This window comes from Sceloporus occidentalis, unplaced genomic scaffold, assembly GCF_023333645.1.
Source record: "Sceloporus occidentalis isolate IW3139 unplaced genomic scaffold, rSceOcc1.0.p SCAF_5, whole genome shotgun sequence".
Lineage (NCBI taxonomy): Eukaryota > Metazoa > Chordata > Lepidosauria > Squamata > Phrynosomatidae > Sceloporus > Sceloporus occidentalis.
The window spans coordinates 99,662,686-99,951,043 of NW_028316985.1; the positions used below are offsets into that span (position 1 = coordinate 99,662,686).

Below are 288,358 nucleotides of genomic sequence, written 5' to 3' on the forward strand. Positions count from 1 at the left end.
AACAATCCACAGTATCTAGAATTTAAATTTCATCTCCTGGACTTATGAATTGCTTTGTTCTCAGTGCCACATGGTCAGAAGAAGGAGGGGCCTGCCTGCACAGATTTCCCTCCACACCATCTCAACATAGTACAACACCAACAACATCTTGACAAAATGCAGTTCTGTGATTAAAATAGTCATTTTTTTATTTTATATGATTTTTAATACCTTTGCCTAATTAATAAGCCAGTGAAGCTTCACAAGCTTGCAGCATGTGTTTATACGTTTTGGTTGGCCCAATAAAAGTATAACTGTTTTGTGGATTTTTAAAATGTTATTGTACAATGGTATCCATAGAAGTCATCTTCAGTACCACATTTGAAATGCAATGATTTTCTTCTGTTCAGCTTTCATAGCCATACATTGGAAAAACAATGGTATGGACAATCCAGACTTTGGAATTCAATTATATACAGTGGTGCCCCGGGTTACGAAATTAATTCGTTCCGGGGCGCCGTTCGTAACCCGAAAAGCCTTCGTAAGCCGGATCGCCATAGGCGCTAATGGGGAAAAGCCGCGATTCCGTGCAAAATAGCGCCGAAAAGCACCAAAAGTTTTTTCGTAACCCGAAAAAACTTTCGCAACCCGGAACAATAATTTCCTATGGGTTTTTTTCGTAACCCGGAAATTTCGTAACCCGGAGAATTCGTATCCCGGGGTACCACTGTATCTTTAAACTTGATGATCTTGCCTGGTTCCTCCAAGTCCTAGTCTATTTCTTATTACTTGACTGCAGTCTCCATTTTAACATTATCTCATCCCCATCCTCATGAGGACACTTTTGACCAGTTCATCACATTCACATCCCTTCTCTGTTTCCCAGACTACATTCCAGTACTCATTCATATGGTTATCTACTCTCCTTGGCTGGATGCAACAGCCTTCCTCCTGTCTTTGTCCCCCAAAGACCATTGTTAAAACTGAACTTGACACTTCATCTCCATACCCACAAGGTTTTCAATTTGAATTTACATTTGTGCACACACAAACAGCTTCTATAGGTCTGTTTCTGGATTCTGCACTCCAAATACACATCTGAGGAAGCAGACTGAAGTCTACGAAAGCTCTTGCTCCCAGTTTCTTTCTTTCAGTTAGTCTCAAAGGTGCTACAATATGCCTTTACATACTTGTTCTTCCTTGTTTGTTGTCATCGCTTTCTCTGCACTGATTATTGTCATAATTGTCCTTGTCCCTGAGTTACTGAACAGTTGCATTCAGAGTTCTGACTCTGTTTGGTTAGCCCACACTTTGCCAATGACAGGGAAAACCCATCAATAATCTCTGATTATTGAATAGTGCTAGTACTCAGGTGCAGTAAATTACTCCTGGGGCAGTTCCAGGACTGGGGAGTCATGTGGTATTAGTGTTTCCTCCTCTCACCCTCACCCCCCCTCCATCACTATTCAAAAATTGCTTATATGTTTTGTTTCATTTTTTGCATTATTGTTGTTTTTTGTTAAATAGCATTAGCCCAACTCGGGAATTACATTTAAAATATACAAACACATAAGCAAAAGGCACACTGTGTAGGGCATAGGGCAGGGAGGCAGGTTAAGGATGAGGATGGAAGAGAGCACGGGAGACCAGCAACAGCCCTGTCTCACAGTTGAAGGGATGCGTGGTAGAGGGCATTCCAAAAATGGTATGCATATGCTTCCTTTTATTAAATGACTGTGGCAAGTCCTAAAATATGCAGATGCAGATACATATATTAAAGCATGATTTTGTGACAAAATGCTTCTTCTCTGTTTTATGACAATATTTTACTGTTTCTGTACACATATCAGTATGCTAGACAAGGTTTTCTCCACTGATGAGACCTGAAGTCCAGATACATGGGGAGGGTCACACATTTCCCAACTCCACACAGCTACAATTAAACTAGGGCAAGAATCATGAGGCTCTCAAAATGTTAAACTGTTAATTTCCAGCATTCCTCACCATGGGCTATGATGACCAGTGTTGCTGGGACTTACAGACCAACCAAATGAAGAAGGCTGTATGACTTCCACTTCTGATTTAAGTGCATGAGACAGTGCTTGTTAAATTGTAGTGGCTGTGAGATATGGAGATAATCAAGTTTTCTGCCCTACATGTGATTTTCAATTATAACTATAGGGTTGTGCAGACAGCCCCAAAGGGGCAGCCTCCAGCCAGGGACGTAGCTAGGATTTTAGGAAGGGGGAGGGTCCAGACTGAGTGCCACCATTATAATGAGGCTTGAGTGCGGTGGCGCAGCAGCACACACCATTCATTTTTCTAATGGAAGGGGGGGTCTGGACCCCAAGAACCCCCCCTTGGCTACGTCCCTGCTCCAGCCACCCCTAATAATAATATTATTAATAATAATAATATGATTTATTTATATTTTGCCTTTTCCTTGCAAAATCAAGACAAATTACAGTTGAGCCTCGCCTTACACGGGGGATCCGTTTCAGACCCCCCCATGTAAGGCCTATGCTGGAGCCCCATTCAAATGAATAGAGCTTGTGCGCGTGGTGGTGCGGTGGTGTGGTGGTGCATCCCATTCATTCAAATGGGATGCGCTGCCCCTTGCACCCTGTGCACTCCCTGCGGCTTGAGCGCGTACACTCAAAGCCGCGTATAACATGGGCACACTGTACAAGTAAAGGCAACAAGGAAAATACAAAAATACACCCTCCCCCACAGTTACAACACAACATAATAACAATAAAGTAATAATACAAAAAACCAAAATTACATAATAAAAATACAGTACAGAAAAATACATAACATAGCATAGTAATTCTCAAAAAAATCACATAAAATAGCATAATAATCTAAACAACAATCCCCAATTCTCCCCTGGCAATAAAACAACAGTCAGTTATCAAATATCAATTACATATCTGAAATAATGATACTCTGGGCCAGTATAGCCAGGTGTTCTGGGAGCAAGTGGAGCCAGCATTAAAGTCCTCCGCTGCTCTCCTCCGTGTCTTCCTCAGGGCCGGCGCAGCCAGATGTTCCGGGGGACTGGAACCGGCCTTTAAATACTCCACCGCTCTCCTCCATGTCCTTGTCTGGGCTGATGCAGCCAGATGTTCCAGGGGCAAGTGGAGCCGGCATTAAAGTCCTCCGCCGTTCTCTTCCACATCCTTGTCCTGGCCGGTGCAGCCAGATGTTCCGTAGGCATTGGAGCTGGCATGCCACTCTCCTCTGTGTCCTCGTCAGGGCAAGCGTTGTTTTGGGAGCGAAGGACAGGCCTTTATACCATCAACACTCTTTCTCTCTCACATCTAGAGCCAGGAGATGTTTCTGCACTGGGGATGCCTTGGTGTTTTACAGCCAGATTGGGGGCATGGCAACTGGCCTTTGCAGGGTGCAAAATGGAGCCGTAAAACGCGGTGGTGCTGCAGATTTAGGGTGCTCCTTCACCTCGATTCCGCTCCCAAGCCAGCCTATAAGGCTAGTCTGCACAGGACCAATGAAAGTAATTTATATTTATTTATGTAATTTATATTAAACATTTCTTCTTGTATTCCCCCACTCGTGCTGGCCAATTGGCCGTAATAAAGTTATTATTATTATTGTATTCCCCCACTAAAACTCTTCAAGGCAGTATACCCTTCTGCAGCTGCAAGGGTCTGATTCTCAGTTCATCCTCAGCCCAGAGTTAGTATTCATAGGAGAAATTGTTTTTTCTTTTCTTTTTTTAAATAATCTTTATTGAAATTATTTGCAATATAAAAGGGGCAATACCAAAACATTCCAAATTCTATAATCCAATATTTCTTAACCCTCCCCCCCCCACCCCCTCACTTTCTATTTCACTTACTGCTTATTTATTAGCTATAAAATCTCTATTTCTCAAAGATCTATCATCCTTACTTCCTTATCTCATCGTCTTTCATTCTATTTTGCTTAAATCCTAAATTTATACAATAATTGACTCTTTATCCATAATTCTACACAGCAACGGTATCACATATCTAACATGATTTCCCTTCTCTCCTTATTACCTTATTTAACCTTTCCCTTTTGAAACAATTCTCTTATTCTCAACCAAATTAAATTATCTTCTCCTCGCGTTTCATCTTTTAATTTCAAAGTTATGGTATCCATTTCTATGATTTCTAGACACTTTCCTAACCAATCCTCCACTTTCGGTACTTACTTGTTTCTCCAGACTTTGGCAACTGTTATTCTGGCAGCGGTGATTAAATATAATAGTGGTTTCAATTTTGATCTTAGATCCTTGTTTTCTACTATGTTTAAAAGACAGAGCTCCGGGACCAGAGGGAATTCCAATTGTATAATTATTTCAATTTTCTTGTGTACTTCTCTCCAGAATTTTTTTATCAGAGGACAGCTCCACCACATGTGGAAAAAACTTCCCGTAGTTCGTTCACATTTCCAACATTTTCCTTTATCATTTTTATATATTTTCGCTAATCTATTCGGTGTCATATACCATCTGTGCATCATTTTGTAGAAATTTTCTTTTAAATCCATACACAATGTAAATTTTAAATCCTGTCCCCAAGCTCTTTTCCACGCCTCGTACTGTATGTTCTTCCCTATGTTCTGTGCCCATACAATCATACAATGCTTGATTTGTTCTTGTTCCAATTCAAGCCTCAAAATTAGATTATAGAAATTTGTTATTTTTTTTCTTATCCTTATCCATCCATATTACATCCAATTCTGTTTTCTTTAACGTTATACCAACATTTTTTTGTCTGCTTTATATTTTTCCGTTAATTGGTAATATAAGTACCAATCTATTTTAATTCCCTCTTTTAGCATTTCTTCCCTAGATTTCATTGTAATTTTTCCCTCTATTATCTTTATATAATCTTTATATTTTAGCCAGTCTCTTCCCTCAATCCTGCCCTTCTTTAATATTGCTTCATGAGGAGAAGCCCAGTCTGGTAACTTTGTATAATATTTTTCCTTATATTTTATCCATACTTTATATAATGCTTTCCTTACAATATGCTCTTTGAATTCCTTGTTTAGTTCAACTTTATTCCACCAAATGTAGGCGTGCCACCCGTATCTTACATTAAATCCCTCTAAATCTAATAATTGCTCATCCTTTAATTCCACCCATTTTGTTATCCATTCCAAGCAACATGCATAAAAACATAATTTCAAGTTTGGCATCCCTAATCCTCCTCTTTCTTTGCTGTCCGTTAATATTGTCCAATTGATTCTGGCTTTCCTTCTCGCCCAAACAAATCTTTTTAGGTCCCTATCCCATGTAGTGAAGATCCCCTCGTTATGAATTATTGGTAGATTTTGAAATAAAAATAGGATTTTTGGTAAAACACTCATTTTTATTAGAGCAATTCTTCCTAATAATAATAATTGTAATTTATTCCATTTTTCCAAATTGTTTTTTATATCCTGCCGACTCTTTTTGTAATTATTATCAAACAGATCACTATTTTTCTTTGTTATATAGATCCCTAAGTATTTAACTTTTTGTTGAATTTTTATCCCTGTTTTCCCATACAATATCTCCTGTCTCTTTTTTGTCATATTACAGGTAATCATCGCTGATTTGTCTTTATTAATTTTTAATCCTGCATTTTCTCCAAATTCAGTTACTATTTTAAATACATTTGAGATATTTTCAATGGGTTCTTCAACTATTAGAACCACATCATCTGCATAAGCTCTTAATCTAATTTCTTTCCTCTTAAATTTAAATCCCTTTATCGAATTATCTTCTCTAATCTTATTACATAGCACTTCCAAACACGTGATAAATAATAATGGTGACAATGGGCATCCCTGTCTATTTATTATACATTCTTTAGTCCTAATTCCATTTACTATAATTCTAGCCTTTTGTTCCTTATATATTTCTTCGATCCATTTCGTCATATTCTGTCCTATATCCAATTTTTTAATTATTCTTATCATGAAATCCCAATCTAAGTTGTCGAAAGCTTTTTCAGCATCAAGAAATATTAGTGCTACTTCTTTCCCTGGATTTTTCACGTAGTAATCAATTATGATTCTTATATTTTGTTTAATATGTCTATTTGGTAGAAAGCCGCATTGATCCTCTTTTATCCATTTTCTCAAAACAATTTTTAATCTTTCTGCTAAGATATTGGTAAAAAATTTGGAATCCGTATTTAATAAAGAAATAGGCCTAAAATTTTGCGGGCAGTCCTGCTCTTTCCCTTCTTTTGGTATTAAGGTTATGTTCGCCTCCCTCCATGAATCTGGTATACCTTCTATTAAGATGTTATTAAATATTTTTTCTAATGGTTCTAATAATTCACCCTTGAAAATTTTATAGAAATTTAGTGTGTATCCGTCTGGGCCCGGAGCTCTGTCTCTTTTCCCTCTCCTAATTGCCATACTTATCTCTTCTTTCGTGATTCTTTGATTTATCGTTTCTCTAATGTCTGTTTCCATGCCAATTTTCTCCATTCTCATAATATATTTGCTTAATCTATCCTGTTCAGTTTTTTTCCTAATCTTTTTTTCATATAAATTACTATAATACTTATGAAAAATTTCTCTCATCTTAGCTTGTTCTGTGATAATTTTTTGACTATCTCTTAATTTCAATATCTGTCTTTCTTCTTTCATCTTTTTAACTTTGTAAGCCAAGAATTTGCCGGCTTTATTTCCAAATTCAAATTGTCTTTGTTTAGCAAATTTCAAATTTTTGGTTATTTCGTCTGTCATTTTAACATTTAACTGATTATTTAAAATTTTTATTTCTTTATCAATTTTTTTATTCTGTGGGTTTTTCAGTTTTTCTTTCTCTTTCTCCTGAATCTTTTCTGAAATAACTCTTATCTCATCTTGTGACCTTTTTTTCCTTTCAGATTTTTTTCATTAAGTGTCATCTGCGTCCCATATAATTTTCATGTTTGTATCCTTTTCCAGATTTTCCTTAAAATAAAAATTGATCTGTTGTCTGATTTCCTTCTCTATTTTTTTTATCCTTCAAGAGTGATTCATCTAATCTCCATCTATAGTCAAATTCCTTTTTCATTAATTCTAGAAAAATTTGATTGTGGTCCGAATTTTTGTTAACTTTAATTTTAACCTCCTTTACATCTTGTGCCAAATCTCTTGAAATTAAGAACATATCAATCCTGGATGCCGAATTATGCGGATTCGAGTAGAAAGTATAATCTTTAGTTTTTTCATTTCTATATCTCCACACATCTAATAGCGAGAAAGTATCCAACATTTCAAAAAAAGTTTCTGGCAGTTTACCCTGTTTTTCTGTTATTTTCTTTGTTGATATTCTATCTATTTTAGGGTCTATTACTCCGTTCCAATCTCCCATTAATATAAGTGTTTCAAATTTCAATTCTTTTATCTCTTTGCATAATTTTTTATAGAATTTAGCTTTTCTTTCTGTTGGACCATAAATACCAATTACCAAAGTCTTCCTGCCTTCCATCATAACCTCAACCCCAACATACCTTCCTTCATTATCATTTAATTTTTCTACAGCAGTTGTTTTATTTTTAACATATAAGGCTACACCATTCCTTTTTTTTTTCACCCGCGGAGGTAAAGACTTCTCCCAATTTTGGATTTTTCAAATATTTCACATCTTTTTTCTTGATCCTTGTTTCTTGTATACTACATATATCCCCCCCATTTTTTTCCAATACATGAAAGATTTTTTTCCACTTGTATCCCGTATTCATCCCCTTCACATTCCATGATGTGATTTTCATGTCCTTTCACTCAACAGTTGTTTTCAGCTTCCTCCGTCTTCTTCTCTTTCTTCTCCTTCCTCTTCCTTCTTTTTTGAAAGTCCAGTCTCAAACAGCCCCTTCAAGGCATCCATATCCCCTTCCCATTCCAGTTCCACTCCTCCTGTGGCTCCCAACAGCATCACTTCACCCTCCGGATCCTGTTCTTCTTCGGTGTTCTTCTGCTCTTCATCTTTGACTTTCTGTTTCATCTTTTCTTTCTCTTCTTTATCATCATTCTTTCCTTCTTGTCCACTTTCTTTCTTAGATTGCAGCTCTTTCACTTCCTTATTCATTTTCTCTTCCTCTTTGAACCATCTATTATTTAAAAAATTGCCTTTTCTAGAGTGTCAATCTTATAAAATCTTTGTCTCCATGTGAAGGAGATTCCTTCTGGCATCTCCCATTTATATCTCACATTTTTAGCTTGTAGCATTCTTGTCAATGTTGTATAGTCTCTCCTTTTACGTAGCAGATTGCCCGGCACATCTTTAAAATTTTTTATTTCAACGTCACCAATCATTAATTTTTTAACATAACTTTCTTGTATTATTTTATCTTTAATTCTCTCTCTAGTGAAATAAACAACAATGTCTCTGGGCAAATTTCTGTTCTTTGCAGCCACTGAATTAATACGAAAAATTTTATCGATATCTAAGTCCAGATATTCAGGAGTGCAATCAATCATTTTAGCGAGGGCTGGGACCAATTTATCATAAAGATCTTCATTGTATTTTTCCCTCAAGCCTCTAATTTTTATACACTTCCTTCTATCTTTCAGTTCTTTAATTCTGCTTAGATCCTTTTCATGTGCTTGTATTATTGCTAATTCTTGCGTTGCTCTCTCCAGCTCCTCTGTTTTAATTTCTAATTTTGTCATTTTCTTTTTCACTTCAGTCACATCTTCAGAAAGCATTTTCATCGCCTCCTTCAACCCCTCCATATCTCCCTTGAAGTCTCGTCTTAATTCTTCCCTTGAATCTTTTATCTCTTGACGTATATTATTTTCCACTTTCTGTATATTAGCTTCCATTTTTTGGATCGCCTCCAAGACCTGTTTCGGTAAAGATGGCGGAGCGCTAACAGCGATTCTCAGTAGCAGGAGGAAAGCTGTGCCACTTGCAGTAACTATTTTGGGGTCAAAGCGATCCCCTCGTTAAGGGGGACTCAGGGTCTCGGACCTGCCTTTTCTTTTCTTAGACTGGGTTTCTCAGACCCCAGAATAAGGGAGAGAAGCAGGGAGATGGGAGCAAGCTGCGACTGCAAGCTGGGGTAAAGCCAAGCCTCGCCGCACCGGACTTTTAGGGGAGGGAGAAACAAAGAGGACATATTCTACTGCTTTACGAAACAGATTCTCCCCAATAATACCTTGTCGGAAGGCTAGAGGGGATTAAGACAGAGAGGAGAACACCAGTCTAAGTTATAGGTAAGAAGACCATTGAATACATTGAAGGGATTTGAATACAGAACGGGAAGGAAGCGCCCAGCTGTGATAAAAATACTTTGGAGGACATTTGTGGAGCAGTGGGCTGGGGAAGAGTGGAAGAGTTTGGAAGGGAAGAATAAGAAATTGGAAAAATAAGATAGTTCCTGTTGAAGCCGAGAGGGAAAACAGAGGAAAGAAGACCAGGAGGAGAAGCAGACGAAAGCGGACCAGGAGGAGAAGCAGACGAAAGCGGACCAGGAGGACCAGGAGGAGAAGCAGATGAATTGGGAAAGACTGTGACTGAAATCAAGATAAAGCCTTGTTTTGCTGTGCCTGGAGGGGGAAGGGAAGGCTCGGCGTTTTCAAGGTCGCTGGTCACATGTACAGACAGGAAATTAGCAAAGAAGGAAGTAAAAGGAGGAAGTTGAAAACAAAGAGGAGAAGCAAGAAGGAACGAATGGTGGCACAAATATCTAAGTAATAAACTACAGCAATGCCTAGCGGCGAGGAGGATAAATTGCAGCAGAACCTTTCCTATAAAGGAAAGCATAGAACAGAATCAGCAGAACATAGATACAGGAAAGTATAGAACAGAAAGCAGAAGAACATAGATAAAGGAAAGGATAGAACAGAATCAGCAGAACATAGATAAAGGAAAGCATAGAACAGAAAGAAGCAGGACATAGATAAAGGAAAGCATAGAACAGAAAGCAGCAGGACATAGATAAAGGAAACCATAGAACAGAATTAGCAGAACATAGATAAAGGAAAGTATAGAACAGAAAGCAGCAGAACATAGATAAAGGAAAGCATAGAACAGAAAGAAGCAGGACATAGATAAAGGAAAGCATAGAACAGAAAGCAACAGGACATAGATAAAGGAAACCATAAAGGAAAGGATAGAACAGAAAGCAGCAGGACATAGATAAAGGAAACCATAGAACAGAATCAGCAGAACATAGATAAAGGAAAGTTTAGAACAGAAAGCAGAAGAACATAGATAAAGGAAAGGATAGAACAGAAAGCAGCAGAACATAGATAAAGGAAACCATAGAACAGAATCAGCAGAACATAGATAAAGGAAAGGATAGAACAGAATCAGCAGAACATAGATAAAGGAAAGCATAGAACAGAAAGAAGCAGGACATAGATAAAGGAAAGTATAGAACAGAAAGCAGAAGAACATAGATAAAGGAAAGGATAGAACAGAATCAGCAGGACATAGATAAAGGAAACCATAGAACAGAATCAGCAGAACATAGATAAAGGAAAGGATAGAACAGAAAGCAGCAGAACATAGATAAAGGAAACCATGGAACCGAAAGAAGCAGGACATAGATAAAGGAAAGCATAGAACAGAAAGCAGAAGAACATAGATAAAGGAAAGCATAGAACAGAAAAAAGCAAGACATAGATAAAGGAAAGCATAGAACAAAAAGCAGCAGAACATAGATAAAGGAAAGGATAGAACAGAAAGCAACAGGACATAGATAAAGGAAAGGATAGAACAGAAAGCAGCAGAACATAGATAAAGGAAAGGATAGAACAGAAAGCAGCAGGACATAGATAAAGGAAAGGATAGAACAGAAAGCAGCAGAACATAGATAAAGGAAACCTTAGAACAGAAAGAAGCAGAACATAGATACAGGAAAGCATAGAACAGAAAGAAGCAAGACATAGATAAAGGAAAGCATAGAAGAAAAAGCAGCAGAACATAGATAAAGGAAAGGATAGAACAGAAAGCAACAGGACATAGATAAAGGAAAGCATAGAACAAAAAGCAGAAGGACATAGATAAAGGAAAGGATAGAACAGAAAGCAGAAGAACATAGATAAAGGAAAGCAGCAGGACATAGATAAAGGAAAGGATAGAACAGAAAGCAGCAGAACATAGATAAAAGAAAGCATAGAACAGAAAGCAGCAGAACATAGATAAAGGAAACCATAGAACAGAAAGCAGCAGAACATAGATAAAGGAAACCATAGAACAGAAAGCAGCAGAACATAGATAAAGGAAAGGATAGAACAGAAAGCAGAAGAACATAGATAAAGGAAAGGATAGAACAGAATCAGCAGAACATAGATAAAGGAAACCATAGAACAGAATTAGCAGAACATAGATAAAGGAAAGGATAGAACAGAAAGCAGCAGAACATAGATAAAGGAAAGCATAGAACAGAAAGAAGCAGGACATAGATAAAGGAAAGCATAGAACAGAAAGCAACAGGACATAGATAAAGGAAACCATAAAGGAAAGGATAGAACAGAAAGCAGCAGAACATAGATAAAGGAAACCATAGAACAGAAAGAAGCAGAACATAGATACAGGAAAGCATAGAACAGAAAGAAGCAAGACATAGATAAAGGAAAGCATAGAAGAAAAAGCAGCAGAACATAGATAAAGGAAAGGATAGAACAGAAAGCAACAGGACATAGATAAAGGAAAGCATAGAACAAAAAGCAGAAGGACATAGATAAAGGAAAGGATAGAACAGAAAGCAGCAGAACATAGATAAAGGAAACCATAGAACAGAAAGCAGCAGAACATAGATAAAAGAAAGCATAGAACAGAAAGCAGCAGAACATAGATAAAGGAAACCATAGAACAGAAAGCAGCAGAACATAGATAAAGGAAAGCATAGAACAGAAAGCAGCAGAACATAGATAAAGGAAAGGATAGAACAGAAAGCAGAAGAACATAGATAAAGGAAAGGATAGAACAGAATCAGCAGAACATAGATAAAGGAAACCATAGAACAGAATTAGCAGAACATAGATAAAGGAAAGGATAGAACAGAAAGCAGCAGAACATAGATAAAGGAAAGCATAGAACAGAAAGAAGCAGGACATAGATAAAGGAAAGCATAGAACAAAAAGCAGAAGGACATAGATAAAGGAAAGGATAGAACAGAAAGCAGAAGAACATAGATAAAGGAAACCATAAAGGAAATGATAGAACAGAAAGCAGCAGGACATAGATAAAGGAAAGCATAGAACAGAAAGAAGCAAGACATAGTTAAAGGAAACCATAGAACCGAAAGAAGCAGGACATAGATAAAGGAAAGCATAGAACAGAATCAGCAGAACATAGATAAAGGAAAGGATAGAACAGAAAGCAGAAGAACATAGATAATGGAAAGGATAGAACAGAAAGCAGCAGAACATAGATAAAGGAAAGGATAGAACAGAATAAGCAGAACATAGATAAAGGAAACCATAGAACAGAATCAGCAGAACATAGATAAAGGAAACCATAGAACAGAATCAGCAGAACATAGATAAAGGAAAGGATAGAACAGAAAGCAGCAGGACATAGATAAAGGAAAGGATAGAACAGAAAGCAGCAGAACATAGATAAAGGAAAGCATAGAACACAAAGAAGCAGAACATAGATACAGGAAAGGATAGAACAGAAAGCAGAAGAACATAGATAAAGGAAAGCATAGAACAGAAAGAAGCAAGACATAGATAAAGGAAAGCATAGAAGAAAAAGCAGCAGAACATAGATAAAGGAAAGGATAGAACAGAAAGCAACAGGACATAGATAAAGGAAACCATAAAGGAAAGGATAGAACAGAAAGCAGCAGGACATAGATAAAGGAAACCATAGAACAGAATCAGCAGAACATAGATAAAGGAAAGGATAGAACAGAAAGCAGAAGAACATAGATAAAGGAAAGGATAGAACAGAAAGCAGCAGAACATAGATAAAGGAAACCATAGAACAGAATAAGCAGAACATAGATAAAGGAAACTATAGAACAGAATCAGCAGAACATAGATAAAGGAAACCATAGAACAGAATCAGCAGAACATAGATAAAGGAAAGGATAGAACAGAAAGCAGCAGAACATAGATAAAGGAAAGCATAGAACAGAAAGCAGCAGGACATAGATAAAGGAAAGCATAGAACAAAAAGCAGAAGGACATAGATAAAGGAAAGGATAGAACAGAAAGCAGAAGAACATAGATAAAGGAAACCATAAAGGAAATGATAGAACAGAAAGCAGCAGGACATAGATAAAGGAAAGCATAGAACAGAAAGAAGCAAGACATAGTTAAAGGAAACCATAGAACCGAAAGAAGCAGGACATAGATAAAGGAAAGCATAGAACAGAAAGCAGCAGAACATAGATAAAGGAAAGCATAGAACAGAAAGCAGAAGGCCATAGATAAAGGAAAGGATAGAACAGAAAGCAGAAGAACATAGATAAAGGAAAGCATAGAACAGAAAGCAGCAGGACATAGATAAAGGAAAGCATAGAACAGAAAGCAGCAGAACATAGATAAAGGAAAGCAGCAGGACATAGATAAAGGAAAGGATAGAACAGAAAGCAGCAGAACATAGATAAAGGAAACCATAGAACAGAAAGCAGCAGAACATAGATAAAGGAAAGCATAGAACAGAAAGCAGCAGAACATAGATAAAGGAAACCATAGAACAGAAAGCAGCAGAACATAGATAAAGGAAAGCATAGAACAGAAAGCAGCAGAACATAGATAAAGGAAAGGATAGAACAGAAAGCAGAAGGACATAGATAAAGGAAAGCATAGAACAGAAAGCAGCAGGACATAGATAAAGGAAAGCATAGAACAGAAAGCAGCAGGACATAGATAAAGGAAAGGATAGAACAGAAAGCAGCAGGACATAGATAAAGGAAAGGATAGAACAGAAAGCAGCAGAACATAGATAAAGGAAAGGATAGAACAGAAAGCAGAAGAACATAGATAAAGGAAAGCATAGAACAGAAAGCAGAAGAACATAGATAAAGGAAACCATAGAACAGAAAGAAGCAGGACATAGATAAAGGAAAGCATAGAACAGAAAGCAGAAGAACATAGATAAAGGAAAGTATAGAACAGAAAGCAGCAGGACATAGATAATGGAAACCATAGAACAGAATCAGCAGAACATAGATAAAGGAAAGCATAGAACAGAAAGCAGCAGGACATAGATAAAGGAAAGTATAGAACAGAAAGCAGCAGGACATAGATAAAGGAAAGCATAGAACAGAAAGCAGCAGAACATAGATAAAGGAAAGTATAGAACAGAAAGCCACAGAACACAGATAAAGGAAAGGATAGAACAGAAAGCCACAGAACACAGATAAAGGAAAGTATAGAACAGAAAGCATTTTTTTTTTTGTTGGACACAGAGCCATGAGTGTGGAAAGACCAGAAAGAACAATAGCCACATGAGCGAGTGAAAAGGAGAAGGAAAGAAAAATGGCACAGGAAATAGGAATAAGGCAAAGTCAGGCAAGAAGACCATCTATGGAATTGAAAACAATGGATGTAAACTTGAAGGTTTTGGAGGCGATCCAAAAAATGGAAGCTAACATACAGAAAGTGGAAAATAACATACGTCAAGAGATAAAAGATTCAAGGGAAGAATTAAGACGAGACTTCAAGGGAGATATGGAGGGGTTGAAGGAGGCGATGAAAACGCTTTCTGAAGATGTGACTGAAGTGAAAAAGAAAATGACAAAATTAGAAATTAAAACAGAGGAGCTGGAGAGAGCAACGCAAGAAATTAGCAATAATACAAGCACATGAAAAGGATCTAAGCAGAATGAAAGAACTGAAAGATAGAAGGAAGTGTATAAAGATTAGAGGCTTGAGGGAAAAATACAACGAAGATCTTTATGACAAATTAGTCCCAGCCCTCGCTAAATTGATTGATTGCACTCCTGAATATCTGGACTTAGATATCGATAAAATCTTTCGTATTAATTCAATGCCGGCAAAGAACAGAAACTTGCCCAGAGACATTGTTGTTTATTTCACTAGAGAGAGAATTAAAGATAAAATAATACAAGAAAGTTATGTTAAAAAATTAATGATTGACGACATTGAAATAAAAATTTTCAAGGATGTGCCTGGCGACCTGCTACGTAAAATGAGAGACTATACAACATTGACAAGAATGCTACAAGAGAAATTGTTTTTTCAAATGTTTCTGAATATACTACGCACCTTGGATTGCCCCTCCATGAATCTTATTGAAAATTCAAAATTAATATTCAAGGGTCCAGTGGGCATTTATACTTAACTTAAAGTTTGTTTGTTTTTCTTCCATTATGGATGGGGCAAGTTATTCTAAATTCCTCTGTGTTAAAAGGAGTGTTTTGATTGTGTATTGGGTATTCCTGCATGGCAAGAGGTTGGCCCTTGTGGTGTCTTCCAGTTCTGTGACTCTTAATGGGGCACAGGACTGCTAGTGGGGAAATTACACTAGGTTGATGGGAAGCTTAAACAAGAGAGAGTGACCAAACCACAAAGCAGCCTCCCTAGTCCCAGGCAAAACACTGGCTCATGTTAATGGCCACAAATGGTTATGCTGTGTTTGTCCAGTGTTTCACGCTCTACCTTCAAGGCAGTGACTTTACAAGTACACATTGGAAAGATGTTCTGAGTGCCCCCTTGGATAAAGAAGGTAAACTGAGACAAGAGCCCTGAGCATGAAAGGTGAGGTCCCAACAACCCAGCAGCTATATCCCTCAGCACCCCTTCCCTCGGCTTGGCAGTAAAAGAAAGTTAACAGTCCACCATGATTTCACAATGTCTCAGATCAACTTCTCAAGGTAAGCTGGCTCTGTTGTTATTGACTCATGGAGGTTCTAAGGCACACTATCACAAGGTTTCCTTGGCCTTTGCCTTCCTCTGCAACTATGTGACTTACCCAAGGTTACCCAGTGGGTTTCCATGGCCCCGCAGGGATTTGAACCCTGGTCTCCAGAGTTGTAGTCCAACATTCAAACCATTACACCACATTTGCTTTTAGGCTGACTCTAGCTTTACTAAACTGAAATTATGAAGAATTGCCTGATACCTACTATAAAGTAAATAAAATAAAATAAAATAAAGATCTTGGTTGAACTACCCTATATTTCAGTAAAAAGTAAGTAATCCTGCAGTAATCCTGACTGTTTAGGTATGAGAAGATTCACAGGAAGCTTTGCAGCAAAAACTTGCAATGTGTAATTACATTTGTTTAGCTTCGAATTGTTCTGTTTACTTACTCCGTCCCACTGCTCTGATTTTCCTTCCTCCCCCATTGAGTATGCTCACTTTTCATTGGGCTTTGGATTCTTGTCTGTTTTGGATTTGCTAGTTTGTTTTGGATGAGTAAAGGGGTTGGGGAGACACAAGTCTGCTTTTCCCTGAAGTATGATAAAATCTTGGATTTCTCCACACATTTATCTCTATAAGAGGCCTTCTCTTTAGCAACATTTAAAATGCTTTTCGGTATGCAACGTGAAATGTTTCTTGTTCCTGACAATTAAATACTTTTCTCTGAACTCTTTGAACAGCTATACATTGCTTCCTGAGACTTTCTTCTCCAACCACTCCACTGGATTTCTCTTCCTACCTAGATGTTACTCTCCTGACACCCACCAGCCCTGACTCAGTCCCCATTCCTAACCACTGACTCTCCATAGAGTCTGTTGGTAGAGGTATTGTTCTCCTTAATGGTGGGTTTGGGGTTGGTTCTCTTTCCTGAAATCGTTTACTGTTTGGTTTTGGTAATCCAACAAAACTTGGGATTACTCTGATCTCACTGATACCTTTTTATTGTATGTGGATGGTGTGGTTTAGGCTTTATTTGTATGAGAAAGCATAAATCAAATATAGAGGAAGTCAGCCAATGCAAAAAATTTTTATGGTGTGTCCTCTGTCTTTGTGTTACCTGAAACTGTGGCTGAGGAGGCTGAAGTAATAAAACCATCAAAAACACACATCCTTGCTCAACATTGAGCCTTTGTTTAACTTGCTTTGGTTTTCCAATTCTTAGAGCAACCACCCTGCATTCTAATTGTGGGGGAGGAGGAATAAGTTGCCAGTACAATTCCAAGGACCTCTGAAAATAATCAGCTACTTTTATTTTAATAATAGCTCTTAACTTGCTCAGTTTTCAAAAGTAATTAAAATTGATATCTTAAAAAAACGATCAGAATGCTGTAAGCTGGTTGCCTATGGTATAAAACAGTCTTCTTGCTACCCACATCATCATTACTTCAGTATTTACACCAGGGCATGAGGCAGCCATGCAAGGTACTTGGATCATGCTGTATTCACTTAGTGATGCCATTTAGTTATGAAAATAACTAAAAAGTTAATTACACCACAAAAGAGGTGAATTTATCCCTTGTTATATGCCGTTAAGTCATTTCTGACTTATGGTGACCCTAAGGTGCAACCTATCACTGGGTTTTCTTGGCAGGATTTGTTCAGAGAAGGTTTGCCTTAGCCTTCCTCTGAGGCTGTGAGAGTGTGACATGTCCAAGGTCATCCAGTGGTTTTCCATGACTGGACAGGAATTGGAACCCTGGCCTCCAGATTTCTAGTCAGATTACTACACTACACTGGCCCTTGAAAGTATCCCTTATTAAGTTGTAATTTTAATATAGAGCCCATACAGACAGGCTGAAATAAAGCTGTTTGAGGTCATTTTGGAGGTATGTTTATATGATGCATGCGTTTTAAGAGGCCAGAAGCCACACCAAAGCCATGCTCCAGTTCTGCAGACTGGAGCACAGATTTGGCACAGCTTCTGGCCTCTTAAGATGCATGTGTCATTTAAACAGCATATCTCCAAAGTGACCTGAAGCAGCTTTATTTTGGCCTGTCTGTACCGGCCCATAGTTCTACATTTGTTATTGAGAAAAGGATTTAATTAAATCATTTGTAATTAAGTACTTCCCAGCTTCACATGGGAGGAGGCCTGAGGGGAAATTTTAAAAGTCATGCCTTTAATCTGAAATATAACAGTGGACTATATTATAGCACTGTTACAATCTATACTCACTCAACATTATTCTCTGATATGTCATGGGAAGGTGACAGGGAACAGTGCAGTGTTATTGTAGTCTACTCCCTCTGTCCAATTTCCAATGCATTAATAAAAGCAATGGTTGTGCATATATATTCATGCCTGTTCTCCTGTTCCAGCCTACCCATTCTTTTCCTCTGTCTCCATTGGCCCTTTCACACAAATCAGCCATAGCCCTATGAGTCCACTTTAACTGGCATAGAAGGATCCATCCTGTGGAATCCTGGGATTTGCAGTTTTTAGGGAGGGGTAATTAGAATCCTCAGCCAAAGAGATACAGTGCCTCAATATACTACAGACCCCAGCATTCCACAGTTTGCAGCCATGGCAGTTAAAAGCAAGTGTTAGTGCTATAACTGTCATGTGAAAGTGACCACTAACTTGCACTAGAAAATGACACCACCATGAAATAACACTCCTGTGCTGGGGAGATTATCTGTTAAAACTGGTGCTTTGTAAAATTAGTGCCGTGCACAGATATGTATCTTATCATTATGGTGCAGAAATGCACATTTAATTCCATCCCATGTACAAAATCAAGTCTGTTGCATTCAGTGGGAATTATTCACACAAATCTGTGTGTAAGACTACTGCCTTGTCCCCTACCCTTCACAATTCATTCCTCTATTTTGCTCCTTAAGCTTATAAGGTCTGAAACCAGTTAGAAGAATGACAATTTGCCCTGGTTTTTAAAAGGGACCCCAAATCTATTGACTCATCTCATTTTGCTTCACAGCAGGGCTGGTCCTGGGTCACTTTAGCTCTTTCACAAATATGTTCATAGAATCATAGACTTGAGGAAGAGACCAAGGGCCATCCAGTACAACCCCCTGCCATGCAGGAACTCAAAATCAAAGCACCCCTGGCAGATGGCCATCCAGCCTCTGTTAAAAACCTCCAAAGAAGGAGACTTCACCACACTCTGAGGGAGTGTGTTCCACTGTTGAAAAGCTCTTACTTTCAGGAAATCTGTCCTCATGTTTAGGTGTAGGAAAAGAGATTCCACCTTTGGGTTGGTCGGTCAACCAATTACAAATCCATTTAACAGTTGCATCCATTGTTTCAGGTCCTATTCTCTGGAGCAGTAGAAAACAAGCTTGCTCCATCTTCAATATGACAACCCTTCAAATATTTTAAAAGGGCTATCATATTACCTCTTAACCATCTCTTTTCCAGGCTAAACATACCCAGCTCCCTAAGTCTCTCTTCATAAGGCATGGTTTCCAGGCCCTTCACCATTTTAGTTGCCCTCCTTTGGACACACTCCAGCTTCTCAATATCCTTTTTGAATTGTGGTGCCCAGAACTGGTCACAGTATTCTAGGTGAGGCCTAACCAAAGCAGAATAGAGTGGCACTATTACTTCCTTTGATAAAAACACTATACAGTGGCCCCTTCCCTTACATGGGGGATCCGTTCTGATTCCCCCTGCATAAGGGGAATTCCGCATATGCTTGAGCCCCATTCAAAAGAATAAGGTTTGTGCCCACGGTGCATGCACCATTACTCCTTCCGGGGGGGCGCCAAGCCTTCTCTCGACACAACTTTCAGCATTTGCTGAAAGCCAGTGAGGACGCACTGTACTGATGCAGCCTAGAATTGCATTAGACTTTTTAGCTGCCACATCATACTGTTGATTCATGTTCAACTTATGGTCTACTAGGACTCCTAGACCCCTTTCACATGTAGTCTTGTTAAGCCAGCTTTCCCCCATCCTATATCTGCATTTTATTTTATTTTCTACCAAAGTACTGTACCTTATACTCCTCCCAATTGAAATTCATTTTGGCCCTATCCAGATGGGCCTTTTAGCATGTCCTGGTGACGTACTAGGGTTGCCTCGGGGCGTTGCTTATATACACTCTGCAACCCTAGTACGTCGCCAGGATGTCAAAATGGCGGCACCCTGTCTACATGGGCGCTGCCATTTTGACGAGACGGCATGGCCGTTACATCCTGGCGCCGCTGCAGGGCACTTGTGGCGCCCTTTCAGTGGCACCGGAAGGAGCTCTGAAACGGAGCTCCTTTCGCCGCTTGTATCGCTGGTGCACCCTTTACACGGCTGCGCCAACGATACAAAGAGAAAGGGGCCAAGCGGCCCCTTTCTCTCTTTCCCCGCCGCTGTCAGGGTGTCCTTGGGGCATGAAGCCCCAAGGACACCCCTTTCCAGGATGCAGGGAAGTGGCGTTTTGCTGCTTCCCCGAGGCCTGGAAAAGCAGCGGATTGTGGCCTCCAGGGCTGCTGCTGTGGCTGCTGAGGCCCCGATCCGTCAGGGAAAGGGGCAGGTGCAGGCCGTGGTCTGTATCCTGCCTTTGTTAGCTTTGGCCTAGCTTTCTAATCTATTAAGGTAATTTTGAATTTCCATCCTCTCCTCTGAGGTATTAGCTACTACTGCTAATTTGGTGTCATCTGCAAATTTGATATGCATGCCCCCTATTTCTTCATCCAAGTAATTGATAAAGATATAGTCATGTTAGTCTGTAGAAACAGTACATAGAGAGATCTTGTAGCACCTTTGAGATCAACTGAAAGCAAGAAATTGGCAGCATGAGCTTTGGTAGACTTCCTCAGATGTTGAACAGCACTGGGCCCAGAACAGAACCCTGTAGCATCCCACTAGTCACTTGTTTCTGGGTTGAAAAGGAGCCATTGCTGAGTACTCTTTGCAGGGACGTAGCTAGGATTTTAGGAAGGGGGGGTCCAGACTAAGTGCCACCATTATAATGGGGCTTGGGTGCAGCAGCGCAGCAGCACACACCATTCATTTTTCTAATGGAAGGGGGGGGTCTGGACCCCAAGACCCCCCCCCCCTTGGCTACGTCCCTGCTCTGGGTTCTGCCAGTCAACCAATTACTAATCCATGGAACAGTTGCATTGCACTTATGTGAGAGTGAGCCTACTCATGCTATGGCTTCCTGTTTTGCAGTCCCATCTCAATCAAAAGAACTGGGTTTAAAATAGACCTCTTGCCCTGTCATTGATTACAGATCTGGTCATCAGCAGAATAGCTCAAGGGTTCAAAGTCTAAGGCTGAAGCCATGTGAGTTGTACTGATTGTTGGTAGAACAAACTTTGCAGTTGGTAGACTGCAAAGATCATAAACACATTTTGCCCCAATTAATGATTGTTGAAAGGCTGCAGGATAGATCACTACACACAGATTGCATTGTAAAATCAGTGGTTTATCAGAGGTATATTCTCAGGGAGGAAGAATACCGTCCATCTCTCTCTCTCTCTCTCTCTCTCTCTCTCTCTGTGTGTGTGTGTGTGCGTGCACGTGTGTTACTACTGTTAGTATGGTAATTTATCCTTAAAAGAAAGGTGGATTTCTTAAGTTATTTGAATGGCAGTGGGAAGTAAGGGACCTATTTCATGCCCATACAAATATTGTTTTTACTTTTTTGTGATGAAGAACAATTAAATTACTGTTAGGTGGGCATTTGGGGTCTTTGGACCTTCAAGGTGTTAGGAAAACAAACCTCCTCGTGATAGCAGTGCTGAAAGCAATATGGGGATATTGGGAATTTATCCAAAAGTGTTGGAGTTAATTAGACCTGCTTAGAGGGTTCTTCTGAGTTTCTGAAATGGGGGGAGGAATTAAAAGCAAACCTTTTATTTCCATGTTCTAGGTACAGTAGTATGTTTAGCTATCCCATATTAATTAACTCTTCATTTACTTTGATCGAAGTAACCCTGTTTAAGATAAATGGATTGTGGAGATGTAGCAGTTTCATCTTGAAGGTTAGATAGCCCTTGCTTCTGAATTAAGAGTAGTGGAAGCACAAAGGCAAAAAAGTGGAACCTAACATATGCGAGTGTATTTTAGTTTAAATCTTTATTACCAGGATGGATGCCTTGTATGAAGTATTTTCACATATTTTAAAGGTGAAAAACCATACAAAAGCTTGGAAATCACAAAACAGTGGTATTCTGGGGGAAGGGGTTGACACATCAGGAACCCCAGAAGACAGTCTGGGAATTCTAGGAGGACTGGATTTAGTCCTAACAAAAGGGGATGGCCATCTGCCAGGGGTACTTTGATTGTGAGTTCCTGTATGGCAGGGGGTTGGACTGGATGGCCCTTGTGGTCTTTTCCAACTCTATGATTCTATGATTCTAAGAAAACAAATAGCTTTAACATGTCTCAGTGACTCTTTGGGTAAAAATATGCACAGATTATGAGAAAGTAGCTTCCTTTTCTCCTAAATTATTACAGAGGTAAGGTAAGAGGTATATGGTTACCCTGTTTTATGATGTTCTTCTTCCACAAAACTCCAAGTAGGCCACAAGGGGTTAATTTTACATTCAGAACAACTCATTGAGTAGATTAGGCTAATGACCGTCTTTCTCTTGAAATCATTCTCAGAGCTCATTCACACTTGCAAAAAAAACCCAGTTTTTGAGTCACATGGATCCGAGACTGCAGAATCAATTTGAAACAGAACAAAGTTCACACAATTTTTCCCCCATTACTAAATGCATTTGTTTCCATTTAACATGATTCACGTGCACACTTACATTTGCAATGCTATAAAATGGATTCTCAATATCAGGCGTGATTGATCCATCCCAGTTCTTTTTTTTTTTTAATGTCAATCATTTGATGCACATGGGTGTGTTTCTGGTGATGCAAGCACTCAGAGATGTGGCCACATGCATCAGCTGTTGCTATGTCCATGGTCCTCTGTGTGTGTGTGTGTGTGTGTGTAAGTGTAAGTGTAAGATGCACACTCCTCCACCTCCTCCTCCTCACCTTCCCTCTGTGCCTGGGAATGGGCTGCTAGAATCAAACTATTTTTATTTCTATGGGAGCAACAGCTGATCCAGTCAGAAACATATAGACACCTTCGTCCACACTTTCCCTAGTCCAGCCTACACACACACACACACACACACACACACACTTTCTCTCCCTCCCTGCCTTAGTTCCTTTTACGTTTGCCCCCCCCCCCCCGACTCCACTGCCAGCCATGCATGCCAGGGGAACCCCTCCCCCCCATGACACCCATGGATCCATGCATCCCATGGGAAAATCCCTTATGACAACCACAGATCCATGCATCCCAGGGGAGACTCCATCATGACACCCACAGATTCATGCATCCCAGGGGACAATCTCCCATGGCACCCACAGATCCACGAGGCAAGAAGAGGATTCCTGCTACGGCACCCATGACTCCCTCCTGTGAACCCACACAAATGCGACAGTTCGCAAAAACTGTCAAAAAGTTGTTTTTTTAAACCACACCACACCATGCCGTGTGAACCAACCCGGTTCTTTTCAAAAGAAACTGCAGAAGATTCATTTCCAAAAGAACAGATTCTTTTGGAATTTCAACGATTCACCCCAATTCAGACCAAACATAGTCGGATCTGAAATCGATCCAAAAGTGTGAAGGAGGTACATATAAACCGGTTTAAGCCGATTTGCAAACCTGTGTAAAAACATAGTGTGAATGAGGCCTCAGTTTCTTCTGAGCCCTGTAACTTCCAAATCTGCATTTGTCAGGTAAACTTTGGTCAGGAACTTGCAGTGGTGATGAAGGCAGCAGAGAGAGGAAGGAGCAGAAATATCGACGGGGCAGGAGGGGGATAGTCAAAAAGCAAGAGATCATTTTTGTCTGGAGATTTATGCTGTGTTGCATATGTAAGGGTGGCAACTGTTTTACAATAGCTAAATTATGAAAACATCATCCGGATACATTTCTTTTTTACATATTGGAAGTGTTTCAGGCTTGGCTGGCAAAACATACTTTTGTTGTTGTTGTAAAGAGATCATGTTGTAACCACCAAACCCGAAAACATTATTGTCTTTGAGCATGAAAAACATTCAAGGACGTTCAGCACATGGACTCTATTAGCTATAATGTGAATCCTTTTTTTTAAACAACAGCAATTGTACATGGCTTTCTTCTTCAAATTCTCTCATGGAATTCAGCATAGTACAATTCATATCCCATGACATTACAAATAATGGTTTTTATTGTAATTTTTAAAATGAGAAAAAATAGATAAAGGTTGCCATTTGTTCCTCGTATTCCCCTTAGAAAATAATAATGTTGGAAATTCATCCCTCCCACCTTGACATCTAGTAGTCTGCATGTACCATTATTCATAGTTATAAAAATTCACAGTTAAACACTGGTGCATTTTTCTATCCTGGAACATCCATCATGTTTCTCTTATTAGGTTATCGAGATACTGGATTCATGTTGGCATATGATATGTCATTACCATCTACCGTTTAGTTCCCAGAAAGTTTTGCAGTTTATTCTAAGGTGTTAAAAGAAGTATGTAAAATGCATTCAATAAGCACATATAAAACGCCAGTGCAATTTTTTTTTTAAACAAATAGGCCAACTGAAGTTTAAGGTGTATGGGAAGACAAAGAGCTTTCTATGGAGTATATCACATGGAGCTTTTTGGGGATTTTCCGGCTCAGTTCTGATGTGACTGCACTTCCAACGGTGCGCATTCATGTCGTAACGTGAATGTGTTATCAGACGCCATTCCTATCTATGGGAGCTCCTTGCGAGGTGCTTCCGCAGTGATTCCAAAGTGACCCCTCATTTTGGTAAAACCGGAAAAAAAGTGACTTCACAGAATTCGCTTCCAAGCTCACTTCAATTGCACTTTGAATTGATCTGGTGTGGAAAACCACTCCGATGTCACCCCCCCTGGCCCCCTGCATCCTACTCCGTCATCCCCCTCCTCCTCCTTCATGCCATCTCACCCCCTCTGCCACCCTGCAACCCATCCCATCATTCCCATCATCCCCTGCTTTCTCCTGCATCTTGATCCTGGCCCCAGTGACTCCCAGCGAGCTATCCCATCATTCCCTGCCTTCTCCTGCATCCCAATCCTGGCCCCTGCAACCCCCAGTGACCTATCTCATCATCCCCTGACTGCTTCTTCAACCCGATGAAGGATGACAGCTAAGGTGGGGGCAGGGAAGAAGGACAGTGTCCAGAGCCCCACTGAGCATGTGCAAGGCTGCCGATTCGAATTGTTGAACCCTCCGGTGTGGTAATACAACGTGCACTCACTCCCCTTTGCTTGAATCTGCATCACGTGACTTGCTTGGAATAGAACTGACTTCGCTTCCCCCTCAATTCGGAAGGGCAACACAAAGGCAACCAGGTGTGGTAAAACATCGTTTTAACCTTAATTCGCATTGCTAGACAGGATAAGACTCTGGATCTGGTGTGAAAAAACATCACGCTTTGCATTGCTAGAACAGGAGTGACTGCGGGTCTGAGCTGCAACCCCCCCCCCCCCAATGTGTGATAAGGTCTTCCCACAAAACAACAACCATTTCCACACATGTAAAAATATGTTTAGACTACATTTACATTACTGTTTAATTGGGACTCCAAATACTTGACCAATGCTTATTTCCAAGAAAACTGAACAATTAGGGTTAAAACTAAAACCTGAAGCTTCAGGCATGACCTCTGAATTTTTATTATTTCTGTTAATAATTATAATGAGTATTCCACACATGGTACTATAGTGCTTTACATTATCAGGCAAGCCAGAATGCTTCAGTGGGTTGAGTGCTGGACTATGACTATGGAGAACCAGGTTGTAATCCCTGCTTGGCCATGAAAACCCAGGTCTTTTTTTCTTCCTTTTTTGTTGTCTCCTTCTATTTTTCTACATTGATTATTATAGGAGTTCTCTTTAGTCTCTTCTCCACAAGCCCTTTTCTTGCAGCAGTCACACTAGTAATAGTAAAATGGGAACAAGATGCTTTCAAGGCAGCCATCATTGCACCTCTCCCAATTGCATGCTCCCATCACATTCTCTTCATGACTCTCCCTTAACCTTGCCTCCCTGCCTTGTGCCCTGTCTGTATGCTTTTAGGTTTGGTTCCCCCCCCCCCCTGTTTCTTATGCAATTCCAGAACTCTGCTGCCTCTGAAGTCAAGAAAGAAAGAAAGAAAGAAAGAAAGAGAAAATAAATAAATAAATAAAAGTAATCAGGGTACTTCAGAATAGCGAAGGGGAACGGGGACAGGAGGGGGGAGGAGATACTGGCACCACATGACTGGCAATTGTGCAACTTTCCCAAAGTTCGCAACTACTGGGGACTTGTGTGATTGCCAAGTCATTCATAGGTTTCCCCCATCAATTAAATGGGACGAGTAGGGACAGGGCAACTATGGGTCGGAGGCGGCAGCATGTGATGAGTAGCAAGTAGATTTTGCTGCCGCTTATCAGTGCACTTAAGTACTCCCTAAGCGATTTACCAAGTGTAAGCTAATTGCCCTCAACAATTTGGGTACTCATTTTAGCTGCCTTGGAAGGATGCAAGCCTGAGTCGAGTTTGAGCCCTTTTGCTGGTACTGAACTCGGAACCTTATGGTTTGTGAGTGAATGGCTGCAGTACAGACATTTAACCACTGTGCCACCAGGGCTCCTTTGGCAAAGCTGCTTCTTTCCCAGTGTAATTGTGGTTTAAAAACCATGTGTTCTAATGTCCTTTGTCTCTATGCACAAGTCACAGTATTTAGGGTTTTGATCCTATTTTTGTCTTCTTTTACTTTTGCTTCTCATCTGTCCTTAACTGCTTAAAGAATTTTATCTGACATCCAGTGAGGGTTCTATTTCTCTTGGGCATTAGATAGTTCATAGCTGCCCTTCCAGGGCCTAGTTATCTGATTTCTAAGCTGTAGTCTCCATTTTGATTAATGACTGAGCTAAGGTATGGAATATTTTTTTAGCCATTTCAATGTCTTCATCATCTCTTTTAAAGTTATGTAAATAATCTGATGTCATAATTTTCAACTGTAAACCTGCCCTTGCCCTTTCTTTTTTTATTTTCTTCACTGTTTCAAGTCTTTGCTATTTTCTACTAGTAGCATGGTGCACAGTGGATCCACCATATTGCAGCTAGCCATCTGTGGATTGGAGCTCCCATGGATTACTCTGCCCCATAGATAATTGCAGTGCGTTCCCAGAGGCACACAGACTCAAGCAGAGACATGTCACTGCCCATTGACTAATATGCTTCTGTATTTTTCACCATCAACTGAGGGCAGGGGGGGAACCAAAATTGCCCCAAGAACTGCATTTTAGATGTGTAAAATCAGTTATAGAACCACAGGGTTAGATGGGTCTGATACTCCACCTAAGCAAACAATCCCCCCAGCTCACTCCTCTGTTTACTGACAGACATGTTTAGAACCAGAACATTCCAAGCTGATAACTCTGAAGCCTTGGACTGAAGACCTCTAGTGAGAGAGAACATCTGTCTCCCCAGGTGTATTGTTCTACTGTCAAATGTCTCTTGGTGTTAAGATGTTTCTTTTAATGTTCAGCCGAAATCCTCCCTCCTGTAACTTAAACTAGTTAGATGCATACCGTCAAACATTTCACAGTTGAAATCCAGGTTACATGTGGCCAAGCAACATCAGAGTGTTGGCAAGATGGCAAAACCTATTAATGAGGAAGAATACAAAAACTAGGGCCTCATTCCCATTGGCCCATTTAGCCTGGTTCGATCCGGGTTGATCTGGAAGGCCCCTCCCCAGATCTACCCGGTAGCGAGTGCCCACTAGTTTGCCCCCTTCAAAGCCGCCCGGGGTAATTTAACCCGTTAGAAAGTTCAGAAACTACAGCACTGGCTTTTGGCTGATTCTGCTGGGAAGGGCAAGATTCCAACCCCTCCTGTATTTTTCTTTTCCCCCTACTGAGTTAATTGAGTACAAATTACCTTTCCACTATGAACTCAGTTTGCCGCAATTGATTTAAGCTGAAGACAAAGGAGGAAAATGGGAGGAAGAGAGAGAAACTGTGGTGTTGAAGAAGAGCACTGAGGATCCCGTGGACAGTCAGAAAAGACAAAGAAATGGGTCCTAGATCAGATCAGGCCAAAAATCTCTTTGGAAGCCAAGATGACAAAACTGAGGCTGTCGTACTTTGGCTATGCCATGAGAAGGCACAACTCATTGGGGAAGAAATGCTCAGAAAGGTGGAGGAAAGTAGAAAAAGAGGAAGGCTGCATGCTAGATGGATGAACTCTATTAAGGAGGTCACGGATAAGACTTTGCAGGAACTAAGCAGAGCAGTGGAGGACAGGGGGTCTTGGAGATGTCTCATCCATAGGGTCAACAGAGGTTGAAATCAACTTGAGGGCAGTTAACAACAAACAACAAAAACAATCCAAAGTTCACATCAATGTAATATCCAGACAGTAAGTGGATTTTCAGGAAAACTTTGGAAACAAAAGCATTTCTGGGATACTTTCTGGAGGAAATGCTAGTGTATAACCTAAATAGAGAGCCAGTGGATGTAGTGGTTTGAGGGCTGGACTGTATCTCTGAAATTCAGGGTTCAAATCCCCGCTCAGCTATAGAAAACTACTAGATAATCTTGGGTAAGTCACACTCTTTCAGCCTCAGAGGAAGGCAAAGACAAACACCCTCTGAACGAGTCTTGCAAAGAAAACCCTGTGGTAGGGACATTTTAGGGTCACCATAAGTTGGAAACGAAGGCACACAACAACAACAATAACAACAAGAGCCTGGCAGAATCTTGTGTGTTATAAATCACAAAAGAATTTGGAGCTTACTCAGTTTTCAAACCTGATTCTATTTATTGGATGGCACATGGTTTCATAGTGGTTGGGAAGAAACCCAGTACAGAAAACATATGAGAAAAATAAACTGTTACTGACCTGTATAATTTATACTAATAATGGTATGCTAATAATATTATAATTATAATATTAATAATGAATCTCTCCAGCTACAGTTTCTTAGGATATGCATGTTTCACTGGAAAATTTCACATTTAAAGTTTTGGCCTCTATTCTACTGACTGGAAGTACTACACATGTTGTGACACACTTTTCAGATTTAAGAGCTTGCATGTCAAGCAAACCATTTCCCCTTGTTTCACTTCTTTTGAACTTCCCACAAACATAAAAATTACCAATAAGTTTTGCTTTGAGCAATATGCCAAACAGACAATGATGTTCTTCTGCTATGCTAGGACTGACACTAGCATAATATAGTCATGATTTCCTCTGCACTTTTGGCAATACAATCAGAGAAACAATAGGCTTGGAACAAAAATTGCTTAGTAACACCATCAGACACTCCCACAGCATTCCTCCGACACCATCTACACTAGTTGAAAATATGCTATATAGCCATACTCATAAAATATCAGTAACACCAAGATGTTACTGATACTAATCCACACACAACTAGGCATCCAGAATTTCACCACAGTGTCTCTCCTTACTCAAACCAGAACAACACTACTGGCCAAATAGGAGTCTAAGTTATGTTGCAGGAACAATATCTTCACATCTCCAGAACAATTGACACATGTTCCCATTTGTACACTCCTAGTTCTCTAGACAGAGGGAGGCAGTGAGAAGTAGCCCTCAGCCTTGCTTCATGAGAAAAGTCCTAGAAGCATAAAATCATAAGGTGGAAGAGACTACAAGGGCCATCCAGTCCAACTCTTTACCATATCCCAATAGAAGGCCACGCAAAAGATACCTGAAGAAGGGATTGTGTCTTTGTACAAGTTTATCTTGATGCCTAAGGCAAGAATATCTGTGCTGCCTGTACTTCTGTTGCTGTTCTAGGTTCTGGTGGTGTCTGCACAGTCCAGAATACCCCCAGAGCAGCCTGGAGTATGCTGGCCTCGAAGTTACCCTGACCTCCTCCTGTTACCTGGAGCCCTCTGTTGCAAAGCAGGGCAGCTGTTCACATGCGCATCCCACTGTGCAGCTGCCACAGCAGTGCACCACTCACTCAGAGGTGAAAATCAGATGCCCAGAATCATGGCTGGGCACCTCTTTCTGACCTCAGAGTGATGTGCTGTGGCAGTGGCTGTGCTGGGCAGCACATGGAACATGCATGTAAACAGCTAACCAGCATCACAGCTGGGGACTCTGGGTCTTCCGTGAAGATCTGGAGCAAATAGTAATTTAATTTAATCCATATTAAGTGTGATATACTCCAGGTTTGGTGCTGAACTGGCTGGATATCATCTGGACTGTTTGTACTAAACTCTGGGCCATGTGTGGTCCAGACTCCCTGCTTAGAGGACTGGGGTAGGACATCTTATTTGGCCCATGCAGACAGGGCTTCCATTTGCTGGTCTCCCAACCACCATGCTTCCAGCAGTCTCCTCCTCCTACCTCTCCCAAGTCTGAGGTGTCCTTTCTGAAAGCAAGATATTGTGAGCAAGATGAACATCAACACCACCCTGCTCCCATGGCACCGGTATCCTCCTTGACCACCATAGCACACTTTCATGCTCCAAACATCACATATGAAAATTGTCAGGCTCCAGACCAGTTAAATAGTGGCAAGCCCCTTCGGGGGGGCGATGGTGGCCCAGGACTCTGGGAAGCCTTGCTGGCATCACCAAGGCTGGCACTTCCTATTAGTGGCAAATGCAGCAGTGGCAAGTGGCCAGCATACAGTTCTAATTAGTCTTTGCAAGAGATGCAGGAAGTAATAGTAAACCCAGGATATAGAGAGCTATAAAGGGAAATAGCTGGAATTATTTCTAGAATTAAATACAGCTCATGGTCTAAGCTAGAGATTTCTAGTTGAACAAAATCACCCAAAAGGGAAAATAAAGCATGTTTTCTCTGTATCTCTACTAGTGTACTATGATTGGCTTTTATTAGTTAGAATCCTCCTGTCTAGGCATAGGGGCAGAGAGATAGAAGATAGATGGAAACTTGGGCCTCTTCTCTGGAGTTTATCACACGGGAGGAATTTCTCTTAATTTCGAATGCAAAGAAAGATGGACCAGAACACATTCATGTGAATTTGCTAGTTCAGCTAATTTACGTGATTTTGAATTGCATTCGAACTGACTTCCCATTGTCCAAAAATTGCTTGCCATTGCCCAAAATTGTGTGTGATCACCTCTCACGCAATAATGTGAAACCCCATGATTGCGTTCAGACTGACTTCCCATTGCCCAAAATTGTGTGTGGTAGTCTATCACGCAATAATGTTATACCCCATGATTGTGTTCGGATTGTCATTGGATTATACTTCCAATTTCCCTTGTCTGATAACGTCCTCTAACTCCAGTGGGTATGTTGAACTTGCAGTATAATGCTATATTGCTTCTGAAAACAGAGCTGAGCTGTGAATGAGCACAGGATTGCAGCTTCATTAAATTGTTCCCTTGCCACACTTCCAAGTCCACTCAGGTTTCTTCTTTGTGCCAACAAGTCCCACCAGGACATAATCCAAGCCCCAAAGCAAACATCACTTGAACTCTAATAGTGTGTGTGTGTTCTGGTCTTATAAGAGATGCAGTAAAATAGGATTCATTAGAGTTTCCAGGAATCTTTTGTAAAGTCAACGTTTAAAAAAAGTGATTAGGATATTGTGACAGAAAGATCAATGATATATACAACTGTTCCGCACTTTTCTGCACTTCCACCACCTTGCAAGAGGTAATCTTCATCTCTAGAAACATCCCTCCAGGGGTGCAAGTGTTGGAACATTACATCTAGCTGCTATAGAAATGATCAAGTTTGCTGCTTAACATGGACAAAAATGCCCTCTCTTATGCTTTAAATTGGGATATAATGCAACCAAACCTAAATTTGCTGTTGGACAGTATCTTAAGCATAACCAATACCTAGAGTGAATCAAAGTTTCTGAACTTGACACATTGTCCTCTTCGTTCTGTCAGAAAGATGTCAGATAAGTTAGTGGGACTAATCCCACAGCAGAAAAGGTGGGCTTCAACTAGAATTTATTTTACAAATCCATATGAAGGTCTCTAGAGAAACCTGCCCTGCCTTGGCCTTAAGATGATATTGGATGCATAAGTATGTTTCTTTAAATTTAGATTGTGCATCTTCAATGAACTAGATATGATAGGCACAAAGCTGAAAACCACATGACACCTGAATATAACCTTCACTGTAAATAATTGTGTAATTTAAGGAAAAATATCTCCCTTGGGAATGTAAGAAATGCAAGTAAACGTCTTAGCACTCCTCTGATTCCCTATGTCCCCCCAATTTATTGGTCCATCAGCCTGATGAATGAAACATCCCACACCATGTCTCTAGGGTCTATTCTATTAAATGGGATGTTAATGAATTGACTACAGTATTTGTATTTAATCTATGGGATGTATGATTAATAACATTTAGTATTTTCATTTCTATACTGCTTATCAATGAACTCAGTACTCTCCAACAGGTTTACAATCTGTAAGCCAATTGCCTCCAACAAGCTGGATATTCATTTTACTGATCTATGAAAGGATAGAAGGCTGAGTCAACCTTGGAGTCCTGGGATCGAACTCACAACCTTGTGGCTGCATTACTGGCATTTAACCACTGTGCCACCAGGGCTCTTATATAATAAAAAGAATAAGAAGCAGAAGCAGCAGCAAGTATTATATTTCTGTTCTTATGTGAACTTAGACACACATACTTATATTTTCCTTGTGGTAGCAAGCATAGCCTAGTTTTGTAGAATGTCAGAGTTCCCAGATTTGCAGAATAATTACATCCGTGCCCAAATATCCCATTGTGGAAGGTGGTGTAGGGCTTCTCATTCTCCCATCCCCCCCCCCTAAAAATCTCTGCGTTGATTTAAACAATTGCCTTTATTTGCTGCTTATTGTTTCATCATTGATATCTTGTCCTTCCAAATGTCCAAGGAGGCTATAAACTGGAGAATGGGCAATGGGTAAATTGATCTCTTTCAGACTGAGGGCTGACTTCACTTCTTTATGGGGATTGCATTTCAGTGGTATAAGTATAGGTGACATGAATGTCTAGTAAGTTGTAACCAACTGTAGGGGATGGAGCTCATCTCTGTTTCTAAGCTGAAGAGCCAGCATTGGCCAAGGACTGCTCTGGTGGTCATGTGGCCAGCATGACTGCACCGAATGCTGTGACCTTCCCACTGAGAAGTGGTACCTGTCTTTCTACTTGCATTTGCATGCTTTCGAACTGTTTGGTTGGCAGAAGCTGGGAGTAGTGACAAGAGCTCGCCCTATCATGCAGCACTTTGGCCTCGAACTGCCAACTTTCCGATCATAAGAATTGGCGTCTTAATAATAATAATAATAATAATAATAATAGGATTTATTTATATACCGCCCAATCACTGGGAATCCAAGTGGTTTACAACAGAGGGGATAATAGACGGTTCCCTGCCCTCACTCTTACAATCTAAAAGGCACGACACAAAAGGAGAAGGGAATGGTGAGGGCGGGAGGGGATCAGGTCCCGCATTCTTCTCTCCCTCTGAGGCCTGGACTAAGGCAGATGGACCGGAGGGAGGGCTCTTCTTCTTCAGGCTGGCCCTTATGGAGCTGAGCCAGCCTATTCTTTCCTTCGCAGGCCGAAAGATGACAGTTTTGGAGGGAGGGCTCTCCTTCTTCAGGCTGGCCCTGATGGAGCTGGGCCAGCCTATTCTCTCCCTTGCAGGCTGAAAGATGACAGTTAAGGAGGGAGGAGCCTTTTTCTTCAGGCTAGCCCTGATGGAGCTGGGCCAGCCTATTCTCTCCCTCAAAGGCCGAAAGATGACAGTTATGGAGGGAGTAGCCTCTTTCTTCAGGCTAGCCCTGATGGAGCTGGGCCAGCCTATTCTCTCCCTCAGAGGCCGAAAGATGACAGTTATGGAGGGAGTAGCCTCTTTCTTCAAGCTAGCCCTGATGGAGCTGAGCCAGCCTATTCTCTCCCTCACAGGCGAAAAGATGACAGTTATGGAGGGAGAAGCCTCTTTCTTCAGGCTTGCCCTGATGGAGCTGAGCCAGCCTATTCTCTCCCTCACAGGCCGAAAGATGACAGTTATGGAGGGAGGGCGCTCTATCTTCAGGCTAGCCCTGATGGAGCTGGGCCAGCCTATTCTCTCCCTCAGAGGCCGAAAGATGACAGTTATGGAGGGAGTAGCCTCTTTCTTCAAGCTAGCCCTGATGGAGCTGAGCCAGCCTATTCTCTCCCTCACAGGCGAAAAGATGACAGTTATGGAGGGAGAAGCCTCTTTCTTCAGGCTAGCCCTGATGGAGCTGAGCCAGCCTATTCTCTCCCTCACAGGCCGAAAGATGACAGTTATGGAGGGAGGGCGCTCTATCTTCAGGCTAGCCCTGATGGAGCTGGGCCAGCCTATTCTCTCCCTCACAGGCCGAAAGATAACAGTTAAGGAGGGAGGAGCCTTTTTCTTCAGGCTAGCCCTGATGGAGCTGAGCCAGCCTATTCTCTCCCTCACAGGCCGAAAGATGAGTTATGGAGGGAGAGTGCTCTATCTTCAGGCTAGCCCTGATGGAGCTGGGCCAGCCTATTCTCTCCCTCACAGGCCGAAAGATGACAGTAAGCCACCGCATCTCTCAGTGGTAGGCAGAGTAAAAAGGTGGGACCATAACTACTAGCATACTTTATTTTGAAAGAGTGCATTGCCAGTAACTTAACCTTGAAAGCCAGTGTGATGTAGTGGTTTGAGTGTTGGACTATAATCTGGAGACCAGGGTTCGATTCCTGCTTGGCCATGAAAACCCCTGGATGACCTTAGGCAAGTCACATGCTCTCAGCATCAGTGGAACAAACCTCACAACGACACAAATGCTTTGGTTGGTGTTTGCCATGGCCAACCTCTGAGGCTGAGAGAGCATGACTAGTGGGTTTCCACGGCCAAATGAGGATTTGAACCCTGGTCTCCTGAATCCTGGTCCAACGCTCAAACCACTACATCCTCCTTTACCAACACATTTACTCTCCCACAGGGAGTAGGCACTGCAACCCATCCTAATGCCCCACCTGGTGTTGTCACCCTTACTTACAAAAACACGCCTTTATGTCACTTGTGGACAGTGGCGTCATTAGGGGTGTGTGTGTGGAGGGGTTGCAGACCACATCAGGTCACACCTTAAAGGGGGCATGTGTGACACCACTGCAACTCAGACACCTACCTTTTGGCTGTGGCACTCACCTGCTTCCTTTTAAAATGCTTAAGGACAGTGGTTCCCAACCTGTGGGTCGGGACCCCTTTGGGGGTTGAACGACCCTTTCACAGGGGTCGCCTAAGACCATCGGACAACACATATTTGCATGTAGCAATGAAAATAATTGTATGGTTGGGGGTCACCACAACATGAGGAACTGCATTAAAGGGTTGTGGCATTAGGAAGGTTGAGAACCACTGCTTTAGGAGATGGTGAGGGTGGGCTGAAGCTCGGTCGGAGGAGAAAGGAGAGGCCCATACCCCATTTTAACACAATCTTCACTATGTCCATGTAAATGCATTTAGGTTGCACATATGATATGAGATCAGAGGGTCTTGGAGATGTCTTATCCATAGCCATGAGTTGAGATCAACTCGAGGGCAATTAACAACAACAACAACAACAACATATTTTAATTTGAAGGTATACATTTTAATTTTGTGTTTATGTTACAACTATCAGCATGACATTCGGTGATCAATGGGAGTTATGGTTTACGAGGAACATCATTAGTGCAAGAGAAAGAAAGCATTGCTAAGGATTCTGGGTGCTCTGCCCTTTTGGAAATGTTGGACTCCAGCTCCCAGAATCCCAGGCTATTGCCCAACGTGGCTGAGGCTTCTGGGAGATGAAGTCCACAATCTCTTAAAAGGCACAGTTTGGGGAGCACTGCTGAACCCTTTACATTATAACTGCAGTCCTCATACTGTGCTCTTTCAGGGGATTTTGGACTCCAGCTCCCAGAATCCCAGGCTATTGCCCAACGTGGCTGAGGCTTCTGGGAGATGAAGTCCACAATCTCTTAAAAGGCACAGTTTGGGGAGCACTGCTGAACCCTTTACATTATAACTGCAGTCCTCATACTGTGCTCTTTCAGGGGATTTTGGACTCCAGCTCCCAGAATCCCAGGCTATTGCCCAACGTGGCTGAGGCTTCTGGGAGATGAAGTCCACAATCTCTTAAAAGGCACAGTTTGGGGAGCACTGCTGAACCCTTTACATTATAACTGCAGTCCTCATACTGTGCTCTTTCAGGGGATTTTGGACTCCAGCTCCCAGAATCCCAGGCTATTGCCCAACGTGGCTGAGGCTTCTGGGAGATGAAGTCCAGAAAAAGACCTCAGTTGGTGAGCCTTGCTCCAAGGCTCTGCGTTCCTGTCAGGGAGGGCTGTTGTCAAGCGGAGAGGAACAGCAGGGGGCGCTCTTCCTTGTCCCCCGCAGAGAGAGAGTCCTAGCCTTCCGTTTACCTGGACGGGGGCGGGGCCTCGCTTTGTGCTCGCGCTGCAGCCACGGCTGCTCTCGCGGCGTCCCCGAAAGTAGTCCCGGGCAGGTCCGGGGTGGGTGTTACTCCGCCTGAGCCGCCTCACTCAGAAAAAAAGGGGGGGACGTAAATGAGTCCCTGAGGAATGCGTTGGAGTCCATTGCCTTGTAGCCTCTGAGGAGGAAAAGGGGGGGGGTGGCGGTGTCCCTCCGCGGAGCCAGGAAGGAAAAGCAGAGGGGGCGGGTGCATGTCTCTCTATGTGGCTGTGAGGCCTTTGGGAGAGGAAGGGATGCGTCGCCGTCCTTGCGCCTCTTCCCTTCCCGAGGAGGAGGAGGAGGAGGAAGAGGCGGCTTAAAGGGAGAGGGAGGGAGCCTTGGAGGAGGAGCGGTTCTCTTCTTCTTCTTCTCCTTCTCCTGCCGCCTTTGGAGCAGCCATGGCCGCGGAGGGGCGCCTGGGCCTCCCCTTCCCCGCCGCTTCTCTCCCTGCCGACCAAGGAGCCTTTTAAGAAGGCGAAGAAGACAAAGGAGGAGGAGGAGGCGCTGGCTTCCCCGGTTGTTCTGGGCGGAAGTATGAGAGGGCGGCCGAGGAGGGGCTGCGCCCAGCCTTCCTCGCGGCCAAGGCCCCCGGGACCCAGGGCGCCCCCGCCGCAGCCTCCGCCTCCGCCTCCGCCTCCGCTCCGCCGGTGAGGGCCAGAGAGGGAAGATGGGCGCCGTGCTCAGGAGCCTCCTCGTCTGCGGCTTCTGCTCCCTGGCCAGAGGTGAGAGGGAGGGAGAAGGCGGCAGGGCCTCCTACCCTCTATCTATACGTTGTCTCTGTCTTTATATATGTCTGTCTCTCTCTCTCTATATATATATATGTATGTGTGTTTACGTGTAAGCATATATGTCTCTCTCTCTCTCTTATAGATATAGATATGTATAGATATGTATACATGTATCTGTGTGTGTCTGTACTGTATATATGTGTCTATATATATATATATATATATATATATGTATGTCTGCGTCCTGTATATATGTGTGTGTTTTTCTGTGTAAGCATATATGTCTCTCTCTGTGTGCAGATAGATAGATAGATAGATATGTATACATGTATATATGTGTGTGTGTTTCCGTGTAAGCATATATGTCTCTCTCTCTCTGTATATAGATATATATAGATATGTATACATGTATGTATATGTGTGTGTGTCTGTACTGTATATGCATGTGTGTGTAAATATACATCTATGTGTGTGTACATGTATGTCTATACACATGTACGTGTGTGTGTGCATCTCTGTGTGTGTGTGCACTGTATGTGTGTGTGTGTGTGTGTGTCTGTAAATATATGTGTGTGTATTCATGTGTGTGTGTGTGTATATATATCACAGAAAAATACATTCATAGAGTTGGAAGAGACCCCAAGAATGGCCATCCAGTCCAACCCCATTCTGCCATGCAGGAAATCTCAATCAAAGCATCCCCATTGACAGATGGCCATCAAGTGTGTGTGTAAATATATATATATATACATGTGTGTGTGTATTTGTGTGTCTATGTGTATGTATGTGTGTGTAGATATATGTGTGTCTGTGTGTACTGTATATGCATGTGTCTATATGTATGTGTGTGCCTGTGTAACTATAGGTATACGTGTGTGTAGGTATGCATGTGTGTGTAGATATGTGTCTGTGTAAATATATATATGTGTGTGTATATATATATATATATATGTCTCTCTGTGTATTTGTGTGTCTATGTGTATGTATGTGTGTGTAGATATATATGTGTGTGTGTATATATATATGTGCATATATGTGCATGTGTACTGTATATGCATGTGTTTGTATGTGTGTGCCTGTGTAACTATAAGTATGCATGTGTGTGTAGATATATATGTGTGTCTCTGTGTAAATATATATATATATGTGTGTGTGTGTATAAATATATATGTGCATATATGTGCGTGTACTGTATATGCATGTGTGTGCCTGTGTAAGTATGCATGTGTGTGTAGATATATATGTGTATGTGTGTAAATATATACGTGTGTGTGTGTGTGTATATATATTGTCTGTGTGTGTGTCTATATAGGCGCGCGTGTGTGTGTGTGTTTCTCAGGGGGAGAGAGGGGGTCCTGGCAGGGCTGCTGGCAAATGGGGGTGAATGGGTCAGAGGTCACTTCTTTGTATTTGTTCATTTAGGGCTTTTCTCCCAGGAGCTTCCCTGGAGCTGTGACCACTGGGGAAGGCTGCCAGGGTTTTGCCCAGTGGGGGGGGGGGGGGGGGGCTTGCCAGCATAATACCATGCTTACCTCTGCATCTGTATGTACTAAATGCATGTGAGGAAGTAGATTTTGGTCCACATAAGCTCATGCTGCCAACTTCTTTCTTTCAGTTGGTCTCAGAGGTGTGCAAGATCTCTGATTCTGCTAACACAGCTTTATCTTTAGAATCGGTGTTTGTTGGGTGACTGTATAGCTCTCTGCAGTCCTGGTTTTATGGTGCCTTGCTTAACTCCCCCCCCCCCCCCAACAGTAACACAATTCAGGGCCTGTTTGCTAGGGATAGCAGGGAGATCCCATTCCAGATAAGGTCCCTCTGGGTTGCTGTGCTAACAATGTCCTCCTTCTCAGAATTGCTGGCTTGTCTTGATCAATCATCCTGGAAACACTTAACTTGGGAGTCAGCCTCCTTGGATCTTAGGCCAGGAACCACGATTGAGGGGATACTGGGAGTTGTGATTAAATGCAGAAGCAGGCTCTGGGTTGTAACTGTTTGTCTGTAGAACCGGGTCTCCCTGAATCCAGCTGTGCTTTGATTGTGTCTTTCAGAGCAGTTGGAAAAAGTTATTTAGTCAGATCCCATTCCTAAGTACTGTATATTTATTTTAGGGCATACCTTCTAACTAACGAAACAGATGCAACGCACTGTTTGGATTCAACCCTGTTTACTTAGAAATAGCTTGCATTTAATAATGCCCCCTTTTGCGCCTCCATAAGCAGAAGTCGAGTCTTCAGCAAAGAACTGATCTGTTTGTATGGATGCACACACAGAGTGAGGAAAGTCTGCATGCATTTTAAGAAGTGCTTCCTTTTATTCACCAGCATAACTTTCTTTTGGGTGAAAAGAAAAATGCCTAAACTCCAAGAAAAGTTTATATTGAGAATGCTTGTATTTGTGTGCAAGGGAAAAAAGGTCTCTTAAAAACAATCCCACAGCTTACATTGGCTTGTTTTAATGAGGGCTTGACTGAATTTGAGTTGGATTGGAAGGAGTCCTGGAAAACCAGTTGATCGATATTCCTTGGGACAAATATTCCCCTACTCAGGACATCTGTTTCCCATCCTCTGACCTCCTAAGAAAACAGCACTGTACACATGTTTAAATGAACGATGGAAAACCAGACATTCCTCTTGTGAAAAGAAAGTTGTTTCGGTTGCATGTCTCTGAGTTTCAGAGAGAAAAAGTTATTTCGGATTAACATTTTTCTGCATGAAATGTAATCTTATGACATTGGCCAGAATTAAATATCCTGGTATAAGTTAAAATTTGGAGCAGTAGTGCAAAAATCAGTGGGCTCTTGGCAGAATTTTTTCCTTTTCCAAATGTAACGCAGAGTGTCCATATTTCAGTTGTAATGCCAAGGACAAAATGGCCTGTTACAGACTGCCAAAATAAAGCTGCTTCGGGTCTCTTTGGAGGTATGCTGTTTAAATGATGCATGCATCCTAAGAATCCGGAAGCTGCACCAAAGCTGCACTCCAGTGCTTAGGAATGGAGTGTGGCTTTGGCGCGACCTCCGGACTCTTAGGACCCATGCATCATTTAAATAGCATACCTCCAAAGAGACCCCAAGCAGCTTTATTTTGGCAGTCTGTAACAGGCCAATGTTTGTTTCAAAAACAGTACATGCTCTTGTATGTACCATTTGTTTCAAATGAGGTTAAGCAGGAAGTCTTTGGAAGTACCTGAACCTTGTCTCTTCAGTTCTGCTGGAAACAGTCATCCTTGTATGTCTGCCCCATTGGTTTTGTTGGACCAAGCTGTGAAGTGAGGTAGGGATAAGAAATAGAAACAGTTGAATTCTCCTTCTGGTGCACCCCATTTCTTTATTTTGTAATAAAAGTAGAACTTACAATGTAGAATTGTAAAGATGGAAGAGACCACAAGGGCCATCCAGTCCAACACCCTGCCATGCAGGAACTCTCAATCAAAGCATCCCCGACAGATGGCCATCCAGCCTCTCTATAAAGCTCTCCAAGGAAAGAGACTCCACCATTATCCAAGAGAGTGAGTTCCACTCGGAGAGTAGGTTGGGTTATGGGTGCAGGACTCAAGGCTATAATGAATATCTGGATTTGTGTTTTACCGGGAGACAGCCATCCTCTACATCAGTGGTTCTCAACCTTTCTAATGCCACGACCCTTTAATACAGTTCCTTTTGGAACATATCCTTTTTTGGATATGTCTGCAGCAAAAGGAAGAAGAAGGAAACGGTAGGGCCACTGTGTGGAGAAGATGGCGAAATGCTAACAGGAGACAGAGAAAAGGCAGAATTACTCAACACCTTCTTTGCCTCAGTCTTCTCAGAAAAGGAAAAGGGTGCTCAACATGAGGATAATGGAGCAGAGGACAGAATAGGGGAATTTCAGCACAGAATAAGTAAAGAGATAGTAGAGGAATACCTTGTTAATCTAAATGAATATAAGTCTTCAGGACCAGATGAACTACATCCAAGGGTATTAAAAGAACTGGCAAATATAATATCGGAGCCATTGGCAATAATCCTTGAGAACTCCTGGAAAACAGGAGAAATCCCAGCAGACTGGAGGAGGGCAAACGTTGTCCCCATCTTCAAAAAGGGGAAAAAAGAGGATCCCAACAATTATCGTCCAGTTAGTCTGACATCAGTTCTAGGAAAGATTCTGGAGCAGATCATTAAACAGAGAGTCTGTGAACATCTAGATGGCAATGCCATAATCACAGAGAGTCAACATGGGTTTCAGAGAAACAAATCATGCCAGACAAATCTAATCTCTTTCTTTGATAAAATTACCAGCTTGTTAGACGAAGGGAATGCTGTGGATATAGTATATCTTGATTTCAGTGAGGCCTTTGACAAAGTTCCCCATGATATTCTTACAAACAAGCTTGTAAAATGCATAACCCAACCTACTCTCCGAGTGCAGAAGATGGCTTTCTTGCACCACCATCTCAAATGAGTTGGTTTTCTTCCTATCAGCTTTCTTCACTGTCCAACTCTCACATCCATACATGGTGATGTTGAATACAGTGGCTTGGACAATTCTGACTTTAGTATTCAATTGTATATCTTTACATTTTAAGATTGTGCCTAGTTTTTTCATAGCTGCCCTTTCTATTCCCAATCTTATGATTTCTTGACTGCAGTCTCCATTCTAATCAGTGTTTGATCCAAAGTATGGGAAATCTTTTTTTTTTATTTCCCTGTTGTCTAGGTTGAGTTTATGTAAATCTTCCATGGCCATTATTTTTGTTTTCTGCCTTTGCACTTTCTTCTTTGACTTTCTTTAGTACTTTTTTCATTTTTTTGATGCTTTCCATTAGTAGTATGGTGTTAGCTTAGATTGTTGATATTCCTTCCTCCAATCTTCACTCCTCCTTCCAATTCTAAACCTGTTCTTTGTATGATATTTTCTGCATACAAGCTAAACAAATAGGGTGATGGGATGCAGCCTTGTCTAACCCTTTGCCAATTGGGAACCATTCTCTTGCCCTAAGTACAGATTCCGCATCAGGACTATCTATAGTCCAGTCCACCCCCCTGCCATGAAGAAAATCTAAATCAAAGCATCTCTGACAAATGGCCACCCAGCCTCTGCTTGAAGACATTCAAGGAAGGAGACTCCATTACACTCCGAGGGAGTTTGTTCCACTGTTGAACAGCCCTTACTGTCAGGAAGTTCATCCTAATGTTGAGGTGGAATTTCTTTTCCTGTAGCTTGCATCCATTGCTCCTGATCCTAGTCTCTGGAGTAGCAGAAAACAAACTAGCTCAATATGACATCACTTCAAGTATTTAATATTTCATACGTGTAACAGTTAAGCAATACAGTAATTGATGTTACTACTCATCAAGGAGCCATACCTTTTTAATAAGTGTTTGTTCTTACTGTGTGCCTTCAAGTCATTTCTGATTAATAGTGACCCTAAAATGAACCTATCAGTTCTTCCCGTGCAAATTAGAAAAAAAGCATTTAGTAATACATACCTACTGCAATACCTACTTTGAAGCTTTACCTTATTTTGTTATCTTTAACAAGATAATATGTTTCCATTTTGTATATATAATTGTTGTTGTTGTGCCTTCAACATTTCCAACTTATATTGACCCTGAAGTGAAATTATCATGGGGTTTTCTTGGTAAGATTTGGTCAGAGGGGGTTTGCCTTTGCCTTCTTCTGAGGTTGGAAGAGTAGGTTTCTGTGGCTGAGCAGGGATTTGAATCCTGGTATCCAGAAACCAAGTCCCACACTCAAACCACTACATCACACTGGCATTATAATAAGTGTACTCTGTGGGAATCACGTGTTCAGGCACTCCATCCTACTCACATTTCAGTTTTAGATGTACTCTTTAAAAAGGGCCCTAGAACTCCAGTTTTCTTATGGTCTGATGGAATATAACTATAGAAAGAGTATTTTCATTATGGCCTGTTACAGACTGCCAAAATAAAGCTGCTTCGGGTCTCTTTGGAGGTATGCTATTTAAATGATGCATGGGTCCTAAGAGTCCGGAGGTCGTGCCAAAGCCACACTCCATTCCTAAGCACTGGAGTGCAGCTTTTGGTGCAGCTTCTGGATTCTTAGGATGCATGCATCATTTAAACAGCATACCTCCAAAGAGACCCGAAGCAGCTTTATTTTGGCAGTCTCTAACAGGCCAAAGTTTCCTAAAGTTCTGTTGCAATTTGTATTAATTAGGCAATTTGTCCTGTTCATTACCTTTTGCAGCCTTCTTTAGGGAATTCTGTCATTATGAGAGGCTGCTGTAAGGAAAAGTGGAGTTGAGATTGAAACAAACCCACATACTGCAAGTTTTTCAGCTGGAATGCATGACTAGACTCTGGAGAATTAGTCTTTACCTTTTCTCTTCTCTTAAAATGTTGCTCACGCAAGCATGCATCAAGGGACTATCAAATATTTATGGAACATCCTGGTGCAGTATTATTGCTATGAGCAGTGCAGCTATGGTGCCACTCCACAAGTGGACAAAACCAAAAAATGCATTTTACGTAAATTATTCTCAGATGTATTTGTGAATGGCAAAAACACACAACTATGAAGGGGGAAATAATAAGGCTGTAATTCTAGGTAGAAGTAGCATAGGAAACAGGTTTTTAAGAAAGAGAATACACAGCACTGCATCCAAGCCTTACTTGCTTGCCCAGCTGCTCAGGGTGGAGGCAGTCAATTCACTTTACTTTTATTTGTCTCTGCCGTAAAACATACTTAAAAAAAGACAACAAGTGGAAGCACAAACCAGTTAAAAATTATGTAACAGGCATAATAATAAGACAACAATAAAATTCAGAATCCCCCCCCCCATCCACAGAACAGTTGTACCTTTATGGGGTCAACTGTAATGCACAGAATGTATCATGCAAGCCTTTGAAGCTTCACTTGCTTCTTCATCAGACAAAGATATTAAAAATCATACAGGAGAAGAAAAGTGAGGATGTTAGAATCACAGGCTTGCATTTTATTTTAGGTGTTACCCCCCAGTTGTTAGTTGAAATGGTCTGGAGGGATATCATTGCAGGCAGAGGCCACTCTTGGGTCCCATTTACTATTTCATACTATGAAAATAATCTGGGATGAATCCGGGTTATTTCCTTGGTGTTCACACTCGCCCCAAATACACTTGAAGCACTTGGGGGGGATATTCAATACCATCCCCCCCCCCAGTTTTCCTGAAAGATCCACATTGATCTGCATCTTTGGCGGTGTGGATGAGCTTCCGAATCAGTTCAGACTGTATCATTCAAGGGAATGGAGTTGACTCCATTTTATCCCGAAATGATGGCACATGTGGCTAACACAAGGGTTAAAATGACGCAGAGAGATTCATGAATCCAAAATGTAAAGGGAACAATGATTCCAGTATGCATCAGCACGGGGATCCTCATCTCCTTGGGACAAAAAACTGAATGCCCCTTAGTCCATGTGGGGACTGGGGGCAAAGGACAGCAAAACACAACATTTCAAATCAGTTAGCCACAGCATCTTCAGGTAAGGCAGGAGTTTGGTCTGATTTTCATAGGGCAGCTTCTTGTGTTCTTTATGTGTCAAAGGAAGTCACTCTGCTCTGGGCCCTGATGATGTACCGAATTACTGGTCAGTAGAAGCTCTCTTTTGTAGGACACACACTTCTTAAATAGGGTGGAGAGGATGCAGCCTTATACATTACTGGAAGATATTGAATTAGACTTTTTTCAATCTAGTTTCTAACCTGGTTTTGTGATTGAAGCTGCTTTCATTGATCTGATGAACAACCTGTATTGGAGGAGTTAGTTCTTGTTGGTTCTTCTGGAACATCAACCATGCTCAATCAGACCAAAGATCTGTCTGGTCCAGCATTCTGTTCCCGCTGCAGCCAGTGGAAGTGTACAAGCAGGGAATGAGTGAAACATCATACTCAGTGCCTGATTGTATGTGTTGATAATTTTTATTTTTATCTCTCTTTTGTTAATGTTTATATTGCTTCATTTTATTGCTTCTGAAAACTCTTTGAGGCATGTCTGAAGAGTAGCATATGTATCCCAATATAAATAAGTATATTAAAGTGTTCTTTTTTAGCATGTAAGCATTTAGCATGTAAAAATTATTGTCCCACAGAGAAACCCGTCTCCTATGTTTCTGCCTGAGGCAGTTTTAAGAATAGCTTCTGGAAGATGACAAATCCATACTGTTGGCCTAGCTGCTCTCTGTTCTGGATGAGCTTGGACCAGCCATCACCAATTTGAAGCAGCAAGATATCAATAGGTGGAGGAAGCATTAAGGCCAGAACTGTGTTTCATGCCAAAATGCAGTTACCAGCTGCTTCTGTATATCATAGAATCATAGAGTTGGAAGAGACCACAAGGGCCATCCAGTCCAACCCCTGCCATGCAGGAAATCACAATCAAAGCCTCCCCAACCAATGGCCATCCAGCATCTGTTTAAAGACCTCCAAGGAAGGAGACTCCATCACCCTTTGAGGGAGTGTGTCCCATGTCAAACAGCTCTTACTGTCAAGAAGTTCCTCCTAATGTTGAGGTAGAATCTCTTTTCCTGTAGCTTGCATCCATTGTTCTGTGTTCTAGTCTCTGGAGCAGCAGAAAACAGGCTTTCTCCATCCTCAATATGACACCCCTTCAAATACTTAAACAGGGCTATCATATCACCAACTGCTTGCTTCCTTTACTGTTTCATAGATTAGACCATTCCCACAAACAAACTGAATAATTTTCTTCAGTGGAGGAAAAGAGGTCTGTATGACATCAATGATCCTTTTAGATCCTTTTATTCCTCCCTTACTGTTCATTGATTGGTTCTACCTAATACATGGGTGCTATTTCTCATACATTGTGAATTATTGACATATAACGTTGTGGGAATCTTGATAGAAATCCCTGTGGGAACAAAACATTATGAACTAAGTATATCACAAGAATGTTATTACTGTTTGTTTTCCAGAGGGATATCTATTTAGGATTAACATTTATTAAGACAACAGTAGCTTTCAGGGACTAGCTTGTTTTGTTGTCTCAGTTAATACTAAAGTGTTGTCTTGATTTGCTTTTGGTATACTGAACCATTAAAGACTTGCTGAAACATTTGTAGTAGGGCATTAAGAAATGAGATTATAGTATTTGTGACATAGTTTAATGTGGCTGGAAGCTCAGATAATGTGGCTGGAAGCTAAGATAAAATGACATTATCCCAAACTGATTAAAAGGAATATTGGCATTTCTGTTTTGGATGAAATTTTAGTGTGCCAGATGTTTGAAAGTGACAATCTGTATAATCTTATCAAATAGTAGACTTTTAAAAATGAAAGGAAAATATTAAAGGTATCATTTTCAACCTGCATATAGTATGTAATTCTTTGGAACCATGTGCTGTACAGCACATCAAAACAAAGTTAACATTTGGTCAGTTATCTGCACTTATGTAGTGAATGTGACATCTTCTGTGACTATATTTTATGACTTGGGAAAACATTTTGGTATGCCCTTGTACTCGTCAAAGGATAGCTATGTTTGTAAACTAGACAGGGCTTTCTGGTTAGTAAGTTCTACTATATCGGGGTTTCTTAACTTTTTCTCCTCATGACCCCTTTTCAGCCAATAAATTTTTACACAAGCCCAGGGGTATAAGTATATAAAATAGGTATACATATCAAACATTTACTGAACATAAATCATAAATATTTTTTTAAATAATTATTTGGTATATATAATTTTACCATTTATTAAAAATTTGTACAGTATACTAATGAGATGGGCATACTTGTTTATTTTTATATGAAGAATTAAATCTTGTTGGAATAGTTAATACTGCAGGACATAGAGCATCTTCAATCTTTTTCAGAGTGGATGGATATTTTGATTTTATAATCATCAGTGCTGAGAATGTTGCTTCGCATAAACACATAGGGCCATTTCAGAAATTGTGAGAAATTCTGCCCTAATCCCAAGACAGATTTCAATTAATGATATTTTTTAGGAAATTCAAGTTTTAAACCTGTGTAGATAACTCAGCAAACTCTTCTTAAATGAATGACTACCATTTTTTAAAATTTCAATTAAGTATGGTTTATGAACCCAACTTAGTTTTTTAGAATCAAAATTTGAAGGGAAGTATTTTTGAAACTGTGGTCCAAAGCCCTAATAATCCAGTTTAAGACTGCTTTAACTGCCCTGGCTCAGTGCCGAGGAATCCTGGGAATTGTAGTTTATTGTGGCACCAGAACTCTTTGGCACAGAGGGCTAAATGTCTCACAAAGCTACAGTTCCCAGGATTCCCTACCATTGAGCCATGGAAGTTTAAATGGTATCGCACCAAATTATTTCTGCCATGCAGATGCAGCCTAGGAAAACTTAGTTTTAGAAGAATTAACAATATTTCTTGTAGCTCTACTCAGTTTGATAAGGTTAGTAACAACAAATACTTAACCATATTTTCCACATATAAATGGAAATAAGTCAAAATTAAATTTTGAGAAGATAAAACCTAATTAAAATCTGATTTTATATTCATTTAACAGAACCCCAGATTATAATTAGTGTGTGCTTTTTAAAATGCCCTGATCTGAAATTAAAATTCCTCCAGAATATAGAATCATAGAGTTGGAAGAGACCACAAGGGCCATCCAGTCCAACCCCCTGCCATGTAGGAACTCAAAATCAGAGCACCCCCCAACAGATGCCTGTCCAGCCTCTGTTTAAAAACTTCCAAAAAGGGAGACTCCACCACTCTCCAAGGGAGAACAGCTCTTACTGTCAGGAAGTTCTTCCTAATGTTTAGGTGGGATCTCTTTTCCTGTAGTTTGAATCCATTGTTCCGGCTCTTATTCTCTAGAGCAGCAGAAAATAAGCTTGCTCCACCCTCAATATGACATCCCTTTACATATTTAAACAGGGCTATCATATCACCCCTTAACCTTCTCTTCCCCAGGTTAAACGTATTCATGTCTCTTGTCATAGGGCATGGTGTTCAGTGTGCAACCCTCTCCCTTCTGTTACTGCCTGAACCTATGGTATTAGACCATTGTATGAATTGATTTGAGGTGCTAACAGTGTATTGATTATGGCCAACTCTCTTTCATCAAATCTAGGTAAATCTGTGGAGGTGGTAAACTCATGGTTGAAATTGATGCTGGAGCAGATCAAAAACAGAGGATGTTTTGTGTGCACTAAAGGGCAATGATTCCTCCTCCTTGGGAGATTATGGTTTCCAGCACTTTCTTCCTGAGTGATGTGTGTGCAAACTTATAAATCCAGCTCTTTTGCTTGTGACCTAGGTGGCATTTGTAGGATAAAGCTCCTTTCACCATTGGATGCTCTGTGTTTGTTGTGATACCAGACCAGAGAATACTAGGCTGTAGTTATCCTTGGCCTGGTAAATTATTTGGCGTTTTTTAATGCATATGTTGAAGCACCTCTGAAAGATTGCTAGAGACTGAAGTTGACTCAAAATGTAACACGTAGATAGTTCACTATTATACATATTTCTCTAGTCTTAAACAGCTTTACTTATTGGTGGCTTATTTCAGAGCACAATTCAAAGTGCAGTAGGCAGCTTGGGACCTTCATACTTTATGACTAGGGATAGAACATTTTGTGGTTCTTTTCTAAAATTTCCTCTCCAAGGATACTCAACTGCTGCCACACATTGTACACGGTTGGTCATTCTGCTGGAATTTTGCTCGGTGGGATTACCCTTTCCTACAATTTTTAAAACTACTTTTATTGAAATACCTATTTCTTACAGTTTTTACAGGATTCTTAAAAATGACATTCGACACATGATCACTATAAGAAAAACAAAAGTTATTAACTCAGTACACTGTTATAATGACACAATGGGGTATGTTCAAAGGTATTGTAAGTCAGTCAGTTATTATAGTCTATAGACCCAAAATTTAAGCAATCAAAATATACATGTCATCAAATTCCCCAAAATAAAATTCTCCACACTAATAGATGAATCACAGAAGTTGCTCTACTCTAACTGTCCCTTTGTACATAGATAGTTCTAATCCTAGCTACCTCAAAGAGACATTTGGCAACTACAAGAGTGACATTCAGGCATTTATCTTCCAGCAGGAATTTTACATTAAAAAGGTCTGATCATCTTTTCATCTTATTTAATAATGAATAGATTTTGACTTGTTGAATCTAATTATAAAGACTACAGTGCAATAAAATATGTATCATAGACTCCACTTCCAAGTTATTAGAAGGGCATCTACTTTCAGCATAAGGGACACCGGCAAATCTGCCACAAAGTACTACTATGAAATATACATTGCACCTTGCCTTAGAGAAAAAATGGCAATACTTGCCTAGAGACAGACTCACCAAATAGTTGGCAATATGGAAAGGGCCCTCATAGTGTAAGTGCATCATACGGGGGAAGAAGAGACATAAGAATGTGACGACAATTCATAGACAGCTGTCTCAAGTAGTCTTATTTTAACAGACCTAGGAGCAATATCCAAGCCCAGATGTGAAAGAAGAGATGAGGAGCGGCCAATAGATGCAACTGTCTTTTTTTACTATCCTTTGGTCAGTCTGTTTGACTGCTGTGTTCTTACAGTGGGCCCTTGGTATCCACTGGGGTTTGATTCAAGGACAACCCCCCCCCCCCCCCCGAATACCAAAATCCATGGATGTGCAAGTCCCATTATATACAATTGCATAGTAAAATTGTGACCCTTATAAAATGGCAAAAATCAAGATTTGGTTTTTGGAAATTTTGAGAAATAACTTTCAAGCTGTGGATGATTGAATCCATGGATGCAGAATCCACAGATAGGCAGGGCTCACTGTATTTATAAACATGTTGTTATGCTATTGTGAAGTATAGTGGTTCTTGGCAGCCATAGTCACCTGATTTTAGTTACACCTGTTTTTTCAGAAAGGCAATAGTTATGATTGTTTTTATTTACTGAATTATAGATCTCTGCATAGCCTAATTCAATGCTTTTGTCTTCTTTCAAAGCTTCTCCACTGTTGCTGTATGCAAATCGGCGTGATCTACGACTGGTGGATGCTGCACAGGTGAATGAGAATGCTACAGTTGTGGTGGGTGGTTTGGAAGATGCAGCTGCAGTGGACTTCATCTTCATCCATGGCTTGATATACTGGAGTGATGTGAGTGAAGAAGCCATTAAACGAACAGAATTCAACAAAACAGGGAGTGTGCAAAATGTGGTCATTTCTGGACTGTTGTCACCTGATGGGCTAGCTTGTGATTGGCTGGGTGAGAAACTATACTGGACAGATTCAGAAACAAACCGGATTGAAGTTTCCAATTTAGATGGATCTCTGCGGAAAGTTTTATTTTGGCAAGACTTGGATCAACCCAGAGCAATTGCCTTAGATCCTACAAGAGGGTAAGCTGCTATTATTATTATTATTATTATTATTACTACTACTACTACTACTACTACTACTACTATTTCTGGCAACTTCTTCAAGCCCTGTAGAGACTCCAAAGACAAACTGATTTTGATGCTTTGTTACCTGTTTTAAAGGCTGGATTTCTATTCCACTGTAATGGTACTTTCATGGTCAACATTTGGCTACAAATGCGCATTTCCCCCCTTGAATCCAGTGGTTTTCAAACTGCATTTCATAGAAACTGTTATGGTAAAATTATAGTATTATCAGTAAGATAATTAGTAATGTCAGATATATATCTGTTAAAGACATTTGGTCAATGGATAACCATTATTCCCTTGGAGTAAGCAGCTATGAAGATGTAATAAAAATATATTTAGTGCATCCTTTTCAGGTTATATGGTGTGATAGTGAAGTCCACAAGGCTCGGCACAAATCCTTTTGCATCTTCTCTGTGGGGATTCTTGGGCATATATATTAATGTGGAAGTTGTTCCTTGCAGTGGCCTGGATAATGGATACTATCTTCTTTTCTAACATTTGCCAGTAAATTTCTTTATGCTCTTAGCAGAAACAAAACCAGAATAGCTTCCTGTATCTTGTTGTAGATACGTTCTCTGTATTTCTTCAACCCTACTCCATCAGCATATGTTTTTAATCAGAGTTCATAAAAGCTAATGCGGACTACAGAATTTAATGGCTTCCTTGAAATTGTCATGTTAAGTGTTGCTAACAGCTCATTAGTAAAATTTTCTGGGCTTCCCTCACTTTTTCTCCTTGTATGTTGTCACTTTGACACTGAAGTGATTTTGACAGGTGAAATGCCAAGCTAGTTAAAGCTTCTTAAATCGGTACAGAAATTTGTGTTGCTGGACATGTATAAATACTTTGCAAGTTCTGCGAATTTCTTGTTGGAAAGTCATGGCTGCTTAACCTGTTAATTGTACGTAAAATTGATTGTTCCAAAATAAATTAATTAGAAGCATAAACATAGTAAATAATTCAGAGGGCTTTTATGTAATGTACTGCATATTTATCTATTTTGTCATACTTCCATGCATTACATTCATTGCTGCAATGCATGCAGAAACTTTGCTGAACTGTAGGATAATCCTAGCTGGAATGTTGCAATATTTCTATGTGGCATTTTAGCTAATTTCTAAAAAAAGTATGCTGTAGGGATGTGTAACTTTGTTTTGCAGCTAGGACTGTTAGCTAGAAAACTTCAGACTCGGCAAAGTTGGGAATTTCTGCTTCTTGCCACATTGAAGGAAGGAGAGGCAGGTTTTCAGATCCTATCCATGAAGAATAGTGGTGTCACTGGCTATTTCTAGAGACAGTATGTCACTGCATACCAGCCACCAGAAGGGAGAGAATGCTATTGCCCTCGTGTTCTTGTGTGTTTCCCGGAGGCATCTGGTCAGCAATTTCAGAAAACTCAGTGTTGAACCCAATAGACATCTAGGTTAATCCATTAGGACTCTTTTTTATTTGTCTTCAATCTCTTTCTTTTTGGTCTTCAGTCTTTCAGTTTTAAAAAAGTGACCTGGACGTTTCTACTTACTGATGTTGTGCCCTGCCCTGCTCCCCCATTAAGTTAATTTATCTAACAGAGTCCTTATGACCAGAATATATTCTTGGGGAGGAGTAGAAGGATGTTGGTATAGGGATAGGAAAATAACCCATGAGTATAGGCATGGGTGTTTTCTTTCTTTCTTTCTTTCTTTCTTTCTTTCTTTCTTTCTTTCTTTCTTTCTTTTTACTATTTTAACTTTTAAATTATTCAAATTCTAAGTTCTTCACTTATTATGTTTTTAGAATGCTTAAAATATTTATATTGCTTTCAATCTTAGGGCCTGAACAGACAGGCCAAAATAAAACTGCTTCTGGTCACTTTGGAGGCATACTGTTTAAATGACACATGCCTCTTAAGAGGCCAGAAACTGTGCCAAAGCTGTGTTTCAGTCCTTAGGACTATAGTGTGGCTTTGGCACAGCTTCCGGCCTCTTCAGACGCATTCATCATTTAAACAGCAAACGTCCAAAGTGACCTGGAGCAGCTTTATTTTGGCCTATCTTTTTGGGCTTTAGATTGCTTAAACAGATTTTATTGCAAGCCACCTGGAGCTCTTACAATATATGGAAAGGACAGAAATATTTTAATAACTAAATCAAAACATTGTCCTTATATTACCTATCTACATAACCAACAGATAATCCATATTGTGATGCAGTCTGTCTGTAGCAAAGTTGGTAAACTTTTAGAAATGATTTGTTTTCATGGGTTCAGCCTGACTTTTCTGCTATAGCTGTACTAATTGTCCTTTAAGCTATGAAACCTCAGCTTCGGTTTTCTCACGTGTAACACAGATGAAATATTAGCAAGAATGTTTTATTTTAGTACTTTGTTTTATTTTAGTACTTTAATGACATGTTCCATATATGTCTGTTGACATAGAGATCCTGTTGTCAAAATAAGTTTCAGAATTCCCATTTGTCCAAAACATACGTGGAATAAAGTAAAACTAAGTAGTATGTAAAAGTTCTTTAGCCAAAGCCTCTCTTCTTCTGTTTGTGAAAATAAACAGGTTTCTTAGAGAAAACAGGCAGGTCTCTAGTGTATATCGTATAATGTGTGAACTAATGGATGGTATCTTTCAGAGCTGGTTTTCCCTATACTGACATTTCTTTTTCATAGTTATACCGAAAGAATGTGGTGGTTTCCCCATTATCAGAATGGCTGAGAGGCATATCTTTGCCTGGAACAATTTAGTTTCTCAGAAAGATAACTGATGCTTTAGAGTTGCATAACAGTGAAGTACCCCATTATATGTCATAAATACCTTAAAGGCACTAAATCTGGTCTTATCTTGGAAGCTAAGTAGGGTCAACCTTGGTTAGTACTTGAATGGGAGACTACCTGGAGCTGTAGGCTAGAAATTGGCAAAACAATCTGAATATTCTTTGCCTAAGAAAATCCTATGAAATTCATACATTAGTAAGTTACTTGAAGGTATATACCGCCCTCCTTATTAGTGAGTGGCATGTGTGTGCAGAAAATTCATAACTGTGCACTATTTGCCTTTGTTTCGACCAGAGGTATGGCTTTGTTTGTACTTCCAATGAACTAAGAATGGATTTTAGAATTAGAACAGCCACTATGTCACTTTGCAGGATGACATTTGGATCAGTAGTAATGACCATTTAACTGCAAACAAAGTGACCAGCCACTTGCTTCTTTCCTGTTTTTTTCCCCTTCAGAGATTATAGTTGAGCTTTTTTTAAAACATTGTGAATATAAAGATGTCAAAAGTCTACATCAAAATGTGATAATATTGATGTAGCATCATGTAACAATTATTTTGCCTCCACTGTTGTTTGTTGAGCTCTGTTCTTAGTTTTGTAAACTAATATGTACACACACTGGGAGAGAAATTTGTTTTTTTCTGTACATTTTTAACCAGAGGGCAATATGCACAAGAAACAAAAGATTTGGAGGGTATGGCTCCTATTGGGTTTGTTGTTGTTGTTGTTGTTGTTTGATAAAAAGAGTCACCATCACTCAGCAGATGTAACAACATGACTTTCTATTAGTTCTTTCGTACAAACTGCGAAGCACGCCAGCATTTCAGGTTCCACTGAAGAATAATCTGTCTGTCTTGTCTATGTTACTCTTCCTACTTCATCCTCCTCCTTTTCTGTCAGAACTTTAATCAGGTGGTTAAAACAGCCTCATATGTAAAAGCTACGACAATTACTGGCCTACAAAGATTTGTGGTAGTGTGCCTTCAAATTTATGAAGTCGAAGGCTTTCATGGCCGGCATCCATAGTTTTTTGTGGTTTTTTTGGGCTATGTGGCCATGTTCTTGAACATAACCACATAGCCCGAAAAAACCCACAGAAAACTATGCCTTCAAATTGTTTCTGGGATTTTCTTGGCAGCTTTTGTTCAGAGCGTTTTTGTTTTGTTTTGATTGCCTTTCTCCAAATCTGAGAGAATGTGACTTGCCTGAAGTCACCCTGTGGGCTTCCATGGCTGAGTGGGGAATTGAACCCGGGTCTTCCATAATCCTAGTCCCAGTGCTCAAACCACTGACTACACTATGCTGGCTATCTAGAGCTTACAAACATACTTATGAAAAAGAAACCACCTCTTGGCTCTCTTGATCAGTAATCTAGATTTGCACTTGCCACGACTGAATAAATTTGAAAACAATGCTACAATGGAAGTTGGTTCTTAAATCACTTTTGCAATTTGATATACTGGAACAATTTATCTTTTTTTCCCCTAGAAATGTCAATTTTTGTTACAGTCCTGCCCATCAAGGACATAAGGTAAAAGAGGCAAAGGAGGAGTTATTGTCTGTCCTGAGATGAGCCATAATCTCAGTTTCCACAAGGGCAAGGCACTTTTTAAAATTTAAATTAGGACTGAGAAAGTTGCTATCCCTTGTGGAAACTGAGATATGCAGAAACGTATAGCCAGTATTTTGTCATTTTGTTTTGTAAGTAGTTGGGTCTCATCCTGCCTTTCACTGTTTTTAGCTAAAGAATGTTGTTCTAGTAGTTGTTGTGTGTGTTATTGTCCATATCATCATCATGTCATTATAGCCTGACTTCTTTCAAATCAGGATTCAAGGAAGTTTACAAAGCCAGGGGTTGGATTTGTTTTTGTTTTGTTGTTTGTTTCTTTGTTTGTTTTTTGTGTAGCTATAGTATATTTGGGGCATAGTGTGTTTACTTAAAAACAAATGAGATGAAGAGATCTGATGATAACAAAAACATGCAAGATTTTTGTTGCTCTAATAAAGTTATTTCCCTCTTTCACACATCTACATCATGCCAGAGGAGCAGCCAGTGTCTCCTGAACTTTTAACTTCTTAAACTAACCCTTTTCCTTCTATGCCATATGTTTTAGATGGTAAGCCAGAATGCAGAAAACTATCAAATTAACTATTTGCAAGCCACTCTGGAAACTTCCTTTTCTTTTCTTTTTGATAAAGGGGATGTACAAATTTTATAAATAAATGGAAGAATTTGGGGTTTTGAATTTTTCAAATTACCAATATAGTTACCTTTGCTTTCTGCTATATCTGAGTGGTATCCACAGCCCAACTCTTAGGAATACTATGTGTGTATGTGCCTTCAAGGTTGACATACGATGAATTTCATAGGGTTTTTAAGGCAAGAAATACTCAAAAGTGGTTTTGCTATTTCCTTCCTCTGAAATATAGCCTACAACACCTGGTATTCATTGGCAGTCTCCCATCAAAATACTAACCAGGGCTGATCCTCTTAGCTTTCAAGTTCAGATAGGATCTGAGCCCTTTAGTATTCAAAAATCAATTTTCCAAGTCAGTTTTCACGTTTCATATTTCAGGTTTTTCTGATGGCTTTTTGTTTGGATTTGTTAAATGGCCAACACAACTACTCCTGCATGTTTCATGTCAGTTTCATTTTATATATTAGTAAAAGAAAAAAGTTCATAACTTGGAAGTCTTTAAGCACAGGCTAGATGGCCATCTGCTGGGGATGCTTTGATTTGGGTTTCCTGCATGGCAGGGGGTTGGACTGGATGGCCTTTGCGGTCTCTTCCAACTCTATGATTCTATGATTCCTACATAAATGAATTCTTATTAACTATGGCGCGGGACAGACCGTCCCAAAAGGGCGGCCTGCTGGCGGCCTTTTTCCCTCTGGAATGCTGCAGCCGCCAGACCGCTCAGCGTCCATCCGGAGTAAAAAGAACCCAGAAAAACTGGGTTCTTTTTGTGACACCATAGTTATGTCACACTCTTGATATAATGGATGCGTCGCGACGTGCGGACGCTATGCGTCCATTACGTCAAAATGGCACCACCCATGTATGGGATATTTTTCTAGCTACAATGAACAACATGATTTATATATTTTTGCTAGTCCCTGTGTGCGCGCACACACATGTCTAAGTGCACACTGGAAATGACCATTTGTCAGGATTTGGGACTTAGAAGAACACACACACTGAAATATATGTAAAAACATTTGGAAAGCATCGCTGGTGATAGAACACCATGAATTTCAGTGAACCGTAGAGATAATTTTGCAGTGTTAAGACCTAACCAATGCCATGCCATTGTCATGGAAGAAGCCGTGGTAACCAGTATATTACAGCTTCTTTGCTTGAACCTTCAAGTTTTGTGAAAAAAGAAAAACTTTCTAGCACCCTTTCAGTCATGTAAGATATCAGGAAAAGTGTTCTTCCTAAAGACTCTGTGGCTGTGCACACTGGCCATAAAGGTTGGCCTAGGGGCAGAGTTGGTGCATGGCACCCATATGGCACATACCCCAACTCTGCCCCCAGGACACCATGCACCACTTAACACGGTGCGCAGCATCACAGTACTCCTCTGACTCTGCGTCAACATGATGCAGTGCCAAGGGAGCGCCTTAAATCCACGATGCCATGACTGTCACATCCTTTCCAGGGCGCAAAAAGGAACTGCTTTTTGCAGCTCCTTTTTTGCATCCTGGAAAGGCCAGATCAGGGCCGCAGCGTGCGGTTGCTGTGGCCCCAGTCCGGCACAGTTTGCACAGCCTCTCAATTTCCTGGAATGTTGCCAGCCAATGATTACTGTTGTTTAATTTAGTTTAAATCCTTAATTGTTAGTTGTTTTTCACAATAATCCCTTTGCTATTTTGAATTAGTGCTGCTGCTTTCCTATTGTCTTCAGCGAAATTTAATTTTCAGTAGATGCTTTCTGATTCCATAATATATATGTGTGGATATACTCTGATTGTACATAGTGTAGGATTGGAGTCACGAGTGTATAACTTATATTCTTTTAGCTGTTGAATTTAGAAGAGCTGTGGATGTTTGGCAACACAAATTGTGGCATCCCAAATCAATTAGAATTACAGTAGATAACTCTAATCAAGCATGTGAAGTATTTTGGAGTTTCTGTCACGGGGTGAAACCTCCATGTAGAAAATAACTTATACGCCATTTTTATTTATATAACTGCCTCTTTTGGATGCTTGAATCAGATAGTCCCCTAGGGGAAGAAAACCCTATATTTGTAATCTTGTATAAAATCATGAAGGATAGGAAATACTAGGAGGTGCATTTTAAATGTTCCACAGGGACATTTGTTTGTTGGTTTGTTTGTCATGTGCTCATTTGAGAGGATGTGCAGGCTGTAGCGAATGGAAGACAAAATGACATAAATATATACATATGTATTATGGGGCCAGTTATCAGTCCTTCATTCAAGTGCATAAGAATTTTCTGGAGTCCACAGAAGGAAAAAAGTATCCTGTTTCCTTTCTTCTCACCTGATACCTTTCTTAAAGTGCAGGGGGAATGGAGATCTTTGTACTCTTCTGGCATGCATTATCCTGTAGTAGTGCCCACCTACAGAATGGTAATAAACTGGTTCTATGCCGGATAATGGCTTCAGCATTCTGTTAAGTTTCTGAATTGATGATCCATAAATCCTTGTTGTTTTTAAAGCATTTCATGTTGTATACACATACAGATTGCTGCATGCTTAGGTAGTCCCCTCCCAAATAACCTCCAGTGTATCTTAGTTTTAGATTTCTCTGTTTTTCTTCCAAACAGATAAGCACACAATCACCTAAGTTTGCAGTTAGATCCAACAAGTTAGTACGTGCAAAACTTTGTGTATCTACTTCTCCCAAAATGAGTGTTCCTTTATAAGGCTTCAACAGAGACTTTCTGTCCTTGCTCAAGGTGGTCAAAAGGGAGGAGGACTGTGATAAGGAGAAAGCAAAATGAGGGTCACATATTGTCTCACAAGGCTGTTTATGCAGAGCTCAGCCCCTCCAAGTTTCCTGGACTGGTCTTTATCTACACTCTCCCCAAGCTGTGTTTATCACCTTTCAAAGTCTCCAGGAGTAGTAATTCACCTTTGAAAGGGGTTGAGCCACCACCAACTTCATTTAGCAGGAAAATGTGAATTTGTTCAAAACCAGAAGTGGATTTCTGGCCATGTCTGGGTAGGTTTTGGGGGGATAATTTTTTGTTGTTGCCCATTCTTTAGAGCAGTGGTTACCAACCTTTTCTATGCCCCGCACCCCAATAAAATATAGCCGTGTTAGTCTGTAGAATCAGTATCTAGAAAGATCTTGTAGCATCTTTGTGACTAACTGAAAAAAAGAAGATGGCAGCATGAGCTTTGGTAGACTTCAGTCTACTTCCTCAGATGCACCTTTCTTTCAGTTAGTCTCAAAGCAGATACAAGATCTCTTCACCCCTAGAAAATGTTTGCTTGTTGTTCGCACACCCTACAAAAGTAATGTTACATTTGAATACGAAGAAGTTTAAATATCTAATTTTTGAACCACAAATTGAATCACATGTAGTACTGTAGTTGCTGTGTGCTTTCAAGTTGTTCCCCACTTACAGTGAGCCTATCAAACTCTAAACATGAACTAAAATAAACAAATATTTGCATAGTTATTTTATTCATTAAAACACCTGAGAGTGAAGTTAATAATTATGTACTCATTCATGTACAGTATAATGATGTGCCTTGTGGGTATGGGAATGAACTATACCTAATAGTATTTCTTTTTCTCATTGAAATCCTAGGTTCATGTACTGGACAGATTGGGGAGAAGTGCCAAAGATAGAGCGTGCTGGGATGGATGGCTCAACCCGCTCAATTATTATCACCGCAGACATTTATTGGCCAAATGGGTTAACTTTAGATTATGAAGAACAGAAGCTCTACTGGGCAGATGCAAAACTGAACTTTATTCACAGATCAAATCTGGATGGAACTCATCGGTAAGAGATTTAATTGTTTTTTTTTTTTTAAAAAAACACTTTATTTTTTCTTAAACAGAAGTGGTTTACAAGGAAATTAGAGCAGTTGTCAGATGAATTTAAAAGGATATTTTGTTTTTACCTGTAGAGAAAGATCAAATAGCTATTTGCTGAGAATCCCAAGAGAAAATTTCTTAACTTGTTTTTATTCAGAAATGTGACTTCTTTAATCTTCACAAAATTCTGTTCCTTAGAGGCCCCTCTACAACCTGGAATTTTATTATTATGCTCTAGTGATGATACTTCCTTTTACAAGTGTGTTTGAAATATTTCCTTAGTCTCTAATACATTTGTATGTACGCAAACCTGTGTATACACATGCCGGTGGGCTCTTTCTTGAGAAATTCAAGGTCAAGACTGGCAGTTGGGGGGGGGGGCTAGGAGGGGTAGGCCCTGCACTTGAAGGCACTGGCAAAAAAATGAATTAATTAAAATCATGGTACATGTCCCTCCGTTCTTCCTTAAGTGTGATGAAAAAGACCTCCTTCCATCCCCCAGATGAAGGCTGATGGCCTTTGCTTTCATGACAAATCAGTAGGGTTTCATTCTTGGTAGACATTAATAGGATTGAATATGCAGATTCATTACCTAAAACAATCCTGTGTATAGATCTTGTATTATTCTGGCATTGAATTTGGGAAAATTCCTCTCCCCCCTCCCATAAAAATATAGTATGTTTTGCAGTACTTCTTCCTCTCCCATGCTCAACAAGAAAGAGAAATCCCTATTTCTTAAGGGTATCATACAGCCTGTTCCTATTTCTTATCTTTGTTTTCCAACCAGACTCAGATGGAAAACTTTTCAGTGTCTTTGCACTCAAAGGGTTTCTGCCAGACACATTCAAGTTCTTTTGGTCCTTGTGATCTCTATAACTACAGTGACAACCTTACTAAGACTCAGAATGAGACCTTTGCAAGCCTGGTTCTTGTTGGTATTCAACTCTCTTGCCAGTGCTCCTTCTTGAAGACTCACAATTCCAAGATATGTTCATTGATCCTTGTGGTGATGGGTTAATTCTTGTGTATGAGTCAGCATGGTTTTCCTTTCTCCAGAGCAGGGGTAGGCAACCTGCGGCCCGCCACCGATTGCCGCCGGGGTCTTTGGGGGGCAATTGTCTATAGAAGCCTCAGAAACATGCATTTATATTAACATTTTAAAAAAAAATCAGCAATTTTTTTTGCGTGTCCTCCATTTTTTTAAAAAAGTGTCTTCCATTTGAAAATTTTGTCCTACATTTGTCCTGGTTTATTTATATATTTAATTTTTTAGAAAATTATTTAATTATTTATGTTTTGGCTTCGGCCCCCCAGATGTCTGAGGGACAGCAACCCGGCCCCCGGCTCAAAAAGGTTGCCTACCCCTGCTCCAGAGCCACAGTTGTGGTTACTACAAATGTTTCACTCACCAGTTGGGAGGCTCACTCCACAGGTTTCTCAGTGTGAAGCCATTAATCAACAGAAGAAAATGATCTCCATAGTCCTGTTCTTGAGATGCTAGTGGTTATAAGCCATCCAGGCCTTTGAGTCTGTACTCCTTGACAACATGGTTCTGGTGGCCTCCAATGATACTACTGTCTTCTATTTGAACAAGCAGGGTAGCAGACCTTCTACTTTATCTTACACTTCTCCTGTGAAATTGGTGCTTCCATCAAGGAATCTCCATCTCTGTGATTCAGCTTCCAAGGGAAGAGAATGTTCTAGCAGATTCTCTGAGGAGAACCTCTGTGGTCCTATTGTGAGTGGAAACTGTGTCCTGGCACTCTACAAAATCTTCAGTCTATGGAACATGTCTATTATACGTCTCTTCATCTTACTCCTGAACAAACTGTCACACCTTTACTCCAGAACTCACCAGAAAGGGACCTCACTAGACAATACCTTCTTCTTCCATGGGGGGGGGGGTCACGTAATGTACCCCTTGATGCCCAAGAAAGCTCTGGTTTGCTTCTCTTCTTCACCTGTCTCAAGGAGTATTCCAGAAATTTCCATTCTATCCAGATCTTCTCATCATTGATGGTGGGAAGTGAGGCATCTGGACTTACGAACACTTACAGGCCGTTTTTTGTTTTTGTTTTGTTTTTTGCATCACTTCGCAAAGAGATTCTTAAGAGGGTATAAAAATTTTCATCCTCCCTAACATACAGTTCCACTGCTCAGTGGACTTTGGGGCTGGTTCTTTCCCAGTTGTCACAGAAGCATTTTGAGCTGTTAGCCTCCTGTGACCTAACACAGGTTTGTTTTTTTTTTTGGGGGGGGGTAGTGTTTAAAAAGCAAAACAAAACAAAAAAACTCTCAAGCTTTTTTTTTAAACCTGTTTTTTGCATTAATGTAGGACTACACCAATATAGAACTAAATTAGAAAATTAAATGGTGAAATGCAGTTCAGATGTTATGGCTGCTAGCTTAAATAATAATTGTTCTTCACAAAATGCTCTTTTAAAGCAAGTTGTTTTGGTTCAACTTATGTTAATTGAAGGATTTGTTTCTGAATGACACTTCTTGCACTGTAAAATAAAGCCATTAAAAAGAAGCAACTGACATAGGATACTGATCTAACAATGGACACCTGCCTATAAGCTGTTAAAGTTAAAATGTTTAAATTCAGACAGTCATTGTTGTTCCAGTAATGCTCTTACTGGAACAATAATGACTATTGTTAAACCAACCTGTTGATGTAAACTGTTGTTAAACCAACCAGGGTTAAACCAATCTAAAAGTAGTTACCTGGAAAATGGCCTTTTTAGTGGCCATTACTTCCATCAAGAGAGCAAGGGAATTGTGTAGGGGAGTTGTTCCCTCTTATTTTTGCTTTCACAATAGTATGCTATATCTTTTCTGCCTAAGGCAGTGTCTGCCTTCCATCTTAACCAGGACATTGTGCTTCCAGCCTTAATGTAGAATCTTGCTTCTGTCTTATAATGCTCCCTTCGTTCCCTTGATGTTCAGCATGCATTTGAGTTTTATGTGCACCATAAGGCCTCATTATACAAGTCCCAAAGATCTATATAACTTCCAGTAAAAGTTGTACATCACTGTCCAATTTGCTTATTGCCTGTCCCATTCCTGTGGCCATTTCAACCACATTTCTTGGAGGTGTTTCACTATAGGACACTGGCACAGTGGCTACTTGGTCTAAGCCCTTGACTTTCAATAAGACATTATAAATTGGATGCAAGATCCAGTGTGGAAGCCACGTTTGAGAGAGCTGTCCTCCCCCCCCCCCCCTTATATTACAGGACATTCCCTCCTCCTATGGTAAGTAGCCTGCTCATCTCTTATTTGTGTGAGTCACAGACACCATGAAGAAAATGAACAGGTTACTTGCCTGTAACTGCAGTTCTTCAAGTGGTCATGTGTGAACTCACACAATCCCACCCACCCTGCCTGCGTTGTATCCTGTTTTCCTTAGTTCTTAGGCTGCTGCTGTAGTGTCCAGTGAACTAGGAACCAAATAGGAATTCCGTTGGTTGTCCACATGGAGAGGAGTGGTGTTACCACTAAGACACTTATTTCCTAGCTCTAGAAGGTTTTGAATGATGCACTGTGCAGCACAGTGATCCCATTTGTGTGAGTTCACAAATGACCATTCAAAAAGCTGAAGGCACTATGCATGGTTTGTCACGGAGGTGGGCACTATCTTGTTTATTGAGAAACCAGCACTGTTCACCCACCCAAAAATAATGGGAGAAACATAGCAGAAGCCTCAGAGAAAAATGTCTTTCTCTCTTTGATTCAAGCTTTTTTCCTCTGAAATAAGTGAATTTTTTTAGCTTAATTCAATAAAATTAAATTTCAGTTTGATGGAACTGCTGTTACCTTTTTCTGGTAGGAAAGGGTGGTGAATTAATTTTCTTCTCATTTTGCCCTGCAGTAACAACCCTAATTAATAAGTTAACATTACTGACTGAAGGGAAATGCACTTACATAGTCTCCTAGGAGGAATTTTTGCTAGTAACATTTTTAGAGGCTACTATAACACAGAGAAGGTATTGTGTCAGCAACAGTCAAATATTTAGGCAGTTCTTTCATATTGAAGCAATTGCAGTCAGTGTGGAGGTATAAGACTGCCTGTTTGCAAAACAAATTAAAATACAATTAAGACTGCTCTTGTTGGAGATAGTGAGAATATTGCTAGTAATTTACAAATGTTTTGCCAGGATGTAAAACAGCATTGGAGAGATGATGATATTAGTAGGTATTGAGTGGTATTTAGTTCCCTATATTTATTGAGGTTTACAAAAGATCTTCAGAAGCAACAATTGGTACTAGTTTTATAATTCCTGTTAATACGCAAAGGGATCTTGTAGCATCTTTGAGAGTAATTGAAAGACAGAAGTTGGTAGCATGAACTTTCATGGATTTGAGCCTACCTTTTCAGGTGCAGGAAGTAGGCTCAGGTCTATGAAAGTTCATGCTACCAACTACTGACTCTCAGTTTCAAATGTTCTGCAAGGTCCCTTTGCATACTGATTTTCTAGACTAACACAACTTAATGCTATTCAACATCTACATGAAACCGTTGGGAGAGAACATCGAGAGGCATGCTATCAGTATGCTGTTGACTCCCAAATATTTTTTGGAAAACATTAGGAGGAATTTCCTAAACAATAGGAGGAACTTCCTAACAGTAAGAGCGGTGCAACAGCAGAACACATTCCCTTGGAGTGTGGTGGAGTCTCCTTCTTTGGAGGTTTTTAAAGAGAGGCTGGATGGCCATCTGTCGGGGTGCATGGCAGGGAGTTAGACTGGATGTCTTTGTGGTCTCTTCCAGCTCTATAATTCTGTGATTCTATGATTCTCTATGCCTTCAAAAACAGCCTCCGCTGAAGATAGTGTGTCTCCTTTGAATGCCTTGAGGAAGTAATGGGTTGGATGAGGAAAAGCAAATTGAATTTGAATCCAGACAGGATGGTGATGCTTATTGTCAAGGGTTCTAACCTAAATTTAGAGGTGTTTAAACTAGTCATGGATGGGGTTACCCTTCCCCTGAAAGATTTTTGTTTCCATTCTGGTAGTGCTTCTGAGTCTGTCACTACAAATGACAGTTCAAATAGATGCAACGGCCAGGAGTGCTTACTATCAGCTTTGGCTGTTACCTCACCATGAACCCTTCCTAGGGCTGGAGGACCTTAATACAATAAGTTCATGTGGTGATAACCTCAAGCCTGGACCTTTGCAATGTGTTGTAATTAGACTACCACTGTACCAGCTTTACTTTAACTTTTGATGTTAGTAGTTTATGATCTCCATTGCAATCTGTTTGTGGTCTTGTTTTTGTGGAGATAATTTCTTTTAATTATGCAGTATATTTGATTTCAATACACGACATAAGGTGATGCACATGTATACAACCACTTCTTGGGATCTTTGAAGAATGTGTTTGCAGTGAACCAACTGTTGGATTTGCAAAATGATGTCAGTTGGTCTCTTGCCTCATTTCTTGATCCTAGACCAAATTTTCCTACAATTTTTCATTCTGCTTTTCCCCCTATTTTTGCATTCTAGTCACTGGTGATCAACAATCAATTTCCTTTTCAACCCTCTCATCAAATCTTTTAATTTCTTCTTCATTTTCCTTTGTAGCTAGAGCATGAACTTGAATAATGGTTATATTAAAGGGTTTTCCCTGGAAATTTATTGACATGATTCGATCAGACTTTGCATTCTATTCTTTGACTGGTTCTGCTACATCTCTCCTCACTGTAAATGCTATCACATTTCCTCCTAACCTTTCCTTTCCTGAGTAATATACTGTGAAGATGTCTGACTCAAAATGTTCCATTCCTGTTCACCTTAGCTCTCCCACCCCAAGTATTGCAATATATATTTGTTCTAGCAAGTGTTAGCTATGGTGCCATTGTCATTGTTTTTAGAGCTCCTCCGCCAGTATTACATCTGCTGCTGCTGTCTAGTAGCTGCTTGACAATTTAGTCTTTCTCTCATCAAAAGCCATGATACTAATTCATGAGTGCTTCATCATCATAGAGCAGAAAAGAAACAGTGTTGTCTTTGAGGTAGGGTAGTATGCAGGGCTTGGCAATAGCACTATTTCTCCATTGGCTAGCAGCACGTTGGGGCCATTGGCCATGCAGCTCCCTTGCACCTGGGTCAATCCGTGAAGTCTGCCTGGTGTTATGGTTGATATATAATATACACCATCCTATATTAAAATTATTATATGTCATAGATTAAAATGGTCAAATTTGTAAAGTTATGTCCTTGTTTTATAGGCTGATTCAGGGAGAAAAATTTTTTTTTACATAAAAATGATGTGAAGTAAGTGTAATAGTTCAATCCTAATTTTTAAAAAAAGGATGTTTGAATTAGACTTTCCCCCTAAATCTAGAGACGTGGCTTGTAGATAACACACACACATGCACACACACATTTTTTGTATTGTTTTCCATTTCCAGGGAAGCTGTCATTAAAGGATCCCTTCCACACCCTTTTGCTCTGACATTATTTGGAGATACATTGTATTGGACTGACTGGACAACTCGCTCTGTCTTGGCCTGCAATAAATATACTGGGGAGAACTTGCGTGAAATACATTCAAACATCTTTTCTCCAATGGATATCCATGTTTTCAACCAACAAAGGCAACCCAATGGTGAGTCTCCTCTGTCTTTCCCCATTGTTTTAGGAACTAGTTTGTAGAAATATATTCCAAGGGAAATTGACTTGCTGCAGACATCATTCTAAGGTATGAATATGATTATTTTACTGAGTTTTTCATTGGCTAACTAACCAAAAACAGAAGCTGTATTTTAATGGGTCTGTGAACCATTAGAGCTCTTGTATCTCTGGATGCCTAGATATGGGAGTTGTGAGTTTATAGGAAACAAAAACAAATGATTCGTTCAAAAATATTGTTTCCCTATGTTTTTTCAAAAGCAAATTTATGATTTTGGTTCAAAATGAGTTTTTAAATATTGTTAGTTCAGCAGTGTGGTTTTGTGTGATGTGAATTCCAGTGCAAACACCCTGTATCATTTCATGCATTTTGTATTCCTGTATTTCTGTATTTGTGCTTTTTGCTTCTCTCACTAGCTAAAAAACAGCATCGAATTTGAAGACATCAAGTGTGCCAGGTTGGCACAGTACAAAATTTGGCTTTTTGCTAGCTAGTGTTTATGCTAATAAAATATTTTTTTTCCTTACACTAACGGACTCAAATATCATGGCTTGCTGCCAACATTAAACCAAATGCAGCTAGGTTAAAAAAAGCAAAGCTAACCTTTACCCCCCCCATTAAACCAGCTATCATATTAGTACATCATTGATTTAAAAATATATAGAATCACTGAAAAACATAACCATACCAAAAAACATAGCACACACACATTCATAAAAAGATCTTTCTGCACAAGTGCTTAATCATCAAATGCCTGTTTAAATTAAAAAGATCCTTTATTGAAGAGCATCCACAAAGAAGGTTCTTGCCCTTGTCCTTACATGACAGGCCTGTTATAGTAGTGGGACTTAGCAAAAGTCCTCCCTCAGAGGACTTTTGCTGAGTCCCACTACTGGGACATTGAGATTCAAACAGGTTCACAAATAGTTTAGACCAGTGGTCCCCAAACTGTGCCCTTTAAGAGATTTTGGACTTCTGCTCCCAGAAGCCTCAGCCATGTTGGCCAGTAGTCTGAGAGTCTGGAAGCTGAGGTCCAAATACCTTAAAGGACATAATTTGGGGACCACTGGTCTAGACCTTAGTCTGGGTTCAAAATGTTGCACCCAGAATGCTGACTGGGGACAATTATAGGGATCATATAACTTTCTTGTTGAAACAGCTTTGCTGGCTACCAGTTACTTTCCAGGCACAACTTAAAATGTTTGTTATGACTGATGGGAAATGAATTGTTAGTTAGGAAAGCTGTTCCAACAAGAGAGTTACATGTTCCCTATAATTAGCCTCCATCAGCATTCTGGGTGCAACATTTTGGACTCATTGAAGTTTCCAGCTTCCAAAGAAAGCCCCACATTGTGTTTTATTACCATAGATCAGATGAGACGTAATTAAGGCATAGGTCATCATATCCAGGTTGACATCTCCAAGAAGGGGCACAACTGGAACACTCACCCGTGCAACCACACTCTTAACTACTGTTGAAATTTGGCTAACTAGGGTTAGGGATGAATCGTGGTTTCTTGATCTACCTTTGTCCTGACCCAAGATTATCTGCTTTATCTGGATTAAAAATTAAGTTAGTTCACTGTTATCCATCCCATTAGTTATCAGGAACTGAGTTAGTACCAAAATGGCTTCCATTGAATTGCATGGAAAGGAGAGAGAATTGGATGTCATTATCATATTGATGATAGTGATCTCCAAACTTCTGGAGTTGGAGTAGTTGTGTATATATATGCAGCATGAGGGACAGAACTGGGCCCTGAGGGATCCCACAGGCCAACAACCAAGGGATCACATAGGCATCCCTAAGCATCATCTTATGAGTCCCCCCCCCCCGAGAAGCAGAAAAACAGTGCTCCCAAATCCTATCCCAGAGAAGTCGCCTAAGCAGAAGTAAGAGGGACTTACTTCCTTCAATCCAGTTACCATCCAACAAGACAACCAAAATTGTGTCTATCCTATAGTAACCCTCAAGGCAGACTGAAATTATCTAAATAATCAATTTCACTCAGGACCCCTTGGAGTGAGGAGGCCACTCTTGGCCAAGAAAGGGATATCAGGGAAAGTAAATTGTGTGGATCAACACCTCAGATCCTCCTACAGAGTTTTTAAAACTCAGAAATACCATGCAAACAGCGTTGTATTACTTTGCTCCCCCTTCATATATGATTTTGCTTCTTACTGTGAACATCCTTTATGCAATTATCTAAAATCAAGAATAACAGCTTGCATTATGAAGGTACAAAGAATTAATCTAAGTAATTGATTCAACAGTTTTAAAACTTCTGAAATTTGCCTAATCCTTAGGTATTAGGGAAGCAAAATATTATAGTTAAGAAGGTGGATACAGGTAAGATGTTCTATCCATTTGGTCCCTGTGCATGAGACTTAAGCTGCTGCATTCACCCACTGCTAATCTATGTGATGTCTCCATTTGACAGCTACAAATCCATGCGGAACCAATAATGGTGGTTGCTCTCATTTGTGTTTGATGTCTCCCGTGAAGCCTTCTTACCAGTGTGCATGTCCCACAGGTGTGAAACTCCTTGAGAATGAAAAGACCTGTAAAGATGGTAGGTTATGATATTAAATAGTCCTTAAAAAATCTAGTTAAAACTAACAAATGTATTTATACTGGCATAAGTATACCTTTTGCTTTGGCAAGTATGTAACAAGTGAAGTCCAGCCTGTGAAATAGTGCTGCTTTAGTGCATGTAACGATTTTGTGTTCTAACATTAAAACTAGGTGCTTCACAATGTGTGGTGGTAGGGTGTTGAAACTTAAGAGTAGGCTTACAAGGGGACCCCACCTCCCCTCTTCATGCCATCCCTTTCTTCATGCCTTCCCGTGGCAATCTTAGAATTGGGTTTTTGTGGGAATTGACATCTTATGTATGTGCAGGCAAGGGGGCAGGTTTAATACCAGAACACAGCTCTAGAAGCTTCTGAAGATCTCCACACACGTGTTAATTCACAGATCACCATTTAAAGAACCACAGGTAGATAACCTGTTCTTAGTAAAAGTGCACCTTCAAGTGAATTATGCAACTAAAGAGTTAATCTTAGAAAATGGAGAAGCCTTTTATGACCATTTTGGTAAATCTGAGCCCTTTTTGATTATCAATAATGTTTTTGGTTTGCTTTTGCCAACTTTATATATTTTAATTTAGGAGCAAGTGAGTATTTTGAAATAGGAAAATGAACTTTGGAAGGACCAACTTTTCAATGAAAGACAATTTGCCTGGAATGCAGGGTTTTTTCTTTTGTTTTTCACAAAATTTGACTTTGTCTGTTGTCTAGTCGCAAATGACCTTATATTTTTGAAGCATCATTTAAAGCATGTCTAAATTTATTATAATTTATAGTCCAGTGTGCTGCACAAAATTTTGAATTATGGCAGATTTTATTATTTCTATTTTATCACTTTATTCTTTGGGTTATTTTTCTTGTGCCTGTTTGTATTATGAAATAAAGAAATACATAAATACATAATGGAGCCCTGGTGGCGCAGTGGTTAAATGCCTGTACTGCAGCCATTCACTCAAGACCACAAGGTTGCAAGTTCAAGACCAGCAAAAGGGCCCAAGCTCGACTCAGGCTTGCATCCTTCCGAGGTTGCTAAAATGAGTGCCCAGACTGTTGGGGGCAAATTAGCTTACTTGCTGTTCACCGCTATGATCTTTGGAATAGCGGTATATAAATAAAACAAATTATTATTATTATTATAAATAGCCCATTATGTAAAGGGGTGTTGTAGCACTTTTGAGATTAAGTGAGGAAAATAAATAAATAAATAAATTGGTAGCCTTTGCTTTCATAAGTTTCAGTATACTTCTACAGATCTGAGGAAATCGTACCAAAATCTGTTTTGCTAAACCGGATGAAAATGAGGGGGAAGAACTCTCAATGATGCATTGTTTTTATAAGGATTAAGGCATGCATAATGCTTTAAAAATGTTAATCTTCTTGGGTATTTTAAAAATTTCTACGTTGGGGGAACTTTGGACCTTCATTAATGTCCTGTTTCCATTCATTCTAGATATCTTAAAACATGAATATTTTTGCAAGGAGCTGAACTAAGAATTATTTTAATTCTTTGTAGCTTCACTCTTTTGGCTAATCAAACTGACTAGCATGGTGTAGTGCTTTGGGTGTTATACTGTGACTCTGGAGACCAGGCTTCAATTCCTTGCTGAGCCATGGAAACCAGCTAAGTGACCTTGGGCAAGCTACCCTCTCTTATGTGATGTCAACTGGCATCCATAGTTTTTTGTGGGTTTTTCAGGCTATGTGGCCATGTTCTAGCAGAGTTTCTTCCTGAAGTTTCGCCAGCAACTGTGGCTGGCGTCTTCAGAGAATGTTTGCCTGGAAAGAACTTGGCTATCTCTATCTATCTATCTATCTATCTATCTATCTATCTATCTATCTATTGTGTGTCCTGGAAAGGCAGGAGTGATTTTCATATATATTGTTTGTTGCTAATGGCAGGCCTCAGGATGTGAGGGTCTGCACAAGAGGATTAATGTCTGCTTGATACTTGATAGTGCTCATTGTCTGCTGGGAGAGTTCTCATTTGCATTTGTTGAGTCTTTCAGGACTGGTAGCCAAACCTTATTTACTTTAAGGGTTTCCTCTTTCTTGTTGAAATTGTCCAGGTGTTTGTGGATTTCAGTGGCTTCCCTGTGCATCCTGACATGGTAGTAGTTGGCATGGTCCAGAATGTCAGTGTTTTCAAACAGTATTTTATGCCCAGGATGGGGTCTATGAAAACACCTGATTTAGTGATGCTCCCAGTCCCACTCCCTGTAGGCTGGGGGAAGAAAAATGCCCATTGTTCTCTCCAGTGAAACTAGAGATGATACCACAATTTGTCTGCATTTATTATTATTATTATTATTATTATTATTAATTTTTATTTATAAAGCACTGTAAATTTAACTTCTCATCTCAGTCAAGAGAGAGAACCATGCAGAAAACCAGTCCTACCTACACTCAGATAGCAAGAGTGAGCTGAGCCTACTTTTGCAAGAGGGTCGAGGAACAGTGAAACCAGGTCCACAGTTGAATTCCTGAGTACAAAGTTCAACACACTGTTGTGTGGGCGTATTACATGATTTCATGTGGCCTGTGACAGCGTGCGTCAGTATCTGGTCTCCAAAGCTGTAGTCCACTGGAGCCCTAGACTCCAAAGTTGTAGTCCAATGCTCAAACCACTACACCAACATTGGTTCTCATAACAACTAATATCATCATTACTTTGTGTGGTTATTGAATAACATACTTGCATGAAAGGAGAATGGAGTTAGAAGTAGTTAAGTAATAGCTGGTGGATAGAACACAAGGTAGATATGCCTCCCCACCCCTCCAAGCAACATTTTGTTGTAGGGACTGGTAATAGCTAAATGGAGTTGTATTTAAGTGTGATGTGCCTATGAATGTGAGATAATGGAGAACAAGCGTTGACCTCTGTTTGTATGCTTCTGGGAAAGATCCCTATTCAATGGACTGTTTTTTCATTTATCAGGTTGCTCTGAGATCTTCTATAGATCTTCCCTCTACTTTCACAGACTCTTCTTTTGTGTCCACCACCTTCATTCTTGTTATGGATATCAGAGAAAGCCTTTTGTTTTTTGTCGTGGTGGTTCCAAGAGTCCACAATACCCATCAAGAGAGAATACCCGACTCTCTGTTGTTGTTTTGCTTAGCAGGGAAAGATCTTTTTATGCAAGCAGGCTGCCTGGCTACCTAGGAAGTTTTTTTTTTTTTTACAGATCAGTCCTGTATATTTTTTTTATTGAATTGTTCTAAAACTATTTTATAAGTTAGTGATATTAAAGTAAAATACATTCTCAGCGGTTAGGGGCGCAAGACCCCAGTGAATCTGGAAAACCCCCCACCTCCAAGGAACTATGCCATCACTTACACAGGAAAACTAATTAATCTAAGGTTTTAACCAGGCACTAATGGTTGCTGCTGCTGCTGCTGCTGTAGTAATAATAATAATAATAATAGTAGTAGTAGTAGTAGTAGTAGTAGTATTTATATCCTGCCCTTCTCCCAGGGCTGAGACTCAGGGCGGCTTACAACATTAAAAAACACCATACAGTTAAAAACATACAAAAACAGTATATTAAAATAGAATTAAATTACTATAATAATTAAAACAAATTCAATGCTAAAATAAAGTACTTTAAAAAGATTAAAATGCAGTCAGTCCTGGGTAAGCATTTTCAAATATTGAATTTATAGTTATGGAGGCCTGGAAGAAACATAAATTTGATGTATAAAACAAAGAGTGACAGATTGCCTTCTGCCAAACTGATATCACAAGGTTGTTGCTTTATTATGTTGTTGTGAGGCTGAACTGGGATACATTCCATCATGTTGATTTAATCATCTTTAATGAAGAGGAGGATACAAATGTAAGAAATGATAAATAGGTTCTCTTGCTGTGAAGTTTATTTTTTAATTTCTTCATCTGTAAAGGTGCCATGGAGTTGCTGCTGTTAGCCCGGAGGACTGATCTGAGGCGGATATCTTTAGACACTCCCGATTTCACCGATATTGTTTTGCAGTTGGAAGACATTCGGCATGCCATTGCTATTGATTATGATCCTGTAGAAGGGTATATCTACTGGACAGATGATGAAGTGAGAGCCATACGGCGCTCTTTCATTGATGGGTCAGCTAGCCAGTTTGTTGTGCAGGCACAAATTGCACATCCTGATGGCATTGCTGTTGATTGGATTGCTCGAAATCTTTATTGGACTGATACTGGTACGGACCGTATTGAAGTTACAAGGCTTAATGGAACAATGAGGAAGATCTTGATCTCAGAAGACCTGGAAGAACCAAGAGCTATAGTTCTGGATCCTATGATTGGGCAAGTCATATTTCTTACCTTCCTTCCAATATAGTCACTGATTCCTTATAACTGCCAGCCACCCAGCCCACCAGCCTACCAGTCCCCAGATTTATACAGTCCCAAGATTTATATATTTTACGCGGCTTCCAGCTTACGCGGAAGTCGCTTGGGGAGGTAAACAGTGTGTGATTTTGGAAGGACTGGACCATGCCATTCTCCGCCACATGAACACGCCCCATTATTTCTTATGGGCTCGAGCATAAATGGATTTTCCCTTATGTGGGGGGATCAGGAATGGATCCTCTGTGTAAGGAGAGGGCCCACTGTATATGTGGTTCGACAGCTAGTTTGTCTAAGACATTGGTTTCTGTTATAAAGGCCCACTTCAGTTTTAAGTTCTGATAGGGAAGGTGCTTGTTGTATACTTGTGTAATTACTGTTTACTTTTAATTGTGCAGAGGGAGGCTTTCCCTGAGGTATGATCCTTCATTGAGATTGGACAGGGTGCTAGTGTAGCATGCTTTCATCAGCAATATATATCATTTCTCTGGCATTCCCCTAACTGCTGCCATAGCAAGCTACCCTCAATCATTTTGCAGTTTTACTACTTTAAATTTTGACTGGTTTTCTTGTATTTTGTGATGCGTTTATTTTGTGATTTGCTTTCATATTTTTTTTAAATGTTAGCCTATACGTTTATATAAATAGGGAAATGATTTTCTCTCCACAACAAAAGGTACAATCCACTAATGTTATATTTGTTATAATTGTCTTTTTTCATATTTTTCTCTTTTCCTTTCAGTTACATGTATTGGACTGACTGGGGAGAGATTCCAAAGATTGAAAGGGCAGCATTAGATGGCTCAGACAGAGTTGTACTGGTGAATACTTCCCTTGGATGGCCAAATGGATTGGCGCTGGATTATGATGAAAACAAGATATACTGGGGAGATGCCAAAACAGATAAAATTGAGGTCTCTTATGTCTATTTTAACCAATCTAAATAAGATCCTTTCCTTGGACAGGCACTGGTGACTTGATAGCTCAGTAAACATCAGTAATTACAAACAACATGCAGATTTAGCTGTTGGTAAATGGTAATACCTGCATATTTTTCTAACTTTCAGAGAGCCTTTCAGTTTTTATCTTTTATTATCTGTTGTAAAAAAAAATATCAATGTTGGTGAGTCAGAATGAATACTTGAAATGCAGACAGAGAAGGAAGTTACTCTATGGTGGCATCTAAAAAAGACACGACACAAAAGGAGAAGGGGAAGGGGATGAGGGCCAACAGTTCTTCTCTACCTCCGAGGCCTGGATCAGGGGAGATGGACTGGAGGGAGAACATAGCAATACAGGAAATGATTTTCCCTATTACATGGCTGCGGTGCATTTTTTTATTAGCTTGGTTTTCTCTTCTAAATTTTACATTATTTTACATACAGTGGGCCTTTGGTATCCACCAGAGTTTGGTTCCAGGACCCTCCCCACCTCCCCCGTGGATACCAAAATCTGTGAATCCTCAAGTCCCGTTAAATACAATGGTGTACTAAAATGGCATTCCTTTTATAAAATGGCAAAATCATTCTTTGCATTTTGGAGTGTGTGTGTGTGTGTGTGTGTGTGTGTGTGTGTGTGTAATTAAATTTCAAGCCATGGGTGACTGAATCCATGGATAAGGAATCCGTGGATATGGAGAACTTACTGTATTCTGTACTTTCCCTTTTTTGTAACTTTTTAAAGCTAGAGCCTGGGATTTTTATAAACTCCATATTGATTTAGATTTACAAAAGTATATTTCTTGAAGAGATGGGTGCCTTCCCTAGGATAAATTCAGAAATTTTCTCAGTTCTTCAAATGACTCAGAAAAAGTATCCTTCCCTCCAAAGAAAGGAAAATAAACCTTTTGACAAATCATTCATCCCTTACCCCTAGTAACAAGTGTCTCCATTAGTTTCCATGGGTGTAACAGACGAACTTGACAGGCTTAAAATCTTGCTACTTATTCAAGGTAAGCTCTTATAGGCCCCTGAAGTTCTTTTCCTGCTTCAGAAGACTTTCATCACCATATCTGTTTTCATTAAAATGCCTCCTATAAATGCTGTTTGCACAGATGAAGCATTCAGTTATGCTCTTGAAGAATGCTCTTGTTGCATTCTTCAATTAATTTAAGGCCCCTTTCCACATTGTCATGGTTGCTTTGTGGGTCCACAGTTGTATGCCAGTGAGTAAACATGTAAGGTCATCCTCCTTTGAATACCACAGATAGTGTGCTTAGCAACCATATCCCAGTTCCCTGGCAGGTACTTGGTCATTACATGGTCTTTTGCCAGTGTGGAAGCAGCAGCCAAACTGGTAAGCTAACATTTAAAGATACCACAAAATACAGTGATTAATCCAAGTGTTAGATCTTTTTGAGGTGGATATGCTTTAAATAAAATTTGAAATTCAAATTTGATCCACTAAGATTCCAAGCTGGTAACATAACAGTACATTATTTTAAAAATTGTCTATATTAAACAGATCCTAGCTAACAGGAGTGAAGTCCTTCAACTGCTATCTCAGTATTCAACTTCCCTCTCTTTGTGCTAAGCTTTGGTTCCAAACTATTGGATAAAAACTAGATGTAGTATAAAATTACTGGAAAACCAGAACCATTATTATCTTGTGAAAGGAATATCCCCTTGAATCACTCAGCAGCACTCAGCATACATATTGGTATGTGCTTGCTGACCGTCTTGTTTTTATGATTGTGTGTATAATGTATGAAATAAATTTTGGAGTGTTGTGAACTGTATTGGATAACATGAAGTCCTAAAGGTTTTCACAGCTACATGATAAAAGGTAACTTTTTTGCTTCCCAGCATGCATTATTCAGATAACAAGCTTGCTGAGTCATTTGGAAAAAGGAAGATGTCTCTTTCAAAAATAGGTTTTGTCCCGTCCCCCGTCCCCCCCCCCCCCTTTTAAGCTTACCAATTCATGGTGATTCCTGCTGTGCACCATTACATAGCCCTCAGATAATAAAGCATCAGCAGGGGCTAATGGAGACTGGTAGGGGGTTCAGCAGGGAGCTTTTGTTCCCATTTTATCTGGCAGCTTGCAGCAGGCAGAGGAAGGCTGTGGCTCAACAGCTTCCTCATTTATCTCTTCAGGTTTCACAGCTGATAAATGTCTATTGAATCGGATGGCTGCTATTGTGCTTACCAGTGGGGAAGATTTCTCATTGACTTGAGTTTTTCCCCCTGCCATGCCATGAGCTTAAAAATGTATGATCTGCTTTGTTAAATTGGCTTTATATATTTATTTATTTATTTGTTGCTCTACATAGAATATGGGATGGAACAGGATTTTTCCTCTTTTGGCTGTGTTTATTATGCCCACTACTGGTCTGCCACTAGTATCTCCACGTTACATATGTGTTGTGAATCTTCTCCATATTTAATACAAGCTCTTGCATTAAAGGGTTTTAGAAAAATCTATCCATTCTTCTGTTCTCTGTTCTCCCCTTGTCCAATAAAGGCAGAAATTGCACACTATCTCCTACTAATGGTGAACTTTGGAAAAGCAATACTGATGTCAAAGGAAGCATTAACCATTGTCTCTACTAATTTTCATTAGAGGTTTTAGTTTTAGCAAGTGTTTTGTTACCCAGGTATCTGATTCTTGCACTACCATTGTTCTTTTCAACCTGTGTGTTCTCACTAAACCCATGCATTCATTTCTTCTGGACAGACCCTATTTTATGAAGCCATGAACAAATGTCACATGTTGCAGATAGATAAATCTGGGTTTGTTACAGAAACAAAACCCTTGTAGCCATTCTACAGAGCCTCCAAAGATGTCACTCTATGTTAGATATGTTTATAGTGGACCCTTCCCATCCGCAGGGGTTCGGTTTTGCCCCCTCCCCGTGCAGATGGCAAAAACCGCTGATAGGCGTGGCCAATAATATTAAGTAATGGCAAAGTATATGTCAGCACTTCTGTATGCATGTGCTGCCATTGAATAATATGGGCCATAGAGATCTGTGGGCTATAAAATCTGTGGATCGCCAGCCCACCAATGTGAGAGGTCCACTGTACAACTTTTTTTAATAAATTAGTTGTGCACTTAAAATATCTCAAACTGTTCTTTTTAATATAGTTGGAATTGGGACTGCACTGCTGGAGTTGCTAACTCCCTGACGTCCAAGTCCTTATGAGTTGTATTTGCGTATATGCCTTTAACAGATTTGTTCTTTATGTCTGGGTTCATAATATCAGGATGGTCTTGTGCAGTTGGCATTGTTTTAACCTGGAAAGACCAAAGCTGGCAGGCATAGTCCCATACTTTTCTAAGTCCCCACCCCCTTGCATTTATTTTTATATTAATATCAACATCTTAACAGTGCTTATGGTGCACATCTAAATATGTAATGATGAAGTGATCTGGTTGTTAGGAATTAGGGGTAATTAGGGATAATGATCAAGAAAATAAATTTGGGAAGCTGAATATTTATTTTATGAAAATACTCCCTTTAATATTTTCATGCTGATTTGAAAGCCTGCAACTTAAAGTTTAAACAACTCTTCCTCTCTTTTTTCTGTTTTTGCTTAAATTTTTGGTAGATTTTTGTTTCCTTTGTACAATGAATTCCAAACTTGTTTGTAGCAACTGTTGATAGTTGATAGGAGGAGACCTGAAGTTTGTCTTGTAAAATTAAACTGTCATTCTAGTGCATCCACTAGTCTGTGCACCCATAGTTAGGTTTTCCTTGTTCTGTGCATCATTGACTTTTGTGATTGCTACCAAGTTATCATCCCTTCAAAGGGAAGAAGAGAGATACAGCAAAACTGTCAATATAGGCCATGCTAGAACTGTGGGCAACTCTCAGAAAATGTTACTTAAAAATATATTTCCATCCCTGAGCCTTAACAGATTGTGCAAATGGAGGTTGAAAGCAATATTCATTGGGCGGTCACCCTTTTGTTTTGTTTTGTTTTGGGAGCTGATCAGCAAAGATAAAGATGTTTTGTTTCAGAGGATGGAGTGAATTGTGCCTCCTGTTTTAAGTTAACCATCTCTTCCACTCCTCCCCTGGCTTCAGGAGTTTAGGAAACACTTGTTGTAGCCTTTAGACATTTCCCCCTGCCTCAGAGACATAGGTTGTAAATAGTAAGACTGAAGACTTTATACCCACTGTTCTCTGTTCTTCCCCTTTCCCCGCAACCTTTCTGAAAGAGAGATGGAAATTGATAGGTCTGACTCCTTGCCAAAATGAGAACAGACTGTTGTATAGCTTGCTTTAGAAGGGGCCAGGCCATGTGCAAGTATTAAGGGAAAAATGCAGACGAAACAGATACTTCAAATCTGCTGAGTGTTGTAATTTGAGAGCTGGTCTGACTATTTTGAAATGCACGAATGAGATTGTATATAGTATATGTGCTTGAGGCCCTGCTTTGGGTGACATTTCTCCAACCCCCCCCCCCCCCCACACACACACACACAATATATAAAATAATCTTAGATGCATTGTAAAGTCAAAGGCGTTCATGGCTGGCATCCATAGTTTTTTGTGGTTTTTGTCGGGTTATGTGGCCATGTTCCAGACAAGTTTCTTCCTGGCGTTTCGCCAGCATCAGTGGCTGGCATCTTCAGAGAATGTTTGCCTGGGAAGGACTTGGGTATATATAATGTGTGACCTGGAAAGGCAGGAGTGAATTTGCATGTATATTGTTTTTGTTGCTAATGGCAGGCCTCAGGGTGTGAGGGTCTGCACAAGAGGATTAATGTCTCTTGATTAGTGCTCATTGTCTGCTGGGAGAGTTTTCATTTGCATTTGTTGAGTCTTTGTCTTGCTATCTTTCAGGACTGGTAGCCAAACCTTGTTTACTTTAAGGGTTTCCTCTTTCCTGTTGAAATTGTCCAGGTACTTAGATGCATTTTCTCAGAACTGGATTGGCATGATTCATTGAAATCAGTGGTGACTGTGACTAGCTCTTGGCTGGTGCACTAGGAACTAAGGGTGGTGGTGGTGGGGGGATATTAAAATGTTTTGTAAGACTTTAAATAAATGGGGGGAAATAATCATAGGCTAATTCGTATCCTCAGATTCTTTATCCTCAGATTCAACCATCTTCAGCTTGAAAATATTTTTTAAAAATATAAATCTCAAAAAGCAGTTTGATTTAGCAATTTTATTTAAGGACATTATTTTAGTACACCATTGTATTTAATGAGACTTGAGCATCCACAGATTTTAGTACCCATAGCGGCGGGGCCCTGGCAGGTACCAAGGGCTTGCTGTAGTTTCTATAATGTCATGCAAATAAATCCAGACATCAAAATTTCTAATATGCAGGCCCAATTCAGTCATTGTGAACTTCCCCACCACCCAGGTTTTTGTTTCTGGCCGGAATCATGTTGGACTAAGTTTTCTTAACTGTGGGCCCGAGTTGTGCTAGTGCAGGGTGGCCAGATGTCCTAACTGCAAAGTAGGGCAAGACACCATGAAATGTAGGACATTGAAAAAAAATATAGGACATGGCAAAATAAAAGCTGAAAACACTCATAAATGTAAATTCATGCTTCTTAGTCATGCTCAAAATGGAGTAGATTCTGGAATTCCTGTTGGACAGAAGGCTGAAATGTAGGACAGGTCCTGGAAAAGGAGGACGTCTGGTCACCCTGTGCTAATGGTTCCACAAGCACACAAAGAATCCTCTCCCTCACCTTTGACTTGCCAAGTGAGGAGTTAATTACTGTAACTGTTTTACAAAAGCAAGAGGAAGACTGTGATACTTATTGCACAGCAGTTTGCACAAGTGTGAAAAATGGTATCTATACTGTAATATATTTATGCCAAATGCTAAAAGTGTATAGGATCTGAGCCAGTGTTTTCTGTTTAGCACCAAACAATATTTGTTCCTATGTTCAAACTGGCTAGTTATGGTTAGAGGTAGAATTATAACTCATGGCTGGAAGGGAGTTTACTATCCTGGGTTTCCTGAGAGGGTGCTAACCATATGTTACAGTTTAGATATCCCAGCGGTGGTGATTAGTGCTAAATAGGAGACAGAGGAAGAGAAAGACATGAGCCTAAAGCCAACTCACGTTATTTCAAATTGACTCTTTCATTTTCTTAGAAATGCCATCAATTTATTAAAGGAATTCAGTTAAAGCAGCAGTCTTACCTCCACTCAGTGTAGATCTCTGCTTAGGTGAAGATATAAATCAGATTGTGTTGTAAAAAGTTTATCTTTTAAAAATGAGGCTAGCTATTTTTTGGGTGCATGACGTAGGCTGTCTCTTACAGCAAAATGTCTTCATGCCCCTAAATTATGCCCCTCACTAAATGATTCTTTCTGACAGCATGAACATTGCTTAACCCTGTAGTACATGTACCTGCCATTGTCATTTCCTGTCACTAACCAAGGTTTCATTGGGTGCTGAAATATTGATTTTTCCAACTTAATGGGCTTGGCGTGTCACTGAGTACCATAAGTGGAAAAAGTAGCCTCCATCAGTCAATAAGAGGATATCTTTTCCTGTGATTGTTAAGTCTGATCAAGAATCTTTAGTGTGGGACGTAGCAGGTGTTTGAAAGTACACTGTATAAACTCAATTTTATACATGTTAAATGCATGTAAATCATAAATCAGTCAGCAGCTGTTTGAAAGTACACCGTCAATTGTATACATGTTAAAAAACAACAGGAAGTTGAACTGATGTTAAGATTACTGTATTGTAATTTCTTGGATTCCCTTGGACTTGTTGGACTGGTCCCACATTGACTACTTTCCTTTGGTAAGACTTGCATTTCTTAAGAAAGCCTTTCTTCTTTAAACCATTTCCATAGCATATCTCATTAACCATAGTGTGACTTAGTGTGCTAGCTTTCTTGATCTTGAAACATTCCAGTTATTTAGGGTCTGCTTCCTGAGTGGTCCGAAGCACCTTTATTTTGGCCTGCCTGTTCGGGCTCATTGTTTCTCATATTGTTACAGGTTGTGAAGAAATCTGATAATGTTTTTAGTCTGTTCTATGCTGTGTCCTTTTCAATATACAAAAGCACCACAATTCCCACGATGTCCTTTCAAGCTCTTTCTGTAACGTTTATTTCCAGAAATTACTGTATCCTGCTGGTTCTCTTCATTTTCTTAGGTTTCTTTTATGCTTATTGTATCTGTATTCTTTAAAATCATAGTGTTGGCTCTTTGTTATGTGTCTAGCCTACTTCCACCATATCCCTATTTGGGGATTAAATTTGTTTTCACCCTTGTTTGTTGGGGATATTAATCTTTAACCAGACACACCTCAGCTTCTGTCAGCTGTCTCAGGGTTCAGTTTAACAGTTGCTCTGCTGAATTTTAGATATCATTACCATGGAATCATAGCGATGCTGAAGGGGACCCAAAGTGTCATTTAGTTTATTCCCTGCCATTCAGTAGTATTGGGGCATGGCCCTCATGCTACCCAGTGCCTAAATAAATCGAAACCATCATTTACCAACCCCAACCCTGCCCCCGCAAGAAAACGCTGCTACCTACATGAATCACTATACAGAGGGTGGGAAGCCCTAATAACGTTTTATGCAAAGATGTAGCATGCAATAGTTTCTGAGAGTATGCAGTTCAGCTGCATCTCAAGAAAGTGCGACTGAATGCTCTCATAACATGTGATATGCAAGTACTTAACCACAAGGAGTGCAAGGGGGCAAGGCCAGAGCATTATACTGTATATATTGTGAAATAAAATTTAACTTTGTAAGGTTTGAAAATTTACAGTTTTGGGTGCAGAACATAGGTTCTAACACTCCATCCCTGTATGTGTGTGTGTATGTGTAGTTCATTTACATCATAATATTTATGGTTTACATTATAATATAACATATTTACATCATAATATAATATTAATATTATTTACTTCACCTGAAGGTGATGAACACAGATGGAACCAACAGGAGAGTCCTTGTGGAGGACAAGCTGCCTCATATCTTTGGCTTCACACTTTTGGGAGACTATATTTATTGGACAGACTGGCAAAGGCGAAGCATTGAGCGAGTTCATAAACAGACAGCAGAAAGGGAAATCATTATCGATCAGTTACCAGACCTCATGGGGCTGAAGGCTACAAATGTCCATCAGATAATTGGTGAGTGTCTTAAAAATCTGAATTGTAAATTAAAGCTCAGTAAGGCTTCTTTTAAATAATTTTAAATGTAGGCAGTTAAATTTGAGGTAAGCCAAAAAAGTATTCCTTTGCTAATGCTATAGTATCCTCAATGTGTCATCAAACAGAGTGGTGAACCTATCATGGGGTTTTCTTAGCAAGATTTATTCAGAAGGGGTTTTGCCACTGCCTTCCTCTAAGGCTGAAAAAGAGTGACTTGTCCAAGGTCATTCAGTAGGTTTCCATGACCAAGTGTGGTTTTGAACCATGGTCTCCAGTTGGAAACCACGTTGGCTCCCACATCTATATATCCTTGCCTAAGGGTTAAGATTTTCTGGAAGATCCCTCCTTTGTGTCTTACTAGTGGTAGCAGTGCATTGTGTGAGGATACAGGAGAAGACCCTCTTCCTGGAGGCCTTATGCCATCAACATAGATTTTACTTTAACGTCTTTTTGGCCTCAAAGCTCTATACATAGTATTAAACTGTATTTTTTAATCATTTAATTTTAATTTATCAAATTGTTTAATATGTTTTAGAATGTTTAGTTTTTCAAAAATTTACATTATTTAAACTTACTTTATTATAAGTAACCTAGAGATTGTATGGCATAGTTGTTGTTGTCATGTGCCTTCAAGTCATTTCTGACCTATGGTGACCCTAACGGGTTTTCTTGGCAGAATTTTTTTAGAAACAATTTGTTTTTGCCACCTTCTGAGGATGAGAGTGTGTGACTTTCCCAAGGTCAACTAGTGAGTTTCCATGACCAAATGGCTGTTCAAACCCTGGTCTCCAGATTCGTAGTCCGCCATTCTCTTTTGAGCTTTTCTAGAGTGGAAAGTAATGTAATAAAAATGTTAAATACTAAAACTAAATCAACAATAAAATCAGAGAAAACCTAAAATAGCATAAAATGCAGTAATAATAAACAGCAAACAAAACAATATAAGAGCACAAGATGAAAACAGTAGTCACAAATATCAAATCAAAATGCTTTTCAATTTAAAAGAACGGGAAACGTTTAAAAAGTCATTCTGACCAAGTTATTTGATGAAAGGTGCTTCTTCTTCGTGGTCTCTATGACTCATGTTGTTGGATTATACCGTGTCTGTGCAGTGCATTTTCAGAACTTGTAGAATAGCTAGCCAGGCCTTTTGGTGGTAGCTCTGCCCACTTTCAGCTCTGTGCAAAAAAGCTAGGGTGCTCACCAATGGCTCCTCTTCATCCTGGAGAGAAGTGGCTAGCAGGGTGCTATAGGGTTCTGTCCTGGGCCCAGTGCTATTCAATATTTTTATCAATGACCTGGATGAAGGAATAGAGAGCACGTTTATGAAATTTGCAGATGACACCAAATTAGGAGTGGTAGCTAATAGCCCGGAGGACAGGATCAAAATTCAAAATGAACTTAATGGATTAGAAAGCTAAAACCAACAAATGAATTTCAACAGGGAGAACTCTTAAGGCAGAAAAAATAAAGTGCACAGATACAGGAAGGGGGGGCATCTGGGTTGACAACAGTACATGTGAAATGAATTTGAAGCCCTAGTAGACCACAAGTTGAACATGAGTCAACAGTGTGATTTGGTAGCTAAAAAAAGCCAATGCGATTCTAGGGTTCATAAATGGAACTATAGTGTCTAGACATATGGAAGTAATAGTACCACTCTGCTTTGGTCAGGCTTCACCTGGAATACTATATCCAGTTCTGGGGACCACAGTTCAAAAGGGATATTGACAAGCTGGAGAGTTGGAGAGGGAGGCAACCAAAATGGTGAAAAGTCTGGAAACCAAGCCCTATGAGGAGTAATGTAGGGAGCTGGGTATGTTTAGCATGGAGAAGAGAGGGTTAAGAGATGATATGATAGCCATGTTTAAATATTTGGAAGGATGTCATTCTAAAGATGGAGCAAGTTTGTTTTCTGCAGCTCCAGAGAGTAGGACCCAGAACAATGGATTCAAACTACAGGAAAAAAGGTTCCACCTCAACCTTAGGAAGAACTTCTTGACAGTAATTGTTGTTTGACAGTGGAACACGCTCCATTGGAGTGTGGTGGAGTCTCCTTCTTTGGAGGTTTTTAAGTGGGCTGGATGACCATCTGTCAAGAATGCTTGGATTGTGAGTTCCTGCATGGCAGGGGGTTGGACTGGATGGCCCTTGTGGTCTCTTCCAACTCTGTGATTCTATGATTCTCTCTCTCACTGTTTCCACTCATTTACCTCATTTCCTTTCATCCGCCACATGAACAGTACCTAAGAAGCCTTGCTAGTGTTTTACTCACATTAACAGTTTTTGGATAAATTTGTCTTGACATTTGGCTACTCTTTTGGTTTTCCCTATGGCTGTCTGATATCTCTTCATCAGCTTAGGTTACCCAAGACTCTTCTTCTCAACTCTCAGCTCACTGTGGAGTTGTGCTTTTCAGCTGCGATTAAGATGTGTGTTGTCTGTTGTGCCTGGGCAAGGGGCATAATGTTAGTATCTGTGCCCATTGCAAGGCCTTCAGACTTTGCAAAAACAGAGAATGACAGCTAAAGGCATTTCTATATGAGGAGGCCTAGAACCACAGCTGCCAATTGCAACTGTTTCTGCACCACTGAGAGCAACCTTAGAACCAACAATCAGCCTTTCTTCTCAAGAACAACCTTTGGGTTCCAACGCCTCTGAATTGGGAGCTAACGTCGGAAATGGCATCTTGAATCCGATGTTTCTCCCGTGTTGATGAAGCAGAAATCTTCAGTTTCAAGCCTTAGTGCTGTGGCCACAGTCAGGAAACCTAAGTCACCACAAACCATATCATCTCAGCGAAACATTCCACTAACACTGAAACATTCTTTGGCAATTGAGCATTCTTCCCCACATCATTTCAGAAAAAGAAGAGAAGACACTCCAAGAAAGAGCATAAACCTTTTTGAGACACTCCTGTGCTTGAGATTGTCGAACCCATGGTTTTGCTGGTTTCGACAGCTGTACAGCTTCTTCTCCTGCAGAGTCCCTCCAGATACTGCAAATTCAGGTTTGATCAGCATCCAAAGAGGGGATTGTTGAGCCCCCCCCCCAAAGTCACTTGCCAATGCCAGTATGGTCCATCAGGCATCAGGGTCCTGAGCACTACTGGGTCCTGATCTCCACGGACTGGGTCTTGATCTCCATGGACACCAGTACAGAATCTATTTCCTCTATGTCAAGAGGTTGTCTGCTACTCTGCTACCTCATCCTCTCATTCGCCTTCTTCTTGGTATCAAGGTAGATCTTTCTTGGGACATGGTTCTGAAAGTGGCTGGAGGTATTGCAATGGCTTTTGGTGTCATCATCATCAAGATTGTTCTAGCCATTCCAGCTGATACTTTATATAAGAAGGTCTTTTTGAAAAAAAAACAGTTTTAAATTTTAATAATGTACTGTTTTTAATCTTTTGAAATTATTTAATTGTTTTTAAAACTTTGTATTTTTAATGTTTCATACTGTTTTAACTTAGACTGTTTTAAATTTTGTTGGCCACCTTGCATCCCTATACCGGGAGGAAGATGGAACATTAAATAAATAAATAAATAAATAAATAAATAAATAAATAAATAAATCACACTCCTCTCCTTATACTCGCTCTATTCTGAGAGAAATACCATGGGTACCATGGGTAATACTTTGTGGATGCTGACCATGTCTGTGATATCCCATATCACCATGTGGTTCAGTAATATGCTCATCATTCAACAGTACTGTCACCAGCTAGATCTCTCATTCTACAGTCAGCCCCTGTATCCTCTGTTCATCAGGCAGCTGTGGCCTGACCAACCAGTGATTCACATCAGAAGCAACTTCCATATAGCTCAGCAGATGTACATCTGTGTGGTTTCCAGCCCAACCTGTTTACTGTCCATGATGGACAGGTGCAACACCCAGATCTTAAGACCTTGTAGTTGACAGCATCCTTAGGAACTATGTCTGATAGCATCCAGGGTTTTATTGAAGCTGCATGCAGAGATCCTCACTGAAGTAGATTCAAAGTTGATTGTCTCGGACTCTAGTGATTCAACAATAAATGATGCATTGACTCAACTTTATTTTTAACTAATTTTAATTAATTAATTAATTAACTTAGGCCTGGTACAGATGGGTGAAATGCACTGTCCTGCGGGCGGGGTGAGGGCTGAGCATCCCCACGCTCAAAGTTTTCACCATGCTGCCTGGGCACTTTCATGGCGCACACCTGTCCATATGGGGCGCACAACGATGATGTTTGCCTAGCACAAACTGCACCACGCCGCATGGATGTCATGGCACGCAAGTGCGCCAATGACACCCTGCATGAAGCCTAAAAAGAACCCACCGGGGAACAGGTTCTTTTTAGGTCTCCTGGAGCCCACGGTGTTTGGTTGCCACAGTCTCCATACGTGGCAGAATGGGGCAGCATCTCACCACCCCTTTCTGCTCATCTGTCAAGTCCCTCAGTTTTAGTATTTAACTTGCTGGAATTATTCCTTTCAAGCAGCAGGCAGGACCTGTCCCCAGAGCATAGGGTGCATTTCTCGGAAGAATTTTTCAAACCAGCTTTTCCAAAACAACCTAACAATGGAGACCCATACAGAAGGCAGAAATTGGTGAAATAAGCAAACTTATCTGCTTTCTGTTGCCATTGCTATACATTCATCAAAAGTGCAGCTGCTAGTATAAAGATTTATATGGCAGCACAGTGCACCAGGAAGATCCCAACCTATACGTTGCCTCTTTTCAGTGATTTGTCTGAAATTGCCATTGGCTGCATGGAAGTAATTAGTGGTATTCAAATTGAGTTAGATGTATAAACAAATGAGTTTGACTTGTATAAATGAAATGAGTTTGACCAAAACAAAAGTGATATGCTTTTACATATTTCTATGATGCTCTATGGAACCCTGTGATAAGTCCACCTTAAGGTCTCCGTAAGTCGAAAACAAATTGAAGACACACAACAACAGCAACAAATTTAAATAATAGATTTCATTTGTTCTTATTTAGTTGTGACCAAATGAATCAGGTCAGTAATCATACAACAGTGGTTCTTAAATTGGCTTATAACGTATGCATCCTTTGTTATCATATAGAAAGATAGTAATTTTCTGTATTGTAGTAAGAAGAGATCCAGTCTAAAGATATCTATTTCATGTGAGTCTGCTGTGTGGGCTGACCATATTATAGTTGTGGAAAGTACAAGGGTAAAGCTGTTATAACTGTTAATGCTTGTGAAGTAAGAATTGTGTGTATTAATTTTACATGAGAGAACAGTGAGTTATATGTGCATTTTGTTTCCATTTCTTTTAGGTTCAAATCCCTGTGCAGAATCCAATGGGGGTTGCAGTCACCTTTGCCTGTACAGGCCTCAAGGTTTGCGCTGCGCTTGCCCCATAGGTCTGGAGCTCATAAGTGATATGAAGACCTGCATAGTTCCAGAAGCGTTCTTGCTGTTTTCTCGTAGAGCTGATATCAGGAGAATATCTTTGGAAACTAACAACAATAATGTTGCCATTCCACTCACAGGAGTGAAAGAAGCGTCTGCTCTAGATTTTGATGTGACTGACAATCGCATATATTGGACAGACATTTCATTAAAGGTATTGGTGTATTTCAAAATATTTTATATATTAACCAGTTGTATTTTACCCACAGACCTTTGATCAGTAGGAATTTAAAAATACATTAAATGATGTAATTATGTAATTGACCACAATTGGTTTTTGGTTTTAGAAAGTATTTAAGCACAGCACTTGCATTTTACTGAAGAGACCTCTTACCGAGGATGTTTTCAAGGTGACTCAGGTCTCTAACGTTTGAAGCAAAAAGAGCTGTCCCAGTGCAAGGGTTCTGGATGTATCTACTATTCTGTTCCTCTCAGACTAAGGGAACCTCATGCAATCTTTGGAAGTTTTTAAAGAAAGGCTGGATGGCCATCTGTTGGGGGTTTTCCTTCATGATAGGGGGTTGGACTGGATAACCCTTCCAGCTCTATGATTCTATGACCACTTATGTCCCCTCCCTACTAAAACGTGGCAGTGATATACTATAGAAGTGAGTAAAGATGCACCAGAATTCCCAATACAGCTTATGCTACAATCTGTATTACAAATAGTGCAGTTCTGTGAAAACAATCAATGTTACAGATCAGGTCAGAGAGTGAGTTACTTCCCAAGGCAACATTACATTGAAAGACTCTGGATCTTGTACCAAATGTTACAGTGCTTTCTAAATTTCTCTGTGTTTTTTCTCCCTGCCCCACCCCCTGCATCCTTTTCCTGCAGACCATCAGCAGAGCATTCATGAATGGAAGTGCCTTGGAGCATGTGGTTGAGTTTGGCTTAGATTACCCAGAAGGCATGGCTGTGGATTGGTTAGGAAAAAATTTGTATTGGGCTGATACAGGAACAAATCGTATTGAAGTGTCCAAGTTAGATGGGCAACATCGCCAGGTTCTAGTGTGGAAGGATCTGGATAGTCCTCGGGCTTTGGCACTGGATCCTGCTGAAGGGTGGGTTACTTGGTTAATTTTGAATGTTACACGATTATGCAAGATGCTGAAACTATATTTTATTAAGGTCCAAAACAGAAAACAGTGGCTATCTCTGGGACTGCTAGTATAGACAGAGTGTTTCCTTATACAGTTGACATGCTGAGAAATCACTGTACGTTGCAGAAGATTCTTGGGTACAATGTCAGGACAGTACAGTCTCAGTTCACACAATAGTGCTGTTCCTTCACAGATGTAATCTGGGATCAACTGAGAGTGCATTTTCTTCTGTGGTCAGTTAGTGCAGAAAAAGAGCAATAGTGATGACAAGTGATATTTCAGGAAAGGTTATTTACTGTTACCCTCATTGAGGAATCCAAACTAAATCTCGAAGGCTTATTTTTCTCATATCAGTGGTTTTCAAACATGTTGATCTGCATAAAAATAATTAGAATATAAAAATAAACTCATTGTATGATAATGCAACCCACAAGGCAGGGGTTTAAAATAAATTATCCATCTGTGAGTCACTCCTATTTTTTGCAAACATCATTGTTATGGTTGTCCATACCTGTTCAGCATAGGCCATCCACAGTCTTTTGATAACATTGTAAATATTTGTTTGGTGAACCTTCTGTCTAGCTGATCTTAATAAATGTTTGTGATTCATTGGTTTTACAGTGAATGCTGTAATTTTTCTACTAGACAGGAGTTATTCAGGAAACTGTGGCCCAGTACAGATGGGCAAATAGTGCCGTCCTGGGGCCGAAATTAGGGCTTGGGAGAGCGGAGCAACCACACGCTCCCGAACCCTACCCATCTACATGGGGGCTGCCATGATAACGCATGCACGGTGCAGCATCCAAATGACGCCGCACCATGCAGACATCACCAGCGCATGTTAGGGCACCAATGGCATCACGTGCACACCCTAAGAAGAACCTGCCGGAAGCGGGTTCTTTTTAGGACTCCTGGAGGCCACGACATTTGGCTGCTGCGTCCTCCGTATGGGGCAGAAAGAGGCGGTGTCTCAGTGCTCCTTTCTGCCTGTCTGTATTGGCCCTCTGTTTTTGCTCTTGTATCCTTCTGTATCTTTATACAGTCAGCTCACCCCAACTGTGGGTTTGCAATCTGCAGATTTGAGCATCCGCAGATGGCTCCACCCCCTTCAACTCAATGGCAGTGCATGCACGGGGCACTTGAGCTGCAATTTTTGGCATCTGTGGAAGGGTCCAACCCCAACCCACCCCCCTGCGGATACAAAGGGCTGACTGTATGCCTAAGAACAAAAATAATTCTTGCAAAACTAGAAGCAGCATGTAAATCATGCAACTAACAGTTAGCCATCTTGACTGTAGTCCAGTCAGTAACATTGATTTGATCCATTCCTTCCATAAACATGTCTCATAGCCTTCAGGTTAGGATTATCCCGTATGGTTAGTTTAGCACGATGTCATAGGTCATACTGTAAGTAGCCAGATATTATATGCCAAGCCAACCTGACACCAGAGATTGCAAAAAGAGCCATCTCTTTCTTCCTTAAATAAACACAAGCTTAGAGGCTCCAGAGTTAATTCCAAAATTACCCAAAGAGGGGGATCTGAACTGGAACGTGTTTGCCAGTTTTTGTACAAGTCAGGAGATATGCCTCAAATCTAGAAAAGTCAACCCATTGTATGAAAATGACTACATCCTGTTGAATGCAAAATTGGGAGGCAAAAACACATACTGTATATACTCATGTATAAGTCTAGAAATTTAAGTCAAAAAATTGACCCCAAAAACCCGAGTCGACTTATCCACAGGTCAGTATAAGTACTGTACTTTAACTCTTATTTAAAAGAAGGAACCATCTCCTGATGAAAAGCAGAATTATAATATGTGAAACTCTGACCCTCCTCTACTCTCTCATCCATCCAGTCTTAAGAACAAGGACATAGAGTTATATCTACTGGAATTTTATAAGTTCTTTGATATTATTTTGCTTTGCTTCATCCTTTAGATCCTTTGTTATATGCCCCTAAATTTTACTCTCAACTTATCCACGGGTCATAGCAAAAGCCCATAATTTTGGCCCCAAAACTTGTCCTCCACTTATACATGAGTTTGACTTATAGTCGAGTATATACGGTATACATTTCTTAGAAATAGAGTATTGATTTTCTGAAAGTAAACCTGAAACCATGGATAGCATAGTGTAGTGGTTTGAGTGTCAGACTAGGATTCTGGATACCATGGTTCAAATCCATGCTTGGCCATGGAAACCCACTGGGTGACCTTGGGCGAGTCACACTCTTAGCCTCAGAGGAAGGCAAAGCCAAAACCTCTGAACAAACCTTATCAATAAAACCCCTTGATAAGTTTACCTTAGGGTCACCATAAGTCAGAAACAACTTGTAGGTTCACAAAAACAAGAGACCTAGATGACAACAACAACAAACAATGTTATACTTCACAGAACATACAACACCCATGATCAGACATTCATTTTAAGTATAGTAAAATATCTTTATGCAACTGGAATCTCAACTTCAGATTTCAAAATTTGTCCAGACAGAAAAACAAAAACTGCATATGCATTGTTTGTGTTGGTGTGAAAGCTGTGTCCAGACTGATAGTCTAGTTGCATGGAAGGTTCCATAAGTAGTAGCAAGCATAAGGTCTCAAAGCAGGGCATTCCAGTGGTGGATAAGAAATATATTTGGATCTGCTGGATGTAAATTTTTCCATCCCCAGCAGAAGGTCTCAAATCAAAATCTGGCAGACTGGAAAGTTTCTCAGCCCAGAAAGCTTCCAGCCCGAAGTGATCATTTTATTTCTTGCAATGTCAGATCAAGCCATGGTATACATGCCTTGATTACATCCTGTTATTGTAATACACTCTGCATAGGTTGCCTTTGAAAACTGTTCAGAACCTGCAAGTCCAAAATGCTGCACCAGGGCTGCTGACTGGGGCTGTTTCCGGGGAAAACCTCATTTCCCTGTTGAAAAAGTGTCACAGATTGGGTTGTTTCTGAATACAATTAAAAGTGCTGGTTATGACCCAGAAAGCCATGTACATCTTGAGTGCAGACTATCTGAAAGTCTGTATCTCCAAACATGAGCTTGCCTGAGTTTTAAAGTGCTTAGGCGAGGACTTTATCTTAGTTGGTGAGGACCTGAGAGCAAGCCCCTGGCTGCTGCTGAAATTCCTTGCCACAGGAAGCTGAGATGCAGTGCACTTTCTATTTGCTCAGGACTTTGAGCAGTAAGCTGTCTGATGCAGAAGATCTTTTAATTGGAGTGTGTTGTATTTTCGTGATTATTTTAATAGGTTTCAAAACTATTTTAAATCAATTATTTTAATATGATTGTTTAATTGTTTTTAAAACTTACCTGTTATACCAGTTTTAACTGTGTTTTGTTTGAATTCATACTATGAATAATCTTGGATTCCATGTTGGGAGAAAGGTAGGATATAAATAAAATAAAATAAAATAATTCTTCCTGATTGGTGCAACTCCAAATGTTCTTAGCATAAGATGATAAATGTACTTCAGTTATTGTTTGATAAGAAATAGAAGTTATGTAATATTAAATATTAATATTTAATAATATTAAATATCATTTAATATTTAGCTATATTTCCCAGCTATTTCTGTATCGTTGCTTCTTTTAAATGAAATACTTGATTTGTATCTTTAGGTTTATGTATTGGACAGAATGGGGAGGCAAGCCAAAAATAGACAGAGCTGCCATGGATGGTGGTGAACGAAGTACATTGGTGCCAAATGTGGGACGGGCTAATGGACTGACAATTGATTATGTTAAAAGAAGATTATACTGGACCGATCTGGATACTAACCTGATTGAATCATCAAATATGCTAGGTAAGTGTATGGGTGCAATCTAGGATTCTTCATATCAGGCAAAGTTGTGAAGTGGGTTGTGGAATGACTGAAAGGCTTTATGCTTCTGCAGATCTTTCCCACCTCTCTTTTTGGATGTCCATCTTCTTACTTTCTTATCGTTAAGGTTACACAAGACTCATTTTGGCTCTTAGTATGCTCACTCTTAAACAGAACTTTTCTTCTGAATGTAATATATTTGTCAGCTGTTTTTCCATCCTGTGATATTCCAGGAGTAATACACCCAATGCTTGAGTAGAAAAAAGAAACACTTCAGCAAGCATATGGGTGGGATGTGACTTTATCTTTCCAATGCCAGTCCCTCACATTGCATCTGCTTGTGGTTCTCTTGGGGGTGTAGGAGGAGGAAGCAAAGAAAAAATTGATATACGTACAGATTTTTGCAATTCTTTGTATCTCAAAACAGTTCTTAGACCATAGGAACTATTTTTTAAAGAAGCAGAAAGATGCCACAAGATGTTATTAACAGTGTACATTGTGTTTAGATAAAGGACAGTAATATTAAGATTTAGAGCAGGGAACCTCTGGGGTAGGGGATGCATGTACCTGTATGGCCTGCCCCCAGGCCCACAGCCTCTTTCTTCAACTCATCTTCAGTCTCCTTCAAGTGGCAATAAAGTTTTTAAAAAACTTCCATTGGTAGCTTTAGTTCTCATGTCTGGTAAGCAAGTACAAGGAATCTGAACAGCGGGAGGTTTAGATTTAATCCTCTCCTCCTTGAGCATTACAAACCTAGCGTATACTCGACTATAAGTCGACCTCATGCAAAAGTCGAGGGTAGGTTTTGAGGCCAAAATTATGGATTTTGATATGACCCTTGGATAAATCGAGGGTGAAATTTAAGGACATACAACAAAGGATCTAAATGATGAAGCAAAGGAAAACAATGCTAAAGAACCCACAAAATTTTGGCAGGCATAATGATTTTGGCTGACACTAAATGCTGGATGGAAGAGAGAACAGAGGGAGGTCAGTGTCTCTAGGACAGATTGCACCCTTGCCTTTCACCAGGGGATGGTTCCCTTTTTAATAAGAGTTAAAGTATAGTATTTACATTGACCCGTGGATAAGTCGACCCAGGTTTTTGGGGGCAATTTTTTTACTAAAATTTCTAGACTTATACATGAGTATATACAGTATGCTTGCTATCCGCATAATAGTTTAGTTTCATTTTTAAGCTTAAATGTTTTGGTGGGGGTTGCAGAGAAAGAAAGTTAGGGATGTGTAGGACAAAGAAAAAGAAAAAGGGACAGACTCACACGTCCATACACATACGTCCATACACATACACACACACAGACACACTCACAGTTTATAGGTGAATGGGTGTGTGAGAGAGCAAGTCCCCCCCCCATCGTATCCTATGTTTGAGTCTAGCCTGGGACAGTGCTGCTATGTGTATCACCACCCTCACTCTGGAATGGGAATAGCCCTCAGGCCCAGAAAGGTTTCCCTTGTCTAAAAGAATGTTTACATGCAAGTACAACCCAGCTGGACAAGCCAGGAAATATGCGTTCAAAAGTAAGTGCCTTTTAGTTCACCAAAGTTTACTCCCAGGAAAGTGGGTAAAGGAATGGATCTTGAATTATGTTTTGTAGTAATTTCTATTCTCGCTGTTTCATCTTTAACTTACAAAACTATATATGATAAAAAACATGGTGAAAATGTTTTCTATATTTATAGTTGAAAAGGTAGAATGTATATTTTGCGACTTAATGCTGTCAGAATCCATTTGTTTTGTGTAGTTTTTAAAAGATAAAATGCATGTTAAACTGTTAAATTTTTAAAATTTCATATAATGTTTACAGTGTGTCTGAAACTTTAGATACACTATTTTGTATATGGTGCAAGAAATCAGATTGGAGTGTCTTAATAGTGATACAGAGTGGAGAATTCTACAGACGTATTTGATTAAGACTCTGCTTCCTATGGTAGTTTGATTTGTAGTGTAGGGAAACATCTTGATAACTCAGATGTCCTGTTTTTAATATATTTAATATTTCTTTTAATTCACTTAAAAAAATAGGTCTTGACCGTGACGTTATAGCAGATGATCTGCCTCATCCATTTGGTCTGACTCAATACCAGGATTACATCTATTGGACAGACTGGAGCCGGCGTAGCATTGAGCGTGCCAACAAAACCAGTGGCCAAAACAGAACTGTCATCCAAAACCACTTGGATTATGTGATGGATATCCTAGTCTTCCATTCATCCCGGCAAGCAGGCTGGAATGAGTGTGCTTCCAGTAATGGGCATTGCTCCCATCTCTGCCTGGCAGTGCCTGTTGGTGGTTTTGTTTGTGGATGTCCAGCTCACTATTCCTTGAACTCTGACAACAAAACATGTAGCGGTAAGCCATAAACATAGATGACAATTTTAGTGGTGTAGAGACTACTGTATTTTTGTGGTTCTGAGTTGAGTGCAACTACAGTAATAATTTAAATGCAGATCAAAATGAATTACAACTCAGATGATAGAAACAGGAATATCCCAAATATAGACCCATCTCAACAGATGGTGATGAAGAAAGAGGGGGGTTGGTGGGTGGGTGTAAAAAGGGGCTTCACTGTCAGCAACCCTTTTAACTGAGGTATGCCTGTACTGTGTTAATGGTAGAGGTGAGATTTGGGGGGGAAATCCACTAAATTACAGTAGCTCTGAAAATAGAGAAATAACAGATGTGGCTGAATCATTTTTGCAAGCTTTTATCAAAAGTAAAAAGAAAATGTAAGGGGATAATGGGATTGCCTGTGACTGGTTTTGAGTGTTCTCAATGATGTGTTCTCTTCATGATTCTGTAAAATTTTAAAGGCTGTTAGTTTTCCTGCTTCTGAATTTAGGTAACTAGAGGCAAGGAGTCTATTAATTTTAAAAAACAAAACAAAACAAAAAAACCAAACAACCTCTTGCTGTCAGATGCTCTCGGCATTAAATATTTCTGCTTTCAATTAAATATTTCTTTTGGCAAAAACAATAAGGCCCTGTGTGCACGCATACACATACATACACACACATGTGCATGCCCCCACTTATTTCCCCCCTTTTAACTTTCTTGGTAGTGCAACCAGAAATCCTGCTCTGAAGCCATTTTTTTCTTTTGTGAGCCATACCCCATATATATGCACATATTCTCTTAGTTATGAAATAGAAACAGTACTGGGTAAAGAACTGAGACTGTATTGTTGAAAGGCTGGTAGTTTGGCCTACAGATAAATGTGCTATATTTCAATATTAATTTTCAAAAGAGACAAAACATAGGCCAAACTTTTTACTAGATTGGACAACCAGGTACCCTACATATATTATTATTATAGAGATTCTTTTTCCCCAGTCATATCCCTCATGGGGAATGTTTCCTTGCTAGGGATTTTCTGTGAATTTCTTCAGCATTTTCTCCCTAGCCCCAAAGTTAATCTACTGGGCATTGGGTGAGGGCTGACAGCAGTAACAGGACCTGTCTTGCACTCGTGTTGTTTCTAAACAGTCTAGTACTACTTTGAGTTTAATGCCAGACCATGGTTTACTGCTGAGTGCTCAGACTAAGGTCTGCCCATAGAACAGGACTGCAGATCATCTACCTTGACTGAATTCGTTGAGTTCACCTACTGTATAGTTACATCTAGGCAGTGAAGTTTTCAATTTAATAGTAAAAGATTGACTACCATATATAATCAACTATAAGTTGATCTCATCTATAAATCGAGGGCAGATTTTGGGGCCAAAATTATGGATTTTGATATGACCCGTGAATAAATTGAGGATAAAACTTAGAGGCATGTGACAAAGGATCTAAAGGATGCAGCAAGGAAAACAATGCCAAACAACTTACAAAATTCCAGCAGGCATAACTGTTTGTGCTTATCCTAAAGGCTGGATGGATGGTAAAGTAGAGGGGATCCATGCTTCTTTTTGGTGTTCCCGGGATAAATTAAGCTCTCACCTTTTATCACTAGTCACAGAGAAAGGGGATGGTTCCATATATATATATATATATATGGGTTAAAGTACAGTACTTACATCGACACATGGATAAATTGACCCAAGTTTTTGGGTCATTTTTTGGACTAAAATTTCTAGACTTATACATGAGTATATACAGTATCATTTGAATAACCTACATGACATGCGCCTCCTCACTTTATGCAATCAGAGAAGGAAAGCTGGAGTTAACCATATTCAAACCAAGAAACTGTGGTTAATAGCTTTTTTAAAGGTCAGACTATATATATATATATATATGTAGAGAGAGAGAGAGAGAGAGAGAGACATGATTTATAGTCTTCTTCCATGTTCTGCCTTTTTTGTGAGTCATTAGTCTGAGAGAGAGAGAGAGATTTTGGTGCTAGAATTTCAACCCAACTAAATACATTGTAATTGTTTAATCATAAGACATTTTGTAGATTAATACATTCAAAGTTGCACGTGGGTAAAGCCAATATTTCTAAAGGAATAAATTATCTTGTTTTTAAGTTATACACATGGCATCATAGAAGAAGTAGAGCTCCTATGTGTCAGAGAATATCTGTGATGGTATTTGCTATCTGTAATTTTTATAAGCACTTGTATTTAAATGTTTTTGTTTGTTTAAAACATTTCTCGCCCAACTCCATGTCTTTTGTATCTGTTTATATTCAACTATCAGCCCCTACAAGTTTCTTGCTGTTCAGTCAGAAGAATGCAATCAATCGTATGGTGATAGATGACCAGCAGAGTCCAGATATCATCCTTCCAATCCACAGCCTCAGAAATGTTCGGGCCATTGACTATGACCCACTAGACAAACAGTTGTACTGGATTGATTCCAGACAGAATGTTATCAGGAGGTCACAGGAGGATGGCAGCCAGGTATCTAAGTGTGGATAGTTTGATTCTGCAAAGGGATTGGGAGACAGGATAGGAGGGCTGTTTTAAATATATCATAGTTGTTGTAATAGTTGTTGTTGTTTTTAACATACTGCATGTTCTTCCAGAGAACATTTCAGAGCTAGTCTCTTAAAATTAACATGTTGATGTCATTCAAATTTGAAAACACAGAAATGTGTTTTAAATATGCATATCAAATGTCTTTCTGAGATTTCAATATTCAATAGATATAGTATGTAACAAACAGTGTTTCCAACTGATGAGTTAAAAATTAGGGACTGTTTTTGTTCAGACTGATCAGTCACCTCCTGGGTTCACTTGACAATTAAAAAAATTATATACAGGAGCAGCTTCAACATGTTACACGAAGTGCTGAAGTAGGATATAGAGTCGTATTTCCTATAATATCCAAAAAGTAGAATAGAGTTCTGACAGTTCATTTTTTTTGGATATTATAGTTCAAGTATGAATACACGGTTCCTCACATGAGCTAACAATTTTTTTAAAAAGTCAGTTGTTTAGTAGAGTAATTGTGAATTGTGTAGCTATATGACAATGTCTAATTCTCTTCTGCTTGTTTCCTTGAATTTGTTTCTTGTCTCTTCACTCACAGAGCTTTACAGTTGTGATGAGTCCAGTTCCAAATCAGAACCTAGATATACAGCCTTATGATCTGAGCATTGACATCTACAGCCGCTACATCTATTGGACTTGTGAGGCTACAAATGTAATCAATGTGACACGCCTAGATGGGAATCAGATGGGAGTAGTGCTGAAAAGTGATCAGGATAGGCCCAGAGCCATTGTTGTAAATCCAGAAAAGGGGTAGGTGGAGTGCCTCAAGAGAAATGCAAGCTGATCCTCTTTTACTTGCTGACCTTTTCTTCACCCAGTCTAGAACTATTGTCTTTGAACCATTGTCTTCACTGGTTGTTTTGTGAATTTGAGGTTCTTTGTTTTCCCATTGGGTATCATAAAAATGAATCTTCTTTAACTGCAAGATATTTAGGCAATAATCCTATTCCCCAAACCACAACCAAATTCAAGCTTCTGTTGGTGATTACAGAGACTGTACCACAAAAATCCTGGATCCAGTACCTTTCAGTATCAGCATAATACAAAAAGGAGGATCCTTACCGTCTCTACAAGGCATGTCCATAAAATCATGAACAGGGCATAGGTTATCTATATGTTCACTGATGTGATTTCAAATTGGTTGTGGTTGAGCAAGATCCTATGTAAAGAGTATAAAGTTCTATGAGGATCTATACCATATTTTTGCAACATATTACTGCTGAAAAGAACAGAATCTTTTATTTTCACAGTTCAGCCAAGTAGTAAGATGGGCTCCATAATTTGATGACAATGTGCTGCTGTTGTTGTTGTTTATTTCTTATCCACCTCTTCCCATGGATCAAGGCAGGGAACAGCAACAGATTAAAATATAACACACAACATCAGTTAAAAATACACAACATCATTTTAAAAGAACAAATAGGACAAATACATATTAAAACAATAAATCCATATTTAAAATTCATAATTTAAAAATCGTCTGGATAGGCATGCAAGAGGAAATTGGCCTTTGATTCCGATTTAAATTCAGACAGCATATTCATCTGTCAAATCTCTTTCGACCCTCATTCCATTTTCTTTCTTTTTATGCTCCTTACACACCCACCATCTGGACACCAAACAGGCATCAAAAGGGTGATGAATTTGGCACCACCCTTCGGCCACAGTCCAAGATTGCTTTGGGCTTTAGCTGGTGTTATAGCATGCTGGCCATGGCTCTACAAACAGTTTTTTGGTTTATACCTTTTTTTTTTTTTGCACTAATGTTTTATTGAAAACATTTGAATCTTGCTTATTATATTAATACAGTGAAACATTATTTTATGTATTAGAAAGCTTGATCAACCATGTTTTAATGGTTTCTAACACTAACACTCCAAAGTAATTAGGCTTTGATATGAGTTACATATTTCGAGAAAACCGGGAATTCTATTGACAAGTTGGTAGCTGATACATAGGAGAATACATCAATAAACAATCTGCCCCCCCATTGGTGGGCTTGCCATCCATGGATTAGAGCATTTGTGGATGGCCCCACCCCATTCTCATCAGTGGTGGCACATGTAGTAATGATTGCTTATGAATTTATTTTTAAAATCTCTATTCACTTTTGATTTATCATAAAATAGATAAACATGCCACCCAAATATGCACGCTCCGCTTTTAACATTCTTCTTTTTTCTGATTTTATCCAGTCTGAAATCCAGTCTAGGCAGCATGCGTAATAATAATACAGTTTTAAATTTGATAAAGCCATACCTCCAATAACATCTTAAATATTCTTCAGTTTAACTCTTGGCTTTTTCCCTGACCAAATAAATGCTGATATGTCTCTGTGCCACATTTTAAATGGCATATATTTTAATATATACAACATTATAATTATTCTTGAAAAAAATATATTATAAATCTCTATATCATATATATATTCTTTTAAATTACTGCACAAAGTAAATTTTATATCATTGGTCCATATTTCCCCCCTTATATATGGACATTATGTCCAAAACTTTGGCTTCACCTTATCCTGTATAGCAGGCTCTTCCCTTATGCCGAGGATCCGCGCCACGGGCCTGCACACCATTTCTTTCATTGCACGGCTTCTGTGTAAGCTGGAAGCCACGTATAGCGCACCTGCATATGGCACGGGTGCACTGTACTCATTTACAGGCTTATCTTTTGTTTGTTTCTGAAGCCATTTATATACTTTTTAATTATGAGGTCATTGTCATAGTTATTTATCCAACTCTGAATAAAAAGGAGAGCCTTTGTAAAACAATGATTTTAAAGTCCAGCAATGTGCTTATCTTCATCATACTAAGATAACCATGCCAATCAAATCTTAAATTATGGCCTTCAAGTTCCAAAACTCTCGCATTTCTAAGCAGTATCCATTCCTTCAGCCTTACAAAAAACTGGCCTCATGGTACAGTTTTAATGTAACTCCTTCCCTCTACGTCAGGTAGTGTGTTTTAAATTTTATTCTGGGTTTCTTTGCCTGTCAGACAGATCTAGAAATCTCTTTCTGTTTTTGCATAAAAGGTATATGCGAAGGATTGTTTGAAAAAAGAAATAAAAGTCTTTTATTTTCATTTCTTATAAGAGGGATTGTTTGAAAAAAGAAATAAAATTATTGGTTAAAAAAAAAGTTGCTTTTATTGCTGCAATTTTACCCAAAGAGGATAAATTTAATTTCTCCCATTTTTCTAAATTTCTTTGAATTTCTTTCAAGACTTTTTCATTGTTGTTTTGAAATAAGAAACCGTTGTCCTTCATAATTGTAACTCCCAAATATCATTGCCAATATTTAAAGGAAATTAGCAATTAAAACTATAGTCATATATCCAGGGTTAATACAGTGGAGGAAATTTCCTGGTGGAGAGGTGATGATATCTACTGAAGATAATTAAGATGTCCTGAACTTCAATATAGTTGTATTTCGAACCTAGCATATCTGTTCCAAAAGAAAAAGTGGTATCCAGAACACATTTTTTTTTATCTTTAAAAACTTTGGTTTTACTTAATGCAAAAATGTAGTGTGTGTTTTCAGTTTGGATACATGAAAAATATCATTCGTATAAATAAAAGCCATGTACTAGGAAAGTAATGATATCGCTAAGATATCATGATTTAGATCAGCCATACAAAGCAGCCCAGTATAGTTATACTCATATTGCAGTGTGGGACAGAGAGGAAAGAACAGTGTGTGGCAATGTTTGCACACCTCAGCATCATGTAATTCCATGCATGCTATATTATATTAAGGGCAATGCATTTAAATAGGAACTCTGAAGTTACTTGTAGCAACAATACTGAGATGGGGAGGAAAGAAGATGATTAATTATTTCCCTGCCCATAGGGAAGGGAATATAGGAGGCTTTTGGAGATGGGTAGATTTTGATCACAAAAACAACTGGAAGAAATCTGTTAACCCTTTCTGTGATTCAGCTTCTGAAACCAATTTTGCATTTCCCTTTCTTTAAAACAAATCCTTAAAAGGCCAAGTGCATTGAATCTCCTTGTTAAACAACGTCTTAATGTAATAGACGTTATTGTCACACCTACTCCACCCCATCGGGCACTTTTCTGCCAATGAGATGCAAGACATACACACTCCTCAGGTCATCCTACATATTTCTACACACACTTCAGGTCGCAGCAAAATAAGGTTAATTCTGTTGGCTTGTTCTCACACTACCATCCAGCTCAAATTCAGAGCTGAATTGCATACTAACATGTTACGTTTCATTGCCCTGCAGGCAGCCACATATGTCTTGCAGTTTTGTCTCAGCAGAGTGTCATCTCCTCATACTAAAACATCCTTGAAACTGACATTTTTTCTTTTCATACTTATAGTTATATTTTGCTCTATTTTTGTCACGGAGAAATAGTAATGCAAAATGGGCAGTGTACAACCTTCCATGTGTCTAATTATGTAATCCTCAACTCACATAAAATGATCACATTATCTTCCATTATTTCTCTTTTTCTTAAGCATGAGGACTACTTACAGATTCCTTTTAGTATGTGGTTTGATACTTCCTTTTTGCCAATTTTTTATATTCAATTCTGACACCAGTGTAAGAAAGGAAATAGACAAATACTTCCCTACATCTTATATAATGCAATTTGTTATTCTGCTTTTTACACCATGTGCAGGAAGTCAGGAATCACATGAGGATGGGGAGACAGGGAATTAGTAGGGAGGGAGAAAGCAATGTAGCTAGATTATTAACAATTAGATGATTAATAATAATTAGATTATTAATAATTAATGGGTTATTAGGATCATAGGAAAGATGTAATCATGGAATAGGAAAGCAGGGAATAAGAAAAGAAAAGGGGAAATACAGGATTGGCAATTACAGGCTTACATCAGACATCTAAAGAGTGGCCTGATTTGGAGACTCACAAGAGACTCTATCTTTCACCATTGATAGATTTCACAAATTTTGTTTGTTTCTCAGAGATTGACTGTTCACTGTATGTGCAGCTCTAATGTACTCCAGTATATTTTGTATTAAACTTCGTTGTTGTTCTTGTGTGCCTTCAAGTCGTTTCTGACTTACGGCTACTTGACTGGAATTGGTACCAATGAAACCATATTAAATGGGAGTCCTTTTGAGGTCAAATCATATAATTATTTTGAGTTAGGATTTTAAAGAATTCCAAAAGCAGATTGGTACTGTCAAAGCATACGATGTAATTGCTTTCTCATTTTAGAATGCTGAAACGTATGAGCTTATACTTCAGTAATTCAGTTACAAGGATCTACAGTCTTTGCCAGTTTAATGAGAGGTTAGGAAGAGAGAAAGTTAAAGGAGGTGACATAAATTTCCTAACCTTGTTTTTACAGGTACATGTATTTTACCAATCTCCAGGAGAGGTCTCCTCCTAAAATAGAAAGGGCAGCATTAGACGGAACTGAACGTGAAGTCCTCTTTTCTAATGGACTGAGCAAGCCTGTAGCCTTGGCAGTTGACAGCCAGCTAGGCAAGCTGTTCTGGGCAGATTCTGACTTGCGGAGAATTGAAAGCAGTGATCTTTCAGGTAAGTGGCTCCTCTTTGCTTTCTAATAATTGATTGAGATCCAGCATGTTTTTTGTTCCCATTTCAGAAACAATTAATGTTATCAGTATTCCATTATTTTCTATAAAGAGATATGTTTTCGATCGTTCACTTCTTTTACATCTTTTGTTTTTCTTTATCTTTACAACAGGGATCTTTACTGTAGTCCACATGCTGTTGGACTGCAACTCCTATGATCCCCCATCATTGGCCTAACTAGTACTGTTAGGGGTTGCAATCCAGTAACATCTGGAAGAACACACATCTTCCTGCTCCCAATGTACATCATTGGCCTGTTACAGACTGCCAAAATAAAGCTGCTTCAGGTCTCTTTGGAGGTATGCTATTTAAATGATGTATGCATCCTAAGAATCCGGAAGCTGCACCAAAGCTGCACTCCAGTGCTTAGGAATGGAGTGTGGCTTTGGCGCGACCTCCAGACTCTTAGGACCCATGCATCATTTAAATAGCATACATCCAAAGAGACCCGAAGCAGCTTTATTTTGGCAGTCTGTAACAGGCCATTGTGAGTTTGCAATATTTTGAAATTAATTGATTGATTTTCTCTCCAACCCTACTGCATCAAAAAGTATATTTAGTCCAGCTACTTATTTCCCTTGTGCTTGGGAAGCCTGCAAGCAGAACCTAATAGCAGCAAGGCTCTCTTCTTTCTAATTTCCAACAGAGGATATCATAGTGTTTCTGAACCTAGGTGTACATCTGCATCAGGGTTATAAATTATGTGGGTGTGACACATAGCCATTGGGAGCCTTGGACACGCAGACCCTCCCGGTCCCACAGATTACAGAAAAATTTCCCATTCACCATTACTTCTTTTGGCTGAAGTGAAAATGGCCTCTAGGTGGCACCGGCCAGTCGCCCCAAAATATCCAACAATACCCCAAAAAATGGACTAGAAGACCATTTCCAGTGCTGGAAAGTGGCAGTGATGCAGTCTACACAGGGATGGAAGGAGCAAAAAAAAAAATGTCCCTTGACCCTCTGTGTGTGCTTACACTTGACCTGTGGGAAAAGTCATTTCCAGGTTTCTACTAAATTCTTATCACTGTATATGATGTTTAGCTCCACCTCAAGAAGGAACATTATAGAAGGAACACAGTTGCTCTAGTATATTATTGAAAGCTTTGGTCTTTATAGAGCTAGCTATGGCCCCATACAGGTAGGCCAAAATAAAGTTGCTTCAGATCACTTTGGAGGTATGCTGCTTAAACCTTGGTGGATGACCTACACAGGGAACTGGACAGAGGGAGTGTGTCCCTGTTGGTTCTTCTGGACCTCACAGCAGCTTTTGATACCATCGATCATGGTATCCTTCTAGACCGCCTCTCTGGGATAGGGCTTGGAGGTACTGTTCTACAGTGGCTCCGTTCTTTCCTGGAGGGGCAAACTCAGAAGGTGCTACTGGGGGACTCCTGTTCGACCTCCTGGCCATTAACCTGTGGGGTTCCTCAAGGTTCTGTGTTGTCCCCTATGCTGTTTAACATACACATGAAACCGCTGGGAGAGGTTGTCCGGAGTTTTGGGGTGCGATGTCATCAATATGCAGATGACACTCAACTGTACTACTCCTTCCCACCTCAGTCCAAGGAGGCAGTCCTGGTTCTAAACCAGTGCCTGTCTTCAGTAATGGACTGGATGAGGGCAAACAAGTTGAAACTTAATCCAGACAAGACAGAGGTGCTCCTGGTCAGTCGGAAGGCAGATCAGGGAATAGGGATCCAGCTTGTGTTAGATGGTGTCACACTCCCCCTGAAGACACAGGTTCGCAATTTGGGGGTAATCTTGGACTCAGCTTTAAACTTGGAGGCCCTGGTCTCTGCAGTGACCAGGAGTGCTTTCGCACATTTAAAACTTGTGCGCCTACTGCGCCCATTCCTTGAGAAGCCAGATCTGGCCACGGTGGTACATGCCTTGGTTACATCCCGTTTGGACTACTGTAATGGGCTCTACATAGGACTGCCTTTGAAAAGTGTTCGGAAAATTCAGTTGGTTCAAAGAGCTGCTGCCAAGCTGTTAACAGGCACCGATTACAGAGCCCATACAACTCCCCTGTTGAAACAGCTTCATTGGCTGCCAGTTCGTTTCTGGGCACAATTCAAGGTACTGGTTATATCCTACAAAGCCCTACATGGCTCAGGTCCACATTATTTGGCAGACCGTTTCTCCTGGTATGAACCTGCCCGGATTCTGAGATCCTCTGGAGAAGCCCTTCTCTCCATCCCAACACCTTCACAAACACGTTTGGTGAGGACACGAGAGAGGGCCTTCTCAGTGGCTGCCCCTAGACTCTGGAACTCCCTGCCCAGGGAGATAAGAATGGCTCCCTCCTTGATGGCAGGTGAAAACCTACCCGTTCAAACAGGTATTTAAGGAATCACTATAAGAACAGGCAGGAATGTTGGACTAGTTTAATCATTCTGTTTAATGCATGTCATTTATCTATTTATTTTTAAAATGTTTTAATTGTACTTTTTGTTTGTTCATTTGTTTTTTAATTGCTGTGAAGCCGCTCTGAGTCCCAGTCCTGGGAAAAGAGTGGGATATGAATGAATGAATGAATGAATGAATGAATGAATGAATGAATGATGCATGTGTCCTAAGAGTCCGGAAGCTGCGCCAAAGCTACTCTCCAGTTCTTAGGACTTGATTGTGGCTTTGGCACAACTTCTGGACTCTTAGGACACAGCATACCTCCAAAGTGACCTGAAGCAGCTTTATTTTGGCCTGTCTGTCTGGGGCCTAAGTTACTCTGGAAAATCAGTATGCAAAAGGATCTTGTAGCACCTTTGAGACTAACTGAAAGAAAGAAGCTGGTAGCATGAGCTTTTGTAGACTATAAAGTCTAGTCCCTCAGATCTATGGAAGTAGACTCAAGTTAGTGAAAACTCATGCCACCAGTTTCTTTCTTTAGGTTAGTCCCAAAGGTGTTAAAAGATCCTTTTGCATTTTGGTTTTCATACAACACATGAGAGTGGCTGTATCCACACTGCAGAAATAATGCAAGGTGACACCACTTTAACTGACATAGCTCAGTGGTATGAAATTGTGGGAATTGTAGTTTGTTGTGGCACCAGAGCTTTTTGACAGAAAAAATTAATATTTCACAAAACTACAATTCCCAGAATTCCATAGCATTGAGGCATGGCAGTTGAAGTGATGTCAAACTAGATTATTTCTGCAGTGTGAAAGCAGCCATTAAGTGGTGGTCATGCCCAGTAGTACCTTATTTCTAGTATAAAAAGTCTGAAGAAATGAAATATATGTCAATATATTCCATAAGTTCACAACAAGCAGTTTTGAATTGTCTTTGTGTGATTTAATGAGAATGTGCAATGTACATTTAAAGAAGTCTTTTCTTAAATGACTGTCAGATTGTAAAAACTAGACACTGGAATGATATGCAAAAGGATAGTGTTAAAAGTTGGTACCAGAAAGCTTGTGTATTACCCTTCCTGAGAAACTGACACAGAATCTGCACCTTGTGAGAGGTAAAATGTAAGAAGCACGTTGCAGAAATCCTCCAGTATGTTAGTCAAGACATCTTATTAAACAGGCATGTATGGACTGAATGTATATACAGATGAGCATTAGTTTTTATGCTTGTAGATGAATTTTTCATAAATACAGGGTACATAAGTATTTCAACAGTACAGTACTCAATTTCCACTAAATCTACACTTTGGAGTCCTGACTGTAATTTAAATACAGCTTGCTACAAGAATAAAAAACCTGTCTATACAAAATTAACCTAAAATGACCTGGATATGTCTCAATTGTTCAGCATTTTTCTTTTTTTCCAAAGGAGCCAATCGGATAGTGTTAGAAGATTCAAACATACTACAACCTATAGGCCTGACTGTGTTTGAAAATTGGCTCTATTGGATTGATAGGCATCAACAGATGATTGAAAAAATTGACATGACTCGTCAAGAAGGACGAACGAAAGTTCAGGCTCGTATTGCTCAACTCAGTGATATTCATGCAGTTAAAGAACTCAACATACAGGAATATAGTAAGTGCTGTGCATTATTCTGGAGAAGAGGAACTGAGTGGTCCATGGCATTCATAGTTAACAGTTATTTTACTATAGCATGCATCCTGTTTGATTTTCAGTCCACTTAAGCAATGTATTTCACACCTACTATCTTGGTTCAAGAGAATACTTACATTGTTAAGACTAAGGAATGATCTGAAGGTACATTGTGTAGCAACCTTGCTGACCTTCAAGAGGTCTGGTTCTGGTCAGATTGAATAGGGGAATCCTGGGATATTTCTGTATGCTAGTTTGGCTCTTTGTATGAAAGGTAGGACATAAATACATCAAGATGAGAAAACATGATGAATGGCTGTGAGGGTGATCTGGCTGCAACATTGGTCATTCGATGTGGCTGATTTAGCTTACTAGATGGGTGTTCCCTCCCTCCCTTACTGTTCCATATGCATCTCTCTCAGAGTTACTCGCTTAGCAGAAGAGGATGACCATCTCAGGTGGAATATGCTTTCCCCTTCAAACAAGCTCAAGGACATAGTGAGCGATGAGAGAGCTGCAGTATGTAAGGATCTCAAGAGCCATATTTTACCCACCCCCTGGTTCAGGGAGAGAAACATAGACCATGTGCATTGTATGCAAAAGGTCATAGTTTCAGTTTCTGACATTATCAGACAGAACTGATGGTGCCTGAAACCCTGAAAAGTCACTGCCAATAAGTATAGACTGACTATTATTCTTGAAAATTTTGGGTTGTTTATAAAATAAAAATGGAGATAAAATAGGAAGTTATGGAATCAAGCGCAAGCAGTGACGAAAATGTCAGAAATATTCTTGCAGTCATACTTTGCTAAGGCTGCATCCGCACTGCAGAAATAATCTAGTTTTATACCACTTTAACTGCTATGTCTCAGTGCTATGGAATTCTGGGAATTGTAATATTGTGGGACATTTAGCCTTCTCTGTCACTGAGCTCTTGTACCACAATAAACTACAATTATCAGAATTCCATAGCATAATTGGATTATTTCAGCAGTATGGACACAGTCTAAGTTAACACCTGGTCATGCTCACTTAAATATGAGAATTTATGATCCTCCTACCTGCCTTCTGGGATAGTAAATCTATCAAGAATTGCTCTGAATCACCTTTCCTCATCATGGTTCTTAATTTAAAAACATGTATTAGTGCCTCTGCAGAAAATATTTGGTCTTTGTCATTACTCCCCACTTGTATTTCCAAAGTGAATAGACTGTGTAACGATGGCCCAGTACAGAGCGCCCAAAAATCGCGGTCTCCCGGCGGCTGGTTTTGCTTCGCGGGGAACCCGCAGCCTCCAGACCGTGGGACTTTCCCATGGAACAAAAAGAACCCGCAAAAAGCGGGTTCTTCTTGCAGCGCCATTATGACACTGCAGTGCGCCAATGGCACACTCGCGACGTCATAATAGCGCCGCGATGTGCGGACGCTAAGCATTCATCACATCAAAATGGCAGTGCCCATCTGTACAGGGTGCCGCCATTTTGAAGTATGAAATACGTTCTTACCCTGCCTGCCCTCCAAGCGTCCCCAAACGGGGCACTTGGAGGCAGGGAAAGGTCTGTGGGGAGGAAGGGAGAGGGCCTGCCCAGCTCCCCTCCCTCCCCACTTACCATGCCTGCCCCCCAAGTGTCCACAGATGGGGCACTTGGAGGCAGGGAAAGGTCCGTGGGGAGGGAGGCAGGAGGCGTGCACAGCCCTCTTTCTCCTCACTTACCATGCCTGCCCCCCCCCCAAGTGTCCCCAAATGGGGCACTTGGAGGCAGGGCAAGGTCCATGGGGAGGAAGGGAGGGGGTCTGCCCCTTCATCTTCTTCCCTTTTTGCCTTTCCTTGCCCCCAAAGGGCTCCAAAGGGGTCCAGTAAGAGGAGGACTGGGGATGTGCCCATCAGTGTTGCCAAGAAGCCTCGGAGATAATTCCCGGAAATGTTTGTCCAAAACCCGCTGAATCCCCCCCCCCATCACACGGAATATTCAGTCACAATTCCTGGAAAATTCCCATAATGTTAAAATGGCGGATGTTTTGCAAATAAATGTAAACATAATTGAATAAAAATAATTGTAACTTATTTCAACCCTCAAAATCACCATTGAACCAAAAAAAGAATCTTTCAGTCCTTTTAAGATATTTATTTTGACATGAAGGGGGTTCAGGAAGCTTTGTGCCAAATAGAAATGTGTTAGGCTGCAACCGCACTGCAGAAATAAATCCAGTTTGACACCCTTTTAATTGCCATGGCTCAGTGCTATGGAATCCTGGGAATTCTAGTTTTCAGAGACATTTAACCTTCTCTCTCAGCAAACTCTGGTGTGACAACAAACTACAATTCCCAGGATTTCATAGCACTGGGCCATGGCAGTAAAAACGGTATGAAACTGGATTGTCTCTGGAGTCTGGAGTGAAGATGCAGCCTGAGTTGGGTCCAAGACACACTGCAGAAATAATCCAGTTTGAGACTGCTTTAACTGCCCTGGCTCAGTGCTAGGGAACCCTGAGAATTGTAGTTTTGTGAGAAAGAGCTCTGGTGCCACAATGAACTACAATTCCCATGCATCTGAGGAAATATGCTTAAGTCTAGGAAAGCTCATGCTGCCAACTTTTCTTTCAGTGAGAGTCAAAGGTGCTACAAGATCTCTCTATCATCATCACCATTATTATCATTATTAAATCCAAATGCAGCTGAAGAACTGGACTTAAATTGGCAACACTGATATCCTGTAGACTCATTCTCTAGGGCTGTGATCTGGAAGCGTGGAGGCAATTCCCTTGTTCAACCAGGGAATCCTGGGAATTATAGTTTCTTGTGACATGTTGAGACACTGCTTTTACCAGACAGGGCTCCATGCATGAAATTCTGGGCTTGGTGGTTTGTTGTGCCCAGAATCCCATTATCGCAGGGAGCCTTGCAGTTAGAAGCAGTGCCAAACTGGCTTATTTCTGCAGTATGGATGGCAATGGAAAAGGGAACGAAAAGAGAGCCACAAAACAAAATTCTGGGAAGACAGGGCAGCAGGGATGCCAACTTACCAGGTGCTCTGCCCATGCTCAGAGGCATATTTAATCACTAACACACACACACACACACACACACACACACACACACACACACACTCAGGGACATCACATTCACATCACACAACCCAAATGGTCCTCACAGTACAACAATGACCCTGAGAGGTAGGCTTGGGGCACTCTGCCCAAGCTCAGGAATTCAGAAATTCAAATGACACTCTCAGGCACACACAGAAGTCCACAACATCAAGCCATGATACCATGATCAAGTATTGCCTTTGTGTGCCTTAAAACTTATTTCTCACTTGGAAATCCAAGGCAAGTGGGAAGCCAGCCAAGATCCCTCACTCCCTGCCTCTCTCCAGCACTTTTGCCCCTGGAGCCTGAGAATGCCTGAGGGAGGGGGGCAATCACTGTCTTCTCTCTGATTGGCTGAACTATTCCTCCAAACAGTTGGGGTTGGTTGGGCTTGCTCCGTCCTGGCTCTCAGAGGGAGTCATTGAGAGAGAGAGAGAGAGAGAGAGTTTTTTCTCCAGCCCTCTTGGCTGAAAACTGTTACACTCCAGAGGGTTGGTTGCTCTGCAGCAGTCTGGAGCTGAAACGGGCCAAAGTCGCCGAAAAGGCACTGAAAAAGAGCCAGGCGCGAAAATCACACGGAAAGCTCTGAAAAATCCCCGTTTTTGCGTGAAAGTCGCGAAATTGGCAACACTGGTGCCCATGGCTCCGCTCCCTCATGGGCCTTTCCTGACCCCCAGCTGGGGGCTGGGAAAAGGGCAGGGGAGAAGCCCTGCCCAGAGGGTGGAAGCCCACAGAGGGTGGAAGCCACACCCTCTGGGCCAGAAGCCCCACCTCAGCATGCAGCCCCATCCTGAGGGGGCAGAAGCCCCGCCCCCTGGCATGCAAACCTAAAAAAGTTCGCCATCACTGAGATAGATCTTTCTCATGCTTTTCAGCCTGTCTCCATATTTGCTAATTGCGCTGCATTAACTGGTTCTTCCCACTTAGTCTTCCCAACACCCACAGCACAGTGGAACAGTTGCAGACATGCAGGTGTTCTAGGACTACAGCTCCCATCAGTCTTAGCCAACCTAGCCACTTTTGAGGGTGATGGGAGAGGCAGTCCTACAACATCTGGAGGCTACAGTTTCCCCATTCCTAACCTACACAAGAGTCAATTGTATGGAAGTGGATTTTTGTGATAGTGTCTGCTTTCATTAGAGAGTTGTGGAGCTGTCATATGCGCTCACTTCATATATGCACGTGTCTCAATCTTGCTGAGATTTTACTCCCTACATTGCATACACAAGCAGTCATACTCCCAGTGTTTACCGGATATATGTACAACTAAATTACGCTGCATATTCTCTATTTCATTTTGTTATTTTTTGTATTAAATGACTGTTGAAAGGTGGGGTGTGGGTATTGGCTTGATAGAAAGGAGGATGGCTTGGAGAGAAGAGGAGGGGGAGTGTCTTGCCATATGAATTTTTGAAAAAATTACCTGTGTGAGCTTTCCCCACAGACTAGAAGCATTGTTATAATTTTCCACTGCCAGCCCAACTGAGCTGGTTGTATTTACCCAGTAATTAGATCCTCTGCCTTTGTTCAGGGATTACTTCATATTTTTATGAAGAAGTCATAGCCTTGCAAATAGGTTATAAGACTAAACTCTTGCAGGTTCTAGTTCAATTTTAGACCCTTATCTTTGTTCCTATGGCTTTCAAGAATTAATCCTTCAGTGGAAAATGCAATTTTCGTGGGTAAGTTGTCTGACACTATTGATTGTCTTCATGAGGAATCCCTTGGAACATTCTCAGGGCTTTTTCTCAAATCTGGTTTGAAAGTCACTGATTGCAAGCTGTCTTTTATTTTTAAGAAAAGGTTTAATACATTTATTCAGCATTTTCTACTTCTGTGTTGTTTTTGCAGGACAGCACCCTTGTTCCCAAGATAATGGAGGTTGTTCACATATTTGTATTGTGAAAGGTGATGGAACCACACGTTGTTCCTGCCCCATGCACCTAGTCCTGCTTCAGGATGAACTTTCTTGTGGAGGTACATCTTCCCCTCCCCTTTCTTTTTTTAAGTTTATACTAGTTTTCTATATATAAATCAATGCTTCTAAAACAAACACAAGAAGTATATGCCAGATATATGCAGTAGCTTGATGTTATATGTTTACATATTCATATTCAGAGGGAAAGGAAACATAACTGAAGAGGATTAGTTCTCATAGTATAATATGTAGTAGTAGATTGAGAAGGAGAGTTTGCTATAGAGAGAAGGAATATGAGCATAAGCTAGTGGCTTGTTTTTGATCTTCTAACTGTTATTACGGGAGAGATCTGCTGTAGACTGAGGGTGGATTTAAAAAAAAAGTTTTGTGTTTCCTCGCAGTCTCTTTGAATGTTCTTTACATAATGAGATAACAGAAGGTTGTGTTAACATTATCCGTAATGTGAATTGTTACTACTTCGTTTGAACTAGTTCCGGAGTGGCAGACTTCAGAGTTTCAGGATCTAATTTGTTTTTTACTAGAACTGTGGAGGCTAATGCAAAACACAAACACAATTAAAGAATTCCAAGTCCAGAAATGTGTTTTTGAGTATCCAGATTGAATGGTATTTACAGTTCCTCCACACAAAAGTGTAGTCCTGTTTTCTTGATTTTTGCAGTAGAATTTATTGTGGAGAACTCATTATTTTTAAGAAATTGGAAATCAGAGATCCTTGCTGATGTACTGCAAATCATCGAGAGATCTACTTGTAAATGTAAATCTATCTTCTGGCCACTCCTGAACCAGTTAACATTGAATAGCAAATAAAGCTGCGTATGAGACAGGTACATAAAAGAAATGAGATAATTCAGGCATGCTTCAGGTAAACATTTAATGCAAAACCATAAAAGTGTGTATGAGAGGCAAATCACATGTACACTACACAAGGTTAGTAGTAACTATAGTTCATGTTAACTAAGTGTGAACAGCTGCATTGAAATAGCAGTAGTCGACTAGAAGGGGGGGGGGCAGCATTTTGCTGAAACAAGCCTGACTGAACGGATTTGTAGAAAGCACATAACTAGACACTGAGTCACAGTGCACCCATCTGCTGTACATTATATCCTTTTTAGTGTTTTTTTAAATTAGAATTATTGTAGAACATTGGAATGTGAGTTATCTTCATAGACACAACTGCTCTGCACTGAAAGCAGTACACTTCCTTTCCAATGAAATGTGTACAATAAGAGGCTTATTGTAACAGCAGAACAGGGATGGGGCTATTCTCTCTGAAATATATGCTCTTAGCCTGCAATTTGTATTATACTGATGCAAAATGCAATAGCTTGCTGCTTCTTTATAGAGAAGAGCATGGAACTGCCCTGATATTTACTTTCAAAAACTGTTCCATGGGTGCTGTGAAAAATTGACTTAAAGGGGCCTTCATTTGATCTAAATAGGCTAAAGTTTAGGTTCTTCACTTTATATATGGCTGTGTTTTGTTTCGTTTTGTTTTGAAATTCCTTCCATGATACCATGCATATATAAGATTATGGAATAGGTGTCTTCTCACAGCCAAACTTACATTACCTTTCCTGTGTACCTCTGTACTTGAGGAGTGAAGGATATGTGTTTTTGCTATTGTTGTATCACATTGTTAGCAAAAGGGCCCCAGTTTAAACTGGACCTCTAGCATGGGGGCTGTTAGGGAGGCTTTGACTCTTCCCCCCGCCCCATGTTCTCAGCCAAAATCAGGGGCTCAAATTTGCAATTTGCTGAACCCAAAAAGTGTACACTTGTTAAAGACCACTTTCTACTAACATGCTGATTAGATCAGGGATCCTATATGGCAAATTGTGAAAGAAAACAAGGCCCTATATTTGATTCTAAAGTATTCAGTTCTACTCAAGAAAATATACATGTAGTTTCAGTATGAACTTACTTTTCCTTGTGGCTGTTGTAAGTGTAATTATCATTTTCAATACATACTATAGTTATGCAAATAAAGGCTATATATATACAGACTATAATCCATCTTGTCAAAATAGCACAGCAGCAGAAAGAGAGAGCATACAAAAATATATGTAGTGATTCATGGGCTTATTCAACATCTACTGTAGACAAAATTAATACAAAAAGTTTAACTACAACACTTTGAAAATGGCATATGTACCAGGAGAAATGTGAAAGGAGAGGTAAGGGATATGTACCCGGCTGCCAGTCCCAAGGGAGATGCACACATTAGAAATGGCATCCATTCTGCTGTAGACATCACACAGTTTAGTATGGTTATGTGCTGATGTACAGTCAGTGTTCAGTCATTTAACAGTTGGGCTTTAGATATTGAACTCCAGTTCCCTTCAATGCACTGTTGAAATAAACGTTAGTTTCTGTTTTCGAGAAGTGTCTTTTACCATCCCTCAGCCCCTCAGTTAGACATTTTGCTTATATGGTTCCATCCTTCAAACAAATAAACAAACCAACAAAACCCACAAACCTCCCCTTTTTTGTAACAGAACCGCCAACATGTTCCCCGCAGCATTTCACGTGTTTCACAGGGGAGATTGACTGCATTCCTGTAGCTTGGCGCTGCGATGGGTTCACTGAATGTGAAGATGCCAGTGATGAGAAAAACTGCCCTGTGTGCTCAGAGTCCCAGTTCCAGTGTGACAGTGGGCAGTGCATTGACAGTGTCCTTCAGTGCAATGGAGAACCAAATTGCCAGGATAGCTCAGATGAAAAGAAATGCGAAGGTATCAATGTTTCCAGCACAAAATAACTGCTTTAGAGTAAAAATAGTTGGAGGTAAAAGATGGGAGGCGGTGAAGCGGCCACTGTTAACAGAAATTTGGAATATTTTGAGACAATGAAAACCTTGATGGAATGATCTGTTTGTTGCAGTATTCTATGGCTGGTGCTGTACATTATTTGTACAATAACAAAAAAAAAGGGGGGGGGATCTGAGGCAAGAAAATTCCATTTCTGGGCTAAATGAAATTGAGTTCTGCTACCTCTAGAAATTTTGTACATTTAGTGACTTTACATAGCTTCTCTTTTGTAGTTTGCGTTCTAATTTTGTTTGAGTTGATTTATAGTTCATACATTGGTGACCAGGAGAAATAAGGAATTACGCAGGGAATAACAGTTTTCTCCCTACAGTGGAGGAAGGTATCCATGAATAGGCAGGGTGACTAGATATCATAACTGCAAAGGAGGACAAGGTACCATTAAAATGTAGGACAATAAAGAAAAATTTAGGGCATTATATAATAAAAACTAAAACACTAATATAAATACAAATTCGTGCTTCTTAGTCATGCTCAAAATGGAGGACTTTTTGGAATCCCTTCTGGACAGAAGGTTTAAATGTAGGACATGTCCAGGAAAAGGAGTATGTCTGGTCACCCTGTGAATGGGATACTCTTCCCACTTAATCCAATAAAAAGGGCTTATGCAGATAAAATATGTGTGCTCTTCTGAATCCCCTCCTACTTTCAGTTATGTCCAAATGAAAGGGTCAGGACATCAACAAATACAATTGAGAAAAACTGAGTGGTAGATACCAGATCAAAAGAAACATTCTAAATATTATTGTCTGAAGAATCAAATAAGAAGGCCAGGATTGCAGTCTTCTTGTCCTTTGTGCACTGCCCAGAAGCATCAGGGTAGACACTAACTAAGAGAATACTGTACTGTACCAGATGAACTGATTACCTTATTCAGCAGGGCTCATCTTACAGTCCTAAAAAGTTAACATCTAAGCAAGACACAGAGATCTAAGCATGTCAGGGATCTTGAAGAAAATACAGTTTGATTGAATTGGAATTCAGGATGTTCAGTGCTGAATGGAAATTCTCTCTTTTGAAAATGAATTCATGTGATCTTAGTTAGAGAGACAGAAACAATAAGATTATAGCTCTAGGGTAGGTATCTCATCTAAACACTACATTTAAGGATACCCTACTCTAGACTAGATAAGTAGAATATAGGACTTCAACGATAAGTTCTTTTTCAATACTGGATTGGAAGATATTCTGCTATCCTGAATAAGGATATTTAGCTGCTGGCAGGCCAACATACTAGGTTTTCACTTTGTGTCTCAAAGACATCACATACTACTTTGTAAGTATTTTATTCAATGTTCTTTCATGTTTAAAGTATGAGTAATGTATGAGCAGGTAGAACTAAGTAGATTTAGAGTATATTTAGAGTTACTACTGTCCTTTTGATACCATGTTCTACTTTGTGGTCTCTGTGACTCACCATGGGTTCTTCTGCCCCTGTGCAGAGCTTGTAAGAGATTTTTAGTGGTAAGCATAGCAGTGCTTGGCATTAGCTCTGCTTCCTTTCTGATGTGCATGTAGCAGCATTCCTACTCTTTTCCTCTGTTTTGTCTGCAACAACAGTAGCAGTACATTGGAACTTTTTTCCTCCCAGAGATTGCTAAGCAAATATCTTGCCACCTTTTTTACTTATTGTTGGCTTTTTGTTTCTTATTACTTGTGATTAATTTTTTTTTAGTCTTTCTATGGGCCCCTGAGCCCATGGTATCAAATGTTACTCTTCATGGCCCTAACAACTATGTTTTAGAGGTACATTCAGGGGAGGGGGATTCCCAAAACTAATGGACATTTGTGAAGATTACTTTGTTTGCAAGGAAGCCATATCATAGAAATATGCAAGCAATGTAGAATGTTCCTGAAGCAATCATTGAAGAATTGGCTTTATTGCTTCTAAGTTTCTGGGATAGAAAAGCCCCTTCAAATTGGGACTGCCTCTGCTCCAATTACCTCACCAAGATCTTTGGCTCATGAGCACCACCCTCATAAGTGTGTCCCTGTGACTCTGACTTACCTTTAGTGATACTGTCTACTTCAGATTCAGTTCCATCCAAGTTAGATCTGTTCATACTATACTTTGGATTGGCAGTTACAGTATCACATGCATCTTGGACTGATCACAACTGGAAAGGGAGAAGAAGTGAAAAACCACATGACTGTTTCTCTTCATGAAAAGAATAAGAAAAAGGACAATGATCACCATCATAAGAAGCCATATGATTATTCAGATCCAGTTAGTGAACCTCTGTGATTCAGTTGGTGCATTTTAAAATCCCCAAACACAATTTGGATCTAAGTCTCATTCTGGATCTTAGAGTTTGTCTGCACGGACAAATTACTCTAAATTCCACCTGGGCTTATTGCATCCTGTTTACATGACACAGACAAAACCTTGAATCGAGTATAGGCTGTCTTCACAACATCCTCATCAAATTCAGGGCTTCCTCCCCCAACCCACATTTCAATAGTTCACCTTTTTGCTGCAGGTTTTTGGCTTTCTTCACAGCGACAATGATGGCTGCCTTCACTTGCTGTCCCTGTGAGCGATCTAGCACCACCACTGTGGGCACAAGTCGCTCTGAGGTCAGAATCAAGCATTGATAGCATAGCTAGGTGCCTTGTTCTGACCATGGTACTGGTACTGGGCAACAGATGGGGACTGTATGGGAAAGTAGCCCAACCTATTGTTCATTGTGAAAGCTGAAAATCTCCAGGAAAAAGTAAGAGGCAAATTTGGGGCCAGAATACTCCAGGGCAGCTCAGAGTATTCTGGCTAGTGCAGACCTGTGCTTAGAGACCCTATCTGTTTTCTCCATGTTCCCCTGGCCCATAAATTGTGAGAGGGAAGATGTGCAAACTTAACTGTGATAGAATCCATGCAGTTAATCAATAGGTAAACTTTTTCTTCCTACCAGCAGGTGACAAGATTGGCAGAGTCAGCCTCCTATATAGCCAGAACAAGGTTTGCAAGGGCTAACCCAGTGCAAGTCCTTCTCAACTTCATGGCTTCTACAACTCAGCTAGCATTGCAGGCTTAGGTACATATGAGACCCCATATGTGCCACTTACTATTATGGTGGATTTTCTACACAACAGAACCAAGAGTTTGTGGAGCAAGAACAACATGTCACAACATAACAAACTAAAAATGCTGATATTGATCCAAACATGATGGACATTTGAGCCCCTTTTGTGAAGAGAGGCTGTTCAAATATCAGCACATAACACTACTGTCATATTCTTCATCAGGATGACTCACTGCAGCTCTGTTCTAGATCTCACCTTGCATCTCTGGAAGTGGTGTGTGAACAGGTACATCTTCTGACAATTTGTGTGCCAAGGGAGGACTACAGCAGGAATGACACTCTGAGTTGTACCTCCATGGTTTCTCAGGAGTGAACACTTGTGCAGGTGGTAGTTCATACCCTTGGGGGACTCAAGGTGCCAGTGTATTTTCTGCCAAAGAGAACTTCAAAACAGGAAGTTTTGCTCCACGACAAAGGAATCACTTTTCTTCCTTTTCATTTGCTGAAAAGGATAATAGTGAAACTGCAAGATAACCATACATACCACATCATAATCACCCCATAGTGGCTTTCTCAGGTTTAGTACATGCCTCTCCTCTGATATGCAAAACAATGTTATCACTATCCCCCATCCTGCCAAAATCTATGGCTGCAACAAACAAGGTCAAGTCAGACACTGAGATCTTAAGATATCGCACCTCACAGTGTAACTGATCTACAATTGCTGAATTTAACACACAGTCTTCTTGCCATATAGGAAGCTTCTAGAAAACCATCCACTAGAAAAATAGCTATTTTCTACAAATGGAAAGTGTTCCTGAAATATCTTTTCCCCTTCTGACATGCAAGTAAAATATGTTCTGGAGTTCCTTATATACTTGATGAAGAAAGGCCTTAGATGCTCATCTGGTGTGCTCTTCTTAGTTTCTTCACCCCTATGTGAAAGCCTTCCTAGAGGGTTGCAAGAACCTTAACCCCCTTGTCCATTTCTATTGCCCACGTTGTACTTACACACTGACTTGATGTCCCCTACAGTCAAGCTGTCCGTACCCATGGCTACCTGTGACTAATGTATGTTAATATTCAAGACAGTATTCCTGGCAGAAATTACATCTGACAGAAGGAGAAATAAACTTGCTTCTTTTTGCTGCACCCTGCCTTTCCTATTTTTCCACAAGGATAAAGTAGTTCTTTATTGTGCTGGAAGTTATGCCACAGTTTTATCTATCCAAAGATGTCACCCCGCCAGTATTCTTCAAGAATCCTGCCACATCAACAGAAACCACTTAATGTTCACTTACAACAGTCAAAAGCCATTCTACCAGGGCTTTCTCTGCATCTGCAGTCTTCCTTGCTAATACACCTCTGCTATACATTTCGAGAGCAGCAACATGGACATAACCTTGCACCTTTATCAAGCATTGTAGCCTAGCTGTGAGAACTTGCCCAAATTCCACCTTTGGCGGAGAAATACTTTCTTCTTAGGACAACTGACAACCCATTCCTCCAGGTTAGTTGGCTTGACATTCACCCATACGTGTGAGTCACAGAGTCCATAAAGAAGAACAGGTTGCTTACTGTAACTGATTCTTCAAGCAGTCATCCATGAATTCACACAACCCACCTGCCTCTCCACTGTAGCTGTTTTTTCTCTATTCCACCTCTGCTACTCTTGAATGGTGCAACATGTAGGAATTGAGGAAAAGAGCGGAAATGTTGACACATGCTAATCGAAAGAGAGTAGGGTTGTCAAAAAAAATTAACTTGGCTTAGGTCTAGAACTTTCCAACAGCCTCTGCTTAGGTACAGGACAACCCATATATGTGAATTCACAGATGACCACTCAAAGAACTACCATAACAGGTAAACAACCTGTTTTTATATGAGGAAACTCTCTCTTTTACAGGAAGATATGTACAAGATACCACTGTCATTTTGACAGTATGTGATAACCCCAAACCAGTCCAAAGTTTTATCTCATGCAGAAAAGCATGTAAAATTCTGCTCTGCATAGCCCTGCCTATTGCAACCAGTGGGAAGAACAACATACTTAAGGATGCCCTTCATCTTCTTGTTTAGAAATTTAAAGTCCAGTATCTTCTTTCTCTGGTCCCACCCAATCCCAACCACCGGAGCCTTTACATCACCCACCCAATGGCTTCTGAGACTTCAGCATGAATTGGTCATATTGTTTTGAACATATCATTATAGCTCAGATTATTGGAAATTTTAAAAACAGAGTTTGTGAGATTCTTGAAAGCATTGTTGGAAGAGAGAATTAGAAAATTAAGCAAAAAGAATGATTTTGGTACACAGAGGTCAGCACATCCCCAGCACAATCCTTATTTCTTCACTTGTCCTGTTCCCCTTCCCAACTGGCCCTTATTATTCTGTGCCTTTATGTCAACTGACATATGACAACACTGTCCTAGGGTTTTCTCTGCAAGATTTCTTCAGAAGGGGCTTCTATTGCCGTCCGGTAAGGCTGAGAGTAATTTGCTGAAGATCACCAGTGAGTGTGTATCCATGACTGAGTGGGGATTTGAATCTTGGTTATCCAGAGCCCTAGCCCAGCAATCAAACACTGCACCATGCTGGATCTTTCCAGACATTTTTAGGTAGCATGAAATGGAGTGGGAGTGTAATTTTTGAGGTTGCTGATAGCTATTGAAAAATGAAATGTAGTTCTTCATGATCTTCCCTGTAAGTATGACAGTTTACATTCACAGTGCTGAAAAACAGTTATCAACAAAGCCCTAATCTTCAGTGTGCGTATTGTTCAAGTATAGTTTGTTTTCCTCATAACTATAGGTTTTTATACTATTAATTGTCTGCATTGTTGCGCTGTATATTTGGCTTGTTTTAGTTATTGCTATAATTGAATCATGGGTTATAATTTCCCTTTCTCCAGTGCTTTGCTTAACAGATCAGTTCCGATGTTCCAGTGGGCAGTGCATTGGGAAGAACAAGAAATGTGACCAGAATTTGGATTGTAGTGACAACTCTGATGAACAAGGATGCTGTAAGTATGACAGTTTACATTTAAATATTACATTTCAAAAGCTATTTTAGCCCACCTCATAAATTATCTTGCCTTTGGAAAAGAGAAGATGAAAATAAGTTTATTGTTTTGGCATAAATCTAAGGATAGCTATAAAATATAAATTATTCCAAAAATCAATAGGTGTGCATGTGTGTGCTTTCTCTCTCACACACACTCTTTTCTCTCTCACACACACAACATGAGGTGAAGCATAGCCCTATTGTGCTGTTAAATACTGCTATAGGATTGTGGCATTTGAACTTCATCAGAAAGAACTATAGAAACAGCAACCACATGGGATGTTCTTTAACTATATGTTATCGTTCAGGGAATGAAAACTGCAGAAGATGCAGCAGAAACTGCAATTGGCTGCACCCTTGCGTCAGCCAAAACTATAATAATAATAATAATAATAATAATAATAATAATAATAATAATAGGTTTTATTTATATACCGCCCAATCACTGGGAATCCGAGCGGTTTACAATAGAGGGGATAACAGACAGTTCCCTGCCCACAGGCTTACAATCTAAAAGGCACGACACAAAAGGAGAAGGGAATGGTGAGGGGGGAGGGAATCAGGTCCAGCATTCTTCTCTCCCTCTGAGGCCTGGACCAAGGCAGGTGGACCGGAGGGAGGGCTCTTCTTCTTCAGGCTAGCCCCTGGTGGAACTGGGCCAGCCTACTCTCTCCCTCAGAGAGAGTATCTCCTAGTATCTCCTAGTGAAACTTAAAATACCTTACAATTTTCATTTTAGACAAATTTTCTGTGGGATGGGGTACTCAGAATTATTTATTACTCCTGATGATTGACTAATATAAAGCAGTTTTCAGGGAGTGCCATGGCTCTGGGAGTGGAATTGGTAGGCTGTTAAAAAACAAAAGCAAAAATAAAAATAAAAATACTGAGGTGGGGGCTACTTGTAGTGTATGGGCTATAATTTTTCTACCCTTGTCATACCATGCAGATGAGTGCTATTCTATGGAAAGATTCAATAGCATTGATCAGTCTTCCTACCAAGCTCTCAGAGAAGCTGAATTTTTCCCTTTTCAAGCTTTCATATTCACCCTGTGTCAGTTTTGCTACTCTAACCCTGTCCATATATATTTATCCTTCACTGCCCATTTAATGGCAGCGTAAGATTCAGAAGGCATCAGGGTGAAGAGTGACTGTAGAAATCAAGTTGTTAAAAAAAATAGCATATTTGATAACTCTTGGTTTTTCTTCTGCTTTACTTTCAGACACAACTGAAGAACCTGCACCTCAAGCCACCAGTACTATAGGTTCCGTTGTTGGTGTGATTCTAACCCTTTTTATCATTACTGTTATGTACTTCATTTGTCAGAGGGTATTGTGTCCACGCATGAAAGGGGAAGGCGAAACAATGACCAATGACTATGTGGTGCATGGACCAGCATCTGTACCTCTAGGCTATGTGCCTCATCCAAACTCTCTCTCTGGATCTCTTCCTGGTTAGTCATCAGATTTAAATGCATTTCTTAATACTGTTGTGTTGAAAGTCTTTTTTCTTAGCAAGGTTTATGTAGTTACACCAAAAACCATTGTTGACATGTGCAATCAAAGCAAATGTTGATGAAAGCCTCTCAGTTTGATGGATTTGAACATGTTGAAAGTAGAATGCTTAAATATTATTTTTTTAAAAAAATGAAAGTTTCATTTGGAATTGAATTCACAATCTATTTCTTCCCCTGTCCTAAATTCCAGAGTTCCCAGACACCACAATAAGATACATCATACATGAAGTTTTACCAAAATTCTGTAGGTGACTGATGGGAATGGGGCTGAAAGGTGATCAAGATACATACTGAAATCAGTGTAAGGATAGGTGGAGTGTCATAGAGATGCACAGTAAAGGCTTAACAAATAAAAACTGCAGTCTTCTTTCTTGCTGGACACTTTCAGAATAGAGCATGCCATCATCACATCAAAATCTAATCACAGAATTAATTTCTCCTGTGTGGAGCGATGCCAGTCCTGTAACCAATACTCATCAATCCTGTATGCCAACATTACAATCCTAAAACAACAACAAAAGCTTAGTGATGCAGTCTGTATAAACTCTGCAAAAATGTTTATTTGCATAATTGTTTGTATTTTGAATAATTTCTTTTCCAATCTAGATTAAGTGGGTGTCAAGTACATACATGTGCTAGGTGGGAAGAGGTGGGAAAAGAGCAATTCAAGAGTTACCGTCATATGGCAAGGATACATGAATTATGCAAAGAAATTAATGTCTTGGGGCAGAAACTAAAACTACAGGGACTAAAGGCTCTACATGTGCAAAATAGACTGAAAGGAAGTTCAACCCATGACCCAAATAAGAGAAGGTATTGGTCACAAAGAATTATATCTTCAGAGCCCATTTTCTGTCTCCACAGAATCCATGATGCTTTGAAGCATACTGCTCCTTCACAATTTAAAATCGTCTTTGCCAAGCTGCCTCAGCTTTCAGCAAATACAATCCTTTACCCTGCCATTTCCACAAGGTTTCTTGTAAAAGACAGTAAGCAGCAAGTCCTTTAACTTAGGATGGGACTAGCTGCAATTTGAAGAGTTCCAAGGAAGGGAAGATAGACTCTATAATGTGCATTTTCAGAACCCCAAGTACCCTTTCCCCACCTTTGACTTCAAATCCAAGGTGAATGAATTACTGTCCCAGGGGAGATTATCAATTTACAATGAACTGCTTTCATTCCAGCGAACAGTCAGATTTGTGCTCCACTCCCCGTTGTACTAACAACAATATAGGACTAATAACTTGGACATCTGGATGCATACACCTTCAAAGACTGTACTTTTCTTTTAGTTCTAGTGTTGCTACTTTTTCCCACTCTCATTTACACTCTGGGTTGCTACACATAATTTTTTACTGAACTGGCCCTCAGTGGAGAATTGAAAGTGGCTTTTCCTTTTGTTTGCCTCATTATATCTTGACAAAAACATGCCTGTTAATTACACTGTGTTTGCACAGATCATGCCTGATCCTCCTTGGCAATAAACATTTTTGTCTGGAAATTGTAGTTATGAACATTCACTCTTCTTTTTCCTTTTCCTTTTTAGGAATGACTCGTGGCAAATCTGTGATCAGTTCACTCAGTATTATGGGTGGAAGTAGTGGACCTCCGTATGACAGGGCTCATGTTACTGGGGCATCATCCAGTAGTTCTTCAAGCACCAAGGGTACTTACTTCCCTCCAGTAAGTTATCATATTGTCTGGTGTTCATTTCCTAGTTGAATTTACATATGAAAGCTGAATGCTGAAACCTTAACCAAGGATGATTCAATTGGGTGGTTATTGTAGCAAAGCTGAGTCCATAATTTTGAACAAGCAAACATAATGTGTTTATTACCACAACTCATTAACTCAGATTAGTCTGAGAATTAATCTTTAATTCAGAAATGATGCACAAATATGCAATATTTTTGAGCTTATTTTCCCTCAAACTTCATTTTTCTGACTTTTTATTGCAAATATACATTTTGTAAGCATATTGATGCTTTGAGAACTGTACTGCAAAAAATGAAAGAAGTGAAAAAACAAAGGGCAACATGTTAGATCCACCATTAAATTATCAGAGAGAGGCATAAACCACTTAAAAATGAAGAAGAAATGAAATTCCCAGTCATTTCCAGTGGAAAGGGATGAGAAAACATATGCTTTAGTCCATGGTGGTTTGATGGTAAAGCCAGTGCTTAGTGTCTTAGGGCTGTAATTGACTCAGACGGTATAGTGGAAAGTGCAAAAAGGTAGTTATTTGTCAGTTGTTTTTTCATGGGCAAACATTCTTCTGATGATCTGAAGGAAACTGAATATAATAGCATCACTGAATTAAAGCATTGCTTTAAATTTTATCATGAAAGAAAAGTAAGGTAGAATTTAAGCATTCTAATAGTTAATACAGGGGTAGGCAACCTGCGGCCCGCGGGCCGGATGCGGCCCGGCGAGGCCTTGGGACCGGCCCCAGCCCGGTCCTACCGCCGATTGCCGCCGGGGCCTTTGGGGGGCAATTGTCTATAGAAGCCTCAGAAACACGCATTTATATTAACATTTTTTTAAAAATCAGCAAATTTTTTCACGTGTCCTCCATTTTTTTTAAAAAAAAGTGTCTTCCATTTGAAAATTTTGTCCTACATTTGTCCTGGTTTATTTATATATTTATTTTTTAAAAAATTATTTAATTATTTATTTTTTTGCTTCGGTCCCCCAGTTGTCTGAGGGACAGCAACCCGGCCCCCGGCTCAAAAAGGTTGCCTACCCCTGAGTTAATATGTTGGAATAGTAAAAATCTGTAGTACAGTGATAAGTGAACCTTTTAGAGACCAAGTGCCCAAAGTCAGTGGCGTTCCTGCACTGTGTGTCACCGGGCGCAGGGGGTGAGACTTTCAGGGGCAAGACTTACAGGAGAAAACAAGGAAAAAATGGAGGCCCTGACCAAATAAAAGCTCAAAACAAAAGGTCACTCATATAAATATTAAATCCATCCTTCTTAGCCCTGCTCAAATTGGAGGACATTTTGGAATCCCTGCTGGACAGGAGGTTGAAATGGAGGACACGTCTTGAAAAGGAGGAGGACCATGTCTGGTCACCCTGACCTAAAAACACCCATATAGATATAAATCCATACTTCTCAGCCATACTCAAAATGTGGGAGCTTTTGGAATCCCTCCTAGACAGTTCCTGTGGGGGTTTTTTGGAGCAGCATCAGCAGCTGATAAGCCTCGCATCCATAGCTCAGGGTGCATTCATTTCTGAGAGGGGAGAAGGACAGCAGCCGTGTTAGGCAGTGGGCTGCTTGAAGACACAATGCAGATGTTGAATGGGTTTTTCCCTTAAAAAAACAGCACAGTGGACAAATGAAAGGAATAATTTAAATGTAGACTCAAGGATTTGTGGCTAGTAAAGTACAATTTTAAGTATGTGTCTTGCTCAGTTCTATACGTATATTGCAAACCAAGCCATTTTAACACTCATCAGAAAAATACGGCTGAGTATATAATAAAGTGAGAATCAGCATGGTTTAATGGTTTGAATGTTGGACTATGACTCTGGAGACCTAGGTTCAGTTCCCAGCTCAGCCATGAAATCCACTGGGTGATCTTGGGCAAATCACAGTATGTATTCGCAGATGACCACTCGAAGAAATACCGTTACAGGTAAGCAACCTGTCCCTCTTTCAGCCTAAAATGATGGCAGTGGCAAAAATCCCCTCTGAACAAATCTTGAAAACTTGAAGGCACAACAACAATATGTAATATAGATGTAAATAAACCTAATGAACTGAATTTATATTTCTGAGTGTTTTTAGCTTTTATGTTGTCATGTCCTCCATTTTTCTTGAATGTCCCCCATAAATTTGCATGTATATGTGGATGTTTTTAGCTTTTATTTTGTCATGTCTTGGGCTATTCTTCAGTGCTCTCCATTTTGACCATGGTTAAGACGTATGGATTTATATTTACAGAAGTGTTTTTAGCATTTATTTTGTAATGTCCTCCATTTTGAGCATGGTTAAGAAGCATGGATTGGCATTTCTAGGAGTGCTTTTAGTTTTCATTTGGTCAGGTCCTTCATTTTCCTTGAATATCCTCTATTGTTAACATGACTAAGAAGCATAACTTTATGGGAATGAGGTATTTTAGCATTTATTTGATCACACCCTACATTTTCTTCAAATGTCCTCCATAGAATACCCTGTGCATACTGATATTCCAGACTATCAGGGTGGGTTCTCTGAAATCATACCCAAGTTGCAAGCCTTCCCTCTGGCGCCACCCAGGATAGGGTTCCCCTAAGTCGGAAAGGGCTAGAAGGCAGACAGCAATGATAACCATGGGTGGCCCTTGTCAGGTCACACTGTCTCAACCTTAGGGGGGAAAGGCAATGGCAAAAAACTCCTCTGATGGCACCTTGCCATGGAAATACCAGAATAGGGTTCCCCTAAGTCAGAAAGGACTGGAAGGCACACAACAACATCAACGTGCCGCCCACCTGAAAGGTACCGGTAGAAACCCTGCCACCAGGATCCAAGGGAGCTCCCGCTCAGCCTAGTGGTCTCTTTGGGGTTTTGGAGCCACCCTTGCAACAGGGACCGTCTTCTTCCTCCTCCACCCCCCCGCCACACACAATGAGGAAGAGAGAGAAGGGGGGGGGGTGACCTGGAGAGGAGGAAGCCTGCTTTGACCTAAGCCTCTCTCTGCGGAAGGGGTGGCTGCATGGCCCCGGGGACCAGCCCTTTTTCTGCCATGGCCAGCAGCTCTTCACCTCCGCGGCCCTGAAAAAGAGAAGGAAAAGGAGGTGGCCTTTCAGGCCACCACCACCAGGGCTCAAGGAGGAGGGCACCCACATGGCCAATCAGGTGGGAAGCCAGGAATGCTGGATGGCAGGACCCCTTAGCCCCTCCAGTGGTTTGTGAGGGCTTCCAAAGGGGGGGGGGGGGGAGGACAAGGACGCCTGGCCTCCTTCTACCCAGGGCCTACCTTTGCAGGGCCTCCTTTGTTCCCTCCCTTTATTTCCCTTCCATCCTGGAGGGCTGTTTGACTAGGGGGTGGAGGTGGGGTTTTGGCAGTAGAGAAGGAAGCCAAGACTCTCCTAATCCCTGCCCGTGGGCCTCAAGCTTTTTCTCGCCTTCTTTTCCATGTGACCCACTCAAGTTCACCCTTCTGAGGCTGAGCAGAGATTGGACCCTACCTTAATATCACCATAAACTGGAAACGACTTGAAGGCACACAGCAAAAAACTAAATTTCCCATAACCCCATAGCAAGGGGCGGGACTTCCACCCAGAAGGCTGGCACATGGCCCAGCTCCTTGTTTTTGTGCGGGAGCAAACCAGCCCAGTTTCCCAGGGCAAACTGGGCTATGAGAAGGAGCCAAGCTGGACCATGCATGGACCTCCACCCAGCTGCAGCCACCATGCCCTCATGGACCAGGCCACGTGCCACAAATGGCACATGTGTCATAGGTTCGCCAACACAGATATAGAACAGGTTATTGCTATATTCAGTAAAGATTGCCTTACTTTGTTTCAAATATTTAAACTTTTTTCAAATTCTGTTTAAAATGGCTCTTCTCACCACTTTCTGTTTTCTCTTTTTCAAAGATTTTAAATCCTCCTCCGTCGCCAGCTACTGAACGTTCACATTATACTATGGAATTTGGTTATTCTTCAAACAGTCCTTCAACTCATCGATCATACAGGTAATATTACTAGCATATATCCAGCTCTTGTACAGCCTTCCAAATAAGTCCATAAAGCCTGCTTAGCCCACATAGCCTATCTGTGCATACATAAGTGGAACATGGCAAAGAGCTTCCCTCACTTTATAAAACTTGTCTTGGTACTGAGTTCATGGGAAAAGACTTTCCAAGCTTGCTTCTGTGCCAGCTGCTTTCTCGACAAAGAATCAAAGCCAGATTTAATTCCCTGTTCTGTGGCCCTGTGGCCTTCCTTTAGATAACTCAGTAGAATTTTTTTTCAGATATTTCTTTGTACTTAAGAAACTTCATGAGCCAATTTAAAATGTTGGGCAGGGCAAATGAATGAACAAGCTACTCAGATGTACTTTTGAGTATATTTGGGACATGTAACTTGTGCAAATTTGTTGTACTAAAATTCCATCTAAAGAAACCTTTCATTGCTTTTTATACATTCAGAATAGGACTGCTTTACGGAGGCTGCATGTGGCAGTCTGTTTTAATCTTTTACCCTAATAACCACCTGCTTTCCAAGGGAAAATAAATACAAAATGTATTTGATGTTTGGTATTGGCATATTATACTATAAGAAGAGCAAGTTTAGACTCAGAAGAAGCAGCAGGAAAGATAGGAAGAAGGAGCATCAACAATCTAAGACATGTTGATAACACCATGTTATTAGCAGAAAACATCATAGACATGGAACAGTTACTAAGGAAAGTCGAATAAGAAAGTGCAAAGGCAGGCTTACTGTTGAACATAAAACAAAAATAATGGCCACAGAGGATCTACATAAATTCAAACTTAGATAATGAGGGAATCGAAATAGTTAAAGATTGCCTGTACCTTGGATCAAACAATGATCTGAACAGAGACTGCAGTCAAGATATAAGAAAACTAGAATGGGAAGGTCAGCCATGAAAGAACTAAGTAAGACCCTAGAGTGTAAAAATAAACAATAGAGCACTAAATTCAGAATTGCCCAGGCCTTTGTATTCCACATACCATATACAGATGTGAGAGCTGGATCGTAAGAAAGCCAACAGAAAGAAAATCAACTCATTTGAGATGGGGTGCTGGAGAAGAGTGCTGAGGATATTGTGGATAGTCAAAAAGACAAAGAAACCAGGTCAAGCCTGGATGCCAAGATGATGAAACTGAGGCAGTTATATTTTGCCCACATCATAAGGAGGAATAAATCACCAGAAAAGATAATAATTCTAGGAAAGGTAGAGAGCAGCAAAAAGAGACGAAGACTACACACCAGATAGATAGACTCAATCTGGGATATCGAGGTCAAGTACACTACCTACGCAGAGCACTGGAAAACAGGTTATCTTGGAGATGTCTCATCCAAGGGTTGCCATGAGTCAGGTCTGGCTTAAGGGCAGTTAACACACACACACACACACACACGGATATACTGCCATATCACATGATTCTGTAAATTTGAGGTTCCTTTGTGATACCGCTATCTTTATTTCTTCTCACCTTTTTCCCCCCAGTTACAGGCCATACAGCTACCGGCATTTTGCTCCTCCCACCACGCCATGCAGCACAGATATTTGCGACAGTGACTATGCACCCAGCCGGAGAATAATGACAACAGTGGGCAAGGGTTACACTAGTGATTTGAACTATGATTCTGAGCCTGTGCCTCCACCACCAACACCACGCAGCCAGTACTTATCAGCGGAGGAGAACTATGAGAGCTGTCCACCATCTCCATACACAGAACGGAGCTATTCACATCACCTGTACCCACCACCCCCTTCTCCCTGTACGGACTCCTCATGAGAATTTCCCTCCCTCCTTTGACTGCCTCCAGCCTACCTGTGTAAATAATAATTTCCCCTAGCAAGAGGGGGGAGGACATGAGAGGCACGGTATAGTATGTACAGTTAAAATTTATTACATAGGGTGGGGATGTTGGGAGTGTATAGAAGGGCAGTGATAAACAAGGCTATTTATATATTTTCCTAAAAACAGAGTTTGCTGCTTTGTGCCATAAGAAATTTTTAAAATTTGTATACAAAGGTTTTTTTATTATTTTTCCAAATGAAACACAAGAAGATGCCTTAAATCAGTGAAGTGACTGAGCACATAAGGAAATGGAAGGACCAGGGTGCGTAGCTATTCAATGAGCCAAATACCAAAAAAGAAGAAAGCTTTTTAGCAAGAAAAAATGAAAGGAAACTACCATGAAGCAGCATCCATAAGGAGGTGCAAGGAGCTGAATAACTGCTTGCACTTTTAACTCCTGATGGGTCAGCAGTGCAAAGAAAACTTGAAGAAAACTGTCGGAACAGAAAATTAATGGTACACAAAGGGCTTTATTTTCTACAAGAACACAGCTATCACAGTGACAACACTGATGTTTTTACAAAGTTCTGAAAATAACACCTTGTGGCATGTAGAAGAGTAACTCGGCGGGGGGGGGGGGTATTGTTGCAGTTTTTGTTTCTATTTTGGCATTAAGATTTTATGGCTTCCAACCAACTTTCATCAGATGCATGTGATAAAATGGGCTGGAACCCAAAAGAAGTTAATGCCTAATAAAACTTGTTAGTCTTCCACATGCTATAGGACTCTTGGTTGTTTTTGCTCCCATAGATTAATAAGCTCCCCCACTCCCAAAGTTCTGAAAATGGCTCCTTTGTTTAGTTCAGATCATCTGATATAGCCTAGTTGTACCGTTTTGCAGTCTTTTGTCCCTTTCTGGAAACACTACCTTCTTGTTGGCTGTGCATTTGTAGCCCTTCACTGAATGTTTCCCCATGTTGAAATAGGAAAAAGGCCTAGAATGTGATTGTATATTCCTGCCCTTTTCTCTCCCTGTTCTGTTTTATAGAGTAAGGGAGATCCTGCATTCAGATACATGATGGGGCTTCTGGTGTCTTTGTTACCTCTGTTTGCAGTGTGAAAGAAACTTGAGCTCTGGTCTCTGTCTTACTTCAGTTACAGTCCTGTGGAACAAAATAATGAAGACACTTTTGTATACATGTGTCTGTGTGCACACATGAATGTGTGAAAGAGTGAAGTCTTTTCTTATTTTCAGTACAGTGGGATTGTGCTGTCCTACCAGATCAGTTCTGATTCCAGGGTAATGACAAGGGTAATTATACCCGAGGAGGTTTCTTCCCTGTTCTTCAAAATATTTTGGTGCCCCCCCCCAAAGTTTTCATATTTTTATACCACACAATAAATAATAATTATGAAAATAATTTAATTTTGAAGTGATAGTTTAATGTAAATGAAATCTTATATTCTTGCAGTACTTTCAGTGTATAGTAAATATCACAGTATAAATTCATATATTTAAAAAATACTATTTTGTCTTTATTACAAAGCTTTTACAATTATTTTCAGTCATGATAGACTCTGAACCCCCAGATAGTTGGTATCATATCCTGTTGGTGCAGCGTTGATGCTAAATAAGCTGATCCTTGCAGTGAGATTTCAAGATGCTGCTTCCTGTTTTATGTCAAAAATTCAGTTCTCAAGTCCAAATCGCTGTGAATATCAGTTCTTAAGAGTTAATCTTTGCCAAAGTATTTTGCTAGCATTATATATTTGTCTGTGCCCCTTCACTGATTGGGGGAGGCAGCCTTTCATTTTCTAGTAACTTTTACCCAGTACCAGAAAATCAACACATGAATTGCTTTAAATGTTTAGTTCTCTGGAAGTTGCAGTGTTGCTGCTGCTGCTGCCTGTTTGGGCAGTGAGTATCTGAATTAAGTATTAAGCTTCAAATTTTGGGATTCACAGCTGTGTTCTTGAAAAATGTCACAGAGTGTCTTCCTTCTCAAATGCTGGAGTAAAGTGGAGTAGAAATCATTGGGTAGTACTTTGTTTTGGAGGTTGCACGAGGAGGCATCCAGTATATTCTTGTGCAGCAGCTTTACTCAGTTGTATAACAGCAGCTGAATGTTGCTAACCACAGCTCTGCATGACTGATCCAAAAGCCCACAGATCATCTGAGAGAGGTCACAAGTGGCGGCCTTTCCCCTTTTAGAGAGAAGTATACTGGCACCAGCTACACAAAAGTTTTTGGCCAATATCGTTAACCTAATTTTTCACAGGTATAAGAAATTATACATATTGTCTAAGAGCTGGATTACTCTGATATATGTGTTGTGATTGCTCAAACATAACTGTACTGTTTGCTGAACTAAATAGGCCAAACATGAAATTGAAATGTATCCCTTCAGTTGCTTGCCTCACTATTGTGGCTCTGGTGACACAAATTGCCCTTTAACAACACTTTGTTTGCTATGGGATCAGTAATGTAACTAGAATAGCCAAAGCAACCACATTTGCTACATGACATGTTAAGCAGCCGTTATTTAATTCTTCATCAGTTTCAGTTAAAATTGTTTAAGGCTTCCAAACATTGCTTGCTTCTGAATAATTGGTTTTCTGGGTATTTTTGCAAGCATGGGCACTATTTAATTTCAGCTGCCAGAAGCTAAATTTTATTTCTACTCCATTTTCCCCAGTTCTAAATTCATTGAATTAGAAGTAAAATTCATTGACTTTATGTAACTTAAATTCCAAAGACATTTGCATCAGGATTGCAGCCCCGAGTTTAAAATTGTTCTCAGGCATCAGTTCTGCCTTATACTGCCTTATAAAGGTTCTGCAAAATAATAATAATAATAATTGGGCTAGCAGGTGCTCCATTTCAAATTCTTCAATTTCTGTCAGTGTCTGTTTGGCTCTTCTATACAGGAAAGGCATGTGTGAAGTCTCCTGAAAAATGGATATCATATTGTAAACAACAAGAAAATTCCCTGCAGTGCCCACTATGTTGAGAATATTGGGGGCTCAGCAGGGGCTGGAGTGATGTGAAACAATTTGGTGATGTTTACATCTTTAAATGTACACCATTCTGACAGAGAATTAGTATGTATAAATGTGGATTCAGAGTATTAGTTTGTATCAGTCTGTTTGTATTGTATTACCAACGGTCTTCTTGCAAGGTGTGTGTCTGTGCCAATTTCTGTTACAAGGTGGTTGAGCTTATGCTGTGGTATCTTCTTTCTATGGTAGAAACAAGGTTCCTTGCCTCCCCTGTAGATTCATTTAGAATGGATGGGAATCACATGGTCTTTCAGGTATTATTTGAACTGTAAATCCCAGCAGATTTAGTCATCATAGCCAATAATGAGAAATGCTGAAGATTGCAGTTGGAAACCCTCGAAAAGGGTGCATGATTTTCCCTCAGTTTAGAAGAGTGAGTTCAGTGGTTTTGTATGATAAATAGCTTTCATATTTCAGTGAGATACAAAAAGCATACTTCAGAAAGAAGGCTGCTAACTTTGCCTTATACTAAACACTACTTTGACTCAACACTAATCACCTTGAAACAGGTTAATCACATACTGAAACAAATTAGTCCCAAGGTTAAATTGATGTTGAAGAGGAATAGGTGTGCTCAGCTTCCTCTGAAACAAATAATGTAATGAAACCTTTTGTCATAGGCTCTGTAAGTTTGACATTTCCTCTCTGTTCCTTTGCCTGTTATAACTCACGTGTTACTAGTAGTAAGAGAACTCTCTGCCAACACCAGGAGGCACAAAGAAGGCTTATCTAGAAGGAAATGTAGGCAGATCATACAAGGAGTGAGTGTGCAACAGCCTCCTCCTTAGACACTCACTCCTTAGACCAAAAAGAAAAACAGGCACACTTTAAATGATGCTAAAGAAAAGGGTACTTTCTCTTGGGAGAGCACTTACCTCTGAGCTTTCCACAAATTCTATTATCCACAGTTTTCTTGTGCCAATTTAATTGTAGGAGAATGATTGTGTGAACTACTTTGCTTAGGTGGGTCGTACATGTAGAGCACACATGACACTACAGAGCCTTTACCAGGAGCAAGGTTTAGAAAGATTAATGCTTGATTTTACAATTACAGAAATATACCCGGATTCCTTTCATTAAAGCTTAATTTGATACATTTTAAACAGGATCTGTTAACACAAGCAACAGATAGTTTGCTGTTTTTTTTTTTCACTTTTTAAAAAGCAGTTTTATACTAAACATTGCTTTCTGTTTGAGAATCTATTTTTTGGAAGTTTTATTTTACAAAACACTCCATTTGCTTTAAAGTCTGTAGGGATACATAGGTGGGTTACAGACCGCCATAAAGTACGTGCTCCGCGCGTACTAGCATTAGGAAGGGCCGTATTAGGGTTAGGAAGGGTCTTACCTTCCTCACGGCCCTTCTTCCTAGTACGCGCGGAGCGCGTCCTTAATGGCAGCGCCCATCCACATGGGTGCCGCCATTTTGACATCTTGGACGCATAGCGTCCAGACGTGTCGCGGCGGAAGCGACGCCGCAATGGCGCGCTTCGCCCCTCGCGGTGCCACTTCCGCTTTTTGAAAATGAGCGCCATTTCGGCACTCCTTTTTCGCTGCGCCGGGAAGCCTCGCGGTCTGGCCTCTGGGGCTTCCCTCCGCAGCGAATGGCAGCGGCGGGAAAACGGCCGCTTGAGGGCAGTCTGTAACCCGCCATAGTGACAATCAATAATATGAGCATCTAAATAAAAGTTTGAAATAAGTCCAGAAACCAAATGGGAAATAGATTCATGGGATGACTTTTTAAATGGTAAAGTTCATTTCCCTTTTCTCTCCACTGCAACTGAAATAGAAAAAACATGATTATTAAAAAAAAAAAAAAACATAGAAAACACACACACACAACCATCCTTAGGAATGTTTACCAAGTCCCTTTTCTAATTGGACTTGTAAGTAATTTAGCAGAATAAGTACCGTTAAGCATTTTAAGATTTCAGTGGAGATGGAAGCATCTGTTTAAATCTTACACTTTGAAATCAGTGGGGTAAAAATAACATGTAGCTAGATTTCATTGTTGTTTTTGTGTGCCTTCAAGTCATTTCCAACTTACGGCAAACCCTAAGGCATGCCTATCAGTTTTTTGGGCAAAATTTGTTGGGCGGGTGCCAGTGCCTCTTGAGGCTGAGAGAGTGTGACTTGCCTAAAGTCACCCAGTGGGCTTCCATGGCTGAGCAGGGATTCAAACCCTGATCTCCAGAGTCAAGCCACTACACCATGCTAACTGTTTGTAGCTGGATTATTCCTATATGTACGCTCCCTTAAAGTCCAGTTCTAACGTATGTCAGATAGTGAAAGCATTTATTAGCAGAAATTATGGATTTTAATTAAACCACACCTACCTGTGGTGCCAGCAACTAACAGTTATAAATCCAAAATCAGTGTGCAAGTATACCTACTCTAAAATTAGTTTGGTTCTGCTGCTAACTTTTAGTATTTCAACCTTAAGTACCATTTTTGTTTTTAAAATACTTATGACCAAGCACTGTCAGTGAAAAATAAAGGAAAATAAATAAATTGTAGGTAACTTCATAAAGAGGATACTATCTGTCATAAGCTGAACATGCCTTGTTTGCAAGTGAAGGATCTGGTGCTGCTTTAAACTTCTAAATGTTTTTAAGTTTTATAATTTTAATCTTGTTACTGTCTTTTTTAAAATCCAGCTAGTTTTTCATAGATCTCCACACAATGGTGCTTTGCAAGGATGTATTATAATGACCAACATTTGGTCAGCCCTATTCATTCAATCACTAACACTTTTTATATTGTAAAATAAAAACACTTTATTTGCAAGTTGTATATAACCCTTGTACAAAATTCCCTATTCCTTTTCCAATTATTACTATACATGAAGTTGTAACAAATAAAATGTTGATTTTTTTTATAATAAACATGAGGAGAAAATCTATTTTCTTGATTGCAATGAACAGATGCCTTGATCTAGGCCAGTAAATTTACTGGAAGCAATGGAACTGAGCAAGTAACAGGACTCCTGTCAGCAGTTTAGCTGCAGCATTTTGCACCAAACAAAATATGTTCGTCAAAGCCATGACCACATTGCACATAGTCTATACAGGATATAACCAGGAAATGTGTAATGCCAATATCAGCCTACATCAGATAGGACACTTCAAAAATGTTTGTAGCTAAACCTGATACCTATGAGCAATTCTAGGCCCTGGTCAACATCCACTAAAGCAATTGAATGTTTGTACTTAAACCAGGCTGGATATCAAACTGAAAATGATTCATACAACTAGTATCATTTAAGTATCTCTAGAACTGTAATGTTACAAGCTGTTGGGTTTAATGAAGTTTTCTTTGCACGTACCTTTATCATGTGCTTTATCGACTATAGCAAAGCCTGCGAATGCATAGATCATGAAAGGGTACGGAACGCCCTTAAAGACATAGGAGTGCCAACACATCTGATAGTCCTGATGAGAAATCTGTACTTTGGACAAGAGGCTACTGTTGGAACAGAACATGGGGAAAGAGAATGGTTCCCAATTGGCAAAGGGGTCAGACAAGGCTGTATCTTATCACCTTACTTGTTCAACTTGCAGAACATATTGTAGGAAAAGCAAGATTGAACATAGGAGGAGGAGTGAAAATAGGAGGAAAAAATATCAACAATCTTAAGATATTACGACGACCCCATAATACTAGCAGAAAACCTCCCAGACCTGGAACAGCTACTAAAAAAGATCAAGGAAGAAAGTACTAAGGCAGGCCTGCTGTTGAACATAAAGAAAACAAAAATCATGACCATGGAGAATCTATGCAAATTTAATTTAGACAATGAGGAAACAGAAATAGTAAAAGAATTCTCATACCTGCAATCAAACATTGGTAGTAGGAACAGGGACTGCAGCCAAGAAATCACAAGAAGATTAAAAATGGAGAGAGCGGTTATAAAAGAACTAGAAAAGCTTCTAAAATGCAAAGATATACAAATGAGCACAAAAGTTGGAATCATACAAGCCATCTTATTCCTATTACCACATATGGATGTGAGAGCTGGACAGTTAAGAAAGAAGATAGGAACAAAATCAATTCATTTGAGATGTGGTGCTGGAGAAAAGTGTTGTGGATCCTGTGGATGGCCAAAAGGACAAACAAATGGGTTCTACAGCAGATCAAGCTGGAAATCTCCTTGGAAGCCAAGATGACAACTGAGGCTGTTGCACTTCAGACACATCATGAGAAGGCATGGCCCATTGGAAAAAAATAATGCTAGGAAAGGTGGAGGGAAGTTGAAAGAGAGGAAGAGTGCATACTAGATGGATGGTTTCTATTAAGGAGGTCACAGGTCTGAATGTACAGGAACTAAGCAGAGTAGTGGAGGACAGAGTCTTGGAGACCTCTCATCCAAGGGTCGCCATGGGTCGAGATTGACCCAAGGATAGTTAACAACCTTTATCAGAACTTGGGGGGGGGGGAATTCCCAGAATGCTTCAGCCAGTATCAATCGTTTTATTGTGGTCAATGACCATATTAAATTACCATATTCCCAAATTCATATGAATACATAAAATACAAACCATACTATGATCCAGCTAGTAGAATGACTTAGCTTTCAAGCTAAAGTGTGAGAGCATCCAGAAATGCAGACATTTTGTTGAAGAAATCCATCGTTTTGAAGGTTTATTATAGTTACTTTTAAGACCACTTAATCCATGTGTATGAGCACCAAATAGTGAAAGCATTTGTTAGCGTAAATTATGGATTTTAATTAAACCACCCCTGCCTGTGGTGTCAGCAGCTAATAGTCATGTGAATGAGCACCGCCAGTTCACAAACCTGGTTAAAATGCAAAAACGCATGGATAAATTGTTCCCAAATGTTTTGCCTCACAGCGTCATTGCCTCATGGTAGCACATAGAACCCCAGTATACTTTTTCTCCTGATCCATGTGCTTATTGTGCCAGCAGCTCTATTCTCACAGTCTATTGTGTAAGTACATTAGTGAAATATTTTATGCAGGTGGAAGTTTCACTCTACATCTGACACAAGCCAATGTGAAGACCAGAAAAGGTGGGAACTCATCAGGTTAAATGTAGATTTAAGTGAGTAGATTACTGCACTATGCTCTTACAGTGCTGCTATTCCGCTTTTGCTGCTGTGGCTGCCTCCTATTGCATTCTGAGGCTTGTAGTCCAGTGAGGACTAAGAGCCCTCTGGCTGAGAGTTCTAAATGCCTTTCTCTAAACTACAAACCCTAGAATGCAATAGGAGGCAGCCAGAACAGTTAAAGTGGAATAGCAGCACTATAAGAGTAGTGCGGTAATCTCTTAAGTTTTTTGTGGGCCTTTTGGACTATGTGGTTGTATTCTGGAAGAGTTTATTCCTGATGTTTCGCCATCGTCTGTGACTGGCATCTTCAGATGCCAGCCACAGATGCTGGTGAAACATCAGGAATAAATTCTTCCAGAACACGGCTGCATAGCCCGAAAAAGCCACAAAAAACTATGGATGCTGGCTGTGAAAGCCTTAGACTTCACAATCTCCTAAGTGTTTTCCAATAATCACTAAGCAACCACATTTAGATCCTGGTTATGTTATACTGTACTTCTCTGCACATAACTCAAGGAAAAAATGGCTGAAATCCTGTTGGGCCTTACCTCTTTGTAAATGTCCTTATGTCTGCTAGAACCGGGTGGTTCAATGTCCATACCCAGTAGACAGCTGTTGTAAAGTTACTACATAGCGGAGCCATCAGAGTAAAAGTGCAATGGGACTGTGGCGCAATATGATGTGCATTCCATTGCTCCAGATGCATATCAGGCAGTAATGTTCATCAGGCATTCTTCCCAGTATTCTATTACATACCTTCACAATTCAGTAAAGACATTTCTTAGCACCTCTGCTGTGTAGGTAGGTATATGTACTGTAAAGTTATGCTATGTAACAAATCATATAGGATTCCAGTGCTTATCTTCTCACTTTGTACAGCCATTAAAATTTCAGATCCAATATATCTAGGGGCTGTATGGCTGCAAACCTCGCTATGTTTTGCACACATTATGATTTTTACAGGCTACCAAATTCAAACAGCTATTAAGATCTCATCTCTATGGTGGGGTTAACATGGCTCCAGTCAAAATGAATTTGTGAACTGCCTCAGATTTCTTTCTCACTCCCTTGTTCCTTCTGCTCTTTCTGTGTGCTATGACAATTTCTCAGAATGCATTGTCTTTAGAGAATGCTGTTTATGACAGAGAGCAGTGGAGTGAATGCAGAAACTGTTTAGGAGACACAAAATTAATTCTTTTTTGTCATTAGTAAGTACAGGCTATTTCCACCTGATCCCAACTTTTCAATTTCAGTCAGTCAGATTCTTATAAAAACCTTAGAACTTATTTGAGAACAATGTAAGTAAAGTACACAAAGGAACATTGTAGAAGCTACGAGACTGAGTTAGAAAGACAATCTGTTGCTTGCATTTGTTGAGAAAGATGATATCTACCTGTATTTGACTTTCCACTCCATCTGACAATTTGGTACTTGCCATAGTGGTAAAATTCAAAGACATTGCATATCAATCCAGATGAACACAGCTATGTCTTTCAATTTTAGTAAAGTAGGAAAATTGCCAGTGTGATCAAAAATTGGGGTTTTCCACCATATTATCAGAAGAGAACTGTTAAGAGTATGGGTTAAATATAAGGAAATAATTGGTGTTAAAATACCTGGTTGGATTTCTCCACAAGAAGCGTTTCATGGCAGGGAATTGGGAAATGTTCAGGATTGGCTTACTGCACTGCTTCTTTATACTTAGGATTGTTGATTGTAGATGAACTGTATTGCACTTTCTGCAGTAATCTGGCCCTTAGCACACTCCACAAGCAGATTTAGCTTCCAAATCATAGCAGCCGCCTCTATCATGCTCCTAACTTAATGATTAGTCAGGGGATTGGGGGGTTGTTGTTGCTGCACCAACAGCATGGCATCATAATAACACCTGATGATGGCCAAGAACTTTCACGAGAGGTCAGACAGGAAAAGTAGGAAAGTAAACAGAAAAAAGACATGTCCAACAATGCAAACGTTATCTGAAGCAGCACTACATATATTATAGGAATGTGGAATCTGAGAAGCATGAGCCAGAGAAATCTAGACACAGTAAAAAATGAAATGCAACACATGAACAAATCAATACTGGGTCTTTACTTGTTTTTAATTGTACTGTTCTTTTAAATTGTAAGCTGCTTCGAGTCCCAGTTTTTTTGGGGTGGGAATAGGATACGACTACTACTACTAATAATAATAATAAGGCTGATTACGCTAAAATGGACAACAAATGGGCATTTTGACTCTGACAACTACTCAGCGTACTACTCTGGAAATGAAAAGACAAAGAAACAGGGTGGCTTTCATACTAAGGAGAGATGTAGGAAAAGCAGTCAAAGGATACAAGCATGGCAATAAGACTTTGGGGCAAATCTATAAGCATTACCATAATCCAAGTATATGCACCAACCACAGAGGCACAGGAAGAAGAAATTGACAGACTATATGAAGGAGTCCAAGATGAAACTGACAGCACACCAATACAGGATTTCAAGCTAATCATAGGCAGCTAGAGTGCTAAAGTTGCAGCAAAGAAAATTCCAAAACAATAAAAAGATTTGGACTAGGTACAAGAAATGATGCAGGAGAGCAGCTGATATATTTTTGTGAGGCCAAAAACGTATTCATTGCAAATACCTTCTTCATACAACCAGAGGGGAGATTATACACATAGATACCACCAGGTGGTCAAAACAAAAAAACAACAACAGATAGACTATGTAATTGGAAGCAGAAGATGAAGCTGTTCTATTCTGGCAGACAAAACTATACCAGATGCTGACTGTGATACAGATCATGAACTACTAATATAAAAAATTAGTAAAGCTGAAGAAGAAAAGAAAAACAGTCATTATACCAAATTGTGACCTGAACAATACATCAACAGAATTTAGAGACAATGTAAAAAATAGATTTGCTCTATTAAGTGTAACTGACCAGGAAGCAGAAGAACTATGAAGTTCTTCTATGAAGCCAAGGACATAGTCACGGAAGACACTAACAGAGGGAAAAAAGAAAGAACAGAAATAATGGATAGCAGATGGGATGCTTTAAGCACTAAAGGAAACAAGAGAAGCAAAAGAAAGGAGAGATAAGAACAAAACCAGAACCATGAATGCAACTATCCAATGACTAGTGTGCAAGAATAAAAAAATAACTACTACAGTAATCAATGCAGACAAATCGACGACAACAAAGTTAGAATGAGATCCATAAGAACTCAAAGGAAAGTTCAAACCAAAGCCCGAGATGCTGTGTGATCAGAAGGGGAACCAATTACAAGATAAAGAAGAAATAGAAAGACAGTGGAAGCAATACACAGAAGGTTGGTTTTTATTTTGTTATTTTTCATTTACATCTTTACAAACAGCTCTTGAGGACATATTAAAGCATTTATTTGTTTAAATAATGTATTACCAAGCTGTGTAAAGCAAAAGAGCTAGACCATCATAGGAGTGCGGGGCTGTCACCAGGTTCTTGGAGGCCCTGAGTGGTGGCAGCCTTGGACATAACTTCTTGGGGTCTGGCTGAGCACCGCCACCCACATCCCATTAAGACTATCAGGTAAGGTGGAAGGACATGAAGCTGGCTCAGGCCAGGACCTAGGGACAATGCAGGAGCTGCAGTCACTGCCCCTGTCTCCATTCAATAAATGTAATACATCTGACTCACTGTGGAGAGAAAAGAAGAAAAAAGGAGAGTGGCAGTATCATCCTTGGTGTCCTCTCTTTGGGCTATGGACCCCAGCCTTTGTCTTACCATGAAGGAACAAACCCAAAAAACTGGAAAGCACATTTTCACAGTAGAAAAATGAAAAGAGACAAAGTCCCACATCCTACAGGATGGGCAAAAACCTATTTCTTAAAAAGCCCAACACGCTTTAGTCTTCAGGCCAAAACCTATTAGGCTTCTTAAGAAATGAACATTTTTGAACATCATATAGCACATGTGATTTGGTCTCCTTTCATTCTTCCACTTTGTCCTGTTTTGTGAAGCCATGCCAGGAGCAGCCACTCAGTCCATATCACAGCCTGCTAGGATTTGCAGAATATATTCCCGCATCAGAAGAGCTCCACATCTTCATCGTACAATCAGAGACAAGACCTTTTAAAGGTTTTTTTTTTTTTGAGGGGGGGTGTTCTTCCCACCATTGTAATCCACATGTCTCCCAAATAACATGTTCTTTGTTTACTCTACTTCTTCCTGGTCTGGAACTCCTAAAAGTTTTTCCTGGAAACAAAGAAGAAATTGAATCAATGGGCTTCTTCAGTTCTGGAGTGTTTTGTTGTTTGCAACTAGGCCTTCCCCTGACTTCCTGTAGACTCTACCTACAATTCCTTTTTTGTTATTTCTTTACATTGCTATATTCAAAGTACATAAAATGCACTTGCTATTGCTACATTCAAAGTTTCTAGCAGATAAGGCGATGCAATTTACAAACCTGTAAATGCTGGACTGCAAATCCCAGAAGCACAGTTAAAGCTAAGAGATTATGGGTGTTGCAATCCAACAATTGGATGGCCCCCAGTTGTTCTCACCTGTCTCAAGTGACTGGAGGAAACCAAGCAGCTCTTAATATAGATAGGAAAGGCCAATAACTGAAAGGCAGGGGGTCCTATTCAGTGTCTTCATAAGCTGTCCCTGACCACCTCACTAAATTTGCTATTTTGATCAATAGGCTGCCTATTCTTGAGGGAGAGAAACTCTTGGTAGTAGCACATTGAGTACTGATCCCTTCAGATAACATATGGAAGTGTGAGGAGGAATGTCGTTGATTGCTAGGCAATTCCATTCCCTACCAGCCTTCATATTTGGCCATCAACTTCATGAAGTTGGTGAGCAACTCCCAACAGACTCTTGGGTGTATACACAAAATTGAGGACCCTTCCTTATCCATTTGAGTCTTAGGCCCCATTCTCACTGGGGAATTTGCCCTGGGTGGAACCGGGTCAAATTTGGTAAGCCAGTACCGAATCTCCCCGGAAAAAATTCCCACTACCCTTTACCTCGATCGATGCAATTTGCCCCTCTGTAAGTTCACATTTGCAGTAGCACTTTAAAATGAAGCCTCCTTTATTGTCAGTGTCCTACAACAATTGGCCAATGAAATGGGTGCTTTCCCCCCTCCTTTTCTTAAAATAACTGGCGGCAGCATTCACATATTCTGTCAACTTGTCAAATTTAAAAACCTCCATGTATGTGCATGTGTTGTGTACCTTCGGGTCCAATTGCCACCAACTCCCAACAGACTCTTGGATGTATACACACAATTGAGGACCCCTTCCTTATCCATTTGAGTATTACAATGTTTTTAAAGGTTTCCACCTCTTCACCTGTTAGAGCCTTTCTGGATCAGACTGAAACTGTACTCCAGCATTGTTTTCATGCAGAGCTCATTCAGAATCTTAGGATACTGGAGCAACAGCCCTTTCTTGTGATTATTCTTAAAGAAGTGGAATTGAGGACATGCTGCCGCTGATACTGGACGTAATATCTGCAGCAATATCTCCAGAATAACAAGTAGCCACTGATAGCTTTATACTCCATGAATTTGTTGATACCCTTTCAAGGGTTTCCAGATTAGCCATTGTATTTCCCCAAAAGTATTGATATGCATATGCTTGTAAAAAAATTATTCTTCTTAGGCTGGGAGTGGCAATCATGTGGCCCACTGTATATTGTTGGGCAAGAAGTCCCAGCAGACCTAAACAGCATAGCCAGTGGTGTGAAACACTGGGAGTTAAGGTTCAACAACATCTAGAGGGCTGCATCATTCCCACTCTTGACTTAGACTTAGCATCCCTAAGTGTGCTGAAGCAATGCGAAGTTTGCTAATCAGTATTGTTTCAAAGGTATCTAGCAACAGGACACAGGGAGAGAGGAAGCAGGTTCTCTTACCCATCCACCTTGGCTATGGATCCAAGGGCTAAAGTTTTCCTTGAGGTATCTCGCTCCAAAACCCAGCACAATGTTCATAGGGTGCATGTCCACAGCAGTGAGTCTTGCTGCGACCTCCATAGCAAAAGCAACCTTGGTGCGCTGAATTTGGACTTCAGAGTCCATTGTGGAGGATACAGGAGCTTCCTCTAGGAATTGGTCAGTTACTCTTCTGAAGAATGCATAGGACATCAAATCGGAGACACACTGAGAAAAAGCCTTATCATTTTGCATCTAGAAATGGAAATATATATTATTTGTCAATGAGATCAAAAAGAGAAAGCATACACCCAAATGTCATAATTACTGAGAAGGTTTACGACTCCATCTAAATCCAAGGAGCCTATTTTAGTGCTAAACCAGTGTCTGCTATCAGTAATGCTCTGGATGAGGCCAAACAATCTGAAACATAATCCTGACAAGACAAAGTGCTCTGGTTAGTTGAAAGGCAGAACAGCAGGCCATGTTCTAGAATAGTTTCTTCCTGACGTTTTGCCAGCATCTGTGGCTGGCATCTTCAGAGATGGCCACATAGCCCAAAAAACCCACAAAAAACCATGGAACTATTGAAGGAAAGCCTTCAATCAAATTGTTTCTCTCTAGCTGAAAAGTTGTAATGAATGACACTCAATTTCAGCATAGGCCAGTTTCTGTGTTATGGGAGGGAGGACTCTGAGGAACTACTGGAGTTTGATGTAGCTCTTAGATTGCTGTGCTAATCTGTCTGAATCGCTAGGGACAGATTTTATTGCCCAGTATTTGCTCTAAAGAAAGGAGGCCTCTCTTTTCCCCATACTTTCAATATTCTAAACCTTTTTTTAAGCTGCAGAATGAAAAGTACAGCACCAATATTTGACAAAACAGTACATTAATAAAAACAAAATAACAGAACAGATGTTTCAGTGGTGAACTTTAGAATATACCTCTTATAAAAAGTGAGATGACAGAATAAGACTACACAAATCAGTGGCGTCGCTAGGGTTGGCATCACCCAGTGCAGTAACTCATGGTGCCATCCCCCTCATTGACCCTCTCCCATCCCACACTCATACAAAATCCTTAGTCATGTTTTTGTACTTGTGTTATTCACTGATCATAATTCTTGTATACAGTGGACTCTTGTTATACGCTGGGGTTTGGTTCCAAGATCCCCCGTGTATAACAAAATCCGTGGATGCTCAAGTCACATTAAATATTATGACATAGCAAAATGGTGTCCCTTATAAAAAATGGAAAATCAAAGTTTGATATTTGAAATTTATACTTTTTTTGAACATTTTCAAAACATGGATGCTTGAATCCATGTATAAGAAATCAGTGTATAAGAAGGGCCGACTGTATTACTGAACGTCATGGTAATAGTTGCAACGTAAACAACTAGCGAAATTAAAACTATACTTTTTAAAATTTCAATATCATACTCACCATCTAAATGCATGTACATATACATAGCTTCATGTGGCTGAAGTGAAAATTTAGTTAAAGGTGGTGTTTTAAAAGAAATTTTAAAAAATTAAACAATTAAAATTTCTTTTATTTATTTATTTTTTTGGGGGGTGGGATGGGGGCCCTCTCCTTTCTCCTCCCATTAAGCTTCACTCCACTCAACCATTTTGTCAGCATTTTAAAGGGACTCAAATGAACATGACAAGCCCTCTATTCTGCTTTGGTCAGGCCCCACCTGGAATTCAATTCAAAAAAGAATTTTGACAAGCTGGAGTGTGTCCAGAGGAGGGCGACCAAAATGGAGAAAGTTCTGGAAACCATACCTTAGGCGGAAAGACCTAGGGAGCTGGGTATATTCAGTCTGAAGAAGAGAAACTTAAAGGGTGATATGATAGCCCTGTTTAAGTGTTTGAAAGGGTGTCATGTTTAGGATGGAGCAAGCTTGTTTCCATCTGCTCCACAGACTAAGACACGGAACAATAGAAGCAAGCTACAGGAATAGAGATTCCACCAAACATTAGGAGGAGCTTCCTGACAGTAAGGGCTGTTTGACAGTGGAACACACTCCTTCGGAGAGTGGTGGAGTCTTCTTCTTTGGAGGTCTTTAAACAGAAGCTGGATGGCCATCTCTCAGGAATGCTTTGATTGTGATTTTCTGCATTGCAGGGGGTTGAACTGGATGGCCCTTGTGGTCTCTTCCAGCTCCAAGATTCTATGATTCTTTGGGAAGGCAGATATTTGGGGAGCAGTGGTGTCACACACACCCCTTAGAATGTCACCTTGTGCAATACACATCTCCTGGAACTCCCGATCAAAATTGCGGAATGTTGTTTTTAAAAACTCCTGGGGGCAGGGACATATCTTGATACAGTATGAAAACATTTTGGGTGACTAGTGACCACAAAAAAACAGCCCAATGGGCCACATGTGGTCTATAGGCTACATTTCCCCCACTCCTGTATTGCCCAAGATACAAGTTATCCACAGTTGGTTTCTAATGGTGAAGGAACATTGTTGTTCCTTCATTGCTCGCAAAAGTAATTTGTTATAGGGCAGTGATGTTGTAACTTCTTTCTTCTACCTCTGCCAAATTTACCTTTATTTGCAGTTCATCTCCTGATTTTCTTAACAAGGCAACTATTGTTTCAATTACCTTTTCTTCATTATCTGGTGAAAAGACACATTTAAAAATGGATCATTACCAGACTGACACAAAAAAACATAGATCTGTAGTGAAGTGATTAATATGTAAACTGCATTTAGAACTGCTTTGACAGGACCTGTTATCCATACATTACCTCAAAAACCTTTCCAGCATGAGGTTTTCCATTCTAATAGTAGGGCTGCTGGCATTGATAAAGATGGCAGAATGGAACACAGTGGCACTGGACCCAAAAGATCTACAATTAACTGGAAAGCTTTCCTGCAAACCCAAATTTGCAAGCCCAACTGTACAAGCAACAGACTAATTGTACAAGCAATCCATAACTGATCCTCTGCACAGGGTGCACCAATCTCACAGTGTTTGCATTAGCTGCTCACAGTGGCAAAGTGTTGTGGATTGCCTTTGTTGTCCTTGCACAGCAGTCATTCTCAGGGCTCCTCCTGAGGCTTTATTGTTGTTGTTGTTGCTGCTGCTGCTGCTGCTGCTGATTGTAGTGGAGTTTAGTGTCACTCCTGATAGCTGCACATTTCTGTTCAACTACTTTTTTTCTCCCAGTTGGGATTGAGCTGTGCTGTGGGTGTGATTTCCCACCATCTTCTACATGAATTTAATACTGGCCCATAAAGTCATAGTGCTAGAGAACTATACAACTTTGGCTTCTTTCTTTCTTTTAGGGTTATAATGTTAATCTGGTAATTTAAAATGTAATAAGGAAATGAAGGTTAGTGGCAAACCTCTGTAGCCCACATTTGAAATGTCATCAGTAGGACTGCCCAAAAGCACAGTGCGGGAAACTGAGACAATGGGTACAGATGTATCACATTTACACCAGACCTTACCACAAACTCCTAGGAAACCCCAGGCCACCTAGGAAACCCACCCTCCTTGGGTCTAAAACTTTGCTGCCAGAACACAGAAGAATATTGTATGGCAATGGGGATAGAGGGAGACTTGATAACTACAGCAATAACTCCTGCCAAATCTGGTCACATTGGCTGGTGCACATTTTACACAGAATGGCAAGGATGCCCAAGAACCCTGGCCAGCTTGTCTGAATGTGCTCACAAATACACTCAGCTTGGAAAGTTAGTTCTAGTTCTCTCAGACATACTAAGCTACTGTTATAGTTAATTATTTTAAAAATAACCCTGCTGTTTAGTTCCTCAAAGCAACTAAAATAATATTATTAGTGACCATTTCATTCTTCAAGGTAACTAAAATAGTTCTTTTAATTTAGAAATGATAACACCTGAATGCACAAACTGCTGCCCTATAGTACAAAACACACTCTCCTCCCATCCACCTCACTGCCAGGACACAAGGTAGCACTTGAACCATACATTATTCCTCTTTCACCATATAATGAGGCCACATGCCTTGAAACTATAAAAACTAAATTAAAAGTTACAGTTGCACTGCAGAAATATTGACTATATCCATCTTTAAGTTGCATATAACAGTGGTTCTCAATCTTTTCTTCTCTGGGCCCCCTTTGCATCTACATGCATAGGCCACCCCCCCCCCTCCTCTCAACGTAGTATATGAATTTAAAATATTTTGTTTTTTTAGTGTGTGTATTTTTCTTCACACATTTATATGTACTCATATTTTAACATTTTATAAGGAAATAACACCATTCAAATGGTAACATTTTAATTTTAATAATTTCAATACCCAACTCATCACAAGGTTTATATTTGATGTGATGCATGTGCTTGTTTCTGAGCGCAATATTTACTAAAATGAGGGAAAAGAAACATAAAAAAGAGAAACGCTTACTTCTTCGGTGACATCAAGTCTTGCACAATATTTACACTTCATAGCCTCCAGAGGTGGGAATCCAGTTACACAATGGTATGGAGTCACAAATGGTATGAGCACTTTCAAAGCAACTCTCTTTATCACCTTGCCGGCAGCTTCATCAGACCACAAAGGCTGTGGTCACTGGTGGGACTGGGCTGGCTTCTGGGTTTGGCTGCTCTGCTGGCCAGGTGGTAGAGATAGTCACTTACCTTTGCTGCCCAGACCTGGAAAAGGCTGCGAGCATTGGGAGAAATATTGCCAAAGAGGCCAACTGTTTATCGAAGCTGGCTGCTCCGCAAATGTGCAAGGAGCATATGGCTTCTGTAAGCAATTGATGGAGGAATGGTGGGGGGAGTGACCTTCACTCCAACCACCTCCTTCTCATGTCTAGCTTAATTCAGAAATCCAGACTTCAGTAGGTAAAACTCATAAAGCCTTTATTAAGAAACTAGGGGCCCGAACAGACAGGCCAAAATAAAACTGCTTCAGGCCACTTTAGAAGTATACTGTTTAAATGACGCATGCATCCTAAGAGGCTGGAAGCTGTGCCAAAGCCATGCTCCAGTCCTAAGGACTGGAGCACAGTGTTGGCACAGCTTCTGGCCTCTTAAGATGCATGTGTCATTTAAAAGCATCCTTTCAAAGTGACCCAAAGCAGCTTTATTTTGGCCTGTCTGTTCGGGCCAAAAAGATCCAGTCCAGTAACATTCATTGTCAGACCAGCAAATGATAAAAATTCCCTAATTAAACTACATACAAAGTTCAGGTGGACTTAATTCTCATTCGTTGTAATTAACAAACACACTTCTCCTCTCTTTCTCATCCCACCCTCTTCTCTGTTGTTACAACCAGAGTCCTTCACAGAATTGACCTTGAACAGGCTCGGCTCATGTTTACCTTCCTTCCAACATTATCTCAGCACCTGTACCTGAAATCACCAGGATTTGATAATACCATTTCTACACTATAGACCATTACACCTTATTCCCAATGTTTTGTGGTAGGCAAGCTGTTTATGCAAGTCCTGGCACTCTCAAGCCACTGCTATGCACTCACAACCCTTGCTTCTTTCTTTTCCTCTCGCTCGCTTCCTTCTTTTCCTCTCTCATTCCTTACCACATGGTCAAATACTGATGGGAACCCTGAAAAAGCCTTCCAAGAACCTCCTTCTCTGGAGGGAGAGCTGATCAGCACCTGAAGTTGTCACCCCCTTTAAGAGGCATATCCCACCTAAGGCATATGCAATGCAATGTAATTATCCCTTAATTATAGGAGAAAGGAACTAATAAAAAGTAATCAGTGGTTTGCAAATAGTTACTTCTACTTCTGCTCTATAGTGTGTAGAGAGAGATTAGGTGGAACATGGGTACTGACAGCTTGGCAGAGAAATGAATGGGGAAGAGGTTCCAAAAGACAGAACAGAGGGAGGGAGGGAGGGAATACAATCATGTATAAAAACTGTTATGGGAAATAATGTTACCTTTTCCATCCTCCTCAAATATGGACTTGCTGCTCTGTGAACCATCTTCTTCTATGCTCAGAACACGGACAAATGTTTTCAGTCCTCTTCCTTCCGCAGACCTGGAATTCTCAACTATCTCAGCAAGTCGCTCTGCCACCAGAGTGATGGATAAATCATCTGGAGAAAGAAAAGAGAAATGAACCAGTCTTCTTCCAGTCAGTCAGTCTGCTTCACTACCACAAGACAGAGTGATTGCCTACTAAACATTACAGATGAAAATCACTACATAACTACCATTTTTCTAACCTAAAACTTGCCACAGCTGTCCTGGAGAAGTGGGACAAAAGTGACTGCCATTGGAAAGATCTGACATCCTTGCTTCCTAAGCAAGAGTCATGCAAACACTGGCCATCATTCAGGGGCAGATACACTGCATGCCCATGACCCCAAATATAATTTTGGGCATCTGTGTAAATGATGCATGCGTACTAAGATTCTGGAAGTTGCACCAAAGCTGCGCTCCAGTCCTTAAGCCTGGATCGTGGCTTTGGCGTGGCTTCCGGACTCTTAGTATGCATGCATCATTTAAACAGCATACCTCCAAAGTGACCCGAAGAAGCTTTATTCTGGCCTGTCTGTAGGGGGCCTAAGATAATGGAAGTCAACATCACATCAGCAGATCAGCAGACACTAATTATGCATTTGTGGGCGGGGCCGGCGCAGCAGGTTGCATGGTGGGGAAAATGGAGGGCCCTCCTGTACACGTGGGAAACAAACTTTCCTTCCGCACCGAGTTGCAGCAACAATAACGCCTTTATTGGCATCAAACAAGGTAACAGCCAAACAGGCAACAAAAAGGAAGCGTCCATAAAGTTCCCCTTTTCCCCAGTCACCTAAGGTATGTCTTCAGGGGGCTCTTCGTCGTGGTTCCACGTGGGCTCCCCGCTTCGCCTTCCACCCGCGTGCTTCTCCAAGGCCTCCTTATCCGCCTTTTCCCAGTCTTGGGGACGAGGACCTTGCTCCCAGGCTTCTCCCTTGGGGTCCCACCACTCACCCTCGAGACTCCCGGGTTCTCGTCGAAGCCAGTCACCTTTCCCGGGGTAGGCAAAATCCCCTTCTATTCTCGGGTCAACTAGCCTGACCGCCTCATGGGGCTCGGGCCTCCTCGGACTTGCTCTCCCTACCAGAGAGACGGGCCTTCTCACTCTCCGGGGACTTTGGGATACCTTCCCTCCTCTCAACTCGACCGCCTCGCCGCGTCCACCTCTTCCGCGTCTTCTCCCTCTTCCCGCGCAAGCTCTCTCCTCCTCCCTTATATTCTCTGCAATCCCCGCCCTCTCCTCTTCTGGCTCCTCCTCCGGGGGTCCTTTCCTCATTTCCTCCACCTGGTCCTCCTTAGCCCTCCCAACTCTCCCGGCGTCTACTTCCACCTTGCTACAGCATTACACTAAGATACCTCCTTTAATCTGTCCCAGATATACTGCTAATCAATTTTCACAGTGTTCTACTATAATTAAAGAAAGAAAGAAAGAAAGAAAGAAAGAAAGAAAGAGTTTCTCATTTTCAGCTTTCTCCATACCTTGTAAATGGTCTACCCCATCCTCCTTAGTATCCTCTTGTTCCTTAACTGATAAGCCTTGAAGGTTTAGACCTTTTTCCAGGGCAATCCTGGGCATTTTGCTGCCAACTGCAATGGAGTAAACATGACTGTCTCCAGTACTCAAGTTGCACAGTACTATAAATCAGTCAAATTATTTTATCAGCCAGGCCAGAAAATCCCACAAGTTGTTCTCCCTGATAGTTACTACTAACTCACATACCTAACATTTTCTGCCCTTTGTGATACACAGAATGATCCCAAACTAGAAAAAGGAAGATCTGACTGAGGCAGAGATTTGAATCTGCTTGATGGGAGGGCCGAGAGCAAGCATGGTGTAGTGATCTGAGTGTTGGATTAAGACTCTGGAGACCTTGCTCAGCCATGGAAACCTACTGGGTGATCTTGGGCAAGTCACATACTCTCTGAAAGCAAAGGCAAACCCTCTCTGAACAAATCCTGCCAAGAAAATCCCTGTGATAGGTTCACTTTAGAATCCCCATAAATCAGAAATGATTTGAAGGCATACAACAACAATCACCAACAGAAGGGTCAGCCCTGACTGCTTACTGCTCAGACCAAATCCAGTGCTATTGACTGTGATGGCAGCAGCTCTCCAGCATCCGGCACAAAGGTGTTTAGTAGCTCTGTATGTGATCTATCACCCAGCTGTGGACTCACCCATATAAAGAATCAGTCCACTACATCTATGTTCTTCACAGTTTTCACATGGCTTTGGTCATGCTCGTTAACAATACACAGTTTTTCCCCCCAAATCCATTTTCTCCTTTCGATATGGTGCAAAAGTTTTCTTTAAAAATAAACATAAATGAGCATTATGGAAGAACTTCCATTTAAGTCTTTTCTATAATTTTATTACAGGAAAGGGTTTTAGTTCAGAAAGATATACACAAAGAGAGACATATTTCTGTCTATCTATATGGTGTCTCTTTCACAGTACACAAGTATAATAGTTTGATACTAGTTTAAGTGCTATGGCTGTGTCCCACATAAACCTTGGGTTTGGGGACACTAGAGCTCCACAAAGAGAATTTTATATATCTCCCAAAACCTATACCAACATAAGTAATAGTGAAGCATGATGGAAGCTGTCGTGCAACATCTGGAAGGTCGCACAAGTTGCCCACGCCATTTGTAAAATTAACTTCTTGAAAGAAAGCTGTTTTGAAGCTAAAGGTGAACTAAAAACCAGCTAGCCGTCAGTGATGAATATATATTCTGGACATATGATTAGAAAAAAATCAACCCACCTTTCATCTTGTGTGTAAGGAGAGGTTTACTACCAACACCTCCCTGGAACCTGATCACACCTCCATTCCTTTCAGATGGCATCTGCCTGGGCTTCTCTCTGGTTTGGGCCTTTAGACAAGAAGGAAACAGAAGACGTTCCCACTTGGATTTCTTCTTCTTCTCTGTTTTCTTCTTGCTCCTCATCTGGGAAGGCTGCTCTTGATCCTCAGAAGACAAACCTTGTGTTTTTTCTTTACTGGCTGGTCTTGCTGCTTTCATGTCTTCACTGCTTAGAGATGATCCCTCTGGGCCTTTTGCTTGTCTTTGTAAAAGTTGTCCATATTCGCTAGCAGACCATCGGCATTGGGCATAGGCTACAAGCACTCTGTACTCCGTGCTCATTCTTACATCCTCCAAAGAGATTTCTTCTCTACTGCAAGAATTGGCCAAATTCATTTTGTACCTGCAAAGATAATGCTTCTTGTTAGTCTTGTTAATCTTTACTAGAAGTTGCTATTATTAATGATACTTGGAATTTGGAGCCCTTTAACACTTTGAGAAGGTGGGAAATTGAGAACCATGCTTCATATACCTTTTTGTTTACTGGTGTAAGAATATGTTGAGCCTGAAGCTCATATTCAAAGCCTAAGATCTGAGGACTGCTACCTGACAGATCTCAGGACAATGCCTGGAAGGGATAAACAACAGTGGCCATGCTTCATCGTTCAGGTTGGAGACTGTGTTGGTCCTGATGGCTCAGGCTAGGTAACATGAAATCAGAGCTGTAAGTAACAGAAGCAGAAAATATCTATCTCCTTTTGATTCTAGCCTCACACACTTCTAGGCCTTGGAGATACTGAGAAGGCAGACGATGAGGTCTAGAAGCCCTTTTGGTAGCTCACTGAGTGCGGTAGTTCAGGAGAACCCCACTTCAAGAGAAACAACAGGAAATCAAGCTACTACAAAAACAGCTGTCCATCGAATTAACAGAAGAGGTACCAAAGAAAATGAAATGGCCAAGTCAACCTTACTTTCAGCATGCAAACAAGACCAGCAAATGAAAAAAAAGTACAATCACCAAAACTTGCCAAGGAGAAAAGGAATATACAACACAAGCAATGATTTAAAAGCCTTTCTTAAGTTATGTGAAAATCAATATAAAGAGGAAGGAGTAAATAACAGCAAAATCTTACAATACCTAGAAAGATCAGAAGTCCAGCAATTAAATCAAGAACACAGAGAAAGTCTAAATTGACAGATATTGACAGCAGAAGTAATAGAGGCTATTAAAATGCATAAATTAGGCAAGGTTCCAGGCCCTGATGGCCTCCCCACAAGCTACTATAAGAAATTCCAAGACATCTTGGTTGACTTGTTGAAAGAAACTATGAACAGAATAGCAAAAGAGACATGGTAGCAAGCGACAATAACACGCATGCCAAAAGAGGAACAAGAACACACAGAGCCAAAGAACTATAGACCAATTTTTTTTGTGAAATACCAATTATAAAATCTTTTCATCTATCTTGGCTGAAAGGTTGAAAAACATTGTCCACTGAGATCAGTGTGGCTTCTTGCCAAAAAGATATATGAATGATAACATGAGGAACATACTCAATTTGACTGAGTATCATGAAAAATAATGAAAAGAAGCTTGCACTGATCTTCATGGGCATTAAAAAGCCCTTGACACTATGAAGTGGAAATTGTTTGAAATTCTGCAATTTCTGAAGATGGCTGAGAGAAAAATGAAGTGGATCCAGTCAATTTATAATAATCAAAGTGCACAGACTGTTGTGAATTGAGAAGGAACAGAATATTTTAAGTTACAAAAGGAAACAAGGTAAGGCTGTCCATTATCTCCCTTATTATTTGTGATCATTTTAGAATTTTTGTTGAATGAAATAAGGCAAGATAGGGAGATAACGGGGATAAAAATTAAAGGCTCAGAGTTTAAGCTTCGAACCTTTGTTGACAATACTGTTATATCATTAAGTGATCCTGTAAATGATACTTCTAGGCTATTAGAAAAGAAAAATGAGTTTGGAAAAATATTGGATCTTAAAATTAACATGGATTAGAGGACATTGCTAACAAAAAATATGGACAAACATGAGAAATCATTATTGGAAAAACAGTTGGAACTCAAAATAACGAAAAAGACTAAACATTTGGGTATAGTAATTACAAATAAAACTACAGATTTATTTACAAATAATTATCAGAAAAAAATTGAAGTAAATTAAGGACGATCTTAAAAAATGACAGGATCTAGGTATGTTTATCATTGCTGGGCAGAATAGCGACAATTAAAATGAATATATTGCCCAAGATGTTATTTTTATTTCAAAACTTGCCAGTTACTAAGAACAACATACCTTTTAAAGAATGGCATAGGGATCTGGCATCATTTGTATAGAATGGGAAAAACACATGTATAAAATTAAAATGTCTGCAGGATGCCAGTGAAAGGGGAGGACTATCATTTCCAAATCTTAAAATGTGTTTTCAGATGGCGTGCTTAAACTGGATCAAAGACTGGGTCTAACTGGAGAAGGGGCTGATCTACGTTTTGGCTTCCATGCTTATATTTTATGACAAAGAAAAGGCAAATAAAGATGTCAATAGCCATTTCATAAAGAAGCCATTGTTAAATGTTTGGGGGGGGGGGAGAAATATAAGTGTGCCATAAGCAAGAAAATACCAAATTGGGCCTGCCCCCACAAGGCACTATTTAGAAGTGACCTTTGGCTAAATCATTTCCCAACAAGAACAAAAAAAAAAGTTAAAAACACTTGAAGAGATGAAGGATGAAGGGGAAAAATGTAGTTACTTTTTACATCAAGAATTAAGAGAGAGATACATGATAGATAAGAAAACAATAGGTACAGACCTATCAAATTCAGAAATAGGAAACTGATATCTAGTAAAATGGCATTAGTATTGAAGATTATTCATCTAAAAAATAACAACAGAGATTCCATCCATATACCCATGACATTTCCTCATGAGGTGGTCTCCTGCAGAAGGAGGTATTTAATGCCACTCCAAGGAAGGGCACCTAGGTTAGAATCCAGGGAAAAAAGCACAGCAGAGTTAAGTCCTACCTGGCAGCATCACTTCCAAACAGGGAATTTTCACAAGCCATTCTCACAGAGCAGCCAAATAAGAACCAGATGAGGGTAAGCCCAAGACAAGGTACAGCTGGGAGCCGGGGAAGGAAAGCAGCAGATAGAAGAGCAAAAGCAGGATGTCTGACACAAGTGCAGGAAAAGCCAGGCAGTTCATTCCCAGCAGCTAATAAACAACAACCTGCTGCTGGTCTCCCTGTGAGCAGGGGCTTGCTCTCACAGAGATCAAGTAAAAAAAACCCCTAGCTTCATTTATATACTGCTTCATAGTGAATGGGCAGTTACTCTTGAGGAAGATCTCCCTTGGAGACTGGCACTCCATTGGAAGGTCTTGTGTCTGCTTCCCTTCTCCTTTGCTCTTGGGGCTGCCATGAGGCCCAGTTTTGGCAAAATAATGGGGTATATATAATTTATATCAATTGACACTGATATATATCAATTGACACTGATTGATGTGGCTTCCATGTCACACCTTGTCCACTCCTGCTCTAAAGGATGCGAAAACATATGGTAAACAGGTTTGCGATCCGATCTATATAAAGTGAATGACCCCTGAATCTGACAGACTGTATTGCTTTTATGGATACCCAACCCAATGATGCAGGTTAGTTTGAGAGAATAGAGTAAATGTACTGTATATGAACCTGTTGCTGTTCCTAGTCTCAAACCATGGGGACAGGTGGATAAGAAATGTATTATTGTTATCATCATCATCATCATCATTATTATTAAAACCCAGCAGTGTAGGTAAATGTTTTATATCCCTAATGCAAGTCCAGGGGCTGAGCCTTGAGAGAGTCCTGTCATCTACCTTGCAGCAATCCTGCAGTATAGGTCACTGTTAATATTGCTTGTCAGAGGTGGGTCTGAGGCTATTTAGGCTTCCCAGAGAATTCTGCATAAGCTGCAAGATTCAACCTATTTAATTTGCCCCTCCTCGGCCTCCCCCAAGACTCAACCAACACTCAGCACCATGAATTTTCATGCTGTATTGACCTCATGGGAAATAGCTGCATGTTAAATTTTCACAAACTATAATAAAATTATGTATTAAGTAATAATCAAAGAAAAATAGGAATCTCTGCTAGCTCTGGTTTTTTTTTTCAGGCTCAGATTACATACGGCATGCATAAAAGGGATATGTGCATATGTGCCTTCAAACTGCCTGTTGACTGCTGGTGATGCTATGAATTCCATAGAGTTTTCTTTGACAAGGAATACTCAGGGGTAGTTTTGCCAGTTCCTCTGAAATATAGCCTAGAGCACCTGGTGTTCCTTGGTGGTCTCCCATCAAAGTACTACCCAGGTCTGGGACATTGTGGGGGCAACTTGCAAATAAGCATCCATCATTTTAAAGAAATCTTAAAATCCTTCTTCTTTTGTTGGGAAGAATATATCCCCGTGTGTCAAAAACCACTCCCACTTCTCTGTGTATCAGCAGTAATCTTCTTGTTTGTTTCATTTTATAGGAACTAAAATTAAAGTACCAGCAAACTGCTTTTCGGGGAAATAGCCATTTATTTATTTTAAGACCTGTCTTCGTATGCCACAGTTTCATGATGGTGCATGCGCTGTGCTTGACGGTGCAAAGGGCATCTTTTAGTGCTTTACAGGCTTTCATTGGAGGTGTACTTTGGAACTAAGTTGTCCTGTGCCATTCTCTTCTTTCTGGGATGAAATGTCCATCATCTGCACTGGAAAGTCAGCTATTTTCTGGCAGGTCTCCTCTAATTTAAACACATAGTAACCTTTTTTTTCCCTTCTTCCTCTCCTCCTCCTCCGCCACTGCTATTTCCCAATGATGGAACTCCAAACAATTTAAATTCATAAAAGACAATATAAAAAGCAGTAAAAAGGCAGACCATAAAGAGCTCATCACAGGAACTTGCTAAAAGCCTGACAGAATAGGAACATTTTAATCTGGTGACAAAAGGAGAGCAAAGAAGGTGCCATCCTATTACCTATAACAAATATGTTTTTATCAGTTCATTCATGTATGCATAAAACTTCAGTCCCTCACACCAAAAAACCCAAGGTACAAGAACAAAAAAACCAAACTAAAGGGTTCTGCCAAAGAAAATTTATGGCGCGTTACAGATGTGCCGAAGGGGCGTACTAGGGTTGAGAGGGGGCGTGTTCGGGTTGAGAAGAAGTCCGTACAAAATGGCGGTGCCCGTCCACACGGGGGCCGCAGCGGAAGTGACGCCGCGAGTGCGCGACTAGCGCCTTGCGGCGCCACTTCCAGGGCCCAGAAAGAAGTGCCATTTCGGTGCTTCTTTCTTGCTGCACCCGGGAGCCGCGCAGTTTGGCCACTGCGGTTCTCAGACACAGCAACCGGCAGCGGTGCAAGACCGCCCGTTTTGGGCAGTCTGTAATGCGCCTATGTGTGTATATATAACCCTCTTGCAATTACCAAAGAACACTTCTGTACAGAAATAAGGGGTTAAATAAACCCTGGCATAAAGAAGGCAGTAAAAGGGTATAAATACCCCACTGAAAAATGAGCAATTGCAAAGAATAAATATATAAAATCTCCAAACTCAAGGTCAAAGTGATCGACCCTGGAACAGGAAAGCCAATAAAATTTCTAAAAGGGTAACAATACCCCACTAAAATACACTAAAATAAAATTTCTAAAAGGGTAACAATACCAGGGATTACCAAGAAGGAAAGGTTTATTCTTGGAAATCCCGTAATGGTCTGACTCCCATAAACAAGAAGAAAAGAGTTTCGTTTGATACAAGTATGGATATGAGTAAGGAAGATAACAGCCTAGAAGGTGTCACCACTGATTCTTCTACTGATTATTCTGTGGATAACTTTAAAACCGGAAGGAGACCTTTACCTTGAGTTTGGAGATTTTCTATGGCCTGTTACAGACTGCCAAAATAAAGCTGCTTCGGGTCTCTTTGGAGGTATGCTGTTTAAATGATGTATGCATCCTAAGAATCCGGAAGCTGCACCAAAGCTGCACTCCAGTGCTTAGGAATGGAGTGTGGCTTTGGCGCGACCTCCGGACTCTTAGGACCCATGCATCATTTAAATAGCATACCTCCAAAGAGACCCGAAGCAGCTTTATTTTGGCAGTCTGTAACAGGCCTATATTTATTCTTTGCAATTGCTCATTTTTCAGTGGGGTATTTATACCCTTTTAGAAATTTTACTGCCTTCTTTACGCCAGGGTTTATTTAACCCCTTATTTCTTTACAGAAGGGTTTTTTGGTAATTGCAAGAGGGTTATATTTTACACACATACATTTTCTTTGGCAGAACCCTTTAGTTTGGGTTTTTTTTTTTTTTTGGCATGAAACTTCAGTGCGTTTTTAAAAATTTCAATCCCCCTCCCCCCCCCCAAAAAAAAAACCCATGATGGCTCTTGTGCCGAAACTGACTGGAAAGCTTTAAAGATATATTGCAACTCTAAAGTGTGGAACAGCAGAGAACATGTCAAAAAGGAAATCTGGAAAAGGTACAAAAACTTTCGAGAAGAGCAATAACCACAGGGAGTTGGTGACATCTTGACAGAAATGGGACAGAGAAAGACAAAATGTCTACAGAAAATTGAGTGATTTGAGAAAGGCTAACTTGAAATGGTGGCAGCAGATTTAATGCATCATAATTATGTCATTAGAATGTCCTATGAAGTAGTGTGGGGTGGATCTTCATCCGTGGGGAAGTGCTAATATTTTGCCCTGCCTAGCTCTCCCACACCCAAATTGCTTCTTTCCCTATGCTTTTTTCCCAGTGGGATCTCAGTATGAAACCAGAAATAACCCCAAACAGCAGAAAATGCCTGGAAATAAAGCCCTGGCTGTGAGGCCATGTTCAACCATTTTTCAAACAAGGCCAGATCAGCCACTTATGCAGAGATGCAACAAGAAGCCTCCTCTGAAGTTAGCATTTGGACAGAAAACTGAGTAGGCCTGCAGATTTATAGTGCCAGATCATTATATTATCCTTTATTTTCACATTTAAAAAATGTGTATTCCACTTTTACTCTGAAGAAATGAGTCAACTAACAACAAGACCAAATCATAGGTTAGCCACTCAATTTAATCAAATTTATCTTAAAATTTATCATGTATAAGCTGAGGCCAGCCCTGAAAATCAACTCATTATAGCCAGTCATTTACAAACCCAATAATGTCCTAAATATTTATTCCAAGTAGTTCCAAAGTCCAGTCAAAAGCATAGGGAGCGGGGGCCTCTCTAAAGTTTGACAATTGTGTTATAACAACTCCTGATATGCAGGTTAAGGTTTTAGAAAATCCCACATTTTAAGGGGGGAAGTTTCACTGGAGAATCTTGCAAATGTATAGGCAAAACTAGGGTTCCTTGAGACATCACCCAGCTTCATTCATGCTATTTTGCCATGAGGAAAGACAGCACAGCTGCACCATATGCCGCTTCATTGGTAGCTCTAAGAGCTACTCACCTTAAAGCTGTCCAGAAAATATTCACAACTCACACACCATTCAGTTTTAAGGTAACTGGATAACAAATTGCTACTGCAAGTAGTTTTACCCATATTTTGGTATATCTCTGGTCGTATATAAGTTATACACTAGTAGAAACAAGCTACTAAATGTGCAAACACAACACACTTTGTTGCAGGCGAAAGATGTGATTATCTTGTATTTTCGTGCTTTCCTCTCTGCATTTTCCAGGAAAGCAGATCTGATTTTTTTTTTCATCTTTTCTAAAAGCAAGCATTCACTGATCATGTACCATCAAGACAATTTTCTGTAGAACAAATAGTATTCAATTTCAGGCTTAAGCGAGCATAACATTTCAGTCCAGTATATAAAAACTCTGGGCGATTTACCTTTCAATAATGTCGTACACACAATTCACAAAGATGCTTTGAATGTCAGGTTCCTTCTACTTTACGTCTCAAAAGTCAATGTAAGAAATTCAAAAAGCAAAACCACTTCTGGGACTTTCACTTCCTCACTGGAATTTTATGTTGCTCAGAGTTTAAAGGGTGGAGCCAGCTGCCCAGATATACTGATACTTCAGGCTGACAGCCCTCTGCTAAAAGGAACACACCTCACTGCTTGCCTTGAATTCAAATCCATCCTCCCTCCCTCCCTCCCTCCCTCCCTCCCTTTCTTGTAAAAAATAATTTTAACCTGAAAAATCTAATTTACTAACACATAAAGTTTACTAATACAAAACAACGCACTTGGGAAAATACACTTACAAACTACACAACTAACTACACCAACAAATGCACGACACAAAATGACAATAAAACAAAACAAAACAAAAGAATACACGTGACTTCCAATTTACTAGCTGATCATTATAGTTACCAAATTATTCTGCTTCCTCTAAATATCTTTCTACATGTTATTCCATTCTACTGTTCTTCAAATTATAAACTTGGAGTATAACCATTGTCTAAATTTATGCTCCAACCACAGAGGCAAAAGAAGAGGAAACTGAGAGACTCCAGGAAGTCCAGGAAGAGAGTAATTGCTCACCAAGGCTGCATTTACATTGCAGAATTAATGCAATTTAAGATCACTTTAACTGCCATAGCTTAATGCTATGCAATCCTAGGATTCATAGTTTTGTGAGATAACTAGCCTAATTGATCAGAGAGCTCTAGTGCCACAACAAAATGCAAATCGCAGGATTCCATAGGATGGACCCATGATAGTTAAAGCAGTTTTGAACTGCATTAATTCTGCAGTGTAGCATCAGTCCCAAACAGAACTTTTTGCTAATCATAGGTGACTGGAATGCAAAACCACTTAGGGAATGCTAGTTCACTGATAAGCAGTATAGAAATGTATTTGCTATTGTTGTCTGCTATAAAATTGTAGTAAAATTTGGCCATTGTTCAAGAAATGAAGCTGAAAACTGCCAACAATCTGTTCATTCAAAACACATTCTTCAAGCAAACCCAGAAGCAATTGTATACATGGACATAGGGTTGCCATAAGTCAGGACCTCCAAACCAGGCCAAATGTAGGACAAATGTAGGGCAACATTTTTCAAATGTAGGACACTTTTTAAAAATGGAGGACACACAAAAAAATTGAGGTTTTTTTTAAAAATGTTAATATAAATGCATGTTTTTTAGGCATGATCAAAACGGAGGACATTTTAGCATTATTCCTAGACAGATGGCAGAAATGTACTTGCCCTCGGGTTCAACTGTACTTCTCAGAAATGTGTACTTGGTCAAGGGACTGTGGTTTTTCTTCACTGTGCATGAGTTTGTAAAAATCACAGCAAGTTACATTGGCCGTGCCTCAGAGGCTTGTTGATATCATCATCATCATCATCATCATCATCATCATCATTGTCCAAGAAAGGCAGACTTGTTAGCATTCAAAGCACCATAAATACACAGAAAATGCACTTGCATATATTTAATAATAAAAAATAATGGGGAAAAATAAAAAACAAGGCAGGGGTGTATATATTTAATAATAAAAATTAATGTAATAAAATAAAAAACAAGCAATAATAAAAATTAATGAAACAAAATAAAAACAAGCAATAATAAAAATTAATGAAATAAAATAAAATAAAAACAAGCAATAATAAAAACAAATGAAATAAAATAAAACAAAAAAGCAATAATAAAAATTAATAAAATAAAAAAACAAAAAATAAGTATTTTATATTTTTAAAAATTAATTAAAAAAAAAACCCAAGGCAGACCTGAAATGGCCACTGACTCACCTTTACACCTCCTCCTCCTCTTCATCCTCCTCCTCCTCCTCCTCCCTCCTCTCCTCCTCGGCACAAGGGCTCCTTGGGAAGCCCCACGTGAGGGCGCGCATGTGGAGGATGCGCGCGCACTGCCGCTGGCCCATGCTGCGGCCGGGGCGGCACGCGCAAGGGAAGAGGAGCCCGTCCCCTTTGGCCAGCTGGCCAATGGCCGGCTGGCCCAAGGGGATGAGCTCCTCCGTCATAGCCCCGCGCGCGGGCGGGAAAGCCCCGCCGTGGGTGGCATGGCAGTGGCAGCAGCGGCAGCGCTGGCGAGGAGGAGAAAGGCGGCGCTGCCGAGGAGCAGGAGGGTGGCGCTGCCCAAGAAGAGGAGGAGGAGGTGGGTTGGCGGCCAGCCACATTAGCGGCCGCAGCAATGGCCGCATGAGCAGGGCCAGCCCGGAGGCGGGACAAAGGCTGGGGTTGGGGGGGAACCGGACTGGGGCAGGCAGGGGGGTCCCAAAAGCGGAATTGTTCCGGGGGACGCCAGGATATGGCATCCCTACATGGACATTTCCTGATGGAATATATAGAAATAAAATAGACTACCTAATTGAAAGCAGAAGATGGAGAAGCTTCATTCTCTCTGCAAAAACAAGACCAGGAGCAGGTTGTGGCATGCACCATGAACTGCTAATATCAAAAATTAAAGTAAAGCTAAAGAAGAACATTAAACCAACCAAAATACAACCTGAAGAACATTCCCTTAGAATTTAAAGGTAATATGAAAAACAGATTAGCACTATTAAACCTAACTGACCAGGAGCCAGGAGAACTCTGGTGGTGCAGTGGTTAAATGCCGGTACTGCAGCCAAAACATTGTGAGTTTTGATCCTGCAGGGCTCCAAGGTTGACTCAGCCTTCCATCCTTTCATAGGTCAGTGAAATGAGTACCCAGCTTGGTGGGGGCAATGGCTATCACACTGTAATCCACTTAAGAGTATTTTTAGCACTATAAAGCAGTGTAGAAATGTAAGTGATATTGCTTCATAAAATGAAATCTTTCTCCAAGTTCATATTTTCCATATAGCAAATATAAATGACCAGTTCTAATTATCAAATGCTTTCTCTGTGTACAAAAGTATCAAGACAGCTTGTTTCTCGTTACGTTTATCCTGACATTGCAGAATATCTAATACATATCTTGTGTTGTCTTACAGAAATCTCTTAGGTAAAAAGCACCATTGATCCTCATATATCACATCCTATAAAACCATCTTCATTCTCTCTGCCAAAATTTGTAAAAATCTTATTTTAAAAAAAATCTTTGCTGCTCTTCTTAGCTCCAGAATGTAATCCAATGCTTTTCCTTCTTTCCTCTATCTGATTCATTTTTAAAATTATATTTCCTTAGAAAAACTTTAGTCTTCAGGATTGTATTTATATTAAATCTCCTCTGGTTAAAACTAAACTCTTTCCAATTTCTCCCATCTAAATGGGAATTAATAATGCTTCAAGTTGGGGTAGTCTGCACTGGTCAAACAAAGCGTCTTCTTACTGCTTTAAAGTTGTGATGTTTAGATGATGCTCAAGGTGAAAGCAGATGGAAAGTGAAATGAAGCCATGCTCCGGGGTTTAAAAAGTGGAGCAAAAACAATCTGGGATACTCTGACTCAAGGGAGAAAATGTGTAATATTGCACCAGCATATAAAAAGCCTAGCACCACCATTACAGGATTACAGCAAAGCAAAAACATGATTGTCAATAATGCAATGGAAAACCAGACAATCCAATGGGGGGAGGCATGAGGTGAATGGAGGGTGAAGGGGTCATGTATGGGGGGCCTCCATGATTGTACTTTGACAGTGTATCACTGGGCACACCGATGCACTAATGTATTGTCCATGCAGTGCATCACACATGCACCTGTGTGGCTGATCATATGGATGGGCATTCAATGCAATGGCACCTGGGCAGGTAATTGGAGATCACATGAGGTGTGTTTGTGCAATGGTGTTCATGCATGGTAGGGAGGCAACAAAAAAACAACTGAACAGTGTGGCATCATGCCATGTGATATGAACAGCCTGTGGGTATTCAATCTACCTAGAGAGCAGGCCATGTGGGCAGCAGGGTTTTGATCTGCTTTCAGAAAACCTAGGATTGAGCTACTTTTTCCTGCCTGTCTGCTTCAGCCCCTTGTTAATCAAGAAAGCATATTATTTTCTCTTCCTCAGAATCCTCACTGGAATATCCTTACAAATCTGAATAATCTTCTCATTCTTCTTCAGTTTTTTTCAACCTTGTTGTAGAACTTATCTCTTACTTGTCATGTCACAAATAAACAATAACATCTCTAGATTTGAGGGCCCTTTCTCTTTCTTTAAACTCCAAAAGAGTAATGGTGTTCCAGTAATGTTCTGTATCCAACGACCATTTTGTTCAGCAACTTCTTCCAATTTCTGTGTTGTGACTTCTAAAGTTATGCATTTTCATTCATTTGTTCAATTTCTATAGTAATTTACATGCACTATACTATTCTATAGTAATTTACACTACACTAATGCACAGAGGATAGGAAATAAACAAGATGAATTTGAACTCCTAGCACAGCACAGCACAGCACAGCAAATACGATATAATGGACAACACTGAAACTTGGTGGGATGAGTTCCGCAATTGGAATGTAGTAATAAAGGGGTATAACCTTTAAAGTGAAATAGGCCAAATGGGAAGGGAGGAGGAGTAGCATTATATGTCAAGGATGTTTACACCTGTTTTTTTACCAAATTTCACCCGATCTTATTGCCCTTTTCAACTCCATTTTTAATAATGACCCTGTACTGACAAGTTGGCATAGAACCTGAATAATCCCAATTCTGAAAACCAAAGAAGAAAACCACCACCATAAAAACTTCCCTACAACAATCCAAGTATACCTGGCACCAAGTACACCGTAATGTTTCCTTTCCGTCCCTCCTAGCCTCAGCAGGAGAAACTCTAGGTTCAGTCTCCTTTTTTGAAAACATTTGTTTAAACACTGCGTCTCACGCTAAAGGGATGACGGCACTTATCTACAAATATCTCCTTGAACACTCATATGGGAAGAGCTACTACATGCACTGTTTTGGGCAATCAGGGTTAAACGCTATGGTTTCAGATACTGCATGGACTCATATTTTTTCTTCCGTCCTATACAAAACACGTTCAGCATTTGTGAGGGAAAATATTCTAAAAACCATCCATAGATGGTATTTTACACCTAGCACACTGTCTAAAATGGTTTAAACGTTTCATTCAGATTGATGGAGGCTCTTATATTCACAAAAGACTTGAATGCCCTAAAGTGAGAGAATTCTGGGATGCAGTTCTGTATCAAATTTCATGTATCACTAATCAGTCCATAAATTTCTGTCCAATTTTGCTTTTGCTTTCTATATTTGTTAAAGATAATGCTACATTGAAACACAGGAAATTGATCATTGTTTTCATCACTGCTACCAGATTAGAAGTAGCTAAATATTGGGAGTCAAGTGATTTCACCATTGGTAACTAGTGGAGCAGAATTTGCAGTATGTGGTTGATGCAGAAACTCTCTGATATGATGAGATTTTACCATGATAAAAAAGCTGACACATTTCATGATGACTGGATGATTTTATTGACTACATAAATGAACATTCCCATCAACACCAACCTCCTGATTTGCAGACAGATCTCTGGACAGACACTCTACAGCTGGACAAGAAAGACTCTGTGGCGCCTGCTGAGAACCAGGTTCATTTGTTTGTACTGCAGAATAATTGTTTAACAGATACATACCCTTGGCCCTTGTTGTCAATTGTTGTTTTTGGCACTGTTGTACAGACTATGTACGTTTTATTGTAAAAACTCAATAAAAATATAATTACAGTCAACCCTCAATATCCGCAGGGGATCTGTTCTGGACTCCCCTGCAGATATCAAGATCCACAGATGCTGAAGCCTGCGTTGTTCCCAATGGTGGTGCATACACATGGTTCCACCACCATTTGGGACAATGGCACTTAATGGTGGGGTGGCTATGTGCACGCGCCAGCATGGGATAACATGGGATGTCCCTAATGGTGGTGTGGCCACATGCTTGTGATGCCATTGGGAACAACATGGGCTTACCATATGCAGATGCTTGAATCCATGGATACCAAGAGCTGACTGTGTGTGTGTGTGTGTGTGTGTGTGTGTGTGTATGAAATGTCTCAGAGCATAATAACATGCCACCAATATATATGGACACCATTTCTCCACCACCCTCACACAGATACCCATTTCAAGTAATTTGTACACAACTATCTCAGCTCCAGGTTCAACTGACTCATGCAGATCAACTGAGGAGAAGTAGGGTAGAACTGGAGCGCAGCTTTGGTGCAGATTCCGGCATCTTAAGATGCATACATCATTTAAACAGCATACCTCCAAAGTGATGCGAAGCAGCTTTACTGTGGCCTGTCTGTTCGGGCCCTAAGTTCCTTGATCCTCCTGCAGCTTCCGTGGTTTTTTGTGGATATTGTGGTCTCAAATCTTGCTTTCATAATGTATTGAGTGTCTGTGAAAGATAGAGAGTTTAATCATCTTAATTTTTTACCTGATGTGTATATTCCTGTTGTTTGGTATTCTCTGATTATTATGCATTATCTTACAGATGCTAAAATAGCTGTGCTTTGATGGCTTCCAACCAATACGATAATTAGCCCTTTCTGTATCATATTGCACTCTGATTCCTCCCACACAATAGTGTACCTCCATTGATGTTTAAGGCTTGATTATATTACTCCATCAGTGCATGCAAGGAAGTGGATTTCAATCCACAAAAGTTCATGTTCCAATAAACAAATTAGCCTTAAAGATCCTTCAAGACACCCTCCCCTTCCTTTATTTTTTTCTACAACAGATTGACATGGTTGTATATATAGTCTTACCCTAACAGCTTGTAAATGAATGTACTCCTGAAAAAGTTGGTTAGTGTGTTTCTAGGAAAAGCCTAATTCTAGGGAAAGCCTAGTTCTAAATCCTATGTGTTGCTGCTATGCTAATGAATTCTGAATATTCTTTTGGCTTGACACACGTAGAAACAGAGAATGCAGCAATCTATGGCCTGTTACAGACTGCCAAAATAAAGCTGCTTCGGGTCTCTTTGGAGGTATGCTGTTTAAATGATGCATGCATCCTAAGAATCCAGAAGCTGCACCAAAAGCTGCACTCTGGTGCTTAGGAATGGAGTGTGGCTTTGGTGCGACCTCCAGACTCGTAGGACCCATGCATCATTTAAATAGCATACCTCCAAAGAGACCCGAAGCAGCTTTATTTTGGCAGTCTGTAACAGGCCTAAGTCTTGTCAAAAAGATCTCAAGGATGCCATGTAAAGTTTCCCCTGGCCCAAGCTGAGTGGAACAAGAAGGGGTGCTGGTAGTTATGACTTACAAACTCTGGGAAACACAAACTGCTTTAGTACATTTTCACCACCAGGTGGCAACGCACTTTCACAACTCAGACTGATTTCTAAAAAACATTTTGCCCTCAGAAGACCTGGAATAGTTGCTGAGTTTCTTCAAAAGCACCAGTTAGAATAATTATTTTTGGATTTCCCTTTACCATGACGTATCCTCCAAATTAATATCAGAAATGATATCAAAAGGCAGAGATTTCCTCAGGAGACCTAGTTTACACCTATACAACTCAACATTTACCCAAATTAAATCACATGGAATCTGTGCCACCTTTACTTTATGTTCTTCATTTATGTTGTTGCTATTGTTGTTAACTGCCATCGAATTGCCCGTGATTCCTGGTGACTGTGTGGATTATACCTCTCCAAGACTGCCTATCTTCCATTGCCATGCCTAAGTCACTTCTAATACAGGAATGTTTTGAATCAAAGACTAAAATATAATCTTTCTATGTATTATTTATAATGGTTTATTTATTATTATTATTATTTATTAAAATATCTATCCTACCACGTATCATAAGACATCATGACAACATACGGTTAACCAAAGAACAAGTGGGGGGGGGACTGGGGGTCCCCGCCAGCTGTCAGCAATACATCAAATGTTGGAGAAATTAATTTTGCAAGATGCTTGTGTAACCTTTAGGCCAGGAAGCACCAATATATACCAGTACTAACTGGGAGGACTCCAGATTCTTGGAAAATTAAGAAATCTTTATTTAGTAGATATGCAAACACACACAAACTGACACACACAGCATACAGAGCTAACCAAAATGGAAAAGTGAAAGGGGATAGCAGAGTTGTAGAGGTTGCAATGGGGTTATATTTACCTGTTCAGAGATACAACCTTAGAAAGCTGGAGTGACTTAGACTGGGATGGTCTGAGGGTGATACAGAACATACACAGAATGTGGGTGCATTTGCAGGCTGGGCTGTGTGCAAGGCGGCTAAGTTTTGAAGACACATTTATACCTTAAAAGTAGTCTGGGGTGAGAGGCTATCTAGACAGGTAACAAAGACTGAATGGCTTGTACCAGGAATCTATGAAGGGATTCCAGACTGGTTCATAGTTTTAACAAAAACAACGATGGGATCAGGCTGGCCCTAGAAAGATGGAGATGCTGGGCTGGGATCCCAACAGGGGGTAGGCAGAGAGGTTGGGTTACTGCTTTAGATATGAAGAGATCTTTTGTCTCAGGTTTCAAGAGGAAATGCAAAATATCTGGGGGAAGGATGAAGCACTTAGATATGACAATACAGTATTGATTACTTGAATGTTCACATGCCTGGTTAAGTGACTCCTTTTTTCCTGGGTACCTGACCTTTTTATTGTTCATTTATCGATCTCTCAAAAATATGCTATCTCCAAATATGGTATAACATAATATGAGGACCCCAAAATGCTGCCCAGGGCATGCAGAGATGCATAACAATACAAGTAAAATCCATATAAGCAGGTTAAAATAATTTTTTAAAATAAGATAAATAGATGAAAATATATTTAAACATATTAACAAGTTAAAACAAGTTTAAAAAGTTAAAACTATTTAAAACTATGTGCAAAGTACTTTGAAGCTAATTCATTGGGCCTATGTCATGACTGAAGTATACGTGTGTTTGTGTCTGCGTGTGTTACAGCTTGCCTGTGAAAATGAGGGCACATTTGCACCCTGATAAATTTGCATGTGTCATATTGTGAAGGACACTGAGGGAAGGGCTGTATCTTTTCCAAGTCAATTTTCTTTTTCTGCACATCACTGCCATAATTAAATATACCTGGTGTGCATAGTAATGCTTTGAATATTTTACTCTTCTCTCCTACTGCATAAAATCTTGCTTGGCTTGTGAGTGTTGTAGCTTCCACAGTATTCTACTCACATTGCTCAGGATAGGAGATTCTGCCTTGAAGCATGTGTGCCTTCAAGTCAGCTGTCAATTTATGGTGACCTCATGAATTTCACAGGGTTTTCTTAACACAAGGAATACTTACAGGTGGCTTTGCCAGTCCCTTCCCCTGAAATAGAGCCCAGAGCACCTGGCATTCATTGGTAGTCTTCCATACATGTACTAGCTTGCTTAGCTTCCAAGATCAGATAGGATCTAGTGCCTTTTGTACACATGGAGCGTCCTAAAAACCATATTGTGCAAAAGCACTCTGCTCAGCAATCCATTTGAGTGAGGGGTGGAAAAACCAACCTTTTGTGCTGAGCTGGTTTTTTGTCTAGATAACAAGATGGAGGTTACATAGGTGGGATACAGATCACCCAAAAAGGGCGGTCTGCCGCCGCCCTGGTTTGCTGCACGAGGGAGCTGCAGCGGACAAACCGCGTGGCTCCCTCATGCAGCAAAAAAACTGTGGTGCCATTATGATGCCGCAAGGCGCCAATGGTGCACTTGCTGTATCACAAAGGTGCCGGGATGTGCGGACGCTATGCGTCCATCACGTCAAAACGGCGGCGCCTGTATGTACAGGGCGCCGCCATTTTGACACCCTCGTCACGTGTGAGGGGTGAGTCGCGTCTGGAAGCACCGCCCCTCGCATGTCACGATGGTGCCCCATAGGACCCGTCTATCCAGCGCCATAGTTTCTCTGGGGTTCTTTTGCTCCTTTGGCAATTGATGCAATTTCAAACCTTGTGAAGACAGATAAAACGGACCCTAAGCAAGATACTATTATGCTGCCAGTCCTCTCCTTAGCCATTTTTAAAGTGTGTGTGTGTGTGTATGTATGTGTGTATATAATAACTCATTAACATTGACTAGCATTTAAAGACAATTGAACTCAAGGAACATCATAGAATCCGTCTCCTTTTCCCCCTCCATCAGTCACCTGCCAAAGTTGAGCAATTCTTTTCTCCCCAGAATCCTCATGACCCATCCCACATTGCTTGGGTCTGATCTTTACGGAGATGAGGGGGTCCAAGTGGCTCCAGCGGTAGGAGGTCCTAGGAAACCTTCCTTCTGTGAACAGCCTTACACTTCATATACAAGTCATTCATATATATATATATATCAGCCTGGGAGAACACCCCTGTCTTTCTGGAGAGAATTTTCTCGGGTGCCACTTCATTCTTCTTTGCAGCACTGTAACATGACAAATTGCAATCTGTTGACAATCTCCCTTCTACACAGGTGCTAAAGATACAGAAACACTGTTTTCCTAAGGCCAGCAACTTGAGGAAGATCTGGCTCTGTTTGTGTACCTTGAGTAGCAGAACAGGAAATAAGTAGGTGTGCCAAACAAAGGCCTTGTACTGCTCATAGCTAGAAAACAAATTAGTGTTGATTCTGATTTTCTCTTTTAAGAAAAGAAGTTGGAATAAATAATGTTAAGAACCAGAGGGCTACAAATGGAAGATAAGTAAGCTCCCAATTCTGTCATCCAGGTCATTGATAAAGATGTTGAATAGCACTGGGCCCAGGACAGAGCCCTGTGGGACCCCACTGGTCACTTCTCTCCAGAATGAAAAGGAGCCATTGTTGTGCACCCTTTGGGTTCAGCCGGTCAACCAGTTACAAATCCATGTAGCAGTTACCTTGTCTAGCCCACATTTTACAAGCTTGTTTGCAAGAATGTCATGGGAAACCTTGTCAAAGGCCTTACTGAAATCAAGATATACTATATCCACAGCATTCCCTTCATCTACCAAGCTGGTAATTTTATCAAAAAAAGAGATTACATTTGTCTGGCATGACTTGTTTCTCTGAAACCCATGTTGAGTTTTTGTGATTATGGAATTTGGAATTGCCATCTAGATGTTCACAGACTCTTTGTTTAATTATCTGCTCCAGAATCTTTCCTGGTATTGATGTCAGACTAACTGGACAATAATTGTTGGGATCCTCTTTTTTCCCCTTTTTGAAGATGGGGAAAACGTTTGTCCTCCGCCAGTCTGCTGGGATCTCTCCTGTTTTCCAGGAGTTTTCAAAGATTATTGCCAATGGCTCCGATATTACATTTGCCAGTTCTTTTAATACCCTTGGATGGAGTTCATCTGGTCCTGGAGACTTAAATTCATTTAGATTAACAAGGTATTCCTCTACTATCTCTTTACTTATTCTGTCCTGAAATTCCCCTATTCTGTCCTCTGCTCCATTATCCTCAGGTTGAGCACCCTTTGCCTTTTCTGAGAAGACTCAGGCAAAGAAGGTGTTGAGTAATTCTGCCTTTTCTCTGTCCCCTGTTAACATTTTGCCATCCTCTCGACGCAGTGGCCTTACCATTTCCTTCTTCTTACTTTTGCTGCGGACATATCCAAAAAAGCCCTTTTTATTGTTCTTAGCCTCTCTAGCAAGCCTGAGTTCATTCTGCGCTTTAGCTTTTCTGACTTTACCCCTACACATGCCTGCTATTTCTTTGAATTCCTTTTTCGTGATTTCCCCCTTTTTCCATTTCTTATACATGTTCCGTTTCAAACTTAGCTCAGTTGAAAGTTCCTTAGTCATCCATCCTGGTTTCTTGAGACACCTCCCATTTTTCTTTTTCACTGGAACTGTTTGAAATTGTGCCTTCAGTATCTCCCTTTTGAGAAAGTCCCATGCGTCCTGAACTCCTTTATCTTTTAGTATTCCTGACCATGGAATCGCCCTCAATACTTCTCTAAGTTTACTGAAATCCGCTCTCCTAAAGTCTAGAATGTGTGTTTGTCTATGCCTGGCTTCTCCTTTTCATTGTATAACAAATTCCAGGAGAACATAGTCACTTCCACCTAAGGATCCCACCACTTGCACCCCATTAACCAAGTCATCCTTGTTGGTTAGGATCAGATCTAAAATAACTGACCTCCTTGTTGCCTCTTCGAGTCTAGATAATCTGTTTTCATCCAAAATGACTTGGAGTTGAAGGGCGACAGCCCTCTCAATCACCTTGCTCAAAAATTGAAGATGAGATACAGGCCTGTAGTTCTTCAAATCCAGGGGGTCCAGGGAAGGTTTTTTCAGGAGCGGTCAGTTATTTCCAAGCCTGCAACGGGATTTGTCCTCATCCATCTGAAACCCAAATTCGTATTCGACAAACTTTCTTGCCTAATTAATATGCTTTTCGCCCGTTGTTTTTCTCTCTGTGTGATAAGCATTAGCGAATTTGATTGCTTTTCCGGGATGCCAACACTTTAACCGTCAAAGAGCCTGGGCTGGACTGGGCTGCCTTGGTCCCCAGAGGACCAGAGAATGCCAGGGCCAGGGCAGGAGAGGCATCAGGGACCCAGGATGGCAGACTTCCCAGCCAAGGTCAGCACCAGGACCAGAAGCCCTGAAGACATTTCTAAGCAGAGTTGGAAGAAAGACTCGGAGAAAATAGCCAGCCAGTCAGAAAAAGCAACCGCACCATCCCCAACCCAGGTCTCCTAACTTTCCATCTGGAACAAGGATCACATCTGTAACCAATGTCTTGTGCTGCTGGAGGAAGGGAGAGGGAGGAAGGGAGTCTGTGTCATCTCTAACTACCAGAGCCAGGAAGGGAAGCCTTAGCAGGATCTCTTCCTCTGGGCTGTTCTCCATGAAATTGCCTATGAAGCGTTAACATTCAAGAGCTATGCTCCATCCAATGAGATAAAGTAGCTGATGGGAAACTTTGTTAACATAGAGGTGAGTATTCCTCCCCCAGCACCTTTTGTTGGATCGATCCCATGTGACAGCAGTGCATGATTTGTGAACATACCACATTTAGCAAACAGGGAAGATGGCAAGAACATGGCAAGGTCAGGTAGAGAACTATGTCACATTTACCAAAGCACTGCAAGGCGTGACTTGGTACAAGCACAAGCCATTTGGTGGTGGTGGCTGTTGAGTTTTGAGAAGAGTTCTCTTCTTTCCTGTGTTAACAGGACTTGGAAAGATATTCGAAGAAACAAAACATTTCATAATTGCAGATATGTCAAAGGTGGAGCCAACAAAGCTATCAAAAACCGATTGGGAAATATTTGCGAGATCTATGAAAATTTTGCCCCCCACAAAAAGCATCAGAATGGATAAGAACAATAAATAAATAATAAATAAAATAATAAATAAAACTTTTATTTATATCCCGCTCTTCTGTAGCAAGACAATCAGAGCGGGTCACACTAAAACATCCACATACAATATCATACATAAAATTACAACACCCGCCCCCTTAAAAAATTAAATATATTACAATTAAAAGAGTTTTGAAATCAATTTATAATAAAGATAATATAGGCAGGGTGGCGAAGGGGTAATCAATCTATGGCCAGGAATTCATGCGGGAAAGGCCTGTTGGAAGAGATCCGTCTTTTTTCAAGCTGTCTTAGTTGGTAATTTGACGAACCTCATCCGGCAGACCGTTCCATAGCCTGGGAGAAAAGGTCCTCTGGGAGGTTGCAGTTAATCTGGTCTTTAAAGGCTGCAATAAATTCCTCCCAGAGGACCGAAGTGTGCAGGGTGGATTGTATGGAAGTAGACGATCCCTTAAATAGGTTGGACCCAAGCCGTGTAGTGCTTTAAAGGTAATAACCAACACCTTGTACTGAGCCCGGAAACTAAAAGGCAGCCAGTGGAGTGACTTTAGGGTCGGTGTTATCCTGTCACTCCTAGAATTTCCAGTAACTAACCTGGCTGCCATGTGTTGTACTAATTGGAGTTTCCAGACGAGGAACAAGGGTAGAGCGCATTACAGAAATCAAGTTGTGAGGTTACCAGTGCATGTACTACAGTTTCTAGGTTCCTTACTTCTAGGAAAGGGCGCAGCTGGTGTATCAGCCGAAGCTGATAACAGGCGCTCCTGATTACGCTGCATTCACCTGGTTTGTCATGTGAAGCGAGGGATCTAACAGCACCCCCAGACTGAGAGCACAATCATTTGAGGAGAGCGTGACCCCATCTAGGACTGGAGGTTGCAACCCAATACCTGGTTTGGGGGCCCCTACTGCAAGTACCTCCATTTTATCTGGATTCAACTTGAGCTTGTTTTTCCTCATCCAGTCCATTACTGCTTCAAGACAGCAACTGAGAGGAGAGATGCCATCTGTCATTGAAACTGTTGACCGAGGCATGGAGAAGTATCTTTGGGTGTCATCAGTGTACAATAACCATCAGTCTAGCTTTGACTAGGAGAGGTCTCCAATCAAATTAAGCTTCCTGAAACCCTCCTCATGGCTGGTAAATATGAACGGCTGAAGCTATGCACCTATTAGAGCCACCAGTTTGGTTGACGTCATTACAGGGAGGAAACCTTGCTTCCAGAAACATGAGTATTCCTTTATCCCAAAGACTATCCAAACTCGGAATATCTAAGCTCAGCATCCCATCACTCACTACAAGGTGAAGCAAAAGTTTTGGTACTAAAAATTCTGGAAACCATTTGCAACCTCACTCTTTTCTTTTTGGGCACTATAAACATTGCAGAATAAATTGTTTTCTTTCCAGTATATCAAGTGAAGCTTCATGAAACCCTCCTCGTGGCTGTTAGATATGAACGGCTGAAGCTATGCACCTATTAGAGCCACCAGTTCTAGGAATACCTATCAGTGCAAAAATGTACAGCCAAATTTCACTCCTAGGAGCTTGAAGGCACCATGCAAATGTTGAAAGGGCTTTTCCCCTTTATTTTAACCCAATGGAAAAACAAAAGGATTAATTTAAATGTAGATTCTTCAAGGGTTTGTTGCTGATAAAGTACAATTTTAAGCATTTAGAGTGTCCTACGAATATCTATCAATTCAGAAAGGTACAGTCATAATTCACTCCCAAAAGCTTGAGGACACCATGCAAACGTTGAAGACCCCTCCCCCCCATTTTAAGCCTGATGGACAAATGAAAGGGTTAATTTAAATGTAGATTCTCTCCAGGGTATATTGCTAATAAGGTACAATTTTAAGCCTTTGGCCTGTCATAAGAATATCTATCAATGCAAAAAAATTTGCAATCATATTTGATTCTCAGGAGCATTTTGGGAGTTCATCCAACTGTGGTTTAAACAGACCATGGATGATGTTTCATGACTTCCATTGTGATGCGCTTACTGTTCTATGGCAGTTAAGGCTGTCACAAGGTGTCCAGGATGAGGCAGTTCACTGCCGATATGTGTCAAGAAAAGGCTGGTTATTTCAAATCTTCATTATTTTAACCGCCTTTCTGAGAAGGGAAGCACGGTTTGCGGGATTTTCAGCCTCAGGTACCAACATGTCTTCAGTGGCGCGGTTATATTTGCTCAAGGGAATGGAGGAGGAAATTTAGTGTTTAGAAAATCTCTTGGGTCAGCCTTGGCGGGACAAGGCTGACCCAAGAGATTTGATCCATTCAAGAGAGTGGGCCATTTGGTTTAAAGGAGGAGGAAAGGCTCGTAGGAGAGAATGGATTCATCTTGGAAGATGAGAAAACCCAGAGGGAATGATCTAAGAAAATCTAGAGGGAACCATCCATGAAGAGTCAGACCCAAAATGTCTCGCTGCGTCCCAACTGCAGCTGTAGAAATTTGAGCAGATTTGGATAGATAAAGGACATTTCCACATTTCCGCCAAACCCTTTCCTTTCTTATTTACTGCCACGGTGACCCATGGGTCCTTTCTTTTGGAGTCACTTCTTCCAAACCAGCTGCAAAGTCTGGTTTGTTTGCTGGTTTGCATAACTGAAGAAATGACTCCAGGCAAGTGAAGCTGCATAAAACTCTCCTTATGGCCACAAGATTCAAATGGCTGAAGCTGTGCATCTTCAGATTCTCTAGTTGGGTTGGCATCATCACCAGGGCAGGACCTTTGCTCCCAGAAACGTGAGTAGCTACTGTCTAATTGTTTATTTTAAAGTATGTTTTAGGTTGTGAATCGTTTAATTGTTATTTGGGGGGGGGGGGAATCTGGGATTGTACTGTTTTAACTTGTAAGCTTCCCCAGTTGTCTCAGACAGAGAAGCAGGATAGAAAAACAATTTTATTTATTTATTATTAGAACAGTTAGTGTACTAATAATACTAATTAGTAATTAGTATTAGTAATACTAATTAGTAAAGCTCCCTTCCGCAACTTTCAGCATATGTTGAAGAAGTGGCACAATGTAATAAATGGCACTTCTCATAAGGACCTTTAAAAAACCCTGCCAAGGGCCACCACCCTACGTGCCAAATTTAGGTGGCCTATAATCTCCTGAAACTCCCTTAGAGTTGCCTTTCTAAGAGAAGAAAAATCACGGACACCGAGCCTTAGATCAAGTAGTTTGTCATCTGGGAGCCTACAACATTGATTGACCGTGTCAATCGGTATGTCCAAAAATGTAAGTTGGCTGCATGGACCCTCTGTCTTTTCTCATGCTAAGGGAACACTCAGCTCACCTGCTAATGTTTCAAAACACTGAAGTAATTGGAGACATTTACCTCCAGTAAAGAGGAAGTCATCTAAATAATGTATTACCCCGTTTAATCTCGACTTATACTTAACTGCCCATTCCAAGACTGTTGCAGTGACTAAGGATGGCATCTCTCCTCTAGAAGCCTGCTTTGGGTTGGTAATGGACTGGATGAGGGAAAACAAACTCAGGCTGAATCCAGGGAAAACAGAGGTACTCACGATAGGTACCATACGTCCAGGGATGGAGATTTGTCAACCAGTCCTGGATGGGGTTACACTTCCCCTAAAGGACAAAGTTCGCAGTTCGAGAGTACTCCTTGATCCATCCCTGCAGTTGTCATCTCATATAGATGCGACAGCCAGGAGTGCTCGGTATCAACTTCGGTTGATACACCAACTGCGTCCCTACCTGGACTGAAAGGACCTTGAAGCAGCGGTACTTGCACTACTCTAATCTCTCGTTTACAGTTCTGTAATGCGATCTACTTGGGGCTACCCTTGTACCAAGTCCGGAAGCTTCAATTGGTATAAAATGAGGCAGCCAGATTGGTCACTGGTACATCTAGTTTTGACTATATAACACCAGTATTAAACTCTCTCCACTGGCTGCCAATTACCTTCCGGGTGCAATACAAGGCATTGGTTATTACCTTTAAAGCCCTACATGGCTCAGGCCCGAGTTACTTGCGGGAATGCCTCTGCCTACACAATCCGCCCCGCACTCTCAGAACATCAGGGAAGTACTTATTGGAACATCATAGTACCAGGTTAATAACAACTTCCCACAGGGTGTTTACAGCAGCATTCCCAAAATTATGGAATGGCCTGTCAGAAGAGATCCGTTGCATGACCACCCTAGAGGCCTTCAAGAAAGCACTCAAAAGAAATCTCTTCCAACGGGCTTATCCACCAGATTCTATGTAAAAGTCGATGACAATAGCTCACCTTTGACTTTGACCACTGATTACTGATAAATTGATTTTAGAGTACTAATAGGTATTCCTAAATTCAATATAAGTGTTTTATTGATTGTATTAATATTTTGTACTATTGTGTATTACTCTGTATTATTTTATTGCTGTAATCCCGCCTCGATCTTTGGAGAGGCAGGAAATACATATATACTCTATTATTATTATTATTATTATTATTATTATTATTAATAAAATTATTATTATTAATAATAATAATATTAATAACATAGAACACGATACTGAGCATCCCATGGGAAGTGCTCAGTTCCTTAAAAACTAACCATCAAAACTAAAGCCTAACAATTCAAAATCGTTAGGGTGCACCGGCAACGGTCTAAAGGCAGATTTAATATCACACTTTGTCAGCTCAGCCGTGTTTCCTTACTTCCTTCATGGCCATATCAAAAGAAGTATATCGCATGGTAGCCAATTGGTGTGGAATGGCTTCATTAACTGAGTCTCCCATAGGATAAGATAAATGATGTATAAGCCTGAATTCTCCTGGTGTCTTCTTAGGCACTATCCCCAAAGGAGAGACCCTCAAAGTTGGGACAGGAGGTTTTCAAAAGGGACCAGTCACCCTACCCTTGGAAACCTCCTTTGCTATCTTTAGTCTCACTATGTCCTCCTTACCCCTAACTGACCTCAAGTTGGACGCCATGAAGGGGCGTCAAATGCCGCAAAGAGGGATCTTAAAACCACCAGTGACACCCGCTAACAAAAACAAAGCTGCCACCCTAACAGGATAGCGACTTAACTAAATAGAGAGGGTATCCAAATTTATGGGACTAGGTCCCTTTTGCAGGAGGGCTGGCAGAGCCTGCCACCTTTTTAGGAATCTGGTCCTTTTTGGCAGACTGCCCATGTCCTCGAGTGCAGATTTTGAATGAGTGATTACCCCCACACAGAATCCCTACAAGCCTGTTGCAGAATCCCTACAAGCCAAACCCCCAGCATAAAAACTTCTGCTGCTGTCCTGGTGTCCCTGAACCACGAAAGGAAGGAATGTAACCAGCCCTTTCTGCTTCTAATGAGGTTCATCATCACTGTCATTATCAGAGTGAACAAGCTGATCCCACTTGGACGAGGCCTTTTTAGCCGGACCTTTGCCTTTATTGCCTACAAATCCCTTCTTTGGAGCCATAATGCAAAATGTCAATAAAAGTAAACAACATCCACAGCTATGAAACAATTGGGTAATATAGAAGCACAGCCCTCTCAACAGGATACTAATGACCAAATAACTGTCTCACAAAGAAATGGGAGAGAAATTGAATAAAAGTTAAAATCAGACTCCCATTGAAAAACCATCCGGGATACACCCTGCTTAGCAAAACAAAAACAACAAAAAAACAACCCGAACACACACAAAATAGCCACCTGTCACAAAATGGCTGCCTAACAACCAGTTAGCCCCTAAACGTATCTTTGCATAGAAGCCCCGCTGTAATAACAAAATATAGAAACAACAAAATACAGTGCCCCCGCGCTATAGGCGGGTGCCCCATACGTGGTTTCCTGTTTACGCAGAAGCCACGCGATGGGAGAGAAAATGGAGTGCAAGCCCGCGGCTCACCCACTCTCCCGTGCTGCAAGCACGAGCCCCATTCAATCAAATGGGACTCAAGCTTACGCATTTTTGGCTTACGTGGAGGGGGGGGGGTCTGAAAAGGATCCCCGGGGTAAGCCAAGGGACCGCTGTATACAAATATAGAAATTTCAGAATTTAGAAATAACATTGGATCCAGAACATTTGAGAATGACAGAAAATATCTTAACAGAAGCTCAAAATAAACAAAAAGACTGGACCGAACGTCAGAAGCCAGCAAGGCTGAGGCACCCGCAAAACAAGCAAGTGCTCCCTCGCTTCATGGCAACGCAAATGAGGCAAGGAAAGGAGCAAAAGCTGAGGTGCCTACAGCTCCAGCAGCTCTCTCCCTGCTCCGGCCAAGTCGTAGCAACCAACGGGAACCGCGCTGGTATCCATAGCAAACACCAAGCTCAAGCCGGACTCTCACAGACATCAGCCCTGCCCTGCAACCAGCACCGAGGGACTGGCTCGTGGCTGAAGCGTCGGCCAAACATGTCAGCACTCCCTTGCCTCATTGCAAAGCAAGCAAGGTGATAAACAAAGCCAGCCAGCTCCTCAGGGGTGACAACCCCAAGCCGAATGAAAGGTGCCCAGGCCGAGGTCCACACAGCACCAACAGGCTGTCTCCACACCCCAACCGATTCAGGACAACAAAGGAGAGTTGTGCCGGCATCCGAAGTATGCTGCCCGACCTGAACAAGGCCTTCCTCGGTCAAGGTCAGGAATGTACTCTGGACTGGAGCAGGCAGACGAGGCCTCCCTGCGCCAGCCATTGAAGCAACTGACAGGGGTTTGAGAGGGTGAGCCTCAAACAGGTTAAACCCGGCCCCACCTCTTCTAACGGCCCGCGGAGTGCGTTTTTTAATTTCAATTGCTGGTCTCTCCAATGAGAGGCCAGCAAAGCCTCCTCCCCAGACCACCGGAGAATTTCCACTAACTAACCTGGCTGCCGTGTTTTGTAGTAATTCGACTTTCCAGACTAGGCACAAGGGTAGAGCACATTACAGAAATCAAGTCATGAGGTTATCAGTGCATGTACTACAGTTTCTAGGTTCCTTACTTCTCGTGTATCATTTGGTGTATCAGCCAAAGCTGATAACAGGCGCCCCTGATACCGCTGCATTCACCTGGATTGTCATGTGAAGCCAAGGATCTAACAGCACCCCCAGACTGCGAGCACAGTCCTTTGGGGAGAGCGTGACCCCATCTAGGACTGGAGGTTGCAACCCAGTACCTAGTTTGCGGGGCCCTACTGCAAGTACCTCCATTTTGTCTGGATTCAACTTGAGCTTGTTTTTCCTCATCCAGTCCATTACTGCTTCAAGACACCGATTGAGAGGAGAGATGCCATCTGTCATCGAAGCTGTTGACCGAGGCATGGAGAAGTATCTTTGGGTGTCATCACGTACAATAACCATCAGTCCAGCTTTGGCTGGACTTCATGCCAGTAAAAATACATTTCCACATTTCTTCAAAACTGTCTTCCTTCTTATAATCCTGGTGATCTTCCCAACCACAACTCCTTTCCTTTCAGTTTACTTCTTCCAACAAGCTATGAAGCTTGGTTTGCTTGGTGGTTGGCACAACTAAGAGAGGACTCCAATCAAGTGAAGCTTCATGAAACCCTCCTCATGGCTGGTAGATATGAACAGCTGAAGCTGTGCACCTATTGGAGCCACCAGTTTGGTTGGTTTCATTACAGGGAGGAAACCTTGCTTCCAGAAACATGAGTATTCCTTAATCCCAAAGGCTATCCAGGTGAGTATTCTCAACTTTACTTCTAGTCCCAGACACCTTCCTTCAGGTTTTCTGCAAACCAACACCCGTGAAGTGATGCCTCTTCACCTCCATCTAGTAGACTTGGGTGACAACAGAAGGACTGAAGTTCCAAAATGCAAGAAAGCTGGAAATATCTAAGCACAGCATCCCATCATTCACTACAAGGTGAAGCAAAAGTTTTGGTTCTAAAAATTCTGGAAGAACATTTAAGAAGAACATTTAAGAATGATTGAAAAGAATGACCTCTTTCCCTTCATCTTGCAGACTTGGGTGACAACAGAAGGACTGAAGTATACAAGAAGGACTTAGTATACAATAAAGTCGGAAATGTCTGAGTACAGCATCTCATCAGGTGAATGAGAAGAGGTCATAGAGAAAGCACAGGAATTCATGGTAACATCTCAAAAGGGGTCTACTTTAAAGGAATGGATCAGAAGGTAAGTGATGTACAAGAATCAAACGTCTGCATGCAGAACATTGAACAACGTCTCAATAGAAGTAGACTTCAAGGATGAACAACAAGCACAACAAGGTGAAGCAAAAGTTTGGATCCTCACATTTCTGGAAGCCATCTGCAATTTCACCCTTTTCATACACTATCAACATTTTCATTGCTTTATATCAGGTTCCTGCAGATAGATGAGGAGAGGTCATCGAGAAAGCCCATTAATTCATACAAACATCTCAGCAGAAGTTAACTTCAAAGAAACTAAGTCAAGTGATGTAGAAGGATGTAACCTGTGAATGCAGAACATTTAAGAAGGATGGAGAACATCTCAACAGAATTCAACTTCAAGGAAACTGTCACAAGGTAAGTGATGTCCAGAAATGGACCCTGTTGATGCAGAAAAAGGCGTGAGCCTTAAGGTAAGAAGGAATAAGTTTGGCCTGAGCAGGAGCTGGCGGGTTGGTGGTCTGTGGTCCTTGCTGACATGCCCAGGGTAGCACTGATCGCCACTTTTGGGGTCGGGAAGGAATTTTCCTCCAGGGCAGATTGGCCTGAGATCCTGGAGGTTTTTCGCCTTCTTCTGGGCATCCAGCAGCGTCCACCTGTTAGGATGTTTGAAAAATTAATGTATTTTGTTCCTGTTGTTGTTAACTGCCTTCAAGTTGATATTGACTCAGGGTAACCTTATGGAGGAAACACTCTCCAAGCCCCTCCATCCTCAACCACTCTGCACATTCTTTTAGGCTCTGAGCTGTAGCCTCTTTAACTGAGTCTATCCATCTGGTATGTGGTCCTATCCTCTACCATTCTCCTATCCTCTACCATTCCAAGCATTATTGCCTTCTCTATTATGGTCACATTATGAAAAGGCTTCTAGAGAGGGTTCAGACTTGGTATGTTCCCATATCCATGTCTTCCTGACCATCCATGGTATCCTCAGCATTCCTCTCCAGAACAACTCTTAAATGAGTAGCTTTTCTTTCTATCAGCTCACTTCACTATCCATTCCCCAGATTCCTACAGGATGATGGCAAATACAATGGTGTGGAAGATAATACTTTAGTGTTTATTGTTCTAGCTTTGCATTTGACGCTCTTGTCTAGTTCCTTCATAGCTGCCCTTCCCAGGCCTAGTCTTCTTCTGATTCCTTGGATGCAATCTCCGCTCTGATTGTAGATGGATCCAGGCTATGAGAGTTTATGTCAAACCTGAGTGATCCTCACTATTGTAAAAACCTGCCAAGCTGAACTCAGCAGAGAACAACAAGCCTCTGAAAGAAAATTAATGAAAGATATACATAGGGAATTTTGAAATATGAATTCCACTTTCAAAAGGAATACAAGGTCTTCAGAGACCCAAATAAGAAACCTCTTACTATTTGGAAATGGGATATACAATGAATATTGTTCACTGCAAAATGATAGTTCAGTAAGTGTGTCCAGTCAGAGCTGATCCATTTTTTTAAAAACCCTGCTTCCTAAAATACCATTAGATCCAGTAGCAGCACTGTTTATTAAATGTAAAAAAAAAATTCAGAAGAAACATCACGCTGTCCAGACAGAATGGCTTTTCCTTGATGATGACGATGGACTCTGGAGTATGCCAGCATGTCTTCTACTTGGAGAGATGGAAGGAGGGAGCTTCAGCATTGGTTAGCATAAGGAAGGCTCTTGTCGACATGCCCAGGGTAGCACTGGCCGCCACTTTTGGGGCCGGGAAGGAATTTTCCTCCAGGGCAGATTGGCCTGAGACCCTGGAGGTTTTTCGCCTTCCTCTGGGCATCCGGCAGGGGCCACCTGTTAGGCTCTTTGGGAGATTCATAGGAATCAAGTTAAACTTATAATTTTAAAACTGGCCAAACTGAACTTGGCAAATAGACATAATAATCATAATGCAAAATTAATAAAAATCAGAATCTTGGAAATAGTTCTGTTTCTTTCTCTTTTGTTTCTTCATTTTGTTGTTTACAAATACAGTTGGTTGTGTTTCTCTTGGAGTATCAAGTTTAGAGAGAACAGCATTTGCCTTCAATTAGGTAAAATTTTATGTCACTTCAGAAACCATAGGGCTCTCCATCTGTTAATCTTTTTACATAATTTGGAGGCAGCCATTCCTAGAGAAAAACCTGTAGATGAGCATAGTTGAGGTGTTTAAGCCCTTCACATGGAGTCCTTTCATGCTACACAGTTACAAGACTATGATTCCACGGGAATTGCATGGCTCCATCCAATGGACTATTATCCTTGCCTGCTGAGGATCGCTCCAGTGGAGGAATCCAGTGGGGCAAAAATTTCAGCACCCTCATGGTCCCAGGTTAACAATATTTAGGCAGAGGGCTGGGCAAATGCATGTCCTTGTTTTGGGGAGGGAAGGAATTTGGGATCCCTGGAGCTGGAAACTGAAAAGCCCATGATGTGACTCTCCAGGCAAGAGCTCTTCCAATTTCCCTGCTTCCTTAGCAGAACAGGTATTCCAGCCGTGACAGTGGAAGAAGATGGCTTCATGGGAGTTTATCACATGGGATGAATCCCGTGCAGAAACTAAATTTAAACTGGAAACGACCTGCATTTGCACCATGTTTTTCAGATGTTTGCATGAAAGAGAAATGATGTGAAAATAACCCGAAGACAATGTCGTCAAAACCAGCTCCTTTTTATTTTCACTAAATTCCAAAAGTACAAAGGAGCTTTCCATTTGGATTATTTTTGTGTTATTTCTCTTTCATGCCAACGCATCTGACCAACAACGCCCAGATTTTAAAATCCCATTTCTGCATGGGATTTTACCAATTTGCCCTCTTTATGATAAACTACATAGTTGTTAATTTTTAAACAAATCCTTAATGTGCCTTTGGGTGGTAGTGACATCTTGATCGCCTTCTCGGACACCTCCTGGGGAGACAGCCATGGATGTTGCCTCACCTTGGTACCCACTGCTTTGCCAGAGATCGCATAGAACCTCCCAGAAGCAATTTTGGTAATGGATGAAGGAAAGAAAGATGATGCACAGTGGCGAACAATACAGTCCACCTTCAGTCCTTGCCTGCCTGCCCACCTGCCCTTCCTCTGGATAAAGGCTTTCAATCTTTCTGGAAACTGACACAATGGTGCCAGAAGCAGCCCATAAGGGTTATGCTATTTTCTCCAGAGATGGCAGGAATGCAATGGGAGTATGGGTTGGGACCTTTCCATGTACCCTTTCATCTATGGGGTCTAACGCATCCTGGTCCATATTGATTCCAACAAGCAAAGTTCATTCTAAGCTGCTACCATAGTGGACAAAAGGAACTGGGAAAGAGCGGGAAGACCTGGAACTTATATAGAGGGTGGGTGGAGCTACTGCCAAAAAGTCCTCTCTAGTGATTCCAGAAGTTTCCAAAGCTGCACAGGTACAGAAGAACCCATTTGTGTGAATCACAGAGACCACAAGGAAGAACTACAGTTCCCAGAACTCCCTAGCATTGAACCAGGGCAGTTAAAGAGTTCTCAAAACGGATTATTTCTGCAATCTGTTTTGGCCCTATATTTCAAAGGAAGGAACTGGCCAAACCACCCCTGAGTATGCCTTGCCTAAGAAAACCAGCATAACCAATAATTGAAACATTCAGCTGTGTATCACCCATCAGCAGTAGCAATTAGATACGCAAGTATTTTATTGTTTTAAAAAATCATGATCCAATAGTGGCTTAAACAGAAAGAGTTTTAAGTGGCTGAATGGACCAAGCTTCTGGATGTGACAAATCTCTAGTGGTCAGAATCTCTGCTTTGTGGGACTTAGGGTTAGTTACTTATCATCTCTGGTAGGCAGAAAACAAGAGTCCAGAGATGGTTAGTAATATATAATAAGGAAAAAAAATGGAGTATTATTTCACAAAAATAAATATCCATTAGAAGGATTGGAGGCCTGAGTGCCAAACTGCACACATTTATGATATTGGACCAGGCTGGCAACATCATTAGACAGTCCCTTCAACTGGCAGATTGGTACCATTAAATTTTATGCCAATTGAATGTTTTCACTGCAATGTGGAAAATGTATTTGGTTAGTTTTAATAATCCGTAGATCACTAAACCCCAAATCATTTACTCACTGGCTCACTTAATAGTGAGTAGTTCCTCATACTTACATTCTCTGCAGTAAAATGAAAAGCCACCCAAAGTTGATGGGAGGGAGGTTGATTGTGGGGGAATGCATAATCCATTGACAAAAGTAAAAACAAAGACAACACAACACTAATGTTCAGTGTTCAGAATAGGGGACATGTTGATATTTCTTATGGACAGAAGGTGGAAATGTAGGCTGTGACCTAGAAAAGGAGGGCAACTGGCCAACCTAAATGTGTTTTCTCTCCGGGAAAGCTGCCAAGACTGCTGATAATGGCTCACAAGGAGTGACAAAGATCACAGAAAGCACAGTTTCAAAGTCAGGCAGTCCAAAGGTCAAGGGTTCTGGCAAGGCAGGTTTAGCAAGGCAGTCCAAAAGTGAAGGGTTCCAGGGAGTCCAGATCAGTCAGCAGTGCAAGAGTCAAGACTTCAGGCCAAGAAGACAAAGGAAGTCAGAGAAACGTGCTTTCGCCAGGGAGCTCAGATAGTCTCTGACAAAGGAGCTCAGCGTCCTGCACCTGTTTATATTTCCCAGATCGTGATCACAGTCTCCGTGACCGGCGGAGGCAGGCCCTTTCAGACCTTCGTTGGCTAAAGGTAGGTATCTCAGCCTCTGGCTCGTCCATATCTTCTGTGCCTGGAATCTCTGCTGGTGGGAGGCTAGGCTGCTGAGCCTCTTGACACAGGACAGACTCTGCTGGAGCTGGCAGAGCAGAGCTAGGGCCTGGCTTAGCTTCAGTCTTAGCCCCAAATTGGGACTCTAATTCAGCCTCTTCAGCCTCAGCCTGGCTGAGCATGACGTTCTCCATTCACTGAAGTAAAAAACAAAGGAGACAAAACACTGATCAGATGGCGGGGAGGATCAGAGGGTTGGAAGAGTAAAAACAAGCATGAAATTCAGGCAGGCAGCAAGGAAGAGGGAGTGGGTAGCCCAAACTATCCCACTATTGCTGGTCTTGTGGCTGAACATAAACTGAAGTATATAGAAACTTGGTGACACACCCCAGGCTTGCCAGAACCAACCAGTAGTCCTGCCCACCAAAACCTCTTTCCCCCTCTGGCTCCACATTGAAGGATTATCTCGATTTTTAAGGAAATTTCAAGGTAAAAGGAGATTTTTTGTTCTACCACGTTTCCTGTGAATTCACAGTGACTTTCCTGCAAATTGTTGAGAACATAGCTAATTGTAACTGCAAGATCACTGTGAGTTTTTTGTCAGTGTAGACATGCCCTGGGGAACATTTCCATCATGTTTTGGGATCTTCCAGCCCATTTTAGGCCCCGGAGAAGCCTTTTTTAAACAACAGGAAGAGAGGAGAAATGACTTCCTATTCACATCCTCTTTCAACTGGGCCAAGAAAGGGGGAGCAAATCTTGTGGAAATTATCCTCACGCTACTCCTGGGACATTTGGGGGCATATTTTTTTGTAAAAAGTGCATTTGACCCCCAAAGGGGCCATGGGACTTCCAAAGACGGTGGGAAGGCATACGACGACAACACTTTTCTTCTGCCTCCTGCCCACAAGGACTCCAAAGCAATGAGTTGATAAAAACTATGAAAACAGGACAAATATTTGTTTAAAATCTCCAATTAAAATACTCTTTTAAAACATTTTAAATTAATTTAAAAACAATCCTAAAATATAATTTAAAAATAGAGTATTGTCAAATATTAAAGGCCATGAAGAACACTGTTTCAGTTACCCAGTGAAAGCTCAAGAGTGGAGCCAGTCTAACAGTTGGATTAGGTTGCTCCCAACATATAGTAGGAGGCAGTCTTTAAATTGTATTTATTTTATTGTATGCTGCCCTGAGATCCTTGGGCAGGCAGGAAATGTAATAATAATAATAATAATAATAATAATAATAATAATAATAATAATTCTGGAACAAACCAAACGGCTGTCTGTTCGAGCATTCTGTTGACACAACAGCCAACCATTTGCATACAGAAAGCCCATCAGCAGGACATGAGTTGTAAAAGCACCCTCAACAAACAAATAAGCATTAAATTGGAATAGGCAGGGATGGTGTCCTAAGAGCACTGGACAAAGATTAGAAACATCACAAATCTGTAATAAATAGATATTTCTTGAGAGAGCACATTAATCTCCCATTTTAACAATGCCGCAAAACATGATATGCAAAAGGCAGAAAGTACAACGTCCTGGTCCTGAGAGCTTGCCATTTGTACTGGATAAGGTGGGAATGCATTGAGAAAACATGATGTAGCAAGATGTATCATGAAGCATAACAACGTGGTTATTCTCACACGTATTTCTTCCTTTCAATTATTAATGAGCAAGCTTTTAGTAGGGCATTACCTGTAGCAGTCTGAAAACCATGTGCCAGATTCTCCCTGTTCCTAGATTTCCCATGGTTCCTTGCTGTGCCAAGGAGAGAGAGGCAGCCTTGTTCTTAAAAGAATATCTATATCTCAGGCAGTGGTTTTCAACCTTCCTAATGCTGCGACCCTTTAATACAATTCCTCATGTTGTGGTGACCTCCCCGAGCAGTGTCTTGGTTCCTAAGACCATCGGAAATATGTTTTCCAATGGTATAAGGCGACCCCTGTGAAAGGGTTGTTCAACCCCCACAGATTGAGAACAGCTGCTCTAAGGGAGCAGCTGGTGGGAGAAGGCAGAGAGAGGAGACATTTTGGGATTCCTCCTGTACAGGAGGGAGAAATAGAGGATATGTCCTGGAAAAGGAGGGCATCTGGGAGTTAATAAATAAATAAAACTTTTATTTATATCCTGCTTTTCTGTGACAAGACAATCAAAGTGGCTTACAACACATTAAAATCCACGTTTACAAAATTATATCCCAAATTCTCCTCCCCCACAAAACAGGATTAAACAAGTTACAATTAAAACATCTATTAACAACACAATAAAAAACACAGCAAGGGCTGATACATGATGTGAGGGGCAGTCATTCTGTGGCCGGGCACTTTTATTCAGGAAAGGCCTGCCGGAAGAGATCCGTCTTGACAGCTTTTTCAAAGCTGTCTAAGCTGGCAATTTGGCGGATCTCGTCTGGCAGACCGTTCCATAGTTTGGGAGCAATTGCAGAGAAGGCCCTCTGGGAGGTAGCAGTTAGTCTGGTTTTTAAAGGCTGCAATAGAGTCCTCCCAGAGGACCTGAGGGTGCGGGGCGGATTATGTGGGAGTAGGCGATGCCTCAAATAAATTGGACCCAAACCATGTAGGGCTTTAAAGGTTATAACCAACACCTTGTACTGTGCCCAGAAACTAATTGGCAGCCAGTGAAGAGATTTTAAGATGGGTGTTATTCGGTCACTCTTAGTTTTTCCGGCGACCAGCCTGTCTGCCATATTTTGCACTAGTTGAAGTTTCCGGACTAGGCACAAGGGTAGCCCCATGTAGAGCGCATTACAGAAATCAAGTCGTGAAGTTACCAGTGAATGTACAACAGTTTCTAGGTCCGTTTCTTTCAGGAAAGGGCGCAGCTGGCATATCAGCCGAAGCTGATAACAGGCGCTCCTGATCGTCGCAATCACCTGATTTCTCATGTGAAGCGATGGATCTAGGAGCACCCCCAGACTGCAAACACAGTCCTTTGTGGAGAGCGTGACCCCATCTAGGACTGGAGGTTGCAACCCTGTACCTGATTTGGGGGGCCCTACTGTAATACCTCCGTTTTGTAAGGATTCAGACTGAGTTTGTTTTTCCTCATCCAGCCCATTACTGCTTCAAGACACTGATTGAGGGGAGAAATGCCATCTGTTGTCTTAGCTGCTGATTGGGACATGGAGAAATATATTTGGGTGTCATCAGCGTACTGATAAAACCCTGCCCCATGTCTGCGAATGATTTCCCCCAGCAGCTTCATATAAATGTTGAATAGCATCGGGGACAGTATGGCGCCTGGAGGGACGCCACATTTAAGCTCTGTTTTTGAGGAGCGACTGTCCCCAAGCATCACCCTCTGGAATCTACCCGAGAGGAAGGACCAGAACCACTGGAGTGCACTGCCACCAATTCCTAACTCTCCCAGGCGTTCCAAGAGGATGTCATGATCTATTGTATCGAAGGCCGCTCAGAGGTCTAGAAGCACCAACAGGGTCACGCTTCCTCTGTCAATGCCTAGACGAAGATCGTCAGCCAGAGCAACCATGGCAGTCTCCACCCCATATCCTGTCCTGAAGCCGGTTTGAAATAGGTCTAGATAATCGGTTTCATCCAAAATGACTTGGAGTTGAAGGGCCACAGCCCTCTCGATCACCTTGCTCAAAAATGGAAGATGAGATACAGGCCTGTAGTTCTTCAAATCCAGGGGGTCCAGGGAAGGTTTTTTCAGGAGCGGTCAGTTATTTCCATGCTTGCAATGGGATTTGTCCTCATCCATCTGAAACCCAAATTCGTATTCGACCCACTTTCTTGCCTAATTAATATGCTTTTCGCCCGTTGTTTTTCTCTCTGTGTGATAAACATTAGCGAATTTAATTGCTTTTCCGGGATGCCAACACTTTAACCGTCAAAGAGCCTGGGCTGGACTGGGCTGCCTTGGTCCCCAGAGGGCCAGAGAATGCCAGGGCCAGGGCAGGAGAGGCATCAGGGACCCAGGATGGCGGACTTCCCAGCCAAGGTCAGCACCAGGACCAGCAGCCCTGAAGACATTTCTAAGCAGAGTTGGAAGAAAGACTCGGAGAAAATAGCCAGCCAGTCAGAAAAAGCAACCGCATCATCCCCAACCCAGGCCTCCTAACTTTCCATCTGGAACAAGGATCACATCTGTAACCAATGTCTTGTGCTGCTGGAGGAAGGGAGAGGGAGGAAGGGAGTCTGTGTCATCTCTAATTACCAGAGCCAGAAAGGGAAGCCTTAGCAGGATCTCTTCCTCTGGGCTGTTCTCCATGCAATTGCCTATTAAGAGTTAACATTCAAGAGCTATGCTCCATCCAATGAGATAAAGTAGCTGATGGGAAACTTTGTTAACATAGAGGTGAGTATTCCTCCCCCAGCACCTTTTGTTGGATCGATCCCATGTGACAGCAGTGCATGATTTGTGAACATACCACATTTAGCAAACAGGGAAGATGGCAAGAACATGGCAAGGTCAGGTAGAGAACTATGTCACATTTACCAAAGCACTGCAAGGCGTGACTTGGTACAAGCACAAGCCATTTGGTGGTGGTGGCTGTTGAGTTTTGAGAAGAGTTCTCTTCTTTCCTGTGTTAACAGGACTTGGAAAGATATTCGAAGAAACAAAACATTTCATAATTGCAGATATGTCAAAGGTGGAGCCAACAAAGCTATCAAAAACCGATTGGGAAATATTTGCGAGATCTATGAAAATTTTGCCCCCCACAAAAAGCATCAGAATGGATAAGAACAATAAATAAATAATAAATAAAATAATAAATAAAACTTTTATTTATATCCCGCTCTTCTGTAGCAAGACAATCAGAGCGGGTCACACTAAAACATCCACATACAATATCATACATAAAATTACAACACCCGCCCCCTTAAAAAATTAAATATATTACAATTAAAAGAGTTTTGAAATCAATTTATAATAAAGATAATATAGGCAGGGTGGCGAAGGGGTAATCAATCTATGGCCAGGAATTCATGCGGGAAAGGCCTGTTGGAAGAGATCCGTCTTTTTTCAAGCTGTCTTAGTTGGTAATTTGACGAACCTCATCCGGCAGACCGTTCCATAGCCTGGGAGAAAAGGTCCTCTGGGAGGTTGCAGTTAATCTGGTCTTTAAAGGCTGCAATAAATTCCTCCCAGAGGACCGAAGTGTGCAGGGTGGATTGTATGGAAGTAGACGATCCCTTAAATAGGTTGGACCCAAGCCGTGTAGTGCTTTAAAGGTAATAACCAACACCTTGTACTGAGCCCGGAAACTAAAAGGCAGCCAGTGGAGTGACTTTAGGGTCGGTGTTATCCTGTCACTCCTAGAATTTCCAGTAACTAACCTGGCTGCTGTGTGTTGTACTAATTGGAGTTTCCAGACGAGGAACAAGGGTAGAGCGCATTACAGAAATCAAGTTGTGAGGTTACCAGTGAATGTACTACGGTTTCTAGGTTCCTTACTTCTAGGAAAGGGCGCAGCTGGTGTATCAGCCGAAGCTGAAAACAGGCGCTCCTGATTACGCTGCATTCACCTGGTTTGTCATGTGAAGCGAGGGATCTAACAGCACCCCCAGACTGAGAGCACAATCATTTGAGGAGAGCGTGACCCCATCTAGGACTGGAGGTTGCAACCCAATACCTGGTTTGGGGGCCCCTACTGCAAGTACCTCCATTTTATCTGGATTCAACTTGAGCTTGTTTTTCCTCATCCAGTCCATTACTGCTTCAAGACAGCAACTGAGAGGAGAGATGCCATCTGTCACTGAAACTGTTGACCGAGGCATGGAGAAGTATCTTTGGGTGTCATCAGTGTACAATAACCATCAGTCTAGCTTTGACTGGGAGAGGTCTCCAATCAAATTAAGCTTCCTGAAACCCTCCTCATGGCTGGTAAATATGAACGGCTGAAGCTATGCACCTATTAGAGCCACCAGTTTGGTTGACGTCATTACAGGGAGGAAACCTTGCTTCCAGAAACATGAGTATTCCTTTATCCCAAAGACTATCCAAACTCGGAATATCTAAGCTCAGCATCCCATCACTCACTACAAGGTGAAGCAAAAGTTTTGGTACTAAAAATTCTGGAAACCATTTGCAACCTCACTCTTTTCTTTTTGGGCACTATAAACATTGCAGAATAAATTGTTTTCTTTCCAGTATATCAAGTGAAGCTTCATGAAACCCTCCTCGTGGCTGTTAGATATGAACGGCTGAAGCTATGCACCTATAAGAGCCACCAGTTCTAGGAATACCTATCAGTGCAAAAATGTACAGCCAAATTTCACTCCTAGGAGCTTGAAGGCACCATGCAAATGTTGAAAGGGCTTTTCCCCTTAATTTTAACCCAGTGGAAAACGAAAGGATTAATTTAAATGTAGATTCTTCAAGGGTTTGTTGCTGATAAAGTACAATTTTAAGCATTTAGAGTGTCCCACGAATATCTATCAATTCAGAAAGGTACAGCCGTAATTCACTCCCAAAAGCTTGAGGACACCATGCAAACGTTGAAGACCCCTCCCCCCCATTTTAAGCCTGATGGACAATGAAAGGGTTAATTTAAATGTAGATTCTCTCCAGGGTATACACTCTTACCCCGGGATACGAATGCGCCGGGATACGAAATTTCCGGGTTACGAAAAAAATAAAAATAAAAAGTATTTCCGGGTTACGAAGGTTATTCCGGGTTACGAATAACCTTTTGGTGCTTTTCGGCGCTATTTCGCACCAAATCGCGGCTTCTCTCCATTAGCGCCTATGGCTTTCTCGGCTTACGAAGCCTTCCGGGTTACGAAAATGGCGGCGGAACGGATTAATTTCGTAACCCGAGGGCCGAGTGTATTGCTAATAAGGTACAATTTTAAGCCTTTGGCCTGTCATAAGAATATCTATCAATGCAAAAAAATTTGCAATCATATTTGATTCTCAAGAGCATTTCGGGAGTTCATCCAACTGTGGTTTAAACAGACCATGGATGATGTTTCATGACTTCCATTGTGATGCGCTTACTGTTCTATGGCAGTTAAGGCTGTCACAAGGTGTCCAGGATGAGGCAGTTCACTGCCGATATGTGTCAAGAAAAGGCAACTAATGGCTGGTTATTTCAAATCTTCATTATTTTAACCGCCTTTCTGAGAAGGGAAGCACGGTTTGCGGGATTTTCAGCCTCAGGTACCAACATGTCTTCAGTGGCGCGGTTATATTTGCTCAAGGGAATGGAGGAGGAAATTTAGTGTTTAGAAAATCTCTTGGGTCAGCCTTGGCGGGACAAGGCTGACCCAAGAGATTTGATCCATTCAAGAGAGTGGGCCATTTGGTTTAAAGGAGGAGGAAAGGCTCGCAGGAGAGAATGGATTCATCTTGGAAGATGAGAAAACCCAGAGGGAATGATCTAAGAAAATCTAGAGGGAACCATCCATGAAGAGTCAGACCCAAAATGTCTCGCTGCGTCCCAACTGCAGCTGTAGAAATTTGAGCAGATTTGGATAGATAAAGGACATTTCCACATTTCCGCCAAACCCTTTTCTTTCTTATTTACTGCCACGGTGACCCATGAGTCCTTTCTTTTGGTGTCACTTCTTCCAAACCAGCTGCAAAGTCTGGTTTGCTTGTTAGTTTGCATAACTGAAGAAATGACTCCAGGCAAGTGAAGCTGCATAAAACTCTCCTTATGGCCACAAGATTCAAATGGCTGAAGCTGTGCACCTTCAGATTCTCTAGTTGGGTTGGCATCATCACCAGGGCAGGACCTTTGCTCCCAGAAACGTGAGTAGCTACTGTCTAATTGTTTATTTTAAAGTATGTTTTAGGTTGTGAATTGTTTAATTGTTATTTTTGGGGGGGAGGATCTGGGATTGTACTGTTTTAACTTGTAAGCTGCCCCAGTTGTCTCAGACAGAGAAGCAGGATAGAAAAACAATTTTATTTATTTATTATTAGAACAGTTAGTGTACTAATAATACTAATTAGTAATTAGTATTAGTAATCCTAGTTACTAATTAGTAAAGCTCCCTTCTGCAACTTCAGCATATGTTGAAGACGTGGCACAATGTAATAAATGGCACTTCTCATAAGGACCTTTAAAAAACCCTGCCAAGGGCCACCACCCTACGTGCCAAATTTAGGTGGCCTATAATCTCCTGAAACTCCCTTAGAGTTGCCTTTCTAAGAGAAGAAAAATCACGGACACCGAGCCTTAGATCAAGTAGTGTGTCATCTGGGAGCCTACAACGTTGATTGACCGTGTCAATCGGTATGTCCAAAAATGTAAGTTGGCTGCATGGACCCTCTGTCTTTTCTCATGCTAAGGGAACACTCAGCTCACCTGCTAATGTTTCAAAACACTGAAGTAATTGGAGACATTTAACTCCAGTAAAGAGGAAGTCATCTAAATAATGTATTACCCCGTTTAATCTCGACTTATACTTAACTGCCCATTCCAAGACTGTTGCAGTGACTAAGGATGGCATCTCTCCTCTAGAAGCCTGCTTTGGGTTGGTAATGGACTGGATGAGGGAAAACAAACTCAGGCTGAATCCAGGGAAAACAGAGGTACTCACGATAGGTACCATACGTCCAGGGACGGAGATTTGTCAACCAGTCCTGGATGGGGTTACACTTCCCCTAAAGGACAAAGTTCGCAGTTCGAGAGTACTCCTTGATCCATCCCTGCAGTTGTCATCTCATATAGATGCGACAGCCAGGAGTGCTCGGTATCAACTTCGGTTGATACACCAACTGCGTCCCTACCTGGACTGAAAGGACCTTGAAGCAGCGGTACTTGCACTACTCTAATCTCTCGTTTACAGTTCTGTAATGCGATCTACTTGGGGCTACCCTTGTACCAAGTCCAGAAGCTTCAATTGGTATAAAATGAGACAGCCAGATTGGTCACCGGTACATCTAGTTTTGACTATATAACACCAGTATTAAACTCTCTCCACTGGCTGCCAATTACCTTCCGGGTGCAATACAAGGCATTGGTTATTACCTTTAAAGCCCTACATGGCTCAGTGCCCGAGTTACTTGCGGGAACGCCTCTGCCTACACAATCCGCCCCGCACTCTCAGAACATCAGGGAAGTACTTATTGGAACATCATAGTACCAGGTTAATAACAACTTCCCACAGGGTGTTTACAGCAGCATTCCCAAAATTATGGAATGGCCTGTCAGAAGAGATCCATTGCATGACCACCCTAGAGGCCTTCAAGAAAGCACTCAAAAGAAATCTCTTCCAACGGGCTTATCCACCAGATTCTATGTAAAAGTCGATGACAATAGCTCATTCTCGACTTTGATCACTGATTACTGATAAATTGATTTTAGAGTACTAATAGGAATTCCTAAATTCAATATAAGTGTTTTATTGATTGTATTAATATTTTGTACTATTGTGTATTACTCTGTATTATTTTATTGCTGTAATCCCGCCTCGATCTTTGGAGAGGCAGGAAATACATATAAACTCTATTATTATTATTATTATTACTATTATTATTATTATTATTAAAAAAGTTTCAAACATAGAACACGATACTGAGCATCCCACGGGAAGTGCTCAGTTCATATAAAACTCCCCATCAAAACTAAAGCCTAACAATTCAAAATCGTTAGGGTGCACCGGCAACGGTCTAAAGGCAGATTTAATATCACACTTTGTCAGCTCAGCCGTGTTTCCTTACTTCCTTCATGGCCATATCAAAAGAAGTATATCGCATGGTAGCCAATTGGTGTGGAATGGCTTCATTAACTGAGTCTCCCATAGGATAAGATAAATGATGTATAAGCCTGAATTCTCCTGGTGTCTTCTTAGGCACTATCCCCAAAGGAGAGACCCTCAAAGTTGGGACAGGAGGTTTTCAAAAGGGACCAGTCACCCTACCCTTGGAAACCTCCTTTGCTATCTTTAGTCTCACTATGTCCTCCTTACCCCTAACTGACCTCAAGTTGGACGCCATGAAGGGGCGTCAAATGCCGCAAAGAGGGATCTTAAAACCACCAGTGACACCCGCTAACAAAAACAAAGCTGCCACCCTAACAGGATAGCGACTTAACTAAATAAAGAGGGTATCCAAATTTATGGGACTAGGTCCCTTTTGCAGGAGGGCTGGCAGAGCCTGCCACCTTTTTAGGAACCTGGTCCTTCTTGGCAGACTGCCCATGTCCTCGAGTGCAGATTTTGAATGAGTGATTACCCCCACACAGAATCCCTACAAGCCTGTTGCAGAATCCCTACAAGCCAAACCCCCAGCATAAAAACTTCTGCTGCTGTCCTGGTGTCCCTGAACCACGAAAGGAAGGAATGTAACCAGCCCTTTCTGCTTCTAATGAGGTTCATCATCACTGTCATTATCAGAGTGAACAAGCTGAACCCACCTGGACGAGGCCTTTTTAGCCGGACCTTTGCCTTTATTGCCTACAAATCCCTTCTTTGGAGCCATAATGCAAAATGTCAATAAAAGTAAACAACATCCACAGCTATGAAACAATTGGGTAATATAGAAGCACAGCCCTCTCAATAGGATACTAATGACCAAATAACTGTCTCACAAAGAAATGGGAGAGAAATTGAATAAAAGTTAAAATCAGACTCCCATTGAAAAACCATCCGGGATACACCCTGCTTAGCAAAACAAAAACAACAAAAAAAACAACCCGAACACACACAAAATAGCCACCTGTCACAAAATGGCTGCCTAACAACCAGTTAGCCCCTAAACGTATCTTTGCATAGAAGCCCCGCTGTAATAACAAAATATAGAAACAACAAAATACAGTGCCCCCGCGCTATAGGCGGGTGCCCCATACGTGGTTTCCTGTTTACGCAGAAGCCACGTGATGGGAGAGAAAATGGCGTGCAAGCCCGCGGCTCACCCACTCTCCCGTGCTGCAAGCATGAGCCCCATTCAATCAAATGGGACTCAAGCTTACGCATTTTTGGCTTACGTGGGGGGGGGTCTGAAAAGGATCCCCGGGGTAAGCCAAGGGACCGCTGTATACAAATATAGAAATTTCAGAATTTAGAAATAACATTGGATCCAGAACATTTGAGAATGACAGAAAATATCTTAACAGAAGCTCAAAATAAACAAAAAGACTGGACCGAACGTCAGAAGCCAGCAAGGCTGAGGCACCCGCAAAACAAGCAAGTGCTCCCTCGCTTCATGGCAACGCAAATGAGGCAAGGAAAGGAGCAAAAGCTGAGGTGCCCACAGCTCCAGCAGCTCTCTCCCTGCTCCGGCCAAGTCGTAGCAACCAACGGGAACCGCGCTGGTATCCATAGCAAACACCAGGCTCAAGCCGGACTCTCACAGACATCAGCCCTGCCCTGCAACCAGCACCGAGGGACTGGCTCGTGGCTGAAGCGTCGGCCAAACAAGCCAGCACTCCCTTGCCTCATTGCAAAGCAAGCAAGGTGATAAACAAAGCCAGCCAGCTCCTCAGGGGTGACAACCCCAAGCCGAATGAAAGGTGCCCAGGCCGAGGTCCACACAGCACCAACAGGCTGTCTCCACACCCCAACCGATTCAGGACAACAAAGGAGAGTTGTGCCGGCATCCGAAGTATGCTGCCCGACCTGAACAAGGCCTTCCTCGGTCAAGGTCAGGAATGTACTCTGGACAGGAGCAGGCAGACAAGGCCTCCCTGCACCAGCCTTTGAAGCAACTGACAGGGGTTTCAGCGGGTGAGCCTCAAACAGGTTAAACCCGGCCCCACCTCTTCTAACGGCCCGCGGAGTGCGTTTTTTTATTTCAATTGCTGGTCTCTCCAATGAGAGGCCAGCAAAGCCTCCTCCCCAGACCACCGGAGAATTTCCAGTAACTAACCTGGCTGCCGTGTTTTGTAGTAATTCGACTTTCCAGACTAGGCACAAGGGTAGAGCACATTACAGAAATCAAGTCATGAGGTTACCAGTGCATGTACTACAGTTTCTAGGTTCCTTACTTCTCGTGTATCATTTGGTGTATCAGCCAAAGCTGATAACAGGCGCTCCTGATACCGCTGCATTCACCTGGATTGTCATGTGAAGCCAAGGATCTAACAGCACCCCCAGACTGCGAGCACAGTCCTTTGGGGAGAGCGTGACCCCATCTAGGACTGGAGGTTGCAACCCAGTACCTAGTTTGCGGGGCCCTACTGCAAGTACCTCCATTTTGTCTGGATTCAACTTGAGCTTGTTTTTCCTCATCCAGTCCATTACTGCTTCAAGACACCGATTGAGAGGAGAGATGCCATCTGTCATCGAAGCTGTTGACCGAGGCATGGAGAAGTATCTTTGGGTGTCATCACGTACAATAACCATCAGTCCAGCTTTGGCTGGACTTCATGCCAGTAAAAATACATTTCCACATTTCTTCAAAACTGTCTTCCTTCTTATAACCCTGGTGATCTTCCCAACCACAACTCCTTTCCTTTCAGTTTACTTCTTCCAACAAGCTATGAAGCCTGGTTTGCTTGGTGGTTGGCACAACTAAGAGAGGACTCCAATCAAGTGAAGCTTCATGAAACCCTCCTCATGGCTGGTAGATATGAACAGCTGAAGCTGTGCACCTATTGGAGCCACCAGTTTGGTTGGTTTCATTACAAGGAGGAAACCTTGCTTCCAGAAACATGAGTATTCCTTAATCCCAAAGGCTATCCAGGTGAGTATTCTCCACTTTACTTCTAGTCCCAGACACCTTCCTTCAGGTTTTCTGCAAACCAACACCCGTGAAGTGATGCCTCTTCACCTCCATCTAGTAGACTTGGGTGACAACAGAAGGACTGAGGTTCCAAAATGCAAAGAAAGCTGGGAATATCTAAGCACAGCATCCCATCATTCACTACAAGGTGAAGCAAAAGTTTTGGTTCTAAAAATTCTGGAAGAACATTTAAGAAGAACATTTAAGAATGATTGAAAAGAATGACCTCTTTCCCTTCATCTTGCAGACTTGGGTGACAACAGAAGGACTGAAGTATACAAGAAGGACTTAGTATACAATAAAGTCGGAAATGTCTGAGTACAGCATCTCATCAGGTGAATGAGAAGAGGTCATAGAGAAAGCACAGGAATTCATGGTAACATCTCAAAAGGGGTCTACTTTAAAGGAATGGATCAGAAGGTAAGTGATGTACAAGAATCAAACGTCTGCATGCAGAACATTGAACAACGTCTCAATAGAAGTAGACTTCAAGGATGAACAACAAGCACAACAAGGTGAAGCAAAAGTTTGGATCCTCACATTTCTGGAAGCCATCTGCAATTTCACCCTTTTCATACACTATCAACGTTTTCATTGCTTTATATCAGGTTCCTGCAGATAGATGAGGAGAGGTCATCGAGAAAGCCCATTAATTCATACAAACATCTCAGCAGAAGTTAACTTCAAAGAAACTAAGTCAAGTGATGTAGAAGGATGAAACCTGTGAATGCAGAACATTTAAGAAGGATGGAGAACATCTCAACAGAATTCAACTTCAAGGAAACTGTCACAAGGTAAGTGATGTCCAGAAATGGACTCTGTTGATGCAGAAAAAGGCGTGAGCCTTAAGGTAAGAAGGAATAAGTTTGGCCTGAGCAGGAGCTGGCGGGTTGGTGGTCTGTGGTCCTTGCTGACATGCCCAGGGTAGCACTGACCGCCACTTTTGGGGTCGGGAAGGAATTTTCCTCCAGGGCAGATTGGCCTGAGATCCTGGAGGTTTTTCGCCTTCTTCTGGGCATCCAGCAGCGTCCACCTGTTAGGATGTTTGAAAAATTAATGTATTTTGTTCCTGTTGTTGTTAACTGCCTTCAAGTTGATATTGACTCAGGGTAACCTTATGGAGGAAACACTCTCCAAGCCCCTCCATCCTCAACCACTCTGCACATTCTTTTAGGCTCTGAGCTGTAGCCTCTTTAACTGAGTCTATCCATCTGGTATGTGGTCCTATCCTCTACCATTCTCCTATCCTCTACCATTCCAAGCATTATTGCCTTCTCTATTATGGTCACATTATGAAAAGGCTTCTAGAGAGGGTTCAGACTTGGTATGTTCCCATATCCATGTCTTCCTGACCATCCATGGTATCCTCAGCATTCCTCTCCAGAACAACTCTTAAATGAGTAGCTTTTCTTTCTATCAGCTCACTTCACTATCCATTCCCCAGATTCCTACAGGATGATGGCAAATACAATGGTGTGGAAGATAATACTTTAGTGTTTATTGTTCTAGCTTTGCATTTGATGCTCTTGTCTAGTTCCTTCATAGCTGCCCTTCCCAGGCCTAGTCTTCTTCTGATTCCTTGGATGCAATCTCCGCTCTGATTGTAGATGGATCCAGGCTATGAGAGTTTATGTCAAACCTGAGTGATCCTCACTATTGTAAAAACCTGCCAAGCTGAACTCAGCAGAGAACAACAAGCCTCTGAAAGAAACTTAATGAAAGATATACATAGGGAATTTTGAAATATGAATTCCACTTTCAAAAGGAATACAAGGTCTTCAGAGACCCAAATAAGAAACCTCTTACCATTTGGAAATGGGATATACAATGAATATTGTTCACTGCAAAATGATAGTTCAGTAAGTGTGTCCAGTCAGAGCTGATCCATTTTTTTAAAAACCCTGCTTCCTAAAATACCATTAGATCCAGTAGCAGCACTGTTTATTAAATGTAAAAAAAAAATTCAGAAGAAACATCACGCTGTCCAGACAGAATGGCTTTTCCTTGATGATGACGATGGACTCTGGAGTATGCCAGCATGTCTTCTACTTGGAGAGATGGAAGGAGGGAGCTTCAGCATTGGTTAGCATAAGGAAGGCTCTTGTCGACATGCCCAGGGTAGCACTGGCCGCCACTTTTGGGGCCGGGAAGGAATTTTCCTCCAGGGCAGATTGGCCTGAGACCCTGGAGGTTTTTCGCCTTCCTCTGGGCATCCGGCAGGGGCCACCTGTTAGGCTCTTTGGGAGATTCATAGGAATCAAGTTAAACTTATAATTTTAAAACTGGCCAAACTGAATTTGGCAAATAGACATAACAATCATAATGCAAAATTAATAAAAATCAGAATCTTGGAAATAGTTCTGTTTCTTTCCCTTTTGTTTCTTCATTTTATTGTTTACAAATACAGTTGGTTGTGTTTCTCTTGGAGTATCAATTTCAGAGAGAACAGCATTTGCCTTTAATTTAGGTAAAATTTTATGTCACTTCAGAAACCATAGGGCTCTCCATCTGTTAATCTTTTTACATAATTTGGAGGCAGCCATTCCTAGAGAAAAACCTGTAGATGAGCATAGTTGAGGTGTTTAAGCCCTTCACATGGAGTCCTTTCATGCTACACAGTTACAAGAACATGATTCCACGGGAATTGCATGGCTCCATCCAATGGACTATTATCCTTGCCTGCTGAGGATCGCTCCAGTGGAGGAATCCAGTGGGGCAAAAATTTCAGCACCCTCATGGCCCCAGGTTAACAATATTTAGGCAGAGGGCTGGGCAAATGCATGTCCTTGTTTTGGGGAGGGAAGGAATTTGGGATCCCTGGAGCTGGAAACTGAAAAGCCCATGATGTGACTCTCCAGGCAACAGCTCTTCCAATTTCCCTGCTTCCTTAGCAGAACAGGTATTCCAGCCGTGACAGTGGAAGAAGATGGCTTCATGGGAGTTTATCACATGGGATGAATCCCGTGCAGAAACTAAATTTAAACTGGAACCAACCTGCATTTGCACCATGTTTTTCAGATGTTTGCATGAAAGAGAAATGATGTGAAAATAACCCAAAGACAAAGTCGTCAAAACCAGCTCCTTTTTACTTTCACTCAATTCCAAAAGTAGAAAGGAGCTTTCCATTTGGATTATGTTTGTGTTGTTTCTCTTTCATGCCAACGCATCTGACCAACAACGCCCAGATTTTAAAATCCCATTTCTGCATGGGATTTTACCAATTTGCCCTCTGTATGATAAACTACATAGTTGTTAATTTTTAAACAAATCCTTAATGTGCCTTTGGGTGGTAGTGACATCTTGATCGCCTTCTCGGACACCTCCTGGGGAGACAGCCATGGATGTTGCCTCACCTTGGTACCCACTGCTTTGCCAGAGATCGCATAGAACCTCCCAGAAGCAATTTTGGTAATGGATGAAGGAAAGAAAGATGATGCACAGTGGCGAACAATACAGTCCACCTTCAGTCCTTGCCTGCCTGCCCACCTGCCCTTCCTCTGGATAAAGGCTTTCAATCTTTCTGGAAACTGACACAATGGTGCCAGGAGCAGCCCATAAGGGTTATGCTATTTTCTCCACAGATGGCAGGAATGCAATGGGAGTATGGGTTGGGACCTTTCCATGTACCCTTTCATCTATGGGGTCTAACGCATCCTGATCCATATTGAGTCCAATGAGGGAAGTTCCTTCTAAGCTGCTAGCATAGTGTACGAAAGGAACTGGGAAAGAGCGGGAAGACCTGGAACTTATATAGAGGGTGGGTGGAGCTACTGCCAAAAAGTCCTCTCTAGTGATTCCAGAAGTTTCCAAAGCTGCACAGGTACAGAAGAACCCATTTGTGTGAATCACAGAGACCACAAGGAAGAACTACAGTTCCCAGAACTCCCTAGCATTGAGCCAGGGCAGTTAAAGAGGTCTCAAAACGGATTATTTCTGCAATCTGTTTTGGCCCTATATTTCAAAGGAAGGAACTGGCCAAACCACCCCTGAGTATGCCTTGCCTAAGAAAACCAGCATAACCAATAAGTGAAACATTCAGCTGTGTATCATCCATCAGCAGTAGCAATTAGATACGTCAGTATTTTATTGTTTTAAAAAATCATGATCCAATAGTGGCTTAAACAGAAAGAGTTTTAAGTGGCTGAATGGACCAAGCTTCTGGATGTGACAAATCTCTAGTGGTCAGAATCTCTGCTTTGTGGGACTTAGGGTTAGTTACTTATCCTCTCTGGTGGGCAGAAAACAAGATTCAAGAGATGGTTAGTAATATATAATAAGGAAAACAATTGGAGTATTATTTCACAAAAATAAATATCCATTAGAAGGATTGGAGGCCTGAGTGCCAAACTGCACACATTTATGATATTGGACCAGGCTGGCAACATCATTAGACAGTCCCTTCAACTGGCAGATTGGTACCATTAAATTTTATGCCAATTGAATGTTTTCACTGCAATGTGGAAAATGTATTTGGTTAGTTTTAATAATCAGTAGATCACTAAACCCCAAATCATTTACTCACTGGCTCACTTAATAGTGAGTAGTTCCTCATACTTACATTCTCTGCAGTAAAATGAAAAGCCACCCAAAGTTGATGGGAGGGAGGTTGATTGTGGGGGAATGCATAATCCATTGACAAAAGTAAAAACAAAGACAACACAACACTGATGTTCAGTGTTCAGAATGGGGGACATGTTGATATTCCTTCCGGACAGAAGGTTGAAATGTAGGATGTGACTTAGAAAAGGAGGGCATCTGGCCACCCCAAATGTGTTCTCTGTCCGGGAAAGCTGCCAAGACTGCTGATAATGGCTCACAAGGACTGATAAAGATCACAGAAAGCACAGTTTCAAAGTCAGGCAGTCCAAAGGTCAAGGGTTCTGGCAAGGCAGGTTTCGCAAGGCAGTCCAAAAGTCAAGGGTTCCAGGGAGTCCAGATCAGTCAGCAGTCCAAGAGTCAAGACTTCAGGCCAAGAAGACAGGATGGTCAGATAGTCTCTGACAAAGGAGCTCAGCGTCCTGCACCTGTTTTTATTTCCCAGATCGTGATCACAGTCTCCGTGACCGGCGGAGGCAGGCCCTTTCAGACCTTCGTTGGCTAAAGGTAGGTATCTCAGCCTCTGGCTCGTCCATATCTTCTGTGCCTGGAATCTCTGCTAGTGGGAGGCTAGGCTGCTGAGCCTCTTGACACAGGACTGACTCTGCTGGAGCTGGCAGAGCAGAGCTAGGGCCTGGCTTAGCTTCAGTCTCAGCCCCAAATTGGAACTCTAATTCAGCCTCTTCAGCCTCAGCCTGGCTGAGCATGACGTTCTCCATTCACTGAAGTAAAAAACAAAGGAGACACAACACTGATCAGATGGCGGGGAGGATCAGAGGGTTGGAAGAGTAAAAACAAGCATGAAATTCAGGCAGGCAGCAAGGAAGAGGGAGTGGGTAGCCCAAACTATCCCACTATTGCTGGTCTTGTGGCTGAACATAAACTGAAGTATATAGAAACTTGGTGACACACCCCAGGCTTGCCAGAACCAACCAGTAGTCCTGCCCACCAAAACCTCTTTCCCCCTCTGGCTCCACATTGAAGGATTATCTCGATTTTTAAGGAAATTTCAAGGTAAAAGGAGATTTTTTGTTCTACCACGTTTCCTGTGAATTCACAGTGACTTTCCTGCAAATTGTTGAGAACATAGCTAATTGTAAGTGCAAGATCACTGTGAGTTTTTTGTCAGTGTAGACATGCCCTGGGGAACATTTCCATCATGTTTTGGGATCTTCCAGCCCATTTTAGGCCCCGGAGAAGCCTTTTTTAAACAACAGGAAGAGAGGAGAAATGGCTTCCTATTCACATCCTCTTTCAACTGGGCCAAGAAAGGGGGAGCAAATCTTGTGGAAATTATCCTCACGCTACTCCTGGGACATTTGGGGGCATATTTTTTTGTAAAAAGTGCATTTGAACCCCAAGGGGGCCATGGGACTTCCAAAGACGGTGGGAAGGCATACGACGACAACACTTTTCTTCTGCCTCCTGCCAACAAGGACTCCAAAGCAATGAGTTGATAAAAACTATGAAAACAGGACAGATATTTGTTTAAAATCTCCAATTAAAATACTCTTTTAAAACATTTTAAATTAATTTAAAAACAATCCTAAAATATAATTTAAAAGTAGAGTATTGTCAAATATTAAAGGCCATGAAGAACACTGTTTCAGTTACCCAGTGAAAGCTCAAGAGTGGAGCCAGTCTAACAGTTGGATTAGGTTGCTCCCAACATATAGTAGGAGGCAGTCTTTAAATTGTATTTATTTTATTGTATGCTGCCCTGAGATCCTTGGGCAGGCAGGAATAATAATAATAATAATAATAATAATAATAATAATAATAATAATAATAATTCTGGAACAAACCAAACGGCTGTCTGTTCGAGCATTCTGTTGACACAACAGCCAACCATTTGCATACAGAAAGCCCATCAGCAGGACATGAGTTGTAAAAGCACCCTCAACAAACAAATAAGCATTAAATTGGAATAGGCAGGAATAATGTCCTAAGAGCACTGAAGAAAGATTATAAACATCACAAATCTGTAATAAATAGATATTTCTTGAGAGAGCACATTGATCTCCCATTTTAACAATGCCGCAAAACATGATATGCAAAAGGCAGAAAGTACAACGTCCTGGTCCTGAGAGCTCCTAGGAGCTTGAAGGCACCATGCAAATGTTGAAAGGGCTTTTCCCCTTAATTTTAACCCAATGGAAAACTAAAGGATTAATTTAAATGTAGATTCTTCAAGGGTTTGTTGCTGATAAAGTACAATTTTAAGCATTTAGAGTGTCCTACGAATATCTATCAATTCAGAAAGGTACAGTCATAATTCACTCCCAAAAGCTTGAGGACACCATGCAAACATTGAAGACCCCTCCCCCCCATTTTAAGCCTGATGGACAAATGAAAGGGTTAATTTAAATGTAGATTCTCTCCAGGGTATATTGCTAATAAGGTACAATTTTAAGCCTTTGGCCTGTCATAAGAATATCTATCAATGCAAAAAAATTTGCAATCATATTTGATTCTCGGGAGCATTTTGGGAGTTCATCCAACTGTGGTTTAAACAGACCATGGATGATGTTTCATGACTTCCATTGTGATGCGCTTACTGTTCTATGGCAGTTAAGGCTGTCACAAGGTGTCCAGGATGAGGCAGTTCACTGCCGATATGTGTCAAGAAAAGGCTGGTTATTTCAAATCTTCATTATTTTAACCGCCTTTCTGAGAAGGGAAGCACGGTTTGCGGGATTTTCAGCCTCAGGTACCAACATGTCTTCAGTGGCGCGGTTATATTTGCTCAAGGGAATGGAGGAGGAAATTTAGTGTTTAGAAAATCTCTTGGGTCAGCCTTGGCGGGACAAGGCTGACCCAAGAGATTTGATCCATTCAAGAGAGTGGGCCATTTGGTTTAAAGGAGGAGGAAAGGCTCGTAGGAGAGAATGGATTCATCTTGGAAGATGAGAAAACCCAGAGGGAATGATCTAAGAAAATCTAGAGGGAACCATCCATGAAGAGTCAGACCCAAAATGTCTCGCTGCGTCCCAACTGCAGCTGTAGAAATTTGAGCAGATTTGGATAGATAAAGGACATTTCCACATTTCCGCCAAACCCTTTCCTTTCTTATTTACTGCCACGGTGACCCATGGGTCCTTTCTTTTGGAGTCACTTCTTCCAAACCAGCTGCAAAGTCTGGTTTGTTTGCTGGTTTGCATAACTGAAGAAATGACTCCAGGCAAGTGAAGCTGCATAAAACTCTCCTTATGGCCACAAGATTCAAATGGCTGAAGCTGTGCACCTTCAGATTCTCTAGTTGGGTTGGCATCATCACCAGGGCAGGACCTTTGCTCCCAGAAACGTGAGTAGCTACTGTCTAATTGTTTATTTTAAAGTATGTTTTAGGTTGTGAATTGTTTAATTGTTATTTTGGGGGGGAGGATCTGGGATTGTACTGTTTTAACTTGTAAGCTGCCCCAGTTGTCTCAGACAGAGAAGCAGGATAGAAAAACAATTTTATTTATTTATTATTAGAACAGTTAGTGTACTAATAATACTAATTAGTAATTAGTATTAGTAATCCTAGTTACTAATTAGTAAAGCTCCCTTCTGCAACTTCAGCATATGTTGAAGACGTGGCACAATGTAATAAATGGCACTTCTCATAAGGACCTTTAAAAAACCCTGCCAAGGGCCACCACCCTACGTGCCAAATTTAGGTGGCCTATAATCTCCTGAAACTCCCTTAGAGTTGCCTTTCTAAGAGAAGAAAAATCACGGACACCGAGCCTTAGATCAAGTAGTTTGTCATCTGGGAGCCTACAACATTGATTGACCGTGTCAATCGGTATGTCCAAAAATGTAAGTTGGCTGCATGGACCCTCTGTCTTTTCTCATGCTAAGGGAACACTCAGCTCACCTGCTAATGTTTCAAAACACTGAAGTAATTGGAGACATTTAACTCCAGTAAAGAGGAAGTCATCTAAATAATGTATTACCCCGTTTAATCTCGACTTATACTTAACTGCCCATTCCAAGACTGTTGCAGTGACTAAGGATGGCATCTCTCCTCTAGAAGCCTGCTTTGGGTTGGTAATGGACTGGATGAGGGAAAACAAACTCAGGCTGAATCCAGGGAAAACAGAGGTACTCACGATAGGTACCATACGTCCAGGGATGGAGATTTGTCAACCAGTCCTGGATGGGGTTACACTTCCCCTAAAGGACAAAGTTCGCAGTTCGAGAGTACTCCTTGATCCATCCCTGCAGTTGTCATCTCATATAGATGCGACAGCCAGGAGTGCTCGGTATCAACTTCGGTTGATACACCAACTGCGTCCCTACCTGGACTGAAAGGACCTTGAAGCAGCGGTACTTGCACTACTCTAATCTCTCATTTACAGTTCTGTAATGCGATCTACTTGGGGCTACCCTTGTACCAAGTCCAGAAGCTTCAATTGGTATAAAATGAGACAGCCAGATTGGTCACCGGTACATCTAGTTTTGACTATATAACACCAGTATTAAACTCTCTCCACTGGCTGCCAATTACCTTCCGGGTGCAATACAAGGCATTGGTTATTACCTTTAAAGCCCTACATGGCTCAGGCCCGAGTTACTTGCGGGAACGCCTCTGCCTACACAATCTGCCCCGCACTCTCAGAACATCAGGGAAGTACTTATTGGAACATCATAGTACCAGGTTAATAACAACTTCCCACAGGGTGTTTACAGCAGCATTCCCAAAATTATGGAATGGCCTGTCAGAAGAGATCCATTGCATGACCACCCTAGAGGCCTTCAAGAAAGCACTCAAAAGAAATCTCTTCCAACGGGCTTATCCACCAGATTCTATGTAAAAGTCGATGACAATAGCTCATTCTCGACTTTGATCACTGATTACTGATAAATTGATTTTAGAGTACTAATAGGAATTCCTAAATTCAATATAAGTGTTTTATTGATTGTATTAATATTTTGTACTATTGTGTATTACTCTGTATTATTTTATTGCTGTAATCCCGCCTCGATCTTTGGAGAGGCAGGAAATACATATAAACTCTATTATTATTATTATTATTATTACTATTATTATTATTATTATTAAAAAAGTTTCAAACATAGAACACGATACTGAGCATCCCACGGGAAGTGCTCAGTTCATATAAAACTCCCCATCAAAACTAAAGCCTAACAATTCAAAATCGTTAGGGTGCACCGGCAACGGTCTAAAGGCAGATTTAATATCACACTTTGTCAGCTCAGCCGTGTTTCCTTACTTCCTTCATGGCCATATCAAAAGAAGTATATCGCATGGTAGCCAATTGGTGTGGAATGGCTTCATTAACTGAGTCTCCCATAGGATAAGATAAATGATGTATAAGCCTGAATTCTCCTGGTGTCTTCTTAGGCACTATCCCCAAAGGAGAGACCCTCAAAGTTGGGACAGGAGGTTTTCAAAAGGGACCAGTCACCCTACCCTTGGAAACCTCCTTTGCTATCTTTAGTCTCACTATGTCCTCCTTACCCCTAACTGACCTCAAGTTGGACGCCATGAAGGGGCGTCAAATGCCGCAAAGAGGGATCTTAAAACCACCAGTGACACCCGCTAACAAAAACAAAGCTGCCACCCTAACAGGATAGCGACTTAACTAAATAGAGAGGGTATCCAAATTTATGGGACTAGGTCCCTTTTGCAGGAGGGCTGGCAGAGCCTGCCACCTTTTTAGGAACCTGGTCCTTTTTGGCAGACTGCCCATGTCCTCGAGTGCAGATTTTGAATGAGTGATTACCCCCACACAGAATCCCTACAAGCCTGTTGCAGAATCCCTACAAGCCAAACCCCCAGCATAAAAACTTCTGCTGCTGTCCTGGTGTCCCTGAACCACGAAAGGAAGGAATGTAACCAGCCCTTTCTGCTTCTAATGAGGTTCATCATCACTGTCATTATCAGAGTGAACAAGCTGAACCCACTTGGACGAGGCCTTTTTAGCCGGACCTTTGCCTTTATTGCCTACAAATCCCTTCTTTGGAGCCATAATGCAAAATGTCAATAAAAGTAAACAACATCCACAGCTATGAAACAATTGGGTAATATAGAAGCACAGCCCTCTCAATAGGATACTAATGACCAAATAACTGTCTCACAAAGAAATGGGAGAGAAATTGAATAAAAGTTAAAATCAGACTCCCATTGAAAAACCATCCGGGATACACCCTGCTTAGCAAAACAAAAACAACAAAAAAACAACCCGAACACACACAAAATAGCCACCTGTCACAAAATGGCTGCCTAACAACCAGTTAGCCCCTAAACGTATCTTTGCATAGAAGCCCCGCTGTAATAACAAAATATAGAAACAACAAAATACAGTGCCCCCGCGCTATAGGCGGGTGCCCCATACGTGGTTTCCTGTTTACGCAGAAGCCACGTGATGGGAGAGAAAATGGCGTGCAAGCCCGCGGCTCACCCACTCTCCCGTGCTGCAAGCATGAGCCCCATTCAATCAAATGGGACTCAAGCTTACGCATTTTTGGCTTACGTGGAGGGGGGGTCTGAAAAGGATCCCCGGGGTAAGCCAAGGGACCGCTGTATACAAATATAGAAATTTCAGAATTTAGAAATAACATTGGATCCAGAACATTTGAGAATGACAGAAAATATCTTAACAGAAGCTCAAAATAAACAAAAAGACTGGACCGAACGTCAGAAGCCAGCAAGGCTGAGGCACCCGCAAAACAAGCAAGTGCTCCCTCGCTTCATGGCAACGCAAATGAGGCAAGGAAAGGAGCAAAAGCTGAGGTGCCCACAGCTCCAGCAGCTCTCTCCCTGCTCCGGCCAAGTCGTAGCAACCAACGGGAACCGCGCTGGTATCCATAGCAAACACCAGGCTCAAGCCGGACTCTCACAGACATCAGCCCTGCCCTGCAACCAGCACCGAGGGACTGGCTCGTGGCTGAAGCGTCGGCCAAACAAGCCAGCACTCCCTTGCCTCATTGCAAAGCAAGCAAGGTGATAAACAAAGCCAGCCAGCTCCTCAGGGGTGACAACCCCAAGCCGAATGAAAGGTGCCCAGGCCGAGGACCACATAGTGCCAACAGGCTGTCTCCACACCCCAACCGATTCAGGACAACAAAGGAGAGTTGTGCCGGCATCCGAAGTATGCTGCCCGACCTGAACAAGGCCTTCCTCGGTCAAGGTCAGGAATGTACTCTGGACAGGAGCAGGCAGACGAGGCCTCCCTGCACCAGCCTTTGAAGCAACTGACAGGGGTTTCAGCGGGTGAGCCTCAAACAGGTTAAACCCGGCCCCACCTCTTCTAACGGCCCGCGGAGTGCGTTTTTTTATTTCAATTGCTGGTCTCTCCAATGAGAGGCCAGCAAAGCCTCCTCCCCAGACCACCGGAGAATTTCCAGTAACTAACCTGGCTGCCGTGTTTTGTAGTAATTCGACTTTCCAGACTAGGCACAAGGGTAGAGCACATTACAGAAATCAAGTCATGAGGTTACCAGTGCATGTACTACAGTTTCTAGGTTCCTTACTTCTCGTGTATCATTTGGTGTATCAGCCAAAGCTGATAACAGGCGCTCCTGATACCGCTGCATTCACCTGGATTGTCATGTGAAGCCAAGGATCTAACAGCACCCCCAGACTGCGAGCACAGTCCTTTGGGGAGAGCGTGACCCCATCTAGGACTGGAGGTTGCAACCCAGTACCTAGTTTGCGGGGCCCTACTGCAAGTACCTCCATTTTGTCTGGATTCAACTTGAGCTTGTTTTTCCTCATCCAGTACATTACTGCTTCAAGACACCGATTGAGAGGAGAGATGCCATCTGTCATCGAAGCTGTTGACCGAGGCATGGAGAAGTATCTTTGGGTGTCATCACGTACAATAACCATCAGTCCAGCTTTGGCTGGACTTCATGCCAGTAAAAATACATTTCCACATTTCTTCAAAACTGTCTTCCTTCTTATAACCCTGGTGATCTTCCCAACCACAACTCCTTTCCTTTCAGTTTACTTCTTCCAACAAGCTATGAAGCCTGGTTTGCTTGGTGGTTGGCACAACTAAGAGAGGACTCCAATCAAGTGAAGCTTCATGAAACCCTCCTCATGGCTGGTAGATATGAACAGCTGAAGCTGTGCACCTATTGGAGCCACCAGTTTGGTTGGTTTCATTACAAGGAGGAAACCTTGCTTCCAGAAACATGAGTATTCCTTAATCCCAAAGGCTATCCAGGTGAGTATTCTCCACTTTACTTCTAGTCCCAGACACCTTCCTTCAGGTTTTCTGCAAACCAACACCCGTGAAGTGATGCCTCTTCACCTCCATCTAGTAGACTTGGGTGACAACAGAAGGACTGAAGTTCCAAAATGCAAAGAAAGCTGGGAATATCTAAGCACAGCATCCCATCATTCACTACAAGGTGAAGCAAAAGTTTTGGTTCTAAAAATTCTGGAAGAACATTTAAGAAGAACATTTAAGAATGATTGAAAAGAATGACCTCTTTCCCTTCATCTTGCAGACTTGGGTGACAACAGAAGGACTGAAGTATACAAGAAGGACTTAGTATACAATAAAGTCGGAAATGTCTGAGTACAGCATCTCATCAGGTGAATGAGAAGAGGTCATAGAGAAAGCACAGGAATTCATGGTAACATCTCAAAAGGGGTCTACTTTAAAGGAATGGATCAGAAGGTAAGTGATGTACAAGAATCAAACGTCTGCATGCAGAACATTGAACAACGTCTCAATAGAAGTAGACTTCAAGGATGAACAACAAGCACAACAAGGTGAAGCAAAAGTTTGGATCCTCACATTTCTGGAAGCCATCTGCAATTTCACCCTTTTCATACACTATCAACGTTTTCATTGCTTTATATCAGGTTCCTGCAGATAGATGAGGAGAGGTCATCGAGAAAGCCCATTAATTCATACAAACATCTCAGCAGAAGTTAACTTCAAAGAAACTAAGTCAAGTGATGTAGAAGGATGAAACCTGTGAATGCAGAACATTTAAGAAGGATGGAGAACATCTCAACAGAATTCAACTTCAAGGAAACTGTCACAAGGTAAGTGATGTCCAGAAATGGACCCTGTTGATGCAGAAAAAGGCGTGAGCCTTAAGGTAAGAAGGAATAAGTTTGGCCTGAGCAGGAGCTGGCGGGTTGGTGGTCTGTGGTCCTTGCTGACATGCCCAGGGTAGCACTGACCGCCACTTTTGGGGTCGGGAAGGAATTTTCCTCCAGGGCAGATTGGCCTGAGATCCTGGAGGTTTTTCGCCTTCTTCTGGGCATCCAGCAGCGTCCACCTGTTAGGATGTTTGAAAAATTAATGTATTTTGTTCCTGTTGTTGTTAACTGCCTTCAAGTTGATATTGACTCAGGGTAACCTTATGGAGGAAACACTCTCCAAGCCCCTCCATCCTCAACCACTCTGCACATTCTTTTAGGCTCTGAGCTGTAGCCTCTTTAACTGAGTCTATCCATCTGGTATGTGGTCCTATCCTCTACCATTCTCCTATCCTCTACCATTCCAAGCATTATTGCCTTCTCTATTATGGTCACATTATGAAAAGGCTTCTAGAGAGGGTTCAGACTTGGTATGTTCCCATATCCATGTCTTCCTGACCATCCATGGTATCCTCAGCATTCCTCTCCAGAACAACTCTTAAATGAGTAGCTTTTCTTTCTATCAGCTCACTTCACTATCCATTCCCCAGATTCCTACAGGATGATGGCAAATACAATGGTGTGGAAGATAATACTTTAGTGTTTATTGTTCTAGCTTTGCATTTGATGCTCTTGTCTAGTTCCTTCATAGCTGCCCTTCCCAGGCCTAGTCTTCTTCTGATTCCTTGGATGCAATCTCCGCTCTGATTGTAGATGGATCCAGGCTATGAGAGTTTATGTCAAACCTGAGTGATCCTCACTATTGTAAAAACCTGCCAAGCTGAACTCAGCAGAGAACAACAAGCCTCTGAAAGAAACTTAATGAAAGATATACATAGGGAATTTTGAAATATGAATTCCACTTTCAAAAGGAATACAAGGTCTTCAGAGACCCAAATAAGAAACCTCTTACCATTTGGAAATGGGATATACAATGAATATTGTTCACTGCAAAATGATAGTTCAGTAAGTGTGTCCAGTCAGAGCTGATCCATTTTTTTAAAAACCCTGCTTCCTAAAATACCATTAGATCCAGTAGCAGCACTGTTTATTAAATGTAAAAAAAAAATTCAGAAGAAACATCACGCTGTCCAGACAGAATGGCTTTTCCTTGATGATGACGATGGACTCTGGAGTATGCCAGCATGTCTTCTACTTGGAGAGATGGAAGGAGGGAGCTTCAGCATTTGTTAGCATAAGGAAGGCTCTTGTCGACATGCCCAGGGTAGCACTGGCCGCCACTTTTGGGGCCGGGAAGGAATTTTCCTCCAGGGCAGATTGGCCTGAGACCCTGGAGGTTTTTCGCCTTCCTCTGGGCATCCGGCAGGGGCCACCTGTTAGGCTCTTTGGGAGATTCATAGGAATCAAGTTAAACTTATAATTTTAAAACTGGCCAAACTGAATTTGGCAAATAGACATAACAATCATAATGCAAAATTAATAAAAATCAGAATCTTGGAAATAATTCTGTTTCTTTCTCTTTTGTTTCTTCATTTTGTTGTTTACAAATACAGTTGGTTGTGTTTCTCTTGGAGTATCAAGTTTAGAGCGAACAGCATTTGCCTTCAATTTAGGTAAAATTTTATGTCACTTCAGAAACCATAGGGCTCTCCATCTGTTAATCTTTTTACATAATTTGGAGGCAGCCATTCCTAGAGAAAAACCTGTAGATGAGCATAGTTGAGGTGTTTAAGCCCTTCACATGGAGTCCTTTCATGCTACACAGTTACAAGAACATGATTCCACGGGAATTGCATGGCTCCATCCAATGGACTATTATCCTTGCCTGCTGAGGATCGCTCCAGTGGAGGAATCCAGTGGGGCAAAAATTTCAGCACCCTCATGGCCCCAGGTTAACAATATTTAGGCAGAGGGCTGGGCAAATGCATGTCCTTGTTTTGGGGAGGGAAGGAATTTGGGATCCCTGGAGCTGGAAACTGAAAAGCCCATGATGTGACTCTCCAGGCAACAGCTCTTCCAATTTCCCTGCTTCCTTAGCAGAACAGGTATTCCAGCCGTGACAGTGGAAGAAGATGGCTTCATGGGAGTTTATCACATGGGATGAATCCCGTGCAGAAACTAAATTTAAACTGGAACCAACCTGCATTTGCACCATGTTTTTCAGATGTTTGCATGAAAGAGAAATGATGTGAAAATAACCCAAAGACAAAGTCGTCAAAACCAGCTCCTTTTTACTTTCACTCAATTCCAAAAGTAGAAAGGAGCTTTCCATTTGGATTATGTTTGTGTTGTTTCTCTTTCATGCCAACGCATCTGACCAACAACGCCCAGATTTTAAAATCCCATTTCTGCATGGGATTTTACCAATTTGCCCTCTGTATGATAAACTACATAGTTGTTAATTTTTAAACAAATCCTTAATGTGCCTTTGGGTGGTAGTGACATCTTGATCGCCTTCTCGGACACCTCCTGGGGAGACAGCCATGGATGTTGCCTCACCTTGGTACCCACTGCTTTGCCAGAGATCGCATAGAACCTCCCAGAAGCAATTTTGGTAATGGATGAAGGAAAGAAAGATGATGCACAGTGGTGAACAATACAGTCCACCTTCAGTCCTTGCCTGCCTGCCCACCTGCCCTTCCTCTGGATAAAGGCTTTCAATCTTTCTGGAAACTGACACAATGGTGGCAGGAGCAGCCCATAAGGGTTATGCTATTTTCTCCACAGATGGCAGGAATGCAATGGGAGTATGGGTTGGGACCTTTCCATGTACCCTTTCATCTATGGGGTCTAACGCATCCTGGTCCATATTGATTCCAACAAGCAAAGTTCATTCTAAGCTGCTACCATAGTGGACAAAAGGAACTGGGAAAGAGCGGGAAGACCTGGAACTTATATAGAGGGTGGGTGGAGCTACTGCCAAAAAGTCCTCTCTAGTGATTCCAGAAGTTTCCAAAGCTGCACAGGTACAGAAGAACCCATTTGTGTGAATCACAGAGACCACAAGGAAGAACTACAGTTCCCAGAACTCCCTAGCATTGAGCCAGGGCAGTTAAAGAGGTCTCAAAACGGATTATTTCTGCAATCTGTTTTGGCCCTATATTTCAAAGGAAGGAACTGGCCAAACCACCCCTGAGTATGCCTTGCCTAAGAAAACCAGCATAACCAATAAGTGAAACATTCAGCTGTGTATCATCCATCAGCAGTAGCAATTAGATACGTCAGTATTTTATTGTTTTAAAAAATCATGATCCAATAGTGGCTTAAACAGAAAGAGTTTTAAGTGGCTGAATGGACCAAGCTTCTGGATGTGACAAATCTCTAGTGGTCAGAATCTCTGCTTTGTGGGACTTAGGGTTAGTTACTTATCCTCTCTGGTGGGCAGAAAACAAGATTCAAGAGATGGTTAGTAATATATAATAAGGAAAACAATTGGAGTATTATTTCACAAAAATAAATATCCATTAGAAGGATTGGAGGCCTGAGTGCCAAACTGCACACATTTATGATATTGGACCAGGCTGGCAACATCATTAGACAGTCCCTTCAACTGGCAGATTGGTACCATTAAATTTTATGCCAATTGAATGTTTTCACTGCAATGTGGAAAATGTATTTGGTTAGTTTTAATAATCAGTAGATCACTAAACCCCAAATCATTTACTCACTGGCTCACTTAATAGTGAGTAGTTCCTCATACTTACATTCTCTGCAGTAAAATGAAAAGCCACCCAAAGTTGATGGGAGGGAGGTTGATTGTGGGGGAATGCATAATCCATTGACAAAAGTAAAAACAAAGACAACACAACACTGATGTTCAGTGTTCAGAATGGGGGACATGTTGATATTCCTTCCGGACAGAAGGTTGAAATGTAGGATGTGACTTAGAAAAGGAGGGCATCTGGCCACCCCAAATGTGTTCTCTGTCCGGGAAAGCTGCCAAGACTGCTGATAATGGCTCACAAGGACTGATAAAGATCACAGAAAGCACAGTTTCAAAGTCAGGCAGTCCAAAGGTCAAGGGTTCTGGCAAGGCAGGTTTTGCAAGGCAGTCCAAAAGTCAAGGGTTCCAGGGAGTCCAGATCAGTCAGCAGTCCAAGAGTCAAGACTTCAGGCCAAGAAGACAGGATGGTCAGATAGTCTCTGACAAAGGAGCTCAGCGTCCTGCACCTGTTTTTATTTCCCAGATCGTGATCACAGTCTCCGTGACCGGCGGAGGCAGGCCCTTTCAGACCTTCGTTGGCTAAAGGTAGGTATCTCAGCCTCTGGCTCGTCCATATCTTCTGTGCCTGGAATCTCTGCTAGTGGGAGGCTAGGCTGCTGAGCCTCTTGACACAGGACTGACTCTGCTGGAGCTGGCAGAGCAGAGCTAGGGCCTGGCTTAGCTTCAGTCTCAGCCCCAAATTGGAACTCTAATTCAGCCTCTTCAGCCTCAGCCTGGCTGAGCATGACGTTCTCCATTCACTGAAGTAAAAAACAAAGGAGACACAACACTGATCAGATGGCGGGGAGGATCAGAGGGTTGGAAGAGTAAAAACAAGCATGAAATTCAGGCAGGCAGCAAGGAAGAGGGAGTGGGTAGCCCAAACTATCCCACTATTGCTGGTCTTGTGGCTGAACATAAACTGAAGTATATAGAAACTTGGTGACACACCCCAGGCTTGCCAGAACCAACCAGTAGTCCTGCCCACCAAAACCTCTTTCCCCCTCTGGCTCCACATTGAAGGATTATCTCGATTTTTAAGGAAATTTCAAGGTAAAAGGAGATTTTTTGTTCTACCACGTTTCCTGTGAATTCACAGTGACTTTCCTGCAAATTGTTGAGAACATAGCTAATTGTAAGTGCAAGATCACTGTGAGTTTTTTGTCAGTGTAGACATGCCCTGGGGAACATTTCCATCATGTTTTGGGATCTTCCAGCCCATTTTAGGCCCCGGAGAAGCCTTTTTTAAACAACAGGAAGAGAGGAGAAATGGCTTCCTATTCACATCCTCTTTCAACTGGGCCAAGAAAGGGGGAGCAAATCTTGTGGAAATTATCCTCACGCTACTCCTGGGACATTTGGGGGCATATTTTTTTGTAAAAAGTGCATTTGAACCCCAAGGGGGCCATGGGACTTCCAAAGACGGTGGGAAGGCATACGACGACAACACTTTTCTTCTGCCTCCTGCCAACAAGGACTCCAAAGCAATGAGTTGATAAAAACTATGAAAACAGGACAGATATTTGTTTAAAATCTCCAATTAAAATACTCTTTTAAAACATTTTAAATTAATTTAAAAACAATCCTAAAATATAATTTAAAAGTAGAGTATTGTCAAATATTAAAGGCCATGAAGAACACTGTTTCAGTTACCCAGTGAAAGCTCAAGAGTGGAGCCAGTCTAACAGTTGGATTAGGTTGCTCCCAACATATAGTAGGAGGCAGTCTTTAAATTGTATTTATTTTATTGTATGCTGCCCTGAGATCCTTGGGCAGGCAGGAATAATAATAATAATAATAATAATAATAATAATAATAATAATAATAATAATTCTGGAACAAACCAAACGGCTGTCTATTCAAGCATTCTGTTGACACAACAGCCAACCATTTGCATACAGAAAGCCCATCAGCAGGACATGAGTTGTAAAAGCACCCTCAACAAACAAATAAGCATTAAATTGGAATAGGCAGGAATGATGTCCTAAGAGCACTGAACAAAGATTATAAACATCACAAATCTGTAATAAATAGATATTTCTTGAGAGAGCACATTAATCTCCCATTTTAACAATGCCGCAAAACATGATATCCAAAAGGCAGAAAGTACAACGTCCTGGTCCTGAGAGCTTGCCATTTGTACTGGAGAAGGTGGGAATGCATTGAGAAAACATGATGTAGCAAGATGTATCATGAAGCATAACAACGTGGTTATTCTCACACGTATTTCTTCCTTTCAATTATTAATGAGCAAGCTTTTAGTAGGGCATTACCTGTAGCAGTCTGAAAACCATGTGCCAGATTCTCCCTGTTCCTAGATTTCCCATGGTTCCTTGCTGTGCCAAGGAGAGAGAGGCAGCCTTGTTCTTAAAAGAATATCTATATCTCAGGCAGTGGTTTTCAACCTTCCTAATGCTGTGACCCTTTAATACAATTCCTCATGTTGTGGTGACCTCCCCGAGCAGTGTCTTGGTTCCTAAGACCATCGGAAATATGTTTTCCAATGGTATAAGGTGACCCCTGTGAAAGGGTTGTTCAACCCCCACAGATTGAGAACCACTGCTCTAAGGGAGAAGCTGGTGGGAGAAGGCAGAGAGAGGAGACATTTTGGGATTCCTCCTGTACAGGAGGGAGAAATAGAGGATATGTCCTGGAAAAGGAGGGCATCTGGGAGTTAATAAATAAATAATAAATAAATAAATAAAACTTTTATTTATATCCCGCTTTTCTGTGACAAGACAATCAAAGTGGCTTACAACACATTAAAATCCACATTTACAAAATTATATCCCAAATTCCCCCCTCCCCACAAAACAGGATTAAACAAGTTACAATTAAAACATCTATTAACAACACAATAAAAAATACAGCAAGGGCTGATACATGATGTGAGGGGCAGTCATTCTGTGGCCGGGCACTTTTATTCAGGAAAGGCCTGCCGGAAGAGATCCGTCTTGACAGCTTTTTAAAAGCTGTCTAAGCTGGCAATTTGACGGATCTCGTCTGGCAGACCGTTCCATAGTTTGGGAGCAATTGCAGAGAAGGCCCTCTGGGAGGTAGCAGTTAGTCTGGTTTTTAAAGGCTGCAATAGATCCCTCCCAGAGGACCTGAGGGTGCGGGGCGGATTATGTGGGAGTAGGCGATGCCTCAAACAGGTTGGACCCAAACCATGTAGGGCTTTAAAGGTTATAACCAACACTTTGTACTGTGCTTGGAAACTAATAGGCAGCCAGTGAAGAGATTTTAAGATGGGTGTTATTCGGTCACTCTTAGTTTTTCCGGAGACCAGCCTGTCTGCCATATTTTGCACTAGTTGAAGTTTCCGGACTAGGCACAAGGGTAGCCCCATGTAGAGCGCATTACAGAAATCAAGTCGTGAAGTTACCAGTGAATGTACAACAGTTTCTAGGTCCTTTTCTTCCAGGAAAGGGCGCAGCTGGCATATCAGCCGAAGCTGATAACAGGCGCTCCTGATCGTCGCAATCACCTGATTTCTCATGTGAAGCGATGGATCTAGGAGCACCCCCAGACTGCAAACACAGTCCTTTGTGGAGAGCGTGACCCCATCTAGGACTGGAGGTTGCAACCCTGTACCTGATTTGGGGGGCCCTACTGTAATACCTCTGTTTTGTAAGGATTCAGACTGAGTTTGTTTTTCCTCATCCAGCCCATTACTGCTTCAAGACACTGACTGAGTGGAGAAATGCCATCTGTTGTCATAGCTGCTGATCGGGACATGGAGAAATATATTTGGGTGTCATCAGCGTACTGATAAAACCCTGCCCCGTGTCTACAAATTATTTCCCCCAGCGGCTTCATATAAATGTTGAATAGCATCGGGGACAGTATGGCACCTGGAGGGACGCCACATTTAAGCTCTGTTTTTGAGCAGCAACTGTCCCCAAGCATCACCCTCTGGAATCTACCTGAGAGGAAGGACCAGAACCACTGGAGTGCACTGCCACCAATTCCTGACTCTCCCAGGCGTTCCAAGAGGATGTCATGATCTATTATATCGAAGGCCGCTGAGAGGTCTAGAAGCACCAACAGGGTCACGCTTCCTCTGTCAATGCCTAGACGAAGATCGTCAGCCAGAGCAACCATGGCAGTCTCCACCCCATATCCTGTCCTGAAGCCGGTTTGAAATAGGTCTAGATAATCGGTTTCATCCAAAATGACTTGGAGTTGAAGGGCGACATCCCTCTCAATCACCTTGCTCAAAAATTGAAGATGAGATACAGACCTGTAGTTCTTCAAATCCAGGGGGTCCAGGGAAGGTTTTTTCAGGAGCGGTCAGTTATTTCCAAGCTTGTAACAGGATTTGTCCTCATCCAAACCCAAATTCGTTTTCAACCCACTTTCTTGTCTAATTAATATGCTTTTCACCCCTTGTTTTTCTCTGCGTGTGAAAAGCATTAGCGAATATGATTGCTTTTCTGGGATGCCAACACTTTAACCGTCAAAGAGCCTGGGCTGGACTGGGCTGCCTTGGTCCCCGGAGGGCCAGAGAATGCCAGGGCCAGGGCAGGAGAGGCATCAGGGACCCAGGATGGTAGAGGTGACACAGAGTATTTTCTCGTGACTTCCTGTTATGCTGAAAGCATCGTCCATGTGACTAGGATGGAACAGCTGTGATTTATGGGAGCCTGCCATTTGAATTTGAGATGGATTTTTATCCTGGACATGAAGGCTGTGTGTGTGTGTCAAGTAATAACATTACCTGATGGGGGTGGTTATGGAAAGCTTTGGCAAGGCTGCATGCAGCTGCTAAGTTCTTTTCACAAAGCTGCTGTGTGGGAGGGTGACAAGAAAGAAGAGAGGGCCACCAACTTGGATATGCCCCTTGACTTTTTGAGAGCGTATTTAAATAGTTTTCATACCTCCTCCATGAAATTCCACTTCCAGAGGAATTCTCCATGTTAAATTTTAACCAACTGCATCTTTATTAGTGCCTTCAGAGCATTTTCGGGAATCTCTTTTCTAGTCACTTGTGCTTGTTACTAAAGGTAGATCTAAATTACAAATGTGATATGGATACTGCACAACTTTAACTATCATGGGTCCAATAAAGAAGCTTTGGGATTTTAGTTTGAGGAAAGTTCTGAGAACTCTGCTTGGATAGAAACAAACATTGGAAGAATGGCTCTAGACAGACAACTTCTATTGTTAGCAGTCAAAAGGCATAATAAATAATAATAATAATAATAATAATAATAATAATAATATATTTGTATACCGCTATTCCTAGGTAGATCATAGCAGTTCACAACATACAAAAATAATACAATAAAATAAACAACATATATCCCCAGTAACATCCAACAATCTTCCCACACCAATTAAAACTTCAGAATACAATCTAAAACATTACAACATAAAACCATTAAAACCCCCAAAGAAACAATAGCTGGATTGAACAAATGTGCATCAAAGGAAGGAAGGATGGTATAATTAAGGAACATGGGGGAAAGCTTGTCGGAAAAGATAGGTCTTCAAATTTTTCCTAAACAAGTCTATAGAGCTGACCGAGCGGAGCTCGTCGGGCAGAGAGTTCCAAATCTGTGGGGCTGAGATAGAAAATGCCCTTTAAGAAGATGAAATATATCTCGACTTAGGAACTCTTAACAGATTCTTCTTGCCCGACCTGAGAGTGCGGGGCGGACTGTATGGGGAGAGGCGGTCCTCCAAGTACCCTGGCCCCAAGCCATTATGGAGTTGGCAGCTATTTCAAATGGTTCTATTATTATTATTATTATTATTATTATTATTAGGGGGAGAATAGAAGAAACATACTCTGGTTTCTCTTCAGATCATATAAATATTTGGCCTTTTACATATTTTAAATTTTTGATGTTCTGTCCTGCTATCTTCACTCTTCACTCCTCCTTCAATTCTAAATATGCCATTTGTATGATATTTACTACATACATGCTGAACAAATAGAGTGTTAGAATGCAGGCTAGTCTGACACCTTTGCCAAATGGGAACCATTGTTACTCCATATTCTTTTTTAACATTAGCCTCTTGTATGGATTTCTCACCAGGACTATTAAATATCAACAATCTAAGAGATGCAGATGACACCATAGTACAGTTGGCCCTTCCCTTACATGGGGGATCTGTTCCAGACCCCACCGTGTAAGGGGAAAACCACGTAAACTCAAGACCCATTAGAAACAATGGGGCTCGTTCTTGCAGCGTGCACCTGGTGTGCCCCATTGCTTCTTCTGGGGCGCAGGAGAAGTCTTTCTGGTGCGGCTTCCAGCATATGCTGGAAGCTGCGTATGATGCGGGAGCACTATACTAGCAGAAAACCTCACAGACCTGGAACACCTGCTAAGGAACATCAAAGAAGAAAGTGCAAAGGTAGGCTTGATGCTGAACATAAAGAAAATAAAAATAATGACCATTGAAGACCTTCACAAGTTCAACCTAGACAATGAAGAAATTTAAATAGCAAAAGAATTTTCATACCTGGGATCAAACATTGACAGAAATGGGGACTGCAGTCAGGAAATCAGAAGAAGATTAAGAATGGGGAGGGTGGCTATGAAAGAACTAGAAAAGATTCTAAAATGCCAAGATATACAACTGAGCACAAAAGTTGGAATCATAAAAGCCATTGTATTCCCTATTACCATGTATGGATATGAGAGCTGGACAGTTAAGAAAGAATATAGGAAGAAAATCAATTTATTTGAGATGTGGTACTGGAAAAGAGTGCTGAAGACTCCATGGACAGCCAAAAAAGACAAACAAATGGGTCCTAGAGCAGATCAAGCCGGAAACCTCCCTGGAAACCAGGATGACCAAACTGAGGCTGTTGTACTTCGGACACATCATGAGAAGGGAGGACTCATAGGAAAGGACAATAATACTGGGAAAGATGGAGGGAAGTAGAAAGAGAGGAAGGTCACATGCCAGATGGATGGACTCTATCAAGGAGGTCATGGGTATGAGGTTGCAGGAATTAAGCAGAGCAGTGGAGGACTGAGGGTCTTGGAGATGTCTCATCCATAGGCTCGCCATGAATCAAGATCAACTTCATGGCAGTTAACAACAACTGTCAAATGCAGTGGCACTCCCATTTCTTTACGAACATTATATAGCTTTTTAATGATCTATGCAGTGAAAGGCTTTGGTTGTGATCTATAAAGCACATGCTGATTTTCTTCTGGAATTCCTTGGTTAGCTCCATTATCCACTGCATGTTTGCAATGTGGCGCCTAGTGCCTCTTCCTTTCCTGAACCCTGCTTACACTTCTGGGATTTTTTCTCTCCATATATGATTGGACTCTGTGCTGCAGAATTTTGGACATAAAATGCTATATCTTTAATAATTTTGTGCATGAAACAAAGTATGTGTGCACTGAACTATCAGAAAGCAAAAGTGTCACTGTCTCAGCCACCCATTAAAATGTTTGGGATTCTGGAGCATTTTAGATTTTGGATTTTCGGATATGAGACAGTCGTATATCTTCCAACATGAATCAACTAGAAAAGCCATGCATAGTCCTTTTGCATTCGTTGTTTCTCAGCTTTTTAAAATATCCCCAGATTACTTCCCCTTTTCTTTTTTTTTAAACAGCCAGCTGCAAAATGAATGAATACTCTGGGGCACCATGGTTCAAATATCTCACTGTGTGGCTTTCTCTTGGTTTCAGAGGAAGGCACAAAAAGGTATGATAGAAATACTGTACATTATTTCCCCACCCCACTCCCATTTTTATCCTAGTAACAACCATACAAAGTAAGTATGGCAAGCCTGCTTTGGACCATTTTTTACCAACAAGAACCCTTGATAGGTTTTACTTAGGATCACCATATGTTGGAAACAATTGAAGGCACAACTTGGTTGTTATGGTTGTATGTCTTCAAGTTCTTTTTGACTTATGAATCTCACTGTGGGAGAAAGGTGGCATATAAATCCTGGAAATAAATAAATAAATAAAAGAAAGAAAGAAAGAAAGAAAGAAAGAAAGAAAGAAAGAAAGAAAGGCAACCCTATGGCAAACCTATCATGGGGTCTTCTTGGCAAGATTTGTTCAGAGGAGGTTTGCCATTGCCTTCCCCTGAGGCTAAGAGCATGTGACGTGCCCAAAGTCATCCAGTGGGTTTCAGGGAATCAAATTCTACAATAATACAGTGTGTGTGTTTGTGCATGTGCATTCATACGCAGTGAAAAAAAAGTGTGACATGCAACAGACCAGCACTGGGATATATTTTACTATCTACTTACTTTTACAGACTTTTAAAAAATGTAGAGCAACATTCCATTTACAGCAACAATATAATTATTCATATATCTACTTGGAAGTAAGGCTCAATGAGTAAATATGTAGAGGATTGTAACCTAAGGCCTGGCCTACGCGTAAGTATGTTATGTGAATTGATTCAGATATAACACCTTCGAATGAACGTTCAGTTATCTTCTCCTGAACACATTTTTCAGTCCATTCCTACCTATTTGCATCGGCCACAAGAATATTATATCGGCCACAGAAACAACTCTTATAAATTAAAATGGTGGGCTGGACGGAAGTGTCTGCCAATTATTTGCACCCACTGGTAACTGGCTGCTGCATATTTTTTGGGGGGAGGCTGTCAATCAAATGGGGGGGGGTCATATGCACTTCCACTTCTGTTGTCACATATTCCCGTTAGTGTTGTTGTCACACATGGTCTCTGACCTGCAAAGAAGTTTGGGGTGCTTCACGGCTTTTGTTACAAGCCACAATTGCGGCTTTAAGTAAGTTTTTGATCAAAAATGTAGTGCTTGTCTTTTGTCTCAGAAGAATAAAACATATTGTGTTTTATTGTGTGTTTATTCCCTGAACTATCTCTCCCTCTCCTCTCCGCTTGACAGGTTAGCACTGTACTTTTTTCCAGCTGTTTTCTCCACGTTTTCTCCACCTACTGTTGGGATCCCTTTGGTTATTGTATGCTGTAAAGTCTCTTGAAAAGAGAAGCTTCATTCATCTTGTGACCTGGAGTTCTCTCTCTCAGGTCCAAAGAAGACAGGCCATAAAAAGGGGGCTTCCAGCTGATTCGGAGGCATGGCGTTCAGATGCTCCATTGATGCTCAAGTCCCATTATATACAATGGAGTAGTGAAATAGTGTCACTTGTATAAAATGGAATAATAAAGGTTTGCGTTTTGGATTTTTAAAAATATATATTTATTTTCAAGCTTTGGATGATTGAATCTGTGGGTGCAGAATCTGCAGATGCGAAGGGCAGACTGTACTAGTAGCTGGTTTTTTAATGAGGGGGGAAAGTATTTCACCTTTTTTCCTTACTCACTGTTTCTTGGTCAAATAGGGACAAATGTAGTTTCTCTTGGGACACTCTTGGTTTGATTCTGCCTCACTGTTAGTTCTTTTATCTAAACGTTGTTTAATCATGCAGTCTGAGAATTAATGGAGAGTTGGAAGGGGCCTCATAGTCATCGAGTCCAACCCCCTACTCAATGGAGAATAATTCTTCTCATCATTTCATTCAAAGATTCAACTGAATGCTGTTGCATGAAAACATTCTGCACCAACTACTTTTAAGTGCTACAATACCATAATGTGACATTATCACATTAGACTGTGTTAATAGGTGTATAGTGTCTACATAGGGAGAAGTAATAGTCCCACTCTATTCTCAGACCTCACCTGGAATATTGTGTCCAGTTCTGGGAAAAGCTGGAGTGTGTCCAGAAAAGGGCAACCAAAATGGTGAAAGGTCTGGAAATCATGCCCTTTGAGAAGAGACTTAGGGAGCTGGGTATGTTTAGCCTGGAAAAGAGATTGTTAAGACATGACATGATAGATATGTTTAAATGTTTAAAGGGATGTCATACTGAGAACGGAGTGGGTATTTTATGCTGCTCCAAAGCCACACTAGGATTACCACACTACACTCTTATAGTACTATTCCACTTAAACTGTTCTGGCTGACTCTTGTTGCATTCTGGGATTTTCAGTTTAGGGCGGGACATCTAGAATTCTCAGCCAGAGAACTCTTAGGCCTCATTGAACTACAAGCTTCAGAATGCAACAGGAGGCAGCCAGAGAAGTAAAAGTGGAATAGCAGCACTATAAGAATGTAGTGCAGGAATGTGGTAGGACACGGAACAATGGATGCAAGCTACAGGAACAGAGATTCCACCTAAACATTAGGAAGAACTTTCTGACAGAAAGAGCTGCTCAATAGTGGAACACACTCTCTCGGAAAGTGGTGGAGTCGCCTTCTTTGGAGGTCTTTAAACAGAGCCTGGATGGCCATCTCTCAGAGGGTGCTTTGATTGTGAGTTCTTGCATGGCAGGGGGTTGGACTGGATAGTCCTTGGGGTCTCTTCCAGCAATAAGATTCTATCTCTTTGGCTCATATAGTATTTTCTCTTCTTATCTCTTCTACTCACTGGACTGGACTTGAAAAATGAATTAAATGAGCAAGAATGCATTAGTTGCCTGAGTGTGCTTGCTCATTATATGCTTTGTTCCTTCCTTCACTTTGTGTATATTATAATCAGTCTTGCAGTTTTTTTAAATTGAATGCCATTATGTGAGTGGAGCACATTGCCATGTGATGCTTAGTTATTACCTGTGAATCTCCACGCTTCTCCAGAATCTGCCAGGAATTTTAAGAATGCATTAATGGCCTGTTACAGACAGCCAAAATAAAGCTGCTTCGAGTCACAGTGGAGGCATGGTGTTTCAATGATGCATGCGTCCTAAGAGTCCAGAAGTCGCACCAAAGCCACGCTCCAGCCCTAAGGACTGGAGCATGGCTTTGGTGTGGCTTCTGGACTCTTAGGACTCATGCATCATTGAAACACCATGCCTCCACTGTGACTCGAAGCAGCTTTATTTTGGCTGTCTGTAACAGGCCAATATCTACTTAAACCCTGCTGGAGCAAGAGCTAGCACCACAAGTTTAGGGAAATGTTTTGACAGATCTTCAGTTTTTTGTGTCTAATTTTATGACCTTAGAAAGAAAATATCAAGATGCTTGGAGCTTTTGCCAGATGCCATGTCATATATGGCCTCCTCCCAGGGACCCTATCTGCCAATAAGAGATGGATTGACTTGTTCCTAGTTTAATTTCTACTCATGGTAACAAACAATTCTTTCTTAATATCACCTTCACAACTGTGACCCCAGAGGATGAGAGCAAAAGAAGAACACTGTGTCTGTTAATAGCCTTATCAGTCATGAGTTTGGGAACACTTCCAGCTTCCTGGATAGGTAATCTTGAAAGCATTGCCCCATGTGAAAAAATAATCAGGAAGCTGGATAAAATGATTCTCTCATGTGTTCATTAAAACATGAATTGAGAGACACGGCATAATCTCTTCCTATACCTTTAATTTCTGCATAATTTTACCTATGGGTTTTCTTTTCTAAATTTGAGAGGAGGGGGTTTCAGTTTCTGATTGCCGAGGCAGACTTCTGGAAATATTTACTCTCAAAGTGCATTACATCCTAGGATACACCATAGCCACCTCTGGAGAAATATAAAAGCCATACAGATCCTATACAGTAATGTCTCCATTCTCATTTTGCACAACCCATCCAAAAAGTCCAGGAAGCTGTTGGACTGCAAGGTATATGGTTTATGTATTTTTTGTCACTGAGTAGAGATGGCTTAGTGGTTAAGATGCCAATTCTGATGATCTGAAGAGCAGAAGGTTGGCAGTTCAGGGTCTGAGTGCTGCATAAAGAGGTGAGCTCCGTCACTAGTCCCAGTTTCTGCCAACCTAGCACTTCGAAAGCATGCAAATGCAAGTAGACAGGTACCACTTAAGTGGGAAGGTAACAGCATTCGGTACAGTCCTGCTGGCCACATGACCACCAAGCAGTCCTTGGACAACACTGACGCTTTGGTTTAGAAACGAGATAAGCACTGCTCCCTACAGTCGGTTACGACTACACAGTCATGTCAAGGGACTACCTTTACCTTTTAGAGTCAAAGTGGCAACTTAAGGTTTGAATTCTATCGCTATTCTCAACTACAGTAGATACACCGGATTAATTAGATTTACAGAATTGTTGACTCAGCATGCAACAGTCAGTTCAGCGGCTCTATTCGTTGTTACTACTAACAGAAAAAAGTCAGCAGTGCAGTTTTGACATTTATTTCCTTCTAAATTGCCATAGTCTATAACATCCAGAATCTTGCTTCCTTTTGGATTGAATACAATCCTGTTGAAATCAAGGTTTTGTACATCATAGCAAGCCATTCACCAGTGTACATGATCTCCATTTGATTGAGTTGTTCTTGTTGTTGTGTGCCTTCAAGCCATTTCCTACTTTTGGTGACCTTAAGACAAACCTATCTTAGGGTTTTCTTGGCAATATTTGTTCAGAGAGGGGCTTCCATTATTATCCTCTGAGGCTGAGAGAGTGTGGCATGCCCAGTGGGTTTATATGGCCAAGTTGGGATTCAAACCCTCATCTCCAGAATCATAGTCCAACACTGAAATTACTACACGACGCTGGCTCTCATTTGATTGGTTTTTAATACTATGTCAGTGCCCTAGCCAACCCAAAGTACAGATACTGTATCAAGATTTTGAGATATAGAATGATTTCCGTTACCATGAGTAGAATAATGGATATAATGGATATAATAGTATGGTATTTATGAATTTTCCACATTATCTTTATAAATATTTGTTCTGCCTTGCTGAATGTTGGCATCACAAATTAAAACTGTTGGTAAATAGGACGTTTATGAAGAGCCTGTTTCAATTAATGGGGCAATGGGCAGTGTAGGGAAAATACAAACAGTGGTATACCACACCTATTGTTTAACATGAGGAAGAGGGGTAGCAAACAAGCCCAGCTTATGAATATTTGCTTCTGTGGACTACAAAAGACAGAATACCAAAGGAAGGAGAATATGTATCAGTCAAAGATCATGGGGAGACACAGGGCTAGTTTGGACAATCTGAACATACCAATGTGTATCATGTTGCATCTGTCATCATTCCAACATACAAGGTCATGGTGGTCATGTGTGCTGTTGTAGTCTGATGATAGTCTGACATATGAAGGCCAATGATCCATAAATTTTTCTTTGAGCTCTGTTTTCATCTAAAATCCCAAGGGTCAGGATTTTTATTTGCAGGGAAACTTGATAAAAGCAGGTGGGGATGGGAAGAGACTGAAGCTGAGTTTATAGTAAAAAGTTCCAAAAATTAAATTGAACAACAGAACAATTTCCCACATAATTAGCAATAAGCATTTCCTCCCCTGATAAGAAGGAACTACTGAGCTGCACTTAACTTTGCCAAACAGCTGGTAGCATCTGTATGGAGTTATTTCTGTTAGTGTTGGCAAAGAAAACAGCAGGCACACAGTATAAAATAACACTTTGCTCTCCATTATTTTAGCAGAAGGTGAGTTCTTTGGGATGGGTGGAGCTCAGGAAGGTATTACAATGGAGATACTAAACATTGAAATAACAACAACCACCACACTGTTCTGGGCAAGAAACATTTATGCCAGTAACACATTTTCAATGTGGCTTCAGGGCAACTGTGAGCTGTCCCAGATTATTAGAGTTCTACAAGCATTAAAAAGACATATGGATACCAAAGTGGGTGATGGGCAATTAGGAATCCCCCATGCGTTGTGTGTAACTGAATTTCAGAATGCTTTGGGGATGAAGCAGGAGGCGAGTCATGCTTTCTCGGAGAGTGGTGGAGTCTTCTTCTTTGGAGGTCTTTAAGCAGAGGCTGGATGGCCATCTGTCAGTGATGCTTTGACTGAGAGTTCCTGCATGGCAGGGGGTTGGACTGGATGACCCTTGTGGTCTCTTCCAACTCTACGATTCTATGATAACTCCTTCATGGTCCCGGTGGAGGTTTGGAATAGGAGATTGGTTGGGAGGATTGATAAAGTCTTTCCCTCCTCTCTCCCACATAGTGTGGATTAACAGTGGAAATACCTATGATTTGGCCTGTAGGTCTTCATATTTAATTAATGCTGGAAATAGACAAATATTCTTCTCCAGATCATTTGAGTAAGTGCTTAGCCACGAGAGAACTATAACTTTTCCTTATTGCATTGTACTCAAACAAGAGAAGCATTTAAAAAGGTTTTGGACAGATCAACACATCCTCTTCTTTCTTTGAGCTCCAAGCTTAGTGCATGTTTTCAAGCTAGAATGAAAGCATTCAGCCTTGAATTTCCTTCTTCCCTGAAGCCACTTTTGCCAGTTTTGTTGCTTAACAGCACAAGTGAATTCTTTAACTTAAAATACATTATTTTTTCTTTGCATTAATTTGTTTGTTTTTCCTGAAACTCACACAGCTGAGATGTAATCTCAAGGAAGTCAAAACTTTATCAGATAAGATCTTAGCCTTTATTCTCCCCACTCTCCAGATTTTGATCTGTCATAGGATCACTAATTGCACATTTCCACATGGAGCAAGGAACTTCCTGGTAAATTTTCTCGGATTTCCTAAACATTAGTCATTCCTTCTCCAACCAAACAATACTGTGTGATGTTATTATTTAATGGGGGACATCTCAGCTCCTGGCTTCCCTTAGCTTTTGTTTCCTCCTCGATGATGTTTCCTCCACTTCCTTTCCTCGTCTTCAGGTCACTTGTAACTGCCATCTCCTGCACAGAACAGTTCCTTGGTGACACCACTGGCATTTTAAATATACATAAACCTATGTGATAAACAGAACCACACATCTCTTGTGTCAATTATATGGTGTGTAGCTCGCATTATTTCCAGTAGGTGTCGCACATACATTTTCTTAATACACACCCAGTCACCTTTCTCTGCCCAAGGCTCTGTTTGGCAAACCAGTCGTGTGCCAGAGCACAATAGGAGCGCTGGAGAAGAAGGATACCTGGATGCATGTGGGCTTTTCACTGAAAAGAATAGTAGACATGGGCCAATTGCCTTATGCCTTAGGGGAATGAAAGAGCTTACTGTAGCATGTGCATGAGGCCAATGACTAACCAAGAAAGGGGAGGGAGAGAAGAAAGAGAGTCCACTGTCCTCTTTGGTGATCCTTTCACATAAATGCAGCCATGTTCACGTGGGGGCTGAGGGACAGACCATGACCTGGACGTTTAACAAAGTTTAGGAGAAGTTTCATAAAATACTGAAAAAATGCTATAAGGAATAGAAGGGGTGGCTTCTGTTCCTCATAGTTGACAACAACTATTAGGTCAGAATGCACAAGGAAGCCATAAACAACTGGACAACTTCAACAGGAAAGAAGAAACTCTGAAAATAAACAAAGCTTGGTTACCAGTCCTGAAAACACCAAAATCAAGACCCAGCAAATGCAGATGAAAACCACCCAGAGCCAGGTTTTTTTTTCTAGCAGACAATGGATCATTAATTAAATAGACACCCTGAGGCCTTGCCATTTAACAACAGAACAATATACAGATTAACATGTAAATTGCTTCCTCTCAACCAACAGTATATATACCCCACTCTCTTCCCTGCCAGCATTCTCTGAAGATGACAGCCACAAATGCTGGCGAAACATAGGGAATAAACTCTTCTAGAACACGGTCTTATAGCCCGAAAAACCCACAAAAACTATGGATGTCTGCTATGAAAGCCTCTGACTTCACAAACTATGGCACAGTTGATAGAAAGGTGAAGGGCTTGCATCTGGTGGGGTGGATCATGGAAAAAAAAACCACCTGTCATATGACTCACTGTAAAGTTCAATGGATGTGGCTGTGGATATGTGGAACAAAGGTTAAAGGATGTTAGATGTCTTGTTTCGGTCCCTCCTTCTGAGAAGTGACTTCTTTCCATGGAGACCCTGAGGACCTCCTCAATATCCTTGGGGAGTGTGGCTGTGCACATGCATATGTATGCACACTCTCTTGTATTTTTGTCATTTAAATATTAATTTTATCCCTCTGAGGCTATTTTAGGCCCTAAATCAGAAGTGACCATATTTTCATGCTGTTACTGATGGAGATTTTCCATTGAGGTTTGACCACTAAAGTAGTACTTCTGTTGCCAGATCACATACTTACAACAATATAATAATGTTGGAAGGGAATTTATGATCAACCATATCGCTCCTCCCCATATCATTATAGTATAGACAACACATTATGAAGGGGCTTTTCAGGAAGGGAGAAGAATGACCTGGAACCTGGATGTTCATGTCTCATTCTTTTCAGATCCCCCCCCCCCCCAAAAAAAAAAAAAATCTGACAAGGAAGATAAAATCAAAGACTTACTCCAATGGACAATTTCCCAATCTCCCTCTCCTCATTTCCCTCCCTACAGCTGTCAGAATACCAGATACAGAGAGAGGCCTGCAGCACTTGCCACACTGAGACATCCTGCAAGAGGCAATGTAATAATGCCATTAAAAGTCCAGTAAAGATCACACACACAAATCACAATAATGCAGAATATCATAGCCAAAAAGGACTACCAAACAGGGAAATTAAAATTCAGCAAACCAAGCTCCCTTGCACAGTATTTATTTGAAGATCGAGCTGCAATTGATTTCAGAAAGAGTTCCCAGGCAGGAGGCGGTGCTGGGATAACAGTTGGTTGTGATCCTGCAAGGAAGGATAGTAAGGATGTATAATGAAGTGTCCAGTGACTCTGTGAGTGGGATTACATTGGATCAATTTCAGCTAAGTATAGTGTGTCTCTTCTGAATGAATGCTTGGAAGAGGTAATGGTCCTAATCTGGGGCTGGAAGTGTGTCAACCAGTTCTAGATAGGGTTACACTTCCCCTGAAAGATTGTGTTTGCAGTTTGGAAGTGCTCCTGGATCCGTCTCTTCAAATGTCAGCCCAATAGATGAAACAGTCAGGAGTAAGTGTTATCAGCTTGATACGCCAACTGCACACCTTCCTAAAACTGGAAAACCAAAAGATAGTAGTGCACATACTGATAATCTCAAGGGTGGACTTCTGCAATGCACTCTACCTTTGTACCAAGTCAGGAAACTTCAACTGGTTCAGAATATGGCAGCTAGATTGATTATGGGTACATCCAGATGTGATTACATTACATTGATCTTAAAATCACTTCACTTCCTGCCAATTAGTTTCTGGGCAAAGTACAAAGTGTTGGTTATTACCTTTAAAGTCCTATATGGTTTGGGTCCAGATTACCTACAGGATCACCTTCTCCCATACAATCCGCCCTGTACACTCAGGTCCTCTGAGAAATGTTTGCTCCGACCAGCCAGGGCTAGACTGGCAATGGTTTCCCAGAGGACTTTTTCATCTGCTGCCCCCAGACTGTGGAATAACCTGCCTGAAGAGATAGGACAGCTGAAAATGCTGACTGCTTTTGAAACAGTATTAAAGACGTATCTCTTCCAGCAGGCCTACCCAGTCAATTTTAAATCATGACTTTTTAATTGGCATATTTTAGAGAATGTATTATATGAATATATTTTAATAGTTTTATAGTATTGTATTTTAACTGTTGGTTTCATATGTTGTTGTTTTTAATTGTGTTTTGTATTTTAACATGTTGCACCCCGCCTTGAGGAGAAGCAGGAAAGAACTAAAATTATTATTATAATTATTACAATCAGGAACTGGCAGGAACAAGGACAATGAGGAAGGTACTGTGAAATAAAAACAATCAATGTTTGGCTGGGCAGATACAGGCCTAGTTTTCCCTCAAATGAAACTGTGTGTTTCTGTGTTGCCCTGGTTCAGACTGCAGACTGAGGTTCACATAACTGATATAAAGAAAATGCAAGCAATCTAGCATGTTGTGAAGGCTAAACTAAAAAAATTCTTCTCTTGCCACGGGAATGTTTTGGAGGGTAATGTTTTGTATACGTAATGTCACACTGTGACATGGCTGCAACACTGACTCTAGCATGACCATTTGGGGACTTCTCTTCACCAGATGCACAGCACAGAAATCCAGTGTAACAGAATAATTCAATATGAAGAACAGCTGGATACCTTTTAAGATATTTCAGTGTTATTTCAGACTGGAGCTGCTGTGCATCATCAGCTGCCTACTATGTAGGTGTCTTGCTGCCTATCAGAAAAAAACTGTATATTTGTGTAAGCCAACAGACACTATAAAGTTGTGCTATATTTCACTTTAACAACATCCTGTGGAATTCTGGAGTTTGGAGTTTAGTGAGGCCCAAGAACTGTCTGGCTGAGAAATCTAAGTGGCCCTCCTTAAACTGCAAGCCCTAGGATTCCATTAGGATGTTGCCAAGACAGTTAAAGTGGAATATGGCACTATAACACTGTAGTACGATAGGCCTTTAATCTCCTCCATCTAAAAGGAAGCTAGATCTGTAAAGGGCTGTCTTGGAACTTCCTATCCCTGGGGAAAGTTAGAAGCTTTAAATAATACTTACTCTGATAGAGCCACCTGTCATCCAGCTTTTCCTTTCTTCTGCAGGGGGATGAAAAGGAACTGTTAGAAACTATGTGTACTAAACAGGCTTGGCTACTAATCAATGACCTCAGGCTAGGAAACCATCTTTATAAACCAGTTTGGGATTTGATTGTGATCCTATGCTTCTTTCATTATTTCTGGCAACCACAGTTCTTCCACTGTGTTGAGACACCAGGAAATTCATATGTGCCAATGTCTGTTGGATTTTTCCTGCATAGTTTGGAATTACCTGTATTGTACTTGCTTCTTCTAGTAAAAAAGAGAAGAAAACAAAAAGGCATTGTCCTTTGTTATCTTTTTTAAAATTTTACTTTTGTAAAAGAGGAAGAAATGTGGTTTGAGCTGCAACTGCCTTACACTTTCTTGATAGAACATATATAGATTATCTGTTAAGGAGAATCAAAGAAGATTCTGAACTCTTTATCTCTTGTGAACTGATTAGTTTTGCTATTACTTTACACATTTATGTAGTGAGTCACTGTAATAAAGTATCTAAGGACCAAACTAGACTTAAAGGAGGCAGCTTAGTTTATAGTGAATGATTACTGAAGCTGTAAACTAATGCTTCTTTAAAGCAGGGCTGAGAATTATTCAGCTCTCCAGATGTAGTTGGACTCTAATTCCTAGCATTCTTCACCATTTGATATGCTGTCTAAGGTTTGTGGGAATTGCAGTTCAACAACTGGATGATTCCATGATTCTTACCCCTAAAGAATATCTACCAAGTGTACCATAGGAAAGTAGGTCACATAAAAGCTTACCATTGCACAGAAATCTATGTAGAATCTGGAACACAGGTTCTCCATAAAACTGATGGGCTTCATATGGCATATTTTTATCTTTCACTGTTACAGAAAGCTATGATTATAGTATATTGTATACTGACACACCCAAGACAGTGTTGCTTGTTCTGTCTTTCACAATTACTAGCATCAATTGTAATTCCCACTAATAAATATATGATGAAATAGGTTTAAAATATATGAGACCTATTTATGAACACTGCAACCCCCCTCCCACAAACAAACAAACAAACAACCCTCAAATAATAATATAAGCATTTTAGAGTCCAAACATGAGAATGGGGTACAGTTATCAGGGCCCAGGATTCAGGGGGCTTCTGTGAGGCTGCAACTTCAATAATGTAGTTATGGGGCTGCCCATAGTAGAACTAGAATAGGAGAGGGAACTATGTGGCCTCTCCAAATGTTAGTGAACAACACCTCCCAGCATCCCTCACCAGGGCTTCTGGGAGTTGGAGTCCAGTATTGCAGAATTCCCACTGCTGGAAAAGAGATAGCTGTTTTGTTTGTAAGAAATCTACACCCAAAACCCATCTGTCACCTGAGAGATCCTCAATTTAATGCCTTTCTTCATTACATCTCAAGATTTCAACATCAAGCCAGCTTCCCTGTCCCATCTTTGCCTTTTGTAACATGTTGCTTTATTAATGATCTGGAGACCTCAAACACCTGCACAGATTTTCGTGCCATTTCAGTTGGCTTGATAAAGGCATTATTTTGTGTGTGTGTGTGTGTGTGTGTGTGTGTGTGTGTAATACACCTTCTGTTTTTTTTTTTTCAAAATAAATAAGTTCTTTAAAGGAGGGAAGGAAAGAGGGATGTCACCAGTTTAACTAATCATGATCCACAGAATGAGGCATAAAAATGGAAAATCTTACATTTACTATGGGCCAAAGGGGCTTATAATTAGAAATAGGTAAGTCATGAGGATGACACCTTCAGTTTTGACATGCTGCATGTACTAGCAAAACCACCTCCTGAGTATTCCTTGCCTAAGAAAACCCTAAGAAATTAATGGGGTCACCATAACTAGATAGGTGGATTGAAGGCACATGCATACGCACATGCTCTTGCAAATGGAAAAACATGACATCTATTTATATTAAAAAAAATTTATTGAGATGATGTAATTACAAGCATTTAAAAATTATTTGCAACTCACTGGCCCTGAGAAGAGGCATTCTTGTTTGCTTTGTTTACATTCATTCAGTTCAATCCCTTAACCCCACACCTTAAAGAAAAAAGGAAGAGCCATCATCAAGAAACTATAATTTACTTAAGAAAATAAAAAGATTTTTCCTTAAAAAAACACCTTTTCATTCTTAGTTAGTATATGGCAGCAACCATTTAAAAAGAAATGGAAAAGAAACACATCCTCATCCCTTGAATGAATTGAGGTTTTCTTACCAAATGCTTGGTTTGTACAGGGCAACTTCAAAGGGATTTGCTGCTGCAAGATATTCCCCCAAATCAGTATAGTTTAAGAGCAGACTTCCTATTAATCCTTTTTAACATTGGTGATTGCTGCTGGTAGGGTGAGTAAGCACAATGTATCATAACGAGAAGAGATAGCAATTAGACTAATAGATGCCATTTCCACTGGCAACCAGGTTTTAATCATAGTGTCTATTTGAAATGGGAAAAAAAGAAGAAGCTGGATCTGTTTTATGAATATGAAAAACACAGTTACAGTTGCAGGTTTAGCCTCTCTCTTTAGGATTAGATCCACACTGCAGAAATAATCCAGTTTGACACTGCTGTAAGTGCCATGGCTCAATGCTATGGAATTCTGGGAACTGTAGTTTGTTGTGGCACTAGCCATGGCGCTCATAGTAGTGTCAAACTGGATTATTTCTACAGTGCAGATCCAGTCCAAGACCCACCAAATGAATTTTTCTTTTTCCAACAACCAAAATTGCTTCTGGCCAGACTGGTGATCACACACACAGTTCATTCATTCATTGCCTTTACAGTCTGGGCTTCTTGCATGAATAAAAACACATATTGTGAGAATGTGCTCTTACATTTCTATCCCTTTAGAACTGCAGCCTTATGTAATCTGGGATGGATATTTTGCATTTAATGCAACTGAACAGATTGTAGCCTTTTTTTTTCTTGGCAGAGTCAGTCAACTGAAAGTTATGCAGTAATTTGCAAATGATGAGCTGCTAATTCACAAACTGAACTGGAAGAGCAGTCAGCCCTCCATATCTGCTGATTCTACATCCATGGAATTCAATCAACCGTAGTTTGAAAATATTAATATACACAAAATACCAAAAAGCAAACCTTGATTTTGCCATTTTATATAAGGGACATCATTCTACTATGCCATTATATATAATGGATCTTGAGCATCCACAGATTTTGATAATCCTGGGGAGTGGACGAGCGGGTTCTGAAACCAAATCCCAGTGGATAACGATGGCCTACTGTATCTATATAGTTAATCTGAAAGCTGTGACATCGAAAATGAGTAAAATTTGATTCTCATATAAAATGTTTCCATAAAACATTTTGGTCATGTTGCTTCATCTCTAGACATATGGGAAGCAGTAATTCTACTGGAACTAGTTTGAACTGATCCTGAGTGCCAAGTATCTCTTGGACTACTTAACTAGCCAACATATACGTAACAGACAAGCTAAATAAAGATCAGTAGCTATTGGGGGGGGGGGGGGGGGGGTTAGGAGAAAAGGAAGATAGGAATAGGAGAATCCACCTGTGGGGAAGAATGAAAAGCAAAGAGTGATAACTTGCATGACAGAATAAAGATTTCATATGTGTGCAGAATTATTTTCTTTCTTTAAGTTGTATTTTAAATAAAAAGAATTTTTATCATGACTAGTAGTATATCTCATATTACTATAAAATATTTTCAAGGTAAAAAATCCCAGGAGCAGGACTCTTTCCAATTTTCTTGTGAAAGCCTATTAATAAATAAGTAACTTTTATTGACATAAATTTCCAATCAATGGCCTGGCCTAAGTATATTACATAATATTCTCAAGCAGGCTTAGATGTAATATTAGCTTCAACATCTTCAGATTCTCAGGCTTAAATGCTTAAAAAAGTATGATAAAAATTCAGGAACTGTGCTCCCCCATAAAAACAGAAGATACTATGCAAATTAAGAAAACAGATGAAAATATACTCAATTTGTATGTCAGATCCAAGCAATATAGTTTTATCTTTCCTAATGTGGCTTTACTTATTGTGGCACAAAAGTCTGATATTTTGGTGTAAAATACAGAAAGCCCTGTCAATAAAGTATAGATGCTGTTAACACAGATAACACTGAGCTGTCATAAGTACACAGAACATGTGAAGGCTACAAGGAGTATGATATTTTGTGGTATAGAACTACAGTCTTCAGAATATTTTAACAACCTTCAGAACTTATTGAGGCTGCAATGGCTAAGGCTTCCTACAAACAAAATGCATGTGCAAAGCTTCTCTTGTCCTAAAGGCTGCAAAGAAACTTTATTTTAATCTGGTAGGCCAGGAATGCTAGTTCTTTTAATTAAAATATACACGAGAAATGAGTAGGATGACCAGAAAACTCCAAGGCTGCACTTAGATGGAGCAGGGTGAAATGACAAGCAAACAAACAAAACAAGAAATGTGAAGATCTGCCCAGAAATTAAACTGTCAATTTTCTAGCACATATGGTCACACTGACAGCTTCCCAGATATATGTGGCCTCTTCCACAGAGGCTAAGTTGCCATTTTGAAGGCCCTAAGCCCCTCTTTTTGTTTTTTGATCAACATCCAGCGTCTAGTGACAGCTGACTGGTATGTGTGTGCATGCAGATGCAGCACACACACACCCCTTCTACTTGCAACTGAAAATACTATTGATGTTGGCTCAGCAAATCTAGTCAAGCAAAGATCACATCCCATCAGTGTGGTTTACATTTAAATCTTGCTTGAGCTGAAAAAGTGGGGAGAAGTCTGCTCCATTTTATTAGCGGTTCTCCTATTTATTTCTCATTCCAGCAGGACTGAGGTGCTTGGATGAAGTCCTTGCACTCTGGGAATTAGCTGACCCTCTGACGTCTCAATATCAGCCAATCAGAATTCTCAGGCCTACAATCAGAAAGACTTTTCTCCATTTCTTTAGATCCTTAACTACATACTGCAGTCCAAGATCTATTATCTTTGTGAAAAGAATGAATACAAGCAATTCAGGGAACTGGAGACATTTTGTGACCATCACACCCCCTGTGACATTTATCACTGTTTGTTCCTATGCTGGGATCATATTGTGATACTCTGCAAGAAAACAGTTGTGTTACATTTCCATAGGAAAGCCTTCAGGATAAGCAAAACCTGAATGTTTTGCTCTATAACAGTCATTTAAAAAGGCCAAATGGTATGTTAATTAGAAGGGGGAAATCCCAAACAAAAACAAAAAACACCCCAGGATGAGGGGGACTCTACAAACAAACAATATAGTAGTGCTGTGTTCCTTTCTCTCTTTCTCTTCCAAATCCTACTGCCAACATCACCCTAGCCAATGGCTTTGTTCTGCTAAGGTGCCCTGGGGTTGTGCATGGTGTCCAAGGTAAATGCCATGTCCTCCCGGTCTCATTTTCCCATCTGAATGTGACTCCATACAATCTGCTCTTCCACAGACCAAAGTGAAGCAGAACTGTTCTTCAGCACTCATCTTCCTGGTATATTTGCTCGTCCAGTTCCTGAGATTCAAGATGCTCTAGCCGGTCAGTGCGGCCACTCATAATCTCATCTGGGGTCTTCATAAACCTGCAGAACACAGGTATCATAAGAATATAATGAGACTTAGCATGCATGTTGTAGTTTTTAGTATGCATATACTGTTTCAGGTTTTTTTCTCTCACTTTTTTGACATTTACTAGCACTCTGAATTTTTGCTAGAAATTATAAATTATTAATCCTATTAGTAATGAAAATAAGCAACTTGAATCATCCAACACAGTGACTTTCTGTCGTAAGGAAGTTTCTTCATATCCATTTGTATGTGAAGAAATTCTGGCACATCAACCATTAAATTCTTTATGGTATAATTTTTTTGGGGGGGATGTATAATCAATTCCAGTGAGAACTAGCAGCTCCAATGTCAATGGCATGGAGGTTCAAGTCTAAACTGGACTAGTTCAAGGCTCCTCATTCTTTCATCTCCATTAATGTGATTTTCCAAGTCTGCTACTTGCCTAGAAAAAGAATTAAGATGTTGCAGGTAATCATGTGCAGCTCACATATTGAAACAAAGGGAAGAATTCACTAATTATGGGTTTAGGAATCTTGGTTTTAGAGCTGTAAACTGGTAAAATCTTCCAAGATGCTCAGAGTTTTGATTTTTAGTCAGGTTATTTCAATTACTTATTTAAATACTTCTACCTCATCAGGATGACTTAAAATATTAATGCATTGCAGTAGAAACCATTTCATACAAACAAGAATATAAAAACAATAAAGGCAAGGAGACAGCAGCTAATATATAAACAAGATTTGCCACATATAAAATCAAAAATATAAACACAACAAAGTATCTGTAACAACAGGTAAAAAGCAGCGAAGTGAAAGGATAAACTATATTTCTCTGGGCAAGGCATTCCATGATCTTGCTAAAGTCACATAATAATAATAATAATAATAATAATAATAATAATAATAATAATAATAAGCTTTAGATGACACAAAGAAATACATCTTAGATGACATCTTAGATGACACAAAGAAATAGACCTGTTATTTTGATCATACAGAAGGAGCGGGCAGCACATAGTTCCTCGAGTTCATTTAAGCAGAACCAATAGGTGTATACTACCTCTGTCTAATTCCAAGCAAATATCGTTTAATAAGGGGATCTAAGCAGTCTCAAATCTAAACCTGAAATGGGTCCATATAATCCACTTCACCCCCAGGCTTCCAGAGCTGAGATGCCTTTATATATTTGAAATTAAAACACTTGTTCAAGAATGGCAAATTTCAGAGGGGTCAGTAGTTAAACAACTTGTTGAAGTCCAGAGAGAGATTTTTTACAGAGAACTTCCAACAGGTGCCTTTAAACTAGACTGAGCCTTGAAAAGGCATTCCCTGTTTTTCATACACACTTCAGCCACTCCTTAATCAGCCAGGAAAAGTTCAGTCCCATTTCATAACTGCCTCCAAGCATAACCATGAAGTAGAAAAATAATTCCCACAAAGAAGGAGGAGGAGGTATTACCTGAACAAAAGCCTTTGTCCGGGTTCCTTTCTGATAATATTTAGTTTATAGTAGTGGCGCAGGGCTCTAGACATTTTCTCATATGTCATATTTGTTCTGTTCTGTTCATTACAAAGTTAAAAAGAAGAAGAAGGAAACCATTATGCAAGAAGTGAAATGTAACAAAAAGCACTAAACAGAAGGGGAATGTGTCAGATTTATGTTTTCCTATCTTTTCCTTTGTCTTCTTATTCGAGTGTCTTGAGAAACAGTCAAATTTTGATGGAATTTTATAAAATATAGCTAAGTGCAGCACTGAAGGGAAAACCAAGAATCAAACATAGAATATATCTACAGACTTCACTCACTATCTCCACCAGTATTCTGATATTGAAATCATTTTATACAAACAAAAATGACCATCATCATGGCAGTTAACTATATCCACAGGAAGAGGTATATGAAAAGCATTACTGTGTGCTTAACTGTAAACTCCATTTAACATTCTGGGCTAGTACAAAAACACTGCAATTTCTGAGCAACAACTGAGCTGCTTTTTACCTTGTGGTTCCCCCACAGCCGTGCCAACCCATTAGGATCCACTATACGAAATATTTTGGATTCCCTGTCCTCCCATCGGATGAAGCTTTCGTACCGAGGGTCTGACAGCAGCTGATAGACATAATCCCAAAGGAGTCTGCAGTCTGTGAAAAGAAGAACACAGAAGTTTCCAAAAGATGCCACCTTAGGAATGAAGTGGGCAGTCTACTACGATTGAGTCATCAAAAGACAAGATGCTGACAATTTAAGAACTGCCTTTCAACTCCATTAAGCCCATCAGTTCATTTCCAACTGTAATCATTCAAGCACCTCTGGAAAAAAAATCACAAAAAGGGGATTGTATCCCCCTTTGACACACAAGACCAATTGCCTGGTTTACCTATTCTGAAATTTCTTTTGATTTTATATTTCTATTGCTCTGATTTTCACTGTCTTTCCAGGTTTCTTATACATCTATTTTATCTACTTTGTTTCTGATATCATGTATTATAGCCTCCTTGTCTTGACTTTGAGGCATCTGGCACAAAAACATATCTGTAGAGATCTTTCTCTGTATACATATTTTTGAGGATTTTTTCCTATAATGTCTTTGATACTTCCTAGTCACTATGCATTTATCAACTCCCATTCTCTTAGCAGATGAATGAAGAACACAAGTGGTCACATATAACCCCCAAAGACATTGCTGTGGAATTTGAACTTCCAAATCATGCCTCCCTCCCCACTCACTATTCAGGGGTCCAGCATATAGCTGAGGGAGCAGGACTGCAATGGGAAGAACTGAATGGGAGTGAGTCATTTGTATGTGCCTTCCTCCCCGCTAAACAACACTTTTATTTATCCTTTAAATAGGTGCTTAGCAGCTGGGAGACCAGGGATTGCAGAACTGTTTTTAAGGTAGGTGGGCTCAACACTGCCATTCAGGTAATCAATGTTAAGTACTAAAAACTATGTTTTTACAAAACAACAAAAACACAAAATACAGTGCACCGAAATCATCACTATCACCAGTACCACTTGAGGCAAGGGAAAAAAATCAGACTACCATGAAATCAATGACAAAATAAGAAATGGAAATGAATAAATGCAAGTAATATAGCAAGCAAAGGCCTCATAATGTGCCTGTCTCTCTATTATACTCCTTCAAAAGCAAAAATCGTGGGGATATATTAGAAGATAAAGAACAGCAGACAAAATACTGTCAAGAGAAAATGCAAAGAAGATTTCTACCAAGCTTGAGGTACAAGGAATCTCATAAAGTGAAACTTGGGAGTTAGAGGTAAAGAGAGATATAGTAACATTTCCTGATAATGTAGACTACTTACGGTCTCAGACTCAGGCCTGAAACAGGCAGGCCAAAAGAAGCAGCTTCCAGTTGTTTGGGGGCATGGCGTTCAGATGCATACCCCAAAAGCAGCCAGAAGAGTAGGAGCTAGACTTTTTAGGAGCGGATGTAATCGACTCTTGCTAGCGGACCGTTTGGGACTGCAGTGGTGGCCCACTTTGGGAGAGGGCTCTGCAATTGCCATGGTTCCAGCCCAATTGGGGCTGGAGTGGGCTCTGTCTGCTCTGTCTGGGCCATCTGCTTCGCCCCACAGAGAATGAACAATACCCAGTTGGGATGCCAGTTTCAGTAGCAAAACCATACTTGCTCCAACATGGTTTTTCAGTTCAGTGTTGCAGTTCCACAGGCTAATTACATACACATCCCTGTGAGTATATAATGCAGTGTAGTTTCTGACTCAGGCCAGCTACACAGGCAAAAATCTACTTATATTCAAACTAGTAGAGAGGCTATGATGCTTTGGGTAACTTTCCTGGACTCAATTAACAAACCGTCTTCCATGCTGAGATGCATATCAGAGTGAAGTACAGTCACTCCTCCACATTTGTGGGAGTTAGGGGCGCAGGACCCCTGCGAAAGTGGAAAAAAACATGAATACCTCTAGGTCCCAAAACAAGCATGCTACAGACTCTTGTCAACAGAGCCATTCCATCACCTCATTTACCACCTGTCCACCAGAGTGAATCAGCCATATTTTAAACCCCCTTTCAGCCCATTCAGCTCCTCACCCCTATTCCTATTCATCCCAATTCACCACCTCTTAGTCTCTCATCCTTTCAAAAGAGTCAGTCAGGTTTTAACCCTCCTTGCAGCCCATTGACCTCTTGCCTGGCCTCTTTTGGAAGTATAAGGGTTTGAGAGGAAGAGGAGAGGTCCTGCTAGCTAAGCAGCAGCTACAAACCTGTGAAAAGTCAAAGTTGCAAATGTCAAACCTGCAATAAGGCCCAACTGTACAATCCCTAAATTATTATACACAATATATCATTTTCATGGGATAGTCATACATTGACAAGCAACTTGAAGGTGGCTGCGACACACACACACACACACACACACACACAATATTCACTGCTATACCAATATACCATATGCATGTGAGTGACATTTTCTCCACTCAGCATTTGCATAAAATCTGCAAAAGTGCTGCAATTACCTCAGAGCTATTAAGCAGTTAAATACCTCCTCTTTTCATAATTGGAATGAAATTTTCTCTGGTAAATACTCTAGATCTCTAATTAAAGGTCTAACAAATTACTTAGATTTTGTTTACTTTCCCCTTCTTCCCCTTTCACTGCCAGTGCTTTAAGATTTTGGAAGCAAAGCGCTGCTACTTCATCTTCCCATTTAACATTGCTGAATTATACAGAACCGTGAAGTGCTATGAGAAATTCAGAATTCTGGAATGGAAGTTCACAATATTGCTAACATAGCCATTGAAGTGTCACACTGCAAAGACACTATTTCAATTTCAAAAAAGGAACAGATTAGTTTCTCATAGTTTTCAACATGCTGTATACAGTTACAGGGCTAACCTCCTACTTTTAAATAACTGTAACACTGTTCAATCCTCTAAGCTTGTAAAAGGATTCATATCAATATGAAAACAGTACAGATAACTGGATTGTTAAAGAGAAACTGTTAAACGCTAATAGAGACATAATAAGCCCACAGTCAAATCCAGCTCACAAAAGTCTAGCAGGAAAAAAGCTTCACTAAAAAAAGGTAGAGGACATCTGGTGATTTTCCTGCAAGAGGGGCAGCAGAATTAACAATGCTTAACTTCAAATAGCAGGAGAATTTCACCTCAGACAGGTGGTGCCCAAACTAATGGGTCTTATTATCTTGGAAAGAGCTATATATCTTACATTTAAAAAGCATATTCGAGCACATATATTTCTCATAGTGCTGGAGAAGAGTTCAATGGACACCATGGACTGCTAAAAAGACAAATGAATGGGTCTTAGAGCAAATAAAGCTTGAACTATTAATGGGAAACAAAGATGGCTAACTAGACTGTTGTACTTTGGACATATCAGGAGATAACATGACTCATCGTAAAAGACAATAATGTAAAATGTAAGGCAGCAGAAAAGAAGGGATACTGCACTACAAGTGAGCTGACAATCAAGAAAGCATCAGTCCTGAGTTTGCAAGACAGCTGAGGACAGAGGCTCCTGGAGGTCTCATTCCTAAGAATGCCATAAATCTAACTTGATTAGATGGCTAATAGTAACCAACCAACCTAATTTTGTATTAGGTTGGGCTGTACCACAGGGATAATGAATTTCTTTGCAATGTAGAAATGGCTAAATGGTTGATACAATCATGTCTGAAGATCCTGGAACACATAGTAGAAGTTATCTGCATTGCTTCCTGAAGAGCTATGAACATTGAAATGGCCACAGTGCCTGATTGGAGAGATTGTGAAGAAAAATGTTAGAGACAGAATACAAGCAAGAGAGCCCAACTTAGGAACTATGCCATAGCACTGATAGTGGTTAAAAGAAAAAGAAGAATATTCCTCCCTACCACCAATGTGAGTGTTGGCTACAGGTACTATTTTGAGTGATGAAGGACCATAAGGATCACTGAATTCTATATGTGAAGTTAGCACTCTGAGTATTAAAATATGATTGTCATTATTATTAATTCAGTGATGAATTTGGATTTATGGGAACAGAAAGCACACAAGTGTTTTGCATTAGGTTCTAGGAATGGGAACTGAAAATACACAATCATGAAGCATCAAAGATAAAAGACGTGGCAGGAGTTAAGTGGTGTCATTTTCAATTCTGTTTGTCAACGAGCCGTATTCCTTCCTAGCTTGGAACCCTGAAGCCTTAAACAGCAAACAAGGATATGCTTTCCCCAGCAAACAGGTCTTTCCAGTACAGATGGCAAGTGCCATGTTCACTTCTTCTTGTCCTCTAATGACTAAATTTAAGCATATTGCATTTAACAAATTCAGTGTTGCCTGAAAGCAAACTACTACCGTAAATACAAAACACAAAATCAAAATATTTTGTTAATGCTGTTTGCAGACAATTGTTTACACCAAAGTATCTATTGCAATCTTTTTGTCTATATAGTTAGCATATTACTTATAGCCAGAGTTAAATATTTTAAAGTGGATTGAATTACAAAGTTGTGGTCATATTTAAACCACACTCAGTTAAATCAGTAGTGCTAATGCAACATTTGAGATCTACGAGTGGAATCCACCTCTTTAAAAAAAAAAGGCTGCATTAGAGAAATGGTTAATGTTTTCCTATACTATTTCCTTAATCTCACTCAGTATCCATAACCATTGTGTTCTGATGGGGGGGGGGGGCAAACAGCTCTATGAGTGTGAATCTGTGAGAAAGAGATGAAGAAAACAGAATGAGGCAAAAAAGGTAAATCTGCCTCCCTCGTGCCATTTTTCACATCAAGTTCTACCCTCACACCATGGAAAAATTTGAAATGAATTCAAAGAGAGATAGGAGGTCTGATCCTTCAGTCACAAACCTCTAGTGATTCCCTAGTCTGGCTCTCAAAAATATTGGACTTTGTCTGGCTTTTGCCTTGTATCCATTAGAATGAAGGGATAAAAAAGTGTGCATGGATTTTCCTGTGAAAGGAAGAGCTCTCAGCTTTATTACACTCTAGTACAGAATGGCTGTACTTCTGCGTCCTTGTTCTCCATAACAGACAAGCTTTCCCTGAAGTACCTTGTTAGGTTGCCCAGCTGAACATACTTCCCAGCAGATAATGTTTCATCTAGAATAACCAGATTCAGCTGGGAGAAATCCTCTTCTTCAACACACATTTACATAAGTTTGCAATTTCTTTCTTGGGTTATCAACAAAATGTTTCTCTTTTGCAAGAAAATTAGCATCTCCTTTTCTGTTTCCCTTAAGTATTGTTTTTCTTTTTAATTAAACCATTTGGAAAGAGTCCCCTTCTTAAAGATCTGTCTTTTTGATTGGACTGCTCAAAAGTCTACAAGAATAAAACAATTACTTAAAAAGGGCAAACTCACAAGCTGGGTTGTTACCCAATTAGAATTAAGGTGGCTGGAGCACTGGAGCATTTCCAAAAAATAGGGTCTCCTTTTTACATTACATTAGTCCCCTTTCAGATTCAAATGTCGTGTGATTAACATCAGGCATTTCCTGTTTAACTCCCGTTTAACTCCTGTTTGCCCCTTAGTGTGATAAAGCAGCTTAGAGTCAATGTACCCTTATCCGGGACAGATTCACCATACATTTGACACCACCACTAGCAGTCCTTAGCCTCCTGGAGCACTGGGACACTCCTCCAATCAAACCACTGACAAACCAGTTGTGCCCCCCTTCAAGCTACATATCCTCCCCAACACCCTTTATTTCTGTCTGCACAGTATGCGGTACGTTTAGTCTTTAGCCTGTTTTTTCCATAATAGCTATTGGACACTATTCAGGGTGACCAGATGTCATAACTGTAAGACACCACAAAATGTGTCTCCAACAGGGAGAGGCAGGATACAAATAAATATTTTATTATTATTATGTAGAGCATTCATGAAAATGTAGGACATTACCATTTAAAAGCTAAGAACACTAATGTAAATGTCCCCCCGCATTCGCTGGGGTTAGGAGTGAAGGGCCCCTGTGAATGTGGAAAAATTGCAACCCCCCCTAATAAAACTCAACCCAAAACCAAAACCAAAACCCTGTCCTTTTTACCCGAGAACACCTCTCTAGGAATCCTCAGGTTCTCCACTACAACTCTGTCATCAACATCTGCGAGACATTGGTCATAGAACCATGCTGGAGGACCTACAAATGCCTAGAGAAGTGTTTCCTCTAGGAACTTCGAGATTCTCCAGCACAACTCTGTGGTCAACTTCTCACAGAGTACTGTACTAACTCCACACAGGTCTTAAGAGATTCCTAGAGAGAACGTATCAAAACCTCAAATAATCAAATCTGCAAAAGTGGGGGGCTAACTGTAAATTCATTTTATATGGTTTATTTACAGCTATATTACATATAGTGTATTTTATTATGTTTGTTGTTAGCTGCCTTCATGTCAACCTCAACTGATAGTGACCCTGTGAATGAGATGTCTCCAAGCCATTATCTCTCTGCTCAGGTTGTGTAGGCTCAGGCCTGTGGTCTCCCTGATTGAGTCTATCCATCTAACATGTGGTCCTCCTCTCTTTCTACTGCCCTCTACCCTCCCCAGCATCATTGTCTTTTCTAATGAGTTAAGTCTTCTCATGATGTGGCCAAAGTATGATAACCTCAGTTTAGTCATCTTAGCATCAGGGAAATTGATTTGTTCTTTTTAGCCATCCATGGTATTCTCAGGACTCTTCTCCAGCACCACAATCTTGAAGGAAATAATTTTCTTTCTATATGCTTTCTACACTGTCCAGCTCTCACATCCATACATGGTGATGGCTTGGACAATTCTAACTTTAGTGTTCAGCTGTATAGCTTTACACTTTAGGATTCTGTCTAGTTCTTTCATAGCTGCCCTTCCCATTCCTAATCTTCTGATTTCTTGACTACAGTCTCCATATTGATCAATGTTTGATCCATGGTATGGGAACTCTTTTTACTATTTTGATGTCCTTGATATTTAAGTTGAATTTATGTAAACCCTGTGGACTTTATTTTACTTTCCTTTATGTTCAGTATTAAGCTTGCCTTTGCACTTTCTTCTTTAGTGATTGTTCCAAGTCTGTGATGTCTTTTACTAGTAGTACAGTGCCATGTGCTTATCTTAGATTGTTGATGTTCCTTGCTCCTATCTTTGTTCCTCCTTCCATGTCTAAACCTACTCTACCTATGATATTTTCTACAGAAAAGCTGAACAGATAAGGTGATAAAATGCAGCCTTGCCTGACCTCTTTGCCAATTCAGAACCATTCTGTTTCTCTATATTCTGTTCTTACAGTAGCCTCTTGTTCTAAGTACAGATTCATCATCAGGACTATCAGATGTAGTAGCATTTATTTCATACCATTCCAAACCTTTTCATGATCTATGCAGTCAAAGGCCTTACTATAGTCTATAAAGCACATGCTGATTTCCCCCCCTAGAATTCTTTGGCTCATTCCATTATCTATTGTATATATGCGATGTGGTCCCTAGTGCCTCTTCCTTTTCTGAACCCCACTTGTATCTCTGGCAATTCTGTCTACATATATGATTGGAGTCTATGCTGCAGAATTTTGAGCATAATTTTGGTTGTGTGGAAAATTAATGCACCCAGATAATGATTTTATTATGTACTCAACCATGTATTTTTCTGATGATCTTATCTTCATAAAAATGCCGTGTTGGTTTGTAATATACAGTTGCCCCTCCGTTTACGCAGCCTTGGAATTCACGTCCTTGCTTATGCGTGAGCGGCAAACAGAGGGGGGACACAATGGGGTGCACTCCCACAGGCATGCACCACCATTCAAGCCTATGGGGCTTGAATATTGGCAAGTTTCCCTTTTTGCGGGGGGTGGGGTCCACGAAAACAGAGGGCCAACTGTACTTATAGAATATACTTATAGAACTCTGAGAAAGGAAATGCTTAAAACGGCAGTTTATTAACAACAAACCCTTGACTGAATCCACATTTAAATTATTTTTTCATTTGTAGTTTTCCCATTTACTCTCTCATTTTCTACATTGAAGGCTCTTTATTCTTCTTTGTGTTATGGAGGAACACTCACTCTTCATACCCTTTCTGCCCTGAGGTGATACAACTTGAGCAGAAATGTACTGTAGTGAGAACTAGATCATAAGGACTCAGGAATGCTTTGGAAATGGTAAGCTTTTGACAATTTTAAAATGAAATACCATGTCCCTTGAAATCTGCTTTTTTAAAAATATGATAATCATTATATCAAGCTGTTAATCAAATTAAGAGACTCAAGTGCACTTACATTTATGTTTAATTGTGGCTTTTCTGTCTTATAGCAATTAATGATAAACCTTGATTTTGCCCTGCCAGTTTTTTTTAAAAAAACTTTTGGTTTGACTGGAAGCTTAACATATGAGGATGCACATTAAACACTTGAGATTATTCCTTTATTAGCCTCCCCCCACAACAATCTCACAGCCAGCAGTGGTAACCTACAGTAACCTACAGTGAAACATAATTTTTTACAGTTTTAAAAAGCCTTATTTCACTTTTCAGTAAAATCCATTAACACTAAGCAGTTACAGATAATTATGCTTATCACTCTATCTCATTTTATTAATTTTACAAGATGATTCTCTTTCAGACAATTCCATTCTCCACTCTTAACTGCTTTTTATTATTTTATTTATTTGTTTTCCTTACTGCAGAAAAGTCTGTTAAGGAGAAAGGACAGAGTAGCTGCACAGAACCTTATAACTCTCTGTGCAAGGGACATTTTGTTTAGAAATGCCGTGTGTGCCAAGCGATGGTTGAAGTAAGGGATGAGACCTTGCCACTTGTGCATGACTTCTACATGTGTGTGTGTTGTGTCCTTGGATTTATGGAGACTTTAAAACAGTGGTTCTCAACCTTTGTTCCTCCAGATTTTTTGGACTTCAACTTTCAGAAGCCCAAAAAACACAGCTAATGAGTAGGGATTCTGGAAGACAAAGTCCAAAACATCTGAAGGACCAAAGATTGAGAACCACTGTCTTAAGGCCACATCATGGGGTTTTCTTGCCAAGATTTGTTCAGGGGAGGATTGCCGTTGCTGAGAACATGTGCTTGCCCAAGGTCAGCCAGCAGGTTTCATGTCTGAGCAGAAATCGAACCCTGGTTTCCAGAGTTATTAGTTGAACACTCAAACCATGTTAAGCACTTGATTTTCAAGACAGATGAGACAGTAGCATTTCTGGCCTATGGGAAGGGAGAATATGTGAGTTGAAGGTTTCTGGTTCAGTCCTTAGTATCACCAGTTAAAAGGTTTTCATATTGTTGGGCTACAAAGTAAAAATTTTCTGATTGATGGGAAGAGCCACTGCCAGACCATCAGATAATTCTGGCTTGGATGAAGAGATGGCTTTGATTCAGCAAGTTAACTTTATTCTAGCATCTATGCTACACCAACTTGTATTGCCTATTTCAGTGTTTTAAAATGTAAATTCAACGTAAAAAATATTTACATTCTCCTCTAGAATATAGAATACAAAGAGTGGATGGGAGAAGTAGCTGAATCAGCTGTAAATAAAAGACTAATTCATCATGTTGAATATGAAAGATCACTCATAAATTATATCAGTGCCCCAGCGATCAGCAGTTATGATTAATTGCTTGCATGACTTGCTTTACCACACATACAATAAATGTTAATGGGCACAGTGATCCAATCGATATTTGGCAACATAAAATACCTGTCCCTATCAGTCCAATATTTGAATAATTAAAACAATAATACAGTCTGTCTAATAATATTGTCAATAATAATATTGTCTGTGAGCTGCCTTGGGTCCCTCAGGGGAGAAAGGCGGCATATAAATGAAATAAATAAAAATATACATAAAATGGCATGTAGTGGGGTGGGCAACGTGTGAATTTACAAATAAAGCTGGACTGCAATTCCCAACACTCTTCACCAGTGGATGCTCTATACTATACATGTATAGTTATAGATTTAAACCTATGAATGCAAGGCCATTTTTGTAGGTCCCTGATTTTTTTAAACATTTTAAAATAACATCCAGCCAAATGGAACATCCTCCAAATGGAATTAGTTCTTTTCAAATTAGCAGTGGCCTTTTCTTTACTTCCATTTTCACACAGGGTGTGTGTATGCATTCCCTGACAGATTATAGGGCTGAAAAATTTATGATCAGATCTGTGGAGCTTTCCTACTCCTGTATATGGAATCCTGGGATTTGGAGTTGAGAGGCATTTATAATTCTGAGATAGAGAGTTCAAGTACCTCCTCAAACTACCAACCACAGGATTCCATAGAATGTAACTGTGACAGTTAAAGTGGAATTGACACAGCTATAATTGTGTACTGAATGGGTCCCAGTTATCATTTAGTTCTTCCTTTTCATGAATGATCTATTCCAGCTGTTCACTATAAAAACAAATCTATAATTGGCTAGTGTCTGAGTTTGCAGTTTTTCTTCGTAGAGCCACCTTCTGTTTTGTCTTGTATGTCATCTCTTATTAAATTACAAATATGTGAGAATGGATTGTCTTGCTTCTATTCTGTGTGTAGCACCTGTAAATCTTACATACTTATAAATGAATATTGATGATGATGATGATGATAATGTGGCTCCACCTTCCATAATGTTTGCACATCACATCTCAGTAAATACAATCCAGGCAAAGAGTTAAGCAATCTGAATTTTGATTAAATTTGATGTAATATAATTAAGCACATACTTAGAATTTTCCCACCTAAATCAGTGGAACTTAAAGAGCACTTAATTTTATTGGGGTTAGACCCACTCCTTGTTCTCATTTCACTAGATTAAATTTGTTTATTAGAAAGGCACAGCATTTTACCATTCATAAAATGAATGTATTTAGAGAAATGGGAATAGTAAAAAGCAATCATTCAGTCAGAAGATCATCCAGGATTTTGTTGATTTGCTTTCTAAAAGCAAAATGCTCGCAAATAAATGTATTGTGTTTATTTTAAAGAAGGCGTGAACTGAGAATGCATATTAAAAAAAAGAAGAAGAAGAAGAGGCATATCAGAATGGGAGAGGCAACTGGCATCTCATGGCAAAAGGTGGCTCCAAAGCATCTACATCTGACCACTGGGTGCCTTTGTTTCGCTCCCAAAGCTGCAATAAACAATGATTCTACATTTTAACATTATATCCATCTTTAGGCTTCTTATGGAATACACTGATTAGAGGGATGAATATGTTATCATTCATTGCTGTAATACTAAACTTAAATAGTGTAGGGTTACAGAAATGGAGCCAAAACTTTGCCAGAGGAAGTAATCAGCATACTTAGATGAATCATGGAATAATGAAATACAGTACATTAAAAAGGGAAAACTGTGCTTTCCCCAAACAGCCAGAGTATGCAGCATGGCTACCAGGTTCCAGGGAACGTTAAGTGACAACTGAAAAATGTAGTGGGGAAAGAGGGAGAAAATGAACTGGTCTGTTCGAGCTCCCCTATAGTTAATATGCATCCTGGAGGCCATGCTTGTTTATATGCAATCAGCAATACATGAGTGCATGTGATTCATAAATGTGAAGCTGTTACTACTAGATTATATCAAATTTATTATGGAACTGACCACTCCAGTCTCTGTGGCCAGTCTTTGGTATAATGTAGAGGCCTCCAAGAATACAGAAGTTAGCCACTCCCGGATAAAAGGTACATTACTTCTGTTCCCTGTTTTGAGGGTTGCAGGTGGAAGCAGAGCTGCAAACACTGTGGTCTTTGGATTGTGGCTCAAGTCATGCACCACATAAAATGACAAAGATATGTCTGTACCAAATCTTTTTTCTTGCAACCATTACAGTTCTTGTTTGTCACCTTGCTACCTGGTTTGTGTTTTTCGAAATCTGCAGCTGCAACTTTTCTCTTTTGTTTACACTGTAAAAAATATAAACTCATAAATGAAGCAGAAAATCTGAATTGCCATGGGACACAGGGTACTTCCAGAGATGGCTTGCTGTGCAATAACCCCATCACATCCACATTCCAGATGTCACTATCTTTCACTTGAACCCTGCCATGTTTCCTCACCACTCCTTTTTTTTTCTTTGCAGCAAATATCTCTCATGGAGGAAAAGATGGAGTAATTGGTTTTTTTGTTAAACTGGAAGAGTTAGGAGTACTCTGCAAAGACCCATCATTCATCCTGAAGTTGCCCTGAGTAAGTTCTGAAATGGACAAAATACCTAGTGGATTGTGTCCGGTGAGTAAGTTGGACAGCCTTAAGTAGCATCCAGAATCTGTTACACTAAGACACTGTGAGGCAATGTTGTAATAGTAGGGAGATTGCCTCTGCTGATCTTTGTTCATTGGTATCTATCTATCTATCTATCTATCTATCTATCTATCTATCTATCTATCCATCCATCCATCTATCTACATTTGTGCTTCAAATCAAACTAGTCAATAGCATATATCCAAACAATATACAAAGAACAAATAGGTAAAAAAAGTTACCATGCACAGAATACCACTTTGGATCTTTTGAGGTAGATTCTACAGGGACATTATAATCTAGAATGTAACACACTAACCTGCTATCCTTCCAATTGGCATTGCATGTTCTTCTGGGGAGGAAACAGAGACCATGATGTGGTTCATGTATGCTAACTCTTCACGGTGGGACAAGTTGATGGGCTTCACTTCTCTGTGCAGCCCATCTTCAGATAACCTGGAGGCTTTGAAATCGACAGAGTGCCTGGGGTTCAATATCAAAGGGTGCATGATGGGGCTGGGCATCAATTGAATCACCCTGGTGTTTTCTTGGCGGGGACTGGAAGGTTTCTGAAGCACTTCAGAAGGGGTTGGGCAGTGGTTATTCTCAATAGGAGACACCGAGAGAGGGTATGACTCTTGGTGATTGTTCTCTTGGTGGTGTCTCGTCCCCGAGAGCCTATCAGCTGGTGAGAGCCGACGAATAGTGTTCTCCAATGGTGATTTCAATGACCGCTGCTCAGGCTCTGGTGAAGCCCTGTGGTTGGCACTGATGGGTGATCTAGAACGATGCAAGAGTTCAATGGTAGGTGGATTGTGATGGATGGCATCCATTGATTGTCTTGAAGGTCTCTGGACAAAGTTGTCTGTAGACCAAGGAAAAGAAAAGAAAAATGTATGTATCATGTGATATGCCCAATAAAAGTACACCAGTCTTTATGGCCAAGGTATAGCTGTAGGTGAGATATGACCCATGAAGAATTTTTTTCTGGCTCCTGGCGGTCCATTCATATTTTAACTAAGGGAAGGTTAAGCACTTTACCTATATTTATTCCTATTTTAAAAATATACCAAACTTTGAAAAGGTGACAGAAATATTTCATAACATGACTGTTGCCAAACAGCATGTACAGAAGCCCTTACTGGTAGATGTCACTGACTTTACCATAGAGCTGATGGGTCATGTGTACTGTAGACACACAAAAAAACTCCCTGAAATTCTATACAAAGAAAACTTGAATTCTGTGATCTTGTAAATTTTGAACGATGTACCTTGTTTTATCCTCAATTATTCTACAAAATTTATTCCGTTTTTGCTAGCCATGGAAAATGTAATAGTGATAAAGCTATGAAAATCTTATTCAGTCACCTATTTAGCTTCTGAGAGTAGTACTGGTTCTATACAGTACTCAAGCATATCTCTGTTGTCATAAGAGCAAAGACTTTCTGAATGTTGATTTCTGTACATTCATATTTTGTCTTTTTATTCCAGGGCTCTTGCTAAACTCTGTCAAACACACAGCATTATGTCAATAAAGACTCAGACTCTTTAAAATAACATCCAGCTCTTATGGCACTCCTATGGCACTTATCTGGGGGGAAAATAAGAAGTCTGCACCCTAAGAAAACAGAATTTTGCCACTTATCAATGCTATAGTCTAGTATAACCTCTTAAAGTAGTATTTTCTAGGTAAAGGTATTCCCCATGGACAAGGTTGTCAAGTTGTGTCCAACCATAGGGGGCGGTGCTCATCTCCGTTACTAAGCCGAAGAGCCAGAATTGTCAGAGACTACTCTGTGATCATGTGGCCAGCATGTTTCCACAGAATGTTGTTTACCTTCCCACCAAAATGGTACCAATGCTTTCGAACTGCTAGGTTGGCAAAAGCTGGGACTAGTAATGGGAGCTCACCCCATCATGTGGCACCTGGGCCTCGAACTGCCAACTGTTGATCTTGTAATCAACAGAGTCAGTATCTTAACCACTTGAGCCACCACATCCCACATACATTTTCTACAAATGTATAAAGGAGGAATTCATTTGAAAGCTAGTAGTCAGAGCTTTTTCATTAACAAGAATGTAAGACAAGCTATGCTGGAACAGATCAAAGGCCTTTCAAGTTCAGCCTCCTGTTTCCCACAGTGGTCAGCTATGTGCCTATAGGAAGCCCACTAGCAGGATGCAAGTACAACTGCACCCTCCCACCCATGTTCTGCTGCAACTGATCCTGAAAGTAATACATAGCAAGGACTGAAATCAAAAGGAAGAAACGGTGTTTTGTATGTGGGCCAAAATACGTTGGCACAAAGGGGAATGGAACACCACCCAAATATTAGCCACTCTCTCCAAAAAATTGAAATAGAAATTAAAAACAATATAGTAAAGAAACAAGAGATGGAATTCTTGGCATTAACTGGAAGAGTTACTCATACAAACAAGAGTAATTTTTAAAATTTCACAGCATTTTGGTAAGAATCTTTGGGCCTGAACAGACAGGCCAAAATAAAGCTGCTTCAGGTCACTTTGGAGGTATGCTGTTTAAATGACACACACATCTTAAGAGGCCAGAAGCTGCACCAAAGCTGCACTCCATATGAACACATACCTCCAAAGTGACCCAAAGCTGCTTTATTTTGGCCTGTCTGTTCGGGCCCCTTGTCAGGTTAAGTGCATATCACATATGCTATTGTTTGCTTTGAAGTCATTTCTGATTTAAGGTGACCTTAAGGCAGTCACTCTATCACAGATTATAATTATTTTTGGCAAGATTTGTTCAGAGGGGGTTGCCTCCTCTGAGGTTGGGAGAGTATGACTTGCCTAAGATCACCCAGTGAGTTCCCATGGATGAGCCAGAATTTGAACCTTGGTCTCCAGAGTCATAGTACAACGCTCAAACCATTACACCATGCTAGCTCTGAATATGACATATGCAAGTCTATTATCCATCAAAGGCTAAGTATGCTTCTACCCACTAATGTCAATTAAGCATAAACTTAACATCTCCCCACTGAAGTCACTAGGAATTAAAGGGGATTAATAGTTTCTATTCTGACTTATATATTTATCCAGTTATTTGTCACCAATAATACACAGGTATATGTGACGAAAACATTTAAAATGATTACCTTTCCTCTCATCCCTGGACTTTAATTTTTTTATTATTTATTTAACAGATTTACATCCTGGGCCTTGGTCAGATGACTAAATCTTTCTATATACAGCATCAACATGAAATTTGAATAACCAGAAACAACATAATGTGCTGATTAAACAAAATGTACATTATATAAAACGCATTCTGAAGCCACTTGTCTACAAAAACCAGTCTCATACACAAAAATCATTTTAAATTTAATGAAATTTTAAGACTTAACAGGGGCCTAAATACTCTAAAGGCACCAGATCCTTTCTGATCTTGGAAGCTAAGCAGGGTCAGCACTGCTTTTTATTTAGATTGGAGGCTGCCAATGAATACTAGGTGTTTTTGGCTATATTTCAGAGGAAAGAACTGGCTAAAGCACCTCTATTCCTTTCCTTAGAAAACCTTATGGAATTCATAGGTTCACCATAAGCTGATAAGTGACTTGAAGACACATACACAATAATTTCCAAGTCTTTCATGACACCCAAATTTGTCTCCACTGACTGCTTTGCATTGCCACAAGTCATAAGAGTTGGCAGCAGTTGTCTGTGATTCTCTACTTCCTCCATCTGTGGCTAGTGGTGTTTTTTTAAAAGAGCCTGTCCAAAAGTACCAAGTTCTTTTGACTTGTACAAAACTCTGCACAAATTACAAACAGAAGAACACCATCAACCCTACAACTACAAAGGCCTCATACCGGTGGGGAAATGGGATTCCACCAGCACTAGCTCGGTGACCTTGGGCTGACTCCTTGCCCACTCATCAGGTGATCCACCTCCAAAGACATTTTGCCAGCAACCACCAGTTTCCTTGTTAAGGCTGAGGAGGAAGCAACACTGGTGTGGATTTTATGATTCACACGGCCAAAGTCATAAACAAGAAAGGTCTGTCTTTGTTTGACTATTTAGGTCAGTAATAATGAAATGGGCACAAGGAAGTGAAACTTAAGTGCCAGGCCATGCCCTGTCTGCGGTGAGTGAACAACACATTAAATTTGGATTTGGAGGCAGAGGAAGGGGCAGAGAATTTTAAAAACATATTTCAGACCCATGTGTGGCACCAGGTGAGTGGACAGAACAAAATTCATACTCTTTTGAAGAGGCCTTCTTGAAAAACTGATTTAAAACTTTCTGGGCTTTAAAACCAAGCTACTTATAACAGTATTTATATGGCATTTGTCCCCAAAAATGCAACTAAAGGCACAGACTGGAGTTTGGGTTCTTACTGAGAAAATAAACATGGGTTTGTACTGTCTCACTTGAGACTATAGATGAGGATTCTTATGACTGATTGCTGCTCTTTACAAAGATTTTCTTCCGCAAAGAAGGCTATATTCTGTGCAGAAGAAAAACTCACATGTGGGACTGCAAGGGACAAAAAGGAAAAATACAGATGACAGTAAGAAAGGCTGTAGTCTAGACATTTTGCAGACATGCTAGCTCGTATGTATGAACTTTCAACCAATGCATGAAACAGCCCAAACAATGCTTTAGATGTTCAGTGAGAATGCAGTTTCAGGCCCATTCACATTTACTACACAGGCTTCCTTAAAGCCTCCCATTCCTAGTGAATCATGTTATCACCTTCAACTCACACCTGCACTGATGATATAACAATGTCTGCCACATGTAAAATATATTGAGAGGCTATAACTGCAACTTATCTATTACTCATTAGAAGCTTCAGTTCATGTTTCTATTGTGGAGGAAGACCTATGTTAATTTTGCCCAAGAGCTATATTCAATTGGTATCTCTCACTGATGGCACAATGAGGTTCTCTGTTGTACTTTTTAACCAACCATAAGACAGGAAGTGTCATATGGTCCTGGACAGGTAGTCCCAGAGGACTCTCTCTTTGGCGTTTATCACACGGAGGTTATTGGAGCTAAGATCTGTGTTGACTGCAAGTCTAACGATGCGGATTCACGTTATAACGTGAGTGTTTTATCACACCTGGTTCCTTTCTATGGGAGCTCTATGGGTGCTCCTTCCATGGCGCTTCAGCAGTGAATCCAAAGTGACTCCTCATTTCGATGAATTCGGGAAAAAGTGAATTCACAGAATTCGCATTCAAGCTCGCTTTGATTTCACTCCGAATTGGTCTGGTATGGAATGCAACTTTGCTTCCATCCTGGTATACCCCCCCCCCCAAAACCGCGAAGGTCCCACATTTCCCATGATATTGTGCTGCAATTTTGCCCCATTTGCTTCCGGTACTCCCCCTTCCCCTGCTTCCATTGCTGCTGAGGGGGAAATGCGGTTGTTTCCGATGCCGCTGGGTCAAGGACAGAGAGCTACTGGGGAATGAATGCATTCATGTTTTAATGTGAACAGGAGACATGCTGGTGAGGAGGGAGGAGATCAGGGGAAGAGAGAAAGGGAAGAGAGGGGGGCAAAGAGAGAGTGGGGTTAGTAAAGTTTCTAAAGGACTCTTTGGGGGTGGGGCCAAGGTGGAGGCAGGTGCATCACACAGAGCCCTGATCCCACTCCCAGATCCTCAGGGATGTTTTAAGTTGGACGATCCCCTTCCCCAAAAAGTCACATTCACTGGCCAGGGTGAGCAGGGATGTCCTCACGACAAAAGTGGAGGATGTTCAAGAAAAAACAGAGGACATGACCCAATGAAAGGCTTTAAAAAAAACACTAGAAATATCAATGCATGCTTCTCTGAGTCCTGCTCCAAAGGGGAAGGCGTTTTGGAAACCCCTCCTGGAGAGATGGCTGAAATGGAGGATGCGTCCTGGAAAAGTCGGACAGCCTAGTTTCCCCCTCTAAGCTCCCTCTCTCCTGGAAGTGGCTCTGTTGGAATCTTGGCCTCGCCAACATTCTGCCCTGGAATCCTGGCTCCTCCGCATTCTCAGGTGGAACCTTCGTCCCCACCGCGTTCTATTCTTGGAATGTTAGTCCCTTTGAACCTTGCTGCCCCATTCCAGGCCTGGAGGAGGGGAGGGAGCATCCAATTCCAAAACAAGTGGTAGTTGTTGTTTCTAACAAAACAGCACTGAATTTTCCCTCTAGCACTGATGGCTGCTGTTGCTGTGTGCCTTCTAGTTGTTCCCGACTTATAGAGACCCTATTTATCACTGGGGGTTTTCTTGGCCAGATTGGTTCAGAGGGGGGTTGCCAAGGCCATCCTCCGAGGCTGAAAGAGTGTGACTTGCCCCAGCTCTCCCACTGGGTTTCCATGGCTGAGTGGGGATTTGAACCCTGCTCTCCAGAGTCATCACACTCCACAGCGGCACAAACCACTATTTACCACTGCCCTGGCTCTCCTAAGCCTCTAGGCAAAATGAGAAATCCCATTGAGGGGTCTTTTTAGGGTCTCCTCCCCAATGGCCACAACCACTCGCCACCCCACCATTTGTGTTGCAAATAGGCCTTGGTGTTTTCCCAGTCAAAAGTTTAAGAGCTTTTTTGCGCTTTCCTTGGGATCTGTTTTGTGCTCCTTCTGCTCACTTTGGAAGGGGACGTTCCGATGTCCTTGCAGAAACTACAGATCCCTAGTGATCGATGTACTACAGAAACAGGCCCCCATCTGAAAACCCTGTTGGTTGCAGACCTACATACTCCTTCCAAGGTGGACCTTCCACTAAAGTTGTTGTTGTGAGCCTTCAAGTCATTTCCGACTTATGGTGACCTTAAGGCCTCTTGGGTTGGGGGGGGATCAACCCCAGGCGATCCTATCATGTTCTTGCCAAGTTTCTTTAAACAGGGTTTGCCCTTGCCTTCCTCTGAGGCTGAGAGAGTGTGACTTGTCCAGGGTCACCCTGAACTCAGTGGGGCTTATTTCTTCATAGAAGTGCCTAGGATGGTGACTTAGAACTAAGCCTGATCGAGGAGATTTCAGTGGAGGGGAAAGCGGCTATTTCTGATGTCACTGGGGAAGGCTGCTTGTGTGCAGGGAAAAACTGGAAAATAATAAGTTATTAGTTTGCTGAGGCACCAGAGCTGTCTGGCTCATTGTCTCAGGACACTACAGTTCCCAGAATTCCATAGCACTGAGCCAGGACAATTAAAGTGGAGTTAAACCGGATTATCTCCCCAGTGTGGATGCAACTTAAGAGAAGGCAACTGTTACAAAGGGAAGGATAGATGTAGATGAAACAGATGAGGAGAATGACAAGAGGATAGATGTAGATGTGGCTGAAATGGAAGGGGGCTCTGACATGGAGGACCCGTTTGAATTTGGCTGCCAGGGGTGGGAAAATAGAAGGGAGGAAGAAATGTGAAGCAGTCATTCACATGAGGCTAGCTTTCACGTGAAAGTGGAACCAGCCTCCCATCTTCACCCCAGAAGTGCAAAGGTTCAGGATGGGTTCAGACCCCCACTGAACATGCGCAAGGGTCCCAATTCAAATTGTTGAATCCGCATGGTATGCACTGGTGTGGTAATACAATTTGCACTCACTACGCTTTTCCTGAATCCGCATCACGTGACTTGCCTTGGATTCGATTCCCCCTCGATTCGGAAGGGCAATGGAAGGGCAACCAGGTGTGATAAAACATTCACGTTATAACATGAATTCGCATAGCTGAACCAGGAGTCACCCTGGATCTGAGCTCCAATAACCTCCATGTGATAAGGGCCTTTGTCAAAAATGTTGCCCCTTATTGCTTTGCTCTGAAAGGGAGATACAGATTTTCTACACTGAACTTCAGTGCTTCTTTGGATGGTGAACAAATTATAACAACCCACTTGACAACCTCAATGAGTTACTTTGATTTGAATAAAAAGGTAACCACAGTAAGATTAGCAGTGTTTAAATCAGTCTCCAATGTGGCTAGAGGGCAATCTTTACATTGTTACCAGGAATAGCATACTGTACAAACTCATCTGATTCAACAAAAGGATCACATGCATGTACTGTACTGTTTTCTCCAGATACTGTATAGTGAGTATATTTTGCCACTCACTACAATGAAGCTCTATAATAAAGTTGATGCTGGCTAGAAGAAATAAACTTCACACATTCACTCAGGAACACAATCCCGATTATTGGAACACTCAGAAATATTGCTATTTCCTGCACATCGCATACAGTTCTGTGGGGAAACGTTGGATAAAAAATATCTGTATGGACTGAATGCAATTATTAATTCCAACCACAGTAAACCCAGCAAAATGTTTATATAAATCTTACTGATTCAATGGGTCTACACCAGCATCACATGAACTGCTAATTGTTGGAGACAGGTGGCTGCAGACACACCTGCATTTGCCTTTACAATCTGAAAACTTTATTCTTTTCCTGATGAGGAAAGTTATAGGGAAACATTTTGCTATACTTCCATTAAAATTTAGTATGACAAACGGTGGGTTGTGTGCTGCCACCAACTGGCCTTTATCAAAGGCCAAATATTAAAAACATGGTTGTGTGGCCACAAAAAACGGATCGCCTCCTCATGTTTTTGTTTGTTTGTTATTTGCCTTCATGTTGTTCCCGACTTATGGTGATCCTAAGGTGAACCTATCATGGGGATTTCCTGTTCAGAAGAGGTTTGCCATTGCCTTCCCCTGGATCATAGTCACAGTCTAACACACTCAAACCACTATGCCACACTGGCTCATAGCATCTCTTAATTATTTAATGTATTGTTTCTTGCAGCAACGCTAACAGTTATCTTGTAATATGGTTGTATGCCCCAGCACACCATCTTGATGTAACTGCTCAAAGTAAGGAGAAAACAGTATCACTCTAGCATTAATTTGTAAAGCTAACCTTGTGACTGACTGGTAACTAACAAACCTACCAGTTTTTTCCTATCATATGGCCATTCACACTGAAATGATTAGAATGGATATATACCACAGACCCTAATGAAGATTTTTTTAAAAACAAAACAAAACAAAACAAAATCCAAGAGGGAGTGTGGTGCTATATTTAGCTGAGTGAGTTCTTCTGCCAGGCACCGGATGACAGGAAAGAAGCAGCGCAAGTGAGTCAAAGTACACAAGAAGCACTCATTACCTGCCTCTGAACACTTGGCACAAAGTGTTTCCCTCACTGCCCAGAGTCTGTGGCTGGAAGTAATCCATAATTAAAACAAAATGCTCCTCCTCAGCTTTTAATTTCTACCAAAAGAAGCCTTTAAAAATGCAAAACTAAAAGCATAATTGCAGTAACTGGAAGAATTTGAAGGGAAGGGATCAAAGGCCAAAAGTACCGTATTTTCCAGCGTATAAGACGACTGGGCATATAAAACGACCCCCCAACTTTTCCAGTTAAAATATAGAGTTTGGGATGTAATCACCATATCAGACTACCCCTCTTCCAACGCACACCAAATAACAATTTAAAAAACATCAGATTTGATTTCAATATGATAATTTAAATTCAAATGCTTATGACATGCAGGTCCTTAGCAGGAAACCTTGCTGTATACAAAGCCTGCTTGGATTGGTCAGCTCTCCCTGCCTGCCCAGTGCTTCCTGTCTCCAAGACTATCAGAGCGGTAGCTGCTTTCATACGATCGTCACATGGATGTTTATCACACTATGCTCTTAAAGAGGTACTATTCCAGTGTGACTCCTCTAGCTGCCTCCTGTTGCATGCTGGGATTGGCAGTTTTAAGGAGGGGTATTTAGAATTCTCAGGCAGAGAAGTTCAGCTCCTTAAAACTGCCAATCCCAGCATGCAACAGGAGGCTGCTAGAGGAGTCACACTGGAATAGTAGCTCTTTAAGAGCATAGTGTGATAAACATCATACAGTGGGGATGCGGCTACGGCCGTTTTTGAGTTCCCCCCCACCATATGCGGCGACCGCAGATTCTCCAGTCCAGCTTGGAAGTTTCAGCACCTGCCCTATAGTATGACACCCGGTGTATAAGACGACCCCCGACTTTTGAGAAGATTTTCCTGGGTTAAAAAGTAGTCTTATACACCAGAAAATACAGTATTCATCAAGTGCCTGGAGAATACAATAAAACTGAGTAAAGTAGGGCTATTAGGAGCAGGTCTGAGAAGATGGTGTGGGGTGGGTGATAAAGGGCCCATAAATTCTTTTGGGCCTCCAGTTTTAAATGGAGCAAAGGTGACATGATATCCTTGGTGTCACATAACTAATCATGGCCTATTCACCTTGGCAACTGGGTAGGTAACCTTGTGTGTGTTGTGTGCCTTCAAGTTGTTTTGAATTTAAGGCAAAACTATCATGGGGTTTCCTTGGAAAGTTTTGTTCAAAGGAGATTGCCTTCCTCTGAGGCTGAGAGAGAGTGACTTGCCAAGGACACCCAGTGGGTTTCATGGCTGAGGTGGGTATCGAACCCTGGTCTCCAAAACTGTAGTCCAACACTCAAACCACTAACCATGCTGGCTCTCAGGTAGGCAATCCTTCCTGCTATAAAAGAAAAGAGATGGACAGTGCACTACTAGAGATGTTGTTGTTATGTATCTTTAAGTCATTTCTGATTTACTGAGACCCTAAGGCAAACTTATTCTGAGATGCCTCCCTTCTTTCTTACGGGCTGTCAAGAAGGAAGAAGGTGAGCCATGTGTAGCCCTTGTCACTCATGCAAAATAGGAATGAAGTTCTTGAAGAGCAAATAGTTTGAGAAGTACTGTGAGGGAGAAAGATAGTTGAACTTCAGTCAGGGAGCCCAGGTCCAAATCCTTTCTAAGATAATCACTGGGTGACCATGGTCCAGTCTTTAGATCTCAGCCAAGCCTACTTTTGCTGTTGCTGTGATTGTTGTATGTCTTTCAAGTTGTTTCCAAACTATGGTGATCCTGACTCATGCTGAGCTAGGAGTGACTGTCATTTTAACTCTCATTGGATACACTCTACAGCTGGCCAGTTAAGCATAATGACAAACTCAATCTTCATCAAATTGCTAAACTACTTGAAAAACCAAGCCCACATGGGTAGGTGAGAAGAGGAAAGGAGAGAGTTTGTTCTTGATCTTCCAAAACACTATATGGAGGGATGAAAATATTACATCGAGCCAACTCGCAGAGTAATCCATCTTTATCTAGTTCTGTATTGCTGAAGTTGAATGAAAAGCAGCTTTCCAAGGGACTTTGGTACAGCAGATAACATTTCCTTTCTTGGATTCTTTTACTGGACAGGCCAGTCTTTGAACATGGGATGTTTTATTTGCACTGTATTATAGGCCTGTTACAGACTGCCAAAATAAAGCTGCTTTGGGTCTCTTTGGAGGTATGCTATTTAAACGATGCATGGGTCCTAAGAGTCTGGAGGTCGCGCCAAAGCCACACTCCATTCCTAAGCACTGGAGTGCAGCTTTGGTGCAGCTTCCGGATTCTTAGGGTGCATGCATCATTTAAACAGCATACCTCCAAAGAGACCCGAAGCAGCTTTATTTTGGCAGTCTGTAACATGCCATACTCTGCTATTAATTAACAGCCCAATTATATTATTCTACATCAGTGGTTTTTCCAGGCATCCACCTTCAGAAAATCTTTGCTACTGACTTGTTTTGCTGATGAGCTCTTGAATTCTGAACATGCTGTTTGCCACAAAGGATTCTGGGTTTTTTATGTTTCAGAACAAGATATACTAGCCAGGCTTGAACTACGAGGGAACCCTGGTAACATAACAAATACTCTCCACTGACAGCACGTTATGGGGAAAGATTATTAGTGATACGGATTGCCTCTCTTTGGGAGGAAGTTTGTCCACCACTGCTGATCTTCTCATTGCAAAACTCCTGGTGAAGGTTCCTGGGGGGAAAAGGTTCTTGAAATGCAATTTAAAAATAATTGTTTCATACAGTAACATGTAGGGTGTCTTTGGAAATAAAATTTAAAAAGTACGCAACAGTGAAACACTGCCTGGGAGCAAGGGAATATTTAGGCTTAAAAGTCAGCTGACATATCGAGCTTATGAACTCACTGGTCCAGCTACTCTAATCTTGTTTATTTTAGTTTGCAGTGGCTCTTCAAAGTTTCAGAGAGAGTCCTTTCATGGCTCTGCTGCTTTCGTTCCTTTTAATTTGAACTGGGAGGGGACTGATCCTGGGGTATTTTCAGTACATGGTTTGCTACTGATCTACATCTCTTGTGTAAATGATGTTTTGCCTTTGTCAAACAGTTGCCTTAATAAGAAAGAGAAGAGCCGCACAGCATATTCCAATGATAAAAAGTCCACTATTTAACCAGAATATTTGCCTCATAGTATAATCATGCTACAATTCAAGCTACACGAAACCTAAGCTAAATTTCCCCCCAGTCCATCAGTTTTTTGTTTCTCATTGGGCAAGTGAAGTCTTATGTACCAGCTACAATAGAAACAAAACAAATCTAGCAACGTTGTTACAAATGTTGGCTTTATAGGACAACCTTGTGGCGCGTTACAGACCGCCCAAAAGCGGTCGGTCTGGCGCCAGCTCCATTAGCTGCGCCGAGAAGCCCCAGCGGCCAGACCACGAGGCTTCCCAGCGCAGCTAAAAAGGAGCGCCGAAATGGCGCTCCTTTTTGGCCCCCGGAAGTGGCGCCACGAGGTGCGAAGCGCACACTCGTGGCGTCACTTCCACCGCGCCACGTCTGGATGCTGTGCGTCCAAGACGTAAATATGGCAGCGCCCACGTGGATGGCCGCTACCATTTAGTACGCGCTCCGCACATCCTAGGGAGAGGGGCGGTTAGGAAGGTGAGAACCTTCCTAACCCTAGCATGCCCCTTTCTAACCCTAGGATGCGCGGAGCGCGTACTAAATGGCCGTGTGTAACGCACCATAGTTTATTTTAAAGGCACAATAGAGAAGCATAGTCCATTGGCCATAACGTAATGGATTAACCCCTCCTATTCCTTTCAACTGTTCTTTTTTATTCCATAACACCACAAAAAATATTAGGCAACAGTATATACAAAGAGGCATTTGTCATTACCTTCATCATGGTTTTGATGTAATATCACATCGGACTGATGGATAGAGTTCCCAGGGTGGAAGAAAGGTGAAAATAGCATATGAGAATTCCTTTGCTTCAATATATGCTGAAGAAGCTCATACAACACATCACCTGAAAGAGAAATAGTCAGCTCAAACAAATGAAAAGCTATACAAAGATACAAATAGTTGTTATCCCCAGTTTGAGCCACAACTCTTCAGCCTATAGTTGGGAGTTTACATGTGGGAATGTTGTTCCATTACAAACAAAGAAAGAAGGGCCTCCCCATAAGATCTCAAAATATGGACAGCCTCATATTGAAAAATGCATTCCTTCCGATAACCTGGACCTATGACTTTGTAGGTTATAACTAGCATGCCCTGAAAAAACATCAGCAACCAGTGGATTAGTTTTGACAAGGGGATTGTGTGTTCGCTTTAGCCAACTCTAGCTAACAATCTGGCTGCAGCTCTTTGGACCAGCTAAAGTTTCTGAACACTCTTCAAAGGCAGCTACACACAGAGTGCATTATAGTAATGTAAATGGAATGTAACTAAAATATGTATCAACTTTGACAGATCTATGGTCCAAAAGAACGAGCACTGCTGGCATACAAGACCTAAGTGTGCAAATGCTCTCTTGATCACTGCTGAAACCTGGCTTCTAGGCTCAGAGCTGAATTCAAAAGTATACCCAAATTGTGAAGCGGCATTTTCAAGAGGAATGTAACTCAATCCAGCACAAGTTGAATTCCTATTCCCTGATCTGCCTTTCATTGAAGCAGGAACACCTCTGTCTTATCTCGATTAAATTACAACTTGTTCACCCTCATCCAGCCCATTACTGATGATTGTACTGGTTTAGAACCACGACATCTTTCGTAGACTACGGTGGAAAGGAATACCAGAATTCTGTGTCATGCACATACAGATAGTACTGGACCCCAAAACTCTGGACAACCTCTCCCAGCAGTTTCATGGACTAATCAGAACCCTGATGTTGATGGCTAAGTAGCCTTTCTGGGTTAATCCTTCCAGGAAGATACAGCGTAAAACTGTGCCTCCAAGTCCCATTCCACGGTTGATATTGAAAAATTGCTAAGGGGTCCACAACAGAATAATAGGAAAGGGTATAAAATTGGACTGTAAAAATGAGGGAGTATTGGGCTGAAATGATTATTTTTTCCTAGACATACTCCACTTATCAAGTTCCTTAAATAGTTCATCCAAAGCAGTCTTTGTCCTATAGTGAGGCCTGAAACTAGATAGAAATGGATCTACATAATCTGTCTCGCCCAGAAATCATTGGAGCTGGATGATCACCACAGGCTCCAGTACCTTGCCCAATAGTAGATTATTGGAAACTGACTGTAAGTATGATGAGATCCAGGGAGGGTATGATGGAACTCTGCAAGATACTACATTACTCTACCCATTCAGCCAGCCTCTCTCTGTTCCACCCACCACCCCCTACCCCATGAACCAGGAAGGGCAAAGGTCTAAAACATGGGTGCCGGACTTAATCTTTCTAAGAAACCTGCCCACAATGTTGTGCTGTTGTTGTTGCTGTGTGCCTTCAAGTCATTTTTTTACTTATGGTGATCTGAAGGCAAACCTACCATGGAGTTTTCTTGGCAAGATTTGTTTTTGCTTTTGACTTCCTCTGAGGCTGAGAGAGTGTGACTTACAAACTTACCCACTTCTTTGGGCTGTACAAATCGAAAAGTATCCATTATCACTTTACAAGGTATTTAGCTATGCTTCCTTGGCAGCTAAAGAACTTTGGAGTAAAGCCCAGAAACTGAAAACCCTTGAATCAAGCCCGTTTCCCTCTGTGAAACTATTTGGGTCCCTGGTATCCATGAGAAACAAAACAGGTATAGGAATAGTAGTATCTTTGATAACAAACTTGCTGGCAGACCAAATTTTGGGATGTGGGCTGAAATTTCATCCATGACTCTGACATCTGAATTTAGAGAGGAAAAACTATTGGCTGAACAGGAACAGAGAGGCAGTCAATCTGAAAATATAATTTATTTTTACAGGAGCTCAGGCTACTTTGATTAAAGTGCTAAGAGCTGGCAATAACATTTCTCTAGGGGAAAAAAATAATTTAAGCCCAATACTCCCTCATCCTTACAGTCCAATTTTATAGCCTTTCCTATTTTTTAAAAAAAAAGATTATCTGGAAGGAATAGATCTGATCCATGTAACTTGGGCTGCAACTGCACTGCAGAGATAATGCAGTTTGACACCACTTTAACTGACATGGCTCAATGCTATGGGATTCTGGGATTTGTAGTTTAGTGGGGTATCAGAACTCTCTGACAGAGAAGGCTAAATATCTCACAAAACTACAGACACCAAGATTCCATAGCATTGAGCCATGGCAGTTAAAGCAGTGTCAAACTGCTTTATTCCTGCAGTGCAGACAAGGTTTTGGATACAGGAGATGGAATACTGGAGGGTAGGCCATATCCCAAGATCAAGCTGATGGTACCCCAGACTTGACAAATTATTTTGGCAGTGGAAATTTCACAAATACTTCTCTTTGACCAATACAGTAATATCACATTAAAGAATGACAATTTCCTGTCTGTCATGATGTCCCAGATCAGCTGTCCCATGGTAGGGCTCAACCTGGGAAGAAGCATTTCATCATGTGAGCCCCATCTATAATTTGAAGGCTGTAAGTTTCTCATCTCAGATAGCTATAGCTGTGAACAGTGTCCTGTTCAAGCAATAATCACATCAACTCTTCTTCTGTTGAGTTTCTACAATATCAGATTCTCAGAGCTTACTCATTACAGAAAAGAACATTGCTTGTTTTATATTTGATACAAAGAATCTTCAGACACTTAATGTAAATCATTTTTACTAATCTGATTTAATTACAAATGTATTAACTTAATATAGAGACATTACATGTTTATAAAAGAAATCTACCGGATATTGTTTTGATGTACAGCCTTTTCACTTCATTTACTTAAACATCCATAGACGATGGTGTACATTCTACTGCAGAAAGCTTGAAAACAGTTGGGCAAAAGTTGGAATCAAGGTACTGAATAACATATCACTACATTGAGATACCCACATTTAAATGACAAGGATTTCAATTTTAATTGTCCATATTAGTTGTGAATAGCACATGCATGTTTAAATGGACCAGACTTCCTGCAATGAACACAGAAGTAGTCTGTTTAAATAGTCACAATCTTCTTTCATTCATATGAATGCATGGCATAGGTAATACCACTGCACTTAAATTTTTCCCATTAAGTTTGGATAACACTCCTGCCACATTTTAAAAGATAATTATTGAATAATACCTGTCTCTAATATTTGCCTGGATTCTCCACTGAGGTGGCGGTTTGGTGAAAGTTACAGTGCACCCATTCTTTATGTGGGGGATCCGTTCCGGACCTCCCAGCGTAAAGAAAAACGCATATGCTGGAGCCTGCGGGTGCACGGCCCATTACTGGCTCCATTTCTACCTCCAGGGATTATCTGGGTGTAAGAGGCCATGAACACAACACCTGACTGTTGGAGCTGGAATGTGTAGTCTTCGATGATTGAGACTGACTCTGCCAATGAATGCTTGACCGCAAGACAAATGGAGGAGCCAGAAGCTGGGACCGAGGCTGAGGCAGTCTTAGAAGATCCTGTATCCTTGGTTGCATACTGACCAATTCTGAATGCTGAGAAGAGGGCAGTTGAGGCCTCAGGGCCTGCTGCCAAATACAACTCTCCATTCTGTCTCTCCTGAGGCATAAAGGCCACAAGTTGACACAGGAGGCAACCACATGAGCTACACCAAGGCAGAGAAGATACTTCAGGTGTCCAATCCTTTCTGGGATCCTAACACCACTGGAGATGTATTTCTCTAAGGACAGCAATGAAAATAATAATCCAAAGGGTGAGTCCAGCCATGAACACAAATGCCACAACTGCAGAAGAACTAGAGTATTCCAGGGACAAAGCAGGCCAAAGAAAGTCAATGAAATTAAAGGTAAAGCCAAAGAATGTAGTTCCTACCGATGCTGCCATAGCAGTAAAAAGGAACTAGTGGGTTTGGCAAGAAGGCCCCTATATAGGGGTGCTAGAGGTAGGTGGGGCTTCTGCAAAAATACATATGTAATGCTTTAGAAGACTGTGAAAGATGTACTGCACCTGCACAGTATAATAAATTTATGTGAGTCACAGAGACCATGGAGAAGAAACAAAAACAGCAAACCCTCAGCAAAGATACCACCTGCTTTTAAATTCATTCAAAGTGGCTGCTACCTTGAAGGAATCAGAATCATATTAAGCACACTGTTTCACAGAATCATAAAGTTGGAAGAGACCACAAGGGCCATGCAGTCCAACCCTCTGCCATGCAGGAACGCTCAATAAAAGCATCCCCAACAGATGGCTATCCAGCCTCTGCTTAAAGACCTCCAAGGAAGGAGACCCCACTACACTCCGAGGGAGTGTGTTCCACTGTCAAACAGCCCTTACTGTCAGGAGTTCTTCCTAATGTTGAGGTGGAATCTCTTTTCCTGTAGCTTGCAACCACTGCTCCATGTCCTAGTCTCTGGAGCAGCTGAAAACAAGTCAGCTCCCTCCACAGTATGACATCCCTTCAACTATTTAAACAGGGCTATCATATCACCTCTTAACCTTCTCTTCTCCAGGCTAAACATTCCCAGCTCCTTAAGTTGTTTCTCATAGGACATGGTTTCCAGACCATTCACCATTTTAGTCGCCCTCCTTTGGACACATGGCTCCAGTTTTTCAACATCCTTTTTAAATTGTGGTGCCCAGAACTGGACACAATATTCCAGGTGGAGCCTGACCAAAGCAGAATACAGTGCCACTATTACTTCCCTTGATCTAGATACTATACTTTTACTGATACAGCCTAAAATCGCATTGGCCTTGTTAGCTGCCGCATCGCACTGTTGACTCATGTTCAGCTTGTGGTCTACTTGGACTCCCAGATCCCTTTCACACATAGTCTCGTTCAGCCATGTGTCCCCCCATCCTATATCTGTGCATTTTATTTTTCCACCCTAAGTGCAGTACCTCACATTTCTCCCTGTTGAAGTTCATTTCTAGTTTATTCAGGTCATGTTGAATTTTGATCCTGTCCTCTGGGGTGTTAGCTACCCCAATTCTATCATCCAAGTTGTTGATAACAATGTTGAATAGCACTAGGCCCAGGACGGACACCTGTGGGACCCCACTGGTCACTTCTCTCCAGGATGAAAAAGAGCCATTGTTGAGCACCCTTTGGCTTCGGCCAGTCAACCAATTACAAATCCATATAACAGTTACATTGTCTAGCCCACATTTCACTAGCTTGTTTGCAAGAGTGTCATGAGGAACCCTGTCAAAAGCCTTACTGAAATCAAGATATACTATATCCACAGCATTCCCTTCATCTAACAAGCTGGTAATTTTATCAAAAAAAGAGATCAGATTTGTCTGGCATGACTTGTTTCTCTGAAACCCATGTTGACTTTTTGTGATTATGGCATTGCCTTCTAGATGTTCACAGACTCTCTGTTTAATGATCTGCTCTAGAATCTTTCCTGGTATTGATGTCAGACTAACTGGACGATAATTGTTGGGATCCTCTTTTTTCCTCTTTTTGAAGATGGGGACAACGTTTGCTCTGCTCCATTCTGCTAGGACTTCTCCTGTTCTCCAGGAGTTCTCAAAGATTATTGCCAATGGCTCCGATATTACTTTTGCCAGTTTTTTTAATACCCTTGGATGTAGTTCATCTGGTCCTGGAGACTTAAATTCATTTAGATTAACAAAATATTCCTGTACTATCTCTTTACTTATTCTGTGGTGAAATTCCCCTATTTCCTTCTCTCCATTATCCTCATGTTGAGCACCCTTTGCCTTTTCTGATAAGACTGAGGCAAAGAAAGTGTTGAGTAATTCTGCCTTTTCTCTGTCCCCTGTTAACATTTTGCCATCTTCTCCACACAGTGACCCTACCATTTCCTCCTTCTTCCTTTTGCTGCAGACATATCCAAGAAAAGCCCTTTTTGTTGTTTTTAACCTCTCTAGCAAGCCTGAGTTCATTCTGTGCTTTAGCTTTTCTGACTTTACCCCTACAGGTGCTTGCTATTTGTTTGAATTCCTCTTTGGTGATTTCTCAGTTTTTCCATTTCTTATACATGTTCCATTTTAAACTTAGCTCAGTTGAAAGTTCCTTAGTCATCCATCCTGGTTTCTTGAGACATCTCCCATTTTTCTTCCTCATTGGAACTGTTTGAAATTGTGCCTTCAGTATCTCTCCTTTGAGAAGCTCCCATCCATCCTGAACTCCCTTCTCTTTTAGTATTCCTGACCATGGGATCACTCCCAGTATTTCTCTTAGTTTACTAAAATCAGCTTTCCTAAAGTCTAGAATGCATGTCTGACTATGCCTGGCTTTTCCTTTCCATTGTATAACAAACTCCAGTAGTACATGATCACCCCCACCTAAGGATCCCACCGCTTGCACCCCATTAACTAGGTCATCCTTGTTGGTTAGGATCAGATCTAAAATAGCTGACCCCCTTGTTACCTCTTCCACCTTTTGGACAATGACATGGTCTTCCAGGCAAGCGAGGAATTTGCTAGAGCTTGAGGATTTGGCTGAGTTTGAATTCCAGCAAATATCAGGATAGTTGAAGTCACCCATCACTACTACATCCTTTCTGAGTGTGTGATCATCTGTTCTAGAAAGGCATCGTCCAATTCCTCCATCTCACTTGGGGGTCTGTAGTAGACTCTCACAATAACATCCTTGTTGTTTCCCTCCCACCCTTTTAATTTTTATCCAGATGCTCTCTACCTGGCTTCCAGAATTGATGCCCTGGATCTCTTCACTGGTGTAAATATCCCTGACATATAAGGCTATTCCTCCTCCTTTCCTGTTTTGCCTATTTCTCTTAAAAAGGTTTTACCCCTCTATTTCTACATTCCAATCATGAGACTCATCCCACCAGGTTTCAGTGATGCCTATTATATCATATTTGCTTTGTTGTACTAGCAGTTCGAGTTCATCTTCCTTGTTTTCCATGCTCTGTGCATTAGTGTAGAGACACTGAAGACAATGTGTCCCCTTCACTTGCTGCTTGTGCAAGTTTTTTTGCCTCCCACTGTTGGGTCCTTGAACTGTTTGCCTTGTTCCCTCTATGACATTTTGACTATTTTCTCCAGCCCTTTTGCCTTCCAGAATACTGTCTCCCTCCCCCACATAACTCAGTTTAAAGCCCTCCTGATCAAATTCTTGAGACTATTGGCAAAAACATTTTTGCCAACTGGCGTGAGATGCAACCCATCCCTTGCCAGAGGTCCCTCCTCATGGAACCTCAGACCATGATCCAAAAATCCAAATCGTTCTTGGTGGCACCATCTGCGGAGCCAGTTATTCACCTCTGCTATTTTCTTCTCCCTTCCTGGACCATGCCTTTCGACTGGAAGAAGAGATGAGATGACAACCTGTGCATCCATCTCTTTCAACTTCCTACCCAGAGCTTCATAGTCCTTTCTGATATTCTGAAGGCTGTGCCTTGCAGTATCATTGGTTCCCACATGAACCAAAAGAAAGGGGTGATGGTCAGTAGGCTTGACAAGTCTTGTCAGCCTCTCGGTCACATCACGGATCTTTGCCCCAGGGAGACAACACACCTCCCGAGACATCTTGTCAGGCCTGCAAACCACTGGTTCAGTGCCTCTCAGCAAGGAGTCCCCCATGACCACCACACGCCTCTCTGAGGCTTAGCAGTGGTTGTTCCCTTTGGTGGTACTCCCAGGGTGCCCTGCTCTGTCCCTGAAGTCTGTCCCTGCTGCTCTTCCTTATCATCTCTGATAACAGACCAAGATTCAAATTCATTCTGTAGCTGCAATCTCCCAGAACGTTCCCTGGTTTTCCTAGTTCTGTGTGTGATTTTCCTCCAACCATCTACTTTTGTAGTATGTGGAGTGACCTCCTCCTCCCCAGCTACCTCCTCTGTGTGTTTCCCATCCAGGACCGTCTGGTCCATTCTGGACAGGAAAACCTCTTGATTCCTAAGTTGCTGAAGTGTAGATACCAGGGCCTCCAGCTGCTGTACTTTATCTTCTAAGAGGGCTTCTAACTTGCACTTGGTGCAGGTGAAGTTCCCCATATCCCAAGGCAAGAAGACAAACATCCCACAAGTGATGCAGGTGACTGCAGCAGGTCTTTCAGTGTCCATACTGAGAATTCTTAAGGAGGCACTGAACAAGACTGTGGGCTTCCCCTGCTAAATACCAGTGTAAAGAACCCCTGCTGGCTTGGCCTTTGTCTCCAAACTCTGTTAGCGAGCTCAGTCAACTGGGACTATAATTATGAACAGAGCTCCTGGCTACTAGCTAGTTCCAAAGGCAAGTCTCTGTCTCACTTCCTCTGAGCAAGTCTCCACAAGCCCCTTAAGGGAGCAGTGAACAAAAAAGTGTAAAATTGAAGCAGATGTCCTCCAAGCACTGTGCCAAGGTGACCTTCTCCTGTGTACTCCAAACCCTCCTAGACTATAAAAAATAAAAATGAGTGTGAAAAGAAAAATTTGTCGGCCGTTTGGCATGCGCCTCCACCAGCAGTTTTGTAGAACTTCTATCTCCTCCTCTTCCCAGTGGCCAAAGGAAATTGGCCCACTTTAAAATTTTAAGCTCTTACCAAAGCAGAGTAACAAAGAAAGCAAGGCTTCCCTTTGCAAGGATATCCCAGAATGAGGTACAATGTCCTTATAGGCCAGCCAACCATAGCAGCAATGGTAACAATACCACATATATTATAACAGTGAAGAGTCTTGTGGCATCCAGTAGCAGAATCCAGCATTTCCATCTGGAAACCCAAGAAGACAGAATCTGCACATCTGTCTGATTTACTACCAGATTCCTCAACAGAAAAGACAAATGTATTTTAAAAGCTATATTGATAATAATTATTTCTGTCAATGGCATCAGGTTAAATGTAAATGCTGAAAACATTCAGATGTCATGCTAAAGCATAGTTTGGTGAGAACAAATGAATCTAGCCTCCTCCAAGACTGACATACTTCTCCAGTGAAATTGCAAGGAAGAGACTGGAACTTTTTTACCCATCCACTTTTTGCTGAAACCCAATATATGCCGTCACCCAATCCACCAAAATTTGGTTACTGTTAACCAAGTTATATTTGTTAGACCTAAACCAATTTCCAACAGGTTACAACATAAACTGAAAAAAAATATTACAGGATTCTCCCTTCTGAAGTACATAAACAACTCACCTGAATGTGGAGACCTATATCGAAAATCCTCTTTGGTAAGAAGCAAGAGTGCTTTGCCGTTCATCTCAAAAGTGTTGCTGTCAATGGTTCTCAATGAGAACTCTTTTTCAGCCCACTTCAGCCACTGGGTCACATCATCCCTGCTCCAGTAAATGGGCTGTAAGCCTGCAAACAATGGGATAATAATCACACACTGAAGAACTGGAGCATCTTGAAATCAAGATTTTCCAAAAATAGCCAGGCAGACCATGTGTCAAGACTAGAAATGGCATCAAGCTATATGCCATATAATGTAGCTATACAGTTCTCCCTCCATTATTGCGGTTTTGGAACTTGCATCCCTTGCTTATGCATGAGGAATGAATGGAGAGGGAAATAATGGGGCATGTGCCCGAGGTGCGCGCACGCTCCCGCAGTCATGCGCCTATATTCAAGCTAATGGGGCTTGAATATATGTGAAACTCCATTTTCACAAGGGAGCCCAGAACAGATCCCCAGCGAAAAAAGAGGGGAGACCGTGTATATAGAAAGAAGCACCTTCTTTCATGTGTCTGTATCAAATTGTGTGCCTTTTCATTTTCAGGGGACAGTAAAAGCTTCCCAAAGAGCAGAGGAAAAAGATTCCTCTCTTTACTTGTGTTGTGTGAGAAAATTTTTGAAATCATGAGTAAAATGTTGCAGGATACTTACTTCCATTTATAAGGAAGAGTAAAATCACATAGAGTGATGTGTCAAACCTTTCTCTTCAGCTTGTAATTTTTAAAAAATATATATTTTAATCTTTCTAAAATTATCTTTTAATTTATGGGTAGGCTTTTAAAAATATTTTTAAATTATATTTTAAAATTCCTCATGAAAATAGAAACATGAGTGGGAATCATGGTTTGCATATTTTACTTCTACTTTTGGGGTGCAATAACAATTTTAATGATAAATTAAACTGAATTCAAAATTATTTTAATATTTAAATGTGAACACACAAAATCCTGTTCTCCCTTTTCTTGTTTAGCTTTTATTTATTCTTTTAGAATTCAACAATAACAAAAAAATCAATCCCTCCCAATCCCCTCCATATTAACAATATAATTACAACATCAAATAAAATCATGTACATACATTACCAAATCATCTATACATTATCTGACCATCCATCCTTCAATCTATCCCTCCATACAACACATTATAAAAACAGAGCAACTACTTGAATTGCTGTTTCTATAATGTATTAATATTTGCACTGTCAAAAATACAGTTGATTAGTCAGGAATCCTCTCTTCCAAACCCCACATGATCTAGCTAAGGAGATCTATGCATGGAAGAATTTCCTGGATTGGAAATTGTAAGCATAAATGAAAGTATGGCTGCTATGCATTTAAACTACTTTTGACAAGATACATTATCAAGAATGTGAATATGAATGCATTTCTAAATGAACTGTAGTGCAGATAGTTCACATTTGCAACAGGAGATGAAGAACTTGGAATTAACTTGTTACTTAAAAGTTAACTGTGATCGATTCCTTTTTCCAGTAATAAGATATAACTGCATCACATTATAACTGCAATAACTCCTTTTGTTGTGTAACTAACTTTCATGTTACTTTTGCAGACTTTAAAGACATAACAGTGTTCGTCTAGATCAATATACAAAGGGATCTTGTAGCACCTTTGAGACTGAGAGAAAGAAAACTTAAGTCTACTTCATCAGATGTATCAGATCAGTTATTTTTAGTTATTGTACTATAGCCTCACTAAACATCAAGGGGAAATAGTACATGGTTCAATAGCTGCGTAGTGTTGTGTCTTATGTGAGCACACAGACTAGAGAAGCTGGCCCCAAGGTAAGCAGAACAGCAGGAAAGTACCTTGTTTGGATAAAGTAGCCACAGCATGACCCATCTGGGCTCAGAGAATGTATTCCTGAGGCCACAAGGTTTTCAGAGACGAATTTATCCCACTCACATTTCCCTTTATATGGCAAACAGGCAGTGTGTGTTTGTGTGCCTTCAAGATGTCTGTCAACTTATAGTGACCCTATGGATTTCATAGGCTTTTCTTAGGCCAAGAATACTCAGAGGTGGTTCTGCCAAGTTTCTTCTTCTAAAATATTGCCTATAGCACCTGATATTCATTGATTGACCATGCTTAGCTACCAAAATCAGACAGGATCTGGTTCCTTTAGAATATTTAGGTTACAAATAGGTGGTCCTCCTCACTTTTTAAAAGATCCCTGGTATGTGTGTACAATGCAGCAGACAGTGTTGAACTAAGGCTGAGAAAACATAGGCTAGAATCCTATGCTGGCAAAGGTAGTGATGGCACTGTTTCACTTATCAGTCTTTCTGGAAACGTTCACCTCTAGGCAGACAGACTAACAGTAAGAGACAAGAACTCACACACATTCAACAGCTGATCTGACAGTCTGCCAAAATGAAAAAGAGGTTTTCATTTTGCCTGTTTTACTGAGCAAATTACTGGCAGTCTCTGTACCTGCAATATGGGAAAGGTATAGTCATCAGACAGCAAGGAAACAGACACAACATGCTGAATAGTAGAATACTGCAAAGAGTCTGTTGCAGGAGGAAAGCAGCAGCATGGAAGAGTTACCATTAGTAACACTACTGAACATACTGATCTATCTTATTCTTTGCACAATAAAGCAAGGCACAACTTCAGAACCAGAAAAATCATTCATTTATTCATTCTCATAGCAGGGACGTGGCCTGGGTGGGTGGGTCCGGACTCCCCCTTCCGCTAGATACAACGAATGGTGCATGCTGCTGTGCTGCCGTGCCCAAGCCCCATTATAATGGTGGCACTTAGTCTGCCCCCCCTTCCCAAAATCCTGGCTATGTCCCTGCTCATAGTAACAGCACTTGCTGAGTGCTAAAAGCCAGGAAAATATGTCTATCATAATTCTGCAGGGTACAGAATAAGACTTCTAGTAAGCTTGGGAGAACTTCAGTGTCCTGCACAGCTGCATGATCTTGCCATATTACTTTACACTAATAAATTAGTGTAATAAATTAGTGGGGATAAATGATAGAAAAGTATAATGAGATAAGATAGATTTCCAGAACAGGAGAACTCATGCAAATCTGTTCAGCTTGCCTAATTTATAAATGTTACAGCATTAATTTTGTTTCTGATACAGAAAGTTGATTTTCTGGCTAAAGAACTGATTTTGTTTGTTTGTTTTGCTTAATGCACAGAATACAGACAAGCTCTGTTCAAAGCAACCTACATAGGTTACCTTGGCAACTTTTACAGGGTGAGCCACTACTATCCTCATATTGCAGGTGCAGGTTGGGAAATGGAAGTTGTAGCTGCAAGATTGCCTAAGACCATTTAGGGAGTGTAGAAGGAAAAACAAGAAAGTTGGACCTCATTCATTAACTGCAAGCAATCAAAGCAAAATTTATGGACCTTTTAAAAATGTATGCCTGTGTTTTCACATGGAGAGAAGGAAGCATGTTGAACAACTGCTTAGATTCCAAGAACATATCTGGCTAGAACTCAATAGTTTTCTAGAAACCTGGAAACAATAAAATCTACCATTGTTTTGCATCCCTTATTGAAATTACACATTGTTTTCCTTGTTGTGTTGTATTATGTCGTAAGAACATATGAGAATAGCTCTCTGATCTTTGGAAAGTCTCCACTTTCCACTGATGGTGGCTGAAACCTTATTCTACTTCAATGGAACACACTTCCCTCTTACTTTCCTATACCAAAAGTGTCCAACAGCCATCACACTTATCTTCAGTTCCTGTACACAAATGTTCTATGTGAAAGAAGTCGACAGGCACCTAGGCCTTTCCTTAGAAGACATGTTAACATGAATGGCTGCTGCTTTTTCACTGCTTATCTCATAAAATTGCTTAGCTGAATTAGACAACAAGGCCAACTAGTCTTGTCTTCAATAGTAAGCAGTCAGATGCTTGTGAAAAGCAGGAAACAAAAGGTGACAATTTTATGTTCCATATTCCTAGTACTCAGAGTTATATCGCCTCTGAGCATGGTAGGTTCATTAATTGTTGTCCTTCCATCAGAAAGCTAAAACATTTTTATTCAGACAGGCTTTTTAAAACAGAAAGTCTTTAAAGAACCAGGTGGGGATTTTGTACTGTTTCAGTTGTATTATTTTAAGTGCTTTCTATTCTTTAACTGCAATTTATCCTTTTAATGAGTAATGCATCTTAATATTGTATCAGTTGAATTCTGTTTTAATGTTTACTTTTCTATGCTTTTAACTGTGCTTTTTAAAAAATTGTGGGCCACTTTGAATTCCAATTTTGGAGAAAAAGCGGGAAATAATAATAATAATAATAATAGCCTTTGAATTGCTCTGTCCTGTTATAGAGAATTCTGCATGACAGCTACATTCATTTCATTTAAGTATGAGTCACACTCCATCCTCAGTTATGGTTATCTCATAGTTGAGGAGTCAAAACTTACAGAAAGAAAGCATGAGATTTGCTCAGAACAGGTCCTAGACACAACCTCCAACAATCTCCAAATTAAAAAGATTCCTAGGTAGTCAGGATAGCCAGATAACTAATAGTCTCACTTGGTATTTAGCAGTTTCTAATTCTGCTTGGCCATGAAAACTCACTGGGTGACCTTGGGCAAGTCACACTCTCTCAGACTCAGAGGACGGCCAAGAAAATCCTGTAATAGGTTTGCCTTGGGGTTGCCATAAATTGGAAATGACTTAGAATCATAGAACCATACAATAGAGTTGGAAGGGATCCCAAGGGGCATCCAGTCCAACCCCCCCTGTCATGCAGGAACTCACAATTAAAGCATCCCAACAGATAGCTATCCAGCCTCTGTTTATAGACCTCCAAAGAAGGAGAGTCCACCACACTCTGACTGTGCTCCACTCTCAGACTTGAAGGCACACAACACACACAATTCTTCTTGGTAATTAAATGCAGATTTTCTACCAAACAGCATATTTATCCCTGCTGAACTGCTTACTTGCAAGTATGTTATAACTGAGGGGCTCACACTGTCTTACCTGAAGTTACCTCTACTCATCAAATCCCAGAATTGTCTTTGTAGATGACTGATTTTTAAACTGTGCTCTAGGGAAGCCTGTGATTCTTCAGAGGTTTAATGGGAGGTTCAGCGGCTTCATGTTTTCCAGAAAGAAAGCTTGACCGCTACTGCAGAATTTCCTTTGCAATTTGCAGTTGCAGTAACCTGGTGGAGGTGTTCTAAGGGCACACTCTCAGTTCATGAAAGCCACAACTTAAGAAAGAGTTGAGCAAAGAGAATTCCAGGGACATCTTCAGTGGATAAAATGAATCCTCTGGGGATATATATGGGAATGTATCCCAGCATATAAAATGCTACTGGCTGGAGAGGCTGTTACTAAAAGCCAGATTAAATGTGCCAAACACCTTAATATGGTGAGGGGAAGGTACAAGTAGCAGCAGTGGCAATAGTGTGTGTGGGGTGTGTGTGTGTGTGTGACACTGGCAGACCAATGTAGGGATGTTGGAAGACCAACAGAGGAACACAGTACATGACTAGGAAGAAATAAAAAGACAACAGAAGCAATGCACTGGAGAACTATATATTGTACAAGAGATGAAAAATGAAAAGAGGTGAAAGGATGGCAGATTTCTTCAAGGGAGAACCTTTTGATGATGCACCCCCAATTTTAGAAAGTAAAGTGGAAGATATTCTCAAAGCATTAGAAATAAATCAGCAACTGCATACTATGATACTAGTAAAGCTATTTCAAGCTATAAAAACAGAATCCATTCATATTCCTGCAAAACAACAACAACAACAATCTGCCAACAAATATGGGGGGTGGGGGGAACCAACAATGGTCCAATGCATTAGAAACAATATGCATTCTACATTTTAATAATTCTAATCACCAACAAAAGGTATACTACAAAGGGGGCTGCAGCAATGATCAGGCCATTGCACCAATCTCTCAAGCAAGTAAGGAGATTTTACAACAAAGAATGTGACCATATACAGAGTGGGAAATACCAAATATCCAAGCTGGGTTCAGAAAAGGAAGACACACCCAGGATCATATTATAAATTTACATTGGCCAAAGCATTTCAGAAGTAAATCAACTTTTGCTTTATAGATTATACTAAAACCTTTGCTTGTAACGATCTTGACAAACCACAAGTTGCTCTAAAAGTAATGCCATGATATTTGACTATCCTGATGTACAACCTACAAAAGCCCACTATCAGGACACAATATGGAGAAATAAGATGGTTCCCAATTAGCAATGCTAAATTCTACTACTCTATCTGTTTAATTTATATGTAGATCATATGTAATATGGGAATAGACTCAGAGGAAGGAGGAATGAAAACTGGGGGGAAGAAGCATCAACAATTTAAAACATGCAGATGACACCATACTACTAGCTAAAACATCAAAGCATGAGTATTGATGAAATTTAAGAAAGGAAGTGAAAAAGCATGGTTGCAGCTAAATGATAAGAAAACAAAAATAATAACAACAGACCATTTACAAAACATACAAGGGGATGATAAGACATCACAATAGTTAAATATTTTCTCTATATTGGCTGTCCTCAATAAAAATGGGGGACTAGTCAAGAAATCATAAGATGACTAAGATTTGGAAAGGCAGCTATGAGGAACCTAGATAAAGACCCTCAAATGTAAAGATCTTTCAGTAGATACCAATGTTCTGATCATCCATCATACAGTATTTCTAATTTCTAGTGAAAGCTAGACAGCTAGAAAGCTAGACAGTGAAAAAAGATGACAGAAAGAGAGTCAACTAATTTGAAATGTGGTACAGGAGGGGAGTTCTGCAGGTATCATAATTGCAAAAAGACAAATGAAGGATTCCTAGAGAAAATCAAACCTAAACAAATCCTAGCAGCCAAACCAACAAAAGCCTCCACTTTTTTCATCTCCTGCCCCACTAATCTAGCAGTATAGGAACACAACAACGTCAGTTGGGTGCACAACAGCCTTTTGAGGGAAAAAGACACTTAATGTCCCAGGCGTAATGCTCCATTATCAACCAGCCTGTTGAATGTCACAAACAGAGGGCAGCAGAAAACCACATCAGGTATATTACTGTATATACACATGTTTAAGTCTAGAAATTTCACCCCCAAAAATTGAGTCAACTTATCCATGGGTCACTGTAAGTACAGTACTTTAACTCTTTTTTTTAAAGGAACCATCCCTGGTGAAAGACAAGAGTGCAATCTGTTCTAGTAGCATTGCCCCCCCCCCCCCCGCCCTCTTATCCATCCAGCCTTTAGGGTGAGCACAGACAGTTAAGCCTGATGCAATTTTGTAAGTTTGTAAGTTCTTGGGCATCATTTTCTTTTGCTTCATCCTTTACATACTTTGTTACATGGCCCTAAATTTTACCCTCGACTTATCCACGGGTCATATGATAGAGTCTCCTTCCTTGGAGGTCTTTAAACAGAGGCTGGATGGCCATCTGTCAGGGATGCTTTGATTTGGATTTCCTGCATGGCAGGGGGTTGGACTGGATGGCCCTAGTGGTCTCTTCCAACTCTACGATTCTATGATTCTATGATTCTATATCAAAATCCATAATTTTGGGTCCAAAACCTGCCCTCGACTTATACATGAAGTCGACTTGTAGTTGAGTATATACTGTATGTGAAAATGTTGACCAAGGCCTCAGCAAAGCAAAGCAAGCTATGCTTCTGAAAAGGACAATGGCATGGCTGTGTTATTCTACAAATGCAAAAAGAAAAAGAAAAGAAAACAAAGGTGAGTGAAGAATTCAGTTTCCTGAAAACTGGAGCTTTTATTATTAAAACATTTATTTAGCCCTCATGAGAGAAGAGGGTCAGTGGCATGTGGACATTGCTTAGTGCAATCGTAGAAGAGTTCTTGGATAAAAAATTTCCTTGGGCAAAGGCCAAGCAATCAATGCCTTAAAAAGTCCCCGTAGCCAGTAGAAGCTAAGGAAAGTTGCCTGATGACTGTCCATTATACAAGCTGAAGAATTCCAGGCTTTGCTTCATTTTAGGGCAGATAACACACAACAGTCTTTAATTCTGTACCCCCCTAGACAGGCATATGCAATGTAAATCTAGCAACTGTGCCAAAGTTGTGTCCATACTCTATCTCACATGTTGTGCCCTCTTTTTCTTTCCTGTATGGACTCAACTACAGTGAAGTATTTCTTTTGCAAGTGTGTTAGTGTTAACAACTCAACCTCAGAATCTAGCAGTTGCACCATATTTAATTTCAAAGACTGAAGGAGGGTAGATTCACAAGTACACAGGCAGCAGGCAGGGACCCCAGAACTGTTTTCATGGGGTTTGTGTGTGTGTGGGGGGGTATTTGACATCGGCAAGCAACTAATTATTATTTTTGTTTATTTACAGGTATGTTTTTCATAAAATAATGAAAACAAAATATATTATACTAAAACAAGAATGATCATGACCATTATCCAACTGAAACTGGTTAACAATCTGAGCACCATAACAACAATAGCAAAATATCAATCATTTAGTGGACTCTTGATCGATAACGCCTGAGGGGAGTCAACTATATAGGAGTCTTGGAGTCCAATCCTGCTAGAACATTTTTACTGGGGGATAGCTTCAGCCTGCCTAGTTTTGTCTTGGGGGGCAAGGGGGCTGAGGTCCAGGGTCCACAGCAAGAAAAGGGCGAGCAGGAGACTTCTAGAGCCTTGATCTATTAGACAGCATCACAGAAAGTGCATCTTGCTGTTCAAAATCTCCTTGTTGCTGTCTGTGCCTTTCTGTCTGTATTCCTCATCCCAGCCAAGGTTCCCCTCTAAAGCACTAGGAGATATAAATCACTCATGTGAGGTTGGGGCACTGCACAAAGGAAGAATGAATGCCAAACAGCACAAACCGTGCTGAGCTGTTTCACGGAAGGGCGTATAAACTAACCAATTATGCTGTGAGGACGTAAAGTTAAATCCAAAACCACAGCTGGTTTGCCATTTCAGGGCTCTTAAGCTGGAAGTTCTAGAATCAGAGCCAGCACAAACTTTACACTGATTATTCAGTGGGTGGTATGAAGGTGGAAAGGCAAGAAAGTGAATATAAAAAATGGGAGAAGATGGTGCCAATGAGAGATAGAAAAAAAACAAAAAACAATAGCAACTTAGGTCTAGGAAGCTACTAAAACACTGAAGACTGGCAGTAGGGTAGGTGGCTACAAGGCATGAAAGTGACTGAAGGGGAGAACCATTATTTCTTCCAAAAGAACCTCATTTTGGCTATTGCCTTTTTATTGATGTTACTAACAGAGGTTAGAAAGAGAATACATTTTTAAATAACACTAAGAATCTCCCAGCCAGCATGCAGGAGTCTATGGATCCAGCTTAACTGCATATTCTTGCCAAACTTAGATGGCAAGAGGAGAGGGAATATGAACAGATAAAGCTGTCCATGTACCTCCAAGCCCCCAAGCAATTGCCTGTTCTGACTAACAATGGCTCCTCTGTGAGATCTCAGGCAGAGGCCCTGTTCCAGAGAAGGACTGGCAGCCTACTGCATGTAAAGCACTTAGTTTTGCCCTCCTCCAAAGCTTTCTAGGATAAGTGCACCTACATTTCTTCTGGGGAAAGGACCATAAGGCTTGAACTCCTAATCTCTGAGAGAAACACTAAAGCAGACTGATTAGTAGTATCCTTTTTCAAGGGAGGTTATCTCTTCTGCTCATTTGTTGTTGTTGTTGATGTTGTTACATGAAACAGTCCAGGGCTTAAACTCAACTGGAGTGAATTACACCTTAGTCCCAAGATCTGTATTATTAATATCGGGAATTAATGAATAACAGTACAGCACAAAGAGCGTGCCTTCAACGCATTTCTGCTAGTCCTAACCAACAGACTACTATTCCTGGAAACAGAAACAGAGATTTCAAGGCAAAAGCCATCTGAAACCCTCCCGATGGAAACGAAGCATTGCAATGGCCAGTTTTGTTGTTGTTGTTGTGTGCCATCAAGTCATTTCTGATTAAGGCAAATCTTTCATGGGGTTTTCTTGGCAAGATTGATTTAGAAGTTTCCCATTGCTATCCCATGAGGCTGAGAGCATATGGCTTATCCAGGTTTAACCACTGGGTTCCCGTGGCTGGGTGGGGATTGGAAACCTGGTTTCCCAGAATCGTAGTCCAACATGCAAACCACTATATTGGTGGTTTGCTATATATTGGTTTGCTAGAGGTAGGTGGGGCTGCTGCGAAAATACGTATGTAATGCTTTAGAAGATTCCGAAAGATGCACTGCACAGGCACTATATTGGTGGTTTGCTATATATTGGTTTGCTTTACATCCTTTACTATACTATGCTGTTTATTTCATAATGGCCTAAATCCTCTTTTAATCACAACCAGAGGAAATCTATTGAACCCATTAGACTTATTTATGTGTTAATTCATAGAATCATAGAGTTGGAAGAGACCGCAAGGGCCATCCAGTCCAACCCCCTGCCATGCAGGAAATCTAAATCAAAGTATCCCCGACAGATGTCCATCCAGCTTCTGTTTAAAGACCGCTAAGGAAGGAGGCTGTACTACACTCCAAGGGAGTGTGTTCCACTGTCAAACAGCCCTTATTGTCAGGAAGTTCCTCCTAATGTTGAGGTGGAATCTCTTTTCCTGTAGCTTGCATCCATTGCTCCGGGTCCTAGTCTCAGGAGCACCAGAAAACAAGCTTGCTCCCACCTCAATGTGACATCCCTTCAAGTATTTAAACAGGGCTATCATATCACCCTTTAACCTTTGGTTGAATGGGTCAACTTTAGTTGCAACTAACCAATCTTGCAACATGATGAACCAATCACTCTGTTCTACATTGATAAAAATAACTAGGTACCAGGCAGACAGGAATACAGAGCACTGGCCTATGTTTAGTAGTAGCACAAGGGCACTCAATAAGCTATAAGCACAAGACCAAGAGTGGGGAAAATGGAGAGTGTGAGACAGATGTGACTACTGGGGGCCAGACTCCAAAATATCAAAAAAGAATTGTCTGAAACACAGCAAAGGAACACTCTATCACAAAAATGTGGCAGTTTTACCCCTTGTCCATCACTGTCTTCAAATCCTGCAATGTAGAAATTGGGCATGTTTCAGCCATTTCCTGGAAACTGCAAGGGAGATGGACTTTCTCCCCTCTGTGGTTGCCCACGCCTGCTTTAAACATTTGTCTGCTTTTTAAATGTGATTGTTTGATGTGAAAGATGTCAAGAGAATCAGGCAGAACTGTGCTGCTCACTGGGACTCATGTCTGTAGGAGTGCCCAA

The 288,358-nt window shown here is 40.8% G+C and overlaps 3 protein-coding genes across 7 annotated transcripts in view; 1 reads left to right on the forward strand and 2 right to left on the reverse strand.

Moving 5' to 3' along the window:
- The first annotated feature begins 36,752 nt into the window (after positions 1 to 36,752).
- LRP6 (LDL receptor related protein 6) lies at positions 36,753 to 133,567 on the forward strand. Of its 3 annotated transcripts, none has more exons than XM_089524875.1 (23): positions 36,753 to 36,981; positions 49,956 to 50,349; positions 58,949 to 59,146; positions 65,598 to 65,794; positions 68,260 to 68,391; positions 72,305 to 72,701; positions 73,486 to 73,657; positions 81,602 to 81,818; positions 87,135 to 87,424; positions 88,109 to 88,335; positions 91,999 to 92,183; positions 94,249 to 94,575; positions 96,868 to 97,070; positions 97,702 to 97,913; positions 102,520 to 102,713; positions 106,555 to 106,764; positions 111,721 to 111,846; positions 114,304 to 114,540; positions 120,565 to 120,675; positions 121,940 to 122,170; positions 123,780 to 123,916; positions 127,820 to 127,917; positions 129,420 to 133,567. In XM_089524875.1, the coding sequence occupies exons 1-23, from the start codon at positions 36,927 to 36,929 to the stop codon at positions 129,709 to 129,711; spliced, it is 4,842 nt and encodes a 1,613-aa protein (XP_089381001.1). In that variant the 5' UTR covers positions 36,753 to 36,926; the 3' UTR covers positions 129,712 to 133,567. The 3 variants fall into 3 exon arrangements, with proteins under 3 accessions (XP_089381001.1, XP_089381002.1, XP_089381003.1); XM_089524877.1 differs by lacking the exon at positions 36,753 to 36,981 and adding an exon at positions 37,631 to 37,709; XM_089524876.1 differs by lacking the exon at positions 114,304 to 114,540.
- Positions 133,568 to 140,967: 7,400 nt separating this feature from the next.
- Positions 140,968 to 160,504, reverse strand: BCL2L14 (BCL2 like 14). Its single transcript, XM_089527211.1, has 7 exons — positions 160,462 to 160,504; positions 152,526 to 152,968; positions 151,237 to 151,344; positions 149,676 to 149,834; positions 146,324 to 146,394; positions 143,743 to 144,015; positions 140,968 to 142,074 (listed from the first exon to the last, which is right to left on the reverse strand). The coding sequence occupies exons 2-7, from the start codon at positions 152,959 to 152,961 to the stop codon at positions 142,033 to 142,035; spliced, it is 1,089 nt and encodes a 362-aa protein (XP_089383337.1). The 5' UTR covers positions 152,962 to 152,968; positions 160,462 to 160,504; the 3' UTR covers positions 140,968 to 142,032.
- Positions 160,505 to 238,767: 78,263 nt separating this feature from the next.
- Positions 238,768 to 288,358, reverse strand: part of ETV6 (ETS variant transcription factor 6) — a 170,785-nt gene continuing 121,194 nt past the window's right edge. For all 3 annotated transcript variants that reach the window (XM_089524880.1, XM_089524878.1, XM_089524881.1), the window contains 6 exons: positions 277,063 to 277,227; positions 267,783 to 267,914; positions 255,114 to 255,659; positions 242,586 to 242,728; positions 242,046 to 242,146; positions 238,768 to 240,601 (listed from right to left, as the gene is read on the reverse strand). In XM_089524880.1, coding sequence (XP_089381006.1) covers positions 240,496 to 240,601; positions 242,046 to 242,146; positions 242,586 to 242,728; positions 255,114 to 255,659; positions 267,783 to 267,914; positions 277,063 to 277,227 — 1,193 coding nt within the window. In that variant the 3' untranslated portion in view covers positions 238,768 to 240,495. The remainder of the gene's footprint in view (positions 240,602 to 242,045; positions 242,147 to 242,585; positions 242,729 to 255,113; positions 255,660 to 267,782; positions 267,915 to 277,062; positions 277,228 to 288,358) is intronic.

Bases quoted from the DNA above. Each gene is read 5' to 3' on its own strand.
- LRP6 (XM_089524875.1), top strand. From the start codon at position 36,927: ATGGGCGCCGTGCTCAGGAGCCTCCTCGTCTGCGGCTTCTGCTCCCTG. The intron at 65,795-68,259 runs GTGAGTCTCCTC...TCCATTTGACAG, and splicing joins CCAACAAAGGCAACCCAATG to CTACAAATCCATGCGGAACC. The intron at 73,658-81,601 runs GTCTCTTATGTC...CTTCACCTGAAG, and splicing joins CCAAAACAGATAAAATTGAG to GTGATGAACACAGATGGAAC.
- BCL2L14 (XM_089527211.1), bottom strand. From the start codon at position 152,961: ATGAATTTGGCCAATTCTTGCAGTAGAGAAGAAATCTCTTTGGAGGAT. The intron at 144,016-146,323 runs GTAAATTTGGCA...TTCCATTTCTAG, and splicing joins GAGATGAACTGCAAATAAAG to ATGCAAAATGATAAGGCTTT. The intron at 142,075-143,742 runs GTAAGAGAACCT...CTTTGTTTCCAG, and splicing joins TCCATAGCCAAGGTGGATGG to GAAAAACTTTTAGGAGTTCC.